The sequence below is a fragment of the Apteryx mantelli genome, chromosome 1 (genome assembly GCF_036417845.1).
Source record: "Apteryx mantelli isolate bAptMan1 chromosome 1, bAptMan1.hap1, whole genome shotgun sequence".
NCBI classification, from domain to species: Eukaryota; Metazoa; Chordata; class Aves; order Apterygiformes; family Apterygidae; genus Apteryx; species Apteryx mantelli.
In genome coordinates, this window is record NC_089978.1 from 219,874,198 (window position 1) to 220,081,644 (window position 207,447).

At 40.4% G+C, this 207,447-nt stretch overlaps 1 protein-coding gene across 3 annotated transcripts; it reads right to left on the reverse strand.

Annotated features, from left to right (window-relative positions):
* Positions 1-14,098: 14,098 nt before the first annotated feature.
* On the reverse strand, positions 14,099-166,637 carry CHCHD3 (coiled-coil-helix-coiled-coil-helix domain containing 3). 3 transcript variants are annotated; one of them, XM_067317544.1, is made up of 8 exons: positions 166,470-166,636; positions 164,479-164,566; positions 137,718-137,802; positions 114,858-115,002; positions 68,558-68,641; positions 43,905-43,975; positions 20,356-20,491; positions 14,099-14,826 (listed from the first exon to the last, which is right to left on the reverse strand). In XM_067317544.1, exons 1-8 carry the CDS (start codon positions 166,551-166,553, stop codon positions 14,803-14,805), a joined length of 717 nt encoding a protein of 238 aa, XP_067173645.1. In that variant the 5' UTR covers positions 166,554-166,636; the 3' UTR covers positions 14,099-14,802. The 3 variants fall into 3 exon arrangements, with proteins under 3 accessions (XP_067173645.1, XP_067173644.1, XP_067173646.1); XM_067317543.1 differs by having other exon boundaries at positions 14,099-14,829; XM_067317545.1 differs by lacking the exons at positions 14,099-14,826; positions 20,356-20,491 and adding an exon at positions 21,386-21,461 and having other exon boundaries at positions 166,470-166,637.
* Positions 166,638-207,447: the final 40,810 nt, after the last annotated feature.

Here is a 207,447-nt window from a genome sequence, read left to right on the forward strand (position 1 = left end):
CTTAGATAGCTGTAACTACAGCAAATTAACATGAAACTGAAGTCAGTCCCAAATGAAGGCTCGTCTCTGAGACACTGGCGTCTAAAATGGCCTTTATGATGTAAATTTATATTAAGTACCAGCATTCTTTTGTGTTTCCTTCTTTAGCATTTTACTTGCAGTTGGCTTCTTTCCGAGTCTATTTTAACAAGAGATTTCCTAGATGGAGGAGGGACAAAGCTGCTGTCAGTCACATTTCGATTTCCACTTTCCTAGGACATTGATGGTCATCTGGAACTACGGGCTGGGGATATTTAATAGAGGTGAGCAGGCTGGAGTTTGGGGGAAAACCTCCCGGCTCTGGTTTTCCTCGGCTCAGGGAACGCGTGGGCCAGCTGCAAGCGGGTTGCATGACCCCGACTTGGCTCATTTTCCCCTCTTGCTGCTGGGCAGGGTGTCGCTCCCCAGTTTTTGTGGCTTTTCGAGCTCCTTGGACCCAGCGGGCTACACAGGAGGCTGGTATTTACTCTACATGATATTTCCTTTATCAACCAGCTTAAGGAGGGTATTAAATTATTAGGATGTACATTAAACTGTTGTCAGTCAGTTGCTTAAATTGGATTAAAAAGTCACTCGTAATCCTCTGATGGGCTTCTGGGTTCCTAAACAGCCACTTTTGTATGGACTTGATGAAACAGTACATCCAGCACAAAGACAGCGCGAGGACAACAAAATCACAAGGAATCCATCTCCAATTTCCCATCCTCGCTCCATCCCCGTTTGTCAGCCCCACGCGGAGAGGAAATCCCAGATGGGTGGATACCAGGAAAAGAATTGGGTCAGACATCACATCCAGACCTTAATTTCTCCCGGACCAAGGTGCATGCAGCAGCGACCATGGGGGCAACCCCTGACTTGGCAGAGGGAGCGCAGGCATCACGTTGTGGTTTATTTTCCAGCCTGCGGCCATCAGCAGGGTCTCAGGCCCCAGCCACGTCCTTGCGCAGCAAAATGCTATCTGTTCAGCCCCTGCCCCTTGCCAGGCTTTTCTCCTCCACGCCCCAGCCTTGCCCTGTCTTTTAGCAAAGCCCAAACCTGCCGTGAGAGCAAACACCAGCAATTGCATTTTATCTTTTATCAAAAGCATTTAGCGATGCAAAGGCCACAGACCCATTACCAAATATTTACTTACATCAGAATAATAAAGAGCTTTGTTTTGATTTCGTTACCAGGAGGAAAAACTTCACGCTGTCAGTGCAGAGGACTATGGATCGGGGCGCCAGGGCTCTGCTCCTGCTGAGTGACTTTGGGCAGCTGGTTTAAAACCCAGTCTGATCCCCACCCGCAAAGGCAACGAGGTATCTGACGCTCATTGATTTCAATGGGACAGAGGTACCCAAAGTATTTCTGAGAATCTGGGCCTGTGCTAGTATCGTCGTTCCTGTAAACTGGGGATGGTGGTGTTACCCCTGGGCTTTAGGGTCTGGGAGGCTTCTGGGCTGACGGTGGGAAAAGCTCCAAGGTGGAAAATGATCTGCACTTTTATAACCCATAACGGGGGCAGCCAAGAGAGAAGAGGTTGATCAGGAACGTTTTAAAGCGCTGCTCGCACTCGGAGGGAGTCAGCAGGATGGTCAGATGCTAAATATAAGGGGGAGGGCAGGACGTGTCATCTTTCCAGGCACCATCCCTCCAAAACCTGTCCGAGGCATGGTGACACAGGGGCATTGAATCCCACCAGTGTCCAGGGACTTCCCTCACTTACCATGGGATGAATCAGGACTATTTTGACTGCAAAATACTCAGCTTTCTTACACTCAGGGCAAGTGGAAAGAACATTTTAATCTCCATGGGGACGAGCTTTAACACACTGCTAGCGCTGCCCCCTTCCCCCAGGAATGAACAGCAAAATACAGTCAGCATCTCTCTGAAGGATCAGACTGACTTCCATCAGCGAAGCCTTCCCTTGGGTGACAGCACCATCCTGACTCCTGGTTCCCCTCAGTTTATTTTGGAGTGTTCATCAGGGCTTTCTGCACCGAAAAGTTCACAGTGACATTTCAGTCTCAGACACTCAAGAGCAGCGCACACAGCCACCACCTCCCTGCTGCTTTGCCTCCAAAGCTATGGGTGTAAATGGTTTGTGGAAGGACCTCTGAAGGATTTCTGGTGTGCCTTGTTCGTTTTCCCCAGTGCAAAGCAAGGGAAATCTGGGGCTAATGATACCCCAACTGCTGTGATAGGGGGAGATCACTGACTCTTTTTCAGTCCATCTCCAGGGCCACCTTGCTCCCAGGAAACCTCAGGACAGGGCAAAGCCTTGGGAGAGAGGGAGGAGCTCACCCATCTTCTTGCTTTACGGTGTGACTGAGTCTCTCCTGCATCTCAAGCATGTCCTTCACCATCCCATCCTCTTCAATCCTGCAAAGCACAGTGTAACCTGGGGATGAACTCACCATACTGAAGGCCGCCATGGACAAACACTTCCTAAAAGGCCAAGACAGCCTCAACACCTTCACTTGCAAGGCAAACAGAAGAGACCAAAGCCTGAAAGAGCACAGAACTCAGTGCTCAGCACACCAGCATCGTCTACGTTGCACTGCTCCCTTCCTGTTAGCACAGTCCATGCAGCAGAAGCCAAGTGGTGGGTGAGCTATGGGGGGACAAACCCTCACTCCACTTTCCCTAGAGGATCTTCCTCCATCAGGCCACGGTGAGCAACCTCATGCTGCTGTCACACAAGATTTCCCTAGAGACAAGCAGCAATGATAAGCCTTCCATGGAGCTCTATTAACTAGCACAAAATTACTTCCAGAAAAGGAAACAGATAGGCAGTGTAGTCATAGCTTCTGTTTTTGTTTCTGTTCTTGTTTGTGTGTGTCATACTGATTCTTACTATAAAACTGTTATTTAATACTAAAAATTGGGTGGGGAACTAGGGATCCTTGTGCACCAAGGTTTAACAGATCTCTGAAGAGTAAAGGTTTTAGGAAGTGCCTTTCTGGGGACTGGGAGCACTGTACAGAGAGTTTGCCTACTCCTAAATCTCTGCCATCTAGGAGCAGGACAAGGAACCCACCTCTTCCAAGAACAGTTCAGTGCAGGAGGTCTTACCTTAAAGACTGCTGAGGTCCCTTCTAGCTTTCCTGTGATTCTGATGCAGGGTTTTTTACCGCTTCTTCTGAAATAGCTTGTGCCAGCCGTGGTTGGGTGGGATTCACTCAACTTCAGGTCCCTAGGTGACACAAGATTGTGCAGCCTCCCTCCAAGGTCAATAGGAAGAGGGAGCATCTCCACAGGCAGTTCAGGTAAATCTAAAGTAGGTGCCCATGGCAGGTGGACTGAAACACGCTCTGGATATACTATCCTCGTTCATCAACAAGAGATGGAGCCAAACTCCCTCAGACTAGAAACCTCACGCTTAGATATTGACCATTGCAAAAATGAGCCTCCCTCTTGAAAACGGGAGCAGAGCAGAGGGAGTGCAGGTCTCCTCCAGACTGACCAGTGGAGCAGCAAAGGGAAAGGTGGGTAAGAACCATCTCCCCTCCCATTCAGTGAAGATGAGACGCTTCTGAGCAGCAGCTCCCGTGTCCTGCGGAGCCAGTCAGAGGGTTTTTCCTAAGGCCCAAGGAGGATCCAGGCTGCACCAGTGCCAGCTCCCACACGCATGGTGCTGCAGAGCCCTTGTCGCTGGTCTGCACGCTCTGCTTTCACATAACCAAAGTGTTGGGAGTTGCAAATTGGGCAAAATTTGTGGTTTATAGTGTTTTTTAAGTTATGGAGATAAAAAAATGATTAAGCTTAGGGAAACTATGCTCAAATGTGACCTGCTCCACAGTCCTGTTTGGGACTCTGGGATCGCCACCTGTCCATTGCCCTCTTCCCGAGCAGGCATCATGCCCTGCAGTGCTTTCATTGCAGTGGCAAACCCAGCTTCTGCAAAAATGCCTTCAGGAGCGTCAGAAACCTTTGTGTAAACTAAAGGGTCCTGGATAACGAGTACCCAGGGCTGGGAGAGCCGTTGGACAGGGTAGCTGAGTAAAACTCATAATTACATACCTTACGAATGAGCCTTGATCTCCTGAGTGCATCAGAGGTGCTCTTTAGTAGTGGTCCCAAAGTGCACAGGAATGTTATTTTTCCAGAAGTTTGGGAATAAAGAACTCTTTTCCCTCAAAAATTGCTTCTCTAACATTCCCTCCGGTAATGTCAAGGCCATTTAGGCCTGTGATGTAGAAACACTAATATTCTGCAGAAATCAGGTGTATCCTAAGCAGCCTAGGTAGGCGTCAGGGTAGCTGGACAGCGAGTTCCCATGTCACTGCATATTCCTGGTGCTTTTCATAGCACTGGAACATAAAAAGGGATTTTGATTTCTTTCCTTTTCCCTCCACAGAGTCTATCAGCAAAGAGAAGGGCATGAAATGAAAGCTGGTTAGAGAGAATTTTGCCGGCAATATTTCATGCTGCCCCTAGTCTGTTCTTTCCTACGGAGTATTCCCAGCTTGAATATTGAGTAACCCTAGCTTCAAAACACACATGGAGGTGATGGATTGCTGCTGAATGCAGGCTGAAGTTTTAAGCCAACAATTACTTTTCTCTGAAGACTTTTTTCCCACCAGGAACTGGGGAACAAAATACCTTTGAATTGTTTTTATGAACAATGCTGTCTTCTGCACGGTACCTGGGATCTTTAAAGGAATCCGGGTTATGAATAGCTCTCATTATGGGGAGGAAAATGACTGGTACCATGTTGGTATTTTTTGTACATGCGCATAGTGTATGTGCAGGGAATTAATCACTCCTTTTAAGGAGGAACAGAGCTAAAATTATTAACCTCTAAGCACAAACCCAATTTAAAAACGAAGGAGCCCACTTAGGCACTGCCTGGGAATCCAGACCCCTCTCCTTCCCCCTCCTCTGCTGCCATGGGGAGGAAATGAGTCTCCGCAGAGACAGCCACGATGGACCTCTGCAATACGAACGTCTCTCTAATCCTGTAAATCAAATAGTGAGTAACTTCCAACTGGGGGAAGGGATCACTTAAGAACCGGAGGCAGCTTCAAGGAGTGAATTTCAGGAGAAGAGCATAGCAGGGGCTGAAGATACCTTAAGGGGCAGAAAACGGGCATTTGGCATTTCTGCTGCTGTTTAAGTTGTCAGCCTTTAAAATGTTCCAAGTTGTGCACCACCCCTCCAAAAAAAAAAAAAAAAAGAAGAAGAAGAAGGAGGAGGAAACACTCATTTAAAAGGCTGGCTCTTGACTGACATTAATTTCTAAGAGACATCTGTCGGGTCTTTCGTGGGGGTACCCCATTACCTGCCCTCAGCACCTGGCAGTCTCGAGTAGGCGTATTGCCTTATTGCAGACTCAGGTCCAGAAAAACAAAGCGAATAGCACGTGGTCACACAGGACGTCGGTGGCATCACTGAGAACTCAACTCTTGCCTTTGGAGTCCAAGCAAACGCCTTCACCACTGCAACTTCCTTTCTTTTCCTTTTTGCTCCCTTTCAGAGGGGTCACGTACCTACATACATGTCAAAGAATAGGGGAGAGACCATCTCGTAGAGTAGATCCTGGTTACAAAGGACCATTCTACATCTACAGTAAAGATTACCAAGCCCTTCTGAGAAAGGACAGCCTTAGACTGGGGCTCTTGGTCAGAAGGATCTAGATATAGATATTTCTAAACCAAGCTTGAGGAAGCACATATTCAGGAGCTGCTGTTTCACAACCGTGAAGTTCTGGGGCAGAGCTGCTGAGCAGCTTACCTTCAGCTTTCCAATGAAACAAGGGTCTCCTGGGGAGGAAACAGTGACCGTGCCCCTTTTGCCTACAGGACAGATCAAACAATTCCTTAGTTCAGCTTGTCCAAAGCAAAACTAAAAGGAAGGGGAATAACACACACACACACACTCCTTGAAGAAGAAGGGAAGTGTCCAGCTGAAGAGGAAGGAGGAAAAACTTGGGCCACTTTTTAAATTTCATAGCATGGTAGATACTTTCCAGGGAAATGCCTATGGTGGTGAGAACCTGAACAGAGCTTAGAGGGACAGGTTAGACCAGCACTAAGGATTAACACAGTTCATTCTTGGTTAGCAGCTTAGGAATTGCACACCCTGGCATTCTCTCCTCCAACGCCTACAGCCAATTTTCAAGCCTGATACAGTTACGCCTACACCCTTCTCCACTGGGCTGGGGAAATGGAGGCACGGAAGGGGTGAATGATGCACCCAGCAATGCTCAAACTAGAAACCATATACCCTGATGTCTCGGTGTCCCCCTCTGAGCACTTGGCATCCCTTGCGTGGACCAAGAATAATGCTCTAGCTGGTTCAACCCACGGCCTCCTGGAGGAGCAAAGGTGAGTGAGACCATTTTCTGGACTCCTTGCCTTGAGACGAATCCTCTCAGCTTTTGCACAGGGTCCCCTCGCACCTGGAGGCACCCTGGACCTAACTAAAGGCAAGACATCGTAAGGAGCAGGATAGGAAAGACAGCTAAGTCCAAACGACTGACCCCAGGTAGCACTAGAGCAGGAGCCGCAATAAAGCAAAAACCACTGCATCTCCCAGGGAACACAAACCTTCCTGGAGCCAGGACCCTTGAGTCACCAAGGTTTGATACACACAGGTTTATTATTATATTTGGTTTCCTGGTAACAGCAGACCAAGCAGCAGCAGCAGCAGCAGCAGCAATCAGATTTGTTCTAAAACCCAAAAAGTGCCACGACATCAGATTAAAAAGCTTCCATTTAAAGGAAAAAAAGCCCAACACATATAAGGCGAGACTTAATAGTGATTCATAATGACACTGTTTTACAGGCTCCCTAATGGGCGCACTCTCCATTCAAGGAAAACACACGGTGCATTGAGTGAATGATTTTGTTAGACTCCGTGCCACAAAGCCAGCGCATTTAGGTCGATAGGCAGATCCCAGAACGCACACAGTTTACGGTAACATTAGCAGCAGCCGCACATTACACATTCCGAGAGCCTGAAGTGGATTCACAATCATCTGTTGTTTTACTGGAGGCTATTTAATATTCTTTCGCTGTTGACACCCTGCCTCTCCCCCGCCTCCTCTGTTCTGCAGTTTTCCTCCAAACCTGTAAGAACAAATAACACATGCACATGTTTGCTGCAGCGCTTCCAAGATGCTCCCTCACCATTCCTCCGAGACAGCAAATTGGGACCAGAGAACAGGCGCTGTGCTCAGTCTGGGAGATTTCCTTCCTATGCGCTGCTTAAGAATGAAGGATATGGCCTGCTAATCTGGTGCGTCACCATCTGCTCCAACCTCGGCTCACGTGCCCCATGCCCAGCACTTCTCCAGCCCTTTTATATTAGTCTTAAAAACGACGACGGGGATCAGCTTCCAAGATGTGAAAACACACAGACGTGCTCTGTTCCTTTTGCCTTTTCTGTGCTCCTGGAGTTATCTTTGGATCATGTTTACAGACTTCTCTTGGCGAAGCTAATTTTTTCCTGAAAAAGCAGAGATTTTCATTTGTCCACCTGATTCCAGGAGCAGGAACCTTAAGGAAAATCCCCAATATAAAGAGATCACAATACCTTTCCCTACCCCTAAGCACTCACCTCTTGTCAGTGAGACCCCACTCCCTGGCTGCTCACCTCTGCAAATACCTCCTTTACAAAACATAAGGCTCTGCTATTTAAAGAAGGCTGTGGTGGAATATAGATTTCTTGTTTGCTTGTTTTTAAGAAGAGTCAGATTAGAAGACAGTCAAGCTGACTTTGACCTTTTCAAAACAGCCCAAGTGTTAATAATATTAAAACTAAGGGGAGGGGGGAACCTTAATATTTGACATGATAAACAGGGTAGAGATCCAGCAAATTCTCATGGGCAGCCCAGCAAAAAAGGTTCCTGTCCATTAGCGGTTCTTCAGTACCTCATCTCGTTTTGTCCCAGTACACTCCTCCCACGAAGCCCTTCGTCGAACCGTATTCCTATACGGCAGTCAAACAAACCACACCCAGCTTGGCAAACCGCAGCTCGTTCGACAACCCGACTGCTCCGAGGGCAAGAGCGCGGGCGAGCTGCCGTGGACTGGGCATGTTCCTTTCGCACCGCAATGGCTGGAAGTTCAACCCAGAAGAAAAGCCCAAAGGGGGGGACTTCTAGACAGGGGCAAGCCAGGCCTGGGTAACAGAAGAGGCCAGCACAAGCCAAGATGTCCACAGCAAGGAGCTGCAATGAGCGGCTGGACTACGAACGCTCCTTGTAAACTACAGTGAGCACGGAAAGGCCAGGAGTGGTCGGTTATAGAAAATCAGTCCTTCAAGCTAAGCCAGTTCATTTGTCTAGTAGGTGTGCAAAGCTGTGCTTATTTAATCAAAGCACTGAATATATTTTGGGGAAAGACTGGACTTCTAAGCATGACAGGAGGAAGTTCTGGAACAGCTTTCCAAAGAGAAGACGACTTGGTTTAAGGAATGTGAGATCAACTCCTTGATATCAGGTTTTATGGAATAGCAAAGTGAACTCAAACATTTGCTAAGACTCCTTCCAGCCCTGCTATTTTTATACAAGCAACAGATAACACAAAGTAGAGCCTGCTTAATTTGCAGTTTACCAGGGAATTTGATCTGCTTCTTGCAGCTCCAACCCCGTCTTCCAAATGAACGCTTGCAGTTTGATCTGTGCAGTCACCACCACTTTGGAATAACAGGGACAGCTGCTCTACCCCCATCCGCCCTCAGGAGCTGCAAAGGAAGGAGGGACGATTTTCCTGTGTAGGGTGATCAGAAAATAACTGAGGTTTCATATGACAACTGAAGAGAAAATATGCATCTCCGGCTGCTGACTTACACCCCAATCCGGTAGAAATGCCTCCACTAAAGCAGCAAGGCAGCCCACAGGTGAAAGGATGTGCAGGATCTAATACCACATATGGTGAAGACCAAAGTTAACTACCATCGAAAATTATGGTATTTCCTCTCTACTTAACTTGAACATCAGTGCAACCATACAACGAAAACTGAGGAGCAACAATAAACCCAAACCTCCTTTGCCAAAATCCACCTATGGTTCCTTTGGAACAACCCTTATTTCCAAAGGGCAGCAATACCATGGGGATCCATGTACGTAAAGCCTTTGTAATAAATGCGATACCACTCCAGGGCCATCTGCTGCCTTAGATCCTCTCCACAATGACCCATTTGGCAATTTGCCTGGGAAGCACAGCTACCTCCAAAGCAAGCGGAGGACTACGGCAGAAGCACTTTCTGAGTTGACTGGGAGGTGGCTCAAAAGTTTCTCAGACATGAGAACTCTGAAAAGCACGCCTTTGGGGGTTATTTTTCCTCCAAACTATCCCTTAGGAATTTCAAACACAGAAGGGTTAAAGCAGCTGGGGGGGCACTGCAGCACTGCAGTTCAAGGTGCTCCCTCCAGCACAATGGCTGAGCGTTCTCCTCTTCGCAGCAGTTACTGGCTTGAGAGAGAATCAAACTAATTACCTTAGTAATTACCAAACTAATTACCTCTCTAATTACCAAGCATCTTTGTTCACTCCAAGCTGACATTCTTTCACAGGAGTTCTGGCTCAGTGCTCCACGGTCTCTGGGAGCCTGCCTGGCTCTTTCACAATGACTTGAAGGCCATGATCCTCTTCATGCCATGTTCAGGAGGTCTACCTCTTCCTCAGAGATGTGCAGAAGCTGACTAAGCTCCTCAGCTAGTATAGGCCTGCTTTTGTAGTGGAGTGACCATTTTCCTGACAGGCAGCCTAAGAAAGGGTGCAGTACGTTTGCTACACATAGCTTTTTCTGGGGAGAATATCCTCAGCACGGTGCTGTGGGATCATCACCACAATGATGATCAAATTAGAGAGATGCAGTTGCCTCAAGGTCCTTTTCAATAATGCTCTCTACAATAAGAGCAGCACCTGGGAACAAACAGGAAGGTGTCCCGAGATGACAGACGTTCCTCTCCAATGTAGAGTTAAAAACAGCAGGGTGTTCACCCAACAAAATCCAACATGAACATAATGTCATCTTATCTCACCTCCGCAAGCTTACACCCTCTACATTTTCCAGACCTTAACTTGAATCTTGCCTTGAGCCATCAAGAGCGGAAATCTGGTAGTCACTCACTGCTCTGCTGAACTTAAATGTGACAGTGGGCTCTTATCCCCTATTAAGCTGTCTGAAAGCAGCCCCCAGCTCTTTGAGGAAGACTCATCATCCTTAAGCATATAACACAAACGGTTTCTTTAATACTGACCATGATTTGTGGATGCTTTCGTATGAAGAGATGTTAGAGCCTGAACACGGAGAGGACTCTCATGGCTGTAGGATGTCCAGCTGCCCATGGCCTCTCTTTCTCTCTCCACCGTCCCCTATCTCCTGTGTCTTCCAGTGTCCATTCAAGGCAAAATTCACAAAATTCACTTCTGCAGTCATTTGCCCCCAGACGAGGGGGCATCCAAATTTAAATATGTATCTGTTTTTAAAATGCAACATCCACTTCTTGACCAAATAGGATTTATTATGGGCAGGGCACAAGTGACAGACTACAGAGCACGTGAGACTTTCTGCAGGTGAGCTCTAACGTGGTATCAACTAGCACAGGACAAATGTCTGACAATTTCTTGGTCCTGCAAACGAGTTTCTGTACACTGGGCAGATGACTTAGTCCCCCTCCGCTTTATCTCTCTCTGCTGTTTGGAAAGCAAGGCCTGCCTCACTGTCTCTCGATGATAGCTACTGTGATGAAAGGCTGATTTTGGTTGGGGATCTCTAGGTGCTAATAGAACAGAATGATGCATATAAACAAAACACTAGAAATAATAGGTTTGCTTTGCACAAACCTGATCAGCATTCAGTCTCCTCCTCGGCTGGAGGGAAGACCTTGCAACAGTCTGCAGAGAAGAATATTGACTAGCATTTCTGTTATTAGGGAACGGGAAAGGTTCTCCATCCTGTTGGAGTTCAAACAATGTACAAAGCACTTATATATTACACAGACTGAATCAAGGGGTAGAAGAAATAACCCCTGGAATCTGTTCTGGGAAAGATCACTAGCATATGTGACAAAATGCCAAACTGAGGTTTGTTTTTTGCCAGCTAGCAAACTTCACAGGGGTAAACGGTTTCCTCGAGTGCCCCAGACTGACAGCGGTAGAAACACAGAGGGCTTCAGCTTTGGCTCTCAAAGCAAGGAATTGTCTTTATAGATCTGACAGAAAAGACACCAGGTAGTGGGGGCAGATTTTCAAAATTAATGCACAGGTATGTATGCAGTCTGGCAAGACAAGCAGGAAAGGATCAGTAAAGCCAAGACCTGATTCCTAAAGAGCCTCTTCTCCGGTAGGAGACTTTGGTTTGAGAGATGAGATTTAGCTCCATCAGACAGAGGGATCTCCATTCCCCTCTTCAAACTCCCCCTAAGAGAGCCCAGGATATAAGAACAACAAAGCAGTGGCCACCTGAGCTACATAATTTAACCCACCCCTTAGTCATTTGCATTAAAGTTAATTCCAAATATGTTTAAAATTGTAATGCAGGGATATCTTAATAGGTAAAAAAACCAACTCTGTAAGGTTATGTGCTCTGTCTCAGACACACATGACTCCTGAGGAAAGGAAGTCCAGTATGAGAAAGAGTCTCACACTGCTAAATTATATGAGCAGGATAGCCGTGTTTATTTTGATACTACTAAAAGACTTGTGATTTGTTGCATAGAGACTGAGCAAAGAACAATCAAAAAGCTTTGATTTAGCTGTCACAATACTGCTTTCCCATTTAAAACCTTATGTAAAAATTGCCCTTTGGTTAGATCAGAGCTTGTGAATGACCAACAAGAACATCTAAAATTACTTTCTACCACGGGTCCATTCTGAGATCAGGATCTATTGAGTTTGGCTTGAATTCTCAGTTTGGCAGTGTGCAATTTCAGGGAAATCTGCTTATTTCTGAGAAGAAGGGAAACCTCCCCACAGTTTTACTATTCTAAAAAAGAGAAAATTGGGAAACTTTCAAGATTTTTAGTCTTCAAATATAGCTAGAAGTTAAGTCTTGGCTGTATACATTGCACTGTGATGGCATACCAACAACTGGCTTTGCTACATTATAAAGCAGGAATAAAAAAACACTGACCTGAAGAGCAATTCCTTAGGTATCCAGCAGGTAGATTACTTTGGTGGAGAGAGAAGCCTTGGATCTTGTCTCGCTACTGAAGCATTTTGCATAGGATAAAAGTAGGAATACTGGCCAGAAGACAGACTAGGCCCAACAGTCTTCCTCCTTCCCCCCAGTGCCATGAACCGTAAGCTGCAGCCATACTCGTCCTGCTTGCGCTTCTTCGGATCCTACGAACCTTGCATTTTTTTGCATCGCTAGACCAGTTTCAAAAGACATGGCAGAAAGTGTATCTACCTTAGGCAGACATACTGCGTCCTTGAGCAGAAACTTCTGCCATCCCCTCTCAATTCTGTTTTCAAAAGATGTGTGCCCTGCTTGACCTCCTTACCAGCAAGGAGGGAGAAGGGAGCAAGGAAAAAGTCAAAGACTGAGGAAGGGATTAGGACACAGGCATGCCAAAAGAGGGGTGGCATTGGCAGAAGAGGAGCAAACTGAAGCTCACTCCAGAAACATTCAGAAACACTGTTCTACTTTAATAGGAAAAGCTGTCCACAAAGTGGACTATTTTACAGTCTATGCTCTGTTTACTGCAATCTGCAGTCCTCCGAGCTGAAGCAACGCATGCTAGAGATGTCGCTACTGACGATACAGAAGATGTTTAAAGAATACAGCATCTCAAATGAAGCCCTAAACGCAGTTGGAACAAAGCAAGCAAGACTGACTCCCATTGCTCAAGGCTGTCAGGATGGGAAACCAATAAACATTTGGCAATAATAGAGACCTTCCTTCCCGACATAACTCTTCTCCTGATTTTACAGAATCATCTGGCCTTAAAACCGTCTGCTTTTTCTCTATGCTGCATTTTGCTGCCAATTCTAAGTCTGGCAAGGATGGATCTGCCAACTTCTTGGCTCTCTGTTACAAAAGAGAACATTATAAAGGAGAATTTGTGAGTTAGCTGATTTGTAAACACTACACCAAGTCACCATGTAAACATGTCACTTATGTTCCTATTATTTCTCTCAAGCAGTTACCTGGCATCTGACATTGGATGCCAGGATTTTCCTTTCCTAAAGATATTACAGCTCGTTCACATGTAAAAAAGACCAGCTTCTTTTTGTAGCATAAAAACCCTCTTTAATTAAACAGTACTCACAAAGCATCTTGATAATTAGGATAGCAGAGTCACGGGCAACATTTTGAATACAAATGAGATCCGCAGGTGCACTTGCAATTGTACAGTAGGATACGGTTCAAATGTAGCCAATTAGAGAAACAGAACAGGTAAACAAATAGCAGAAGGCTCTAGACACATTGCTCATTTGGCATTACTAGTACCACGTAAGAAACTTTTCTGAGATTGCTTGGTAAGATGAATGCTGCAGTCATTATCTGAGCAAAAACAATTAAACGAAACAAGCATATTAATGGTGTAGGGCTTTGGAGGTTTAAACCCAGATGTTTCTTGCATAAAGATGGTTTGATATTTTGGGCACCGTATGACCATTAACTCCCAAGTACTTCCCAAGAAAGGCAACTCTGGTGGTGCATGAATCACAGCGTGCTATCAAGGGGTTCCCTTTCCTGTGGCTATTATGGCCCATGAAATGCTCATTCCTCTCGGAGACGGCAAATGACCTTCATCTTCCCTCTGAACTAAACACAGACCTGAACTTTTTTCTTTAGTAAGGCACTGCTTCCTTAGTTTGGAGCTGCAGCATTTACTGGAAAACCCCAGCCCTGGTTTTCATAAGGACTTGTTAAGTTACGGCGGGCAAGAAAAGAAGCCACAATTTCTCACCTACAAGATGCAAGCAACAAACACGACTACCATTTGCTCTGATGTTCTGATGAAGCAGTTACATGTAAGTACTGTTCCTGAAACCAAGTCTGGTTATGTGTGAAAGTCTATGCTTTAAAGTTTCAGCAACAACCTCGGCTGGAAAAACAGCAGAGGGAACAGCGTCTGCCTGGAAGTGGAAAGACAGACATCAGACTGGAATATCAATCTTGTTCACAAAATATATTTATTGTTGGTACAGAGTGAGGCATATTCATCAGTACTTGATAGGAGTGAGGAGCACAACTGAATTATTTCAAGTAAATAAAGGCCATGTTACGTCTTAAGTGTTGGAGCATTAACACCATTCCAGCAGAAGGCCTAAAGAGAGACTTCATTAAGTTACATAATTTGTGAAATAAGTTAAAGCAAAATTTACTTCATTATACATTGAAAGGAAAGCTTTAATAAGAGCAATGAACACAGGCTGTACGGTGTGGAGCAGCAGCTGACTCGCTCACAAAGTATTGCCATGTCCTGGCACACCAAGTGTTACATACCTGTGCCTTTGACAGCGAGAAGTCATTGAAGAGATTCTACAATGAAATAGCAGCATTTGAAGGATATTTCCCCTTTCTAAGGTCAGTGAAAGGTTCTTTTCTCTTCCTTCCTTCAATCACCAATAAGTGGATTTTACTAAGACTGAACAGTATCTTCAGATGTATGATTTCTGATGTAATAAGATACAGGTCTTGGCTTTTCAAATGGTCACACTGATTGAGCTGTGATGGCTGCTGCTCTTGAAATGGCTCTTCCAGTTCTTCTCTTTATTGGTCTGCCCTATAAATGGGCTGTCATATCATTCTTGGGAAAAAAATGCTCTTCTGCTGAAATTAGAGTTGATGGTCTTGTGCTTGATTTGGACAATGCCTTTATCCTCCTCTCCCAAGCATGCTCTGCTAAGAAAGGAGGGGAGGGGAGAGAGGCAGAAACACTTAGTTCAGTAGTTCAAAGTTATTTAGAGACTCTATGAAGTTTAGTAACATTTCCATCCTAGTATTAGTAATACTTAAATTAAAACATAGTAAGACAAACTGTCAACATTCATGTCATCACAGAGATAACTCACTGAGGCAAGGTATCTGAACACTGCACCTCAACAGGCCAGACGCTTGGAGGACTGAAGAGCTGCAGGAACCATTCTTTCTTATCCTTCCTAATGCTATCATGGCTCATAGTCATGCTATGGCTAAAGGAAATTAAGGCATCTGACCTTACAATAAGATAAATCCCGCTGCCAGCAATTACATACTCTAGGAAATATATCCTGAAGTCACATCACACTAAATACCTCTCCTACCTACCTCCTTCGTGTGTTCAGAGTCATGATCAAAATCTCAATAGTCTGAACACGTTGCACTGACCTTGTGCTTCATTAATCACTTCCTGTGCACAGCCAGGCCACCAAGAGCTAAAAGTATAGATCTGTCAAGTACTCCAAGAATGCTTCCTGCTGCCACATCGGAGAGGAGAGCCCTGCCATCAAGGTCTTGACTCTACTCAGAGAAGTACTGGCCTCCACTATGAAAATGCAGACTTGGAAGGACAGTATGTAGGGGTCTACTAAGAACTTCCTGTTGCCATCATCTAGGAACAAGAGGTCTGTAGAAACAAGCACATGTATGCAAACCACATACCTAGATCAGTAAGAAGTGGGATCTAATATGACACTGGCAGGCTAGACAGTAAAAGTATGCTGAAGGCCATCTATGTTCACTGATGGACTAGCAAGTTAAACATGGAAACCTATTGGTTCTTGCCACCAAAATCCAAAAAAATGGGGACGAGAGTAAGAGCAATTCTGAATCTCTTTGGAAAAAATGGTGGGAAGGGATTTCACAATTTTCAGGGCCTATATCAGGACCGAGCCCAAATGTAAACCTTAAAATCTTGTAAGAGAACTACAAGCAGTTGATTAAAATACTTGAGTAGTATCTGGCCAGACAGGGCACATTCTCTTGTGATTCTGAGTTGCACTGTCAAAGTCATGAAAGTTAGGGCTCAGGAAAATGAAAGAGAATGGGAAGCCTGTCGCCATGTACTACTTTAACCACATTCTCACAGTATTCCTAAAAACAATCTGATGAACTGTTCAACTAGATCCAGCAGTGGTTCTTCAAGGAAGATTAAGATATACACCACAGAACAGGATATCTGAAAGGAGGGTAAATGTCCTTGTAATTGCAAACACTGTTCAGAAGCCATGTTAGGGAAGTGCACGCTGACAAAATAAGAAGAGTCAGTTTTATGTTCCCTAGGTGCTATTATAAACAAAGATAAGTGAAACTTTTATTAGTTAACAAAATCTCCAGTCTCAGTTTTGACAGCATCCCCTCGGAGATTTCTCTAAAATTGATGAAGGCTATTTTAACTGGAAGACTCCTTTGCAGTGGTATTGTGGAAACTTGCTTGAAGCTATCGCTGGGCTGAATATTAACTTTACTTAAATTTAACACTGCATAAATTAACACAGGAAATTCCCAAAAGATCTGAGAAAAACTCTATGTTACTTTTCTTTCATTTAATATTGTAAGGGAAGAAAATGCAGGCATTTGCTCATCATGTGCAGATATCTGCCCACAAAACTTCATCTTCACACAGATAGATGTGTTTCAGGGCTTTATTTCTGTCTACATTTCCGGTTTCATTTATATTCTTTACCAACTTTTGCAATTTAGCATCAACTGTATATTCATTTCAGGTATTTAATGTTTTTTCCTCATGTGTTTTCATGACACCAATGTAGGCATGAAAGGAACATGGTCCGAGTCTCCCATAATACACTTCCTTCAATCACGACAGTCTTAAATGGTGGCCATAAAAGACAAGGTCTTCTTATTGCATTTCAGTTACAGCGTTGCCACCTATGCTAATTTTTTCGTTAGATTGTGAGATGGTAGCAAGCGCTCTATAAAAAAAAAAAAAAAAATCAAGACATAGGAAAAAACACTGAAGGGCAAGGCTAAAAAAAGGGCTTCATTCTGACTAGGATGTATGATTAAGGACCACTCTCTCCTTACACATTAAAATAATGGTTACAATGAGGCTGAAGAATAACATTTTGTAACCAGCCTTATGGGCACCAGCACCTGTTGGTATCATTTTTTGAGGTATTTTCAAGCCTAAGCTGCCTGCAGAATCCTGCATCCTTAATAAATACAATGGTCTAATAGGAAACCGTATTGCACTGCCTTTATTAAGATATACTGCAGCTGTTTTTCTGTATAGGAATTATGACTCCCTGGTAGCAGCATTGTTTCTATATCCCAGAAAAGGTGCGGGTATTTCTACACCACATTTTCTATATTAGCTGACAGCGGACTAAGTGATAAAAATGCCGGTGGACAGTCCGTATTAGCGCAGTGACTTTTCTGGCTGGAGCTACTTCAGCAGTGGGAACACTGAAATACTTGGTACGGACAATTGTAGCATCTTCCCCTTAATGGCTCCATTAAGTAGTTTTTGTCTCCATTTCTATTATAATACAATACAAACATTAATAATGCATTTTAATTTATCTCACTAGCTTCTTATGACTTTGGGAAAAGATTTAAACTAAAGATACAACAATGTGTCAAACTCTTCTGAATTAACAGCTCTCTGGGCCTTTCTAACAAGGGGAGAAAAGGACAGATAGAGACATGAGATTACAGACAGGATGAGAAATAAGGAGCGCACAGAAGAGAGGGTGAGATAATTATAAGCAAGATAGGAAAGAAAGGGGAGTCAATAAATTCAATTTATGAAAAGCACAGAGTGTGCTCAGCCTGAGCACAAGTGCCCAGACTCACCGCCAGGAAATCGGATTAGTTAACTTATTTGGTTTTCAATATCTTGGTCTATTCCCTCTAGCAAATTTTCTTCTTTGTTTGCTTCTTGTAGCCAGCGTCAGTTAACTTTTTCATTTCTGAATTTGCCATTTATCCCCCTCCACTGTCTTCCAACCAAGCACACACATTTCATAATTTTGCTGTATTTTATAACAGTGCTGAACAATTATTTCAAAATAACTGTTTGTCTGGACTTCTGGGCAATCAGCAAGTAAAAATAATTACAACTACAGCTGCAACACATGAAGGATGAGCTCTAGAGAACTGGTGTTCGTTATGAAAAACAATCGTTCCTGCTTGTAAATATTTCCATCATAAAAGACTTCTCCTTTTCTGTTATCATAAGAGAAACCTCTCTGAATTCCCATCTTGAAACATGTGTGAAAGAGAATAAGAAGCATTTAGGAAACACTTTTAACTGCTTGACAGGCTTAGTTGAAGATCTTCAACAAATAAGGTGTCTAAAAGGGTTCAAAAACCTCTTGCTCATATTTATGCAATTTTCTTTTCCTGCATCTTCTAAACACGAATTAATTCATCCTCAACTTCTGAAGAAATTCATATCAGATACAAACTTAAGTCATATCTTAAACATGCATAAGTAATTAATCTAATTTTTGTAATTGCTTTTAAAAATAATAGAGGATTTTAAATACAGTAAATAAATGTTCCAGATGATGTAAGCCACAATGAAAATCTAGTCCACTGCATGACAGTATTATGCACTGTCCTTTTTTCTAAAATGCCTCAAGAATTTCAACAGTCCAGGAAACTCGGACTGGATTCTGGAATCCAAAAGAAAAGAAAAAAATCACACTAAGGGAAAACTTAGAAAAATTAAATACGTACACAAATTATTATGTATATCACAGTAGAAAATTAATAGAATTAATTAAAAAGAATGCAATCTTTTGCAAATTCTTTGTAAAGAAAAAAAATATAGAATTCAAAGAGTCATGGAGAAGTGTTTAGGTGAAAAGAGAAACGAGCAAAACCTGCTGGCTGGAGAGTGCTGCTAACAGCACTGAGCAATAGCAGCTTCTGCGCCCAAGGAAGGCAGCTGGGCAAAGCTTCCTGCACTTGTCACCCTTGGGTGTCTGAGCACGGCACCTTTCCAAAATTATTAAAATATCAATAGCTTCATATAAGAAAAAGTCAGGCCGGGATATCAGGAAACATTTTCATGAGCAGGGAGATCTGGTAGACTATGGAATTTTAAAGGAAGTAGAGGAGCACAAGAGCTTATTGCACTAACACGCAGGCAGGACGCACCGAAGGATGGACCAAAGGATGCAATTTTGAAATGCCTAAGGTGACCTCATTGGCCCTTACGTTTTGTCACATGGCTCCTCTTCGGTGAAAGTTTTCACTAACGATAACAAGATTTAATACTACAAAGTGATTTTTAGAGCAACCATACAAATTGTCCTCGTCCTGCACTGCTACACGTTCGGAGAGGGAGCGCAGCACAGCTGAGCTCATCTTCCAGCCCGGCCAATCTGGCCAGGATGCCTGTTCAAAAACTACATAAACAAAGAATTACAATAATAGCACAGCACAAACGTATTAAGTGCCGTAGACTGTAGGAACAGCATTAGCGCTACCACACAACCGTTGTCTCCTACCACAATTTACATAGCAGTACACCACAAGCAGTATTAATTCCAGTTACATCTTCAGGAATATCAGGGCAAGACTGAGCCAGCATCACAGCAAAAAAGTCATAGTGAATGATTATAGTCAAACTCTTTCTACCTTTCCTCACAGGCAGAATTAACTCTAGTGAATATGATTATCATTATCAAATACTTAGAAGTGCTTGCTGAGTCTTTGCTAACATATTAGAGCACATGTTTTTACATATTCAAATATTAATTCACAGACTTTAACAGAAATAAAGATTAACAGACTTATTTAAGCTCTTTTTATGTACACTACGCATATGGCCTACGAGCACGTTTCTCACTGTTTTTTTTTAAGAACACAACTGAAGCCAACATATGTGTCTCTACATTTGAATTAATGTAAACAGGTGAAAGAGAATCGTTTAGAAATTTTAACTTCTTATAATGAAACATATACATATTGCTATCACTTTTTTTCCCTTGTGCTGCACTAATAAAGCATAAAAGTTCACAACCTTAAGTAAAAACACACCCCAGCAAATGAGACGACAGGAGGGCAAGACCAGGTAAATAGCAGTATTACATTCTCAGAGTACATAACGTAAAAGAAATCAAGACTTCCAACTGGTTAGCAATCAAGCTCAAGACATCCATGCATTTGTTACTGGAAGTGGTCATATTTATGACAAACAGTACCACTTAGTTTAATCCCCTTGTCTTACTGCTAAAATTGCAGATACCAGGAAACATCTGCCAACAGTGATAGCTACTGCACTAAACAATAGTCTCCCAAGGGAAGAGATGGAAACCCTATCATTTAAGTAAATTGAAAGTGGACTCCACAGAGCTTGTGAGAACATACATACTGGGATACTGCTCTAGCATGTAAGAGGGACTAATTGGATAATCCTGTATTCTTCCTCCCTTTTCTACTCCGTTAATATTTCAGTAGCAGTTTTTCTACACCCACCTGTTTGGCATGATTGACACAATGCAGGTATTGGCTCGCCAGTGCAGAGCAGCTGAGGGTCTCCTGAGCATGCTGCTGATAACATTGTAGGATTTTACCCTGCAGATCAGCACAGACTGGATGAGACTCATATCGTCTAGGGAAAGAAAACAGAACATTTTAGTTCCCTTCTCAAAAAGATTTCAGGAAAGATTTTTTAGAAGAAAATTAAATAACAGAAGTGAAAGAAAGCACTTTAAAGTTATAAAGAAAAGTTGCTTCTAGAGCTGTTTGTGTTATAATCTGGGTAACGAACGTGGAGGTGAGCTGTAGAAGCCTGGCTGTTAAGACTAGAGGTGTCATCCAGAGCCAACGCTCGGTTCCAGCTGGCAGAGTAAATTAACAGCCAGCTTCCTGCGAGCGCACACCTTTCACTGAAGCCCGACAACAACTAAGCATGTCTGATCTCACCTCCGTTTAGACACCACAGGACACATCAAGCTTCATCACTGTGAAGCCCTATGACCACACCACCTTGCTACTTATTAAACATTGCTCCTGCCTAAGAGAGAAAGTGAGGGAATGATCACGTACCGGGCTGACCTGGAGAATATAAAAGACCTGCTACCATGAGCAGATTATGCAAGCTACTTTTGCTGATCTGATGATAACCTCTGGTTTTGGTGCATGCTCCTTCCCTCCTTCTGCCCATCACCTCAATTCTAATCCTGATGCCAGATGTGCGATTTATTTAGGAATCCTGTCTACTTTCCTTGCTGCATGGATTCGTTACTCTAGCCATCTTTCTGGCTGATGCAACATGCTTGTTGCTTTCAACAGAAGCTAAAGGAATGGAAACTTCTCTAGTCTGGCCTGTAAAATCTACCCTCTTTTGGACAAAAATGTTGTCATTGCACTTATCTGTAAAATGTTATGCACACTGATGGTGCCACAGAATTAAAATGGGAATACAATACTTTCCTATTTCAAAAGCAAGGAGGTTGGAAAAGTGTTTTAGAGATGAAATGTACAATGTAATAGTAAGCTAACTGGACATTTATTTACTTTATAAATACCTTTTTAAGGTACGCATTTCTACAGGAGACAGCCAGATCACAGTCAAAACCCTTTAACATCAGAAATAAAATACCTTTTTTAACAGGAAAAAAAAAACCACAAAACTTTACAGAAACAATTTACAGTTCATATAATTTGAAAACAACCATTTGTTTTATGCGCGTGAAATATATACTTAACGCATCTTCCCGTTCATCCTACAAGGAAAGCCTGAAAATAGCTGTTTTAACCTACCTTCCAGCCTACATTATTTTTAGTTCAATAAGGCCATAAAAGGAATGAGACTCATCAGCCAGGGTATTCTCAGATGAATATTCTGTTCCTTCTTATTTTGCTGATGGGCCTAGTCAGATCTATATTTTACTAGAGTACGAAAGTGAAACGCGAAGCACAATACTGTTCCTTAGGGGAATTCGCTTCTTGGCAATCACGCAAGATGTAGTACCAAAAAAGGAAGGTTAAGCCTTCTTGATTTTACAGTATATACCTACATAAAACATCCCTCTTCCTCTTTTCATTCATTACCGTACATCTGTGAACGGCCTAAAACAGAATTTAAATGCAGTCCCATGTGCTTACACACTTTATGAGCGGAAAGTTCAAACTTCTGCAGGCTCTTACGGGCGAGGATTTTCCCTTAATCCCCCCTCTGCTGATATCAGCAAGGATTTCAAAAGACTGTTAGGCATCAAAACGTACGACCATCAAATGCCGTACACGGACCGATTACGGCAGGGTCTGCGGCTGCATCAGGATGGAATAAAAGTACGAGAGGAAGCATCACACATGCTCTTTGCAGACTTATGACTCACAGCTCTGATGATTTAGGTCCAACTAAACCAGAGCTCATTTCAAGTGACTAAAACTCTGGTCTGGATTGATAATCCAATACAATAGACCGTGAGTTAACAAAAACCACACACAATAAACGTAACTGTGCCTTTATTCACAAGTGATTTTAAAGGCCTTCATAGAGCACGTCTTCTATAAATTGTGAAGCGAGAAGGAAATGGTCTTCTGTGCACGTACTACATAAATTCTGTAAATGTGTTTAAAGCCATTTCAAAGGGGTAACCCACTCTAACCCACATTAAGGGGCTTCCTAGATTGCTTTTTTCCCTGAGCCATGCCATTAGTGTCCATTCAAAGTCCACATATTATCCCTTATTTTAATGTTTCGATGGATACTTTACACAGCTGTCAATATCGAAGCACCATAGGACATTTATTTCCTGCCCCACAGGCACTTGCTTTCATACTACGATTTTTCACTGGCGATTTTTCAAAATACCCTCTCGGCCCACTGCCTATCCTTTCAGGCACTCCAACGTGGTACTGATGGGAGGTGAACAGGAATAGGGCCAGTTCCTTGAAGCAGACACCGTCCATTTTCTTGGATTAATCTGTTCAAGGAGAGCACTGGCTCTGTATTGATCCGCTGTGCTTTTTATGCTGTCCTAATGCACTATTTGCACTTTTGGGAAAACACTAAATGAGATTACTGTCTAACATTAGATGGTTATAAACCATACGCTGCAGAATCTCCCATTCAGGAAAGAAGGTTCCAGTGTGCATTATGGCGAACCTACCAAAGAGTCTGCGATTGATTTCTGTTTGGTGATGTATGACAGTACTCTTAGATGGACAGTCAGAAACAGCCGAAGGCAAGAAAACTCCTTAAAAGGGAAATGAAATATCTCCCTAAAGGAGAACTTCTCTAATGTTCCTATAAATAAGGATAATTTTACAGAAGTGTTTCAGGGTCTGGAGAGCTTGACTGAAGAGAAAGCTTATTAAAAAAAAGCTAAACAGTGCAAAACCACTAATTATGTGAACCTCTAGTGTTCCTTTATTAAAAAAAAACTCTAGCTTTTTCAATTTCTTGTAATGCTCAAAGTGTTTAAACAGCTGCCCTATGAAATCACCATCACTATCTTCCAACCACACATCTTGAACTAGATTACTTCTTTCCATAACTTTCTCCCCTCTTGGAAGTGGTCGTTCAAATCATGATTCAGGAAGGCCCAAAGATGCATCAGAAAGTGAGCAGTTCACAAAAAAAAGTAAATTTAAGGTGACCAGAGGACAATATCCTTGTATCCAAGTTAGGACGTTGCGGTCTGGATGGGTAGACAAATAGACAGCTGAAGAACTGGTTAGATGGTTGGGCTCAGAGGGTAGTGATTAGTAGGTCACACTCCATCTGGAAGCTTAGAGTAACACAGGAGTCTATACTGGGACCTGTCCTGTTTCACATCTTTATCAGCGACCTGGAGGCAGAGATGCTGGAGTGCACGTTCATCAAGTTTGCAGACAGCACCAAACTGGGGAGACCCAGTCAAATACACTTGAGGGCAGGGCTGCCATCCAAAGGGACCTAGACAGGTTGGAGGATTGAGCCAACAGGAACCTCATGCAGTTCAGCAAGGGCAAATGCAAAGTCCTGCACCTGGGAAAAGAGCAGCCCTTTGCAACAGTACAGGTTGGGGACTGCCTGGCTGGGGAGCAGCTCTGCTGAAAAGGACCTGGGGACCTTGGTAGACAGCAAGCTGAGCATGAGCCAGCAGTGTGCCCAGGCAGCAAAGAAGGCCAGCAGCATCCTGGGCTGTATGGACAGGAGCACTGCCAGCAGATCGAGGGAAGTGCTTATCATCACCTATTTAGAACTTACTAGACCACATCATGAATCCTGTGTCCAGTTTTGCTCCCCCCACAACACAAAGGCACAGACACATTGAAGCGAGTTCAGCAGAGGGCCACAAAGATGGTCAGGGGCTGAAGCACCTGCCCTGTGAGGAGAGGTAAGGAAGCCGGGCTGCTTCAGCCTGGAGAAGAGATGGCTTTGGGGGGACCGTGCTCTTCACGGCACTGCATGACAGGAGGACAAAAGACAATGCTGTAGACTGAAACCAGAGAGCTTCCAACTGGATATAAGGAGAAACTTTTTCACGATAAGGACAGACAAGCACTGGAACAGGTCGCCCAGAGAGGTTACGCAGTCTCTATCATTGGAGGCTTTCAAGACCCGAAAGGATAAAGCAACCTGGTCTGACCTTAGAGCTGACCCTGCTTTGAGCAGGAGGTTGGACTAGAGACCTCCTGAGATCCCTTCCAATCTGAATTATTCTGTGTTTCTGTATCCTGAGAGGGAGATCTATATTTTTGAATATGTGGCAGAGGAAGTGCCTGACTTTACCACTTGGGAATTTCACAACTATACCTAAGAAAACAACAGAAAAATGGACAGTGTTCCAGTGAACAAGGAATGACAGGACACCCTGACAGATCTCAGTCTCTATTGAATGCGACTCAATTACTTTACAGAATCAACACATGTGAAATTTAAAATGCCTTTCTTCGCAAAAGTCAATATGAACAGCAGTCTGATCTGCACTGTGCACTACATGGCACAACAGTAACGACTTGTTTTTATTAAGTTTACAATTACTTGATCTGCGCTCGCTTTCCCAGCTGCTCCTCAAGCGCCTCACATTCAAGGAAAATATTCCTGTGTACTAGAATAAGCCTCAGAGGAAACCACACACCCACCTTTTCAATCAAGCTGATGCAACAGAATCTCATAAAGGTAATAGGATGAAGACACAAAAGAAAATAAGAGAAAGCTTTAAAAAGAAATATTGCATGCCAAAGCGTGAAGAGAAAAATTTAATGAAAGCAACTTTGTACCCACCTAGCCTCTCTCAAAGAGCACAGCTTATTGTATTCCTGGGGGCTCCAAGAAAGGATCCCCTTCATAGCCTTCAAAAAAAAATGTCTACTAAAGAGGAGATTTGAAATCACCATGGTAAGCTTTACAAGTTTTGTGATAAAACTGACATTCTGACTGACGGAATCCGAATCGCTGATGAGTTTCCAACTGTGCAGGTATCCAGCATAATCCCACCAGATCAGGACTTCAGGCAATTGTCATAAAAATGTAATAAAAGTAATAATAGTAATATAATAGTAAAAATAACCCCAACACATTACAAGAGCTAGTGCCATTAGCCGGCCAGAAGTATCCAAGGACTAATTTTATTCCTCATTAAAATGTTGGGACCTATCAAAGCTTCTATTTCCTCAACGTGCTCATAATGCGCAGGGAAGATAAGGAACAACAAATTGATGCAAACAGATGGTAAAACAAAAGGAAACTGAGGCAATCTTTATTTTCCTGATAGGCAGCCAGCTAAGTATAGCAACAGCCTAATTGCTTTCAAGCGCTTTATGAGCAACCGACAGGATTCTTAGAGGGATTTGTGGGAAGTTAATCAATTATCTTTGTCTGTGTCTACCAGAAGTTCCTCCTAAGATTAAGAAACAATAAAAACAGGTGCTTGTTTGAAAACTGGAGAAGCGAGTGATGAAAGCTAGTGGCACGAGTGGTTCAAAGAGAAAGCAAATAGGGGGTCAGAAATACCTGGGCTGGGAAAACAGCATTTCCCACACTAATTTCAACAAACATTGTCAAGGTAAAGTTTCACTTATCATGGCCAGGGGAAAAGTTGTTGCAGTAACTGGTATCCTGAGTTGTGATGGATTTATCTGAGGAGATGAATAAAAAGGCCGTGTTTCAGATATTTTGCATAAAGAGTCAGCAGGAGCGAAACGTAAGCCTACCGGAGAAGACCTAGAGAGAAGGTCAACTCAAAGATAAAGTGTAAGCAAGAAGACTAAAGCAGAACAGGACAATGGTATTTTCCATCATGACACAGAATAGGTGTGTGTGTCGGGGGGGGGGTATTGCTTTTTTTAAGATTATCTCACCCCAAAAGAGCCACTTCCAACAGAATCACTTCCTAGTGAACTGGCAGGACTTGTTTATAGTATAAAAAACAGTTGAAAAACAAAATACAGGGGACAAGTAAGGGGAAAAACAGACAAAAGGGCATGTGGTTACGAAGGTCCCTACTGCTGCACCATTATTTTTAGTTTTTAAATTAATTTACTCCTTATATTATTTAAAAAAAATTGTCTTCACACATTAAGTAGGTGATGACTTGCAAGCACATTATGAAACATGCAAAGCACAAACCAAATGGTTACGTTCTTTTAAAAGAAGTATTGTGGAAGTATTACCACTATCTGATTTCTAAAAATCCACAACTGATTTTATGAAGTAGTCCATAATGAAACCGTGCCCACACAGAGCCCTCAAAATTACAGTGTGGGAAGTGCTGCCAGCAAAAGACCAAGAACTGTATGGTTGATTCTTGCTTTTATTTACACTTGACTACATAGAGTGACTTTTCCAAAAGGTGTAAAAAGAAGAATATTTCTAACAAAGTCTTCTATGAAACAGTGGAAGAGAACCACATTCTTTTCTGTCCCACTACAATTGAGAACACTAAATGTATGTAGTAATACCAAGTAAGTGACTTCTGCAGAAGTCTGAACACAACTTACTCTGCCTCCTGACACACGAACCTTTTGTACTATGTGCTCAGTTGCAGTGTTGATATCGCCCACATTATTTTTAGACACTTTTGCCTAAAAACCCAGCACTGACAAGAACATAAGCAAATGTTTGTCATTCTCTCATTTATCTCATTTCCCATCCATCCTTCTTAAAAGCAAATAAAAAAATCTGTTTCGAACATTCTGACCTTTGCAGTTTAAGGATGGAGACAAGAAGAAGACAGACACATTCCAGCACATTCACACGCGCTGCTCGAAGACAGACGTTTCATTACGTCTAGAGAGTACTAAGTCAAGTCCAATATGTTGACAAAAACCTGGTTCAACAAAGACAACTGGCAGAAAGTACTACTGAGTTGTTTTTTTTTGCGCCTAAAGAATGTTTCCCCCCAGTAAAACAGCCGGTACGTTGGTAGGGTTACAGCTCATTTTTTAGGATAATCAAAGAGCATCTCTAAGATTTACAGAAAGAATTTACGATCTCAAACCCAGCAAAGCATATAAATACAAGTATAACTTCAAGAAGTGAACAGTTCCTTATTTTCCTTCTTTAAGTTGCACACGTTCTTACAACCTTCGCTGGACTGAGACTTCGGAAAAAAATAGGATGAGGATCAGAAAAGATTTCTTGTTTGTGAAGTCCTAATTGGACTGATGAACTAGTTCCTAAGGTAGGTCTTCAGACTCCTAGGATATTTGATCTTAGATTAACTAGACTAGAACTCTTCACCCTAGAGAGAGACAACTGCAAGTGAACATGAGAAAGATCAGTGAAATCATCAGTGACACAAGGAACAATTATTTATAGAGGCAGCCAACAGAATTACCTAGCAGTAGGTTTAAACCCAAAAAATAATTAAAGCCCTTTCCAAACAACGTATAATGAAAAGCTGGAACTCACTGCTGAGGATATTGTGGGTATCATAAGCACAGTTGGGTTCAAAAGCCAATTACAAAGTACTGTAAAAAAAGTCCATCAAGGGATTATGAACAAAAATACAATGTTTGGCTCAGGAAGGCCCCTCTCCACTTACTGTCTGAAGGTAAAATGGCATCCCTCTATACTTGCCCTGTTTTTACATTTTTCCTTAAGTACCTACGCCTAGCCACTGCCAGACAAGCTAGAGGACCTCTGATCTGACCCACCTCGACCGCCCACACTCTAAAAAGCCTGTAGAGCAACTCAGAGGAATATGAGGCTTCTCTCAGCTTTGGTAGGCAAAATTAGATTGGATACATTTATTTAAATTGATATTCATTGAATTCTATTGTCTCAAATCCCTACTCCTTTATAAAAATTCTCCTCCCTGAAAGAAGAACAAATCCTAAAATACGAAATACACCAACATATTATCATACTTTACATACCGTACCTTACACGCACCTAGTCTCAGAGCTGCAGATGGAACCACATGTTGCAATTATCTAAATGTGGGATGCACATTGTTTCTTAAGCTCCAGGGTTAAAAATTTGTATTGAATACCAGGATATATGCTTTATACACTAAAATAAACAATTATATGAACTACGATGGTACAAATTTTAGAATTCTAACAGGGACATGCATGCCTTTACAGCATCGAAAATATAATGCAGTAAATATAGTCTTTAATCAGAAGAAACTCTAGAAGGAGTGGTTTTATCTACACAAAATATATTGTATCTATGCATTGTACCTATATAGTATATATACTGTAGTAAGAACTTCTTGGTTGGGCACTGGTCAAAACCAGTGCCTGACTTCGGCAAGTTAAGAGAGGAAGAACGATGATCTCAGACATCTGGTATCTGTTCATAGGTAGAACAAAAACAAACTAAACCTAACACAAGAGTCAAATTTGCTCACTCTGGATTGAGCAAAACCCCACACTTGCGTGTGTACATGCTCAGCATATAAACACTTGTATTCTGAGCACCATAATGTACACTCAGATCACAAATTATTTTTAGAGTTTGTATGTGACAGCACTCGAGCTCTGTCTCATTACTCCTCCCAAAAAATTATTTAATGAAGACTGGCAAAACTCCCCGCGCTCAGCTGCTCATGAACAGCCAAGCCGAAGATGATGGTGGCAAGCAACACCAGGTGGTGCCATTTCTTAGTATTACAAGTTTGGGGGGCTCTTTTTTTTTTGGTGCGGCAGCATTAGGCAGTTTTAGGCAGTGTATCATCCAGAAGGAGCTGTGGCAAGCACCTAGGGAATTAATGCTCTCTTTAGACCTGGCTGGAGCTCATAGCAAGGCAGACCTGCTCTTGAGGAACTTTACTTGATGCTTTGGCTGACATTCCTGAGCGAAGAACTAGCTAAGCCCAGTGGTTTGCAATGACTGCTGCTGCAGGACTACTTGGGTATGTTAACAATGTTAAGTGGCATTACATACCATATAAAAATACAATACAGTATCACTAACTTTTTACGGGGGGGGGGGGGGGGGGAAACACCCACATTTTTCAACAGGCTGAAACCTGCTTCTGCATGAAAGTGGCAAAACAACACAAGAGAAGTTTTTCCAATATGATCAGTGGGCCATAAGCAAGCGTATTATTCCTGCCCTTAGGTTAAATTTTTCACAATAACATTACATCACTGAACTAGTGTGAAGCATGTGCGTACACACACAAAGAGAAGAATTCAGAGGGACCAAAGCAAGGACCAAAAATCCAAACGAGCAGCATAAACCAAATTCGTGACAGCATACCATGTTGTAAATTTTTTATTGGCACTTATTTTCATGGAGCTATATAATTCACTTCAGGCTTTGCAAACTCGTGAGTAACGTGGTCAGTTCAAACTCATGGTAATAAAATCTTCACGGCAACATATGCTGCTATTAAAACCAGCTCTCCCTTTATATATGTACTATATAATGCATTCTGAGAAGGAGACGTGGGTTTTGCTTGCATCAAAGGTCAACTACCGCACTCAATGCAAAGCGCCACAAGACACTAACTTGTGGCACATTTTTATCCAATATTACTTGCTAGAGCAAAACATGTTTAACCACTTTTTTTTTTTTTTTTCCAATGGTGAGAGGCCTGAAAGCCTGTTACTGACCACAAAAATAAGAGATACCATGGACCAGAAGTAGTGGACAAGAAAAAACAATCAACAGTTAAAGACGTCAAGCATCGCTGCTCCTGTGGGCGATGATTACTTGAGCAAACTGAACTGCGTGTTGAGTTCTTAAAAAGTTAAAGGATAGTAAAATAAATGGCAATTTTTCATTTGGGCATGAAGTTATTCAATGAAAATGCTTGGATTCACTCTGATAAGCTACAAATCTAGATGCGCTTCCTAAGGTCTTGCGCCGGGCCGAGGCAAGCCAGCCTTTCATAAAATGTAATCATCCGGGCTGCAACAACAATAACGTGTTAGCAAACATACACAAAGAGGAATAATCACCCTGTGAACACATTGCTAATAAGTGGGTACTGGACCTTGCTATAATGTATCTTAGCTTTAATGCGCTCGTACAAAATGCTGTAGAAGTATAAAAAACGTAATGTCCTCAGCTTCCCTTTTAGCATCTTAGGAGGGAAGACACACCGCTCACCACGAACAAACCATGAGCTGAACTTGGAGAGAAGAGGTGTAAAGTCTTATTTCATATTTTTTCACTGCCTACCGGTGGACGTGCTGGCATCACTTGTTCAGACGCTGGGTTATTTGACGGCACTTTGCTCTGATCCAATAAAGCCATTCTGATGCTGTGTGTTTTACATCCTGATCACATATGATTTTTAAGTGGCTATTTTTTGCCAAAGCCTCAGAAAGTTTGGTAGCGAAACGCTTTTCAGCTCAAGTATCTCAAGTTTGACAGACTTTCAATCAACTGCTGACATTTTTTCTCGTTAGGTCATGTCCCTTGATATCAACTGGTTTTCCCTGCAGTTTCACTACTAATTACTGCTAAGCAAAGACCAACTTGCTCCTCTTGTCAAAGCAGCACATCTCATTACAAAAGATGCTACTAGTCTAACGGCAGCAAAATAACATTTCTTGGCATCTACAGATGGAAGCCGGCGTTCTTTGCCATTAGGCTGGGGCTTGGTTTTAACGGCGTCTAAATATAATAGAGTCTAAATATAACCCAGACAGGAGGACAATAACAATCTGAGGGCAAAATATCTCAGTGATGGTGACTGTAACAGAAGCAGTGATTTTTCTCTAAACGTCTTCCCTCTTCCTCCTCGTATCACTTTGAGAACACGCAAGTAGGTAAAATCTAAATGACCTCTTTCATCCCAGGTATCCAGCGAGCCCCAACAAAAAAGGTCGCCTTTGGGTACCGCCTAGAGAAAATGGCAGGATTTTATCACGCTCATCCCACTTAGCGGGAAAGGTGGGTACACTTTCAACCAAACACGGCAGTGGGTGAGAGCATCCCATCAACGGTACAGAGAGCTCAGAGACAATAATGAAGATAATTACAGTTAGTTATTGTTTGGATTACTTACAGCCCTATTTTATAATGCTACTGCCAGCAGAGCTATTTTATGCAATGTCTTTTTCATGCGGCAACCTTTTCATAAATCAAAGCAAAAGCAATACTAGACAGTTTTCTCCTGCAGCCTGTTTGACAATAAAAGTTAACACTGAACCCTGGCTGCTATCAATCTTCATAAATGTGTCCGTGATACGGCAAGCCTGTTCCATACTACACCGAGTCCGTTACTAATGCATGCAGAGGAGCAACCCAGTGGCTTAATGGATTCCCTAAATGGCTTGAAACTGGGACCCATGTGATGTGGTGAAGAAAGTTTTAAAGAAATAACTGGTTTTCCTCATTTTGTTAAATACATGATGGAAAAAAATTACACTTCCCTGTGGGTCTCTCTCTCCTAGCCTGAAAAACTTACATTGCAATACAATATGAATTTTCATACATACAATAGAAACCTCAGGAAAATGCATATCATATTTAAGAAATTACAGTATTAAGAGTAAGTTATTAGTATTTCAGTAGTTCCTTTTAGCAGAGATCTGTGTGACCAAGGGTGTTTATATTCAAGCACAGAACTCAAAGTTAGAAAGAATTAAGTAACTTATTTTCAGTAGTATACACATCCCTATTAAGCAGAATAAGGGGTAAAACCTGACCTATATTAAGACATATTTGCATATTATCTGAAAACACTTAATTTACAATGCATATCCAAAACAAAGGGTTGACGGTGGAGTTTGACACATCTGTACTGCATGGATGCAAAAAGTAACAACAGCTTTATCTGCCTAAACACGAGGTTTAGCACGTACGGAGTACCTTAAGGACTACCCCTCTCCTATACAGTGTCACATTATAGAGCTGGAGAAGGGGAGCAACAAGCCTTCAGGTTTAAAGGAAAGAATCTGAGATAGAACTTTTAATAGATCGGCTTTACAATTGATCAATTCTCTTGAATCACAGAATGGTTGAGGCTGGAAGGGACCTCTGGAGATCATCTAGTCCAACCCCCCTGCTCAAGCAGGGTCACCTAGAGCACGTTGTACAGGATCACGTCCAGGCAGGTTTTGAATATCTCCAGAGAAGGAGAGCCACTGAAACCCAATTTATAGTCTATTCAGAAGAATACACGGCAACACCTCTACCTAAAGGACAGTGGAAGGCAGCCAAAACATTTTGTGAAGAAGAACTGGTGAACTGCATTCATTTGGCACTGAACTTATCCACAAAGAACTTATTTTTAAATTGTATATTGACCAGGACTGCATTGACTGTAGCTTTCTATCGAGAGACCTGTAACAATTATTTTGCCAAAGTACAGTGTCTAAACAAGGGAAAGAAAAAAATACATCTGATAGAAGAAAAGGGACTGCATATCAACAGTCCATGCAAGAGCGAGATTTCACCAACAGCAAAGCGGTGCAGCCAGAGAGGTACTCTATCACATATAGATCTGTAAAGCCTGTCTCGCAAAACCTTTCGATCCTGATCTTCTCCTGCTTCCAGGAATGCATACTACACAGTGCAGCATTTTCTGCGGAATATAATCCATCTTAACACATCCTTGACAGGGAGCCCATCTTTATAAACTTTACAGCCACAGACAGGGCGCTCAACTGGTCTCCTTCAAGATATCCATATTAGTTTTATCTGTTTTGTTCCGTTCCTTTCCCAAGGCTTAAATGTGTGCTTTTAATGTTTCAGGACTCCGCTTGGACTCTATACGGCAGGCAGATAGACAGCGTGAGAGAAGTGCATTTTTATGATTTATGGGTTTTTTTTAAACATCGACAGGTTTTCCAATTTCCATCAAAGATCCTCTATAGAGGCACATGGCTCTTGAACTGACAAAAGACACTAAAGCTTAACTGTTCCATAAACAGTAATATGGAAAAATTCCCCCTACTGAACAGCTTTGCCTCTTTGTATGTCCTTTTAGTGCTAGAAGGTGGAGCTAACATTCCCAGATGCGTACCATCGAACAGGTCCTCACCAGAAAACACAAAATGTTTCAAAATCCCGAAGTAAAATAAAAATATTCAGGAAATGCCCTCTTCAAAACTACCACCAAAGGAGAAATGGCTCCCTTGGAAATGAAGTTTATCTTTAAGAAAATACGGAAACGTGCTCAACAGATGCTGTAAAAACATTAAAAAAGTGGTTATGACATTTCGTGGCCAACATACAGTTTTTCTCCTAAGGAGAACCCATGCTTTAAAGACGTAGCGATAACCACTGAAGGAAGCAAAAAAGACATTCAGACAATAATTTAGCATTTTGTATAGGGAAAACAGAGATTAGCAGGGAAAATAAGCAAAATAAGGCAGAATGTCAGCAAAAAAAAAAATCCTGTAAAGAACATACATTAAACAAAACAATAGCGTTTCGAGGGAAATAAATAAATGTTGAATTTTCTGCTAGGAAGACGGACTATCTTGTTGGACCTGAGTGCTTCTGATTAACACGGCGTTGGATGCAGAGCCCTGTTAGCATCAGGCTTTTGCATTCAAAAGCTCAGGGCTTTGGTCTCCTCGGACGAGGCAGGCGTAACGCTCCCTGCAAAGTCACGCTAGTTGGTCTGAGAGTCGCTACTGAACTACTAACCTACTTGTACAGTTGCATTTAAGATGACGTCCGTCGTTACAGCTTGCTGGAAAATTTAAGCTAAGAAGAATAAGAAATTTTTTCAAGACGCATCTCCTGGGAAATAATTTTAACTAATAACTTTTAAATTTAATATTCACAAAAGGCCACCGCTGCCTAGAATTAAGTTATGTGAATGTCAAGGTTTCTCTGATCAAAGGAGAATGACGTTTAAAGTATATAAGTTTAGAGGAGGAAAAAAAAAGTAGTAATGTTTATGGGAGCAGGACTTATGCTGCTCCCCTGTTCAAAGCTATATAAAAATATACATTCTGGTCAGCTCCTAGGGAATGGAATTGTTGGGAAAAAAAAAAAGTTATATTCAGAGAAGAAACAGGACAACACTATACATATATATAATGTGTATTTGTATTACTGACATTTTCATACTCAATCTAAGTCCAGCGTGCTTTCTGATGACCAGTAGCAGATGCTTTGTAACAGAAATTTTAGAAAGCTCCACAATTGGCAAATAGTTACCTCCATACCCGCATTAAAACCCATTTTGATTCCTCCAAAGCCACATTTCTAACTTAAAGCTCCACAGTACAAGGGTTAACATTGTCCCCATAATTCTGAAATTATGACAGCTCCAGACAGACTTATCTATAGGATCAGCTATTCTCTTTTTCAGTCTTGTTAAATTAAACCTCTTTGTCTCTCCTAGCAGTACGTTCCCAGTACGGGCATTGAGTGAGCAGAGCAGTCACCGCCCCTGCTAAATCATCAACCTATCTCTAACCAAAACTCCTGCCCCTCAACAGAAAAACAAACGTGCAACCTGTGGTTCCACCATCCAACCAAACATTCTGTGAGAGAGATACATTTTTACTTGTTTTGATGCCGTTTTCATTGATATCCCTTCTTCCCGTTTTATGAGAAAAGGAGTTTCTTTTCTGGCTTCTTTAAATCATTTACTGTTACAAGCATTTGTTTAATTTTCCTTTCTAGGTGATGGATCCCAAAGCACACAATGCTGCAACTGATGCTGACAGCATCAGCAAAGAAAGCCAATATATCACCACTTGATGCTAGTTAACATGGAAAAAAAAAGTTCAGGGATCGGTCTAACCACTTACCTGTAAATGAAATCCAAACTAATCAGGTCACTAATAAATATTATATAATGCAGTAGAAAGAATAGCCTACAAAGTTTGTGGGAAAGTGGCAACCACTGACCCCCTTAATTCTAGTCTCGGACTTGGCACATATTGCCCCTCTGACCTCAGTCGAGATCCTTAACCTTAAGGGATACCTCAGTGCACCTAGGTCACAGGCTCTTCCATTATTTTTATTACAGTAGCACCTAGATGAACTAAAGATGAATTTACATTACATACAGAATCTGCTAATCATTCTAATTCACAAAAAGGCATAAATCCCACGCAGACTTACAAAGGCTTCTCCATGATCCAACATCCGCATAATACACCTGTTGCCAGCAGCCAGCTGCACAGTTTTGTTCCATTCGACAAAAAATTATGTTAACCAAGCGTGCCCTGGCCCGAGTTATTTATTTATTTGAGCCCCCAAGCAGCACCAAGTGACAGCAAAGGGATGAAAGAGGAAACCTGACACCCACAGCACGAATCTCCCTACCCATCTCCCAGACGTCAGGAGCTCCAGCAAGCCCTTCTCCAGATGTTAACTGCTGCAGCCTGGCTCTGTACATTGCCAATATAAATATCTGCAACGCACCGAGACACAAACACGTGAGGACCAGCATGAAACGAATGGAAGCTGCTTTCAGCACCAGCAGCATTTGTGCTGTTCTGACGTTTTGGACTTTTAAAAAATGCAAATTAAACAGCAGTGGAATTCCCAGTCTACGCGAGTGCCGGAAGACACAGCGACGCTTGCCGAACGCTCTAGGCCCGACTGAGAGATTGAGCTGAAGCCTCGACAATTAGCTAACGTCCAGATCTGCATGGCATTCTCAACGCTTTGAAATTCAGCTTAATCGGGAATGTCCTAAGCAAATAGAAAGATAAAATACATTATTGGAAGATAAACTGCAATTAAAAGTGCGGCTCTGCTCAGGGAAGCAGCTACTAAAACGTATCTGTTCTCTGCATGCCTAATGTCTTGTCAGCTCCCGAAAAGGGAAAAAAAATTCATATGCATATACACATACATATTTTTAATTCCATTCAGCCTTTCAATATACCTGCCAGCCGCTAGAGAAACTTTACAATTTTCAAGCCCTGGTAATAATTTATACTATCAGTGATTAAAAAGAAAAGTTGTACCTCTGAACTAATGCCATTTGACCTAGACGCCAACAAGCCGGCTTAACACTGTTTTTACAAACCTTAGCTTCCGGGTATGACAGTACTTTGCAACAAAGCGTATGATTTGATACTATTTCCCAAATTGTTTCAGGTTTTGGCTTTACAGCCATGACCACTTAGGCGGAGTCTAAGCAGAATGCCTGCAGTCTGTTTTTCCCATGCTTTAGGCCAACACTGCTGGGGGGGGGGGGGTTAATTACACTAGCAACACTGGTTAATTACAAGCAGCAGCAAATGAGCTGTAATGGAGGTGTTATGAATGCAAATCGGCGACGCCCGACGCAGCACCCGCGGCATCTGTGCGCGCAGCTCGCAAAGCAATAAGACGGTGCCCGTGTACCGGCATCCTGCTTTGATCACTTCATCTCGTTGGCGAGCTCCGCTGGGAAAACAGAGGTCAGCGGCACCGACCTCCCTTCCCGCGGCTTGCACACGCGCGAGTATTGGTGACCGACCGAGGCTGGATCTCTCCCCCCCCCCCACCCCGCCACCACCCGGCACGATTTCGGAACGGCTGGTTGCAGAGTCGGGGGCCTTAACTGAACAGATAGCGCAAGCTCCTGCAGTGCGGAGCGTCATGTTCGAACGCGTCGAGGTAAACGGCATTTCATCCGTCACCCCGTAACCTGAAGAAGGTGTACGCTCCTTAAAAAAACCCACCGCATCCACCCTGCAAAACACGCTCCCTTCCGGGGAGGCGGGCTTGCCGCGCCGTGCTCCGAAGCGGGAGCTGCGAGATTTGCAGGCTTTGATTCTGCAGATGGCTTGGACTCGAGGCAAAAAGAAGAAAAAAAAGAAAGAAAGAAAAAAAAGGTATTTGTAAATCTGAGCAAGACCAGATTACAAAATTCAGAACAAATTAAAAGAAGAGACCGCGGGTTTTAACCTTCCGCGGTTTAATACCGTAATTGGGAAATCGTTTACTCGTGTTCGCACAAAATCCCGACGAAGGCTGCTTAACGTAGGAAAGGAAGAGGCTTCAGTCCTCGAAAGGGAGCGGGCAGCCAGATGCACCGCCGCAGCGCGGTACGCGCCAGCCCCACCGCCAGCCGTCGCCTCTCGGCGCTTACGAGCGGCTCCCGAAACCGCAGCCAGCAGCAAGAGCTGCCCTTAACGAGCGCATCCATCAATTTGCGGGGGACGTGGTTGATTACCAGCGCACAAAAATACAGGACGTGCCAATTTAACCGCTGGCCGCTGATGCATGAAGGAAGAGTTTCACGCGCTGGCTTTCGTAAGGTAGCCTCTGAAATTACTTAACCTGTCCGCGTAAGCAAATATAGAAAACCTGGGGTGTGCTGAAACGTGAGCGTGTGCCTCCATGCTGACACATGCGCGGAGGAAGAGACGCCAACTAGGAACACTGGGGGGGGAAAAAAAAATTAGAAAAAGAAATTAGATAAATGGGCACGTTTGCCCACGTCTGCCATAAAGGTTATCCTAATATAGCGACCTTCTAGAAAATCTTTTGTTATTTTAAGTACTAATTCGTCGCAGAGAAAAAGTTCCTCGTCGTGACTGAGTTTTATTAAAATTAATCTTCCCGTTGCTTTCTCCATCCCACACTGCAAAGTATCTAACTATGCGAAAAACTGGCGATAGCCTGAGGGCAGCTTTAATTAACGTACCCAGGATTTCTAAAAAAGGAAACAAGGGGGGGAAAAACGGATTGTGACAAACATGGAAAGAACTGGCTTGGCTCTCTTAATTACTGTGTTATCCAAATTTTGAGTCGTGGATAAATAAGGTAATGCAACTCTCAAAAACACACTGAACATTGAAAACTGTCCCCTGGCCAAATAGATGCTCACATTTAACGTTCACAGTTTACGGTTCAAATATCTCAATGGAAATGCACGTTCCCGTGCAACCAGACTCGTAATTTGGGCATAACGGGAAAACACACAGATACTATTCTAGAACGGCTGGCTCCTGCTTCATTCAGAATAAATCTGCAGCCAGCTAAAAAGTGCGCAATTAATATTTCATATAGCTCTGTTGAGTACATTCCTAATGGACTATATTGATCAAAGGAAGAAAGTTAAATATCTACGTTGCTGTAGGGAAAACTAAAGTTGTCACTTATGAAGCGGTCATCATTTCATAGGTAAATGCATTGAATAAAGTGTTTTTTTTGTTGTTTTTTTTTAAGAATTTTGACAATCTGAACCTCTATATATGTTCACAGGTTAGAGAAAAACTGGAACAGGTTGAGGGTAGCTGCTGCCCACCGCTGAAGTCCCTCTATCCAAGTTGCTGAAGCAATAGGCAACGTTATCCAAAAAAGCAGAAACATTATAACCCCTGTTTCCTCGCTCCAAATCAAAGGTGTGCACGGACGAAAAGGCTTTCACCAGCTGAGGAAATGGGGTGTCCGTCCAGGAAGCAAAATCACACATGCAACGAAGCGGGAGAAAGCCGAGCACGTTGTCTGAACGCGCTCTGCTACGGAAGCCCTGGGATACGTCCAGTGCAAAGGTGAGCAAAGGAAGCTAATTCGGTTTTATTTCTTTGCTTCCAAAAGGCCTGCGATTTTGTACAACCAAGACAAATAACACAGACGGGAAAGATTTCTAGCCTCTCCGACACTTGTTCCTCCTACCTGAAGCAGCTCTCCATGTTCTGACTCCTGTTTTAAGCCTACGAGGGGCCACAGCATCACATACACGTTGCAAAACGCCGTTCACGCTTAGCTCATCAAGCGTCACGCCGTTAGACAGGAGACAACGGCGCCGCTTAAATGGATTTAAGCAACCCTCGCTCCTATGCCACCCTGTCCGCGGTGTCGGCACAACTGTCCGGGCAGCGACACAGCGAGATGGCCTTGGGGACCTTACCTGGCCAAACGTCACGTAGCGCGTGTGCACGCACACACACATGAAACGGGGACGAAGAGTAGGAAGAAAGACAGAGAAAACCGTTCAATTAAATCCGCCACTTTTTTTTTTTCTTGCTTCCTCTTGTTTTTTCTATGTGAAAAGGGGACACAGCTGTACTGCGAGGGCTGTGCAAGGATCGGTTACCTTATATAAAACGATTGAATAAGGAGCTATTTGCATACAGACGCAAACGATTAAAAAGCCGCATTTGGCATTCTGTTGTTGGAGCTTTTTTCATACAGCAAGAAAAAAAAAAAGGAATTTAAGAACAATACCTTCGGCAGAACGGCGACGACTGCTTCATGACAAAGCGCTACGACGCATGCTACACGCACGGGAGGAAAGATTAATTCACGATGTTTCTATTTAGAGCCCATTGTCCGCAGCTGAGCAAAATTTCACCGGACGGAAAAGGAGTGCGGCTGGAAGGCGGCAAGCAGCCTCTGTCCAAGTATTTCTAAATAGCTTTCTGTTTTCTGTTACTGGAAAAATATGGCATAGGGTTTAACAAATAATTCATAACCTGTACTTTCAGATTTAGTTCCTAAAATTCATACTAATTAAGGCAACAGAAAGAACAACTAGAAAATAGAAAGCTTTCTAACTGTAGGATCCGCACAAGCAAAAACAGCACAAACTATCTACCTAGGTCTCTAACATGGATTTCTATGCTACAGTAGTGAGTATCACATATCAGAGAGCAAAGAGTCCCTGAAAAGTTAGCAAACGAGCCCAGCATCACGAGGGTAACAAGAGCGCTCTGCTTTGGGTCCAGCGGTGTCATTAAAAAACTCGTTTCCTCGCTGCACTGCATTTTTTTCCAGTGTCCACAGAACAGGCATCGCTTTTTCAGCTACACTTTCCAGTTCAAAAAAATATTAGTTAAAATACAACTTAAGGGCATACTCTTAATGTTGCCATGTATTTACAGACGGCCATAAAACAGAGCTAAACTGTGCTTTAAACTTTATTTTCAATAACATTAATAACCCAAACTTCATGATACAGATGTCACCAATGAAAGGAATGCATGATATTTTGTTATATACTGTGATTTACCCTATCCTGAATCAAAATACCTAACCGATCTGATTTTCGAGGTTGTAATAGGCTGTTGCCTGGCTATCGTAGAGGTCTTACCTCCGTCAGCGATCAAACTATCAAAGCAACGGAGATTATCTAGGATCGTGTGAGCCATAAAAATGTTTTTAATTCTCAAACGCGTGAAGCAGCCAGAACAAACCCCAAACCTTACTACGTTTAATCAAACTAAGCCCTACAATTTCTCCGAGGTGTTACTCCGAACGGCAGGGTTCAGGATCATAAGCCTCACGGCAAGAGACGGAAGCCATCAAAATCTGCAATTCAAAACGAACCACCAAGCTTTCAGACGTCGCGATGCAAAAAACCCCTCCACGATTAAAACGGTTCGCCTCGGATAATTTCATCCGGGAGCCTGGCTGTTAGCATCCGCCAACGCATTAGCACAGAGGCAAAGACCACTGTGCTGTGAAGCACAAGATCCAGAATTTGGCTTCTTCGAAGACACGGGAGTTTAGAAGCGTTGAAGGGACACACCGAGACCGAGGGAAAAACAACTTACCCCGGCTCTGTGCAAACACCGCCTGGACAGTACGAACCAAAATGAATAGCTGATCCCCAAAGAGGACCTGGATTTCATAACTTGTCAGCCTGTACAGTCCGGCCTGCTGGGGAATAGGTTTTTTGCCAAAAAAAAGCCCAGCAGCAATAAGCAACTCCATGTTGTTTAACAGAGAGCGCTGGAGCAGGAGAGGAATGGCTAAATATTTTCAAAAAGCACTAGTGAATAGCTATGAAGTCTGTCATCTGCTGCAAGGAATCAAAAAAACCCCACAGCAGATTAAGTAAAAACATTTATTTTGAGCAGGATTTGCCCTATATACTACTTGCTCTATTCCTAATGAATAATCAAGATGTTACTTGGCTCTAAACACCATGGGGGAATAAAATGTCACCACTGCAGCTGCCAAATTTCCCACTACCAGTCCTTCAAATTAAGGGGGGGAAAAATATATATATATATATATATATACACAAATGTAAAATGTGATTAGTAAAAGCCCAAATCTTTGCCCAAAGCCCAGCTCTTCCTGTAACATTGCATTCTTTTCTTCTTGTGTAAACTTCTCATTATAACAGAGACATCTTCATAATATAATAATTCTGCTTATAATGTAACTGCGGGTAACATAACTCCTACATTAGGAAAGGCAGCATGCTCTAGTAATGTTGTTTTAATGTAATTTGTGTACTGCAGGAACTGACTGAACCTGGTCATTTAGAATTTGATCAATGTGAATTAGTGTCCTAAAGAGATGAACCATCTGATAATTTAGAATTTGATCAATGAGAATCAGGACCTCGCGGAGATAAAACATTTATCATGAACATTTGGAATATCAGCCTAATTCATGCGGCACCGAAGAAGGCAGTAAGCAGGCATCAATAAGGACGGCAGACAAAATACAGAAGACCTGTCAATTCTCTGGTGCAAGTCTACACGGGGTATTTGGGTTTTCCCTTTTAATGGGATGAATTATCCCTAAAGACCGGTGAAGGCACAGCTGATGTAATTTCAGGGACTAAATGGAGGAAGGAAAGGAAAATCCAGGAAATATCTAATCATTATCCACTCCTCTTCACTCTTGAAGCAGATTTAGCTTAAAAAGTTGCAGAAGCGCAAGCTATCTGAACAAAACTTAGTAAAATTTTAGACATGTTTAAAATTAATCGAGACTGTTTCCTCCCAATACCACAATTAGATCTATTAATCTTTCACTTAGAACTTGAAATCACACTGACATGCAGCACGTTGGTTTATGCATTAACAAAATTATAAATTTAGCAGTTCAACCTTATTTAATTCTTCTTTTACAGCCAATTAAACAAGCTCTTTAAACACCATTGCTTGAAACTCCGTACTCAATCCTCACGTGCAATTAAACTGAATGTGAGAAGTGCCTGGTGACACCAAAAGAGCATCATCTTTAGGTTTCACTAAATCATTCATAATTTATCCATCAAGCCACATACAAAACGCAGTGATAAAATAACATCTGCTAAGTTTAAACTGTCAATAAAAAAGACATACCATTTAAAAGGATTTTATATAAGGAAAAATGTAAAATAATACAGTAGTATTGATGTTTCATGCACTCTATTTTTAACAGTCATCAAACCTACCTCAATTTATGTGCATACTTTTCAGATATCTTTTTCTGATCATAATGTTTTCTTTTTAAAGCAATGGACCAAAACTGGATCCACTAATCAAACCTCTCCAAATAATTTTGGGGAAAATCTGCCTTGACAAAGGAAGCACAGCAATTTCAGTAATGGCATTACAGTGCAGACTAGTCAAATAGGTCATTTCTATGTATACCTTTAGTCTCTAGAAAATTAAGAGAAGACCAATCTAATCAAGCATTAGGATTCTCTGATTCCCTCTCCAAATCCCTCTTTATTAAACATTCTTTCTGGTTTATGCAGACTGAAATGTCCTCCAAAATGGGATTCTTAAAATTCTTAGATATTGCATGATACAACCAACTGGTCCCTGCTACATCTATCAGCTCTGTGCAAAAAGAAATCCAAAAGCATTAGATTTATTTTGGAAACTGCTTATACATTAGGGGAAGAAAAACAGGCTTCCCACCTCTCTCCACAATAACCACCTAAGCTTCTTCAAATCACAGTAACAGCTTGTTTTGAAGTAACAAAAGTCAGATTAGGCAATAATTGGATCTCAAAACCTCAAAATACCCATATGCAACAAAAGAAGGAGAAATACTCCCTTGGTGGGAATCTTAGCAGAGCTGAAAAAAATATTACTGTGAGAGACAACATAGCAGGCTTCTCGTCCATACCAGACCTCCAAAATCACCCTTAAATCAGACTGAGAGTCAATGGCCATTCTGTTCCTCTTGAGGGACAGAAGATTTCAGTCCTCAATGACACAAACTTTGCATCATTAATCAGTACAAAGATTTTATACAAATACCAATGAATAGCTAACAACTTGTGATATTAAAAGATAAAATGACTTTATCTTACAGTGTAGAACTTCATAGTTTTATATCATAGTCGACAACTTAAAAAGGCCTTTTAACCTCCTGCCTATCAAAAAGTCAAAAGAAAAACCCTCCACAAACCTAAGAATGACCACAGAGTAATTCATTTTATACAGCATTTTTTGGTTACTGGCGAACCTGAAAGGTTGTAAAAAGTTCTTTTTGTGTCCTTACTAAAATGATAAATGGAACCTCCTGCCTAATGGATGCACTGGCAGAAAGGGAAGAGTCCAAGGCTAAGGGTCAGAGTCACTCTGATCCATCAATTACTATATCTTCATTTAACCGTCCTCAGGACTAATAAAAATTATTTAATTTGACCTTCTCTGTTAGGGGCAAAGTTAAGTCGCTAATTTAAATCCTTTCATCTCATGGATGAATACTACTGTAATGCAAAGTTGTACTACATTTTTGCTCTTCCCTTAGTGAAAGTATTCTAAAAACATATTCCTTAAGCATATTTCATGCATCTTATCAAACATAAATTAATTAGTATATTACTAACTGTACATCCAATTTCTACGCAGCTTAATGTTACTATGCATTGGCTTCCAAATTCTTCCAAATTCTCTCATTTCAATAACCAGCATTTTTTCCAGCACAGACCAATATGATGGCAGAAAGGGGAATCATTATGCATTTTAATGTGGATAAGAATCTGGCTACTTCCCAGCCTCAAAAACAATGATAAAAAAAGACTTACTTGAACCGAGCTGCCACTTCATCGGCGGCTTTCTGGTATTGCTCTGTGGTAACTTTGTAGAACTGTGCACTCTGGAAAGTTGAAAAAAAATCAAAAACTTAATACAGATTTTATATAATATCAATTACACGCATGCTAATACTTATCAAGTAACATCAATCTGAATATTTTATAAACTTAAGATGTTCCCCCCAAAAAAGCAAATTCTACAGACAACAAAGTTGCACAGGCATTTTTGATAAATGCATCATCCTTTTTCAGGACAGTTATGCAAAAGACACGGCTCTTGGAGAGACAGGTTAAGATTCAAGTATTTAGCATTAAGTAGTATTAGGACATTTGAAGCTTCTCCTTTGGAGGGGGAAAAAAAAAATCAAAATACTGAATCTTTGCTTTTTTGCATGCGCATATTTGCGTTGCTTGCACATAGATCCCCGCATCGCTTGCAGGCGATATTCATGTCAAACTTCAAAGTTGCGCAATGAATTAACTACGGTTCAACTTTCTCTTCTGCTCTTTGCCTTGATAACGCATCTCGCAGGGTGTTATTTTAATATGCCAAGCTTCCGGGTTGCTTCAGTCGGTTGCTAATTTTAGTTTTTAAAACAAGTCAGCTTCCAAACATATTTCTCTCTCCCCATAACCAGGGAAAGCCTTTCCCTCAGTATCTCCAAGTCATTAATTTCCAAAATGCAGGCCAGACAAGACTGAGTCATCAAGCAATAAAACTTCTCAATACTTAAAAATGTCACAGCTTCTCAGTGGGACATACAATATTCTAAGACAAATGACTATAATGTCCTGACACTTTATGTCTACATAATATATGTTTGGTATTTTTAAAGAGGTTTTTATAGCCCTAACACAGTTGGACTTAAGATATAATAACCAAGGCACCTGGCTTCACAGTTGGAGGAATAAAAAAGTTAGAGCAGTTCAAAAGTTTTCAAAAACCAATTTTTCTCTGACACTTGGGGCATACAGAAAACACAACACTGTAGAGATGTATAAAGGTTTTTTTGGCACTAGCTAGAACTCTATCTTAGTTTTGCAACTCGAGTCATCTGGCATCCCAAGAAATCATGTTAACACAGTAATAAAAACGTTACAATTACACACCCCACACTTGCACAGAAGAAATTTAAAAACTAATGTTAACAATCTACTTATTAATACTATGGTTTAAGGTTATCCATGTCATGACATCATTCTGCATCTTCAAAATACTTAACATACTTGGATGGCACGATGCAGTCCACGGAAACTGTCTTTTTAAGTTTATTTTGGGTAAAGTAAGCACAGTTTCATTTTATTTTTTTTCAAGGCATTGATGTATGAAAACGGAATCTACCTAAAACACTGCTGCAAAAATATTAGCCTGCAACTGGAAAGACCACCCTTACAAAAGCCAAAGATGACACAGTCTCCTTCATCAGTGGGCTAGTAGATACCTCCTGAGCCACATTTATCTGTGGCAAATTATGTTATGAGAAATCCAGCTAAGACAACCCACCAAGGCAAAAAACACTCAATGAAAACTTCAGAAGAGGCAGCTTTAACTAGAAAGGTAAAAACATTTTTTCCTTCTCATTTGAGGAGCTCATCTTCCAAAGTTCGTTCTTGTGAATCATGAACTTGAAAGGTACAGAAATCACTGGAAAGAACAGCAATGGAGAACAAGAGTAAAACTGCATTTCAAGTCTAATATTTTACCCCAAATTAAAACAAATTGCGTAACATATACTGCAGTCAAAGGGCACGTACAGATCACAAAGAACATGGTGGTCTACTGCACTCTTGCCTCTGAGATTCAGACCTAATAATTCATTTGTACTGGAACCAAGGTTTCCACGCAGGTGACTTGAGGTCATTTATTTTTTCATAAATCATTGTTGGCCAGTAAGAAAATGAAAATGAAATCCTCCTCACACCAGTGACCTCTTTGCATTTAGCTGCCCAGTGACAGTCACATCCAGGTTTCTTGGACATAGATGAAATCAATAGGTATGTGATTAGACAGCAGCCTGACTACGGGGCGAGTGTGGACAGGTCACCATTTGAGATGATGAATAGCTCTCCATCATACTCCAGTCCCCTATGATGCTAACATTTACTATAATCTTATTTGGGCTGCGATTTATCTTTCTTTAGCCTGATCAATAAAGATGAACACAACAGTTGTAAGGATCGATTGCAATTTTTTATCATTTTCAAGCACGAAGGAGCATTTTTGACACAAAAACAATATTCCGAGTATACCTGTTCTACTTTTTAATTGCGGTTCAAGTGATCAGCTGAGGTCCTATATATGCCAAGAGGTTTTAATCCTATAGTAGACTCAAGCTATCACAAAACTGTTTGTCATCTCAGCTAAAGTGCACTGTTTCTTGTATCAAACCGTCCTTTGAAAGTTGCTCAGGTTCTCTTTCATATATATATACACACACATAGAGAGATGTATGTGTATATATCTATAATCCAAAGATGAAACAGCTTTTGAGAAGTCCTCACTCATCCTCAGGACAAAGCAGCAACGGTCGTTTCTCTAAATACAGAAAAAAAGCGTGCTATAAGTTAGCACCAGGTGGAATTACTGCACTGTCCTTTAACAAACACCTAATACCTTTATAAATAATTGGGGAGCAAGTTCTCTACTGTTAACGTAAATGATTTCCTCAGTCAACAAATAGATACATGCAACTATTGTACATCTAGTCTGTATATTCATGCAGTGTTCAACTCAAAGCGGAAGAAAAAAGCCATGGTCCAATTCTCAGACTAGCAGAGGCCCCCATTTCTTAAGAGTTTCTCAGGGCTATCCCGCCCAGCAGCGGCAGACTATCAGAGAGTAGCTCTGGATCAGGTGCTCAGCCAGCAAGCCCTGTGGATCTTAATGGGTTCCAGCAGATATTCCAAAAGCAGCTGCTTTCTTCCCAAAGTGGGGAGAGGGAAGGAGACCAAAATGCTGTCCCACCTACCATTTTACATTAAGCACTGTAGACATGTGCATACAAGCCTCAACTGTATGTATTATTTTCCAAAAAAAAACCCTCCAAACCCCCAAATCCCTAGGATTCTTTTATCTAAGTGCGCCACTGAAAAGGTCGAGAATTCTACTTTGGGAATTATATTTTGGGACCTGTTCTGGAGTTCTTACATAACGTAGGGCATGTTGCTTAACCTTAATATCAAAATCAAGTGGTCCCTCAATAAAAGGAGGAGCAGACACTCCTGCTGTCTAGAAACATCTGTGCTTAGGGAGCAAATCTTGGCCATTAGTTTAGACTAGACACTTTCACTTTTAAGCAGCTGAAGTTTAGTCACCAAGACCCAAATAAATAATTTCACATGTGACTGTAATCCAATTGACCTGAACGGGACCTGCACGTATAAAGTTACTTACATAAGTGTTTATGGCTCAAAGACTAAGCAGATAACACATAGGCTGCAAACCAAATCAAAATGAGTAGTAGTGTTTGCTATGTCTTTTATTTAGTACGTTTCTTTGAAAAGATAGATCAGAATTTGTTGCTCTTATGGAGGAAGAGCCTTTTTAAGAGCTACCTTCATAGAAGAGAACAGAGAGAAGCGCAGGCTGGCACTGTGGAAGAGAAGCTAAAGAAAAGAGGACTCGGATTTTAATTTCAAATCTATCCAATTTTCCCTGATAAATATGCCGAGTAGTAGCAAGTATAAATAACAGTATAAATCAACAGAGAAATATATGATCTGGTCACGGGGAAAAAATAAAAAATAAAATATATAAAATCATCACGTCAGCCTCTGAAACAATCGTCCCTCAATAAAAGGAGGAGCAGACACTCCTCAAAGAACATATTGTAGAAGAACAGGAGAACTGTTTTTGCTAGATAGCTGTGATTTTAAAGGTCTGTATTAGAAAATAAATTTCTACAGAATCTTACAAGGTCAGCTGTTTTGTCTGCATGCGGAATCTCAAGCAGAAGTGCATGTTTTTACTCTCCGCTGAAAATCTTCAGATTTGCAGCCAGATACAGTTCTCAAAGATCTGGTGTCATCCAAGCCGATAAAAGGTTATCAAAAGAACCAAAAGGACTTGAGAGCCCTCATTTAATCTCACCAAAGCAGCATCACCTACATGCACTATTTTATCACAAACGTGCTGAAACTGTTTTTACTGCACAGGCATGCTATGACTTCTTTTTGCCATTGAAATTTTTCTTTTAAGCACCTTGGCTCTTAAAGCCCTGACAGATTCAATATGAACATAAGACTCAGGCAATCTATTTTAAGGGTTTTTTTAATTTAATAGTTAACAGTTTATTTGACAAAGAAAAAGACGTGCGACTTCCACACAAAAGAGGCAAAATCTGGCCTTTGCTACAAGTTAGCACTGTGAAAGACAAAAATGGGCACAGCTTGACTTCAGAGCAGCCCAGCGCTTTCTCCACCCACTAAAGGAACGAGGAGCCTGGGCTGTTTGGCACCTTTGAGATTCAGGGTAGAAATTTTAATTTAAAGACTTCTTTTTCCTTGTCATCCTCCCCCACTGAAGGACTCAAAGCAACGGCAGGCAAAGATTATCATGTTCACTGAATGGCAAATTGGAAAGGGTTTTTTTTGCCCTTTTTTTTTTTTTTTTTAATCTATTTTTGCTGAAGTTAAGCTTACTTTTATCCCTAAACTGAACTTCTGGCTATTTCATCTCAGATTCTTCCAAGAACTCATTTACACATAATATGAAATATTTTATTCATTTTGTTGGCATGCAGCCTGAGACCTGTGCTGGAGGGAATCTCCCTTAAGCCTATAGAGTTGCTTCATAGACTTGAACCCAGCCTCAAGACTGCTACAGTCTCCATTCTGTTTTGTTGCTGCGAAAAAGGGACGACAAGCCGGGCTGGACGATACCTCTGCCTGAAGAGACCTGTTACAGCGGCAGTGCAGAGGAAACCCAGGGAGAGTTGCGTTTCCCATAGCGTGGAGGACCTGTACAAGGTCCGCGCAGTCAGGAGATCATGCCCCGCTGTTAGGCAAATTGCTTCTAATGTCAAATAGACTGTGTGGACTAGAAAGAAAAAGGCAAGATAAACTGCTACAAGAAATAGCCTTAACACATCCAATCACACTTGATCTACGAGGCTAACGATAAAAACAAAAAAATAAAAAAGAGGGGGAAGGGGTATTAACAAAGAGAGAATGAGCTTACCTACTGCAGGGCTAAAGAGTGTACATACATCCAAGTTCCAAACTATATTAAATTACTGCTTTTTAAATATATGACCACTTTTATGGCATCTTTATTTGAATTAAAAGCCTCTATTCGTCTCTGAATTGATTTCAATAAGCCATGGAATACCAAGCGTATAACATCATACAGATTCCCAAGTAATACTGCATCTTCATTCTACCTCAAATGCTATTAAAATGATATATGAAGGAAGTAATTTCTTCTGAAGTGTCATCAGATCAGGCCCTTGCTAGAATTTTTAGACAAGTTGTTTTTATGCAAGTTACGACTTCTCTCATTTGTTCTGACTGTGCTATTTAGCCAACTGCTGCACTTTTTTCCGCTCCAAGGAAATGAGAATGTCCAGCACCCCACTTCAGGTATCGACGTATAGCTTACGATTTCTGCTTCTTGTTGGGTTTTGCACATGCATCTGTTTCTATGGACTATATTTTGAATGAGGGGACTGACTGCCTTTGATATTCTGTTTTGCCTTCATCATAAGATGAGAACCCACTGGATGGGCCAGAAAGTTCTCTGTACCTGTCACAGGGCTAAAAATAATGAGGCATTTAACTTTTATGAAAATCCATTCAAATGGAACATCTTGTGATAAAAGAATGGCTGCTGCCCAGAGCAGAGAGAGTTTTTCAAGTCTGAACTCCAGCGCAGACGTTGCTTCCAGAGTGTCAGATCTTCCAGAGAAGTATCCAACAGATGGTGGGAGACTTTGACAACATGATAAGGATGCTCAGCACAAAGGACTTCACAGGTATTCACAGAGACAAGAGACACACAGACAGAACAGGGAACGTGCTGTCATAGCAGAGGAGAACTTTTTAACTGCAAGACTAGTAAGGGAAAAGTAGCTGCAAAGGAGGAGAAAAAACACAAACTGAAAGAAGCTCCATGATTCAGAAAAGCTAAGTTAAGGATCTGGACTAAGTCTGGAGAACAATTGCGGATGGTAAGGAATTTAAGGCTAACACCTATTTTCAGGGGTTTGGTGCAGCTTACCTAAAGCTACATATTTCCTATGTTGGCTGAAATTCAAGTGCAATTCCCTCCCCTCCATCTTTTACCCCTAATCCTTTCCAAAGTCACAGTCATCTTTCCCATATGTCCTGGAAGGAACGGGCTATGAACCAGAGTGCCTTTATGATCGAAAAGATGTCCAAACCACTAGAGACTGTAGGGAGGACTCTGGACATCTATGCCATCAAACATGTGTATCTACAGAAGATGAAAAGGCAACCAGGTACCCAAAATAGAGTTGAAGTTGCCAGAGAAAAAGATAGTACTACGACCTACTCAAACAAAGAAGAAAAACATACTGCATCTCGGCAAATGTTCTGCCAGAAGACAATTCACTTTACAACACGATTTGTTTAGTTTCATGACATATGCATTTGTCAAAGAATATACATTCAATGTGCAGCAAGTGGGGTAAACTACTAAACTTAGTTATCAGCAGAAAATGGGAAAAATAGCTCATTCTTTGACCTTTTCTTTTGAATTTCCAATCCTGTTTTGCAGGCACCACTAATACCCTTAACTACAACTATTAATGTCTTTAAATTTAGTTTCTCGCAAGATATGCTTCACTTCACTTTTCTGCCCTAGTAGAACATTGATCTCTAATTTGTTAACACTCAGAGCTGCCAAAGAAAATGAAAACCTTTGTGAAAAGGACAAATCTATTCAAAATTCTTACAGCTATTCACCCAAGCATCTAATCTGCATGTAATTGTAGTATAGTCTTTAACATAAATCTTCTCAATGTTAGAGATGCACATGTAAACGGCACAACTATATTTATATCTCCAGCTGATGACAAGGTGCTTAACCTAAAACATTCCTATTTACAACTTTTCTTCTCAGTCTCACCCTTTCCAATATTATACATTATAAACTACATTCTCCCTAAGGTACCAGTATTTTTTATTTTTCAATCTCTCAAAGCAGACATTCCCCCCACCACAAAAAAAGTCATATTAATATTTCCCAAGAAATGTAAGTTTGGCAGTCCTTTCTCTCAGTGGCACTGCATACAAATTGTGACATTAGTAGTTGTTGGTCCCCTTTATTAAATGAACTCTCAAATACAGGTCCAAATAGTCACTTTTGCATAGCAAAAGCCACACCTTGGAAAACTAGGATCAGTGTGGGCCTTCAATGGGGGTCCATGGGTCACATGATCTTTCATTTCAACGTATACGGCACAAGTTGTTTTTTTTCCACTAGCCAGATACAGTTATTTCAAATACAGCTATAAGGCACTGCAGTCCAGCTCTGTAGCTAGTTTACCTCCTCAGTATGGCTACACAGAGCATCCCACATCTAGAGCAATGCAAAGTCAACTTTACATCTATTATAGTCATGGACAGTTGCAACTCATGCCCCACATGGGCAATTCTTACAAAACCTGGTGGTGTTAGGAAAGCAAGGGAAGAGAACTTGAGCCTACCCACGAAGCTGTTGTTGTAAACTTGTAGCAGAGAGAGCTCCGAGTACCAGGTAGCTCTTCTGTGACTACAGCAGCCATGCTGTTGTGCACATCCCAGGCTGACCAAACAACATTTGAAGGTCATGTTAACCTCTGCAGTCAGAAGAATGGCCTGAGAAAATCACCTTAAACATTGCCTGCTTCAAATTCATACTAGTCAGCTTTGCGAGGCAGGCAGCTATCCCATTAAAGCAGTCAAAAGAATACAATCAAATTGTTTCTGTGAAACATGGGTAAAAAGCTGGCTGGCTCATCAGGCCCAAAAGGCAGTGTTTAATGGTTCATGATGTGCTTGGAGGCCAGTTAGATGCAGAGTTCCTCAGAGGTCTATACTGCAACCTTCCCTACTTAACATCTTTATTAATGACCTGGAGGAGGAGACAAAATGCATGCTCATCAAGTCTGCACATGACACCAAACTGAGGGCATATGTCCTACGAGGAGAGGTCCAAGGAACAAGGCTTGTTCAGCCTGGGATAGAGGAGGTTTCGGGGGGACCTAATAGCAGCCTTCAGAAAGCTAAGAGGTTATCAACCAGATGGAGTCAGGCTCTTTATTGAGGCACATGGGAGGAGAAAGAGAGACAATGGTTGTCGATTGAAACAAAGAAGGTTCCTAACGGATACAGGGAGAAAAATTTCCCTCTGAGGGTAATTAAGCAATGCAACTGGGATCCAGAGAGCTTGTGGAATCTCCAGCATTGGAGATTTTCAAGATGCAACTGGACAAAGCCCTGAACAACCTGGTCTGACTTCAGTGTCTCTGCTTTAAGCAGGGCATCAGACCTGCTGAGGCCCCTCCTGATCCAAATAGTTTTGATTCCATGAATGTATGTATACTTACAGCCAGTGATATGCCTGGTATCAGAAGGAAAACCTGATATTGACTGGTAGACGTGCAATCTGCACTGCAGCTTTATGTGAAATTCATCTTGTGGCAGAAGCCCAGCAGAAAGAATCAGGGATTGGCTACATCTTCTTTCAAATAAATGGTAAGTAGGAGAGTTTAGTCTAATTTATTAGATCTACCACTATCACTGCTCAGTTAGATTGCTTGCCTAAGGGCATAATGAGCGCAAGATTACCATTTTCTGAAAAGCACAGTGCTGCCACAAATAACGCTTATGCGCCAATCATCAAGAGATCAAGAATAAAGTTCTTAAAAGCAACTCTAAAATATTCCGTCTCTCACAACCCAGGAGCCTTAGCAACAATGTCATCTCACATGCTTATTCCTGTCTCTGTACCACAGTTGTAAAAAGTCTTATCTTTGTTCTTCTGAGCTGATACCAGGTTGTGACAGCTTTCTGAGGCAACTGTCTCAGCACAGGCTGACATGACACTGCACCGAGGCACTGAGTTTTGACCAATACTACCAAAACCTTCACATCAAGGAATTACGAGCTGCAGTGCCCAGATACGAAGAGGTTATTACTCAGGATGACTTCAGTATCACCATCAGGTGAGACCAACAAACTTCACAGGCTATTACTGGCACAAATCTTCCAAATGGTGGTATCTGACTGCATCACTGTCAGGTGAAAACATTTTGATGATGTCAGGCTCAGTGAGTCAGTAAAGAGGAGCTGAACGCTGGCCAGACCATCATTTCAGTGTGCACAGTTCAAGAGCCACATCAAACCACCCACAAGGTAACACGGCAGGAAGCCTTTCAATCACAGAATATCAACCGGCTGACAGCTGATGCTGTAAAACAAGAGCTAAGCACAACAGTAGAAAACTAAATATCAGTAACAGGTTTTTAGCGATAATGAAAATGACCGAAGTGCTTCAGTGATAATCTCTTGCAGCTGCTTTGAACCATGCGGGAACAGTCTGCAAACATCAGGATTGGTACACTAAGAATGTTGGTACAATAAGAAATTGGTACAGTAACAATGTACATAAAGAAAATAAGAATTGGTACAACAGAAGATTGGTATAATAAGAATAAGAATATTAAAAAAATTATTTGGTGAAAAATAACATATGTATTTGCCTTTAATGATGGCTAAGTATCAGAATCCAAGAAAACTACTTTCGATACTCTTAAGTCTAAATGGAGGACTATGCTGCTACTTAGTGAAGCATGAAAGGAAATGAGCTATAAGCATGTTTAAATCAAGCTAATATAAGAATTTTACAATGTTCTCACAACTGAGTATCCCAGTAGTTCCATCTCTTTGGAACTCAGATGAAAATATTCTGCTGAGAGAAACATGGCCAAAACTAAAGAAGGTAGACTTCTCATTTCAAGCTCAGGAAGTGTGGGTTAGATGAGTGGACAGTGAGGTGGATTGAGAACTGGCTGAATGGCAGAGCTCAGAGAGTTGTGCTCAGTGGCACAGAGTCTAGTTGGAGGCCTGTAGCTAGCGGTGTCCCCCAGGGGTCAGTCCTGGGTCCAGTCTTGTTCAACTTCTTCATCAATGACCTGGATGAAGGCACAGAGTGCACCCTCAGCAAGTTTGCTGACGATACAAAACTGGGAGGAGTGGCCGATACGCCAGAGGGCTGTGCTGCCATTCAAAGAGACTTGGACAGGCTGGAGAGGTGGGCAGAGAGGAACCTCATGAAATTCAACAAAGGGAAGTGCAGGGTCCTGCACCTGGGGAGGAATAACCCCCTGCACCAGTACAGGCTGGGGGTTGACCTGCTGGAAAGCAGCTCTGCTGAGAAGGACCTGGGAGTGCTGGTGGACACCAAGTTAAGTATGAGGCAGCAATGTGCCCTTGTGGCCAAGAAGGCCAATGGTATCCTGGGGTGCATCAGGAAGAGTGTTGCCAGCAGGTCGAGGGAGGTGATCCTCCCCCTCTACTCAGCCCTGGTGAGGCCACATCTAGAGTACTGCGTCCAGTTCTGGGCTCCCCAGTACAAGAGGGATGTGGCACTACTGGAGCAAGTCCAGCGAAGGGCCACAAAGATGATTAGGGGACTGGAGCATCTCTCTTATGAGGAAAGGCTGAGAGAGCTGGGCCTGTTTAGCTTGGAGAAGAGAAGGCTGAGAGGAGATCTTATCAATGTGTACAAGTATCTGAAGGGAGGGTGTCGAGAGGATGGGGCCAGACTCTTTTCAGTGGTGACGAGCGACAGGACGCGAGGCAATGGGCACAAACTGAAACACAGACACTTCCATCTTAACATGAGGAAAAACTTTTTCACTGTGAGGGTGACAGAGCACTGGAACAGGTTGCCCCGAGAGGTTGTGGAGTCTCCTTCTCTGGAGATATTCAAAATGCGCCTGGATGCAATCCTGTGCAATGTGCTCTAGGTGACCCTGCTTGAGCAGGGGGGTTGGACTAGATGATCTCCAGAGGTCCCTTCCAACCTCAGTGATTCTGTGATTCTGTGATTCTGTGATTCTGTGATTCTGTGTATTAAAGAAAAGGGGGTTTTTTGCTTTTGAAGAATTTTTTTTTTAAAAAAGCAACTCTCCATATTTTCTAACAAAGGGAAGTCCAACCTGCACTGTCATCCAATAATTTATCTTGTCTATACACAGTAATATTTTGATTTGTGCAGTTGAAAGCCTACTGAAATACTAGCGCTTGCCCAGCAGCAAGATTCTCGCATTTCCAACATTCTGCACATTTTAAACATATATAATTAAAGAAAGTTTCAAAAAAAATTAAATGACAGTAGCAGCAGTAAATTCTTAACAAGGGAGGAAGATCATGAAAGCTGTTTGAAATGTGCAATGAATACAGTATGGTCGGTATTCAGTTCAGCGCAAGCGCTACGTCTGCGATGCATTATTTGGCAGGGTTAACTGCAAAAAAACAGTACACCTATTCGCTGGTATTAGAGGGGACGAGACAACGAAGATATCAACAGCCTTGCCCATAATCATGATGAAATGAACAGCTTGACCTATAGGAAGCAGAAACCTAGAGCAAGGTGCCTTGGGGAAGGAAAGACGGAGCCTCAGAAGAACAGAGAGCCTGGCCCCCGGGGTAGGCATGGCAATCCAGAAACAGAGGTGCCGGGTTCAGCTAGACCTGATACAAGACTGCTGCCCTTCAGCTTTTCCAAAAATGCCTTTCCTCCTTATGCTTTCTTCAACAATGCTTCCAAAAAAAGGTTGTTTTGGCATGTTGCGTTCGCTTCCAGCGTTACCTGCAGAATACAAAACTTGCACAATTTAAACGCAGTGGGATGCGGGAAGAAGCCCAGTGAGAGCCAGGATAACACAACCAGGTGATGCAGTTGGTGAGGACAGGAGACCTCTCTAGAGGATGGTGAAGACCCTTCGCTGTCAGTGAAGCACTCGGAGTGACTGGCCCCGGCTCACGAATTTACAATACAAAGCAAAAGAACCCAAAAAAGAAAAGACATGGAGTGAAAAGTCTCTGTATTACTACTCTAATCACAGAAGGCATGAATACATCTAGCACATAACGCTAATGTAAATCTCTTGGACGTAAGGCATTCTAGCTCTCAAGTACTGCAAACCCCCCAAAGTAGGGTTTGCTGAAAAATGCCTCATGCCCTGTCAATCACTACGCTCTAAAACAGTCTGCAATACATACTTCGGGAACTGGTATTACGCCGTCTCTGCACAATACACACGCGATGCTCTAACTACCTGATATGAAATATTAAAATTTGCTATCTTAAAAATGAAATACGTTCAAAAACACAACCTGGAAGCTCACTTAAAAAGCCTGTCGGACAAGTTAACCAAAAAAAAGAGTTAAGAAATAATAATAACAATAATCATGCTTTCAAATTTCTAGATGTTTTGCTGATTAAAACACTGATTCAATGACTGCATATTTTAAGTTGCTTATTTTCCTAGACAACAAATTGCGCAGTATCTGCTTTTATGGAATTTACCAGAGAATTCACTCTCATATGATATGTTGATGAACTGCATCCCTTCTTCCCCTGTTTGGGGAAACTGTGGCAAAGAAAAAGCAAGTTTTCTGGAGTCTCAGTCTGAAAGAAATAGGAAAATTAAGCAGATTTTTCATGCAAACTTCTACTCCTTAGTTACAGACAAAATTGCTGTTTATTCAAATAGAAATGCTTTGTATAACGTGGGTCAAAATGCACGTGTTTATAACCTGTAGAAATTAGCAATTATAGTTTATTTACCAAGCAAACTACTGCCAAACACTACTACGCTTTACTTTTTAAAACCGTAGGCTAGTGAGGATTACCTATTGAAATCAGTGGCAAACTTGGCACTAGCAGACTTTTGAGCTGGCATGTAGCAACAAGCATCTGCAATGCTTTTTAAAATACATATGGTATCAAGCACCAGAAATATCCTGTATTATTGCCATAGCCTGTTAGGGACAACGAATATCTCCTTTGCGCTTTATGTTTGCTAAACATATAGACAACAAGCAAAAAAAATTTTGTTACAGGAAGAACCTCTATCTGGATTACATTAGCTGCAGAGATGGAAAACACTGAAATGTTAGTAAGGTAAGACGTTTTAAGAAATAATAAATCTTGTCTGTGAATTAGACATAAGTTTGAACTCCTCTGTTCATCCGAATTTACTTCGTAATTACCGCAGCTATGTTTTTGTGTTTTAGCGCACATAAATGCATATTCCTGCATGATTACAGCCCACTGCAAGGTAAATGGTCTGACGAGACACGAGAACTTCCAAATGTGTCCGGCACGCTTACGGAGAGCGCGACGCGCCACCAGCCTCGCATCATCACCTCCGTGCCCTCTCGCCATTGAGGGCTCACCAAGACTTCTCCTCGACTGTGCATATACCCCTATTAAAAAACAACAGGAGCAACAAGAAGCCCCAAGCTCCCCTCAGCGGCCAAACAGGACCTATTTTCCTACTGAGCAGGTTGCAAAACCCATAAAACCAATGCAAAACCCATAAAACAACCCGAAAACGGTGAGCTCTGTGAAGGGGAAGAGCGAAGAAAGCTGCAACCGTCACCTTGGAGGTGCAAGTGTAAAGACCACGAACGCACATCCAGTTTTGCAGGAAGGAGCTCACAAGCGCAGAGCTTCTACCACAAAAACGCAACGCCAGCTGCCACCTTGCACTCTTTGGGCAGGATGGGGAGTCCAGGAATTTGAAGGTATCTGGGCAAAGCGCAAGACAAATTGGTTTGGCTTCAAAAGCAAAAACTTCAACTGAAAAGCAGTTGTCACTAGGCTTTTCACTAAGCCCGTTACTTTGCTTTTTGCCCCACTCCCCATTTTCTTCCTTTTACCTTCCTGCTCATCTTGAATTGCCCAAATTCCTCCTACCGTCTTTTAAGCTAGTGTATTAGTTTTGGGGGAGGTTCACAGGTAAGGCCATACGGGAAAAACACCTCGCCTTAACCTTTCACTCCTCTTTTGGCCAGGCTTCCCCAAAGCTGATATCCACATCACAGCTAACGTCATCGGAAATCTGGTACACTCAGTCTTCCCCTCTCTGCTTGTAGCAAGCTCAAAACGTGGCCTGATCCTCAGGTTTTGGTTCAGCAGAATTCTCCCTGACAGGAGGACGTTGCCGTTAGACGCAAACGCTCCTGCGTAGGACTCGATGTCTTGCACGTGAGGAGCGCAATGAAATGAGAGGAGAAAGACGAGATGCCTGCAGTCACCAGGGGCACAACACAACGCAGAGCACTGATTTCCCCACGTAAGGCATGAAATGCGCTCTGTGCAAAGGTACACCTGCATGAAAAAGCAAGTTCTCGGTGCTTATCGTACAGGAGTAGAAGCGAGGATTAAATCTGCAAATCCACACAACTGGAGGCCAAGTTATTAAGAAATTGTTTGTCGGCTTAGATTGCATTGATCATTTATTTCCCAGATTCTTTTTCCCATCATTTGCTCGTTATACGCCTCCCCCTGATGTAAGAGGACGTTTATTAGCGCCTGCATTTATTGCGCTGGCAAACAGAACCATTCCGCAGCGTTTCCTGCGGATCCTCTCATTCATCTATCGGTTACGGGACTCAAGCGTTTCTAAGGGGCAGAAAAATTAAAATATCACTCAGACCGAAAGCTGTGAAAATCAAGTCTGCATCTGCTTGGGAAAGCCATTTCAGCCTTCAGGTTTACAAGATTTAACAAAAGAGCGTTGCAGCCTTTCATATAAACGTTATTGCTTTACAATGAGAAGAATTACTGAACACAGCTCAGGCAGAAAAGCGAGCGTTTTAATAAGGAAGTGTCCTCAGAGCACAACGTTTTAATGCGCATAAAAGCATCACTGATACTTGTTTAAATGGAAGGCAACTGGTCACTTCTTGTTTTTAAGAGCAAGAGTGCAAAGGACAGGGAGCAGAAACCAAGCAAAAAAGGGACTGGTCTGTATTTTGCTTCTTCATCTCCCTTGTCTGGCTTGCCCAAAAAGAGCAAAGTAAAATTACTGGCCTATCAGAGGAAAGTATGTAATATATTTAAAAGATAAAGACGTTTTAGGGAAGTCAGTTCTAGCAGACTCCCAGGAAAGCGAAAGAGATGAAAGCATTATTGCTGTTGAATTATTCCTAATACTGCATAACCAGTGAAGTCTCCAAAAAAATAAATCCTAAAATTCAGTATGTTACCTGTCACGTTTCAATTTAAAGTTGAAGCATTTTCTTAGCATGGTACCTTGACAGAAAAATCCAAGCAAACTATCTGAGTGTTGTTTTAAACCATTAACTGAGCGCAGTTTTTGTACCAAAACTTCATTTTCTGTAAAGGAAAGAAGGGTGGAGGAGGAATATGAAAGCTGTCTACCGACTAACTACACATACGTTAAAACATTTTGCCATAGCCTATGAAGGGCAGTAAATACCGTCTTTTAACGTTCAAATCACAGATTTCTCCGTTTTGTTCGACGGTGCCTATTACCAAAAAAAAAAAACCTTCTCTCTCATGGTGCTTCTCTTTGTCCGACCAAGCCGCGTGGCCCAAGCGGGTGCGTTGGGCGGGCCGAGGTCCCGCGGGAGAAAAGGAACGATCAGCGCCGACGCTTATCACGGGACCGTGAGCAAACTCCTGCTGTTAAACTACGGCAGCGGGTCAGTAAACACCGAGATCCGGGGCAGCGATAATTGCGTAACTGCGGAAAATTCAGCGAAATACTGTGACTCGAGCAGCGAGGGCTCAAAGCTGGAGGAATGGAAAAAGCACGATGTGAAATATAGCAGAGAGCGGGGAGGGTTGAGGTTGCCTGTGAAAAGAAATCACGGCAGAGGAAAGGCTGATGACCCTCTATATAGAGAGTCAAGACTACAGGTAAAACATCAAAGTCAGTTCTGGGCAACGACATAAGTAAAAGGCATTGAACCAGAAGCTACTCAGGAAAAAAGAAAAAGTTACTAAGCTGATGATGGGTTAGAGGGATAAACTGATGGGGATAAAAATCAAAAAAACAAACAAAAAACACACACGTACAAAACACAAAGAAAATGGGTATTTGAAAAATCCCGAAAGATGACATAAACACATCCCCGCTGCTGGGATTCTAAGTTATTATTTTTCTATCCACTATATCATTATCCCTAGGTTTTATACAAATTTATACAGAAAGAAAACACCGAATTACCCGTTTTTGCTCCAAACCGAAAGGCTCAAAATAAAAATAAATAAATAAAGAACATCCCAAGACATGGTTTTGCACATATTGGAGAACTACAAAAAGGATCACAAACAACCTATATGAAACTACTGACTAAACGTTAAAAGTTAAAGACAAAGTGTGTTACCACATAAGCAAAAGAGCCTGGAATATTAGTTATCGCACTTTTTCTCCATTCATATAAAGACACATACACAATGGGAAAAATAATCTATAAGCAAACATTTAGAGGAAGATCAATACCTACTATGCAGCGTGGAGCAACTCCTTATTTTGTTATTAAGCAGCATTTCGGCACCGCTATCGATTGGATCTGTAATGATGAAAGATGAGACCGAACGAGGTATTTTGAATGGCAAAAGTGTCTCCGAACAAACACCATGTATTTTTGGTGGGTTTAGGGGGAAAAAAATGTATATATACAAGTCCTGGGTGTGTATGTGTATTTGATAACTAATATGCATATTAGCTACTTAATCAGAAAATGGCAAATAAAAGATAATGAGCAGGGGGAAAAAAGGCTCAAAAACAATTATTTCGAATAACGATTGCGGCTCAGGCAGATAGCGCATTAACGCAGCGCTCCAGGCAGAGGGCTGCAGCCCAGTCCGTCTTCGTCAGTCAGGTTGAGGTTTCAGATATCGTAATTGGCAGCAAGTTTCCTAATCTCAAGCTGCCAGGCAAGAAGCGCTCGACAACAGCTCCATCCCCCCAAATATAATGGAATCTGAAGAGAGAAATTTTCTAATAGTGGCAACACGAAGCAAGATCACAGGTTGGGGTGACAGCTTTATTATGCTAAACTGACAAAACGTTACACCCGGGTCAATACAGGACTAAAAAGGGGGGGGTTATGAGCAGTATGGAAATACAAAGCATTGGGAAACTAGGATGAACTCCTACTTTTATCTCACTGGCGCAGCATATGAGGTCAGACACAGAGAAGTCTCCTGGTCCAAGTACAAAGCGAGAAATTAAAATATCTTGATTTTATACTCAGGTCTCCTGCTGCACCAATTTGGGGAAAACCTGCACGAACCCACTGTCTCAGTTCAACATCCATGGGAAAAAAAACAAAAACAAAACGAGACACACACACACACCAAGAACTTCACAGAAATAGTGTAATTCATTATTATCTTTATAGCATGACATACAGCATTATTGCTCAAAATGGAAGTCAGAGTACATTGTGTTGCTTTTATCTGAAAAGCGTTTGGAAACAGGTGTTGTTTGGCTTATTTTTTTCCTTATTCTTGCTGAAGTCAGCAGAGAGGAAAGTCTGAACCCAACGATACCCAGCTGGCAGATAAGGTTGCGGTTACATAGGTTTAATACATACACGTAATCATCTACACACACATATATCCATGCAAGTATTTTCCCATGGAAGTAGCTCTAAAATAGAGCCCCAGCAAGTAGGTTCTGGCTAAGTTTGGTTAGGGAAAGTTTCACTACACCTCTTTGAAGAAAAAAATAAACCTTTTTTTGCAGGCCATTCCTAACCATATTCTTCTCCATTTATACAGACAGAGGAGAAATTCAATGAACTTGAATTTCCAGTGCTCTGTGGATAAAGACTGTGGTCCTATCTGCCTATCTTAAACCCCACTAGCCACAGTCAGGGCTTTTTCTTATAGCAAATACTGCCTTTGAAGTTATTTTAATTGCAAGGAAAATTACTAAGCAATTTTGGTGAAGTTTTTTGATATCCATCCACTTTGCCATGACCCCTCCACTCTACTGAGTCTTCTCTAACAGTTTAAGGAAAAAAAAAAAAACCCTAACACTTTACACACAAACTACTGACAAAAATGAACCGTAAGGTCATTGCAAAATCATGGTAATACCTGCTATTTATGAAGGAACTAACTACTCTCAGTTGGACCAGAATTTCTTCTGTTGAAATCTGGATTACAGAAACGAATTCAAAACAAAAAATTACTTGAAAATGTACTGAGAAAACGACTGACACTCCTAATCCTATTAGCACACAATTCTGCAAATAAATGTGAACTTCCTATCTATATATATAGATAGATAGATCTCTTTATATAGATATTTATATGTAGATATACAGATTTCTATATAGAGAGAGTTGTAAACATATATAAACAGGAAACATAATGACATCTCACAAAGGCGGGGGGTGGGAGAGAGAATTTTCTTCTTTTAAACCATGGATATTTAGAAACTGCCACTATAAGCACTGGTTAAAATTCAAAATCCTGGTTAAATAATACAACATAGGCATAGTCACTTATAATTTAAAGAGAAGGAATGTCTTTAAGCTACCTTCCAGCAAGCCGTCTTCTGAAACACAGGAGTTCTGGTTAGGTCAGTATTTGAACGGAACAACCCCAAGGACGACACAGGCACTGCTGGCAGCATCGATTTAAACTGAGCAAAAGCTAGACAAAGACCAAGCATTTTTAGACATGCCGTATTTACCAAATTCATCTCTCCAGACAAAAGAGTACAGAGCATCTCCACTCACAAACAAGCTAGAGAAACTCTCCAAGTCGGGAATGGTATGAGAGATTATTCTATGAGACGCGTTCTCAGAAAAAGAGAATTACAGTGTGCATCGAATCCGCTGTTGAAAGATCCCTTCACTCATCTGCAGTAAGGAAGATATAAAAGCAAACATAACACACAGTGATTACGACTGTCCCTATGCATTATCTTTAAAACAAAAATGCGTTTGACCACTATTTTGTATTGCCCAAGGGACAATTTGGAAAAACCTACCAGTATTGTGTCTGTCCCATAAAGAAAGTACGACCTGTTCTTAACTGGACAAGTGCAACTCAGCAGGTCTGTCAGCTCTGTGCTGGAGGCAACGTCATTCCTTCACGGGAACAGCGGGAGAACGTTTGCCTCACGTAAACGCACAGTACCTGGTATCATCGACCAAAACCGTTTTCTGCCTAACTGGATCCAGCCCGAAGTCGTGAAATGCCGCACTTGTATCGCTGCTATTTGATTCTGAAAGGCATGAATGAATGCAGTACAAATGCGCGAAGAGAAAACATGCTTACTCTACAGAACACAAACTTCTAAACACAAGAGGCGGGAGCAGAATCATCTTCTGGTTATGAAATCCTTGCTGATACAGTCATGCAAGATCAAAGAAAACAAACAGACTGATGACTTAAAACAAATAGAAACAAAAGAATCCGTAAGCCGCTAAGATGCATTGTAGGAAATAATACTGTTTGTAGTTCTTATATTGCTTATAAAAGTCCCACTCTGCTATCTACATCTTCCAAACTACAGTTTACAAGAAAACGTAGTAAACAGATTCTAGTTATTTAGTTGTTGAGACTTTGGAAAGGCAAACAATATTCTGAAGCGTTCTGAAAAAAACGCGGAAGCCGCATTGTTTGCACCGTAGCACTTATGTTCATTATAAACACGTACGAAAAGCCAATACTTGGCTGTGAAGCTCAGCTATATATTATCTCCTTTTCAGAGCGCTGGGGCTATCACTGCCAAGCACAGCGGTCCATTCTAAGCCCTGAATAAAGAAAAGGAAGAGATCATTAAATTATAATTTCCCTGCACAATTGGTATAAGCATTTCCTACCAACAGGATTAGTATGAACGCAAGATCCCAGAATAAAGCTGCTCAGCAGCGAGGATGGCAGTTCAGTGTCTACTAAATTTGATTTCTCTGAAAATCCTGACACATCATAATAGCAAAATCCTATTTACTGTAGCAAGCAGGATGGATAATACTATTTAACACCTGCTAGAGTATATGTCATCAGCTCACAGCTTTGTGCTCTGTGTGCTCATCCTACCTTAAGGTTAATGCTCCCTGACAGCCTACATGGTAAGTAGAATCCTCAAATTAAGTGCTGAACCTATGATTTGCAAATCCTTCCTCAAAATTTAAGTCATGAAAAAAATGGATGCAGATAAGAGGATCATATTTTGAGAACTTATGTCTGTATTCTCAGGCTCTGATCCGGCAGTAAGCTCTGTACGACGCAGGAGTCTCCCTGCACAAAGTCCACTAAAGTCAGCGAGGGTCTGCCCAGAAACCACAGAATCCGCACCTGAAGAACTATCTTGGGCAGTGACTTAGTTGACTTCTAAATCTGGAGAGCATCTAACATAACACTGAAACCTCCAAAGGCTAAGAGTATATACTCATTTTAGTATCTTAGACTGTAAGCATATTCACGCGCGTAGTACCCATCCCTTACTGACAGCATTTCTAGGACACTCGCAAGCATAGACAATTATCTTGAATGAGAACTACCCTCATTAGCATTGGGATACACATCTTGCTCATTCACATAGATAAACTACATAGTTGTGCTACACGGCAGTCTATTAAAATCAAATCCCTTCTGCTCCTACAACTAGGAGCATGATTCTCATAATGATGCATAACGGTCACACGAGAGCTGAGCTTGCTGAGGAAGATTTGAACTGGAGAGAGCTGCCTCACTCTCTCTCCATGGAAGCATGCCCAGACACACCTTGTCATGAACATCTGCAGGCCACCAAAACCAGATGCAGAAGAAGGAGAGGATCAAGCAGCATTTCCTATGTATTAAAAACATTTTAAAGCAAAAGCAACAGCAACTAGGTGAAGGAATGACAGGGGTGTGAGCTGCTCTGCAGCCAAAATTAATGCAACCGTGGAGGTGTGATTAGAACCTGCATACCAGTGACATGTACGTTAGGGATGTAAAGGTGGTTAAGAGGTCTATAGCCACTGGGGCTTGGAAGTTATATTTAAACAAGTGGCGTAACTGCAAGGTGATGGACATGGAGAAGCTGAATAGCACAAAGACAAATACAAGAGGACAGAAATGCACGCGTGCACGTGTGTGTACACACAAACACGAGAGACGGTTAGTAATAGAGGCCGCAGCGTTGCTCTTCGAGGTAGAAAGTTGTACGATTTGTCTGAGATTTCAAGTGTTTTTCCTTTTGCTTGCTTCACTATTTTAAAAGAAAAATCAAGCCACTTAGAATACCACAAATGCCAATTATATATAGTAAATAATTAATATTATGTAGGGTACACATACATCAGCGATTCAAGCACTGCTGTCTAACTTTCTACTTTTTTTGCTGTTGTCAAGAAACACCATTAACCTATAAGCAGACAATAAAAAACACTGCCCCTGCACTACAGCATCTGTTCTATCAGTTGCTTCAATTAAAAAGGTAATGCCAGCTAGTGGTAATTAAAAAATAAAAATGATATTAAAAAAAAAAATCGAAAAACCAACATCAATAAATCACCCCAGAACAAACTTCTACCTCCATCTCCTATAGCTATGTATTACCCAGACCTAAACAGGTCTGTTCTCTCAGAACAAACGTAGGCAACACTGTTCATAAATCTTCTGGAACCCAAGAGCAGAAAATGCCCTTTTAACACTGATGAATTTTCCTTAAAGCTTAACGTGGGAACTCTTAAATAACAACTTTATATCCTAGGCAGATATACTGTACAAGAAGGTTATTCTTTAACTCCTTTGTTAAACTATCTCATTTTGCTCAGCTGCTGTGGAGTGTGTAATAACTCAGAGCTCGTGTGCTATCTTTGACCTAGAAACACTGGCAGCTGTTAAGGGAATCACTGCTTTTTTGGAAAGTAGCAAAAGGTTTTTAGCACATAAACCAAATTTATGAACAGATATTGCCCTCGAGAATAGAACTGTTTATGTTTTAGTATCGCAGCTGTCACTGGCGCACAGTTATTTTGTCCTGTATTAATCCCCTGAAAAGGTTGAGCATCTTCACTCAGTCGCTGAAATATTTTATAATTGACAGGCTTCATCTGGCAGTGAATATGTACAATAATTTTCTCCGTAAGGAGCACACTGCGCTGACACTAATCTGTTGTGTTGTCGTCTCCCTTTATTATCAATGTCTGCATTGTTGTTTCAGCAGCACTGAAGAACACAAATATGAAGCTTCTAATTGAAAAAAGCTAAGTAATCAAAAAGCCAATTAATCACCGAGATGAGCTCTGACACTCGCTGATGCAACAGACAGAAATACCACATACGAGTAACCAACGTATTTTTAAAGGGGGCTTATTTGATGTAAGAATGATCTGAGAATCTAATTAGCATTTTGTCACAGGTGACAGACTAATACTGCACATTTCTTCATCCTGACGTTACTTCCCCGAGCCCCGCTTGCTCCTGCCTTACCTTCCATCCTCGTCCTTTCTCTGCCATTCAGCACGTACTCTTAGGCTGTGTTAGCTTTCACTGAAATCAGGACAAGTTTAGGATCAAATAAGCAGCCTATTACCGTGCTCTGTAATTTCCAAAATGTTAGCCTTTCCCAGTCCTTCCTTTCGCTCTTAAAAAAAAAAAAATCTATTTCCAGCCCACTGCTCAAAAATCACCAGTACTGAGACTTACAAATGACCTTAAAAGAGGCTGCAGGTGCAAAAGCCTGGATTCCAGGATACACGACCTCTGGGCTTTTGTAGGCTTTTGTTCTATAATCTTCACATCTCTGAACACGTTCAAAGCCAGATCTGGAGGACAGAGTTCACCTCGTTTCAGAACTCTCAACTCTTCCTTCTGTATGTGCACATTTACTTTGAAAACCAACCTGATGACAATTTGCCAAAGCAAAGGTTCCTTAGCTTACCAATAAGAAGCCTGAATGAAAAGACGAGCCTTATTATCACGAGAAAACCTCAGCTCTGAAAGACAGGGTGAACGTTTTCCATGGAATAAGATAGTCAAGTCAGAACTGCTTGCTGTAGTCCTGGAGAATTCAACTCCAGGAAGAGAAGGCAAGAGATGGCAGAGATCGTCTATTCCACACCTCTTGGGGGACAACAGCTTAGTAGTACTCTTACAGACAAAAATAACGCTACCGTTTTTTATAGCTCATTATTTTAGTTGTGCACAGCAATGATATATTCACAGGCACGTTGAAACAAGATTCCACACCAATGTCTTCACTCTATAGTGCCTTCCACTTGCTACTGGCATTAGCTACCTGCTTTAACATTAAAAACAACTAAAGAATGAAATCTAATTTGTTGCATAGCACCTCAAAAAGGTAAAACACAAGCTTTCAGATGCAGAACCATGGTTTATTATGCGTTCTTTGTCACAATCTATTCCAACACTGTTTGCACTATAACACTAAAATGGAAGACCAACAACTAAGAGCTCACATACAATCATGCCTTAAGAATTAACCCAAACCAGCCTGGTTGATATACTACAGATGCTTTCTCCTCTAACACCAGCCAGTTGTTTGAAAATAAGGTAGGTATTCGGGGGGGGGGGGGGAGGTTGTGAAGGGTCTTCATTTTTAATTGTTTAAATAACGTGTGGTTTTAGAATCATTAAAATAATTTAGGCTCATCCCTTCAAACTACTTTTCATGGCCAAGAACATGACTTCATTAATGTTATCTTCAAAAAGGTGGGTGAAAACACCAAGACAGTATCTCATGTGCCCCGTATTTAAAATACTCGTTAAGATCAATTATACATACTGATAATTCATGCAACATGCTCTCCTTCCTAATTCATAAAAACAAGGGTTTCGCTTCCTTCTATCCTGCTTAGCTGCATAAAGGAATATCTATCATATTAACACAGTTTTCAGCACTAACAAAATCCAAATTAATCATCAATAGGTAGCCTTTGAAAGAAGGGTGGGGGGCAGCAAATGTATTCAGGTTGAAAGTTATATCAAACCCGGGATGTAGAAAATGACAATTGTAATTAGTTCGAAAATTACATGCTGCAGAATAACATCCTATAACACATAAGAATAAAACAATATTTAAAAACATTTCTTATTAAATACACTGTAAGCACTTTACACAGCTTACCAAACTTCCATACAGTTTAGTTTCAAGTCTACCATGAGACTAGACACAAAAATGCTTTTTAAACATGTCATAAACAGCTTACACTTAATATTACACTTTTCCACGTACAGGTGGTGGCTTTTGAAGGACTAATTCTGCCAAAGGTAACTGTGGACAGCAAGGGAAGCAGAAATTCAGTGCGTGCTACACGCTTCATATGTAATTTTAAGATTACTTGGTGATACCCATTCACTCGCACTGGTTCTTCATCTGTACTGCTATAAATATAACCTCCTGTTAGGATTAACTCTCTGAATGCAATTACCATGAAATCTCATTGTAAATATGAGACATTAGTCAGCTAGTAAGAAAACAAAATTTTCAACATTAAAGCCTCCATCTTGTCAATATTTGATAGAAACAGTTGTAGTTAACGCCAAAGAAAACCCATATCCACAGCTTTGATTTTTACTGTCCCTAGAGAAGTCATCTTGTTTAACAATAAAGCATAACCAGAAAGTCAAGAGCAGAAACGAACAGAAAATTCATCTTTAAAGGGGAAGGAAAGCTTACCCTTTCTTCCAGTCGAGCCAGCTGCTCTTTGTAGTAAGCATCATGTTTCTTCAGTTCTCTGTCTTTCTCTTCCAGCTGCTTGGCCTAAAAAAAAAAGAAAGAAAGAAATAGAAAAATAAAACTGGATCAAGACAAAGCATCACTTGCAAAGCAAAACATCTAGTATAAATTGTACCATTAAGCAGTATACAGCGGTTGAGAACTCCAGTCTATTAGTTTTTGCCAAGCAGTACGTTAATAAGATGATGATTGCTGCATTGAAAATACACAGAGACTGTCTATTGTACTTTTTCCCCCCCCTTTCTTAACAGCTGTGCCACATTTCTTCCAAATGTGTTTGGAAATGTCAAGGATGGAACCAAGCATACCACCCCGAAATGAAATTTTTTCATTAACTTTGCAGATCACTTCTGAACTTAGGAAAATTCTTCAAGCTACAAAAGAAAAAGTCTGTAGAGCCTGAATACTTAACTTTTTTCCTAGGTTGTTACTAAGTGGACATTTTAAGGTCAAAATAGTCAAACTTCCATCCATATATTTGTAGGCAGTGGTAAAAAGAATTTTTTCAAACTAGCTGTTTGACTGAAACCCCACTTCAGGGATGCATTTAGCATGTGCTTAATTCTAAACACCTGAATATTTGGAAAGAGCCAAGTGCTTACAGTATGTGTAGAGGCAGACCTAAACAGTACATCTACAACTCTGCTGCCCTTTTTAATTAGTGGTTATCCTTCTGGAAACTCCTTGAATGGCTGAAGCATCAATTAAGTAAGCTGAAACACTTTTACTACAGGATCAATCATGTTGATCAAGCTGCTTCCACATTATTTTAAGCTACCGGACTTCCATTTTTTCAATACTGTTAAGACTTCAGTATCCATGTAAGACACCCTACTTTCAGCATTACCAAGCAAATTGACATGCTATTGCTTTTCATCTGGAGTATATACTAATATGTAGTATTAATGGCACTCATTAAGAATTATAAAATGCATTAAAAGTGCACACATGCACACAAAATACATGTAGAGTTATAAGTCCTTCAAAGGAAATACTTGACGATTCTTTTTAAAAAGCAGTGGAGAATTTCATACCTAAAAGATCAGCACAAATTCATTCCAGGCTCATAATAATTTAGAAGTAAAATATCTTAGTGAACAATAATTAAATATCAGTGGTCATCACTACAGCAGCCCACACAGAATTAGTCATTTATCTCTAACATATTGTTTTCAGCCAGTACTGAATACCACAAAGCCCACTGTAAACAGTTCCCTTTTTAGCACTACCATGTGAGACGGAAAACTATAGTACCTTCTTACTACTAACGATAAAGTTTCCAAGTCACACTCAGAGACGCATCAGAAAACTTATTTACGCCACACACTGTACTATACTTGTACGGATATAGGGCTTAATTCTCTTTGTCAAGATTAGGATACTAATTTCATTTGATTTTTTTTTTTTTTTTTGCAAATAGTCTAAGAATAAAAGCTTTGCTTCTTCAGTTGTTCCTTGCTTAACTACTTACCTTTTGTTCTATCTCCTGAAGCATGTAAAAATCAAGAAAGTCAAGTCAAATTCATCATGAAACAGTGAATATAAAGAATAAAGAAATACATGCATGTTGGGCACATCTGTGATCTAGAACAATGCATAAAACTACACAGATGATTTTCTTTTCATGCAACTTCACCAGAAATATCCCTCCTTATCCAAAAAGCACACAGCCAAATTTTAATTCTACTTGTGTGACCCAAACCTTGGCTCTCTCCCAACCAGCCGATCTTCAGCATAGTGCTGTAGAGCACTTGCTACTAGCCTGTCCACCATCATTTAAATCAGCCTTTATTCTCTACAAAAAAACTGATTACGAGTTTTTCCAAAGCTGATTACACTAAATATCCTACAACCTAATTACCATGCTTTTTACTGACCATGTTTTTGCTTTTTCCAGATAATCCCTGTGCCATCTCTCAAACCTGCCTCTTGCCCTGGCTCTATAAACAACTGAAAATTGACTGCAGGTTGTGCCTCCCCAGATCATTTCCTTTCAAGCATCTAATAAAATGCTATAACGTGTTATTATCCTAGTTCGCCCTATGCGATTATTCTGTGCATGATAACAACCCTCATGATCCCGAAATATTTGCCAACTCAAGAACATTCCTTTTGTTCAAGTACAGCTAAATAGGTCAGTGACAAAAGAAAACGTAAAATTAATGTTCCGTTGTGCTCACAATAATTTTATAAGTTTCAGTTCTTGGAATTCAAGTGTTTCACAGGATTCGATCGATGACTTGAAACCAAGCACCAGAACTGACTTTGGAAAGCCAGTAAGATATAACAAAAAAGCACGCAAAAGCGTCGTAACGGAATTCACTCTTCCACGTTTCCGAAGATTCACAGCAGCGGGAAGCTTCAGGGCGCAAAGACTCCAAAGGTCAAACTGGACACAGTAACGATGGAGGCAATGAAAAGGCACCATGCCACAAACCCTCCGCTCCTTCTCGTCCGGCTGATCAGTGAGAATCAATTCTCTGCACCTCACCCAAAGAAAACAGCAGGAAATTATGCGATCCCTCTTCTCCTCGATGAGGATGAGGAGCGAAAGAATGAGAGCAACCTCAGACCATTTTACAAAGCAGACAAGTCCCACCAGGTTCAATCCAAAAATCCCCCTCCAAACCTCTTGCATGAGGATGCTAAAAACATCTCATACGTTTAACACGATTCCTTCATAGCACAGTTGAAGACTGCACTATGCTACACAGCTGTATTCCCAACTTGTGGGAAAGCTTGCAGCTCTTCTGCAGAATTTCTGCATCGTTTATAAACGCAAATTATGGTTTATCCATGTTAGGTGGCTACTGTTTTTAACTCAACTCCCAATATTCTACCTGGTAGTCCTTACTGTGCTGAGCATTTTAAGGCCCATTTATAATAAAATTTTCTTCACACTGGTTCCATCCACATTAACCACAGTATAATGATCAAATAGTGCTGTTGCACTGATTGCTTTTTGTGTCAAAAACTGAAATGGACACCTACGCACCTGGTCTATATAAAAAAAAAATAACATGGAGACATCTGAACTTCTGATTGAAAACTCAACAGGTGAGTTAAAGCTGACTTTGGCTGCAGAAGTGTCTGAAACCTTGCAAGGAAATGCAGCTCAATCCAGATAAAGTCTCAATGACTGATGTCTAGGAAAATAGCATTTTTCCTTGAAAACTGCCCTAAGTATAACTAAATAACAAACTTTATAGGACACAACAAATTACCCAAAATCTTTCATAAAAAGAGAAACACAGAACATGGAAGACAGGAAAATTGAACTGTTTAATTAAAAAGTTGTAGATCACACAGTATATTGCTTAAACATCTCTCTAATGAAGAACTCTAACAGAAAATATTATTATAAAAAGTAACTTCAAAACCTCTAGAACCTTGATTTCTACAGAATTACCAGCAGGTATTCTGGGTAGCAAAGTATGCTTCAGCTCCTTCTTCTCTACTTTGAGCTGGTTCAGTTAAGACGCTGCATCTGCAGGTCATACCCTCAGAATTATCCTATTACATGGATCAACAGCAGAAATAAAGTAAGAGATGGATCAAATTATAGAACAAATAGAATTAAGAGTGCCATGAAAAATTGACATTTATGGAAAAATTTGAATGCAGGTAGGTACGGAACTAAAATTCTGTGAGAAAAAACTGCTTGCAGGATTTGCAACTACTAATCTGTAATTGTACCTCATATAGATATAATTAATTCCGAGACAGTCCCAGTGAAGTGACCCACAGAAAATGAATAAATTAGCAAAACATTCCAGAAAATCTGCATGTGCCTCCAAACTGAAATTCATTTGTGTTGTGCTTGCCAATCGAATACTGTTCAAAATAGAGAGATGGATGTGTTTAATGGTATCTGATCACTAAATTTATGCATCCAAGAGACATATGAGTAGGGGAATGCAAACTGTATCTGTTCCAGGGGTATCTATCTAAATCCAAGGTTTGCCCTAGCAAGTTTATTGTTTTGGTTTTTTTCCTCCCAAGACATTTAGCGACCAAACAGCAGGATCTCACTGCCCATGGGGGCGAGTTATATTCACACTGCTCGTTGCCCTGACTCTATGGGAGCCTTCATACTCCTGATGAAGTAGAAATATTAAATCAGAAAAATACTGGATAATACATTAAATCAAAGCTTTGGTTCCCGATATTGTGACAGTAACTGCAAGATCTGGAAGGCCAATAAGCAATTCAGTAAAAGAAGTTTCAGGCATATGGCTAATACCACTGGCATTTGTAAAATAATGCAGTCACAGCAAAAAGTTTTTAAAAAAATATCAGTGACATTTATACGGGAGACAAAATAAACATGCCAACAGAAGAGAATTCACTGCTGAAATATAAACATGTAAAGTAATTTTATATTTATGGGACTGCAGCAACATGATCCCAGTGAATATCAATTAGCCGTAACAAAATAATTAACAGTAGCCATGTATTCAATTAGCTGAATGCTGCACTTTAGTTGTAAATGAGATATTGTAACAGGTTCATTGCTTCTTCACAAAGTAACTCTAACAAGCAAAGCATTTGCTTGGGTGTTATTTAGAAAGCAGCTTCAGAAGGTCACCTTTGCAAAGCAGTCTATCCTCCCAAGTCAAACCCAAATTAAAAAACAAAAAAGTGACAGCCGATATTAAACACAGAAACTTCAGAATGCCTAGAAAGTTAGAGCAAGATTTAAAGGCCAACCTCAGTTTCAATTTCAAGAGTTGCCACCGGATTTTAACGTAGCGCTGGTATGAATTTTAATCATCGGAAAAATGGATGCCTACCAAGAGGCCGACTGTGCATCACCCCCGCAGCTGCAGCGACAAAAGCTCAAGCGTTTCTGCTGAAGGGAAACTTGCTCTCCACGCTTGAGGAGGTGCAGCAGATAAACCATGACTACTTAGTTTAGGAGGATACATTTATAGGCAGATTTCAGAATCAGCTCTTGAAACATTCTGAAGTCCCACGTTTCCAACTGCCCCTCGGTGAAGGCTCCGAGCTCCAAATTCATTAACATCCATTGAGTTTACAGAAGAACACCCCTGAGATCCATCTAGCTCACATTTTTCTGCCAGAGGCGAATCATCTGCTTCAAAATAAGAGTCCAGGCTTGCACTACATTTATAAAGCACCGTTATCAATCGGAAAGGAACCGGGTGCTTTGTCTAGGTCTTTCCAAACCACATCACAAGGGTTCCTTGCCACCACCCCAAGAAGGCCAGGAGAAGGGAGAGGCGGGCGACCAAAAGACCAAGTCTACTGAGTGACCTTTCCAAGGCTGCGAGCGAGACCAGCCATCAGGTCCAGGAGGAGCCTGTCAGAAGGAGTTTGCAGGACTAAAAGGATTTGCCTGATGAAATGCCAACCAAAGAGATGAGGGCTTTCTTGCCACTGAATGAAGGGAAAGGTCACACAAAATGCCTACAGGCCTTCAGGCAGGCCCCAGTACTTTGAAGAAAAGGTTAAAGCATAAACAGGCAAACGGAAGCAGCTGCAGCAGCCTGGCCTTCAGGAGCTCCAGAAGCATGAAGATCTAGCCAAAAAATTGCTGACAAGTTAGGCTGAACACGATGCGCTAGGACTACTAGAGAGCGAATCTCAAAGGCCGTTCAAAAAAATTAACATTCGCCATTACGTTGATAAGGATTTTCTGTTTGTTTTATCACTTGAGGTTTGCTGGATGAGCACGTTAGCGCATAAAACTAGGGTGTGAATTTACGAGCCCGTTCACACGAACACCACGTGCAGTATGGACTATGACCGTCAAGATGTGAAACAGTCTATTCAGACCCGATGCCCGCTCAGTAACTCTGAAGAGAAATACTTTTACAGTGACCTACATCCACCCTCCAAGGGTAGCCCTGTACATTGACATTCCCATGTTGGCAAAGTCTAGGATGTAAAAGATTGTTCACATACATGATCGTGACCAGAAACACTACAGTCTTCATTCGCTGCAAAGGGTCCCAATAAAAGTGATTCTCATTTTTCACATGTAATGTATGTAGGATTACAATAGTTTTGAATTTTACCTTCTTCTATTTCAACATGCATATATACTGTACTCAGTGGACAATGCAAGTAACTTATGAATATAATTAGGAACATATGCTTCTCTTCCTTCCCCAAAATCATTTCTTTCTGAAGTTACCACTACCCGTAAAAACATTCCTAACCACAAAAACTGATCCAAACACATCATCTACAAAAAAACCCCTATGTTAATTTCCACTTGGTAAAGGTGGAGAATAGTTGTGAATTAGAAACAGCAGCAATAATAATGCATCATAAAGTGTATTCTTTGACAACTGTAATTAAAACAAGATTTTGTAATTACCAGTAAATATGCTACAGTGCATTTTCTAAAAATAATGAAGTCCTAAAGGAATGAGTAGTGCAGATAGAAGAGAACACATTTAGAGGAGGCTAATGGGGAAAATTAAAAAATTGAATTTACGAACAAGTTAGGATTTATTCTATACAGAACACATGACATTAGGCTTCATTTTCTAAATCTAGTTACAGGCCAAAGAAAAAAGGTAGACTGCGTCAAAAAAAAAAAAAAAAGTTACCAATTCCAATTTCTAACGTAAGCCGCAGGAATATGCAACTGAAATTCAGAGGCTTGTTCCTATCCAACAAGATAACAGTTTTCCAGTGTTCTTGTCCTAATAAGAGCTTCTATCACTACATTAGAAGTAAAAGGCTGAAAAAGGACTCTGTGGGACAACTGCTGAACGGGGTGGATGATTTAGGGAGCATAGACAGATATAGATGAGGTACCCGATGGGATCGTAAGATATTTCAGGCTGGAAGGGACCTCAGGAGCTCATGTAGTACAAGCTCCTGCTCAAAGCAGGGTCAGCTGGTTCCTCAGGGCTTTATCCAGTCTCTCTCCAAGCATGGAGGCTGCATAATCTATACCATGCCTCCTTTACCTTAGTCTTCCTCTGCTAGGTCTCCCATGCCTGTGTGTAGAGGCAGGGTTCAAGAAGGAGAACAGGTAACAGCAGTGGATGAGAATTGAGTTTGTAATTCCCTGAGAAAATTCAACACATACCAGTTCATGGTGTGTGCTACAGATGGGCTGTATGTGAGGGTGCTGAGAGACCAGGCCAATGTCATAGCGAGACCACTTCATATCCTATTTGAAGGATCATGAACATCAGGGAGGTTCCTGATGAGCAAAGAAAGGAAAATATTGTACCCATCTTCAGAAAAGGCCAAACAGACCATCCAAGAACCAACAGGCCAGTCTCCCTAACTTCAGTCCCCAGGAAAATCAGGAAGCAAGTTCTCTTAGAACACATTTCTGGGCACAGGAAGAAGAATAAAGTGACCAGCAGTTGGCAGCATGCATTTGCTAAGCATAAATCATGTCTGACCAACCTGACTGCCTCCTAAGACAAAATGATGCAATTTGTGGATAAAGGAAGACAAGTGGGTGTCCTTTACCTTGACTCTAGGAAGGCTTTCAACACTGTCTCCCATAATGTACTTGTATCCAAGTTAGGACATTACAGTGTGGATAGCTGGACAACTAGTTAGGTTAAAAAAAACCTCGTTGGATGGCCAGGGTCCGAAGGTCATGGCTGATGGGTCGTACTCTACCTGGAGGCTGGTAACAAGTGTGGTACCCCAGAGGTCTGTACTGGGACGTGTCCCCTTTAGCATCTTTATCAACGACCTGGAAGGGGAGATGTAAAGCATGTCTACATGCTTTTCCATGTAACTAATACAGTCCAAAAAGATCAAACATTTTAAAGACTATCTGTACTGCTGCCAGGTGTTTGCAGCATTCCAGTAATGTCTATAACCTTTTCAGACAACTGCTGAGGTTTCAGGCACATGTCAATATGTACAGTTTTCCACTAGTCTTAAAGAAGCAGTCATAAAGTCCTCCTTATGTGCCAAATTGGATTTCTCTATATAAGAAGGGAGTAAGAAAACTACAGTCCTGCTAAATTCAGGAAGAACAACTGCCAAACTACCTTTAAGTCATCTCATTGCTGGGATCAGGTGCACAATTATATCCTCAGTAGACTAGAAAACAGATTTAGGACTATGTTCTACTCCCAGCTTTATCATCATACCAATATTCTGGTAAGTCATAATATGTGCATCCTTTTTTACTGTTTTCAAAATTGATCTAATAATGCTTTTACAAAAGCAGTTTGAAATCCTTGGATGAAATAAATCATGGAAAGACAAAGGAATAATATTATTAAACACTGGGAGCCAATATTTGATGTATTGTAAAACAATATATCCTGTATAAGAAGAGAAAATATCAGGTACTTTCCACAAGGTATTCTCTCTCAGACCAGCACTGAAGTCCAAAAACAAGTCAGAAGAAACTTTTTATCAGTACCTGACTATTCAGACTAGATAAAAATTTTAAAATCTTCTAAGTTGTCTATCAAGGAACTTTTATTCTTCTTTCAGGAATTGGGCACTTTTCACCAACACTACTATGTTAAATATTGTATTTTTAAAAATAGTTTATTTCTTTTACTTTTTAAATTGAAGGTTCAGAAAAATGAAGGTAAACATTGAAACAATTCTCATACAGACACTGCACTAATAGAAGCCATGAAAACTCGACATCTCATTGAAGCACACTTCAAAGTCAATCTCATCTGAAATCCCACAGCAAAGTGACTCAAACCACTATTAGAGGTCTAGAAGCATCAGTGTCTGCACATTCTCCACTGTTATTTTCCATCTGCAAATATCTTACCTTCTGGATCAAATAATTTAAACTATACATGAATCACTGTCATTTCTTTCAAAACTGAAGTTGCACTATTGCAGCTGGCTCGTGAATCTGTTATCCTTGTAACCAGTTTCCAGTAAAGACAAAAAAAATGATGATGCCCAAGTAGGTAAATGTTCTTTGGAATATGAAACAAAAGCACATCTATTTCTTGTCACCTTTTCAAGTTATTGATTCCTGCCTAAGACACAAAAGTGAATCATTTGCAACTACATCAGCTGTTTCTTAATCTGCAAACTATAATATAAGCAGTACCTTTGATTTTGAATATTCAAGATGACATTCCTTAAAACATCTTTTAGGTAGTGGGTTAACTCTGGTGTGGTTTTTTTTTTTTTTTTTTTTGAGGGGTGGGGGTTGAGATTAGACCTTATTAAAGGAATTCTTCTCTTTAGTAATAATGAAATCATCCAGACTCACTGGTTCTCATTGATATAATTCAGCCACACTGCTTGCTATCATCTCAAAACAGAGAGATTTTCCTAATCAGTTTGACTAAAGAAAAAAAACAAGAGCTGCAAATAGCAAATAATTTAAGGCAGACATCGTCACTCAGCAACAGGCTGATATTTCAGGTATAGTATGTGAATTAATTAATCTACAACAGTGAAAGATAGGATTATTTAGGTATTTAACCTCAGTATTACCAAGGGAATATCATTTTAGTCAGTTTAGGAATGCTACAGCTTTCACAAAAGACCGTTTCCTATCAAGACATCTAAAAGATTGACACAGTAAGGAAAATATCTATCATTAACTGGCATGCCATATATATCGAAGCTATACAAGTTACACCATTGAATGCTTCATTGCTTTTTAGCTGTTCTGTTTTTTGGGTTTTTTTGCAGCATTTTGAAAACTAGATTTAAGCAAGCAATAGAACAGTTACAAAGTTCTTTTCATCAGATGCCTAAGTATTTAGCTAAGACTTAAAATAGTACATGGTAAGGAAAGTTACTACACCTGTTTAAATTATTAAATACAAACTACCATCCAGCAAAGCTAGAGAGGAAAACCTCAGGGAGCACAGGGGCACAGCAGATGGGAGGTGCGTAGCGGGAAATTATAAGATTTCATGTTTCTATGATTAGCAAATAACAATCCTGGCCTTTCAAAATCTTCGTTAAAGTATTAGCAATGCCTTCTGAAATAAGCCCACAACAGAGTGTTATTGCCACGAGCAGGGATTGATTTATGCATTGATTATTGGTGAGCACCTTCCTTTTGTATAATCCTAAACACGTGTCATCGAACTTGTGTATCCAGCTTTCCACTCACTGAAAATATGTTTCTCTTGTCATTTGATTGCAACCTCTAAGGCAGAGCCTGGAGCTCACTACTCCGCTGTGCAATGTTTAACACAATTATACTTCACGCTCCGTTGGCATCTGCACTATCCTAACAAATAATATTCTAAACACAGAAAAGATATAGGAATACATAAGAAGGATGGAAAAGCAGAGAACTAGTACAAAACAGGAAGACAAATATTTGAATTTTGCACAGAGCATGCAGGAAAAAAATTTATTAGACTTCATTTTTTTCAAATTAAAAACATGAAAATTTGCCAGTGAGTGACTGACCGGTTAAAAGCAACAAAAAGGAAAAAAAGAACAGAATTTAAAAGGGTTTTTTTCTTTAAAAAGTCTGGTCCAGTTCAGATGGTATATGTCTAAGAGTGCTAGTAATTTTGAACTGAGTTACTAAATACTTATACACACCAATTACTAATTGGAACCAGGAAATATATTTAAAAGAGGGTCTAATGTTAACGTTTATATTCCTTATTCCTACTTCATTGTCATGTGAATTTGCCCACAGAACACTTACGAGAGTAACATAACAGGGCACTGAGTGGCCGTTCTGAAAACATGGTTCTTCATTTTACTACAAATCCTTCTCACAATATGAATGAACAAACGTAAAAGAGGTGACTAACGGGATTGTCAAAAACGATTCAGCAATATCTTATACAAAGAAAATTGAACACCAAGCAATCATCAGTTTCAGTGAAAATTACTGGATAGAAATGGCCAAAAAGACCGAACCAGGGAAGCCAATATGGCCAATTTTTCATATTTCACGAGTTTACAGTCTAGATGACTTCAATAATCTAGCAAAGGGGATATGCTGAGATGATCACAACTGGAGATCATCTTAACTCATCTTAATTCCATGTTATTGGAGACAGGAGAAGACTGCGTAGAACATCACAAAAAGCAAAGGTAGGTGGAACCAGCAGAATTCAACGAGGATTAATGATACACACCGCAAGCACAAGTCGGTCCTATCCAAGTGAAGCATTTTTATTCTAATCGTAATCCTCAAGAGAAAGACTACGTTCCTGCAGGCAAGTCAACAAAAATTTGCCCTGTGCGTATCAATAGCCAAAGAAGAACAGAAAAAGATTTCTAAAGAAAAGAGGAAAGAGAACATAGCAGCACAAAGAGTGCATTGTTTGACGCAGATTAAAGATATATCTTCCCATAATTCTGGTCACTACACTCAAAAGCCTCAGAAAAGCAAGAAGCTGGAGATATCTAAAGACCAAACAGACTAGAAGTGCTTCATGTAAGCAGAAGGGAACATGATAGAGGTATACAAAAATAATTAAGTGTTCAGAGACAGTAAGTCAGGCACTTTTATTTACTCCTTCTCATAACACAAGAACGAGGAGATAGACACTCAGTGAACGGTGAAATTGAAAAGCAACAAATTTGAAACCAATTAAATGCATAATTAACCTGCAGAACTCAGTGCCACGAGTTATCAGTAAACCCAATCACTTGGCAAAATCCCCCCCCCAAAAGTTTTGATGTTCATATGAACGCTGAAAACATCCGCAGTTACGTAAGGTAGTTGAGATTCTGTATTCGTTCGATGCCCGCGAGGGCTGGGATTGTCAGGATTTCGAGAACGATTAGAAACACAGAAGTCTGCCAGATACGATTTAGAAGAGATTAGGATGAAACTCCTGGTCCTTTTCATATGCCCGGCACGGTAGAGTGCCTCCATACCACAACTACTCCTTTCCTTGAAGCATATGGCAAAAGATATTATTTGTCTCAAAAAGTTCAGCCATTTCAGTCAGCTTCCGTGACCCTGCATTTAAACAAGCAAAAAGAAAAAAGTCCCAAATAAGCTTTGCCCGCTCTCTTTCTTCTTTCACCGTGAAGATGACATGTCTGCATACAGATTTCACAGATCTACATAGACAGTTTCAGAGAGTCTTCTTGCATAATTGCCTCTCACTTGCACATTGGTAATGGCCAAAACAGAGTGTACGGAAGTGATGGTAAATAAAACTCAAGGTACTAAGCAAAACAAAATATCTGATGAGCAGGAAAAACTGTATATATAATTTTTTAATACACATATATTTTATATATTTAATACACATGTTATATATCTATATACACACACACAACAAATAAATCTGAATATTGCTGAGAGAGAAACCAGAACGACAAACCAGTCATATGACTTTTGCAGAAAGCAAGCCTGCAGTACATTTACTTTCTCATCTCAGCAAATGTCCTACCATTAGCCTCACTGTTCTTAAGACAGAGAAATCCATGCAGCAGAAACCACAATTTTCCAGACTAAAGAGAAAAAGTGCTGAGAAGGACAATAAAGAAGAACAGGCATGCTATGCGCTGAGTTTACTGAAGCAAACGCACACTGATCGGCCTCCTCCAGCCTCCTCATTTCCCATTTCTGCTCTCCCTCTTCTCTTCACCTCCCTATACACTTCTAAAAAGGCAAAACCATCACAGCTGTAACTTACACTCTGCTTTGGCAGTCCAGCAGCTTAAATAACTTTATACAGGGGGTATAAATTGGGCCTGTAATTTCAATCTAAATAGTAATGAGTTCATCACTCCAAAAAAAAAATCAAACATTACCACTGTGGGGGGGATGCAAATGGATGAGAACATCCCATTATGATCTACCTTTAGAGCAACTATTAATTATTATGTTGGTTTATCATATTGTTTATTACTGTATGACAAACAGAGCAGCTCAGCCTTAGACATCGATTAGGATTCTGCTGTGTTCATCACTGTAAAAACGCAATATGGACAATTAGTAGAAGGAAGAACATCTGCGAGATTTAATGCAATATATATTCAAGAGATAAGAAGGTTAAGAAAAAAAAGACTATAGACGATAATTAACAATAATCCAATAAGCTGTTCCTTGACGTATTTTGGGAACGCTTCCATTCTTGGAGAATGCGAGTGCTAGAAGGCACAGTGACAAATAAGCTTAAACTTGTGCTATCCTTTACTATAACCTTCAAAGATGTAAACGTTATTAGTCATTAGAATTATCCTGATATTTACTTTTTTGTTTTGTTCTGTTTAATTTTTAAACAGGAGAGAATCGGGATTCCAATGCAAACAGCTTCTGGCTCAAGGGCATCCGGCATCAAAATGAGGTCCAAAATAGCGCTTTTATCGTGTACGTGGCCCTGACGCGGCCCCAAATTGGGGTACGTACGGCATTGGGAGGCAGGAGCAAGAGCTCTGCTGCCAGTTCAACGGCTTGTGCAATCTCGGGAAAGGTTACGTTCCCCGTGGGCGCCGGTGACGTTTGCAGGCAGTTCTGAGCGCGGCCTGTACAGGACCTGGAGATCTACACTCCATACGTTTTATAAAGAAATACTGCATTATTTTAACACGACTATTTCATGTTGTGCGTGAGCAAGTCCACGGGTAAAAGCGAGCACTTAAAAGCGCTTTACACAAAAGTGGTTTCATCCCAGTCACTAGACTGCTTCAGGAAAATACGAAGTGTCAAGTACTTTCATAATAACGGTAAAAAAAGCCCTTACATTTGGGGAGTTGCTAAAACATGCCAATTTTGCACAATCTTTGTGTACTGCCCAATATTTAGACTGCTGGAAAGCAAAGCTCCTCTCTCAATTTATAAAGTGCTTTTTACTGCACGCTTAAACCTTATTTGTCATGCAATACAGACTGTTCTAGGCCACAGTCGAGAATTAGTGCTTAATTTGCTGAACGTGGAGTGACATACCAACTACTTGCAGAAGCATTGTTTCTGGTCTTCACATAAAACTGAGAATAGCAAAGAACTATTACAATTAGATTAATTCAGAAATAGTAAAAGAGTCACAACTTTTCTGTTTGCTTAAAAAGGAGAAAAAAAAAGATCCAGCAGAACAAAACATGACTGAACATAAATAGGCAAAAGAACTAATAAAATATTTATTCATCCCTCATAATACACAGTACATGACATCCTGTATTTCAGGTTATTAAACAGGCGATGGCCCTGCAATGAAATAAAATCTGGATGAGGGATTGAAGGATTTCCCTTTGATCGCCACATGCCTTGGTCTTTTTGTTGTTGTAACAAACCTCATTGCGTAGCACCAAATATGCTCTAATCCCTCAAAAAAAAATAAATAACAATTTTCTATATGTGAAAATACCCACAGGCATCCTTGGGTACATTTATCACCATGTAGTATGATTCTGCTGAACTTCAAAAACAGATCAGGTTCAATTAGCTATTGAATGAGATAAATATATCCACGTTGACCGCTGTGGCAACCGGGACTGTTTCATTTACGCTATCACCGAATCAGTGCTTCGGCAAGGTGCTCGGGAAACGCAATACCGTTTTCCAACGGGACATAAAACCAGTAAAGTGCCTAAAGGTCTCCCGTAAAAATCGGGTTGTGCCATTACCCTAACCACACGGCAGTTTTGTTAACTGTAATCTACGTTTCAAAACTCGACGCGCAGTCTCAGGCAACGGCTATTTTTCACTTCTTTCTTTATGCTGTTGAGCGCTATTAGACGTCTGCCACGTTCTACTTGAAGAGTCCCGATTTATAGGGGGAGGAAGCAATATATTTACCTGCAGAAGTTCAAATGCATTCAGACGCTGAAATACTGCCGAGGTAACTGTTATAGAAGCACAAACGTTATTGCCGCCAGTGACATACAGTCCCAGCCCAGCTCAGAGGCTCTCTAAAGGAGAGATGGAACAGATGAGTATGAATCTACATTATGCCAAATACTAGCACAGATGCATGAATTCTGCCCCTATAAACTAAAATTAAAGACAGCCTTGTTTGCTTTTATGAAGCCTTAATCTGTAACGCACAGCAAGCAATATATTTTTTTAAATGATGGGGAAATGCTTTATGTCTCCTCTTACTTAACCGGAGTCAATAAAAAAAAAAAGGCCTAAGTAGTTTGCCCTGAATTTTAAAGTGTAAGGCTTTTACTACAGTAGAAAAAAAGCAATTTTAAAATAAACCTGCATTTTTTTTTTTTTCAAATCTGTAACGAAAGATCAAGATGCACATGGTCCATAGCCCATGCAAACAGAGTTACTTTTATCAAATCAAGACCAAAAACCAAAATCAAGGTTTAAAATAAATAAATAAAATAAATAAATAAGAGCAATCCATCAGCCTGGAATCTGCACCTTCAAACCAGACTCTGGATTCATGTGCAGCTCAACAAGCTGGTGACACCGCGAAGGAATGGGCCAGCCTGGCCTGCCCTGGCACCCCTGCATCATATATGTATCTCAACTATATATATACACACAGATATTCTCTAGAATATTTTTCACTCCAAGAAATATATTCCAGGAGCAAATTAGCACATTTTGAAGGAACGTGGGAGGTATTTAAAGTTCAGAATGCCCAAATTACAATAGAGCTAATAGCATAACTGTGACTAAGTAAAATAAGAAAAGCAGGCAGGGATTTGGGCTTTTTAATCAGATCAAATGCTGCAGCTGGAAAGCAAATGTACCTGCTTTAGGCACACAGGGGTTTTTTTGTTTTTTGGGGGGGGTTGTGTGTTTTTTTTTTTTAACCTCCCCAAATATTAGTTGTGTGTGTGTATACACACACACACACACCAAAAGATATAGTATATTTAGTATATATAAAACTAATAGGCTTATTAGCTTTATATAACTTTTTCTTCACATCTTGATCTCAAAAATTACAACATATGGGGAGATACTACACGCTTGTTTTCAAACAGTAAAGGACTGAAATTAAGAAAAAAAATAAAGAATTCTACAAAATACCACATGAAAATCTGAATTGGCATTTTAATTTTAATCCTTAAAATAAGTTCCTTTTGGAAGCCTGAAACTTTTTCCACTCTTACACAAGCAAAAGGCTTCCAAACGGTATCAGAATTGCACCTGTATCAAAATACAGACAACACTGGTAGAGTGGGAACCTTGTGTATATAAATTATAGGGGATGAGATTTTCAAAAACAGCCAAGTAGTTTTGTGCAAACATTTAACTACAAAACAACAAGAAAATTCAATGGGACCAAGATTAGATCAACCCCGAGACACTTCTGCAGAGGGCTTTTCGTTTCCCTCATACAAGAGGGGATCAGAGCCACTAAATATTCGGCTATTCTTCACTTTGTTCAGCTGCAAAAAGTTTCAAAGCCCCAAAACAGACACTCCCAACTTGCATTACATACGCTAAAAAGTGGCAAGGCTATCTGTTTTAAATGTACTTTTCTCGCACAACAAAAAACAAAGCAAGGTATCACGCAGACAGAGCTACCCTTATAGTTACCTGTTTAAAAGGATAATGCACACATAAATATTACACACACAGACCAGGGAGTGTAAGCACTGGTACGTTCAGGGTCTTTTGAACTAGAAGAGCAATAGCTTCTGTCATCGCATTCCCTGCACATAGCTTAGCTTTTCCGTCTAAAATTTATGGGAGGAATAATTCTGACAAATATTTTATTCCTCTGTCTGCCGCTCGTAGACGTTTGCAGGCTTAACAAGTAAAAAGCCATTCATCTGAGCCTGAGCACCAGAGCTGACTTTGGGTAAAAGTGCAGTCGCAGCTAATCTCCTGCTCCGGGCTACCTGAGCCACACACTCCTCAGATGTTCTTCTCAGATCAAGAGGGTGATAAATTACGAAGACACAGAAAGGCCGGAAACACAGACGTATTTAGGGCAAAAGAGAAAGAAAAAAAACAGAAGGATCCTGCAGCAGAATGGGGAGGGCAGATGTAAGCCTCCTCCTCAGGGCCCTAAAGGTTTTGTGATGAGGAAGACGACCCCCGAGGAAGCAGGAGAAAGAACCGAGGCCATTCCCCATTTCCTCCTGGCAATTAGCTGGCAGAGCAAAGACCTCTCATCTCTTCAAAACAGACCAAGAGCACTGCGGAGGGAAGAGACACTCGTCCTAGAGAAAAGCAAGATCATTTTCTCCTCCATTTCCAGGCACGAAAGCCAAGTCGTGCCATCCCAGCGGACCAAGGCCAGAAGCACCCACGGAGAAGAGCGGGGCAGGAGCCGGCACCCGCCAACACAAGAGGCTTCTCCCCATCTGACCCAGCACGGCTAAGTACTCGCCTTTAAACATCAGCAGGCCCAACGGGAAGCAGCACGAAGTCATTCTATAGATTTAAACAAACTCCGAATGGCGATGCCGGCGGGGAACTGGACGAGGTAAGGAGGGCTGGAAGAAAACCTCTCTCAGTTCACCAGCAGCCGACCCCTCCTCAAGGTCCTCGTGCAAGAGAGAAGCAAAACTTCTTCAGCCCGGCCAAGCTATAGTGCTACAGCCGAGATTTATGATACCCCAACAGGGAAACCAGTACCAAAAAGGAGCAAATCAAGCAGAGATGATGATGGTGTCAGGAGAAAAAACTCCAGCTGAGGGTCTGAGTGTGGCTGACAGCACTAGATGAGACTGGGCAATGTCAAAGACCTTGGTAAGAAAAAAACTGAACTATGGTTTGAGAAAGCAATTTGTCAGAGCACACTTCTGCATTACTTTTTTTTTTTTTTTTTTAAATGTTCAGGTTTTTTGGAAGTTTTTTTGCTCTCTGTTTTTGTTTTTTTTTCCCCCTAAGATCTTGATGTATTTCTTAAATTAAGATACATCCACAGCATGAAGAAAAAGTGAAAGATCCAATCATGCTGCTATTTTCCTCATGATGTCTGACATAAAATTATTTCTGATATTTTTCACAGTTAGAAAAAGGATATGAAATGTTCAGAAATTCATAATTACTCTTTCAAGCAATTCAAAGATTGACTTGATATTAAAAAAAAACCCTCTGGATAAAAAGGAATAAAAACATCTAAGAGACTAAGTTAAATGGAATTGGTTAATAATTTGTATTATCTTATTACTAAGGTTTATGCAGTCATAAAACCATAATGGCTAGGAAATTTAGATTTAAAACTGAAATTATGTCCACAATCTTACCCACTGTTCTAAATATTAAATTTCAAAAATTTAATGATCTGCTTATTAACAGTATCATATTAGAAGCACGGTGGAGTATGCGGCTAGCTCCCTACTTGCTTTTAAAATATCCCCACTATTATTACTCACTGTTTAATGCAAGCACCCTCTGTAAAAACATATGATGGCAATGAATCAATAAAACTCATCATCATCATAAAATCTGATTCTACTTTGCCCTACTGCTTTTTCCCCCAAATGCTAATCTATTTATAAATCCACAGTAAAAAAAAAAAAAAAAAAAAAAAAAAAACCTACATGCCACCATTTCTTATATTTCAAATAGGACACCTCAAACACTGCTTTGGGGCTGTGGTTTCGGAGACAATGTTGTAAAGGTATCCTTCTTTCCAAAATCACTAGCAGCAGACCTGATGTTCCTTAAAATGATTCGTAAAGAAAGAATATTATGTCAAGGAATTAAGTTACAAGCATCCTTGATTTAATAGTTTTCAGCGAATCTTATTAGCATAGCTTTTAAAAAAATACTTTTTTTTTTTTTTTAAAAGAACTATAGGGTATTTCTTTTATTTATAAAATAATAACAAAAAATTGCCAAGCACTCAGCATGCAATAACAATCAACCATCCAAGTGCCACGTGCCTTGAAAGAGATCTAAGACAGGAACAAATTAAACTAATCCTATTACTTTAAGGTCCAGGACTGAAAAGAGCTGCTGAACCTGTGTCACTTTGATCTTCATTGTAACAGAAAAGCAAAATGACATGCTCAAATGAAAATCATTTATAATAGATGAAAGCAAGGCTGAACACTCCATGGATTAAATGTGTTTAGGGGAGTCAGAGGGTGAAAAAAAATAAATAAATAAAAGTTGCAATTTTCTCTAGCCCTGTTCAGATCCTTTTCTCAAATTCAAATCCAGCTCCTGCTTCCCAAAATTAGCTTTAATTACTACATACTTGAAAACCACAGAGAAAAGAAACATGTGCATTAAAATATCAGTCATACCTAACACCTCATTCTGTAGCTGACTCAAATGCAACTGTGACTAAAGAAGTAAATCAAAGCGCTCTAAAAACAGAAGAGCATGAACTTTTATGTAGTCAAACTAAAAATTTAAAGGGCAAGAACTGAATCTTTCCCCCTCTGTATTAGTACTGCAGCGTGATCTTGACAAATTAGTTTCTCTGTATTTCGGTCTCTGTTGCTAGGAAGAGGAAATGACCCCTGATCAGGTAAATAGAGAATCTGACAGGCAGCTACGAAAGGATGCTGCAAGTGCAAAGCAAGACTCACTATTGCACATAACCGAGGGAATGTGGCATACGTTAAAATTAAAAGAGGTTGATAATTTGACCGTGGGTTACTTCGCAGAGTGATTTTGGAACACATTTTTACTCAGTTGCACCTTCCCCAAATAAGATCTTCATAACAGTTATGGTAAGATCTCCATCTATGTTAAAAAACATCATGATTTAAAATAAGTTTACATTTTTCCTTCATAACTGACTTTTTGACCATTTTATTCTTGTTAGAAGTACTGCTGAAAATAAATATGGAAAAACTAAAGCGACCTGCTCTAGCTGAGCCTGCTTTTACCAGGGGAGTTGGACTAGTTTATCTCCAGAGGTCCCTTCCAACCTCAGCTATGTTATGATTCTCTGAAAATATTTTTGGCTTTCTTTGTGAATAAATATTAAATGCTAAAAGTTGGCAGTCCTACCACTCACATTTTTATTCATTTCAAGCAGACCTGAAGTTGTCAGAACTGGGTTTTATTTACTGCTTTGTTCACTACCAGACCTTTGGAAATACCGGCTCAGCCCTGGGCAAAATGACTTTTAGTTGCAAAACTACCCGTTTCTGCCAAAGAGCAATCCATCAGCTGTTTCTTCAGCAGGAGAGCATTTTAAAAATCATACGTGCTACAGCCAAACTGCAGATAACAATTTCATTCTTAATATTTTTATGCGTAAACCCGTTCAAATAGCACTGCAAAATCTTTGCAGAATTATCCCTTCTTGAATTTGCTTTAGTAACATATAGGAGAAGGCTGTATACATCACGAAGCTGTGCTACACACTCTGGACCTCAAATTCACGGCTCACTTCCTGCAAAACAAAGCAATCTGCAATTTGGGGTTATCCGCTTGAGCAACCGTCCCCTGAAAAGTATCCCTCTTTAAAAATTATGCACGCCGAGCGTCAGAAGCTGAGGCACTTAAATCACCAGTTATTTCTCCACACGCACCAAAACGCAGAGTGAGCATTCGGGTTCAGTCTTAGCAAAAATCACATAAGTTTCCTCATCACAACCCAAAATCCCAAGCGGAATGCAGGCACTGTGAGAAGTTACCTGCATTCAGGTCTGGTAAAAATGAGCATCTTCAAGAGGAGCTCAAGACTTTGCGGCTTTTCTAGGTCAGTCAAGTTCTGGTTTTAAATATTTACGGCAGCTTACAACGTTGTCAGGGACTCACCACCACTGCCCAACTGTGGAGCAAAAGCCTCACGTATTAGTTCATGCTTGCAAGTAGAAGTTAATAGTTAAATCAGAAAAAGCAGAAATTTCTTGGTCAACAAAGCATGACTGACCACCTAATTATTAGCATTTGGTCCAAAATTATCAGTTTGGAGGCTTTCTAAGACATATTGTTTCTTTAGCTCCGTTGTATTTTGCAGGCAGGAGAGAGTAATTCCGTGGTTTCCCTGTAAGACAGCATTTCACAAGGCACGAGGTCACAGATTGTAAAGGCTTTTTAATTATCTTTTTGTGGGCGTAATTTTGTTATCCACAAAAGACGACGCTGATTCCAAAAAGGAGCAACATCTCTGTTCTCCGCTCAAGTTTGTTAACGTGAATCACTGATGGGTTGGAGGTACTGAGAGAAGCTCGGGGCACCGTCTGCACGAAGGAAGCAGCCCACAGCTTCAACAACACAACGCAACGAAGGGATTTTACGGACAAAGACAACGACACCTACGTTTGGGGAGGGCAAGACACCAGCTTCTCCTACCATAGGAGTTTGGCGCTGGCTTAAGAAACCCTCTGAGCATTCATAACTTCAGAAGTTACTGACGGTACCTCAACTTCCCCTCTCCTCTTTTTTTTTTTTTTTTTAATCTAACAGAAGTTGGTGTTAGATGATTATCTACCACAGGGACAACTGCTATATGGATTACACTTAAACGATAACGGAAGATCATGTAAATGCAAATTAAGGAGACGCAATTAGGGAAGGAAGGTTCAGTTTGCTGAACCTTAGTCTCCTAAATTACCGAGTAGTTGTGCTACAATCTGTCAAAGGTTACAGTCTAGTTTCTCAAAGAAATTGTTAACAAAGTGCAGCCCTTATTATTAATTCAGCTTGAGCTAATAAACAAGATGTTATGAGAGCTGATCAAAACAAAACTGGATTTTCAAACTAAATTGCTATTACACATAATATTGGCAAATACAAAAATCAAAAGAAAATGATAGAAAAAGTTCTGTACACACATCATCATCCCTGACCGCAGAGTCATCAAGCCTGAAGAAAGTGCGTTCCAGGCAGATCTTCCAGCACAGCCTCTACCCATGTCTGCAAAGTACTAAAAGAGAAGCGCCACCAAAAAAAAGACCTCCAGACTCAAAAAATAAATGTGCAGAAATGTATAACTCTTAGTGGGCACATTAAAAACAACTCAGTAAAAAAATAACATACCAGTGCTGGGGAAACAAGTGATTCTACAGGATTGAGATTACTCAACTGAATGTCTTACACATGCCTTAGTCCTCCACAGTCCCAGACAAAATGACTTTTTTCTTGAAAACTACCCCTTTCTTTTGAAACACAAGCTATTATTAGTCTAAATTCACTTTCACTCAATTTTTATTGCACCTAACTTGAATTTTCAACTGAAAAAAATCAATTTTAAACAATAAAGGATGGCTGAAATACCTGTATTTAACTATAATAAATATTTACAAATACAGGTATTTTTAAAATTTTGCATATTATCACACCCTCCAGCTTTAAAACACCTTCTCCCTTTCAGTATAAAAAGAAAGGGAAAAACAACCACCAACAGGAAAAGACAAAACATTTGCTATTTGTTGGGAGAAAAATATTTCGGGAAAAGTAAAAACCTCCAGTTTATAACCCCTCAATCACTTCTTATTGCCGTTTCTGGCAAAACATATAAATGACAAATTCTGAAAGCCATAGTAAGGTTGTTGCACTGCAGTGAACTGCCACACGGGGGATTCCAAGCTGACGGGAATTACACAGGAAAAGAAAAAGAAAAAACAAAAAGCCATGAGATCTATGGCATGGGAAAGGTAGAAAATGCAGCCTTTACTGTTTAAAATGGCAGTTCAAACTACAGGCATCTACATGGAGGCATATGTATTTCTTCTACGCATTTCTCACTAACCTTCCCCCTCTAAAAAAACTACCGTTTTTCTTCGAAAACTGGGCATATATTCCTATACCGCTTCTGGCAATATAAACAGATAAAGTCAACCATCTTGATATTATCCCGTTTTCACCATTTGAACATTTTCTATTTTAGAGAAAGATGTCAACAGTCAAAAAAAAAGAAATTATGTGCATGTAAATACACCCACCCCCGCATCTACGCGTGCATGTTAGCAGCTACTACAGATTCACGTCTCGTGCTTTGCATCCTTGGCACTATTCAAAAGACGACACATTCATTTACACCTAGCAGCAAGTCTGATGTCTTAACTAAATTAAGAAATCTCGTTCTTTAAGCAAATGAAACGTTGTTTCACTAACTACTGTTTAAGATTTCAGGGACTTATTTTCAGGGAGGGAGCAAATTTTTTCATAGCTGCCATAGGACCAAGAGCTTTCTCTCTGCACTTCCACTGCCTTTAACTTCCATTGCAACTTCAGAAGTGCTCCGAGAGGGGAAAAAAGACCATGTAATAAATGATACTGCAACGTTCAAAAACATTTATTGTACAATATAAGTGATAGAAGACACTGATAAAACCACCATTCGTTCTGCAGCTTCATTTATCAACGGCCATTTATTTTAATATTCTACCAATCAGGAATTTCTTAAGTGGATGTTTCGAAGGCCACTGTTTGATAAAATACGCACCTTTACAAGTATTTTTTTTTTTTTAAATAGGATTTTAGATCCAAGCCGCCGCATAATACAATCAATTATTTGCGGTACAACCTAGCACTTACACATGTAGCATGAGAACCACCTCGTGTTCTCAGAAATTGATTTCATGCAACACAACGTAATTCAGCTGGTAAAGAGAAGCCTGTCGTTTATCATCGTCAGCGTAAATAGGTATTGTGTCAAAGATGACACAAAACAAGAAACTCAAATATTCACGATCATGCACTCAGCAACCCAGGCTAAGCCCTGTTCCAAAGCAAGACTCCTACGGAGCAAGGAGATGCGAGGGAAAAAAGCCCACCGAACAAGCCTCTGTTTTTTCCAAGTTAGAAATACTGTTTCCAAGGAAATGGTTTCACTGCAGAATCGTATACAGCATCTTCAATTTTCTCTAAAATACCCTCTACCCTTGTCGGTCAGGTTTTCGAGATAGCCTTGGCATCGACCCCCTGCGACCGCGTTTCTCCCGCGGCGCCTGTCGGCAACCCGAGGAGGAACCTGCTGCTCCTCTACCTGGCTCGTCCCCATCGAGTCCTACGGCGGCAGCGCGCGGGCAGGGCGGCGGGCAGCGAAACCGATAAAAGCGACGCAGCCGCCCCGTCGGCTGTGAGGTCACTCCTGTCGCCGCAAGCCGATTGGCCAGCAGGCGGGCAGGCTTTGTGAGGTCATCGAGCGTGTCATAAAGGCCAAGACTTCATAAGCCAGGACTGAGAGGTCCTGGCAAGGCCTGGAGGCAGGCAGGGAGAGGAGCAGCCGGGACCATCACCTCCGGTGTGGTCTTTACCACTGAATCTCATATCCCCAGGACAGACAAAAGAGGAAAAAGCCACCGACAGAAGAGGACAGTGAGGAAATATAGAAAAAATAAGAACCAAATCAGTTCTATGCTCAAAATCCTATTATTATTAACAAAAAGATACTTCTGTAATGGTACTGAAAAGAAACTGGACTTTGTTTTTCAACAGACTAAAAAAACCACACATTTTTGTTGGCTTCTGTACCACACCACTCATTTGTACATCAGCACTATTTCAGACCGTGATCCCTCTTACGGAAGAGGCTAAGGTTAGGCCTATTTGGTATTTACAGCAGCAGACTTCCAAAAGAGAGCTCACTTAAAGCCAGAGCACAGTGGTTTTGAGGGGGAGCTTCATTTTTACAGTTATTCTGCTCTTAACCGCTGCCAAAGCGGCCCCGCTCTCCACTTCATCCACAGTCACGCTGCTCCTGCTGCTCCCAACTAACTGAAATCCAAGAATTGTGCGGCTATACAACTCCAGTCAGTATAGCAATTCGACAAAGTTAGTCTGAAAACAAACAAAAAAATCTGCTTTGGATCCACCGCTAAACTAGATCAGCTATAACACAAAAATACAGCCTGGCAGTTTGCTACGCAGTGCAGCATTACTTCAAAATAAATAAATAAAGGCTTGAAAACATTAACTTAAAAAAAAAAAAAAAAAAAAAAAAAACAGGCTCGCTATTACTACTTCTAGATAAAGTTAAATCCCTTCCTAGAGGTCCTTAAAACTCCACGTAATACTGCGGAACATAACAGATGTTAAACCAATGCCCTCTCTCCTGAAAGCAATGCTTGCCTTGCCTGTCTAAATTCAGGCTGTATTTTTAGACGGAGATTTTAGTGGTCTTCCTCCTGCTGCCTCTCGAGCACTCAGTGATGTTGAAATTCAGTGTACTAACAATACTGGTACTATGTTATCCACATTTAACACTCAAAACTTGCAACGCAGTAGTTCTACACACTGTAAATTGCTACTGTGTTCTATCACAGAAAGAAATATTTCTGTGGTGACTAGCATGAGATAATGTGGTTAATTATATAACTTGCAAAAGCCCTTTGAGAGCCCCCGAGATAGAACGAATTCTATGGAAGCTCTCTTTATTAATAGCAGTACTTATAACAGTTACTTTGAACTTCTATAGACAGTGCTTTATTTTCAACTATTTTAATCAATTCTCACAGAATCTCTTGGCAACAGCAGAGAGGAAGTATACAGAGCAGAGGAGTCGTGGGGTTTCAGTCAAGCTACCAAGTCTTTATTTTTACTATTCGTCCTTACTGTGCTTTGGTATGAAAAAAAATAAAAAATAAAAAAATAAAACTAATATACTTTGCTGGCCTCAAAGTCCTCACGTACTAGAAAAGTGATTACATCCCGTAATCTGGAGTTAAGGGTATTAGAAAGGCTCGTAGAATTGTCTAACCTGCCCTGCTAACAAAGTAACTAATCACTGAAATAGATTTAAATTAATTTAGTCAAGTGAGACTCGGCATCATCCTCCAGGTGCAGCTGTTCCCACCGAAAAGGTTACCGATCCCACCGACGTGCCCGCAGAGCCGTCCAAGCGAACCTCCGGGTGCAGGGGGGAAGGAAAGAAAAATCAGTTTAGCTTGGACCGTTCGTTCAAACTATTTCTGCAAATAGCTTTTGCCCAAAGCAAATTAGGGGACGTCCGCACAAACTGCTGGGAGGCCAGCGGGTGAGGGACGCTCACCTCCAGCAAGGGGCAACGACGGGGAGCTGCCGAAGCCCGCAACGTTCTCCACCAGCGCTGCTGGATCTAGAAGAGGACGCTTGTCAGAGGCATCCGTCTGTCTAGGCAGCAAGTGAGAGCGACGAGAAGGACGCCGAGTTTCAGCTTCAGCCCTGGCACGTTCCGGCTGCCAACTGAAATCACACGCAGCGGTGTATGATTCATATTCTACAGCGTTGTTCATGTATTTGACACAAGAAGAATTTACAGATGCCTTAAAAGCACAAAGTCAGTTTTTCAAAGAAATTTATTTATCGCGTAAAGATAAATAAAGAGCTTAATTCTACAAGCACCGATTTTATCGTCTGGCTGAGATGTACTGAATCTTGCCACAGAACTACAGCTTACTAAGAGTTATGTGCTACTTCCTTAGCTACAAGCCTGTATTTTGGTCCAACGTACGCTACTGGCTCTTTCAAACCGACGGCTTGCGTTAGACTAAAGACGGTTTGGTAGCCGTTGTCAAGAAAATTGGAGTTGCTCAGGCATAGCTGCAGTTACTGCCGTTATTTGTTTGGAAGCCTTGTGATTTAGCGAAATCACCAGCAATTGTTTAGCAGGTAATTAAACTATAAAGCCGAGACCTGTGATTTTCGGTCTTTTGAAAGCAATAATCATCAGAATTCCAAGCACCATTTAAACGATTCCCATCTACAATCCCTGGCAACGTCTGTGTTGTCATTCATTCCCTTCATATGCCTATATTACTGGCTTTACCAAATTATACGCTGCTGTCTGCTCTTTTACTGAACAGTCACTACGTAGGTCCATTTCTCAACAGAGCTGGATCACCGTTTCTTAATCATTGAAATGCAAGTGCAATTTTAGAATTTCGGCTTATTCATTCCGGTCCAGACTTTCATTAGCATACAAAAAATTATTTAAAGTCAAATAAAACTTGAAAGGCTGGACTATTGTTTTCTTCACATTTTTTAAACCAAAGACTGCATTATATAAATTTCACAATTCCCCTAAGTGCCTTTAAAATTACAAGCAATTTAGACCATGATTCACTTTCATGCAGACTCTGACTGCATGCAATTTTTTTTCCTCATCTCAATTATATCTTAATATTATGGGGGCTGAAATGCATTAAATAAATCATATTTCATAGTAAAGCAATAATACTTACATGCATTTTAGAAGAAATTGTCCTGCATTATAAATGTATTTATAATGTTATTACCTTATTTTCCACATTGACTGAAATATTAGGCAGCAGTGACTGCTCCAAGCTACGGATGGAAGCTTTTAGCAAACCTTATGTTTATTTTCCTGCTGGTAATTAGCTGTTTTAGTTAATATAATACAACGTTTACAAAGAGCAATTTATCCAATATATAAACTCGTTCCTGTAATTAGTGAAACATTGTTATTGATTAAGATTTAATATGGAGGTTGCTGTTTCTGCAATGTACTACATAAAGGAAACAATCACTAATTTGTCAGAGGACAGTTCCTAGTCAAAGTAATCTACTGGCAGAGCACTATGAATTTAATTCTCTATAAACTATTTTCTACAATAGTTTATCCAATCTGCAAAATTAAAAATGTTTTAAAAGAACAGGTAATCCAAAAAAGAAATTTAAGAGACAATTGCATGGCCATTCTCTCCTGAAGGGACCAAAAGTATTTGATTATTGTTTTGATGTTAAATAAGTTTAGGGTGATATTTATAAACAATAAGACCCACAAATACCCATTCAAAAATATTCTGAAGAACACATATACACACACACAAAAAAACCAACCCTCTGCATCATTTTGAATTCGACAGTAAATACACTGAAACTGTTTTACACAGAAGTATCAATTCTTCTGTTGTACTTTGCACAGAAGTATAAACTACAATATAATTTGGAAAGAATCTTCTTTCTGATGGTTAAAGGGATTTCAACCATCACCTGTAAGAGTTTTGGAATGAAGATTTGAGGGCGCTGCCCATTGCACAGCATTTCATTAAGAAGTTTAAGGATGAATTCACACTATTCGCACTATCAAAACTTGAACCAGAAACTGTAATTTCCACAAACAGCCTTCTCTGGATTCATGCTTAAATTCAGCGGTGCTCCTGAAGGTGATGTATGAGTCCTCGTCTCTTCTACCGCATCACTCATCTCATCTAGACTGCTACCTGTTAGCAATATTGCATTTTATACTTTCATTATCAAAAGCAAATGCAGTAATCCTAACAGCAAGTGAAGTACAATTTCAGCTATTTAGATTTTCAGAACATCTAGCACATTTCGCTGAAGTACACAAGTAACGTGCCCAGAAGCACCAAACACCATACATAAGAGGAACTTATATGTCTGAATAGTTACTTATCATTCCGAAAACTTGATCCTAAACTAATTTTAAAATTCCACATAAAAATGTTGTAATCGAAAAGGTTTTTATCTCCAAGATCTTACAACAATGCTGATTTTTACAATACTACTTTGATATTTTTTAATTAATCAAAAAGCACTGACAAAGCCAAGGGTGTGTTAAAAAAAAAAAAAAAAAATCACAAAACACTAATTAGTCCAAAAATCTCTCTATAAGCTTAGCTGAGAAAATGTATGCATTAGATAGAAGTCCAGCAGAAACAAGAACAATTACCAATATTCCAATCTGGGGATATGAACACCCTCACTACAATAAGTAACAAGAACAAACTAAATATAATTTTGATCCATTCCTAAGTACCAATGCATCTTAGTTTAAGAATCAAAGAGTCATTTCTAAACATATTATCACAGTTTAACCCAGTTCCATATATACAGTGACCAAGGGAAGACAGGAGGCACCCAAGTTCCTGACAGAAAAAGCCAGGAAAACTATTATATTCATTAAAATGCTCCTAAAATGTCTAGTTTATCATCTTTGCTACAGAATAGAGCAAGCTGAGCATAAATTATTCATGATGTGTAACAGTTTAATGGAGTATAAAATAGGTTTTTTCTCCTCACTAGTAGCACAAGTTTTGATTTTTTTTTGTTGTCAGTTCCACACTCAGTAACGTACTCTACCCATTTCGGATTATGACAGATGCAACAATTTTTAAAATTGTTCTATATAAACTGTAAGTTAGAGAAATTACTTACACCACCTATTTATCATTTGCTTTAAGTGCTGTCATAGTATCCTGCAGAGAACACACTGTTGAACTGCATGAACTTCCAGCAAATTGCAGGACTGTTGTCCGTTCCTCCAGAAATCTGGGGAAATCTTCGTATCAAAACTTCACATATGGCCCAATACCGTACCATCAAAATCACCACTGCGGGAAGACACACGGACTAATTTCATCTCCCTCTACGACCATGATGACTCAGTCCGTATCTTGTAGAACATGCTCCAACCTCAGAGACTGTGGGAATGGGTAGGAATTTATGCAGAGTAGAATGCTTACCCACAGGCAAGGGCAAAAGCTATTTTAACACTGAATAGAGTTAAAAAACTTAAAAAGTGAGAATTACAGAAAGTATTATGCTTCACAAGGGGAAAAAAAGCTAATATAAACTGGTAACTCCCACCAATTCTTCACAAATGATTATGAAGAAGCAGTGCATCCTCACATATTTGCATTAGGCTAAGTCTTCTAAGAAGAATTTAAGGACAAGCAAGAAATCTCCTAACAAAACACACACCCTGGGAATAGTTTAATTAGTTTTGACTCATTTTTAATGCATTATCAATGCTTTTTGCATGACATGGATGCAGGTACCACTATGATATTTATGTTTCAGGTGCAAATCACCTCACTCAACTAAGATGTCTACATAATAAGATACCTATATTTAAGCTAGACTCCATTAAGCCCAGAAAGACAAATACAGAGAAACACACGCTTCTACAATGTTATCCATTTCATCATAAAGTTAACACCTGAAACAAGTCAGAAACACATCCTAAAAGCACCTATTTCTCTTCAAAGAGATCCTGGGGTGAAAAGTTGTGGTACAGCTGAATAGATCTGTAACTATCTGAAAACGCAGGCAGAGAAATTCTACCTCTGCTCGCAAATGAGAGCTGACAGTAAGATCACTACACACCAGAAGATCCAAATCCTAAGCTTTTAAGGAAGAAAGAGTTGGAGACACCTGTATTTAGATTTGTTCCTCCTCTGCACAATTAGCCATTGCACATTCTGAAGTAAAGCTGAACTCACAGTAAAAGTTATTTTGTATAATATTGTCACCTTTCATAATGGTGAGTAAAGACAAAAGTTTAGAATATTCCCATGTTAGACCTGATAACGAGCAATAGCACCAAAATAAACATGAAAGATAGTAAACAAACCCCATCTATTTTTTTCTAACTCATTGATCAGACTCATACTGAAAGACGCCAGGAAAAGAAGTGATCTCCATCAGTGTTTCTACCATCCTTCTCCCACAGCAACTCTACCATCTGTACGAAAGCCTCGTGTCATCTTCTCCACAAAACAGTTTCCATTCACTTCCCGCTTCACAGGGCCTCAATCTACAGACTGTCAGAATCAGCAGAAAGAAAAGAGTTAAAGATATTCCAAAGTCATCTCAAACTTTTCTGAGGGCCTAAGCAAAATTCATTCCAGCCACTTAAAAAGAAAAAATGCAAAAAAAAAAAAACAAAAAAAACAAAAAAAACCTTTTGTTCCACCTAGAAGTTTTAGCATTCACAGAGTTTCTAAGTAATCAGATATCTGATGGGAGACGCCTATCACATCAGTTTCCAATAGTTACCTCCAATAAAACCAAATTAGACTTAGCCATGACCACGAGGCTCTGAAAAACTGTAGCTCAGCTTCAGTAAAGGTTTATCAGAGCAGTTATGTCCTGCATTAATCCCATCTGCAGAACACATCTTCCATTCCCTCAGAGCTCCTACAGACCGATGTGTATACCCATGCTACCATGCCAACAACAGAATTATGAAACCTAAATATGATCCTATACAAAACATGGATTAACTCAGCATTCCCAACTATCAAGACTACTCTGTTGTCAGTAAAGCTGGTAAAAGTCCTGTCAAGATGCATCTCCTGAACACCTTCATAAGTTAGCTCACATGGCATGATACAGCTCCAGGGAGCTGTAATAATAAAATTTCAGACACGCCACGGAGCGACACGCCACGGAGCGACACACTCTCCCCAATATCAAAGATCTTAGATGGACTTAAAGGCCATTCCTTTTGTGGGATTTTGAAAAGAGAAGAAAGATTATTTGTTTTGTTTTGTTTTGAAAAACAGAGGAAATTGCAGCCAAGTAAACTGCACCAAAACAGTAGTAAAATAGCAAAATCATGCTTTCAGAAATTAGCCTTTTATCTAGTATTTCTTATCTGTTGAACCTCAGGTTCAAATCCTTTGTGTTTATGTATTCTTAAATGCACCATATTTACTATCTTAACACTTTCTCAGGTACTGGATGGTCAGCACTCCCTGAATAGATAATTATACGCAGCTTTTTGCATCATCTTCCACATGCAATGGATGCTACAGGCCTCTCTGAAAAACATATCAACCTAAATGACATAATCAAAAAATAGCTTATAGTGCTTTCAGATAGGTTAGTGCTTCATATCATCTCCCTACAAAGAGAATTTAGAGAAGTGAAATCAAGACCAACACAACCAAATGAGTTCACTGGATCTGTGTACACAACTAAAGATCACTAAAACCCAATTTTTCAGAATACTTATTCCTTTTATAGGAAAAAGGATTGAGAGCCTGTGATTATGTCACTTTATAAAAACACCATACACCTCCAGGACAGCAAAATATTTCTTAATTTCTAAGCAACTCATTTTGCAATCTTAATACTCCAGATAGGCAGATTTGCTTGTTGGGACAGCCAGAAGTACTGTCATGCACATACAAAAATACTAAGCACTAGTACTGCAAAATTCAAATAGTCAATTACAAGTTACCAAATGGCAGAGTATATTTTACCCAGCAAATTTTCAAGTTGGGCAATGATATCAATACAGAAATTCCCAATATCCACTCTAACAACCGAGTGTCTCCCAAACTCTGCTTTATCAGATAAAACATTACTAGAAATATTTACCCAAATTAGCACACTATCAATCAGCATCGCCACAGATTTTAATGTCAGCAGCACACTTCCAACACTCCTCTTGCAACAGAACATTTCTTGCTCATCAAGGCCATATGGAACTACTTCCCTAATATACCAGGGCTGATGATCAATGGTAAACAAAACAGGGATTTCAAACATTTGACAGTTAAAAAAAAAACCAAAAAACAAACCAAAAAAAACCATCTTTCAAGGGTTGTGACCTCATTCTTGCTTTAAGACAAATGCAGACCCCTGTCCTAACAACTCACAGCAATTACGCAGTCACCTTCCTTTCTTACTCCAACTACTTAACTGCACATACACTTGATGGGATCCTGAAGACCAGTAGAAAGCTGCAGTTGCTGCAAGAAGACGAAGTCTTTTAGAAGAGCAGTTTAATTTTTCCATGAGCCTCTAAAACATAAGCAGGAATATGGGAATAAAACTAGCAGCTCGGGAGAACTATGCAGCCTAGTGAAAAAAGTCTGCTGAAAGTAAATGAAGGTTTGCCCTTTTATCCCCTTCTTTTCCTTAAGGTCAAAATCAGCACATGTAAAAATTTTAAATGAATTGTAATGCAAACCAAGCTGTAAGGGAAAGCAATAGGCACCATATTTCTGCTGTACAATAGCTCACTTGCAGGTAGCATGTTCAAAGAAAGATTCAAGTTCATTATTTTCTTCCAACATCATTACTTTCATAAGCAGTAACCGAATTTCTTTTTCCATGCTTCAAACAGGAAGATAAAAGGGAGAAGGAAAATTAAAATATTAGATTAGTTATTACAAGATAAAATAAAGACCCAACTGACCTACTTATCTAGGTAGTTCTTAGAAGGTCCCCCACTTACTAAGACAGAAACAAGACCCACTCATTCTCATTCCTCCCAGCAACCCTTTTGCCTACCTTCAAAAGCATTAAGAGAAAATCTAATTCATATTCTAGAGAAGTATTTCTTCTCTTACACCAAAATACCACACACACTAAGCCATCGCTGTGATGTCTGCCAGCACAACTTCATTTTGCAAATTTGGTAGCCCTTCAGTTTTGCCTTACACAACAGAAATAACTTGGCTACTGTTGTGCTGCATACAATAATTCTCTTTCCTTTGATAAGATGTCAGATCAGTCTGCGCTCTAAATGCGAGACGAGCCCCACAAAACACCGCAGAAGGCCCTTTGTTGGTTATTCAAAGGCTTAGAGAAAGACAGTCACAAATTGGCTTTAAAAGTCAACTTATATTTGTCTCCAAAATTATTTTAATAATTTACAATTCACTCTTGCACGCTCTACGTACGCCCGTTCCAACGCGATACCCGGCCAAAATCATTTACCTGCACCTAGGACTCCTTTCTCAATGTCATGTCTTTTTTCCCTTTATGTATTCTAAATGCCCTAATAGAAATTATTTTGAAATGCAACCATTAAAGGTATGCTAATGACTATGAATTGTGACAGCTGCTGCGGAAACAAGCCTGTTGGCTCAGGCACAGCACCATTAACTATCTATCATAAAGTACTCTTGGACTTGCTCATTTATTACTGCTGCACAGCCCAAGGGGGGCAGGAGGGGGAACTGCAAGAGTTTCTCTCTCCAAGGCAAAATCATAAGCCACTTACTTATCCTAATGTCATGATCCCCACTGTTTATCTGCATGATAATTAGGAAAATGAGAAGTAATGAAAATTTTTATTTATTTATTTACAAACGTGATTTGAATTCAGCCATCTAAGAAAAAGACAATGCAGTATCTTACCACGCTAACAGACTGGTGGATCCTCCAAGCGAGCCACTAAGTTACATGCACTAGCCATGCTAACCAAGAAGTAACGTGACTCTTAAGTATTACCAGCTTTTTTGACGTGGCTTCCCAAAAATGAATGGTAAACACACTTCTCCCATACCTTCTTAGGAAATTGAAAATAGAAACTTCTTTCCGCTGTCAAGTCTACTGTTTAAACAAAATTCGGTATTAAAAAAATCTTTTTTATTTTGGAAGCCTCATGTTGAAATTAGAGTATTTTTAAATTGAAGGTATGCCAGAAAAGAAAATGGGCTTGCCTCACTTTACTACAGTGTTACTTGCATAAATTCCCTCTTCGAGGTTTGACTTTTATCAGGAGATATCCAACCTAAGCAAAAAGAAAACTTAATAATAAAGACCAGCTTAAGCATGATCCCATCCCTTTAACCAGGTGCCCAGATTCAAGAATATATAAAAATTCAGAGGGAATTTTAGTCACAACACACCCACCAGCGTGTCAGATCCTCCATGAAGGAACAAGTACACAACTTCCAGAAATAGAGAGACCAGCGCACGCACATATAATTTTAAGACCATCATCAGCACATTTCCTGGAAGGAGACTGAATTTCTAGCTACAAAGTTTACTACACTTTACAGGGCAGAGATGACATACTGTGCTATTGGGAACAGTGAAATTAAAGAGCCCCCCCAGTCCTCAGAGGATTGTACTATCAAGAAACTAATTTTTATTACTGAAATAAAATGGTATATTAACATCCTCAATTCATTAACCTTTACACTTTAAACTCTTCCCGCCTTTAAAGAAATTGGAGGCAGACTGTTCTTTTTCTCCATACACACACTGACACATCTACTGCAAAATATATCATACAAGTGATACCCAACAGGATAGAAAAAATCCTTTTCTTAACATTTTACAAAAACAGAGTTAACCACATTATTTCATTTTATTTCCTCACACTCTTTTTCAAAAGTATCCTTTTTAATCGGATTTGTACACACATGCTTTAGGTACCTTGGCACTTATTGCTACAACACTCAAGCATCTTGACACATTCCAGAGATGCAGCGGAATTCTGATAGGAAGAGATACGGAAATTTGGAATTGCATCAAAAAGTGAAAATATTTTTCATTTGTCACTCCACTCCCTTTTTTCCAAAATACCATTCCCTATCACTATTCCTTTTCTAGGATCCAAATTCTCCAGGGTAAGAACTAGCTCACTTTCAAGTCCTTTAAGCCATCCGGCATATTTTGCGACACTGTGTAGGTGAATCTATGGCAATGATTACAGTAATGCTAATAATAATTGTATTAGATAGCACTTTTTGATCAATCACTTTTCATTATAACTTTTGATACACACACTGGTAAGTGTCATCTTTGATGAGAGGTTAAATCTATCCTTTCTGAAAGAGACTCTCATACTCTCCCTTATGGTATCGTAGGCTCTTTACTAACCAAAAGCGGTAACTAAGACCCAGATCTGACAGCCACCGAGAAGCAACAGAACTTTTCCTTTCAATTCGAAAAACTACATTTGAACGCAAGCTAAAAAAAATTGCATGCAGCCGTATTTCTTTCTTTCTCAGTGACTGTTTATTTCTCCTACAGAGGCACTGAAATTTCACTACTTCAATAACTCACAGAAGAAATACAAGTCATCCAATTTTATAGTAATAAATAAAGATCATGTCAAAGTGTGCGAAGAGCAGGAAAAAAAAGTATTAAAAAAGCAAAAACAATAAAAATGTCTCAGGCATTATGTTTGGTTAAAGCAGAATATGACCTCACTGCTGAAAATGCCGATAATGCAGATAATTCTTCCACTCATTTTGGCCTCATCAACATTGAAGGTGAAGAGGGTTTTTTGAGTGTTGTTCTTTAAGATATTAAACAGAGCTTTATAAAATATCTTTTCTCTCCCTCATAAAGATGACCTTCTAACTTAAACTTATTTGCCACCAGACTTAAGCTTTCAGAAATACATAAGGAAAAACACCGTCAACATTGCTCCGTCAGTACTAAGGCTGGAAAGAACGCTCTACGTTAATATGTTCACAACTGCTAGGAGGTCACACAAGTCACTTCCATGCCGTATGGCACGCAAGGTAGAGGAATCTGCAACAGGGTCCATTCCCTAACTAAGGGTACTATGGAGTAAGCATTCATTGAAGAAAACGTGCTTTTGTCCTTATAGTCAAGAGGATAATTTTCTAAATGGGAAACAGATGTAAAACCAGGCGGCAATGGTGCTCCTTAATGCAAAAAGAGCTTCAAGTAGGAGTTCAAAGAGGAAAACTGATATCCACCATGACGCTTCCCAGAGTTCCCCGAGGATGAAGCGAGAGTCAGCTCTTCCTAATGAGACAATGTAAACAGAATTAACTGTTTACCTACCATATTTCACCCTTAATTATTCTCAGATTTTAATCCCAACGTTGGGCATAGTTGTGAATATAAAAGTTGATGGGAGATGGTCTACTGACATTTTAATTTACCTTAAGTTCTCCTCCTCTTCTCCCTCCCAACCTGCCCCCCAAAGAAATACTGGGTCAGCATAAAACTGCAGAGACACAACATATGATCCAAAGGAAAATAATTTCCATTATTCTAGGATTTCATAGACATGAGAAGCACATATTCCCTGTATTCCTGAATGGGCTCTGTCTTATTATTTAGTATTCAGATTCTCAACTGTTCTCAATAAATGAGGTGATAGAAGAAAATAAAGCTACCAAATTAAGTCATAAGGAATATTGTACGTATCACTGTTATCTTAATATTCACAAAAATTCCTCATTTTTTTTTAGCCTGATGCTTCAAAACGAAGGACCCTTGTCTCAGAGCTTGCTTGTGCCAGAATATGCAGGGTCCTGATCATAGCAAACATTACAACAGTACACAGAGTGAATACCATAAAGCAGCAACGTCAAGATCACTCACTGATCAATCTAGTGAACTTTTTAAGGTACAGGTGGCTGGATCCTTTTCAAACCGTACTCTTTTAGTGGCCTGGTCCCCTTCTCTCAGCTGGTGGTTCCAGCCAAAATATGCATGTTCCACAGTGAAAGGAGTCCTTAGACAGGCTAAAGGTATCATGACACAAGGATTTTTGTTAATCGTTCAGACAGTCATTAGTAACACAAATTCCTCTTAATTTTTCTCCCCCTCCTGAGTGATCTTTCTTCTCATATATCTTCCGAATCAACCCAAGGGAAGAAAAGCAACTGAAGTACTCTAAAGGAGACACAAAGGAAATGTTTGCCTAGCCAAAATTAACCTATGCTGAGAGTAAATAAACATTAAATGAAAGTCAGAATGAGAGTCTTAAGACCTCACAAATTGTTCCACTGAAATGGAATTTTCTGTATTATGTTTCATGATTTCTGTCCAAGGAACACGTTTTAATCCATTACACGCATTTATACTGTGACACTTCCAAGGACAAGTCTTCACAACTTTTTGATTTGGCTTTTGTCGTATCATACGATGGGCAAGGCCATATATGCTTCAAAGGCCCAGAAGTAATCAAAAGGAGTATGGGATAGGAGGAATATTTATATACAAGCACTGTACTGAAAGCTTCAAGAGAACATTATTTAAAATTTACCTTTTTCATGAGATCTTGAAGGCAGAAATGGGCCTTCTCTCAAGAAGAAGAACGGCTTACGTAAAAAGGATTAATATGCTTACTTTTTGCCCATGCATGACAAGGAATGATGATATTCATTTGGAAAGATAGCACAGCAATTTTGTTAGCCAGTCAATAAAAAGGGAGTAGCAAGAACAAATTGGTTAATGAATGAGGGAGGAGAGAGCAGAGTATTATGCAGTGAATCTATAAAAATGAACTCAATTTGAATTCAACCAAAAGAACAAATTGATGGAGCATCAGGCTTTGTAAAGCACTAGATCTTCATCTGGATGCTGGGATAACACCATGATTAATTTTGGTTCTGTCAATATCCTGAGCTTTGCTATGTAAGAATTAAAAAGAAAAAAAAATAGTTAGCTCTTAAATGTTGTTTGACTAACAAAACACAGTACTCCTACCATTCAAAAATTATTTTAAGAGAGTAAGTACTAAGTACTCTACCTGCCCTCAAAATTTCCTATTTCAATGCTTTTTTCCTGTATGTTAATCTTTGACATAGAGAAAAAGAGCAACAGACCATTATATATAAAATAGATAATTTAATTATCCATCTACAATACGTTGTCAAGTCAGAAACTGGAGGAAGGAAAAAATTATTTGTATTGTGCCATTGAAATGAATATTTTAAATGACTGAATGGATGTTTCTAGTTCAAAGGCACTTAATAGCAGTTTCAGAGACCAAATAAAACATTTTCTTAACTAGTATACAGTTCACATGACACAGATAATACTGGGAGCACCCACAGGCTATTTTAAATTACTTTTACTGTTTAACTACATCAGAGAGAGAGAGAAAAAAAAAAAAAGAAAAAAAAAACAACTGTTCACTACCATTAATAATGTAATTTTAGACATGCAAGTGGGTTTTAAACATTTCTTCAAGGCACATTCATGTGTCCAGGTAAGAAAAGCATTCATTCTTCACAAATATTTGGTAGGAACTTCCAATTGCTGCATTGCTAGAGACAAATATTACCGATCGCTATTTGCATAGCGACACCTTCTTTTCCTTTTGGTACAGAAGAAGTTTCGCATGATCTATTTAATATCGCAGATAGATCGAAAGCCACACTCCTATCCCAAATACCTTATCACTGCAGTATAAATGACAGAAATAGAGAGTGAGCACACAAGAGAACAAAAGTGTGCCAGGAGAGGCAGCATCCATAACATTATGTTTATTCGAATGAAGACGAGCACACACAGTGCAATTACTGTTTTCAAAATGCAAATGACTTTTTCCTTTTTCTTCCTTGTAGATGTCTCTGTAGAAGCAGGATTTCAGAAATGATTCAAAGGCGAAGAAGGTAATAACCTTAAGTACTAGCATGAGGGACTGAGAGGAAGGCAGAAATAAAGGCACAAAGACATTTCGGCAAGGGGAAAAATACACGGGATCCACCAGGACACAAGATTAGGAAATAGGCAGAAGAAAAACACCTAAAAACTAAGGTGATAGCAATCTTGAACTTAACATCCCAAAGAAGAGGGAACAGTACAAGGATTTAAAGTCAGAATTACACAACCAAGAAAGCAAAGAAAATACTTTAAAAGCTGTGTTTTGCATAGATTAAGGTTGGGTAAGGGAAGAGTTCATCAAGTGCCGGGGAAGCCTCTGAAGCAGCAACTGCAATATCCTAAATGGAACTGGAAACATCAGACGCACCAGAGCATCACAAGTCCTAAGGTTGTGCAGATCTTCAAAAGGAGGCTATTGAAGATAAAATGGCAAAGTCAGGACAGATGCTGGGTACAAGCAAGAAGTTTACGATTTAAAAGGAGGAAAATTTAGCTTGAATTCGTTTCCACTACCCCCCCGAGTATCTGTCTTTTCAACAGAATGCTTAGTTGTTATTTCAGAGTAATGCAGTTCTTTCTTCTGTGCGGCTTCCTTTGAAAAGCTATCCTTGGATACGGGATTATTAAGTATTCAGCTTATCACATCAGTATGATATGAAGATTGTTTATTTTGAAGTGACCGGCTAACTGAAAGCACTGGAAAATTAGAAAGCCCTCAAGCTCTAAGAAAGCTTATTACTTCCTTTGATACCTCTTTCCAAATTCTAGGCTGACAGGTTCTGTAAATCCACATAGTGGTGACAATTTAGAATTGAAAATATTGTTACTGTACAGAAATGGGTACAGCATGCTCGGGAACAAATCTCAAGCACTAGCGACCCAGTGCCACTTCCCTGGAAGACACTGAAGGAGGTCCTCTTCAAAGATGGGAAGCAGAACGGTACCAGCTTGACAACTGTTCTCAACCACGGGAAAGCCAGACCACTATGTACTCCAAGGAGCCCTCTTCTGATGTCCCAAGCAACTTGCATCCCAGCTCCTTCACAAAAAACAACCAAAAAACCTCCCCAAAACACAAACCTAAAACAACGGATCACATCCTCAGTATGCAAAAATAACTTCTTCCCCCATTCTTATTTCTCTTTTACCCTGTCTTCTACAATAGGAAGAAAAAGTGCCAGATTACTGTTAACCAAATTACAAGAGTCCTAATACAAAAAGACTATTTGTTGCAACAAGACAGCTATTTCTAAATGTTAAAAGGGACAGCACATGCCAACAAAGAAATATGCCTATAAACCTGAAAGAATCTTATGAATAAGTCTCCAAAAAAATCTCTGCTTTCAAGAAGTACAGATGTTTATTATAAAACAGAAGAACAGGAGACAAAACAACAGTCACTAAATCTAATTTTGTACCACACTGTTTCCAAACTTTAAGTTTCATTTTCAAATACGAGCACTGCTAGAAAGCCTTTAATATTTTCACTATCATAAAAATCACAAATTATAGTCACCAATCATACTGTATTTTTCAAAAACAGCTTGGCCTTCTCTACAGTAAGCAATCATGTTTTGCCTTAGGCTATGTAGTTTACCTCAAATTATTACAGATTCATCTAAAAAGATTCATTTTTCTATTAAAATGATGAATGAGCTAAATGAGGTATGTAATAAATACTGCAGATTTGTAAACAGACTTCTTTTCTCTTGAGAACTAATGCCTTAACTCATTTAGTAATTCTTCCCCCTGGTATCCTCTAGTGAAGTCATCCTTAAAATATGGTTAGCACAGGACTGTTTGGAAAGAGCAAGAAGGGTCAGAATATAATCTGCTTATGGAAAATAGGGGACCTCCTCTTGACAAAGATAATGAATTGAGGACAGGAAAAATAAATGCAATACTAAAGCAAAGGTCATTGCCTAGCACATGCATATAGTGACTTGGACCAGCCACGCAAGGATGATAGGAAAAACACCTAAACAGTTGAGACACAGAAGAGTAAAACACTATCTTAACAATATGTTTTCAATTATGACATTAGGTCAAATCCATTCCTAATGTAACTCAACACACTTCAGCTCTAATATATCAAGGAATGTATTTTGTCTATTGATTTCAGCGCTTAGAAAAGTAAAAGAAGAATTATACATCTCAAATGTGATTCTGCTAGCAAAAATATCCAATAATCGGATTACCACATTCACCTAAGGTGCAAAAACTGTTTTTTAATATAAGGATACTTCTCCCAAATTGATTTTTTGAACACAGAATTTATTAATAGACATTCTTGTGTAGAAAATAATTTAAAACAACAGAAAACTCAGCAACAACAGATTTCATTCTCTAACAGGTACTTCAATGAAAGTCTGGAACAATACTTTGGGAAATATATATAATTGTATTAGCATAGATACAGATTTCTAATGATGGCAATAATCAAATTTTAATGTTATGGTTAGAGCAAATGAACAGAACAATATTTCTCTGCCTCTTCAAAGGGAAATGAGACTTTAATGTCATTGGCAGCTCAATAAAACTATTTTCTAACATATAGGATCTTAATGACAGCTCATTTCAGTTCAGACAGTGAAGAAAATATGTTAACAGTAAACTCCAGGTCATTATAAGGAGATGGAAATACAACAGACCTTCTGCTTTACGGATAACTATCGATTTTTTACTCCATGTTCCCATGTCTCACCCCAACTCTCATAATGACTCAAGTGATGGAATGTCAATAAGCTATTTATGGCAAAGTTACCACATCTAAAGCTGCTCAACAAAACCATATTCAACTGAACTGCCTACAATTTTTAGATGTGCAGCAAAGATCACCAAATATAAATACAGCAAAGGAGAACAGGTCTGCTGCCTACATGAATAAGACATAGTACAAGTATTCCTGGAGTGTTCAGCAGTAGGGAGCCCTCAACTCCAGTCCTCGCCAGAGGAGATCACCAGTATCAAAATTCTTTATGGTCAGACTGAAATAAAAGACTTAATTCATTAAGAAGCTCTTCTTCCAAGAAGAATGGGCAGAATATATATCATACTCTAAACCTACATGCTAGGGGTATGAAAGAGGAATATATTCTTCACACACCATCCAGCGTTAGACACAGACAATTCTCAAGTACTACTTCAAGCATACAAAGCACTTCCTCCTGTGGTGAAACAAATGCAGGTGTTTTCCAAATAGCTGGTCTCCAAACTGACTGTGGGTAAGGGTAAAGGCACAAAAACCCACTCTCCTCAGTGACAAGGCCAGTTCAAGAAGCTTTTGTTAGCCTCCCCCAACAACTTGCCTCCAAAACTGCTGGGCTGAGGAAATAACAAACTGCATCCATAGCCAACCTATAGAGCAGACTGTTGACACATCTGCACTTGAAGAAAGCCTCCAGAGCGATAATTTGTAATTAGCTTGCTTCAGTGTACATCAGCTCATTGATACAACAGAAAAGGTGGTGAACTGCACCGCAGAGAGAGAAACAGCTAGAAAAGAGATGAAGAAATTCTTCATTAGCAAAGCTGACCAAGATGCACCTTGTAAACATGTGAAAGCTTTCTTCAACATGACAAGTCACATCTGTCTTCTTACTCACTGCTGCCAAAAGGATAGTCCCACTCCCTCTTTTCCCCCATGCGTCCGCTGCATCACTTACACCTAACACTGATGTTCATGTGACCCTTTAAATAGCTGGTTCACAGCACTAGGCAGACGGGGGGGGGGGGGAAGGAGAATGAATTTTTATAGGGCTAGCAAGCCAAATCAGCTCATTTCAGCATCAGACAAACATCAGCACCACTGCAGTGGGACAGCAGGATCCCACAGCCAGAGACGGGGTGAGATGCCGAAGGAGACCCCACAAGCTCTTTGGTGCCTTAGGTTTCCTTGGGATTGCATCTTAAAGGCTATAGCCATATGCTGCAGTAAGGGAAGTTCAGCTGTGTCTGAATGGTGACTCCTGAGAGTCAATGACCTCTGAAGACATTACTAAAGGAATTAACAGCAGCTAGATTTATTTCTGCTGAATTTTTTGAATATCAACAGTTTAACAAATCCTCATGCTGACTCTGCGAGGGCCGATTCCTGCAGCTCTGGTGAGGGTCTAGAAATTCCGTTCTCAAATGTAACTTCTACCTTGCTTGGTTCGGACATCAGAATTACTGTTTTGCAAACCTCTGCATCTTCCCTAAAATCATTTTAAAAAAAAGTTGACATCACATTAGCCACGTTTCAGTCCACTTGTACTGAGGGAGCTTTCACTAACAGCTGACACAGCAGTAAGTAGTTCAGCTATCATTAGCTCATCTATCATCTTTGAGTTTCTTTCAGACTTTGTGTGAATACAATACCATTATTAGTAATACCATCAATTTCTTCCCTAACGTCTTCTATCAAAACTTCAGATCCGAGACACCATTTTAAGAGACCTCTGCAAAGAAAAGTTTCAGCATGGGAACTTCCACGAGTTCTTCCACTCTGAATAGATCTGTAGAACAACTCATTTACAGTGCTCTTTCCTGCTATGGCTTTTTCTCTTCTGTGCACTGCTCTTACTCCCTAATCATCTACTGGCTTAAAGAGTCTTTCGTGGGATTCCTGTTCTGGGGCGTGCGTGCGCACAGGTGTATGTGTATGCGCACGCACGCGTGTGTTAGTCTTTATACCTTTTATTAATTGCACTTTAACACCTTTTTTGTCGCACCGTGCCTCTGAGTTTTTGCATTTTTGACATTTAGTCTAGCAGGTGTCATGATCTTCCTAATTCTGGCTGCCTGAAAATTATTTCAGATTTTTTATTTTTTTAAGGATGTCTTCCTCCTTTGCCTTACCTTGCTGCTCAAGCTCTGCTGACTTCCTTTACACTTCTTTTTTGATAAGTGGAATACATTTGCTTAAAGACATAAATGATGTTTTTCTGTAGTTCTTCTTGCCACCTGCAAAGCTGTTACTCTTTTAGAGGCCTGTTTCAGCTTTCCTTTTTTTAAGAGAGTTAATGCTAATTTTTGGTATGTTTCTCAGAAGTTTCTTCTCTCTGAAGCTACAACCAGCAGCTGCTGTTAAAATGGTTTAGGAATGAGAAACATGTACTTCAATCTAACAGTTTCATGCCTGTTTATTTTAAAAATGAGTTAGTAGTCTTTAAAAAAAGTTTTTCTTCCTTCCTAACCATAATATTATCATTTTCTGTGCACTATTTAAACAATGAAGGAGCAGCAAAGAAATTAACTTTATAGATAACACTACTGATGTTTAAGAAACAATATAAAAAAAAATACTCCTCCTCTCCACAAAGAATCTTACAGGCCAGATAAATCCAGACTACATAAAATATCAGCCTCCTGTAGCAGTTATTTAACACATAAGATCCTGCATGCTACTTCACAAATGACTTACACAAACATATCCCCGTGTGCTACAGATTTTATAAATTCAACGTGGATAGGGGAAACATGAATAAACAGCTAGCAGAAGCAAATAAGCCAAGGGACTAAAAGATGACCATTTACAGGAAAGCAGAGGAGGTGGCTTATAAAAGGATCTACATGGAAGGTGAGAATTATTTAATGCTTGAGAAGGCAGCAAGCTGATAGAAACTGATTTATCACTTACTCATTTTCAAGAAACTAGCACACAAGGACCACTTGCTACTTTGTTGTCTTACGCTTCCAAGAATGAACAAAACTATGGTGGCAACAACAACTTTTTAGTAGTAACGGCAAAACCGCATAGCCATTTTCACTGGAAAACGCAAGATGTTTTAAAATTTTACAGGTTTATGAAGTACAATGTCACTGGCATAAGTCACTGACAGAGCTCAGATACCTTGCTCCTCTTCCAAATTGCAGAACACGCGCCCTAACTAACTTGTGCTTCCACAAAGACATGCGTTTTCAATAGTGAGCTTTCCAAGATGACAGGCAGCAGTGCCTTCACCACTAAAAGACAGCAACTGCCTCGATACAATTCCACATGACAGCACACCCTTGAAGACTTTAAGGTGTTTGCTTCATTTCATTTGCACTATCTGCATGCTCTTCTTCCAACTCAACGTGCAGCAACACCACGCAGCTTGAAACAACGCTCTCCAACCTGACAAGGTACAGAATTAGAGAACAGCGACTCCCGATTGCTTCACTAGAGCAGTTCCAACCGCAATATTCTAGAATAAGAGAAAACTAACAATAAAACTGATGTAGCAGCTAAATAAGCCAGTTTCACATATGCAGTAAGAAATCTCTCAGTCGTTCATCTGACGAGAAAGGTATCACATACTTCTCAAAAGCATGATGCTAAATACAGTAGTAAGTGAAAGATGCAAAGCCCTGGCAATTCACACAAATAATATTCCCAAATATAAAGCTTCAGCTCTTCATTGGGCTGACACCACAAAACCCTTATTTGTCCTGCACAACAGTAGCAATCAAAGGTTTATGTCATAAGATGTGTCTAAGACTGTGTCTAGATCAAAATTCCTCTCCATTTTCCTTTGATCCCATACTTTAAAATAACAAAATATGAATCAATTGTTTAACCACACTATAATTAATTATTCTTCAATAATGGCATTACCATATAAGTCTGAAAAAAGCATTGGGAAACGACTCCAAAAAGATCCTAATGCTCAGGCACATTTAGGCGAACTTTTTAAATAAACGTCAGTGATTTGGCAAAACAACACAGGCAATAGGTTTTTTTACTTATACAGCATAGATAAAGCCATGGCTTATTGCAATGGCTAGTTTGCTATGGTACAAACATAATTCTTAGAAGGCTTTGATTTTACTTCAGATACAGAGGGCCAAACAAATGTTTATACAGACACTGACATAAGCAATTCCATTTATTTTAAAAGGAATGCTCACATACATGATTTCAAACTTCCCCCCCCCTTGAAAACACCAATTTGTTTACCGTTTATATTCAAGTCATTTGCCCCAAAAAGGCCCGTTCATACCTCAGAGAATAATTATTATTGTTAGATAGAAGACTCAATACAGGCAGCCCCAAGCGACTGCTATAGGAAGCTATAAATCTGCCAGACATTTGGAACTGACTGAAATATATAGTGCCAGTTTGCAGGGGAAAACAGGCAGCTATATTTTACAACTTCCTTGTCAGGAAGGTTTTATACATCAGCTCTAATGAAATATGACTCTTTAATACAGAATTTTTCACGAAGCTGGTACCGAAGTTTGAGACAATCATGAAAAGTTGGACTTTGCTTGTTTGTTTGTTTTCTTAGCACATAAGAGACTTCAAAAACTCTGCTTTTTAAATCCTTATTGTTAGTGAGATTTCTAGCCCAGAAATATTATTTAAATAAGTAGTAGATAATTAATTCCAAGAAGAGTGTTTTGTATTCAGTAACTTCTTAGCACAGTCTAACAAAATTTAGTATATAGATGTAGATTATCACATTATTCTTCCTTCCTCTGAAAAAAAAGACATAAATATTACTCCCCGCCCCACCCACTAAACATAACATCTTTTGCAAACTTCTTAAAAATAGGCTCTTCTTAATCAGCTGTTCTTAAGACAGGGACATTTCACAGCAAAAAAAGTAAAAAGGGCAGATAATAGTTAGTAATAAGAAAAAATAATAATCACAGGAAGAGATCTGCTTTCTTCTTCTACCAATAGTTTGGAAAAAAGTCTTAAGGCAAGGTTGTTTAAAAATCCGAGCTTTATACAGAAGTTTCTGAACTCACAAAGCGCTGTGCCTTCTGACGCTCCTCTTCCGTGGCAGATCGCTCTCTGAGAATGGCTCGAGTCAAATGCTCGTTCGAGGCGATCCTTTCTCGCTCCAGAAGTTTGCCAAACTCATCACGTACGTACGTTTGCTCTTGTTTCAACCTACAGAAGGTGGAGGGAAATTTAGATTAAAGTGCATTTTCCAAGTGTAGTTTAGAAGGACATAAGCATGGTCAGTTTAAAAATAGTCACTGTAACCAATTCTTATTGGCTTAAGGCACACGGAATATTTGCTACAGAATGCCAGAAGTTTATTTTCAATTAAAGTGTCAAAAGTCAGAATACACAAATTCAGTAAGTATTAATAACACTATTTACAAAATCACAAGATATACAACTTCATTAAAATATCTTTAAGTAATAAGAATATGCAGGGAGGCCTGTTTATTTGGGAGGAGGGCTGGTTTTGTTTTATTTTTAAGAACTCCTTTAAAAATACTCTTTCTCCCCCACAGCCAGGCAGTAATTAGACATCTAATTCAAGCTCCAACCTCTGTTCCCTTCTGTAATGGGATAATGCTTTCTTACATTTGGATACACCATAAACCCAAACAACACACCTATTTACCGAGCTCCGAAAGAACTAAACAACCATAATAAACCTTCCCAGTGATTTGAGAGCATCACACGAACGGAGCTAATGAACCTCTTACAACAGAGTTAATGCAGGCAACTCCAGCCCCAGAAAATTCTCAACATGTATATAACGTCACAAACCACAAATTTCCTAGAAATTCTTACAAGGGTACTTTATATAAGCACGCCGTATCTAATTTTCATGAAAATACACACAAATACATTAGATTGTTTAGCTAATAAATTTCATCTATTGCACATGTGTTGTGACACTGAACACAGAGTCAACATTTGAGAGCTCAGAATCATAATGGGAATATCAAATACAGGTTTTCAAATAGATTTTTCAAAGAGCGAAGGAGAGGAAGCTTAAGTATTCTCAGTGCATTTATACATCGTCAAGGGAGCTTCAAAGAACAAATCGTAATGAGCAGGGTCACTTTGTAAAAGGTACTAGCATTACGGTACATTAGATTCTTCCCCAGGGAAAATATTTAAGTGGGGTGGGGAAGGAAAAGACAATTACAACATGTATTACTTTTGTGCTCAGACACAACCCTCTGAAATGCAGCAACCAACTGGGAGTCTTTATAAAAAGTTTATTAAGCAGCATCTTCAATTACTCCAGCAAAAAGTCAGATTATGCAGACATGGACGAAATTCCATTAAGTGATTTCCCAAGGTCCCCCAAATTATTCCAGCAGCATCGATATATCAAACCCTTCACACAATCAATGGTGCAGTCAAAACACACTGGTTATCTTTTCGATTGGAGGAACACTGTTTTGCCTAAAAAGTGTCAAAATAGAAGTCTCAGTAGCTCTGTCTTGCGAGAGACAGCAGAAGCAGCATTTAGTGTTTCCAGCCACTGAAGTATGCTCCTTCACCATCCTTTCTGGATTCTACTTCTCACAAATATTTTTCCCCTAAAAGTCTCTCTTCTTTATGCACATTGTAATTAAATTATATGAAATCAGATACTATCTGAAAAGGCTGCCAGAGTTTTTCCACATTATAAACTCTCCACAATTTAAAAAAAAGCTCCAATATTTACCTCTAATCCTCGTCAAACTATTCCTACATTTGACATTAGCTCAGTTAGTCTTTTAAGTCTTCTCTCCCTCTTGCCCCTAGAATTACGTACCTCAACGAGGCTCCTCTCTTCTCTTTGGAAGAGAGCTTGAAAGTCAGCTCCTCTAACACTTAAAAATAATAGGTTCCTAATGTCAAGATACACCATTTGATGACTTAACCTGACTGCTGTTACGTTCAGCCTCCCTGCTAAGTACGCTACAGAACGATGGGACGTTCTTTTCTACCTTTGCCAAAACTCTGCATGTGCTTTACTGCAAACTTGTTAAACAAGATGACCCAGAATCTAGTCCACATACCAGTGTCATCTGTCTCCCCACCTTCCACTAAGCGGTTAAGAAACCTTTCCTCAGAAGCTCCGACATCCAACAGAATTAACGGACAATGACACAGCCGTGAGGATATCCAGACTCCGGTGACAACAGCGATGGTGATATAATGCAGGTTTCACAGAAGCTGAGGACTCAGGGCAAGACATCCTACTCTGCCTGAGCTAGCCCATCTAAAATTAGCTCGAGTATCTCGAGACTGTCGTAGCCATTCCAGTCCTGAACACAGGTCCTTGGAGCATCATATTCAAAACAAAGCTTTAAGGGGAAAAAAGAAAAACAACATTTCGAAGAGGAAATTTTAAATACAAACACTGGCATTTTAAATATTCAAGATGTGATCAACAGTTATCAAACACTGAACATTCACAAAATGGGAGAAAATTTCATTGGAAGAGACCTCTGGAAATTACTTATTTCAATCTCCTGCTCAAAGAAGGCCTAACTTCAAAAATCATATCAGGTTACTCAGAGTAAATACTGCCAGTCCAGGCATCTCTCCCAATAAAACTCACTCCTCCTTTTCTGGTGCCAGGGTCCTGTACCTAATCACCAACCTAACTTCTGGAAGTGCCGAAAGCTCTTTCTTCATTTTGCCAGAAATCACACGTTTCCAACCTCTGCCATCATAGGAGTCCCTGTCCTCCTGCTGCCTGTATGTAGGCTCCGGCTGCCCCTCTAGAGCTTCATCACGCAAACACATGTCAAAAAACAAAACACTTTCTACAACATATTATCAATGCATTTTCAAGCGTAATGTTCCTCGGCAGGAAAAATAATACCTTTTATCTTGTTCCTTTTATCCTTTAATGATATCCTTCATCTGCCAGTGTGATTCAACCATCAGGATGCCAGCCCCACCCTCTCTACCGCTCTCCTTTCCCTAAAGGGAATAGTACATCACCATTGCAAGCAGAAATATTGCCTAAAACCACCATGTTTCTCTTCATGAACACATCTGGCTCAGAGTGACAAGCTGCTGCTAAAGCCCATGATATGAGAGTGAGCTGGAACCATATTCTTGGCCATGAATAGCTACCTGAGAGCCTTTATCTGGTGCTCCTACCACAACAGGAGAGGAAAACATGAGGACAGGACACCAAAAACTGGCATCCAGACCCTACATTTCCCAAAGCTGTATAACCTCACCTAACTTTACAAGCTTCCAAAGTGCACCATGTGATAAAAACCCAGGAAAGGATTCTGTGCCATCCTTTCTTGGCAATCACATCTCGCTGTCACTCCCAGACCGATCCCCCAAGGAACTTCCACCTTAACAGGACAGCTGATGGCAGTACAGGAAGGGACCCTGACTTTCAATTCCTATCTTTAGTAATACCACATTCAATGATTTTAACAAACAAATTATTACCCCTGCACCTCCTTCTGCCCCCACCCCATGTGAAAAATGAGGAAGATATTAACGGGCAAGTGATGTGTTCTTTGCAGATAAGCAAATTTCATAAATGAAAGTATTGCTAACATTCGTTCCATGAGAAATCCCATTACTAACCACCTTCTAGTCCCTATGCCTACCAGTAATCTCCACTGGTCCGTTCCCTCACCAAGTTCCACCTTCTCCAGTTTGACCAGTAGTTTTCTAAAGATGCCAAGTGTTTCAGCAGTGGTTGGAGAGGTTAGGCCAACCGTATTTGTGTTTTAAAGTAGCTATGTCGTTACGGGACAAAAATATCAAATTGTTTATTCTCTGGTGTTATTTCCCTTGAGTAAATCCATGTTGCTTGTCTCTTATTTTCCTTTCCCTTCTACGTCAGTAATTGATCTTCTCTTCAAAATTTGTTTACGTCTTTGTTTGCCACTAATTTACTTCAACAGATCTGTGGCTGTCTGAATTACCTTGAACTTCCACTCTTTTATATATATATATATATATATATATATATATATATATATATATAAGAACAGGTACAAACTATTTGTCAATCTCCAGTTGCATCATGTTGCTAACTTAATGGACTAGATAAAAATCTTTGCTACTAAAGGCCTGCAGTCAGACAGATAATTCTTTCGTACTCCTGCAACAGAGATATGTTAGCCCTCCAACTCAAGCACATTAGCCCTCTCTGAGTTTTAAGACTCTCACCTTCACTATGCTAGCCTCCCTCGTCTCCAACATTTTTTTTTGATAAGTGGAGGAAAAACATCTATTTAGTTCGAAACATACCAGAATAAAGAAAATGAAGATTTCCAGTGCATTTGAAGGAATTCTCATTTTGACCCTCTTCCACCCCTTGATTTCTAGCACAAAGCTTTCTTTGCTACTCTTTTGTGCATACGCATCCATCTGCCTTGCGGACTCTCTGCTTAATTGTAATCCTTTTTTGAGACGGCTATTCCATCAGAAAGATCTGGAGCACTTTCCTACGTAATTTTTCTTCTTGTTTGGCTCTGAAATACTAGATGGCTTTTGTACCTTTGTCATAAAGAAATATCCAGGTTTCCTCTACATTCAGGTTGATAAATTTATTCTCATGAACAGCAGTTGGCTTTCCTCGTACAGACTAGAAAGGCCTGTGGCCTAGTCCTAACACATAGATCTTCCAAACCTACAGCTAGCAACTTTTCCAGACAAAACTCACAGAGCAGCACTGGCATTAATATGCTCAGCTCCGGAAGCAAAAGCTTGCACCTTCGCTAGAGGCTAGTTGCATGCATAGGTACTTCCCCTGCCCAACTAACTATAAACTCAAAGGCTTGGCAACATCTGTATATGTTGTTCGGTCAAGGTGTTTGGAAGCAGTTTATTAACCTTTTTGATTAAGACACACAGGTCATCTCACTCAAAGAAAATAGCAGAGCAATAATATTTTACTTCCCCCCCCCCTTCTTGTGCAGCATTCTACCATAAAAGAAGTTGATACTATTTCATGATCAAATTCTGTATAAGTTAGGCCAAAAAGATACAGTTCATGTTCTTCAAAAGCATCTGTGACTGCCTTGCTTTTTACATGCACCTTAAAGCAAAAATGTAAGGTTCTTCCTATCTACTCTAATCCGAATTCAAGTGATCAGAAAGGTATCTCATCATATCTACCTAATAAAACGTATGCATAACTGTACTCAACTTCCTGAGCATGCAATAGACTTCATTTAAGGCAAGCTTTAGTCATAAAAATATCCTAAATGCCCATCTCAACTGATTAAAATTCACCAGAGTTTTAACAAAAGTAGTAGGATTTTGAAGTAATTTTCATTTATTTGTGTTACATAATTGGGTGGCTTGTAGGAGCTTAATGAAACAAACACCAGGCAGCTACGTTCCAACAGCTCAAACATTTGCTTGCATCAACTTACAGTAGTTTTCTTCCTTGACATTACAAATTCATTTTACTGGTATTCAGCATATACTGCAGCTGAATGAAGGCAAACAACAGCTAAATCTTCAATAATAAATTATATAATTACCTAGCCAAAAGGAAAAAAAAAAAAAAAAATCCAGATCTGCAATTTATAAGCAGGTAGAGTTATACAGCACAACCTGTCAGTTTAGTCCACTCCTCCAACAACTCCACCTAAATAGACCATTTACAATGACAACTTTAATTACAGTAAAATTAAAGGCTCAATATAATGGTTCCCATGTTTAAGCACAAAGCCATAGTTAACAGACAAGAGATATTATGTATTACACTGATCGTTTGTACAGAAAGAAATAAACTTTGTGCCTTAAAAAAGGTGCTGAAACAGCAGACAAGGCTATACATTTTTCTATAAAGTTGATAGCTTGAATAAAAAAAAATACTAAATAATTAGGAAATGCTGTTTCAGAAAATGTACAGCTATCCAGTCACACTATCCGATTCAGTGAAATAAAGTATGCAAGAGGATTACTTTTCCATAGTGCTATTTGAAACTACACATAACACATTAACGTAAATCTCTACATACTGAGCTCAGAATTAACACTTCACAGTATTTCATGCTCTATACTGTTTTATAGCATACAATCATATATACAAAAAGCAACTGCTCCTGCCCTTCTACAGCACTGTCTTTAAGGACTTCAGAGCTCTTAAGTTAATACTTTGAAGAAAATTTATTCTTGTAGGACTCTTGCACTTTTTGCAGTTTAGCTAAAAGATACCCAAAGATTAAGTCACTTATCTTTTTATCGCCCCTCAAGCTTCTGGCACTCTGAAATTCCATATCATAACTTCTTCCACCCATCCTTTACATGCTTGATGACTGTCTCTCATTTATTAAATGGAAAGCGCAGTCCACAGCTCTAAACAGAGCATCACATGACTCATGGAGTATTTTGTTTCATATAGCACATATAAAGCGCATATTTTAATACTATATTTTGGTATCAATATCTAAATAAGTAGACATTTCCATCTATCCATAAATCTATCTACTGCTAAGTAATTGAAATAAATCAAATCAGTAAATATTTTAAAGAAAACAATAACAGAAAACGCCTGTCATTTTGTTGTTGACGTGAACACAAGGTGAACACACAGAAGAGTGAAAAACATGTGCGTGCCTTCCCGAAATTTCTCTTTGAACCATCGAAGTACCATTCAGTGGTACATCAATATGTTCCAACGTGGAAGCAGAAAACACTCCAAGTGTAACACCGCTAAGTCAATGACTGGCAGAGTTACCCCAGTTGATACATTTCTGGTAACTATGATACTTCAAACATGTCAGTTCCCATCCTTGCCCTAGAAATCTGTCTTCAGGGTACACCAAATCTGTGACTATTACAGCTCCAAAATAGAAAAAAAGCATCTGTGAATAGCTAGAAAACTTCATGTTTTTCTTTGTGCTAAGCTGCAGGGATTCTTTTGTTAGATATACGTTAACAGAAGCATGCTTTCCAAGTAGAAAGCTGAGTCATCCACCACATATGGTTATTCTAAACGCAATAGATAATATATCAATGTTAAAAGATGTAAAAACACTTTTGACAGAAGAAAACAAGTTGTACCAGTTAAAATTGGGCATACTTTTTTTACTGATGGCCCTGCAATCATCTCTGTTAAAACTGGACATAAAACTAACACTTTAGTCTCAAAGAGCAATCTTGCACGTACATTTAGATAGATAAAAGCAGACAGATGAATAACATGTCTGAAAGATGCTCTCATATATATATATAGGCCAATTTGTTCTTAGATCTGTATGTTTGAGGGGTGGCAGGAGGGATGGAGGCCAAAAAAAGAAAAAAACAACAAAAAAAGAGGTTACAAGTATACACGTGATCAAAACATCTGGCCCAACCATCTTCAGACCAAAGCCATAATGGAAATGCCCTATTTCAGCAGAATAACCTTTCGGCTTCTGCATTTCTTCAAAAAGGATAAAGACCAAAGACCCTTCTTGAAAATCTACAGATCACGTTTTGCAGGAGTCAGGAAAGATGCCTCCTGTTCCCACCTCCTAAATCCTTCCTTGCATTTCCCAAAGCTATGGAGTCATAAGTTTAAAAGGCAAAATAGCCTTTTAATTTTGCACAAAACTTGTCAAAATTGAAGTACCTCCTCAAACAGAAATCTAGAAAGCAATACAAGACAGGTTACTTTTCCCTACAGTCAAGATACTTCCACCACTGCCTCCTCTCTGCAGATAGAGGAAAACATTCACCTTTGAATGATTTCCGCCCAATACTCGTACATAAATGTATTTATGAGCTCCATCATCTGCATTTCACAAACATATTTTTACTTTTTTCTCTTTTTTTTCCCCCTCTCACTCTTCCTTAGTTTTCTCTACAGAGGCAGCGAACGCGAGTTTCCGGATGCCATCTGTTATTACATCGTTCTCAACGCGACGACGAGCACAACACGCTCGCGCAGGAGTAAGGAACCGAGAAGCTACGTGCGAATACGCTGAACTTTTGGAGAGCGTTATGTAAGGCAGCCTGAAACACTCGCCCCACTTCTCGGGGAGGAAAACCTCTCTCTCTTGCAGCGGCTGAAAAAGACTGAATGAATAAAATTATGGCGTTTGCCCAAGCTAGCGGTACTGATTTGGCCCCGATGGGGACGAAGAACAGCTGGAGCATCGCAGCAGTGACGCGGCACCATACGTTGTCATCGACTACGCAGGCGACGGATTAGAGCGCCCACCTCGCACATGACAGTCATCGGTCGAAGCCGCCCAGCACGAGCTGGTTTTTCCTCCCTACGACTCTCTCCAACGCGCCACGGAAAGAAAAAAAAAGGAAGAAAAACCTCAATTGCTCAGCTCACCTTGGCCATCTGCCACAGCCGACAGTAGAAGGAAGGCAAAACTTGCATAAATTAAGGCATCTTAAGGATATAGAGATTGAAGAGATCTATATTTAACACACTACGTAGAAAGTAGCCCTTTCGATTTTCAGAATTTGGTATTTTCTGTATTTAAAAAAAAAAAAAAAAAAGAGTTTAAAGTAATTATTTTTTAATCATATGACACCAGAATTTAACTGCAACCACTTCATGGCTATACGCTAGCAAAAATAATTCCTCACTGAAGTAATGACCTAAAATGAATGTCTGATAACTTATGTCTATGGTCCAACCAAAACGAAGAAAAAAAGGAAAAGAAGAAAAAAAGTCATGTCAGAAAATACCCAGCTAGCTCCGCTCTCCTATCACCATGAAGCAGAACTAAAATTTAAAAAATAAACAAGAAAACCTCTGTAAACAGACATGTGGTCAGTTTTCTGGATTTAAGAAATACTAGAAAGCTCTCCCAAAAAAAAATTAAAAAGTGTGAAAAAAAAATTTTTAATCCTTTTCAGATCTCTATTTTTAATGAGTTGGAGAGAAAAATTTGTTATTTATAACCTGCAAGTTTATGACACAGTGCTGAAATCTTGCACAGCGTGAACCATGTTAGCCATGCTAACAAGATGAATAGTTTTTAATTTTCAACCCAGAAGAATTCACTCCTTTGCTTACTTTCAGATCTCCATTTCTGAAAATTCTGCATTTCTGACTCTTCAAAAATATGTGCAGATGTTAAAGTTTATCAATAAGGAAAAAGGACATTTGTGGACAACTGCAACACACAGCGAAACGTTAAAATATCTTCAGTTTTATGAGTCTTGTACTTTGGCCACTACATGCTTTATTCTAAACTAATTCAGAGCTCACAGGAAATCCAAAATTGGTAAACAATCCAATATTAAAAACAAATATAGTGATATATCATTTTCAGCCCTTATTTCTGGATATTGAAAGTTTATCACACTATCAAAGACTAAGTATTTTCTTTCTGTTACTTTTCAGGGAAATAATTACTTGCTATTTGTTATATCTTTATTACAGTCTGCAAGCTACACAGCTTGATATATTAGTGGTGACCCAAGATAAACTCATCGAAGTACAAAACATGAACCGTGTCATTTTTCATTTACATCCAACCAGCCAAAAAAATCGAACTATTTCCTGTTTCAAAGTCCACTATCAGGAAAATCATCCTCTCTTCCTCTCTATAAAAGGTAGAAAAATCTGAAGAAATATTAGTCTTAGAAGTTGGAGATGATCCTAAAGTATAAACTCCATGTAAAGAAGACATAAAACTAGAACATTCCACTATTTAAGAAAATATAAATCTATGTTTTCAAGGGAGAATTTTATTGAAAATTAATGTTCATTTTATCCAATTTCCTTCACTTTTCATGGTGTTTTAACATAGGTTTCTATATGACGTCTCCTCAACTCAGAACACTTTCACTGAATTAAAATTAGAATAAAACACGTTTATAGTGCAAACTGTTCAAAAAAAATTTGTTTTTTGGCTTAGTTTGACACAAGCGAGTTTCTTAATGCATTCTGACAGACTTGCCTAACATTCAAAAATGTTTTGAACAATGCAGTTTAGGCCACGATGCAATATTAATGAATGAATAATGTTTCTGAATACTGAGTTTCAATATTTAATGAGTGCATACTGGATGTGCCAGAGCAAGATGTGGTTGGAAATCACTGCAGCTGACAGGGATTCGAGAAGAGGCTAGAGACTGCAGGAAAACCTTTAACCTAAACTTAAAACCGGGGCCTGAGAAGTGTGAAATTGATGTTTCTCTTACTGACTTTCTAGTAACTGATCATTCATCTGACCGTAAAGTTTATCTAAGCCCTTCTTAAAAATTGAATCATCTGCCTGTGCAAAACCTATGTGAGGAAAGAGATACAAAAACATATTATCTGAATGGCAATGTCTCGTCACAAAAGTCACAGAGTAACAATACAAAAAGTTATGTAAGAAAAAAAATAAGAATAGTCTATTACATTGAAGCCATCTCCTAAAATTATTTGCATATAAAAAAAGGGGGGGGGGAGAAATCTGTGTGTTCTGTTCACCTAAGATTCTGCATACTATAGGTGAAAGACACTATTCCTAACATTAAGTAGCAACAGCTTTTAACAGCTTTTTTCAAAAATCCTTCCTAAAATTTAATTTCTAGACCCAGTATTTCAGATTATGCAAATGTTAACAGGAAAAGTCATTCTTCTGCACTGCAAAGCCACAGTGCACAAGGACAGATTTTGAAAAACTCTCATCTGCCTTCAACTTTTTTGCATCCCAACTGCTACTGCGTTGCAAATAAGTAAAATTTTTTTTTTTTTCCCTCCTCCCATCTGCTTTGTTCTACTGGCAAAGTTTTATCTGGAGTCCATGTCACTTATTTCCCTTAATAAGATTGTTTCAGGATTCATTCCCCTGTTTGGAGGGGGTGGAGAAGAAATCAAAGAAACAAAAAACACATTACTAAACATAATCCACAGGAGAGCACAAAACTCTAAATTTATGTTTGGACCATTACTTTCCCAGATTTATACTCCAGCCAGGTGATTTTTAAGAACTCTATGTCCAAAACAGATCTCTCATTGAGCGCTAGAGTGGCCTGGTAAAATATAGAGGAAGCAAGGCAAACCAAAAAGGCTAAAGCTATAAAAGGATAAGAATATAAAAATCAGAAACAGGAAGATGCAGGTTATCAAATCCCAACCTGCAATCATTTAATAACTATTTAGTCCAAAACTGTTCAGACACTAATACGTGGATGCAAATTGCTATACACTTTACAGACCACAGCATACACAATCAAAATTCTTTGACAAACTCATTAATTTTACTACAAACGATCAGGAACTCTAATAATTATCGTGCGGGCAGGAAGACACAAGAGATCAAAGCTGCTATTAATGCCGTTGTTTCCTGTCCTGTCAAACACTTCCGAATAATGCAATTCGGGAGAGAGGCCAAGTTATAGCCAGGAGATGGGTCGGGAAGGTCAGGTGATTTCAAAATTGATCCCTAAGCAACGAGTGAACTTTATTTCCTAACGGTAACTCCTCCCTCCGATACGATCCGCTGCAGTCTTGTCTGTGGTCAGTCCCAAATCATCTTAATTCTTACATTAGCCACCAACACTCCCACGTCAAGCGGTAATGTCCAGTGGGTCAACGTATCAAGTGCTTTGCTTCGCTCTAGGAAATCTGGGCTGCGATCGTTCTTTAGTGTAAAGTCTGCTATCCAACCCAAGAAAATATTGAGTTTATTCAGTACAATTTATCTTGGGTAAGACAGCACTTTACCCCACTTAACCGTTTCTTTCCATTCTCTCAACCACCCTTTACTTCAAACGCTGCTCTAAAGCCGTACGTACCAACGGGGTCAAAGTAAGAGCATTTAGTTGAACATAGCATTTGTTTCCATCTTCAGTCGTTCTCCAGCCTCAGCGTAACATCTGCCAATTGAAGATCTTTCCCAACAGCCATGTGATATTATGTGCCGGTCCTTGATCAACAGATCAAAGATACTAATTTCAAAACCCTTAATTATTTACAGCTCTTCAGTTTATCAACAAAACTTCCACGGACAGCCTGTTAATACGCACTGCAATATGGACACTAACTCCTGTCAATCTGATTGCTGCTTATTCTTTAGAGAAGCAGGTTAAGTTGAGTTTCTTTATTGGTCTTTTTTTTTTTGGGGGGGGGGGTGGTGGGAAGAGGAAGGAGGGCAAGTAGGAGGGAGGGAAGGTTGTTTGAGGGTTTTCTGTAATTGTACTTCATCAGGCCACTGTTTTTAAAATAGGTGCATATAAATCAGTATTACATAAAGACAGAACAAATGATTTCTACCTTTATGGCAGAGACATGCACAGAAGCTTAGTCAGAAAAGTAAAGCTGTTTTACATAATTTATATACATATTTAGTTGAGACTTTTCTTGATATTTTTATAACTCCAACTGAAATTACTTCCCAATTTAATATCTTTCCTCTTGGGATCTGCAAAGGCAGTCATGAAATCACGACAACAACATTAATTCTCCATTAAAATGAATTGATAGTTACCAAAAAAAAAAAAAAAAGAATTTAAGTGTTTCTCTATGTCTACTCATCTGCTACTTTTCAAAATGAAAGAGCTCAGCAGTTTGAAAGCAAAGATTTGTTTTAAATTGCCTGGGGGGATTGCTTTCCCTCCTCCCTACCTTAATCTAAAACTATGAAGCAGTATTATTTTCTGTTGATGCTCTCTCCAAATAAACTCACTGGCTTCAAGTCATTTTCCGATCTCCCTGAGAAATAAACTTATCAAGATGAAGCTTTGTACACAAGTTGTCAGTTCAGATGCCAAGTTTTAAAAATCAAAGTGAAAAATAATCCCTTGAAAACTGGGGTTTATATAGGTAGCAGTGAATTATAGCAGTGCTTTCTACAATTTTTACTTCCTGTCTCCAAGATTCATCTCTGTATATACTTGGAACCAGACATAATGGTATTAACGGAGAGTCAGACCAATAACAGAAGTCTTGGAGAATAACTCTACCATTGCCAAATACTGCTTTTTCTTCCCAGAAAGCAATAAGAAAAACAAAACAGGTTTCTCTGACAGTTTGATATTTCCAAACCCGCTTAGCCTCATCAGAGGCATGACTTGAAACATTTTCATGCTTCCCTGGCATTTTGCAGGTAGCACTGTGTCCTAAACTTCTAAGGTTATAAAAAGATATAGTGAAAGCCCATTCAGAAGGCCACTTATGCTTCCATGATAAAGGCGGCTGTCCAAAGAGGGGTCTGTTACAATATCTCACCTGACCATAGTACTTGTTCTGTAGTTAGTCTACACTCGAACACGTGAAAAAACCTCAAATGTCTTCACACTTTCTCTTGGTTTCTTCCCTTGCCTGCATAGGGCTAGTCTCGACCTAGCCTGACTCTGCTTCTTCCCTCCTTTTCCTGTGGCAGAGAGGTATTATCCCATAATTCTTCGGATCTCAGTAATATTGCAGCTGTCAGAGAGGAAGAAGCTGGCATCTGAATTTTTTTGCTGGTTGTGAGATAGGATGAGGGAAATTTCTGCTGAGAGAGAAAAAAAAATATTTGGTTGAGAAGAAGGCATGACTAGGAAGGCTGGGGGAGGATGAATGCAACCTGCAGAGGACGAGATGCTAAAATCTGTCCCCTTCTCCAGGCTTGTTCCCTAACCCTGAGGCTGGACTGGCCTTTTGTACAGTCACCAAGCCAATTTTTTTTTTTTTTAATGAAATCAGTCATAGACATGGAACATTTTGTTTTGGTAAACGAACAGCCCTCACCCTGGGTTATCTGATTTTACAATTCGGGAAAAGTCTACTTGGCAAACTTACCCAAGTGCTATTTTTAAGTTCTCTCCATACTGTGTAACCTACTATACATGGAACTAGAGAGTCAGACACACATGCATGTCACATTCAGCAACGGGAGGCCCTTAGCAGATGTCACATTAGCCATTCTTTCATATATATATATACACACACAAACACACTTTTTTATTTATGACTTATCTCCCAAAGTCCTGTTTGTCATTATAAATATCTAAGTCTTGCTCTATCAGGAGGTAGTTTTGATGCACCAAATGTTAGAGAAAGGTTAAGCTTCCCAACATTGGCAGAAAAGAAGTCATTACATATAGACTACACGAAGGTGGGAGAAGGAAGAGAGAGCAAGTCTTCCACAGGCAATACTGACAGTAGAGAGGTTCACTTCACAACCTCAAGAATTTTAAAAATATAACTATTAATAAAGTATACATTCTCATGCCACAGTGCTTAACTTTTTTTTTTTTTCCTTCCCCCCAGGGATGTCAAAGGGATTGAAGTAATTTCCTCTAAAAGCAATTTCTCTCAATTATATTTTTAAAGATGTTTTGAATCTCTCTCTGGAATACTTAATTTGTAAAATCCTTGTCAGAGAAAGGGACTAGACGCACTTCTGGTGCAAGTCTGTTGTGACAGTCCTTGCATTCGTAAATGCGATTACCGATTAGGTAATACCTCTAACTGCTTTTTAAAACCAGAAAGGTCACTCATGCCAGAAGATACTAAACTCTTTTTCTTGAGCTTTCAGAAATAGAAATAATTATATTCACTTTCACTTTTTCATGAAAGTATTTTCAGCTTTCCCTCCTATTGTGAGCAATAGGGACGATGTATTTTTACCTGACTGTTTTTACACTTAATCTAAATGTCATCAAGAGGTCCCTGTCGTAGAAGACTAGGCTGTAACTATTTTTCTGACTAACAAAGTACCTTTTTGTCCCCTGTGAGAAGAACACTGCAAGAAAAAGCAGGTCTTTCAATTTAACACAGCTAATTACCTGGGAAAATATAATCATTTAACAAAAAAAAAAAAAAAACTACTTCAAAAAAAGTTTTCACTTCATTCAATGCACTACCCACATGAACTGAAGATAAATTAATATGCTCTTTATAAATTAAAATACCCCAGTAAAATATAAAATGAATATTGTACATAAATCATTTTATTCTTTCCTTACATTCTGCAGACCTATGCCAGTAAACTAGAATAAACATGTTATTAAAAGAGAAATCAATAGAAAGCTTTAAAATATACAGTACCACAAAAAGGGTCAAGCCCAAATATTGATTTTAATATAACATCTTTTTCTGTGTAGTTTCCCAAAGGGTTCTTTTCTAATATTGTTCTTCATTCTTCTTTCACATTATATTTTCACTGGTGAATTATCTGGTCCCTTCTGCAAAGAGCTGTCCACTCCAAGAAGTTTTCTAAGAGTTTGCCACATATGCAATGTACTGCTGAGACACGACAAAACAAGGTCACGGGAAGGCACTCAGACACATCAGAGCATCAATTAAACCCAGAAGCTTATTGCAGTTGCACAGGGACCCTCCCCTAAGCGTAAAAAAAGAGCAAGAAACTAATGGCTGCAACCTAATAACCTACCACCGAGAGCCACCTTCGTGCACCACTGTGTACATATTTTTAAACGCTGATTTACAGTTTAGAAAGATTTTCTTTAAATGGATGAGGATGTTTAGAAATACAGAGGTTGCGGTAAGTTATCCAGCTAACGACAGATAAAGTGCCACACCATATGGAGCCCAGCTAGCCAAGCAGAACAGGCCCCAGCAATTCATTACCAGGGAACGTTGAAAATCTGTCATCTGTGTTATTCGAGAAGAGCGTTTTTCATGCGACTCTCAAAACAAAAAAGTTTACCAAAGAAGTCACAGGAGACCAGATCGTCAAAGCCTAGCAAAACCTGGGAGTTATCAAAAGACATCATCAACTAATTGGCTTTTTTGGTGACCGGAGATACAGGAGAATAAGCAGCAGTCAATACAGGGGAAGGGTAATGGGGGTCCCAACAGGCTTTCCCTAAGAAGGCCCAGAAAGCTGGGCAAGGAATGAATAAGACTACAGAACAAAATACAGGCTTGTATCTGCAGTACAAGGTAGTTAGGAGACGCCAAAACATTCTCCAGGCAACAGCTGTTTTCTGGATCAGCTGGTTAAAATTGTTCATCTCCAGTTACCCATCCCACCTCTCACCCACGGAAAGTCACCACCCATTCAATTCCCCTCACAAGGGACCGCATCAGTGCTCCCTGTCCTGCTTCAGATGAAGTCAGCTGGAGAAGCTCAAGCATGTTCTCCAGATCCTCAAGTCAACCCACTTGACCATAGCTGAACCAACACTTCTGCCTTCCTACTTGAAGAGCGGGTAACTGAATAGCTGGGGTTGGTAAAGGCCAGAACAGAAGCGACTGCCTGAAGAGCACACACATGTCCATGGCCTTCATTTAAACCGAAGTCATCTCTCAGGGTTGAAACCGTCTAAACACTGGTTTTAAAAAAGATTTAAGATATGACTTCTGCAAACATCAGAATTCTTTTTAAAGAAGATTTTGAGCAACACTTGAACAACGCTCATTGCTGTTCCCTATAAAAATCACACGTGTCTACCTTTATCAGGTCTATACAATTTTAAAGCAGACCGAGGCACAGAGTTACTGAAAGGCTGCTGAACCAAACAAAACCCTACTTTTAAGCCTTTCCATGCCTTAAAATTCCTACTCACAGTAGTACTTCTCCTCTAAGAAACGAGTTTTGGAATCGCAGGAGACGCAACAGAGAACACTCCAAGCACAACCAAGCACGTGGAAAACAGTTATTCCAGTCTCCTGGAACAGTCACGCATCAACAAACTGCACGGGAACATATACATGGCATGCTAACAAAATTACGTTCATGTGTATATTGAAGACTTGAATAAAATAAACTTCCTGCAGTATAGTAGGGATTGTCATGCACTAACATTTTGCAAAAACATCTCATTCTAATTATAACTAATATTTGCCATGTGCCAAATGTTTTTGTTTTTTTTTTGGGGGGGGGGGTGGAGAGAGAGAAGCAGAGAAAGATGTTAAAAAGGGACGGGAGGGAGGGATGGAGGGGAAGAAAATCCACAAAGGTTTAACCTAAGCTAAATGACTTCCAAAATAAGCAAGCCAAAATCTGGACACATTCACTCACAATTTTTCAACGTCTATGGTAAAATCACATCTTTCACTCGCCTGCCTTATTCAAGTATTTTGGGGGAATGTTTCAGCAGAGGAATCTAATAGTCTGATGAGGTTGACAGTAGCTAAAAATTTATCATTATGCTGACAATATAAGTTATTGCTCACTTTTGCTTTCCCAAAATATCTTTTCTTTTCTGTATCTGCCTTTCACAACGTTAACTCCTCAAAACAAAGAGAGCTATTAAACACCATCTCCACCACACCATGCATACAGATAAATGAATTGCTTTATTTTCAGGAACAAAGTTAATGTGTGCAGTAGGCAAACTTCCGTTCAGTTTGCATATTAAAGATAGGAGGAGAAGGAAAAGTCATGTAACTCCTGCATACCTGTTTTCTAGAACCATAACGTTAAAAATCTTACCCATCAACTATAGGAAAATTAAAACTTTAGGAAAACGAGAAGTTTATAAAAAATACTAGATATTTACCGAGCTTGTCTAGAATATGCAAAAAAAAAAAGGGCAAAACATGCATATTATTACATATTTAGATTCAGACACCCAGGCTAACAGGAACAGCACAACAGTTCCAGGTACCACGTTCTGGCGATAAGAAGCAGATTAAAGAAAGCCGGAGAAAGACAGAGGCACAACACCAAAAATCTGAGAATTTCATGACTGATAAAGTTTATTGCTTGGCAATAAACCACTTCAGCTTAATACCATTTCTCTGTATTGCAAATGTGCATTTTGTTACTTAGCGACCCCAAGTGCTAACTTCGTACTGCCATACTGTCCCAGAACATACACGCTGGTCCACTGGGTTGTGCCGATTTCTTTGCAGAACTCAACGGAGCGGATGCATCTTGCTGACTAGGAGGAGATTCACATCGCTGAAGTTCATGAGCCATGGCACCACCTGGTACGGTGCAGGCCACCTCTGTGCTATCAAGACAAATGCTTCTAGTTACTTCAAAGATTTTTACCTGGCACAGCAGCAACAATTTCAGACCACCTCTTACCACCATAGCGAACAAAAGGATTAAAATAAAGTTCAACAGCTGTGACAAGAGACAATACAAGGATGTACGTTCGTAGAGCTACACCTCAGGAAGAAATGTGAACAGCTGAAAGATTCAAGTTTTGTCTTATTTTGTGAAATCTCATGTTATGGCAAGTAACTAGCTTCACAACTCATTCTATTATAACCCTAGATAATAACATAAAGAACTTTGGGGAAAAAAAAACTAAAACAATTATCATTTCCTTACCTTTCACTATTGTCAAACTCAAGCTCTTAACGCCTCTTCTCTCATTTTTAAGGGTCCTTTTTGCAGAGTTGTATAAAGAGCCATTTGGGGACGTATTTCAGAGGAGGCAAAAGCCTGCCTTCTTCAGCAGGCCTGAATGGACCATACACACCAGAGGCAGTAACAACAACACATCCAGAAAGTCTTTTAAAGATGCCCAAAGGAATCTCTTAATAAGCTGCACACTTCATTAAGTATACTCTCTGTTTCCACCAAGGATGAAACCTCACAGCAATTTAAAATAGAGTTTCTCTGTTATATTAGAGGAATAAGATATATTAATTGGGATGCTGATATTGACATGAAATGCAAAACAGAATATGGGAATATTTAGGCTATTTTTTCCTCAAGGTGAAAAAGTCACATAATCCTTTCCTGTTACTTTCGTTTAGAATACACAGAAGCTCTCTAATATTACCAACCATAATAATAATATTAATATTACTATAATACTGGTAGTATTACAGACTGTAAATTTCCCAGAGTATTATCGTAAGATTGTAGCTCCGAAATATTATCTGGCCACGTTGTCTGCTAACATAGTCACTGCAAGTTCTGTTGCAATCAAATAATAATCAGCTTAACTTTTCTAAATGAAAATACTTTTAAGACGAAAAATTTTAAATGTTCAAAAAAAACAGAGTCAGAAACAATAGTTGGGCTAAGTGAAAGAACGAATAAGACTAGGATCAACTTTGACCCTGCAGTGGGGTTTGTGGTCAATAAGACTCCATTATGAAATGCAAGACAGAGCTAATATGCTCCGTTTTTTCCCCAAATTGACTTGAGAACTTAAAAAGGCCCACTGGTCAGACTAAAGGTCCGACCAACTCAAATAGCCCATCTCCAACACCAGCCAGCAGACGCTTGAGGAAATAAAAGAAACAACACAAGTAGAAATCCTTCCTTCACGTACAACTCCTCATTTCTGAAAAGATAAATGTTGCTTCCACTTAAGAAGCTGTAAAGAAGAAAAAAAAAAAATCATCTATAGCAAGTGCATTAATTCTACAGCAAGTGCATCAATCCAGCCTAAACAGTTATATTCCCAGTGGAAATTCATCCAAGAAGCTGCTTTATTATTACAGCACTTTCAGGAAAGTTCATCAATTAGTCACACCGTGAAAATAGGAAATGAAGAAAAAGGTAGCGTTCTGGACCAATGGCAGTCCAATACGAGGGAATTCCAGCGGTAATGCTAGAATTTCCACCAGCAGACTAAAAGTTATACGTGTATAGCTTATAACCATATTCAAACACCGAACTATAGACGCACACAAAAGGGATTATAGTACAGGAAGAAGCATGCTGAAATAAGCTGAAGGATCTGGGTATACACCATTTTAGACATACAGTCTAAGGCTGGGTCTAAATCACTACTTTATGTATAAGTGTTCACAATCTTTTTAAACAAAAGCTGTATAATCCGTGCATTATGAGTGATTGACAGTATTAGAACACAATGTGAAGAGTCAGTCTGTAATCACATTAATAAGCACAGATTGTAACTTTATATAGGAAGAGTAGTCCACCTGTACTGTGTATGTGTGTGTGAATAACTAAATTATACACCCCATTAAAACTAAAAATTCATTCCTGCACAGTCCGAAATGAGTAAAATACCTCTTGCAATCAGATGAGAACGTGGTCATACACTACATACAGAAACACTACCAAAATTAGCCATTAGACAGTTGAAATCGGACACAACTAAACTTTGCACATTTTAGAGGTTTATATGTCTAAAAGTCTTCTCACTGTAAAATTAAGATTGGGAAAAAAAACAATGTTTTCAAAAAAGGAATGAAAAATGTAGACATGCAAAATATACGATCTTTGTAAAAATCTCATAGAGCTAACGCAGAAACATGAAATCTTAAGATTCTGGATGTCACGGCACAGCCGTCAGCATGTATCTTTAAAGAGAGTCAACAATGAAATGTAGGTTATCAAATTAAATTGTTGACATAAGAAAAATCCACGTTCAAGTAGTTTTTATACTATGATGCCCATTCAACTTATTACGATGGGTTTAAGCGCTATCACATTGCTTTGCATACCTTCCCTCCGCCCCTCAAAAAATAGGAGTACAGCGCTCTGACTTCTCTAGACAAAAGCTGCAAACCTATTACCCAAGTTTAGGGGTCAGGTCTCATTACATTCAACTCTCTATCACGGAGCCCGACCTACGAGCTGAGAGAGGTAGCGAGTCACAGCTATATAGTTGCTGTTTGCACAAACACCATCATGTCCCAGTCCAACTGGCCTAAAACAGGGCCAGTGCATTTGTATTCTGCGTCACTCAGATGATGAAATCTGCATTACAGAGCACTTTTCCATATGCGTGACTGCTGACATACGAATACTATAAGCTGTTCTCCATTAACAGGTTTCTTCTGTTAAACGTCCTAAGCACAGTACAGCTGCGAACTCGGGTTTGGTTTTGTTTTCCAAGATTTTTTATTGGTGTTTGCGCATTTATCACAAATAACAGTAGTCGAGAGCACTTTTTTCCCTTTCGTGTTTGTATTACCTAGAGGACTCCCCACATTGGGTAGACATGCAGGACTGATAAAATACTTTACCCGAACAACGTGCACGTAGCACTTATTTAAGTGCTTACTTCGAAACTGAAGTCCGGTAATGATGAAAAGTTATATTGACTCGGAAAACGCATGAGTGTCTGGAAGACCGATATAGGCGGTTGTACGTCAAGATGGCATTTTTCTTCAGCTCAAAGCATGGATTCTGACTCACAAAAAAGACTTTACGGGGACATTTGTCATGCCCCTGCACGGAGGGGAGATTACTTTCTTAACCACAATAAAAGAAGAGGGGTAGGTATGCTGAACCTGAACAACATAAATCCACTCTTAAAGAGGTCAGCGGAGCAGCGTTCACTTCATTCATCCAAGAACGGGGAAGAGAACTGCTTGCAATCCCATGCTCCAAATTTGCCACAGTGTTTCTGGAGTATTTTTAAAATACAAACTTCAACCGGAATGTAGCCCACAAAAATTGAATTAATAGCTAGGTAAACATCTGCATCTTTTAAAGTTGTTTCACAGAACATGAATAGAACCCCAATATTATGCTTAAAAGATTTTTTTTTTAATTATATATCCTGCGTAGAAAGTATAATGAGAAATCTTTATGTTCACTGTTAAAAAATAGAGAAGGTTTAAAAGCTGCTAACAGGATTTGATATTTGGTATTTTGTTGTTTTTATTTGATATTTTTGTCTTATTTTGATATTTTAAATTTCAAAGGCACAGATTCTTCAAATTAAAGACAACAAAAAGATCTCATACAATCTGTTTAATGTATAACATCTTCCCCACTAGTCCTTAGCCAAATAAGGGAAAGACTGACAGCACTAGTCTTTACAAAATATAAAATTAGGTATACGACAAAGCCAACCTGCTCTCTACCTTTTGCAGACCAAGGTGCAAACAATGAAAGCTGAATTATGGAATACTTAATGAAAATTACTGAAAAGTGTCAAAGGAAAAAACAATGAAGTCACAAAACATACATTTCCATACTGTAAGCACCTTTAAATGAACTCCCGAGCAGTCAACATTAAGCTGAAACATAATGCGAATTTTCCTGTGAAAACCCCGTTCAAAGAAGAGAGATTTCACTATCACATATCGATTTCCATTACTGCTGATTCAAAGAAGTCCTGATTCTTTTTCTGGGACATTTATATAGTACTATCTAATTACATAGTCCATCAACCTAATTCAATTAAATAATAATATAATGATGTGTAAGAAACAACTGATATATATGCAGACAATTTTAGTAGTACTAATTACATTCTAATCTTTAAAATCCATCATAATGAGCCCTTCTTCCCATTCTCAGAAGGGAGGACAAAATGTAGGTTAATATTTATACTGTGTGTCATATTATCTTTTTAAGAAAATCACTGAAGTGTGAATTAAAACACAAGTACAAAAAGTTCAGCATACAGCCAAGCTCAATTTTAAGCTAAACGGGAGGGTTTTTTAATTGCTAATAGTTCTACAATACCATACTTAAAATTGCAGAATATATTTTTAAAAAGCCGCATCCAACTGCATTCCCTATTTCTCACTACTCCATCTTTCACAGTAACTACAGTCTCTGAAAAAAAAAAACACGCATATAAAAAAAGGATTGTTTCATTATACAGAAAGGATATCAAAAGGGATTTCTGCTAGTAAACTCTTTAATACAGTAGTTTATCTTCAAAGCACTTCGCCGTACTAAGTACTAAAGCAGTTCAAGACATACTGCAGCACACAGAACTATCCAGCATTTCTACAGCTGTTAAAATTTACCTTCTGATCAAACAGAGGGGTTATAAGTAACCCACCTCTATGTTGCTCCCAAGCTATTTCTATCTCTACACAGCAAAGTGATTTTTTGGACTCAAGAGAAATCAACTAAGATTCAGCTTAAAAGATTACAAAAAAAGTCAAGCTCGTAAGGTCAAAAGGGATTTAGATCAAAATTTTATGTCAGCTCTTACAAGGGAATTTTAGTTAATTTGTTGTTTTAACATGTATTTAATAGCAGTATTCGCAATATAACAGAAAGGTCTCGCTTCCCTTTTCTTCCTGGGGCACACAATTCAACTGCTTATAATAAGCAGATAAATAACAGTAATAAAAGTATCAAATACATTTGTGTTTTAAATACTGTTACTAACAAATACAAACAAACCTTCTCTTTTGAGCTTCAGAGTCTCTCCTGGCTCGTTCTAGCGCCAATTCTTCAGCTATTCTTTTCTTTAGTTCTTCATCATTAACTACAATTAAAAGAAAATTAAATGAAATTTTAACAGAACACAATATGTTTCTAATTACAGAAAAAAATGCATAATACCGCGTTTTTTTTTTTTTCTATAAAGCAGTTGAGTACCTTCTTGTGGTTTAAGCACCTTTCAAATTTTGATATACATTAGAAAGCTTTCAAAAATTACTCCTATTAAATAATTTTTCATTTAATAGACTCTTTCAAAAATTAAAACCCACACAGTATATATTAAATTAAATACATCCTTCATTTAATAAACATGCCTTTAACAATGAAAATCTGGAGGAAACCTGGCACCTAAATAATGAAGTCTCAAACTTCTTATTCATATGGAATCAGTGGAAACATGTTCTCATATATTGCTTTAAGTATTTTCATATGCATATTTTAGTCCCCACAACAGAGCATTTACAACATTCTAGATATCAATACTTTTAGTTTCTATTGCTTAGAGAAAGCTTTTGCCTTAAACTTCTCCTAATTTCATTTGAGCAAGCAGACGTGGAAAGAGTATTTTTCTTCACTGAGACTACTTCAAATGAGTTAGCTGAAAGTCTGGTTAGGAACTGAGAAAGGAGGGAAGCATAGAAATTCTCTTCTAAACTATGAATAAGCTTTTCAATAAGAAAATCATGAGATTTGCTAATTCTACAAGTTTGAAAGACATTAATGAGTGTCAAAAGTCATTTAATAAGATTTTCAAACACAGAGAAAAGGTTCGTTCCCAGCTCATTTTGATATTCAGGTGGTTAGTCATGCAACCTGCTTACACGCTGATACTGTCCAATATTAAGTAATTCTCTGCATCTATAGGCAACTGGGTATTTTTGAAAAATCTGACTCAGGGAGACGAGAAATAGTTTGCTATCACTTCCGTTGAAGCATGTTTTATTGCTACAACTTCTATTAAGGACTTCCAGAAGAAACCACACTAAAAGGTTGTTTCAGTCTAAAAAAAAAGAGAGTTTTGCTTATTTCTAGTATGTAACAGTACTACTTTCCATTCTGGAAAAACATATTAGCTTGGTAACCAGAAGTTACGCAACTTTGGTGGGACAGCTGTAACCTTACATGAAGTGTTGATTTGCAGCAGTCGGAAAGAATGAGTTTTGCTTTAGAAGGAAAAGAAAACAACTAAAGAGTACAGCTGCAGAATGAGATTAAAATCAAGTAATTACACCCAGGTTTCTTGCCAGTATAAATGGGAATCTAGATCCAGCTCTCTGGAGCCAAGGTGTATCCGTACGAGCCGAGCTGGACCTCTATAACTCGGCGGTATTCTAGGACTCCAGTGCAGACAGAGGGATACCTTCCTTATTCATTTAAAGCAGCTGGCTCAAGCATCTCTCACAAATTCCACTATATGGAACTATGGAGCTAAAAGACGCATAATCTAACTCCAAAATCATTAACGCCTACCACTTGAGCAGAACATGGATGTTAAATGCAGGTACGTGAACCAACCTGCTCCTCTGCGCTCAGAAGCGGTAACAAAAACACGTGCTTAGGTAACTGAAAGACAGAGAACTAGGTTTTCAGGCAACATAAGAGAAGAAGCAATTGCAAGACAACAAGCAATTAAAAAAAACAGTCACCTCAGACCTCCCATTTGCATTAAGTATTTATACATAGAGATAGCATTAAACAACTGTTAGTAGTCAGACACTTGTGGAGGTCCTGGGGCAGGACAGGAGAGGCCGTCAGCCTCCTTTCTCATAGCAAACATACTTAAAGTATTAGCCCAGAAAGTGGAACATCTGGAATTCAGATCCTCCTTGGACAGAAGGGTTTGAGTCCATGTATCTCATATGCCAGCAAAGTGCTCTAATCACCAAGCTATCACCTAATTTAAGTGGAGATGACCTCTTTTTTTTTTTCTTTCTTTTTTTTTTTTTGGATAAACCATTACACTAAAGAAAAAGAGACTCAGACGGTGCCTAGCGATTAGGGCACAAAACTGGCACAGAGTCTCCAATTCCAGTACCTGCTTTGTGGACCCATTTATGCCTTTGACATTAGGCAGCCACTGGATTCTAAAGAGAAAAAAAAACCAAAAAGACGCGCTATTAAAATGCAAGTGTCAAAACAGCCACGTGTTTCAGGGATATCACATTTGCGCATTCCCACACAAACCTCAGAGAGCCGCACTAAACTGCCTCCAAAAAAAAAGGAGAGTTTAGCAAAACAGGAGCCTGTTTATATACTGCAGCACACACTCTCCCCCCACACCTCCGTGAACATCACAAGCCAAAAGGAAAGCGGTTAAGGTTCTGCCATTTGTACCCTTAGGAATGATGAAGCTGTCATAAAACCAACGGATTTATTTCAGATCACAGCCACCTTCCTCACAGAACAATCTGAAAAGCCACGATCAAATGTTGCTTACTGCAATTCCATTCAACCCAGATACTTCAATATTTCATATCCTTTTAATGCTGTGCTTGAGAATACACAAAGTGTTGCCTAAGTAGAAGTACGCTGTTCACCAGCATTTATATCATGAAGTTGATTGTTCTTGCGTGCAAAAATGAGTAAAAGTAATCTAACAGACCACAGAACGGTCCTTTAAGACGTAATAAGATAAAATTCGGGCATTAGCCAATAAAGACATAGCACATTTGACCTTAGCAATCAATTAGGTTACACATTGATCAACCCAATACTAATAGGGAATAAAAGCGGAGCTATAGATCATCCAATAGAATTATTGTAGGATATAATTGGGTAGCTCCCAAATGAGAAATTTATGATGTTTCAGTAAAAACTGCAGTTCTACAAGCATGGGGGAATTGTTCTAGGAGAAGAGGCATTTAAAGAAAAGTTAATTTATCAGAAAAATTAGAATTGTTTCTAGGCAAAAAGCAATAAAATCTCTCTGTGACAGCAATCTCAAGGCAGACTATATGACATTAAAAACAGACACCTAACAAAAGCTATTAGAGAATGTTAGAATATGGTAGGCACAGGACTATCCAAATAAGCAGGATCTGGAAACAGTAAGTATACAGCAGTTGCCAAAAATTATTTACCCACCTCCATCCCCCTCACTATTTTAAGTTCTTCAGGATCCCGAAATCAGTGTGAATCTCATCATAAGTGCATTTCAGAGCGTACAAACTTGGGAGATTTTTAGGCAACTATTATTTAGGAAGGCTACACTCGCATCCCAGGGCTTTAGTACGCTCCCTCTAAAAGGGCAGAAAGCGAATGCAACTTTACTGTTTCCCGAGCGCGAACGACCTAATGTACAGTTCACATCACAAGGCAATTTAGATGGATGGTCAGTAATGGGAGCTCGACTGAAAAAGCCACAGTGCAATAACCAGAAATAACTCTTCTCTGTTCTCTTAGCATGTGAAGTGCAGATCCTGATAGGTGTCTGATAAGCGTTATTCTCCTCGGGATAATGGAAATGGAGGACCGCCAGCAGCACTGCCAACGGGCTCATTACCACGCTCAGATCTAGGGCTGGATCTAGCAGCGGGGGCACAGCGATCAGAGTGACCAAACCGCTCCATGTAACAGCGCTGCTGACACACCAAAGAAAAAAAACAGGCTCTTGTTAGACCAAGCATCGACTGTCAATGGACAAGAAGATTTTGCCATTTTGATAGCCTCTGGAATGAAGTAGCCTGGTCCTTATATTTGCCCACTCCCTTTGGGAAGGTTTGAAAGATATAGTCATTTATGTCTAGTATTACAGTGCAAATGCATCACGCATTTCCTCCCCTTCATGCACAGAATAAATTAAGAAAAATACAGGTAAGTTAACCAAATTGTATTTAATCCAATCAGACAGTCTAGAAAACATTTGTTTGTACTTGAAGGACAAGATAATATACACATTCAGTTCAGTTAGCCGGGGAGGGGGGCTTCTTTCACCTTTAAAACAAAGCGTTAGAGCACAGCAGAAAGAGGACAAAAAAGGCAAAGATGAGACGAGAAGAAGAAACCATAAGTTATATCCACTATACATTGATTGGCCAAAATCTACGCCCATACTCAATGGAAGGATGAGAGGCAGCTTCCAAAATAATAATAATAATAATGCAGCTGCAGAACAGTTACTCAACTTTGCTATCAAACCATTTCAGTCAACCTTACGTCTTTCAGATGGGCGCACAGACAAAGGGAGCGAACGGGTCTGAGGGCGCCTTGCAGTGTAATAGGTTTCGCTTTTGAAAATGCAAATCAGATTGGTAGTTATGAAAGCGTAACAGTATTCTCTGCTTTGCCTTATTTCAATGCTTTTCCATTGATCTTTTCCCATACAAAGACAAAACATTCCAAGATTTTTATTCTTCCGATACTCTTTTGTAAAACTGAAAGGAGACCTACTCTTCCATCTTTTTATAAAAAGACCACAAGTCCTAGGAAGATGGCTTTGGGGAGCACTCTCACGGATACGGCCTTCACCTGGACTATAGAAAACAGCAAGAAGCATTGGTTTCGGTAACAATAAAAAACACACTGCACAAAGCCATTTGTTTAACCCTTAGTATTGATTCTCCACTTGTGCTTCAAAATCAGATGATTGAGAAAACATACACTTGATGACTTTCCCAGGGTCCAAAAGGCTTTGAATAATTACGAGGACAAATCGATGAGGACCAAGGAGCTAAGGGTACTGAAGAGCTTACATACCCTCCTGACTGTTACGGAGGTTTCAGACACATATAATACGCATTTTATCTTGGACCAGTGAATAGCCATCCACTAGCACTTATCAGGGCCAAGATAATAGTCTCATAAGATGACAATTCTTGAGAAGTAAATAGCAACCTTATCTCCTAGGTCCACTCTGAGCCCTAATAAAGGATTAGGAAAAAGCTTTTAATAATTAATATCAATAGCAAAGAAAAGTACCAGTCAGTATTTCCTTTAATTTTTCCATTCATGTGGTTAAACGTATGCCATATTTATCATTTTACACAACCACTGTGCTATTCCCCTTTTGCCATAGAGATTTAAAATTTTATTTATTTATATATATATCTCCTACATTGTATTCTTCACATTACCTTGCATACCCAAGTACAGTAAACGCTTGCCCCATATTCTGGTAAAGCTGCTTATTCATCTCCACTCATTGCAGTTCTTACTGCGAATAGCCAACCTTCTCACTACAAGTTGATGAGTAAGGATATACGCAACTCGGTGACTTTCCGTAAGATCTTCCTCCATTTTTTCCTGCCCTTGCTGTCCACGCTAGTCACAACATCTAAATGCACAACATTTTCTCTCACTCTGAAGCAGCTGCTTTATGGAAAAAACATTTGGCATGACACTAAAATTATAGCAAAAAGGCAGCACCCAAAGCTGCAAACACCACACATTAGGCAAAAATTAATGAAATAGCCTTTAGCCTGCACAGCTAGGAATCTATTAGTCCTGCAACTTCAAAAATTTCATTAATGGAAAGCACATTTATTATCAGGTATCTTAACTAAAACCTCTTGAAAGGGCAGGTGCATTAAGTTATTAATGAAAAGACACTTACGCTTGATATAATCAAGCATGTTTTAGAAAATACTTACTTAGCAAAACAATATTCAGAGCGTGAATTTACAAGAAAGGAAAATAAACCAGTTCTACTCTTCCTTTTTATTCCATTTTGCTAGCAACCATGAACTAGATGGCCTTCAAAGAGCAAATTCTTGAAGGCCAGAACAATACAAACATCCTCCAGGAATAAGGGGATAAACATTTGCTGTTACAAAAAATACCTCCATACACATAAAATGCACAATCCCTCTAGACAACCTGTTGCAAAGCTTGACTGTCCTCTTGGTGAATTATTTTTTTCCTTAAAACAAGTCAGAAGCCCTCTTGTTCCAGTTTATGCCTGCTATCTCTCATCCTCCTACTACACACCACCATGAAGAGCCTGGCTCCATCTTCTCAATAACTTCCTTGTAGGTACTGGAAGGCTACGAGTAGGTGCCCTTGAAGCCATCTCTTCTCCAGGCTGAACCAGCCCAGCTCCCTCCGCCTTCCTTCACAGGTTTCAGACCACCACTCTGATGCTCTAGGTGGTTAGCAGAGGTGGGAACTCAGCTCTTATACACTACTAATCTAGACACTAGGTTCTCCAACTGGTACGCTTTAGAGTTCGCTGAACTGCAAAACTTCAGCAAGTATTGTGGTAAAGATAAGCCCACCAAACTACAACACACAGACTAATGAAGGAGCTTCCAAACAGTCTGACCACCAACAGTCACAGCGCACCTCCACTCAAGGAGCTCAGCAGTACATTCGAGGCTGTACTAGTTACTTCTGCCCTGAAATAAACAGGCACAATGAAGGAAGACCCATGCCATTATAGTTAAGTATATAACTTGGATGCAATTCAGATGATGAAAGTAGGAGTAAGAAATACTTAAAAAACCAGAAAGCCTTATTTCCATAGGAAACAAATCATTTAAACAGAGCTAGAAAAAACACATACGACAATTTTCAAATTAGTACATTCCTGAGTGCATCAGCAAGATAGCGGGTGAAGAACAAGCTGCATATGGGATTCAGTTCATCTTTCACATAGAAACTCACTGGAGGCTGTTAAGAAAAGCATGTAGTTATAAAATGAGCGGTAAATTATAGCCATGAATTAGAAACAGGCTAAGACAAAACAGAGAACAGAAAGCACAAGTAAAGGGAACGTGGAACAGAGACATTGTAAAACCTGCACATGAATAGCCTAAATAATTTTATCAAGGCTGGACAAGATTGTGGAAAACTTTAAAAGGGAGAGATTAAGGCCAAGCAAGCCGAACAGCACAATGGTATACAAATTCAGTTTTGAAAAATGAACAGTCACATACACTGGAAAGCATAATGCGATTTTAGCATACATTTTACTTGGTTTTTATATCAACCATAACTATATTTAAGGCCTCAGTATCAAGGAAGCAGAAGAAAAACTTGTTTAATGGCCAACCAGTGGGGAGGGGGGGCAGGCTTGGAGGGGCAGCAGACTGTAAAGAGAAGGTTCAGCAGAAGTCTAGAATATACAAAGAATGCAAAAGGAAGAATGGAAAAAAACAGATATAAGATGACAGAGTTGCACCCCTCTTTGAGCACAGCGTTTTACCAGTCTTTCCATTTCAGGAAGGCACAGCAGTTAAAACCAAGGGCGCGTTTCTCTCAAGACCTATTTCAGCTCAGCCAATAGTTATGGGCTTAACACAATAATTACTCTGAAAAAATTCTAACCCATTTCATGCAATAGCTGATGTTAACATCTTTCTTTTTAAGGCCAAAAGGACACATCGTAATTTAATCTTTGAAACAAAGTATAGAAAATACGAGTTTTTTGGATCAGGAGCACTAACAAAGACTAGTTTCTCATAGATTTGTGTCACCTTTCTCTGCACCCCCCCCATACACGTTAAGACAAGTTGACCTCTCCTACCCCTGTGACATTATCTTCCTTCTGTACTTCCACTCCCCCGGTCTCCACCATACCCTCAGCTCTCTCCTACCTCCTGACTAGGTTTGGCAGCAGGCAGCACGTGTTATAGTTGCTTTCGTGGTACATGTGCCAATCTGCCAGCCATGACACGTGTTGGGTGGTAAACTGATAGGCAAAACAGCCTAGGCAGCCAAAGCCCTTCTCTACCCAGGGGCACTTGTTTTACCGTCTCTTTTCTACTCAGTCCTTGACTTCTTCCAAAAACGTACAGAAACTTAAATGCCTCGCGTCTTTGAATGCCCCTTTGTCAGATCTGGCTGAACTTGATTAATAAATGCAGAAGTTATCAGAAGGCAACTGATGAACATATGGCATGATCACACGATCCTTCCTCCTTCAGGAAAGCAGATGGAAATAATGAAGAAAACCCTGAAATGGCTCAACGCAGAGAAGAGACAAGGTACAGAAAATAATAACACAGGCTTCTCTTCACCCTTCCATAACGCAGTGTTACAGAGGCACACAAATGAAGCTGACAAGGCTACATTTAAAAGACTTTTTTGTGATAACTGAAATGAACAATGGACAACACATTGGCAAAAACTTTCTTCAAGCTGTTGAATACAAAAGCAAGTAAAAAAAAAATCAAACGGTGGGGAGAGGGGAAGCACAGAACGCCCACAGTTAGGCTGTACAATATGCGAAACGGGTTTGGGGAACCCAGCTCCAATGTATGTACCAACCACTGCCAGACTCGGGAAGATTTCTTTTTCACTGGGAAAACTATTCCACAATTAGATACCGCAGAATTTCTTGTATTCACCTCCGAGCATCTCGTATCGAAGACAGGATGTCAGGCCATTCAAACCATCGATCTGACCCAATAAGGCAGTTCTCCTGTCCGTATGCACACTAAGTACTAGCATTAACCATCCAGCTTAGCATAATGCACCTCAGGGCTATCTTCAGACCCATCATCTGTCTCAGCAGCTGGCAGGGCAAATGCAGCTTTGTAGACATTAACATTAATGAAGACGTCAGAAGGAAAATTCCTAACTGCACACTAACAATCATAAATATTGAATCAGGAAAAACAAAGTATCACAAACAGGTTGGTGACCTGGAACGTTCACAGCATCAAGCTAAGGGCTCGTGATATACATTATAGCTCTTCCACAATTAAACTACTTTTCCCTCTGCATTTCAATTTAAGGCACATAATACGCAAATATTCAAATATGCAAATACCCTCAATTTATTCTTTGCCACTCAATAACACTCCAATTTGGACCATATCTAAATTCCACACATCACAAAAAACAAACATCAGTGGTAGCTATTTAAGTTAAACAGCATAGAAAAAAATATTAAATCCACAACTTATACAGCCAACTGTATAAATGACATGCACTCAAGTAGCATACTATTAATTTCCACTCAACTGGAAAAAAAATATATATATACACACACACACACACTATTTCTTATTCAATTAAATGACTAGAAAATATTATCATCTTTCCTGCATTCTCAAAGTGGTTCTCATGGAAACAAGGTTTTTCTCACCCCAAAATAGGTTCCTTGAGGTCAAGGTTAAAGTGCACTGGTAAGTCAACGCAAAAAAGCTCCATCTACACCTAGTCCTGCTCCATGCTGTCTGTGGCTAAACAGAAGCTTCAGCTTGTCAGGGCTGTCAGTCAGATACCTCTCGCGAGCGTAAAACTTACTGGCAGAATTTTGTATGTTTGTTTGTTTTAGGTATCAGCAACACTGTCAATTCTTATCCTGGACTCCTAAAAACAAGCTTCTTAAAGAAAGCCATATAAACAGTCATTGCACCCAAACAAAAACAGTAAGACTACTAGTTTAAAAACCAAACCATATGATTTCATCGTCTATTAAAGCCCCAGCAAATATATTGAGCGTGCATAAATTTGGGGGTACCAGAAATACCAATGACATCATTATACACATTCTTCCAACTTTTTTTTCCCCCTCCTCAAGAGCCTGAATTTGCTGGTAACAATGTAAAAGAGAAAGCAAGCAAGCGTGAGCAAGTACACTAGCAATGGCTAGTGTATAAGCAGTATTCCCTTCCTATATAGTTATTTTAAAAAATTTAAGTGGTTTTCAAGCAATATTCTACCCAGCCTATAACATTCTCTGTTGTCCAGATTAGCCTTACACTCAATGGAAAATTCATCAACCCCCCCCTCATGCCACCAGAACTACAGCTCTGGAAATAAGTTATTTGCCTCAAAGACCAAAGGATATGTTTCTCTTTGAGCAAAAAAGGAAGCCCTAGGAGGGTCTTGGGAAGCTTCATGGTACGTGTACACGAGAGAGATTTGTTTCTGATATTGATGTGGAAAGTTAGCCAGAATAGTTGCTTTCATGGGTGACCTTATTCCACATTTCCCAATTGTATTTATTATAAGCCACAGATCAGGGTTTGGTCACCACTTGAAAAAAATAATAATAATAATTTAAAGAATAGCATTCTTAAGCACACATTTTATTTTCGGACTCATACAAGTTTAACTATCAACACATGCAGCAACTCTTCCATTTAAATTCAGAATTGCAGCCACTTTTACCAACCATAAATTCAATATAAAAGTCCGTCTCCACAGACAGAATTTTGTATTAACTGTTAAATGTTAGGAATGTGCGGCATTACTCCTGATAGCTCCTACCCTATCCTATCTTAGCAAGCTCCTAGGACAAATAAATACAAATAAATACAAAACCAATGTAATTAAAACTGTGCATAATTGAATATATTACAGATTATTTTCTGTTTCTGTTATCTATTTTACAGTGTAGATGTGGGAACCAATCAATTAATATAAATTTAAGTTGGAAAAAAATAGATATAAAATAGCAAGTTGGTGGTATGTTATATTTGAACATTCTCTTTTCAATATCCATTATTGCCACTTTAGCAATAAACCCCAACAACGAATTAGCGCAGACTTAGCGGGGGGCCAGAAAAACAGGAGAAAGCTGGATTACACGTTTTTGCGTTGCATTTCCCTGAAACGGCTGCTATCTGCCTGTGCTTAACAGACCTATTTAACAAAAGCAATTCATTTCCGAGATTCGCACCTTAGTGAGAAAAGCAGAGAAGAACCTTCATTACTTTTTAGCATGCCCGAGATTCTATATATCTATTTATTTGACTTTCTCTTAGTTTAGTGGAAAGCAATCAACAGAAAGAAACTTAGAAGACACGACATCCCAAGGCGAAACTTAGCATTAGTTCTTTCAAGCAATACACAGAGGAGAAATGGAGTGTAAGAGAACAAAGTGGTAGAAGTAAGGATACCCAAGAGGTCTGGGCAAAGATTTGTGCAGGACAAGGCCACCCTGCTGCACTGAAGAGTCACCGACGGTCTAACATCAACTCTTCCATTACAAGATCCAGAGTATCGTATAATATTCTAATAATAATATTAGTTTCACACCTGCCCCAAAGCACACCAAGCTCTTGCCAGTTCAAGCTAAGCGCCGTAAGATCAGGCGGGGAGAGCTACGCCAGGGCTGCAATAAAGGTCATGGCAGAACCGATGGAAGTTCTCACAGCAAATTTAAAAACCTATTTTTGCACGATTCTGCAGTCTGCCTTAGCACTTATTCAAACAAAAGGTTACAGGGAAGTCGAGGCAGGATTGTGAATCCTCAAAAATGTGTCGGGGACATTTCTGATTAGAATTTTCTTCAATAAGTTTTGAACTATTTGCAAAGAATATGCACCCTTGACACAAGAAACCTATTGTCTTAGCTTAAGTTACCCACAAGATAGGTGACAGATACAGGGAAGTAGTGTAAGAGCAAAAACATGATATACGAACAATTTATTTTATTATCCATCATGTTTCTAGATAAGCCATTAATAACTGGATCGAGTTAAATGGGGCAGTTAACATAAAACATATCTAATTTTTATTTTCTATGTGTTCTAGGAATCCATGCTTTGCCAGTTACATCACTATGTGAAGCTTTATTACACCTTTTAAAATTGTTCTCAATTCCTTTACCAAGTTGTGAATCTTCTCAACTGAACCTTCTTAATAACCCATCCCCCTCAACCACCTTTGCAAAAAATATTCTGTGTGTATATATATAGTGTGTGTATGTATGTATATTTTGGTTCAGCAAATATTTATCCATAACACAGTTTGCTTTCATGTTCTTCTAAAAAAATTGTGTAAATGGGAAGAAACACTTATCTTTACTAGACTATCATTGGCAGCATTCTCCTTACATTTAAATCAACAGTTGAGACTTGCTATTTTAGCTGCCTGTGCTATACACTGTAAAGCTTTTGTTGTTGAATGCAATGGATAAAAGCATGAGGATCCCATAATTCAACATTTAAAAATAATCACAGTGTAAATGATGATATGAAAGATTTATTGCTCTGCTTTCAATAGGATTAAGCACACAGTTTTCTTTCAAGACCATTTAAGTTTTCCAGTTTCTGCTCTTCACAGTTCATAAATTTCTTGTAAAGCTACTTTATCCGACAGTATGGGGAACTTACTGGTATCCCTTTTATTTTCTTGGACCTTTGCAAAATTATTTAAGTCTGTATACAAAGAACAACAGGAAATCCAAAGGGATTCGGACCATTTTCAATGCAATAATTCAATATTTTCTGACATGCTTAGAATATATTTTAATGTAACAAAACTCAGTATCAAGCCCACAACTTTTGTTAACACACAAATAATAAACTAGATGATAAAAGTTTAAGCGTTATTGAAAATAGAGAATATGAAAGGAATTTTCACAAAAAAAATCTTATTATGGGACATGCCTCGTAAGAGTAATAAGATGCAATCAGGTACATTATATGGAAGATGTGATATTCAATTTCATTTGAATTTTTACTTGGGGAGGCTGGGGCAATGAAAGACCTAAATCAAAAAATTCTTCTGCCAAGGATATTTCAATAAACCTCTACTACTGCTTAGGGGACAGTGCACTAATCAAGTATTTCTACACATAATAGCTACGCAAAGAGGTTTATAAACCAAAAGATCTCTTTAATTTTACATTTAGAAGTCACCACTAATCGCAAAGACTTACAAATTGTTATTGCCCAGGCCAGCATTCCCCAATGAGACTCTCTGTACCGTCAAGGCTACATAAATAGCAAAATTTGATGTTCAGTTCATCTGCTACCATTATCTTTAAAGAGGATTCTCCAGCTGCGATTGCACACTATTAATGGCACAGGAAAAGTCAATTGTACCCAATTACAGCTCTGAATTACACTAGCTTTGGAAAGGAATAAGAAGATTTGCAAAGCTGCTCTTCATTCTGAACCAAGAACTCCTCTGTTGAGGACAGTCTCATATACCTTTCTGTTGGTGAAAATACCAGTTCAAAGTAGCTCTAGACATTGAATTTTATCATCAAATGTCCATATACCAGCTGTTCTTAAGGCAGGAGGTCCTGCTTTTACACAAGTGTAGTTCAAAGCTCAGAGAATGGGCATTGCTACCAAAAATAGGATAAGTGAAGACATATAAGCAGTAACTGAATGGGATGAGTTAGCATTAACAGGTACTGGGATAAAGAAAGATTAATGGCATTTTCTGTTATTGGACATCCAGTGCAAGTGATGGTACATATTTACAAGGAACTAAAACTCAAGTTTTTCAAATCAATGATCACAAGATATAAATTTATATTCACTTAATTTTTCAAGCTAAACTTGGGTTTTTTTGTATTCCATTCAAACTCATATATTGGTAACATTAAATAATCTTATCACAGCCTATAGCCGAGGCTGCCCTTCGCAGCAGACATGAAAAGATTCCAAAGAAAAGCAACCCGAATAATCAGTGAGGGGGGAAGAGGGGGGCCGAGGTAAATAAACACAATTAAAACATAATCAGAATCTGGTATTTGCTGGATGACACAGCTTCATCAGCATTCTGACATTCAACCCCTTCCCTATTGCTTATGCTGTTTCCAAAGCCAGCTATGTACTCAATGCCAAAGGAAATTCTCTCTGCTTCCTAAAATTAAAAACAAACAGTGTTTTCCTTTCCACGAGCAACTGAACTAACGATAACCTCGCTTCTCGTGGATTTAGGTTCTATTCCTCTTTTATAAAAAAATAACCCTATCTTCTCTCGTGTCTGCATAATATTTGAATCGGGAAAGAGAATTTTTTGGCTAGCTCCGAGCGATGCACATAGTGACTGCCCATCAGTGCCCTTGTACTGCCTGACGAGTAGCACAACGTGCTACAGGAGAGTTTTGCTTACTTGTCCAAGAGCAGGGCATAATTCACAGATCTTCCAGCTTCCTGAGGGGTCACATACTCAGTAATGCTGTAAAACCGTGGTTCCGAATGTCCATCCTTTATTGATATCACATACAGATACCAGCATCCATCACTGGCTTGCAGCTACTTCATTACTTAAAGCCACCTTTAACACATCAAATTTAAAAAGTCAGCTTTGATTTTTGCTCAGGAATGGAGAAACTGCTAATTTGTCCCATCACACCTTACTCATTATGGCATACTCTTTTCCAGAGCCTTGGAATCCTCCAGGATTCCCCCAGCCCAACATCTCAACTCACATCAGCTATGGCTGCAGAAGCTCTGCAGATCTCCAAGGATCATCATCTCTGGACCTGTGCCTCCTCTCCAAATTCAACCCTATCATCAAACCCTCTTCCCTTTCTCTCCAGGAATGCTCTAATCTTTCCATAAAGAGTTTCACATAGGCAGAGACAGCAACAGTTACCATTACCCACCCAGCTGAGGAGACTGGCCCTTTCTGAAGGGAAGGGACTTTGTGTTATCTGCTTGATAACTTCAGAAGTTCTTGTGGGAAAGAGGAGGATAGAGACAAATTATATAAGAGGCCATGATGTATTCACACTGTGAAAAAAAACAAGCAGTGAAAGTGTGTCTTTACAGGTAAAGATTAATGAAAGAAAAAGTGTTTCACATAAAGATACCACTCATCATTACATCTGCTGATTCCATTACGATTTTTCACTTTTTGGAGTTGCACAGAAAGGTAAATCAATATACCAAACTTCCACTTTGTACTTTTAAAGCAATCTAACAACTTCTCACTAAATCTTACAGGGCACAAAATTTTTCCATTAGATTTTGATCATTCAGCAAAAAAGCATAACCACCTCCACATCAAGTCATGATTTTATTTGATGACGTGGGCTCTGAAACTGAGCAGAAAGTCTGAAAGCAACCACATCATTTAAAATTAGGTAAAAAGAGAAGCCTGCAATGATAAATGAATGGATCTTTAACAGCTGTTGCAGCTCTCTCAAATCTAATCTCCATTTTTTTCATTCAAGTTTTTAACAACAGACTGACACATGGATGTTTTGTATTAGTGTAGAGAAAACACTAATTCCAGGATTTGTTTATTTTGCTCAGATGCAAGCTACAGTACATTCAGTCTCATCACTGCTGACTAAATTAACAGGAAAAAGTTTAAACCCAAATCAAAAGTATAAGGGCCTTTAAACAATATTTGTCCTACGCTCCCGCAAATCAGAATTAATGATTTACACACTTACAAAGAGAAGTACGGAAGAATCTATAAGTACTTTCCCCTGTTTAAAGGGTAAGGTTTCCAGCTTCCTACATCCCACCTAGCAGCATGTTTATTCTAAAGAATAATCTGAAAGACAAGTTTTAGTAACAGAGTGACAGAATACTTACTTCATGTAAGATCAACGGTAAGGCACAAGAAGTCAGCCTGAAATGTATACATTAGCTACTTCTTCACGGGAACTTAGCTCGTGCATAGGAGGAAGGATTTGTTTCTGCTGAGGAAGGTGGCAGTGACTTACAAAGCATCATAAGTTGTCTTTCTCCAACTTCAGTTAAACTTGCTTTATATTTAACTGTCAGCAGACAATTACAGTATCGTCAGCTTTGAAATGTGGTAACTGAAGTATTTTCAGCCCAATATTTAGCATTGCATTACCACTTGTAATAATAGATGAAAATTGATTATAACCAACATGAAACTGAAAGTTATGACTGTTTTCATCATTCAGAGGTGATAAAAAAAGGATGGATGCTGAAAAGCAAATTAGATGTTTAAAATTCTTATAACCACAATAATCTAACACCTACATTTTTAATAACGGGTAATAAGATGTATTAAAAAAACAATTTTTCAAATGACTAGTTTCTAAATTGATTTCAACACTTACAATACTAAAAAGTCGTCAGTGGGGGAGGTGCTGCAAGCCTATAAATTGCTAGCAGTGAGAAAAACAAGATACTATAGACGGATGCACTGAGGAGCAGTATTGCTGAGAAAAGCAGGCCTAATTCCATTCTAGGAATAAATTGTCTCACATAGTCGACGTAGCACGTTCACCCAGCATGAAAGAGCAAATGCAAGAGCAAATAGCATCTCAAATACTAAAAAGCGAATGCAGGAATTTAATAAAAGGTGCGGGGGGGTGAGGGGGGGGGAAGCAGCTGAAAGGTCAGATTTAAAAATCCTAAGGAACAAAGTAGGCCAACTGGCAGCAAAGATGCTTACAGTTCATCCAGTAATATATGAGGTTCACTTTTTCTTCAAGGGAAACATTCTCTCTCCACTTATCAGGGATAACCGAGTCCTGTCACTTCAGTTTAACTCCTCCCTTCTCACAAAAAAGACAAAAACCCCACAAGTATCTTAGATGAACCATTCGTCTCAACTCTTGCTGTATAAAGCTCCTGATAACAGAGGAATGGATACCTTAGATGCCTTTCACAGGATAGGAGGAACTACTCTATCTCACCCCTGAGTATAAAGGGAGTCTAAAGGATTCACCCAAACTAGCTGCTTATTTTTGGATGACTAACAGTGGGTGAAGTGAAAGACAGCTAATGAAGCTAAAAAGGGAAAAAAAAGAAAAAAAATCAGATAAACTGGTTTCACGAAGCATTCTCCAATGTACAAAACAAACCGTGGGGGGCAAAGAGAAGACAGACTGTCCCTCCTCTACATGTTAAATTTAGATGTTACTTGAGAAATTTATCTGATCGTGAGATCATTTAAAAATCAAAGAGTTCAGTACATATGTAAACCAGTTCTGGGTGGGGGGGAAAAAAATATCGTATCCATAGCTGAAAGTGATTACTTTTCCCCTGAGGTAGGAGAAAAGAAGTCTCTAAGTGGTTACCCCGTTTAACTAAAAAACAACTAGTGGAAAGCTTTCAAGAAGCAGCACTATATAGTATACTTAATCTGTCTGATCTGACAGGTGATGAAGAGTTTTAGTAACACCTGGTTGCAGCCTGCAGACGAAAGAATAAAGCAAAGCTTTTCTTTTCATCCTAATGCAATAAACCATACATCTAAAGTATTCTTTAATACTACGTTGAAGCTTCGCTAACCTGTACGTAAATTGTGCCTGAAAGAAAAGGAGCATTTACTGTTAAAACCACAAGGTTTCATTACTGCGGCTGGATAAACAGACCTCCAAGTAATATTATACCTAAAAAATGATGGTTTTAAATATTACAAAGAAATAAATGCACTTAGAATCTCCTCCCGCTTATCCTGACTGAAAATGATCTCCTACCAGCTCATGGGAGACTTGGTTTAGAAATATTTTGATACATTCTCCCTTTATACCAGTCCTCAGTTTATTTTCATTCTACCGACTGCTGTGGTCAGCAGAGAAATAACTTGGATAAAAATATATTTTACTACATATCAGAAGAGTGTGTTACACAAAAGAAGGAAGATTTCCCTGTATAGTGCTATCAAGCATAATACTGGTTAAAGCAAACAGTTCTAATAAACTCATCAAATTTTAATTCATTACAATTACATTTTTTTTTACCTTTAAGAAAGGAAAACCATTCAAGCTGCTTCAAATGACTTTTATTCTAACAATCCTTTAAACTACCTCTCATTTTATCTAGTCTTTTTGACCTACAATCCTAGCAAGGTCTCTGAAGACAGGAGGAATAGCAGGGTTTTGCTCTAGTGCCTAGACGCAGCATGGACCACAGAAGACCAAGGCTGAACTTCCAGAGGAAACCTTAAATAGTTCTGGAGAACGTCTACTACTGACGCTCTCCAGCACATTTAACTCTCAATATGAACCGAGAACTTGAGCATGTGTGAACCGCGATTTTTCCAAGGCTTATAATCTGAACGTGCATAGGGGATTTTTAACAAGGATGGCAAGAATGTTTGTCCCAAAATGGCCATCTTCCTCTGTCAAACTCCGATTTCTAATAGATAGTGGAGCCGAACGAGCAAAAGAAAGAGGGAGGGAAAAGAAGTTGCCAGACTGATTTTTATTTAGTTCTATCATGGAAAAAATTATACTGTATTTTCCCCAAGTCTGCTTCATAACCATCTGATAAATTCTGGCCATATATTCCAAAAGTTCAGCCTAAGGCTAGGCTCAGATTATGTATGGTTAAAGGTCTAAAATTTTGCCAGAATTTAACTAAAAAACAGTCATCCATCAGAACTAGTAAAATGCAATGGCACCAATCCCCGCACATAAATACGTGACAATTTAGTCCTTAAAACTCATTATTACATGCTGGTTTGCAGCGGGCTCCATGAACGGTGCACAATCTCTTTTCTCTAGCTTAAGTTTTTTTTCCACGTTTTTAGATACAGTTTCACCAGCTTTCTGAACTACATTTATTGCAGTGCTAGAAGCTAAAATACAAGAATTGCACACCAGCCAGCATCAGCTGTTATTCAACATGATTTTCCCCTAAGTACTGGAAGATTGTGTTTTAGCATACACGAACCTTGTGCTCCCACATCAAAAAACAGGTAATTCTACCTTTAACTCCGAAGCCATTCCTAAGCAAATACTCTCTATAAGCTTGTTATACTAGCTACAACAAAAATTGTTTTATATCTGTGTACTGCACAACTATTCAGAAAGATTTTTTAGAGCGAACGTCTGCACTCGGTAAACCCTAATAGAGCACATGCTGCCTTAAGCAGAATAGCATGAAATTTAATTTTGACAAATCCACTTGAGACCAAAAAAAGCACACAGTATGTGGTACATAAGAATTACCTGTTTCCAAGAATCTATAGGAACAAAAATAGCATTTCTAAATGAATACCTGTTGAAAGATAAAATCAGCCTATCCAAAAAAAGCCACACACACAGGAAACTACTTGTAAAGAAAAAAATATATATATATAGGAAGCTGACTATCATAGCAAGGAACCTACCTCAGTCTAAGCCCCAGTTAGCTATGCTTATGCAGTGGACAGGAACTAACATTTTGAGTGCTCTTTCTTTAAACCTCACTTGGAATATCAAAAGTTTTCTATCAGTTGTAAAATGAGAGCCCCTAAATAAATCAGATGTCCACTTAATATTTGACAGTATTCATGGGACAAACCCGCTTTCCCTCCCTGATCTATATGTTAAGAAGCAAAGAAAAAAACGAAAACCCTCCGTCCTATGAGCTCTCAAAAATCCAGTTCGTCCATTAGCTGAATCCTTGAAAACCTCAAGTCTTTTCTTTAGTTCCTTTTACAACACTGAATAATGACAAATAAAGCAAGACCAGGAGAAAAGCAGGGAAGGGAATCAACTACTTCAACTCCAGCCTTAACTGCCTCCCCCCTCCCTTTTTTTTCCATGCAAAAATAAACATGATCATTTCATTACAATAAGAAAGAAGAGACAGACACAAAGAAACGGAGAGAGACAGAGCGGGTGACCTCTTTTACATTCGGCTCATCCTTCCAAGTGCAGAATCAAACTTGAGCCAAATTCATATCATACCAAGCTTTGGGTTAACATTAATGCACATACCATTTGTTGGAGCATATTTAAGCGTATGTATTTCATGCGGTCCACTACTATACTGAAAGACAAATAAGGTTTTCCAGAGGGAATTTTTTAAAAAATGAATTTACCAGTAAAACATGTTTTTTGTTAAAAAAAAGTGAATCTTTCCTTGAACAGTATGAAATAGTATTTCAGTATTTAAAAAAAAAAAAACACTATTCTTTGAAAGCTTGCGGATTGTTTCGTATTCTATAGAAAAGAAAAAAAACAAGCCACAAAAAAGAAAAAAAAAAATCAAACCACATTTTGGAGAATTACATAGTGGACTAAATGTACTTCAGAGATAAAACTACCAAAGTTAATGCCTGAAAATATAAGGACCACCACACTGAATACAGCAATTACAACGTCTTTGATGTTCAACAACAGCATTCAAAGAATTTTCACATAATACATATATGTATATATTAATCCGTGCTACGGTCACCTCAGTCCTGCCCTTCCCTAAATTGATGACATAATTTAAAGAGGTCTAAAATTCTGCAGCGTATCAGCTTCGATGTACTCCATCCTGCCCTCCTCCCGGCCCATCCGAACCATGCTTTGCAGAGCGTTCTCCTTTCAAAAATACAGTTCAGCCTGCTTGAGCCATACCTGCAACCCTTCAGCTCCACCAGCTGCGTGTTCCTGCTTATTCCCTCGTGCTAATGCTGGCACTTCGACTACCACTGGTGAAGTTACTTAGGCAGTTGACACAGGAAGAAAAAAATATATATAAATGAAAGGTTGTTTGTTTGTTTGGTCTTTTTTGAACAAACATACAAGCAGGGTATGGAAGACAACCCAAACTAACCGCTTCAGGCAGCTAGGGAAACACATTCTAGCAATATAGTTCGACATAATTTGCAAAGCTGTTCCAAAAGCTAGTTGCCACCAAAAAAAGGAAGAGCGGCACTACTGCTCCTGCTCCCCTTGCACAGGCACTTCTCTGAATCCACAAGGTCCAATTAAGGGAGCTAAACTGGCACAAAAACTTTTCCTATAGGGTTAGTCTCTGGACACCAGTTCATTATAGGATCAGACAAGCACCAGTGTCAGAGTCAGGAAGTAGGCAGAAATATGTGGCCAGGACTAAATGAGACCGTTAGATCAGGTTGGTTGTAACATCAAACCCTAGCCTTAAATACATGACATTCGTGTGAGAAGCTCCAACACCTTTGCCATTCACTCTTGTTCTACCAGCGGGCATCTGTCTAAAAAAATCTATTGCTCCACAGGATATATCAGCAGCTGAAATGCAATTAAAGTGGACAGCCCCAAACTGCACTCTTGATGACATCTCAGAGACAGTATTTCAGTGAAGAATCAAAATACGACTTCTGTATTGGACAGATGTTGGGAATACAGTACAATAAATTACCCTGGGCATATCCTGGGCATATTTTTGCATTCCCACCTTAAATTTCTGTTCATACACCAAGACAGGCATTCATAAAGTTCTAGATACTCCTCTTATGCACTTGCATACCTTTTCCATAGTCAACAATCCAAGTCTTAAATTAAATACGGAGTTTTCCCACATCCTCTAATATTCTCATCACTTCTACTCAACCCGCCATTAATTATGCAATTTTTTTTTTTTTTTTAGGACGAATAAGCCCTTTTACAGCCCCCATCTCCAATCACTATGAGCCAAAACAAAAACAGAAGTGCAAGTTACATTGTTTGGTAGTTTTGCTTCTAATTTTAGTACTATTTTACAAAGACATACTCAGCCACCTGAAAGTGTTCACAGAACGCCTCACATGTCACACAGAAAGTGAGAACTTTAATTTATGCAGCACTTATTTCGTCTCCCATGCATAATTCTATCTTCCCTATACTTTTGCAATCCAGTGACATGAATGTCAGGCTCCACTAAAGATTTGCTGTTACAATGACAGCATTAGAAGTTAGGCATCTTTAGCAGTCTAGTGAGTTACAAGACGTTTCACCTTTTGATAATAAAATACTTCCATCAATACTGAACCTTTCACCCAAAGAACATCAATATACATCACCGAAAATAAAGCTATTTCCAAGAAACTCAGTGACAACTAAGTGGCAACACAGCAAGCCACATGAGAGCAGGAGCGAGCACTGCAGCATCGCATGAGTAGGAATACCCAAGATGTCTTACTTGGATTTAGATCATGCCTTAAAAATACATATCCTGAGCAGGCTATTGCCTGGGTATCATAACCAATGACATTCTGATGAAGCCGCCCTTCCTCTACGTGACACTGTACTACACCATATAACTACGGCCTTAGTTAAGGACACTAGGACCGATCTTACCCAGCTAAACTGCCAAATATTCTTTGGAATATATTCTTTGACAACTGCAAGATTAGAAGCTTCCAGGATTCTCAGATCAAAAGCCTATCACTGGCCTTCAATATTTCTCACAAATCTCTCTACACCTCTATGAAGAAAACCTTACTTTTTGTAGAGATCAGAGGGAAATCAAATCAAAATCACAAATAAACAATCCAAACAAACAATCCAATATTACTCTATAGGCTGCAAACCATGGTCCTCCAGGCTACCAGTGGTCCACAGACAGCTCAGCCTGTTGAATGGAAATCACTATTTGATTTATTTCACAGATGTTTTCAGTACCAATTAGGTTTAAAACTTCCAAATTAAAGAGCATCCAGAGATGAACCTAGATAAACAAGAAGATAAACATTACCAAATGGAAAAAGACAAATCTCTCCCAGCTGATGCTAGAGGAAGAAAGGTTGCAAATCCATGTTAGTGGCTAAAAGGAGCTCCCTGAGATTTACAGGTGCCTCACGGCAAGATAAACAGCAGGCAGTCAATGCAGCCACCAAAACATCTTGCTAAAGCTCTGTTTGTGCCTTTCTAGAGTCAATAGGAAGCTTGCTTGGATTTCCTTTATACAAAGCAACATTATGGAAATGTCAGTTTACTTCACCTTTCATTTCATACAGAGAAGGAGTGTTGTTACTACAAAAAGGTATAGAAAAGTAATTAATATGTTAAAGGGCACAGAACTAGGAGGATTTATTTGCAAAGGATTTTTGCTTAACTAGAATAAGTTTAGCAAAAAAAACAAACAAAAAAAACTTTATACTTCCAGATACTCATAAGAAGTGCAAACCCAAAACAATTCAAAGCTACAAGCTATGAAGCAAACCTCCCTGCAATGTATACCATGATATATTCTAGTTCTACTTTTCTCAGACAGCTATCTGACTCTCCATAAGTACCAGTATCATCAGTAGAAGTGCTTAGAAATACGCACTTGTATTAAAAACACACACACACACACACACACTTCCTAAAAGCCTAAAGAGCAAAAGCAATGGCACTGGTAAATAATTTCTCGTCTACATTTGCTTGGGCTTCATTTTGCAGGAGATAAACCTAGGGGATCACAATGGTTCCTTCTCACATTGTAAGCATTAAAAATGCTTGACTGCACTTAAACTTATTTTTATAACCTACCTCCAAATCACAGAATCGTGGAATCATTCAGGTTGGAAGGAACCACAAGAGGTCATTTCGTCAAACTTCTTGCTCAAAGCAGAGCACTCTCCAAGAAGAATCGCACCATGATTTTCTCAGGGACCAAAGTGAGGCAGATAAGCCTGTCCTCCCCGAATCATCCTTTTGACCTTTGTTGCAAATGGGTACAACATATTCCCTTCTTCACTCATCAGCGACTTCCCTGATATCTACAACCTTTCAAAGATGATAGGGACCAGCCTTACTATGACATTGGCCGGGTCTCTCAGCATGCTTGGTTGCAGCCCATCTGGTCCCATGGACTTGTTTGGGTCAAATTCTCTCAAGTAATCCTTGACTCAATCCTCACCCCCTCTTAGTAGTTCTTCTCCTCTGTGAACCCTGCCTCTACATACAGAGGTGTGGGAGACCTTGTTGATGAAGACCAAGACAAAGACATTTTGACATCCCTTCCAAGTCTCAACTCCAGGTGCAAGCTTGCCTTCCCTAACACCCTTCATACTCTGGTAAAATTTCTAAATTCCTCTTTTGTAATTTGTCCCTGCTTCCACCTCCTGTGTACCATATTTTTCCACTGGAGTTCCATCATGAGCTTCTTGTTTAGCCAAACCAGTTTCCCAATACAACTGCTTGTTTTGCTGAGTATTGGAGTGGACTGATCTTGCATTTGGAAGAGGTTGTCCTTAAGGACTTGCCAGCCTTCCTGAGCTTATTCCTCAGAGACATGGACACCAAAACAAAGCACACAATCAAAAGACATCATTCCACACAATGAACAAGGCCAAGTCATACGTTTCTCCAGTGGAAACATTCTATGTCTAACCCAATTTGAGGGGGCAGCAGCAATGCTCACCTTATCCACACACAGTACTTTGAGACATTTTTTTCATGGATATACTCTAGTAACAGTAACAGATAATACATAGTTAAAAATAAAAAGGGAATAATACTCTGAAAAAAAATCAGTGTAATCTGCTGCATGCAAAGGAAAAAAAATGGCTGTCGGAGATGCAGAGACTCCTGATAATTTAAGCCCTTGTTCTTCCTTTTTTTCTCTAATGGAATATTAGCTTTCCAGATATCCACTAAGCTAAAATGAATTAAACCATTCCCTTTGTCTGTTATGACTAAAGCCTTAGGTATAATACACACTCAGAAAAAGCACTCGTAGTCTGGCCAAATTACTTTTCATCAATATTGCTTTAGGAATTATAGATATACTTTAAAGATTTTACACTTGTTAAATATTTTAGTGCATTTAATATTACTGAAAAGTCAGAAAATGATCCAAGCAAGCTAGGATGTTTTAAGACACAGTATTTAGATGTCAGATTTCATTATAAGTGTAAGTAATTTCATTTTCCATCCCCAAACCAAAGTCAATAAATTCATCATATATTGGCAAACAACTAGATACACATTCTTTCAAGTAATGTAATCCATTATTCCTCAACCAAAAAAAGAAAGGGCTCTTTCTAAACAGCTTTAATGTTTTTCCCTCTGGACAATTTTTTTTTTTTTTTTTTTAATTTCTGTAGAAAAGTACCACTCATCTAGAATATAGTAAGATATAAATGCAGGCTACCAAAATGTCAAGGTTTTAGCTGTCCAGCTGATAGTCCAAAGGCCAGAACCAGACTCCAATACAACACCACCCTTGGAAAACTCTCTTTTTAAGCAGTGAGGGATGCAGTTTGACAGAGTAACAAGTCACTACCACCTGATTCCTAAGTGGGAGGGGAGGGGAGGGGCTCTCTAGAGTCACGACTCTTGTTATCAGTGCAAGGGGCTTAACCAAGGAACCCAGACTCAGCCCTACTGCACCACAACGCCTTACACGGAAGATCCCCCAGATCTGGGATCCAGCCCCAGAGGCACCAACACACAGTATTTTCATATGAAGTCATCAGAGCACTAGCTCTGATGCGAGCGCTCTTCCCGCAATACCGGCTTATCAGACAAATGCAGACTCTGACAAGTTAGATCTATCTATAGAATAAACAAATGGGTTGACTGGTCTTACGGCATCAAAGAAATTCAATAGTTCGTAATTCTACCTCAAAAAACATTCAATGAAAGTGTATGGTGTGGAAATATGCACTTAAGTATAATTTAATCCTCTTAAATACAAATCATTTTAGCAATAAAACCGAGGTATAACCTTGATTGTACTTTCCTGGGAAAATACAAGCACTTCACCTAAATTACTAGTTCTTAAAGCAGAAATAAGCATAAGGTTTCCCAAAGCTTACAAAGGGTCAAGCAATTCATTAAGCCTTTCAATAAAAGACAGAAAAAAAAACTGCAGCTATTTCCAACATACAGGAAGAAACAAAATTAAAGGACCAAGATATGTGCAAACTGTGAAACAGTAAATAATTCCTGAGGTCCTTTAGCCTTCATCTCTGGTCATCGCATCCCAAAAATCACAGTCACTTATTCACAAGGCTACTTCCATAACCCAAGTTAGGGATGAAAAAACAAGGAGTACCACAAGTGAAAACAGCTAGGACGTACACATATTATTTCAGAGAAAATATACTCATTTCCTAGAATTTTTCCATCACAACAAAATACATGTACACCAGGAGAAGGCCATTACTGGGAAAAAGAGAGGGACAGAGAGTCTGGCAGTTCATGAATAAAACTACAGCTCAACTCCATCCAAAACATATGGAAGCACACATTAAATTTCTAACCAATTTTAAGGAGTAAAAAGCTACATTTCTTAAGTCAGGTGACAGTTTAAGTAATTTTTAGTCCTTAGTTGTTACTTGTCTTCACTATGCCAGAGTCTTCCCATTTATAAAACGGAAACACAAATCTCTAGAATAGTATTGCTTGGGAGCCCCAATATTTGTAGAACATGTTGGGTTGTATTCAGCCAACATCTTTAGAAGCTTACAGCTGAACTCTTCCCCCAGGTGTTCCTAGAGGGCAAATCCATCTCATCCTAAATTAGAACTCTAAACCAAGACAGATGCAATTCATCCCCTCAAAATGTCTTTTTCTTCCCACTGACTACAAAGCAAGCCCAGATTAGATGTAGGTACCAACACCATAGACATCTTTAGTTAAGCAATATGAAACCAATTTTTCAATGCTTTAGATGAAAGACGCTACATTCTGTTCATTCAAGCCTCGCTGCGAGGCCCACTTTTGTAACAGCCCTTAGTATTAAAAAAATAAAATAAAATAATCCACCTGATAGAAAGGAGCACCAATAAGAAGACTTACTTGAACATTACAGGTTTTCACATAGTCAAACAAACATAAATCACATGCTCCAGTCTCTGCCACTCATTTTCACTCCTGTAGTTGCTACGTCTTGTTCACTGTGCCGAACTCTTTTAAATTACACTTCTGCCTCTCTGCACAGAGCCTATTTGATGCTTTTGAACAGTCCTCAATAATGAAATACAAAATGCTGACAAAACTATCATTTTGAGCTATCAGCATGTATAAACTGTACACAACTCACGTCTACAATTCCATGATAGAGAAATAATATATCATTCTTTTTGCATTTGCTTCAGTATATTTCAATAGATGTTCACTACGCTAGAACTCAACGTTGATCAAATATGCTAGAATTTTCACTTCAGAACCCAAAGCATACTTTAAATGAGTATTTGCTTTTTCAAAAAAAAAAAAAAAAAAAGTCTTTAACATTGGTAATGCCAATTTTTCCACTGTAGGAGAAACAAGTCTCAAACAGCTGTTTTTAATATTTTATGGTCAGCCAGAAGAAAATAAAAAGTAATAAGTCTTCTAACAGCCCACAAACTACTTCATTCTTCAATAAAATGATCAGCAAAAGAATTAACGTGAAAAATCATCTCTATGAAATGGTGGTGGGTTCACTACAATGATCTGAAAGACACATTCAATTTTCTTTCTCTCATTAAAACGCAGAAAAGATGAGCATACCTGCACCAGATGCCGATCGGTGCTGAGAATGCAGTCTTCCACCGGGTGAAGACGGTTCCTTCATACGATCAATGACATTGTCGGATAGCTGAAAAAAACAACCCCCATCCAAAAAGAGTCAGACAGCATCTCCTCCTTCCTATCACCCCTCCCCTAAAGAAAAATTAAGTAAAACTTTAAAGAAGGGAGTGAACCCACAGAGTAAGATATGACAGCAGCTTAAGATTTTATCAACAACGTAAATGTTCTGTTTCAACTGCGTTTCCCCTTCTTTGGGTGGTGATCAACCAAACCAACTGCAAACGATCAGGCAGAACAAGATATTTTTGGCTCTCATAGAAAAAGAAGGTTGAAGGTGAGAGAAGACGAGGAATTGATATGACAAAATAAAAGATAACGGGGACAGCAAAGGAAACAATACCCTTTGACATGTTGCTTGTAATTCATCAACCTTTTCGCCTTTCTCAGTTATTTGTATGACAGTTAAATACCACAGTGTACAGTTGCATAGCATCAATCATAGGGAAAACTTCATCTTTATAAAGCCCTCAAGATACAAGTTTAGCCAACCACTAAGTTCATTCTAATGTTGACATACGCACGCATAAAATACTGTCATAATTTACATGGAACCAAACTGAGAATAAAAGTAACGCCCAGTTTCAGACCTGATCAAGCCCACAGAAATATTTAACATAAATTAAAGTAGTAATAACATGAAAGTTCCATTTTCCAATTTAGAACTTTCTACTGGTTTCCTCACACATCCACTCCTTAAAAAAGTGTTTTGACTGCTCAAGGAAAATTTGTTTTAAATAGCACTTTATCAAAATATTACTAAACTTATAGCATAGTGTGTTTTAGCGGCAGAAACCCTCCTTAGAAAGATTTTGCTAAAATTTGCAATCTAACATGCAACCGACAGTGTGAAATTCCTTCAGCTAAAGGTTTCTGAGCCCAGTCCTAGAACTCTGAACATCACACAGCTCTACACATGTAAACAGACCCACTCTTGGATGCCCTATTCACCAACATTATTTAGCGAAACTAAATCTTCCCAGCATCTGTGATACCATTCATTTTCTATTCCCAATTTTTCAAGATCCAGGATAATTTACAGAAATTTCAATACTACTTCCTACTACTGAAGCAGCTGGAGCAAGTAATGAATTAACAAATACCTTATTCTGTTCCTGTGCTTAGCGTGTTTTAAAGAGGATGAACTCTCTTCCACGAACGCTTACATTACTGTAAGGTATTTGTCTGAAATCATTAAATGAGCAGAACAGAAGAAGTATGCTGAGATAGGCAACAATTACTATGTTTGTTCATGCTACAACACCCTCCTCTACAAGCAGCGATAAAGGACAAGTCTTCCTCATTCCAGGTATGAACTACACAGCGTGCTTCACCAAAAAACTTTTACGCTGCAAGACTTGTCAAAACGTGCCATGTCGCAAGAAATTTGCCTTACAGGCAACAACATCCCATAGACAGGGAAAGAACGGGAATGTTCCTGTGGGTACGCACGAGACAAGTTATACTGCATGTGAGACCCAGCAGAATATCGGTGGAGGGGGCTCCAAGAGGCGGAGGTCAGAGAAAGGCAGAACAAGCCATGCATCTCCTACAGCTGTTCTGCCATTCTGCCTCGCTGGGGGCGAAGGTCCCTACTCAGAGCTTCCCGATCACGGCTTCTCGCCGAGAGATACCTTTCGCTGCACCTAAGCGCCCCGGCTGTAGCGGGGCCTTGAAATTAAAATAAGAAATCACTAAAAAAGGAAGAGCGAAGCGGGGCAGGAAGCAGGCGGAGGTCACTCGCGGAGAGCGGCTGGAAGAGGAGGCGCAAGGGAAGGGAGAGGAGCAGCGGCGGGAGCGCAGGGCACGGCCGCGGCCCGCGGGGGCAGGAGGAGGAGGAGGAGGAGGGCGGGAGACGGCAGAGGGGCCGGGGCAGCCCCGGCGAGGCAGGCCCCGGGCGCCCCGGCTCTCACCCGCACGCCCTTCACCACCGTGATGTTCTCGTTCTCGTCCGCCTCGAAGGTGACGCGCCGGGTGCTGCTCCCGCCGCCGCCCATCTTCGCCCGGCGCCACCAGGCCGCGGCCAGGGACGGCACCAAGGAGACTCGCCGTCCCCGCTGCCAGCTCGCCCCGCAACAACACCGCCCCTCATTGGCCCGCCGCTCGCCCAGCCACGCCCTCCGCGCATAGAACCCCGCTCCCCGTTGGCTACGGGGCGGTAGCCATGGAAACCGCGCACCCCCGCCGAAGAGCGGCAAGGTACCCTGGGTCCGCAAACTTTTTCGGTTTAAACTTCCCGAGGAGGGCGGCGTGGCCTACAAGTCCCAGGGTGCTTAGCGCCGGGCGGCGGCGGCGGAAGGCGGTGCGCGTTCGCAGTGCGCTCTGGGTAGCGTAGTCCCCGAGCGGCTGCCGAGGCGGAGGCGCTGTAGCGCTCGGGGAAATGTCATTCCTCCTGGCGGCGCCGGTCGCGGGGTCCCCTGGGCGCCACCCTGCTCTGAGGGGACTTTCGTTCCCCGCCCAGGGTCTGTTCCTCCCACTGGGGCTGAGGGGGCGCGCTCCGTCCCTCCCTGAGGGCGGCGGCGCTAATGGCGCCTCAGGGCAGGCCCTGCCTCCGTGGTGGCAGCTCGAGGCCTGGGCCCGTGCGGAAAGGCCTTGCTCCATTTTCAACGTTGCAGTGGCCTCAAATTGCGGCTAACATAACCCCTCCGGAGGTGTAATTATCTTTCCAGGAGGCTGACAGCATAACGTTAATAACGCGCAGCGCGTTTCCTTTTCAGCCGGCGATAGGAACTCCGTTGGGATGCGGCTGTTGCGCAGATAAACCCCGGCTGCGGGTAGGGTGAGGCTTACCTGCGCTTCCAGAATCGCAGAGGTGGGTTCTGGGGAGACACCTGAAACGAGAGAAAAAAAGATGCTATATAGGGTATAATATTAGAAAAAAATATGGTGTGCTGGATGCCAGTGGTGTCAAGACGCATCTTCGAATTTCTCTTGCCTAAGTGTGAGGCAAGGAACACCTTTACCTAAGTGGTGTTTATGAAGCTATGTTGTTTTGTTTTCTCTACCATCTGGCCTCTTGTTTTATCCATCCACTGCATCTTGTGATTAGCCAAAATATTAAGTGCAATGAAGCCCCAGTCTTCTGCTGGGACTCCTTGACACTAGTGAAATACAAATACTAACAACCACAATATTTGGGAATCTCTATCTTGTTTTTTTTTCACGCTTAGAAGACCTTCCCAGCTTGGCTCAAGGTATTTTTACTGAAGTAACACCGAACTCTTCCATTCCCTTGTAAGAAATTTGTCCCAGTGTGTTTACTTCTGATCATAATGGATTATTGCAGCCAATGTCAACTGACTCATTTCATTTCTCAGAATAGATGTAAGCATCATGTTGGTTGCATCAACACAACTGCTTACATGTCCTTGATATATTTTCAAGCAATTTTTATTTGGATGTAAAGTGTCTATCAGCCGACATTTCAGCAGTATCTGCCTTCCTTGGGGCTTAAGATATTGTTGAAGCATTGGCTGATAGGCACTTTACTATCAAATAAAAATTGCTTGAAAATATATGAAGGACATATGAGCTGTTCTCTTGAGATATGTGACGTGATGTTTATGCCTGTTTTTATAGATGTTAAACAAGTTTCTTTGAAGGGACACTATTACGAATTGAGCACTCTGGTAACTATACTTTTAAGGAAATAGATGAACTGTGCATCTGTATCTGTCTTGATAGTGTGTGAGCACCAACAAGCTGAGGGCTTACTGATTTTTTTTTTTCTGCACCAGGAATGTTTTTGAGGGTCAGATTTTATTTATTCAGTTAGCTATGTAACTGTTGTGGAAACGCCCCTCTCCAAATCAGAAACAGCTCTTCTAATATATGTTGTCCTCTGTTTGGAGAGTTCTGAGAAAATATTCCTGTCTTGCTGAACAGAAGATTTATATTTGAGAATTAAGGTTTTAACAAGAGCTATTTTCTACTATGTGCTTTTATGATTATTCTGTATGACTTGGAATTACAGAATGCTGTAACATATGCATAGATTTCTGGAAAAAAGCCATTCTTGAAGAACAAATGGGTAGAATTACATCTCAAAATTGCTTTGGGTCATTTTGATATGTCCATAAGGTTCACTAGTTGTGGAAAAAGCAGGACTGTGGTACCCCAGAATTTATGGCTCCCCTATAATAGGTAGAAATGAAAGACTATTTGCTGCAGGCCAGAGTTATATATATGTCAGAAGCTTTTCTCTGTGGACTGTCAAACATATCTGAGGGCTCTTTCAAGGACAATACTGGATGAAAAATGTATTACAAATTAATGTTAAAAAAGCTAAACCAAATTTGCAGACCAAAACTGTTCATTAACGGCGAGCAAATAAACTCATGTTTATTTTACAACTCTCCCAAGCAATTAGCAAATACAAAAAGAAGTCATATTCTGCGTATAAAATTTATCCTTCAAACAGTTTAAATGTCCTCATAAATAATATACTTATTTTAAGAGTAGTGTGTATCAATACGGTACACAGATTTGACTGCTATGTCGCATAGAAAAAAACCAGCTTGGTTTAAACTAACTAGTGCAGGCAGCAGCAGTAATCAAAACATTTCAAAATAGAGCTCAGCACAGAATAATTTATGTTACTACTCAGCAGTGTTAATCAGTCTACAGGAGTTCTGTGCAGCCAAGCCAGGCTGCTTTTGATATGTGAGGTACCTCAAATACCGGCATCCCACTCTTCGGTCAAGGTAAAGCCATTTTAAGATACGTATGATGAAGCGACATGCCCAAAGTCATCCAGTAAGTCAGCGCCAAAGAAGCAGAACATTGGTCTTCTGGGCCAGTTCTGTTTGGTTATCAGACAAAACTTCCTTCCCACCAAGAAAAAAGATAATGCAAAAGCAGGATGTCAAATAAAGATGTAACAATCAATACAAATCCATTCACTGCTTCTGATTCTTGTTTGATCTGAACCCGTTTCTGAATTGCATAGATAGAAAATCCATCTCAAATTGGTAAACTTCAGATATTTCACTTTGTAGCTGAAAAACACAGGCAGTATCTTATTAGGTTAAAAACCTTTACTTTTTGTGGTGCTCTGTGCTTTTCCACATACCCAGCACATTTTTATGGCCAGATTATAAACTCTTGACCCTTTGTTGAAAAAGCAGTGTCGCTGTCCTCTCTTGTTTTGTCCTTGTCTGGACATATCCCTTTGTGACAGAAATATTTCTTGTATCACTTGCTACTCAAATTGTTAGTTATAAGGTGAAGCCAAAGAGTAGAGAAGGACAGCATGACCAGACATTCACAAACAAATAAATCCTAATGAGCCCAGGAACTAGTTATTACTAAATTTCAGACTCTTGTCTCAAGACTTAAAAAATGCCATGAAAATAAACACTTGATAGGCAAGGAGACATATAAAGGCTCATTGCACACCTGCTGTGAGCTTTTTATTCTTCTGCAGAGGATCATCCTGCTCAGTCACTGCCATGGTGAGCATATCATACCTTATGACTTTACATGGTTATCCCTTGATGGTGATCTATTCCTTAGAAATGTTCAGCATGGAGAGACTTTCATAGTACCTAGGTTCCTCCTTAACAGCAGTGACCATAATAGCAAAGTCTGCCAGTTCTCCAAATTTGGAATTTACTCTTTCCTTTTAATATGGATGTGACAGTCTACGGTGCCTTTTGCCATAAGATGAGGTTTGAAGAATAAGTAATGCATCTCCAGTACGTTCCTGGTGTGCCAAATCCTGCTTCCACTGATGCTATTGGCACGATTTTCAGTATCCATAATGACTGCAGGGCAAATTAAGCTAAACCATCAGCTTCTTCCCATGAGCTTTGCAAATGTATTTAAAGGCCTGGTTATATAAAGGGCAGAACACATTCCCTTTCAGTTCCAGTTCAGCTCCTGCAGAAGCTGAAAGTTCATGACTTACCTGACACTCAATGCTTCAATCATTGTTTCGCTCTTCACATTCAGTATTTTATTCTCATTAGTTTAAGACTAGAGCATGCTAGAATTTTGCTCCCTATCAGCAACAGGTACCAGTTGATATCACAGGAAAAGTCACATCTGCATGGTTTGGTTTCCTGAGTCATCAAGGTTAACAGTCTGATCAGCAAAAAAAGATGAATGATTCTTCTCTTGCTGAGCAGACGGGGCAAGTTCAATTCGTCGTATTCTTTGCAGCAGTGAGGATGGATTTCTCGTTGGTGTCTGAGGCAGCTCCAGGTGATGTGTGCTATGTGCAGAAAACTACCACTTCTGGATGCCAGTTCTAGAGTGCCTGGGATGTTTTATTGTTATTTATTTTTTCATTGGCTATTATGTGCTGTATATTATCACGCGAGAGATCTCTGTGCTTTCCATAGAGGGCAGCCTGGATCCCATGCCTTGCAGCATTATCTACCGAAAGCTATTGCAAAGCTTATTTAGTTAATGCATATCATGTGGTTCAAGACCCTCAGATTTGGCTGTGGACTTCAGAACTTAATATATTAATACTATGTCATATTAATATGTGATTATTTATGTTGATATACTTTTATCTGACTGGTGTGGTTCACATCAATTGCGAGTAAGCGGCAGAATTTGTAGCCAGCCTGTCATTTCCAATACCAGACTTGATTCATGGTCTCATTTCCTGTTTTTCCTCCCACTGCTCACAGCCCTTTTTTCCCTTCTCCATGGTCCATTTATTAAATGTAGAGTTAAAAACACAATTAGAATTTACTCAAGTCTATAATGTCTGAATACTAAATCTTCGGAACAATAAAAATTCTCTCCCAAACCTGTCTTATCTGGGTTGCCTATTGAACTGATGAACTCAGCCTTCCTTACTGACTGACTGAATAAAAAAGGAGTACATGATTTGTGCAATTCCAAGCAATGACTATGTGAATAATTCTAAAATTTGTAAGCACTGCAAAAAGGCCTGGAAGCACAAAGGCAGAGCAAAAAATATTTTCGTGGCATTCTGTATACACTGATGTATAAAGCTGAAAACCAGAAGCGTCACGGTGCTGAGCACTTGTACTGTGGAAGAAATAGGTGAAATCGCAAACGGAGCAGGGGAAGCTCTATCCTGTGGACATTTATGCATGTAAAGCCCGTTGTTGAATATTGGCAAGAATTCAACCTTGGTTTTGAAGGGGGCACGATACATATACAGTGCTGGTAAACCAAAGCAAAGACAACAGCCAAGGAGCAAATACAAAACTCTGCACATTCGTTCTTTCCACTGTGACTGGCCAGATATGTCGCATGAAAGGGTTTCTGTACCAACTTTACATTCCCAAATTTACAGCCCAGGTGAATATCTTTTCCATTTGGAGGCTATCTGAGAATATTTGAAACTGTCCATTGTATCTCATATGAAATGAATTTTCAAATTATTTTAAAAGAGACAGATGGTACAAAGCCTCTCTAAGTGGTTCATCCAGTTTATGACAACAACCTACTACTGCTTATAGCCAACATAATTGCTCTTCTAGCTCAAGCGAGGGATGTCTCTGGTAAAGCCCAGCACAATATTAGTGTTAAAACTTTGCAGGACATCTGTGTCCATGGTCCAAACTTAGCTCACATCTCCCTCTAGAGGTTGGTCATCTAGATTCTTAAGCTCAGATTGATCTTCTCTAGTTAAGCCACCCAAAACCTGGACTACCTTTAGAGATGACTAGCCATCAACTATAGAAGCAACCTGGGGCAGCTGTATTCCTAATGAAGACACCTCAGTTAAGTGCCTCAAGTTAAGTGGAATAAATACTGGTCTAACAGCCTTACACTGCTATCAGCTAATGGAGTTAGTCAAGCAAATGTCTGTGCTGAAGAAATCGGGCTCAGTCCCTACTGGCAGCTCATGCAGTTGCAGCAAGGGCTCCAAGAAGGCCTGCATTCATGGTGCTCTCCATGAGAGCTCCTATGAGGAAAAGCCTAGTCACCGGGCTGTGATTGAATCACAGAGATCAGAGATCGCAAGGAAGTAAATTGCCTGGTTTAAAAATAACATCTGTAAATATGTATTTGTTTGTTTACTCCATTCCCGTGGATAACAGTGGATAAACACAGACACAGATTAATAGAATTTGAAAGGCAGAAGTATTATAGCTGTGACAGGCTCAGGGTTTTGTTACACCAAACCTCATGTTATGGGAAACAATACAACGTACCTTATGGGTGGAGCTAAGAATTTACTGTTAGTCCAAATAATATCGTAACAGTCTAATAGCCCCAATTAATTAATATGTGTAAGGTCTTATCCATAGCACAATTTAACGTTTTATGCAAAAAGCCCTCCTAGTCTCTACCCCTTTTCACGGGTGTGATGCTCACCCTGCCAGCGTCCCTCTGCATCCCAGGGTTGACAGGTTCAGGCTCCCTCAAACAGAATCAGGGAGAGGGTTATGACGAGTTGTCACCACCCTGAGGTCTTCACCGGGAGGAGCCTGATGTCCACAGTGGGGTTTCCTCCTCCCCAGTTGTGGGTCCACCTGGGGCTGTGTTCACCCCTCCTCTCCCCACAACCGGCTCCCTTCTGCCCAGCCCCAGCTCCAGCGGGAGAGTTGCCCAGCGCCCAGCGCGGGTCACGCAAGGGCTGTTGTTTGCCAGGCAGGGACTGCGCGGGGGCAGCCCTTGGCCCTGCGGGTGCTCCTGGCACTGAGCTCAGGCCAGGCGGGCAGGAGGCCTTTGGCCACCAGACCCTGGTGACCACAGTGACAACCAGCTCAGGCCACGGCTGGATTTAATTCTTCACTCCGAGAAATTCACTATCCACATCTCTCTCCAACTTATTTCTGCTTGTTAAAACATGAGTGGCCATATTCAGGATGCCAGCAATGGCTCCTAAAATGGACTTAGAGATTTTCTATGATATTTAAGGTCAAGAGAACAGTGAGCTGTACAGACTATTTGCCATCCAACATGCTGGATTTAATGGCATTTTCATCAGGAAGGGTTCCTCAGGGAGTTCTTCATATCTCTGCTCTGAGTGAAGATTCATTCTCCTCGCTAGGGATTTATCTCACCCATCTACAGTGCAAACATCACCTTCTGAGCCAGCTGTCTCCATGCTCTTTATATTCAGGGGAGAGAAATAGGCACTTTTAGAGTGAGATCTGTCTGCCCTGTTTTAGACGTCGCTCTTAGGATGAGATGAACTGCACGCCAGCAGGGCACATTTCTCTCCAATGATTATAAAAGGTCTTAGACTGTAAGTCAAGTCAAAATCTTATTGTGGGCCAAAGGGAAGACACCATATATAGAGAGCTAAAAACTTATTCTTAGCCCAATTCATGTTTTAACAGTCTAATAGTCCAAATTACTCAATTAGCACAGAAAAGCTTCATTAATGATACGATTAGAACTGTTCCCACCTTCCCAGTATCTACCCCCTTCCTCTGCTGTGGTGCTCACCTTACCAGCATCCCAGGGCTGACAGCTTCAGTCTCCTCAAGCAGAATCCAGGGGAAGGTAATGATGAAACACCACAACCCTGAGGTCTTCACTGGTAGAACTGTGATGTCCACGGTGGGGATTTTTCCTCCCCAGCTGTGGGTCCCCCTGGGGCTGTTTTTAACCCTCCTCTCCCCACCGCCGGCTCCCTTCTGCCCAGCCCCAGCTCCAGCAGGAGAGTTGCCCAGCGCCCAGCGCGGGTCACACCAGGGCTGTTGTTTGCCAGGCAGGGACTGCACGGGGGCAGCCCTTGGCCCTGCGGGTGCTCCCGGCGCTGAGCTCAGGCTGGGCGGGCAGGAGGCCCTTGGCCACCAGACATTGGTTATTGTAGCTAGAACCAGAAGTTCAGACCATGGCAAGCCCATAACCAGTCCTGAGACCCTGCAGTGTTCGGTCAGTGCAAAGTCTGTGGCCTTCTACTAGTGATGGCAAAAATCTTATTTATCAGATTATTGTTTCAACTGGAAAATAAACAAAGAGATCCATGGATTCAGGTGATCGCTGAAGACAGGGGGTTGCCTATCAGAGGTGGTCTTCTATGCCAGCTCATTGCAGTTGCCTTCATAAATACACCAGCGGCTAGGACTGCAGCATGTAGCTGGGTTCCAGCTGCTTCGATACAAAAGCAGGAGAATTTAGTATTTAACATCAATGTCAGCAGAAACGTTTCATGACCTTCAACAGGCCCCTGCCCCCTAGCGAGTTATTCATCAGAAAACTTGGCTGGGCTGTAGCATCATCTTGGACACATTCAAGTGCCTCCTGCAGAGAGCATCAAGGGCTCGGGGACTTAGCATTGATAGTCTCTCTAGCCTCGCTCTGCTGGGGCCCGAGTCACAAGGACTGGGAGCTGCTTTCTCAAAAGCAGTTTTTTGATCATTATCTATCCTTTCTGCTCTGTCTGAAGAGAGAGATTTGAAGTAATCTCAGTTAATATTTGCTTCTCCTTCCACCACATCATTAGACACCTCCCTCTCCAAACTTTTTTTTGGCTGAAGTGTACAATTCCTTTCCAGAAAACTATTATCTGATGCTTCGATTTATTATTTATGTTTCCTCGGTGCCTAGGAATGCTAGCCGTGGGGTAGGCCTGTTTAGCGTTCAGAGTGGGCAAATGGGAAACAACAGGATGGTTGGTGTGAGTTTCCTAGGAATGTGCAAAAGTTACAGGCTAGGGGGATACACTGTTCACAGTAATCTGGAGAGCTATAGGGTTATATCACAAGTGACATGTAAACCCTTTATTGCTGAGAAAATCAGCCTCAGCCTAGAGATGGTCCAGCCAGCATGTAAAAGGCACAGGAAAGGAAGGAGAGAGAAGAAAGATTAGAAAATAAGCAACTTTTCTATCATGCAATCAGGGAGCAGGGACCTCCATGTGGGAGCACATGGAGAGGAACTCAGAGGTCATATGGGTTGGAGCAGTCATTTACTGTCTCCCAGCAAGCTAGCAAAGGGGGTCAGAAAAATTTAGGGTGCTTGTATGCAAATATTAACAGTTTTTATCCTTTTGCTGTGATGAAGGCTTCACTGTGCCTGTTGGTAAGCTGGGGAGATCCTTCTACTCTCACCCTCCTATCGCCTTGTGTCCCTTCCCCAGACCCTCCAGCAGAAACATTAAAGGAGTCATCATGTGTTCGGACATCACCTCCACTGCTACTAAAAGGGACTTTGTTCCTTACTTTGATACGGCTTTTCAATTCCAATTGTTTAACGTAGTTCAACATAGCATTCTAATATGGAAACTAGGAATCATAAAAATGGCGTAGGATGCATGCAAAACTCTTCCAAGTTGGAAGGTCTTTATTACTAGCTTGATGTTAAAAAGAAAAGGAAATAGTAATCCTGGATATTCACTTCACTGAAACCCTTCCTACAGTCATTTCATCAGGGAAATTCATACCAAGTGAACTAGTCTGAATTTTATACTTAAATTTGGGAGAAAGGTAAACATTTGGTTAAATCTAATGGCCTAAGCTTTATTGGAGTGAAAAGGATCAAAATCATGTTGTTACAAAGTGTCTAAAGCAAAAAATATTTCATTTTTCAAGAGATCTTAATTTCACGTATCCAAACAGAGCATGGAGCAGCAGTCAGATTGTTTCTATACACCATTTTCTTGAAGAGTTTCCCCCAGAGATATCATAGTTCTTTAATTGAAATGTAACTGTATTTCTTCTATCTCATTAAAGTAGCTTTAAGAAAGACACGGTCTGTGGAAATCAATGCAGAAAAGTCTTCTGTTTGCCATCTAGGGTATTCCATTTGTGCTGTTTACTTTTCCAGTAGTAAATTTTCAAAGAGGCTGTCAGCTATCTAAGTTACTAATGTGCCATAGTAATTAAACAGGGGATTAAACTATCCAGGAGAGTAGCAACTAATTCAAGGAGGTGAATTTACCTCTGAATATAGCATAAGTTACACCAGTAATGGAATTCTGCGCCTTTTTTTTTTTTTTAACATTGTAGAAGCGGGTGCAGTGCAGAGAAGAATCCAGGAAATGATTCAACTATGATTCAGGCTAAAACAAAGCCTGACAGTGAGTCAAAGACTTCAGTGTTTCTGTCTTGACAAAAAGAAGACACGTAAGTGATTTGATTATAGTTCTTAAGCACTTTCATAGACAGAAAATATTGGAACTTTTCAATCTAATAGAAGAAGACATAGCAGAGGATGGATGTTAAAATAAGAGAAATTCTAGTTAAAAGAGTAGCAAGGCACTGGGACAAATCCAAAGGAACTGGTAGAACCTCTCTCTCCTGCCTGGTGGCCTACTGCAAGGTCTCCTTTAGACAGGCAGAAGTTATTGGCAAGCAAATGAAGCTCCATAGCAGGAGGTCAAACTAGATGAGCTAATGACTTCTTTTGGCGGTAAAAGAACTACACCTGTATCTGCCTAGGACTTCATATTCATCAGCTAATCTGTATGTTGTGGGCACTTGGAAGACCAAGACAGGGAGCAGACTCTAGCACTGCTTTGAAGAGTCAGGACATCTGTTCAGATATGATTGCGGGTATTCTATGGAAACAACATAGTGTAATTATGAGAGCAGTGCTAACTGTATTATTGCCTGTGTTAAACATCTCAGACAGTCTATGCTAAAATTGCGATTTCCAGAAATTCGAGCTGGCTGAGCCTCTCATGCCTCAAAGCAACCTGTCACACCAATTTCTGTCAAATATTTTTCCTTCCACCAGAGACCAGGACACTCAGTATTAGCTGTTACCACTACAGCATCTCCAGTCCATACTGAGTTTGACTCAATCTAATAGAGGGAGAATAATGGTCTCATACTGACCCTTACATGATGATCTTAAAATAGCACGAGCTTAAGAAAAGAATGTGGTAATGACATTGGAAGAGAGCTTTGATAGTGCCTTTTTTGGCACAGTCTTGAAAAGGCCGATTTGCATTTGCTGGTCATGCCGTTTCCCATATCAATGGATCTATTCACATGCCTAAAGCTAGGCGTGTGCTTAAATGCTTCATTGAATTGGATTCTTATTAAGATACAATAAACCAGCCTAAAATGAATGCTTCTGTACATGGTAGCTGTACATGGTGTACAGTTGTGGCCATGTACTGCGGAATTCTTGATCCTGTCATGTTTCTGCAGATGTTTGATCCCCTTTGGGGAAAACTTTTGTCTCTAATGTACTACTCATGCATCCAGGGGTCTCAAGTTTGTGCAGATAGTTTTCTAGCTTCTCCAGAGAGTAATTCTGTTAAATTTGTTGGTTTTCTATCTGGAGGAGAGCATGCAGTTGACTGCTTGCGTGTGCAACAGACACAACAGTAGCAAAATAAAGAATACTGCATTATTTGCCAGGACGGACAAGAATAATAGAATCCCCTGTGAAATAGCAGATTGATTAATTATACATGGCCCAAGCAGATTATTTACTCAGTAAGAGACTAGCACAGGATCTTTTGTTTTATTCTGAGTCTTACTTGTTAATCTGTTTGATTTGGCAGTTTGTAAATAACAGGTTAATAAAATTTGCGAATGTTAAACCTGAGTGATGAATAAAGGGCAGCAAATACTCACATAAAGGGCAGTAAAAGATAAAGATTTCTTTTTTCCTTAGTTGAAATGGGGAGTAGCAGAGCTAACAAAGCAGGGAGAGAGAAACAAAGATAGACATCAAAAATGCAGCTTATGGTCTGAAAAAGCCTTGATTAACTTATAAATACATCCATGTAACATATTGAGCTTAAATATCCTTTTGCCCATTGCTCCCAAAGAAGTTGGAAAAGTTCAGCACCCTTACCCCTATTTTACAGATAGAAAGACTGAGGCACACAGTACGCTCACGGCAGAGCTGAGAGGACCTCAGAGTTTACACAGTGGGCAGATACACTCTTTGGAGCATCCCGAACATCTAGCTGAGCTCACGCCCTCATCCTAGCCCTACTCCATCCCCAGGTGCTTTTGTTTCCAGCTCTGTTGTGTACTCTGCTAGGTCTCTCGCCCTAAACAACAAGGGGACCGCAACTGGAGGCCCACATCAGAGCTCACCTGCCCTTGCAGCGCAGACAGGGCTGGCAAGGACCCAGATCTCCAGGCTCTAAGCCTGTGTTCTGTAGCCTGAGTATTGCCCTCCTTCCACCGCAAGTGAGTACTCTGAGGCTGAAGTAAAGTAGTACAAACTATGACGTATCTTCTATCAACGCGCCTTTTTTCTAGGAGCTCCAAATACAAAGTGTTCGTACAAACAGCATTGCATAAAGAGAATGACATTGCATAGTCAAGCACTCAAAAGTCAAGAAATGCCAGTGCAATTCATTGCACCGTGCATATGCATGACGGTAGAGTGTTAATTACATGCTCCCGTGCTGTTTCTTTCCGCAGGACACCTACATTCAGGCACAGGATAATGGTGCTCGTTTAATGAGCAGCTATGCGATATTTTGTTTTCGCGTTGTGGTTCCATGTGTGGCCCCATGCTTTATTTTCTGCGAACTGTTCAAACCCAGCTCTCAAGGCAGTGATTAATGCTCTCGAGGACTTCTCCATGGCAACAATCAATCTGGCATTCCCTAATTTTTGAGTGCTTTACTTCGCAACATTAACGTTGTTTTCTTTTAAAGTGTTGTGGGTTTAGATTTTTAATACTAGCTTTTAGTGCTGACTGGAAAACTTAAATGTATGTATTTTCTTTGATTTCAAAGATTGCTGAAGTAGTAGTAGCGGGCTACTTTCCACTCCGTATGATGCGGTTGCCTGTGATAACTGGGAGCCACATTCAGTGATGCAGAAGGAACATTTCTGTCCGGTAATCCTATTTCAGATTAGTAAATAAATGATTACGTACCACCAAGATGCAGTAGCAGACAAGAATAGTGGGTCCGTTTGTAACTGCAGAAGAAAAAGCCAAGAGGCCCAAACAGAAATGAATGGGAACAGGAAGAAGCAATTGTCTCTTCAGTCATAAAATCTATGCCCAGCACTGTGTCCTCGGTCAGAGCCCTGGAGAGACTCCACAGCCAACCAGTATGTAAATTTGGATTCTATTTTCATTGCTTAGAGGTAACCATCAACAGATGGTGTTTTGAAACACTCATAATTTTGGCTAATAGAGTTACTGTTGCCAACTGTCCTGTCCTCCAAGTAGTGATTAGATTCATTATTATTAATAAATAATACCTAATAATGATACAAACAGTCCAAACCCTAATGTTCTTAGTCCTGAGCAACTCCCACATGCTTCAAGACTTTGTGCTCATATCTTCGGATGAGTAAGTGTTTTACTGCACAGAGCCAAGTCCTGCTTTCTGGTCTGCATTACCAATCCCTTCTTTTTTAATACAGGTCCTCATGACATCCTCCACATAAGCTCTCACCAATGGGAATTTTATATGGTGATTAGAAACAGAATTTTCTCATGCAGGACTCAGCCATAGAAACTATAATCAAAACTTCCCTTAAATTCCTAGAGCAGAGGAGCCAAAAACTCTTGCCTACTTTACACATTCATATCCAGATGGCCTCTTCCAATTCCACAGTATCCGAGTGCTCATTTGAAATTAAAAGTGAAATTCCACCCTTTATGGTTATTGCGATAACCTTCTGTACGTGGTTGGAAGGCAAGCCGGTGGATTCTACCTGAGCAAATGTGTGAGATGCAAGGCCAAGCCTTCACAGCAAATGAACTTCTTGTACCGCTGACTGTTTGGAAACAGTACACACTATGCTGAGAAAACAGCAGAAGGTGGGAGAGGATCCAACCTAAGACCGGTCTTCAAAACAGGGAAGAGATTAACCCTGAAAGTCATTATTCTGTAAAAGTAACTCCTATACACAGCGAAATTAAGGGGAAAAATACTGCAAGAAAAGAATGTGATCAGCATTGTCCTAGAGGATAAGGGAAGAGCCAAGTGCAGTGGAAATACATGAGACCAGAGCGGCATGTGTAGCACACGAGCAAATATAATTAAGCAAATCATATTTCAGGAACCAAGTGTAATATTATTCCAAGTGGAGAGACCGAGGCAAAGAAAGGTACAAATGACTTTTGCAAGGCTGTGAAGCTCATACCAGATCATGAAGCTCCCCCCAATCAGCCACACGATACAATGAATATATTTTGCCCTTCTCCCAGTCAAAGTAGCGTGATTTAAATTCTATCATACCTAGCATATGCAACATTTTAGGCAACTGCATGAATAAATAACTGCCTGCTATTTAATTCCTGGATTACTCTTAGTGACCAGGTGGGGCATATTGCCATTTCTTACTAAATTGCTTCTACTGGTATCCAGAATTTGATCATACAGACCAACTTCATTGGCAGTTTTGCCAGAGTAAGGACTGATAATTTCAAAACTTGGCCCAAAACTTCAGAGCAGGAGAGGCAGTAAACATTAGTCACTACGGCAAACTAATTTGTTTTCCATATGGCATTTTCACTGGAGTGTGGAAGATACACCAGTGAAATAATAATTACAAATGAGGAATACCTTAAAAAAATGTGTTTTTCTCCCTATGCATCACTTAAGAGGATTTTTAATTAAGTCAGTACTTGATTATGCTGGATGTGACGTTGGCAGCCAAATTATAGTTTGTGGGGTTTTGTCTCAGTGAAACTGTTCTCAGGGGCAGTAAAATTCTTGCATCTGTTCAGCCCTAGCTGCTGCTGTCATGTAGGAGAGGTAAGAGAGGTGCTTAATTCCCTTTGGAAAGTTTCGTAGTGAACATTTTCCCAATAACGTTGTTGCAGCAGAAAATTTTGCTCAGTAAGATGAGGTGCTGATATTATGGATTAATCCAAGTCAAAGACTGGTGTTTTAAGACAGCTTTGCATCTGTATCTGGCTGAACTCAAAGCCAAGTCAGAGGCTGAAATTATGCTCCAAGGCAAGACATGAGATCTCAGCCCTATGGTAACCAAAAAAAATCCAAAATAGCCTATTCACCGTACAACATCTTGCTATGGGCAAAAACAAATGAAACACACCATAGAGAGGGAGCCAAGAATTTGTTAGTCCAATTAATATTTTGAAAGCCTAACAGTCCAAATTATCTAATTAGTATTTTAAAAGCCTCACCAACACCACAATTCAAACTGTTGTCCAAAAAACCCTCCTAGTCTCTACCCCTTTTCGCTGGCGCGATGCTCACCCTGCCAGCGTCCCTCTGCATCCCAGGGTTGACAGGTTCAGGCTCCCTCAAGCAGAATCAGGGAGAGGGTTATGACGAGTTGTCACCACCCTGAGGTTTTCACCAGGAGAAGTGTGATGTCCACAGTGGGGTTTCCTCCTCCCCAGTCATGGGTCCACCTGGGGCTGTTTTCACCCCTCCTCTCCCCACCGCCGGCTCCCTTCTGCCCAGCCCCAGCTCCAGCGGGAGAGTTGCCCAGCGCCCAGCGCGGGTCACACCGGGGCTGTTGTTTGCCAGGCAGGGACTGCGCGGGGGCAGCCCTTGGCCCTGCGGGTGCTCCCGGCGCTGAGCTCAGGCCGGGCGGGCAGGAGATCTTTGGCCACCAGACCCTGGTTATTGTAGCTAGAACCAGAGGTTCAGACCATGGCGAGCCCATAACCAGTCCTGAGACCCTGCAGTGTTCGGTCAGTGCAAAGTCTGTGGCCTTCTACTAGTGATGGCAAAAATCTTATTTATCAGACTACTGTTTCAACTGGAAAATAAACAGTAAAGTCTGAAGAGGATCTAAGATGTGTTTCAGGTCTCAGTTCAGTTTTCAGTCCGGTGTTGTAAGAATGTACTTTCTGCAGTGATTTATGCTGAGATTTTGTACATGTAAATGGGAAGAAATGAGAGACCTATGTGTTCATGCTCACTTGTAACCAAGGTATTTGACTTCTTGCAGTCAAACACCCATTCCCTATCTCACAAAGCAGCTTAAGGACAGTCCTCCTTCCAGATTTTCACTACCAGTAAATCACAGGGAACTTCCAAAAATGGATGGCAATACACCAACAGACAGAGAACAACAACTGAGAAGAGATCTAGAACCCATGACTGCCTTTTTTTTTTTTGGTGGTAGTACAAATACTGATTTTACTTCGTTTTTCAAATGCAACTAAGTCCTTTCTGTTCAGGTCTTTGTACGAATTTGGATCATACTTCATATTTCTTAATAGCTGTCTGGAATATGCATAGAGTAGCCATGTCAGATCCCTGTTCTGAATGCAGAAAATCTTGCCAAGAATAGGCCCAGAATAGGCCACAGGCAACATTTTGCTACAGCTGAATATGGGGAACATTTTCTTTTTGCAGATACATCCATCCCGTAGGCAGGTATCACTGGAAGACACAGTCTTTTCCCATAAGATTTGCTGATGTTATTTACATGCTTGATCCACTAGCTGCATAGGAATGATTTATACTACTTTTACCTGTATGCATTTCTTGACGTGGAGGGACCCAAGAAAGACACCAAAAGGATACGAGACTGCTTCACCCTTGAAATGTTCTCTCAGCCGAGTGCTGTTGGCTGTAAAGGGCTGCTCGGAGGTGCTAGTTTGTGATCCGAACAGGCACATCAGAGCTGTAGCTGACCTCCCTAAGTTGGAGGTCAGCATAATTAATGATTCACATGCCATCAAGGGCCTCTCATCAGAAGTCAGGAGCACCTCAGCTCCACAACCACTGTTCCCATTTCAACAAAGTATTAATTCTCCATCGACATATTTCAGACTTCTTAGTTACTGGCCATGGTCACCTTGTTCTCATCATAACTCAGTCTCCCACTGAGACAGTTTTTATCACTATCACTCACAGCCAGGTGAAGTCCATACCTTTTTATGGTGAACAGCTCCGAGGATGAACATGAAAGTAGTTTCTAGTCTCATCTAGGACATCGTGCTAGTTTGCTAAACAGCACCACAATGTGGTTCCTTTTCGTGCTTCGCATGACTTCCTTACTATGCTTTCAGAGGTTTAGGTATTCCTAGGATGCTGATGATAATCTTTCATTTCTTCCTTGGCACTGTTAATACTGACCATTATCAGCTAGCATGCCCATCTTCTGGTGTATGTAACTCCATCTGTTCTGATGTCGCTCAGGAGTGCTGCAAGGTCCAGAACGGACCTACCACATGGAGATCTTTGCTGACAAGAAGCTGGCTGAGCCAGCCTGAAGGAATTTGTTAGTGTTTCTGCTGTTGAGTAATCTGGTTCATAAATGCCTAAATGGGTCACAGTCAAACAGTGACACGCTGGCGTATTTTAGAGGCAAAAGGTGAAACTCACCATCATAAAGACATAACTGAAGTGTCTAAGAGCATTTTTAAGGAAAAAGCCTAAACAAGATCACAGAACTTTCTACACAAATGTGGCCAAAAATCTAAGGCAGGAATGACTCCTGAGGGTTTTGCCTGGCTTACAGAGTCATACAGCAAAGGCAGAGCTTGGCCATTGGCAAAGGCTCTATTCTGATACATAAGACAGATGGGTTATCCTTGCTTGGGCAGCAAATAAGACAACGCAGAAAGGAGCTGAGCATTGTATCTCCATGCTCCACCACAAAGACAACAGAGGAAACAGATGCCTGCACAGAGTAACTCATCTAACCATTGGTCTTAAAGATCCCTTTTTAGGATCTGATTGCCTGGATGGGCTCATTTCTTTCCACTGATTATAAGGGCAACCTGGGGTGATGAGCTTAGATGTAGACATCTGACATTTGGATACCTAAACCAGGGCAGATAACTCCCACCGCAGGACACTCATCATCCTTGACTGTCTTGTATCACGTTTTAGCACTGAAGCAGAAGACAGCAACAGATAGGACACCGAACAAGATGCGAGAGGCCGGGGCAAGCTGTCCCCTCTTCACCATGTGCCTGTTTGTTTTCTGTGATGTGTTATCCATTCCTTGAGTCTGTAGGGTACCTAGCACGCAGAGGCCTTGATCTCTTACAACAGTTTTAAATGCTTGGGGAATATAGATAGTAATAATGGGCTGAGCTGGTGTGAAATGGCACCAGTTCACAGAAGGGTTGCTGAATGTGTTTTCCCTTCTATAAATACGTCTGTCAAAAGGCATTGGAGACATAAGCACACAGTGTCCTTCTTCAGCACGCGACTCTGATAAACATGCACAGATATTCCTCTCTTGTCTGTGCAATTCAGTTCATGGCCCAAGCGTCTAAGCCACAACAACTCAATATTAAAGTGATAAATTAGAACTATTAAATATTTAATGACAGAAGGAAAAAAGCTGCTAAAAACATAAAATATCTACAGGGTAATCTCAGTTGTATCAGAGAGAAATGTTACATTAGCAAAGACGATTCTGAGCTTTAATATCTTATTTGAGACTATTTCCTTTTTGAGAACATGCTGTGCAATTGCCATATAAATTTATGAACAAACTCCTAAGGCCACATTTGTTTTCTGTCTACTGTTTTTCCTGGACTTTTATGGCACTTTAGGATTGTCAGTGCTGGAGGATAAGTGATTTTGATTTTTATCTTCTGGTGTTGAATCCTCGCCATTTCATACCTGTTTTTTTTGGTTGATGGAATTTCAGAACTTCATAAAACTTGTAGGGCATCATCACCGTTGTGGAATGACAGCATGGTCCTCTAACATGACTGTCAGACATATTATCCATAAGGCATTTCAGTCCGCCCCCTGCCCATTATCTTTCACCAGGATTATGCCACATATGACAGATTTGCTATATAAAATGCCAGAAGTGCAGCCTGCTCCAAGGCGGAGGAGAGACAAGTAGCCCACATCAGAAGACATGCCTGTGAGCAGACAGAGAAAAAAACCTTGCCCTGAGGACCCCTGGAGAAATAGGCATAATAAAATTAATTTACATGTCCAGATCTTTGCTTAAAATAGAAAAAGACTCCTACCAGATTTAAAAGATGTTGTAAGAGAATTCAGTTGTTTCATTGTGCATTTGAAGTCCTTGAAGAACTTCGCCAATATTGTTAAGACTCACTACAACCCTTAATGTTAATTAAGGGAGATAATGCCGACAGCATTATGGCGATGGTTAGGTTATACCAGGATTTCTGTTTGAAATGGTCCCTGTTGGCTGCTTAAGACTGCCAAAATGTTGCTTTCGGCATGAAATTTTTCACCAAAAAGTTTGTTTCCAGATCAGGGGCAAAGAGTTGGAGGTGGAAAGAAGATGGCATCATATTATTTCTGGGTCTATATGGAAGAATCCACGAATTAAACAATGTCACCTTAGAGCCAACGGAGCAGCCGTTTAACCCTTTGCGTCACCCCGGCTCAATAACGTTGGAGCGCGGGAAGCGGAGGAGAGATTACGGCACGTAACGAACCGCAGCGGGGGGATTTCACGCTGAGATAACTCGAGCTGGAATTTGGCCAGGTCGCTGAGGTTAACCCCCTTGCTGCTGTGAAATGCCGTGGGGTCTTTAACGGGTGTAAGTGTCGAGGAGCTTGTCTTTCACGTCTCCTCTGATGGAAGGAGAGTGGGGAATTAGTTTACTCTCTTTAACACTGGGCTTCTGTACTGCAAGTGTCACAAAGGATATTTCTTTGCAGGCAGATGTCGGCTGCCAGTGGGAAGCTGAGAAATGCCAGTTTTAATTAAAAGCTTTATTTTCAAATACAATTCAGAGATTATAAGCAGTAAGAAGGACTTCTCCGCTGGGAGGCTTCAATGTGCGGCCCTGAGCAAAACAGCAGTAATTGAAAGACAAGGCCTAATTCCCTTTCTCCCAGCTGGGTCTAACCACAAGGCAGGGACATCAATCCAGCCCTTGAAGGAGGGCTGGGAGCATCTTGGATTTGTCATTGCCTCTATTGTTGGAGGGAAAGAAGCCAAAGCAAGGCTTTAAGATCTTCCTATCCTTTTTCTCTAAAGTTGCCTTCTGAAGAAAAAACAAAACCGAGGGGCAAAGCTGTTAGAAAAGGGTAAAAGGCGCCTATCTGAAGGAGCTAACAAACACTGGCTTGTCTTATACGTCTTCATTGCGTGCACAAGCTTTTTTGGATTCAGCTTGCTATAGCAGCCTCACACTTTTTCTACAACAAACAAAGCCATAGCTGAAAATGGAACAACACCAGATATGAGTGTTCTACGCTGCCTTTACTTAGATGGCTAGTCCTAAGGGCTTTTACTGGCCACTTTTAAGGAACTCATAGGCTTTGAACAAAAAAAATCAACTCTTGTCAACAGTCCCATCTGTTCTGCAAAACCAGCCTCCTCACATCTGCCCTCCGTCTTTAGGGATTTTTTTTCTAGTGTCCGCACACTGACGTCTAATCTTTTGATGGGTCTCTCCCTTAATAAAAGCAAAAATGATTCCTACAGATCAGTTATCTCCCTTTTGGATGTAATGGCATTTCTGATTTCAGTTATCCCACGTGTGCGCAGGCGCAGATTTACCAGCAACAACGACAGTTTGCAAGCTTTTGCAGAACTGCTGTTTCCTTTGCAATGTAGTGTTACACCATCCAGAGCCTGCTCGCACATCAATAAAGTCTGGCTGCTGCCATGTGACGTCCCAAACCCACTTCCTCAAGTCAGAGCAGGATGTTGTTCACACTTGGTGTTTCCCTCCTTTCCCTGACAGTTGAAAAGGAGCTTTTGCCATTTTCTTCAAGGCAACCTCTGTGCCTTAGCTGCGCCTACAGTTTTTGCAGAGCTACAGAATCACATTCAGGCTGGAGGGGCCTCAGGAGGTCTGTAGTCCAACCTCCTGCTCAAAGCAGGGTCAGCTCTGAGACAGACTAGGTTGCTCAGGGCTTTATCCAGTTTGGTCTTGAAACCTTCCTAGGAAGGAGGTTGCACAATCTCGCTGGGCAACCTGTTCCAACGTTTCAGTGTGCTCATTGTGGAAAAGGTTTTCCATATATCCAGCCTGAACCTCTCCTGCTTCCATTTATGCCGTTCTCTTTCTTCCTCCCACCATGCACCACTGTGAAGAGCTTGTCCCCAGTTTCTCACTCAGCCCCTCATAGGAATGGGAAGACTGCTGTTATGTCTCCTCCAAGCTTTCTCTTCCCCATCCTGAAGAAACCCATCTCCTTCAGCCTCAGGGCAGGTGTTCCAGTCCCCGACCGTCTCCATCGCCCTCCACTGAACTCGACCAGGCTGATCAATGTCTTCTTTTGGAGGACCCAAAACTGGACATAATATTCTAGACGTGGCCTAACAAGTGCTGACTAGAGGAAGTCAAACACTTCTGTCAATCTATGGGCAGTGCTCCTGTCCGTGCAGCCCAGGATGCTGCTGGCCTTCTTTGCTGCCTGGGCACGCTGCTGGCTCACGTGCAGCTTGCTGTCTACCAAGGTCCCCTGGGTCCCCTTCAGCAGAGCTGCTCCCCAGTCAGGCAGTCCCCAGCCTGTACTGTTGCAGGGGGTTGCTCTTTCCCAGGTGCAGGACTTTGCTGAATTGCATGAGGTTCCCGTTGGCTCATTCCTCCAGCCTGTCTAGGTCCCTTTGGATGGCAGCCCAGCCCTCAAGCGTGCTGACTGGGTCTCCCCAATTTGCTAGCAAACTTGATGAACGTGCACTCCGGCATGTCATTGATATAGATGTTAGACAAGACAAGTCCCAGTACAAACCCCTGGAGTACCACACTTGTTACCAGCCTCCAGGTAGAGTACCATCAGCCATGACCCTCTCACCTCGACCATCCAACCAGCTTTTTTACCTACTAGTTGTCCAGCCATCCACACTGCAATGTCCTAACTTAGATACAAGAACATTATGGGAGACAGTGTTGAAAGCCTTCCTAGAGTCAAGGTGAAGGACACCCTCTTGTTTCCCCTCATCAGTCATTTTATCACAGAAGGCAGTCAGGTTGATCAGGCATGATTTAGGCTTACTAAATCGTGCTGACTGTTCCCAGTCGCTTTATTCTCCTTCCTGCACCCGTAAATATGTTCCAAGAAGAACCACTCCCTGATTTTCCCAGGGACCATAGTGATGCTGACTGGCTTGTAGTTCCCCAGATTGTTCTTTGGCCCCCCCCCTTTTTTTTCCCTGTCAACCTAATCTCTGAGGAAAATCAGTTCATGTAACCTATCAAGTTCCATTTATATATAAGAACAGATCTTGATAACAACAGCAGGATAACCATGCAGTTTATTCTTGGACTGATAAGGAAATAGGGATCTGCTTTAAAGACATTGTATTTTGACCAACCCACCAGGGACATCAAGAGTTAAAAGCAAGAACTGCAAGGACTTCTGTAAGAATTAAGCATCCTCAGGTGAGGCTATCACAGCCTCATAATATGGCCTCCTGTGCCACGAATTTCACACGTGCACCCATACAACCCTGGGTTATGCTTGTACCACGTTACATGTGACGTGCACATGATCCTTTTTCCTTGGAGCATCAGATCCTGTTCTCAGTTTATAACGCTACCACTACTGTGTGCATTTGGAAAAATGCAGTTATGCCAGATCCGTGGGTCTCACCCTGCTGTATCTAAACACCATGTGCTTTTCCTCCTTCTTCTTCTTCCTGCATGTTTTCCCTTGTGTCTTCAAGCCCCACTGCTGTTGTACTATATCAGGTTCTGTACATATATTTAAATGTAATAAGATAGATTACAGGAATTGATTTTCCCCAGGGTCAGGTCGATAAGACTGTATAAGCAAGGAATATACAATGGTTCAAAAAGAGCTAGCTGTAGTAGATTAATTAATGATATGCAGTATAGAAACATCCACGTAACTGTAGCTCTTCTCGGCTCACCTCAGCTATTAGCTGAATGTCTTGCAAGACTAAGCACCTTGCTGCCAACCTAACAATATACAAATTTCCTCTTGGAGCAATCACAGCAGTGCCAGAACTTTTGAAGATCCAAAGGTTACTTTGCCCTTGCTCTTTCAAGGAGAAATCACAGTGTGAAGTAAATACACTTTTGAACAGCACAGCACTAACCTACCTAATCTTTATTGAAATCTAACAGGGAAAATAAAAAACCTGCTGTAAATTCTTATTCGCTTTTTATTTTCCATAGATATTCAGCTTTTGGAAACAACAACAACAAAAAAGGAGATCCTGCTTTCTGGCAGTTTGCAAATAAAAATATATTGGATCATCTGTATGAACTAATATATTTTTATTAAAGTGGTCTGATGGTTAGAAGAGGATTAGGAGACATGAGGTCCCTTCCCAGCTCTAGGAGACACGTGATTTACAGCTGGAACCAGAGGAGGAAGGAGAGAAATGTAGGGTACCTGCATCATCTCCATCCCTTAAAAACTGAATGGTAGCTTCCTACTTCATGTGGTTGAAGCCAACACTGGAATTTGTGTACCTAAATCTCCATGAACTCACTAAGATTAGTGAGTCACCTAAGTGCATTTGTGGACCTGACCTAGATCCTATAATCACAGTTTCAATGAAACAGCCTAAATAAATGTGCTCTGGAGCTGAGAAGAATACTCATCCGAGGTATGCTTTACATTTAACTGCATTCTCTAGCTCGGCTGGGCCAAGTTATCCAATATATTTGGCATCATAGATTTTACTCCAGTGTAAGCAAGAGCAGAATCCGGCCCACTCTTCACAAGCTTCTGCTCGAAGTGGAGCTGAAGAAACTCCTTACAAAAAAAATTCTTTTCTGACAAAGACACATATTCAGCATATCCTGAAATGATATGTGAATTGCACTGAATTGTTTGCTTAAGCCCAACAAATCTTAGCAGAAAATTCATTTCAACATTTTCCAAATGAAAACTGCAATTTTCTTCAGTTTAGTTTAGTTTTTAGTTTGAAATAGCTTTGTTTCAACATCTGTTGAGCATTCAAAAATGTTTAAGAGAGCTGGATTCTGTCAGAAAATGTTTCATATAACTTGATTTATTCTTTAATTGTGTTTTCCTGAAAATAAAATAAAATAAAATAAAATAAAGTAAAGTAAAGTAAAATAAAATAAAATAAAAATAGGTTCCCAGTGCAACCAAACTTGCCAATGAACTGAGACATACAGTTTCCCACTTTCAATATGAGGGTGACTTTTGGGTCTTTTGCCTTTAACTATTTTTTTAAACACCCAGTGGAAGACTTTTAGGGATTGATGTTCAGGTTCTTATTTTATTTAAACGAATACAAAACCAAAGAACTTAAAGGACTTCTGCAAATTTTAACAAGCACATCTGTTGGAGAACCTAGTCCAATAGCGGACTGCACTGGTGGTAAAGATCTGGAAAGTAACTTTCAAAATGGTTACGGCAAAGTGTGGGACTTGAAATAAGAGAGGAAAGAGGAGTTAAACAATAACGAAAGCTGGTTTTGAACACCTGTAATGAACGAGGGCTGTGGGTGGTTGGGTTCTGCGTGGGGCCAAGCTGGCAGAAGTGCCCAAGTCCTGGAGAAACCTCCACCTTTGGGGATGTCGCTTAGCTCCTACCAGCTTGGCTCCTGGGAGAGTCTGGAAAGTGTCCCAGCATCATTCATTCTCACCTACCCTATTGCCTGGGAACTGTCACTGCTCTAGAGATGGTTAAATATATATAAGATCCTTATTTCATTCAAAAAATACCTTTTCTTTTTTCAGTTTTCCAGAGTTCTGACTTTCAGCATTTTGGTTTTTAAAAAGATAGGAAATGAGTACAGCAGATTCTCGCAACACAGTTGTCTCTCCCAGTTCTGTCTTTCTAAAGTGGGAATTACCTACTCTTAAAATGTTGCTTTAAATGGAAAGATGAAAAAAATCAACAAAATCTAATATTTCCTATTTAAATTTTAAACCAGTATTTTTCCAGCAGTTTTCATTTGATTTGGGGAGAGGGGGGACAGTTCTATATGTTCATCTGTACTGCAGTTTTTTCCTTTGTCTGCTGTTCTTTTCCCCCAATGAAGTATTTGTTTTGAAAGTTTCGAAAAGTTTCACATGAAAGGAAGGGTACGCTTTTTTAAAGAACGCAGCATCCCTGGTGAAGAAATAGCTAACATCACCAATAAAAATGATTTAAAAGTTTTGCCTAGCCCAGCTCCGACACACTGTGCAGTCACCTTAGTTTCAAGATCATTTTTGATTGCAGTAAGTACAGTGGTTAGCAGCATGAATTGGGGCAGGTTGGACATAAATGAAACACGAAGCTCTAATGCTGGGCTTTCATACTGGCTGTGATTCAGCAAACTCATTCACTGAACACTAAGATTTTCCTAACAGGTTGCTTGACCTTTTCATTACTATTATTTATCGGCCAGCAGCATGCAGCATCTTTTAAACTCTTAAATGAGCACTGTTGGGTGAAAGGTTGATATTTTAAGGGAACTTTCTTCTGCTTAAAGTTTATTATCGCTGAACGTAATGCTGTCAACATCTGACATTTATAGAGTATGTTCAACCTCTAATAATCCCTGAACGCTTGGCAAATGCATGAGCCAGATCCTCAGCTGCTAAAAGTTTTCATACCTTCACCAGTATCACTGGAGCTATCCCAGTTTACACCACATGTCTAATGAGGTACGGTGTGGGGCAAGGCGAGGCGGTATGCGCAATCAGAACGAGTGATTGAGTTGGAGAAAACAAATAAACTTTTGGACTCGTAGCTCTTTTTTTATGGCTACACGTGATCTGCAGGGGAGCTGGGGAAAGCCAGAGCTTGCCTGTTTTTTTTCCGACTTTGTTAGTTTGCCTAATAAAGATCATCGCTCCCTCTCCCCCTCACATCCTTCATATCATCAGACTGTCACAGTAGCCACAACGCACCTACTACATGTATCTCTGAAGCTTCTGCAGGACATTTATGCTCTAGGAGTGGAAGCTGCTCTAGGATCAAAATATTTCTTCATGCTTAGTGACTGGTCCAAACCAAGACATAAATATTCTCACGCTCTGGGAATTGTTGGATGTGAATCTGCAGTGAAACTTATTGTCCCAGGACCATCTGATTCATAAAACGTCAGAGTCCTTTTCCCAAGACTGATATGAAAACACCTGTGTAATCCTATAGAGTAGATTTTGGGAGAGGACTTAAGCAGTCAGGCCAGCTTCAGCTTTGGGAAGACCACTGACTACTCTGGGGTGGGATCTGAAATTAGATTACCCGCTTAAGAGAAAGTAACACCAGCTCCACGCCTGGAAAAAAAGTAGAGAAGAAAAAGACTAAGGCCCACCACTGTCCAGCTCCTTCATAAATCCTGTCTGTGGATGAGGTCGCAGCTTCCAGCTCCTGTTTTTCACTCTCTCTTTGCCTGCTGCAGTAAAAAGTCAGCCACTATCACTTGTAAACCACGATCAAGTCCTTCTTCACTTTGCGACAACTTGACCCACCTCACTTTCTGAATGAGGCCTGTTTTGTTGTGATGCAAACCCACTATTGAATCCAATATGCTTCTAGTATACCCTGATATCCTCTGGCTCCAGGTAGGGAATTATCCCTGTTCTTCTCTGTTGGTTTAGCAAACAGAACCCTGGGGCTGAATTTTTGTCGAATGCCTCTCCTGGCCGCACTATCTGGCTGCTTGGTCCAAGGTCTCCACGTTCTCTGCCTCTACCTGAAACAGTTAAGTTTTTCTGGTTTCACCCTTCACGGGCGATAGGTGAGTAAAGGAACAAAAAACAGGCATGGCAAAAGAGTTTCCTAATCAGACGTAGTTCATTCTTCACAAAACACAAAAGCACTACAAACTGTCTTGCACAGTCTCTCTCAGTCTTGGCACCATCTCATGAACTTGGCCATGGTCTTGAACTGAAACCAAACACTTTCCCATCTCTAACTGGTCATCACAGGGAACTAGTTTCCTTGACTTAAAGTGTCCCTATGTTAAAATGGCTTCTGATATGTCCTTAGCCCCTGCTCTGGGGTCCTCCAAGCAAAGAACCGTTCAGAATCAAAAGCCATTTTTGTAGAAATACATTGTTGTAGTGGAATAGAGCCAAGCAGGGGAATAGTTTTGCTGTCTCAACTTTCCAGACATGGATTATCAACAATACAGTAAAACACAGCATCTTGGACATACATACGAGCTAGCAGTAGACTTCTCAGATCAAGCACCAGAAGCCTTTCAGAGCTGCATTTCACCCAGGTATATATTAAATCCTCCAATGGGAGCTCTTCACTGAGCCATGTAGCCACACTGAAAATTTTAAAGCATCAAGCTCCTCAAATCATTTCAAGGCTTCTAAGTTAAGGTCAATATTCAAAATGGAACAAAAAAATAGGAAAGAGGGGGCAGATTCTGACTCCACTGGGTTCCCACGTGCCATCTGAAGTCAAAATGTAAGGCAATATTTACAAGACTAACAGGGAATTCATGCAAGGACACAGTTTGTTGGAGACCTTGAAGACTAATTAGAATGAGCTTCTAAAATGTCTCATTGTAAAGTAGATTTTTTTGCACCATTCTTATTCTTCCCTTTAACCGTATCGCTTTTTAACACCTTTTCTAAAACTGTGGACATCAGAACTGGGTGCAGAATTTCAGTAATGACCTTGCTAATGCCATATGTAGAAGAAAAACTGCCTTTCCTTGGTTCCTGTTCCTTTCTTTGTGCTCCCGGGGATCACATTCTCTCTCCAAGCTACAAAATCACTCTGAGCTCACCTTCAGGTGGTTCCCTGTCATTGCCCCCAAGTCTGCTGCAGCCTCACAGCAATTTCAGATGCTGTCTCCGGTCTTGTCAGGGTGACCGACGTTCTCCAGAGCTGGATGTACGACCTGGCGCTGACTCCTTTAAAAGGTAGGCTCAAGTAAGCCCATCTCACCAGCTTTATCATTATTTACTTCTCCAACTTCTGAGTTATCTGCAACCCTGACCAAGAATTATTCTACTTTTTCCACCAGATTCCTCATAAGGAGAATGAACTGTGATAGGTCCAGAAAGTTGTCTCTGTGACTCCACTGGAAACATCTCCCCGGAATAGCAATTCCTCAGGTACAAACTCTTCTTGCTCTGTCAACTAACTGGTTTTTAACACTTCTAAGAAAGGCTGCAGTCATTCTGCATGCTGTTGTGTTTTTTCATTCTGTCCTTTTTCAACCAGAACTGCATACAGTTAAATGCACCTTTAAGTTTGGCGAATGGGTGGCAAAATCTTGGTGCAGCAGTTTAAGACAGTACAACCTATAACCATCAGTGCTGCCCCCCTGCCAGAGGATAGTCTCCCCTCTGGAAACCGGGGGAGACAAACATCTTCCCCTCAGCCATTCACTGGCAAAACCCTGGTGCCCAGTGCAAAGCACCGATGAGAACAAGACTGGGCTGAGGTGCAGCACCGTGCGCCCACGTTGCCTTTGTCAGCTCTGCCCTGGGGGCAGTAACCTTTGCAGAGAGGAGGGAAGAGGACATCCGAGAGGAGTCATGTCCTACACTGCCGCAGCAGCGGTCTTCAGAGCCTGTCCGTCAGAGCCTTCAGGTCAATCCGTCACGTTAACACACTTATCTTTCACAACCAAACTTGTAGACCGGTGGGAAAAAAAAATTAAGTTTACTTGATGAGAGCTGTTTTCCACACAGGCCTACTGATTGCCCTAATTATCCTACCCCCTTAAAAGCCTGTGCTGATTGCAGTCCCTCCCAGCCTGCCTATAATTTTATCCCTGGCTGAAGTCAGATTGAGCAGAAGCTTTCTAGGCCATCCCATACTATCCTGTAGTATATTGGTGCCACGTTAATGTTTACCAGCTCCTCTAGAACTTACCCAGTGCTACAGGATTTATTAAAAATCAACATTTAATGGTTTAGAGAGCTTCTCAACCAGTTTTTTTAATATTCCTAGGAGCTAGTTATATGGCTGCCAATGTAAGTATGTTTAATTTTAATATTTGCTGTTTAATATACTTCCTAGTTACTCTTAAAATAGAAGGTATTTCCTCATTACAGTAAGATATGAATACAAAATCTGACTTCTTTCTCTTAAAAAAGAATATTTATGAAACTTTTCAATTTTTCTGCATCACAATCACCAATTTTATTAGCCTTATTTGGTATCATGCATATCCTAAAGGTTTTATTTGCTTCTGATATCTTTACATTAGTCTTGTTATTAAGACATCTTCTTCTAGGTCCTCCCAGCCATAGATTTGTTGTTGGTATCTTAAAATTCCCTTGCTAATTGCTTATATTTCCTAGCTGTTACTATGTACTATTCGCTATTAACTTAACCTCTCCAATCGTGCTATTGCCCAAAATCCCCAAACAAACAAGGCCTTGCCATAGCTTAGCATGCAGGATTTTATCCATCCCCAGCTCTTCTTGCTCTGTTGTACTTTCACACTTGTGCAGTGCCAATGTATGCTGTCCCTATGGCATCTGCAAAAACAAAGCGAAGCATCCTAGCGTCGCTGGGATATCCCCAATGTGCCACGAACCCTGTGTGTAGCACTGGATTCCCAGGCTGGGAAGGGATAAAGCGGAGCAAGAAAAGGTTCAGAGAAGGGTGAAAAGTAGTGGAATGGCTTCCACAGCAGAAATGATTGTATGGAGTACACAGTCACTTCAATGGGGAAAAATTAAGGCGGAAGGAGACACATAGTGGAAATCCTTGACAAGATGAAGGGCCTGGAGAAAGTAAATAGGAAACAGTTGTTCACTGACTCTTTTAACTCAAGAACTAGGGGATATCAATGAAGTGAGAAGGTGGCGAGTTCAAAGCAAAGAAGGAGATACTTCGCGCAACGTACAGTCAAACTGCAGAACTCATTGCTGCAGGATGTGGGTGCTTAAGTTTTTCAGGGGATCAAGAAAGAACTAGTGGATAAAACCCATCAAAGATGTCAATTATGGCTCACAAAGTTCATTATCTGGAAATCTCTAGAGGCTGGGAGAACACAGCAAGGACATCTGTACTTGTGTTCACTCTCTGCAGTAGGATATTGGATGAGGTGGGCCTTTAGCTTGAGTCCAATTATTTGTTCTTTTGTTCTTAGGATCCTTTCTATGCACTTGCAAAATTCAGATCCTTGCATGAGTATGAAGAGGTCAAACCAACCACTTTTTTTTCAGTGAAGCAACCCAACTTTCCCTGTTCTTTTGTGTCTTATTTATGACAGACACCTGGCAACTGAGATACATTTCATATTAGAAGACAGAGACACAACTCACAGCATAAATTGGAGTAGCAGGGGCCTCTGGAACATCTCCTAGTGGGAGCTCATCATAGTGCGTTCGATGCAGACCTCAGGTTCTTGATGTAACGTGTTGCTCCAGCTATGAAATTTTCCATTTGCCTTTTACTCCCAAAGTTGGTGTTTTCATCCTGGATTTTGAAAGCAACTGCTAGGATCATGACATGAAATTTAGCAGCTGAGCATCCATTCTGGAGATGACCACTTTGTTCTGACTAAATGAATTCCCTTCCAAATGCAGCTGAAAATAGAAGAAAACAGTTGCTAAGAGAAGAGCTCCATTTTACTTTCCTTTTTTTATTACTTTGACTCAGCGCACTGTTGCCAGCATGTAGCATTAGGGTAACACAGTCTGTCAAGTTGGATCACATCAGCTTGGGTCGTAGTGGTGTCTAACATGACTTGTTATGACACAGAGCACATTATACACCGGAGTGATTAAAGTTTACACACGTACACATCTCCATTTAGAGCAGACCACTCTTACAGTGGTTGTGTTATCAACAGGTACTTCTTGTAAGGTATTTGCATCTTCGCACCAAACCACACAAGCTGAGAAGCTAATCTTTGGTTTCTGCTGTGGAAGGGGAGAGGTTTCTCCACTGCATGATTCAGAGCACCTAACTCAAGCTCCTGCTCTGCAACGCCCTTGGAGAAGCCAGTCTCTCTCCAGTGTCTATAGAAACAGGTTAGGCAGACAGGACATCCAATGTAAAAACCCACCCCACTGGGCTGTCTGATATTTGGGGATAGGTGACAGAATAGTATTATCAAGTATTAGATCTAAAACAGTATTATCCTGGCTCGGTATCAATGCAATGAACAGGAATATTGCGGGTCTTCCCCATCCCTCTCCTCATTTCCTCTAATTTGTTATACCACTCTTATTCTAGGTATCTGAACTGCTTGGTTTCTACGGAAAGTTTAAGCTATGCCCATGTACAGCGCACCTGCTGCTTTGCTGAATATGTCAAGCGTGTCTGTGCAGACTACACCTTCTGCGCTGGCCTAACGGGAACAGGATACCACTGACTCTTCTGATCCACTCCAGCTTTTCTTGGCTTGCCTCCGAGAAAAACATCTTTAGGGGCAGATGTGTTAGAAAAAATCTGACCAAAAGGACAGTGGCACCTCCCGACTAAAAAGTGATACGCTAGCTCAGACCTGACGCTTCAGAAATGTGGGCTGACACGGTTGTAAAGTTTGTCGAGGTTTTACATTATTACTCAAATTGTCCACTTGTGGAAGCAGCAAGAACAGTTCTGGGAATGATGTGGTCCAGCCTGAATTAAATATGAAACAGCTAAAGGTTTATTGTTCGGCATGTCCTCATACTCTCAGAGATACCTTACTGCATCTGGACTGAGCGCATGCAGGAGCTACGGCTTTCTGATAACTGACATTCAAAATTATTACTATTATTTGTCACTCTTTTAGTCATAAAACAGGTTACTGGGAGTTTGCAGAAAAGAGATGTACCTCACCCAAAAGAGATGCGCTTGGGACACTTAAAATGAAATCAGCAGTCCATTACGTGATTGCCTTTTCCTGGCTAAGAATACCAAGCAGAACCTCTGCTATAAAATTAAGCACGTCGTAACCTGCTCTGTAGCCTTTGACCACCTCAGAAATCATGAAAAGCAAGTGAAGCATTTCAGCATGTCTGGAAGGTCTGGATAATATGGGACACAGATCAGGAAGCTTATGACTGATTAGTTGCTCAGCATGGTTTGCATACCTCAACATACTTTGTTCCAAGAGAAGCATGTGCCTTGTCATCAGTGCTGCCACAGCAAATTTTTAAGGATTGATGAAGCAAAGATAGAGGACGGCATGTTGATTTAGGAAAGGTGGGAAGGTAATTTAGTTGTCAGGACAAATAAGGGAGGGGTGGGTTTTTGCAGCATTATATGGAGTAGGGGAGAAAAGGGAAATCAAACATGATCTTCAGTTTAATCAGCCAGAATGCAAGAAAAAAAATGGTGTTATTAAGTGTACTAGTTAAGAGAGGTAATAGAAAGAGTTTAGAAGAAAGTGAGTCCTTTGGGAAGCTTGATCTGAATTCTACTGTTTCTGAAGGGCCCCAGTGGAAATTCAAATGAACTTGTAAACAACTGCAGATGAGCGACAGGTGAAAATGAATGATAGAATAAATACAGCCCTGACTGAAATGAGACCTGCCCAAGCAGATAAATAAGCCACCTAACGTGTGCTCCCTAGATGAAATGATATTCCACTGGAGACCCCAAAAGATGATGGGAGTCGGAAGCTTTGGACTGGGGAGCAGAATGCAGATGCCTGCAAGCCACTGACATACAGGGCAGTTTTGATCCTGCCTTAGACTGAAACTATCAGTTGATAGGTTAAAAAAAAACCTGGAAAAGGATTCCAAAATGGAGGAAAAAATGGGAGGAAGAAAGGGATAGCCACAGAGAAAAAAATAGAGAGCACCCGGAGAGGTGACAGCAAGTCACAGAGGCCAAGAGAAAGCAAAGACTCAAAGAGAAAGCACATAACGGGAGATGAAAATGAAGCAAAGTTTTGGACACTCAGCCAGGTAGATATATTCCAAAGCAGTTTCCATGGAGACAGAGGATACAGGATGGAAGTGGGTGAATGGGCAGGACAAAAATGAATGCAGGAGATATACATAGACAAAAGGAAGTGAAGAGAGATGGAACAATAGCTGGAAGGACAGATGAAGTCTAGGAGGCGATTCTTGATGGAGGCAAGAGTGTTCTTGAAAGTGGAATGAAAGTAAGCGAGGGAGAAGAAAATTTTCATAGAGCAGACTAGAGAGCGCCGGGAAAGTTGGAGCTAATTTTAAGATTTGGAAATGAGGAGCATGCACTGTTAATTCAAACCGACGTGGGAGCTGCACAGCTTCAGAAAGACCATGTTGCATTTGGGGACCTGTCCTATCCAAAAAATTACAAAAAGCCACATTTGCACATAGAAAATGGGTTTTAAGACCAAACTGTTTTCGGCTTTATTCCCATCTGATCTCCATTCTACAGTACACTGACCATGGCAGTGTCTGCTTGCTGGCAGCTATGGGTCTTTCCAAATCCCTCCATGCTTAAACCATAGTCCAGCTTTCATCTGGACAACTTGGGTTATCATATTCATCCAGATGGAAGTAATGAGCTCTCCTCCTCTGCATGCATCAAAAAGCTGGGCAGCAACAGTTCTGCAGTGTGGCAGCTGAGTGAGAAACCAAATTCCAGGTGCCTTGAGAAGAGACATACGCGCTTAGTGCATGACGGAGAGCAGGGTACGGTGAGGGCTTTCTGGAGGCCAACAGGCAAGGAGCTTTCCAGGGACTGGGAAAAGCCAACAGAGTTGCCACCAGTTCATTCCCCTGCTCATCACAGGGGCAGATTGCCTGAGAGATGAGTATGGACTCTGTAACTCCAATGTCTTGATGATGGAAAGGTCTCTACCCTCTGCAGCCCGGATTTTCCTACTTTGTTTCAATAAGGACTCTATACACCAGCCAGCACAAACAACATTCGTCTTACCCTACCTGTTCCAAAAACTAACACAACGATAGTACCTTAAAGGCAGAGTCCTGCCGCTTGGTGGCTTCCAGCTGGAGTGATCTGTGCTGGGGCACAGCCAGGATGAAGGATGCCACCAGTAAATCACATTATACGGTCTGTGATCAGGCCCAAGCGCCAGCAATCAGCAACATGAACGTGCCATGCAGCCGGTGCTGCCATGACCAAAGCAAGGTGCTAAATTGCTCGGATTCAGCTGAAATCACTGGTATAGCTGACTAAAAAATACATGATTATAACTGCTCCTTTGTGTGTCTTTGCATGTTCATTTGAAAGAAGTATGGCAGATCATAAAACACAGTAACATCTCCCAAACCCAGAGGGCTTAATGAAGAATTAAGGAGATTGTAAGTGCATAGCTGAAATAATAGGGAGGAAATTGAATTATTCCACCCATATTAAATGCAGAGAGTCTTGAGTATTTCTGCCAAAATTACTTTGCTAACCCATGGTGTGAAATACAGTCTGTTTTCACATGGGTGCATTAAACAAAGATGCCTGCTACAGTACAACAGCTTTGAAGAGAATGGAAAGGCATCAGGATGAAAAAGCGCTCCTGACGTATGGTTATATCAGCTCTAAATTGTCTCACAGCTGTTTCTAGCTCCATTAGATGGAAGACTGGGTAATTTATAGAAGTCATTTTTAACAATTTGATTGTTGGTATATATCTGCTGAATTGATTGGCTGGGGAGACAGATCTTTATTTTTATAATAGCAATAACATCCTTTGCAGATTACTGCTCAATTTATCCCTGATGTTCACGGTGCTAGCCAGCAACTCTCCATTTATATTACGCTGTTATTTCTTAATTATCAGGCTAATTGTAGAGAAGAGAAAAGCCCAGGATGCATGAGATTGGCTGGGCTGGACAAGAAACCGCAGAAGCTACGGGTCTGAGTCTTTCACCTTAGCTATGCTCACAGCTCCGGCTGAGATCGGTGGGAATGAAACACTCCTGCTTGTGCGGTTTGCTTGAAGTTTGCTAATCCTATGCAGAATACAGTGATATTTCCCACCAAAGTCAATGGGTGTTTGGTTACAGATGAGAATGACTTATCTAATGTACCCAGTTTTGCATATAATGGCTCCGGAGGCGATCATCGTGAAAAAAGGATTAGTTTCCCATTCAGATCAGGAGGTCTTTGAGAGGCACGCAGGGACGTTCATAGATGACCAGCTCAGTGGGCTGTGTAATTCCTGACGTCGTCTCCGAGAGCAGCCAGTGCCAAGGGACTCACAAGGGGCTCAGCTGTGGCCTGTGATCTGTCCCGGGAAGGGTTTGTTCCTGGCCTCCGAGAGTCCGAACAGGTCTTATACCTTGAAGCACGAACGTATATACTCTTCTCTGTGCTCTTTTGAAAATGTATATTTATTGCAACTGCATTTTTAATCCGACACAAAAGTACCCAAACTATTGATTTGAGTGCTCTGAGTCTTCTGGCTTCGGCACTGTCTTGTGGCTTTGAAATCCACCAATTAGCTAAGAAGAAATCTCTGATAAAGATTTTTCCTCAACTTTGAATTTGTCAGCTCTCAATTTTGTCCCTCTGCTCTTGTGTGATGGGAAAGAACAGGATGTCTCACTCTGCCTTCCGTGGGCTTTTTGTTTTTTCACACATTTCTGTCCTCATTAAATAGATTTACTCTATAATTCTCAGGCACAGTCTTCTACTGAGCATTTTCCATCACTTAAGAAGAGATTTAACTCAATGGAACAGATTTAAAGCTCAGGACTTACTAAATACAAAGCCAACTGCCTACATTTTGTGCTATTTGAATTACAGCCCTCACTAGCAGAAATTCTTCTCACAGGTGTTAGTTTCTAAAGCCAAATCCCAGGAATGTTATTCATTTTTTTCCTGACTTCAGTGAGAGTCTTGTTTAAGTGAAAATTTGGTGAGTGATCTGGGGGCCGATCATTGTTCTGGTAACCAAGGGATCCTTTGAAATTTTATATTTTTATTGGAATGGAGGGATGGGAGGAGAGGGGAGACAGAGGGTCAGAGCTGCAGGTAGGTAGCAAACGCGCGCTGCAAATTAATAGAAAGAGAGCAACTCATTCTCATTCAGGTTTTTGAAATTTTTCCTGATGCATAATTTTGAAGCAATAAGGAACAGCTCCTGAAACAAGGGCTAATCCTTCTTCATGTGCTAGAAGGAGCGAGTTAACGCCAGCGTTATGGGAACACTTAAAAATTCTGGAGTCATTTACCTTCTGTGCTATCTCTGGCTAGGTTTTGTCCCTCCCTTTTCATGTCACACCCAAGCCTCTTCCAGTCAGACTTTCAGTGACACAACTAATTTATGTCATATGCTATTCATTCTCTTTCATCTTTTCCTTTCAGCTCTTTTCCTTTTCCCAGCTGTATGTGTTGGGAGGTATTTTTGTTTTCAAGGGTTTTTATTAACCCTTGGATTGTTTGGGGATAGTTGGGAGCAGGATCAGAGACCTATTCTCTTTAATAAGCATGTATTCTATACCATTAAAAAGGATATTGTCCACATCCCCTAAATGCCACCAAGCCCAGCAGGCTTGCGGTGACATCAATGGCTTGGAGATGTACATGGGCAAGCTCCCCCGGAGCTTATCAGCGCAAATCAAAGCAGTCTCCACTCAGCTTGTAATCCACGGCTTGTAAGCGATACTCAAATCCAATTTATTAAAAACACATTTGTTTTTCAAGCACACCAGATCCCTGATTAATTTCCAGCACCATGGGTTGTTTGATGCTGTAGGTTTCATTGTCATTTTTGATTTTCCACAGAGTGCTTGATTGATAGAAGCTATTGTGAGCCTGTTCTTTGAGCACATTGTTCTTGTCAAATAACAATACAAATCTTATTGATGAAAAGTCAGCCTGTCTTTTCTATATGGCAAAATCGTCAGGCAAGCTTTGGGACCATGTGCTGAGCATATGCACGAATGAATGAAGGAGTGTCAGATTATGCCAAGAAAGTTTAATATTGTAGAGGAGTTACCGTGCCAGTTGAATAGCCAAATTCAGCTGGCGTAACATACCCCAGCAATCTATGACTCAGACGTTAATCAGTGTTAGATGCTCTTTTTATTTTTACGCTATTGCCGAACGTTACAAAACCAAGTGCCCGGTACCAAGAGGGCAAATCAATTTTAAATTAAATTAGTCTTTTGTTTGGAGGGCCCTTGGGATTTGTTTGGGTTTTGATGACTGCTCCCAAGAATGGCTTTGTAAAAAGGCAGCAGAGGTGAAAGGAAACCTGCTCTGCCTGGTCTTTTGGTTCGTCTCTCTTCCAGCCACAGGATTGCACCTTGTATGTATTGCCCCGTCCCCTCCTCCTGCTCTCCCCGCTGCACAGAGGTGCTGCAAGCGAAGGGAGCGCGGGTCGCATCTTACGGGGGCGGTGAGATCCTCCAGCATGAAAACCGGAGCTGGCAGTGTCTCTCTGCTTCTGTCGAAGCAGCCTCGCAGCTCTGTGGGCTGTGACATTGATTTAACCCATCGGGCTGCAGCTATAAAGGTCAGACAAGTTTGAAGTGGAGCTATAGTCTAGAGGAAGAGGTTTCTCACGTACAGAGCACTGATGCTTTTAATAGGAGGGGAAGTAACCCGTGAATATCAATAGGCACCTTCGCAGGTCTTTCAGCTAATGATACCGTATGAACTGCAGAAGTAAGTATTTTTCTCCTCCTGTTAGGGATAAAAACAAATATATTTTTTGTAGTTGTTTGTAAACTTCATGTCTGTAAGAATGGAAGGAATGACCAACAATATCACCACGTTAGTCCTAGAGCAGGTACAGAGTACGTTTACCCCTTCCTCAGCCCTGGTATAAAAATTCATAAAAGGATTATTTCTGTTTTCAGAGCAAACTCCAGAAACTCTCATCAAACACTCACTGTTCTTGTCAAGAATAATGGATCTGCACAAACAGAAATGAAAACGAAACTCAGTTTTCCATTGCGTTGCCCAAGCCTCCTTAATTACTTCATCAGGTAACGGCAGAGATGAACAATCTGTAGACAAACGCCAGCGTATGTAGTTAACGCATCTGCGCACTTTTCAACTTCAGATGGCCTAAAAGCTCTTCTCACTCTAATCCCGTGTGATCAAAAGGAGGACAGGTGACAGATCAGAAGGTGGAAGACAGGAGCTAAGCCTGCACGGAGCAGAACCTTTCTGTGGCCAGTATCAGATCTAGGAGGCTGCAGAAACCACAGTATTAACTTTTTCTTCAATTAAAAAAAAAAGACTAGTGGGGAGAGACGTACTAATTAACACTAATAGAGCCCTCTGGCTCTATGCCTGTTAGCTGAAGGAAAAGTGCAGTCATGCAGGATCTGGCTGGCACCCACCTACCTTTTCTGCAGCCTTTGGGGAGTTGCTGGAAACACCGGTGTGTCCTTCTCGCAGGTCCTCTCTGGAGCATCCTTTGCAGGACCGAGGACTTTGCAAGACCGAGGACTTTGTGGTGAAAGTCAGCACAAAGATGCAAGGACCAGTCTGCCCTGCAGCTGAATACAGCCAAATCATTTAGTGGGTTATGCAGTCGTGTGCCTGTGAGAGACGCTGGGCAGGCTGTTCTGAACTGAAAGTATATAAAAAGCAGCCAGAGCGAGGTGTGGTGGCGAGTGAGAGGGAGCAAGTACTTTATCCCAGGGATGGGCTGGCTGAAAGAGGAAAATGAATTAGATCGATACCCACAAAAGCTGATCAGATCCATTTTTAGTTGCATTCATATTATGTTGCTCTGATTTCTCATGTTCAGGACGAATACAGATTACTTGGTCTGTCTACACCCTTGGGCACTGCAGGTGTGCAAATTTCCAACACGCTTTCCCACTTCTCTTTCTTCTTTTACTATTGTGATCAAAATTGTTTTTCTCAGGCAAATTATTCTCTTCATTACTGTGCGTGTGTGCTGGAGGGAGTATTTGGAGTGGTGGGGGGAACCTAGTTTATCTTTAATCTCAATCCCTATCCTTACGTCACAGCAATTCCATTTCACAGGGATTTTGTAATATTTGGTTTCCTTTCCATTAGCGAGCCTATCTCCGCTTGACTTTTGGCAGTTCTCACTTTCTGACCTCCAAGATGAAGCTTTCTTGGCTGATCAAGCTGTCCATAGAGATGACAAAAAATCTATTACTTCCACTGCCGTCGGCCAGGGGAGGCATGCGGTTTTTGGAGCCGAAAAGCAAGGTTCTCCTCCGTGCTGGTTGGGTATGTGAGGGATTTACAGCATCTATTTGCCAAACGTGGTTTGTTAGGAAGGCGTCTGAGGCAGAATAAGAAAAATGGCTGGAACAACTCACAGCCTATAGAGGAAAATAGCTTAAACCTCATCAGCTGCAACTCAGCATCCTTGACTTGGGGCTGAGTTCCTGCGCGCGCATTCTAAACTTTCCCTTATGGATCACCCCCATTCCACAGCTGCTTTAAGCTTTGACATAAAGTGGTATAAATCTCCTGCTAAAGTCCGTGATTTTCCCAGCGCTGGTAAAGGAAGAACCTTAATTACCTGAAATCGTCTCTGCTCCACTGAGGCACAGCATTTGCCTACAGCAGAGCTGATTTGCCGGTATGAAAGAGATTCCGGCAGATGCCCTCCTTTCCTCGTCACTGTTACCTGAACTTTTTAAAAAATCCACCCCCCACCCCCCAGCATAAAATCCCAGAACTTTTTTGATTAATCGAGGTATAAATTGCACTCCTGGGAGAGGAAAACCTCTCCGTGCCTAGAAAAAAAAATCCACCGTTGCTACTGTGCTGCAGTCCAGCGCCTAGGCTTCGACGGGCATGCAATGAACTAAGACCCAACAGATTGCCTCCTTTGAAAACGAGACACAGCAATGCATCAAACATGCAAATCTGCTCTGCAGCTCCCTGCTAGGATATTTGCCCAAGGGAGACAAGCAACTGCCTGCCGCAGCCTCTGATAGTTTTAGCACAGTAAATCTATTATTCATGTAGGCACACAGAACCCAGGATTAATTTAGCTTCAGAGTTGTGCAAGGATATTCCGACATTATTCTAAACACCAGAAAAATCGCCTGCTGAAGTAACAGAGAATGACAAGGGTCAGCTTTTGACGGAGGCAAAGACCGCAGGTCCGGAGCGTGGCACTTGCCGCTGGATTACCATCCTCCCGAGAAGCCGTTCGTGCCAGCGTACTGGCCGCCCTCCGTTATCACTGCGACAGGGTGGGAGAAACGGCTGCTGCCTTCTTCCAGCTCTCCATGCGTACGTCCCCTTCCAAGATCCCCAAACCTTTCTCACGGTTTCTCATCCGAGGCACCCTCAGGAGCAACTTAGTCCCATCTTCACACCAATGCAGATAGAGCTGCAGTGTGTCCATCCAGACACGGATTCAGGTGCAGAGTTTGTATCTAGAGATGATAAATAATTTTGCACACTCCACGGCCAGCCTACACGAGCCTCTCGACTTTTAGCACATCTATTCATACCACTCCATTGCATCCCTCCATTTTACAAACAGGCACCAGTGAAATGCAAGAAATGAGGACTTACTGGAAGTCTTTCACCGAGCAGATAATTATATCGATGTGTGCTTAGTCACACTAATGCTAGGGCCTCTAAAAGGATGCACAACTCAATTTTATAACAAATTGCTTCTTCACGAAGAATTATGGGATCAGAATGAAGGTTGTGCCCCCATCCTGTTCCAGGGGTCCTCAAGGAGTATCCCTGCATTCTCATGCCCCCAAAATCTTGCTCTCCATCCTTCTCCCTCCCACAGTACCATTATTTAGCATGCTTCCCATAATGCAGCTTCCCATACGCCCCCTTGGTGTCTTACCCTATTCCAACGCACAAAAAAAAAAGCTAAAATTATTAACTTTGTTAGTGTTGCTGCAGAGAAAGGTGAACGTGGCAGATGTGCGAGGAGGTGAGTTATGAGGGCGGGTAATGTGTTTTAATGGTGGGAAGTGTGGAGTATATGGCTACAGAGGTGGGAAAAATGTGAGCTGGGAGGTGAGAGAACAAGGGTGTGTGAGAAAGGGAGACTTGCAGTACTACGTGCAACGATGAGGAGGGCTTTTCTTGGAGCTGGGAAGGTGAAGGAGAAGAGCCGCTGCCTCCTGGCAGGAATCCCACTCCATTTGACTGCTGCGAGTTGTTCTGCTGATAACAGAGGGGCGAAACAGGCCAGAGTGATGAGAGAAAACGGCTGATGCCCCTGTTGTGCTGATGTCCTGTCTCTCAAATAATCAATGTTCACAGCATGCTCCAGGCCTCCAGAAGTCACTTTGAGTATGCAGCACCTCAGGAGATTACGAGAGCCCCCCCAGCACAAATGAAAATAAATCTTAAAAAAGGCTGTGTTGGGTCCTCTAGCCTTGAGTCCTTCCTAAACAGCACAGATGAGGCTGGCCTTTATCTGTAGAAGTTTTTTGACTTTCTGATGCACG

What these genes read in the sequence shown, in the direction of transcription:
- CHCHD3 (XM_067317543.1), bottom strand. Translation starts at nt 166,553, where the DNA reads ATGGGCGGCGGCGGGAGCAGCACCCGGCGCGTCACCTTCGAGGCGGAC. An exon ending in CCGATCGGCATCTGGTGCAG is followed by an intron (nt 137,803 to 164,478) that starts GTATGCTCATCT and finishes TTTTAATTGTAG; the next exon opens with TTAATGATGAAGAACTAAAG. An exon ending in TGGCTCGACTGGAAGAAAGG is followed by an intron (nt 43,976 to 68,557) that starts GTAAGCTTTCCT and finishes TCAACTTTCCAG; the next exon opens with AGTGCACAGTTCTACAAAGT.